Genomic DNA, 286,046 nt, shown 5'->3' with positions numbered 1-286,046 from the left:
CTTTTTTATACTGACTTGTTATGGGGTTCAGTAACCTTATATCCAGCCACCACAAGCCACTTGCCTTGTCTCCAATAGTCATTTCCCACTCCACACTCCGTCCTCCTTCTGCTTCTGCCTGTAATACACATCTATCCCTTCTCTAACTACCAAAATGCTTCTCTTGTTTTAGAGTCTGAAATGTCACCTTTTCTCTGAGCCCTTCCTTGACCCCTGGATAGAATTAACTTCCCCTTCAACACTTTACTCTTGTAGCATTTATCACAATCTGATTTGGTGCTATAGTTAGTAAAGACTAGTGCCCTCTGTAGATCATCAGCTCTGAAGCATCTCCCAGGTATCTTGCACAGAGTTTGGTGCCTACAGAACTAAGCTCAAGTCTAGATGGCATAGCAATCAGTGGGCAAAGAGAGGCAAAATCGCTGTCTTCTGAAAGAGAGAGTAATTGAATCTCCAAGACAGTTTTGGAGCTGCGGTATCTAGATACAGATTAGACCCAGCATTCTCCATTCAAATAGCAGCAAGGAAAAGTCAGGGAGATTAGGAGAACCGATCCCTTAGACACCTTTACAGTGAGAAATACTTCTTCCTGACATGTTAAAATAGCAGAAACAATACAAGGCCGATTACAACAATTACAAGCCCAGTTCACCATCACTGACATTCTCAAAGGAACTCTGGGATTCTGGTATCTACCCTTGCCCACCCCACGCTCCTTGTTCAGACGATCGTCCTTGAAGTTCGAAGTCACCAAACTACGTCTTTGGAAACCCAGATGAAAAGTAAAAACAAGCCCCTGAGACTTCAGCAGCCCTCTCTGATTTTTCCCTCCTCTGAGCATCAAAAGTCCTCTGAGGATCGTAAGTGCCACTGACAGCCACTTATATCCCACTGTAGAATCCTCTGTTCTGTTATTTGAATTTTAAGTTACCTCCCTTTACATCTCCTGTCTGTTTTTCCCTCTGTATGGAATGACTTTTATTAATTTAAGAATACACATTTTGAAAAGCTAGACTTTTACTGTAGTTAAATGGTATAACTCAACAATCGATGTTGGGGTCCTTAAAGTTACTGGGTAAGATTGATGGTAAACTTCAGCTTTACACTGAATACCAGGAACCTTTTTGGCTTTAAGGTTCCCTGGATTAAATTCAGCTACTTATTAAGAAGGATAAAAATCTGTTATTCCAGGAGTGGAAAAAAGGGGAAAATAAATGAATGTTTAAATAAGAGCTTTATATTTCCATTTACAAGGCTCTGTGGGCTACTTTTTCCATAACAAAAAGATCATAGTGCTAATTGATGCATGTTGTTGGGTGCAAACAACTATTACATTTGGATTACTCTTCAAAGGAGCAGAACACTACAGATACTCATTAAAATGGACTTGAACAAGCCATAAGCATAGTGTCAGTATCATTCTTTAGATAATAGGATATAAAACAGCCTCCCCAGATGCATACATTTGAAGGCCTCTTTGCTTTAAATCCTAAAATTGGAGAAACCAACTAGCAAGTAAAATGCAACAGAACTGACTTGATAGTTTAGAGTGGTGTCATTTCAAAGTAATTACATAATTTAAATTCCTGGTAAACATAGCCTACCGGAATGCACACCTGAAAATGACATTCAGTTCACTAAACTAGTTTGTATAAAGACTATAACATCAGCGGGGATAAATGCCTTCTTAAGATTAACTTATTATGTGTGGCAACAACAGCACATCATTCTTAAATAACTAATACCTCCCAAGAGATTTAAATGGCCTTCATTTCTAAGATCTCTCGTTACCTCATAACTTTATTTCTCTCTCTTTTTAACCCCTAACTTTTAATAATTAATCATTTCTTTATTTTTTGAAAAGGCATGAATTGGCTCTGGAAATATTTAAAGGAAAGGTAACTGGGTTTCTTTACATAAAATTGAGTAGTCAAAAGGTCAGAGCCCAAATTTCCCAAGTCGTTGAAATTCACTTAAGGAGACCTAAGTTTTGGCTAACAAGTACCCATTTATCCAGGTTCTTTTAAAGTGTTACATTCCATCTCTGGTTTTTACTAAACAAAACTTGTTGGCTTGCTGCTCCTAAGTGTTGGATTCAATAGCACAAGAGCTCCCACTGAACTAAGCAGAGGCCTCCAGAGCAACACTCTGGAGGAAAGGCAGGAAGGAGCAGAGGATTTAAGGTCTGAATATCTTGGGAGTGCTGTTTGACTTGAGAAACACTCAACAACCTCTCTGAACTTTAATTTCCTCAACTTTTCAATGGAACTGACATTTCTCTCTGGTTCCAGGGACTAAAACATTAGTAATGAAATAAGATTTGAAAACACCTAGTTCACCACACCAAATGGGCTTTCCAGGTGGCACAGTGGTGAAAGAATCCGCCTGCCAATGCAGGAGCCTCAAGAGACCCAGGTTCAGACCCTGGATTGGAAAGATTCCCTGGAGTAGGAAATGGCAACCCACTCCAGTATTCTTATCTGGAAAATTCCATGGATAGAGGATCTTGGCAGGCTACAGTCCATGGGGTCACAGAGTGGGACATGACTGAGCATGTGCATGCACACATACATACAACAGATAGTTGACAAATGTTAATTAAATGTTACTATCTTAAATGAGCACTTTATTTCTACAATATACCTATTTTAAATTCAGATTTTAAAAGTTATCCAGTATAGACTGAGGGTTAAAGTCTTTGTGATTCATGTATCAGATTGCCCAGGATGCAAATAAAGATGTGGCAGAGATATTCCAATCCACTCCAGCATTTTTGCCTGGAGAATTCCACAGACAGAGGAGCCTGGTGGGCTACAGTCCATAGTGTCAAAAAGAGTTGGACAAACTGAGTGACTAACACCCATCCAGTACTAACTCTGAATGTATCATTTAATTTTATTTATTTTTTCCCTAGATGAAATAACACTTTCAGCATCTCTATATCTATATGTTTTTAAATGTGCAGTTTCTTGAGAATTCTGAAGGTATTAAATCAAGCATGTTTATTTCTTTTACATAATTTAGTTACACATGGTTTTCTTCAGGATTGTTTGTGAAACTCAAGAAAAGCTATTTGCTTAAACTAATGATCTTGTACAAGTGGAGTACTTTCATTTTAAAAGCCCTTTCACATCTATTATTTTATTCTTACAGCTCACCAGAGTAGGTGGGGTTGATATCATTAGACCATTTTATAGATGAGAAAACTGAGGCAAGCCCATTTAACTGGCTAGGAATGGTTTTCCCCGAAGGTAAAATGGAAATGATTCTAACATTAGCTCATGCTGTGTAAAATAGAGCCCTTTACAGTTTATAAAGGTATTTACATTCACTGATCTCATTTCAGGTAGGTAAGGCAGAGATCATTATCTTCATTTTAGAAGTGAAGGCACTGAATTTTTGAAAGATAAGAGATTTACTTAAAGTTGGAGTTAAGGGGATTCCTGAAGCACTAGAATTCCTAAAAGTGAAAGTGAAGTCGCTTAGTCATGTCCGACTCTTTTGCGACCCCATGGACTGTAGCACCCCAGGCGCCTCAGTTCATGGGGTGCTTCCAGGCAAGAATACTGGAATGAGTTGTCATTTCCTTCTGTGGGGGATCTTCCCGACCCTGGGATCAAACTCAGGTCTCCTGAATTGCAGGCAGACTCTTTACTGGCTGAGCCACCAGGGAATCTCTAGAATTCCTGAAGCACTCTTTAATTTCTAAATTAAGATTCTTTCCTTTACACCCTCAAAGATACCAGAAATTTCTGCTTCTCATCTATGGTTTCAGAGTATGTTAAAGGGAGTGCAAAATTAGTCTCACATCTTTATTAAAAAGAACTAGAAAAAGTTTCACACTGTTTTGTCTTTTCTTATAGATTTGGAAAGGAATGACAATGTTGCACTTTGTGTCACTGAAAAGGAAGATTTGGGTCCGTTGTTTGTCAAGCAGTTATTTGTTACCAAAAGGAAGTTTGAGAACACAAATCGCTAGTATTACTGTAAAGCAGCCTCAATTCATTTCAATATTTTTACCTTTCTACAAGCAATAATCTTTTCTTTAGCTAAAACTACACAGTTAAGAACTAACTGCATAATAATTTAAACAGTCAATGCTGTTCATTAATTTTTTTTAAAAAAAAAATCCAGAATGGACAAAGGAACTTGCCAATTTAAGATGTGGCAGTTTGTCTCTAGACCAAGTAAACCTGGAGCACGGCTGCAAACTCAAAAGGAGACCGATGCTGCCCCCTTGTGTCACTTTAGAAAAATGCTAGGATTCCCAAAGTAAAAATTGTAGCTGGTGGAATAATTGTAAGGATAATTCAGAATTTTTATATTGTACATTAAATGATAATAGTCAAGAATTTTTGATATTTTCCTGATCCAGCATTTGTTATTCATGGAACAAGGATTTATTGAGCATCTTGGAAGGAAAGTTATAACCAACCTAGACAGCATATTAAAAAGCAGAGACATTTCTTTGCCAACAAAGGTCCCATCTAGTCAAGGCTATGGTTTTTCCAGTGGTCATGTATGGATGTGACAGTTGGACTATAAAGAAAGCTGAGCACTGAAGAATTGATGCTTTTGAACTGTGGTGTTGGAGAAGACTCTTGAGAGTCCCTTGGATTGCAAGGAGATCCAACCAGTCCATCCTAAAGGAGATCAGTCCTGGGTGTTCATTGGAAGGACTGATGTTGAAGCTGAAACTCCAATATGTTAGCCACCTGATGCGAAGAGCTGACTCATTTGAAAAGACCCTGATGCTGGGAAAGATTGAGGGCAGGAGGAGAAGGGGACGACAGAGGATGAGATGGTTGGATGGCATCACCGACTCGATGGACATGGGTTTGGGTGGACTCCCGGAGTTGGTGATGGACAGGGAGGCCTGGCGTGCTGCGGTTCATGGGGTCCCAAAGAGTTGGACATGACTGAGCAACTGAACTGAACTGATATGTACCAAACATTCTTTTAGGAACTAGGGATATGGCAATGAACAAAGCAGACAAAAATTCCTGTCCTTGTTGAGCCTTTTGGCCTCTAGTTATTTTATATGTATGAACTCATTAAAAACTCTATGAGGAAAGTGTTCCCATTTTACAAATGAGGTTACTGGGGCCCAGAGAATTTAAGAAACTGGTCTGAGATTACAAGGTGGTAGACCCTGGATTTGAACTTGGGCCATCTGATACATGAGTCATTGAGACTTTTATCATCAATCTGAATAAATTTGTCCTCTGTCTAGGTATACAAGGGAGAAATTAGAGCTTTTCCCTAGTGGCACTTCAGCTGTGTGTGTCTGGAAAAAGAATAGAATATGTGAAGGTGTTGTGTGTGTGCATGTGTATATACATATGGGTTTCCCAGGTGTTCCTAGTGGTAAAGAACCTGTCTAACAATCAGGAGACATAAGGAATGTGGGTTTGATCCCTGGGTCGGGAAGATCCCCTGGAGAAGGCTATGGCAACCCACTCCATTATTCTTGCCTGGAAAATCTCATGGACAGAAGAGCCTGACGACCTATAGTCTGTGAGGTCAAAAGAGTCAGACATGACTGAAGCAACTTAACACACACATATACATACATACACATCTATGTGCATTATTTACTGAATTCATATGGTATACATATTCCATATATGTATTCACTGTATACATATATGTGCATTTATTCACTGTATATATATGGGCATTTATTAATTTAATCACATTTTCATGAGCACCTATTCTATACTAGAATTCATGCTAGATGCTAGAGATAATCAAATGAAAGTTTATGGTCTCTTTCTTCAAATGACTCATTCTTAGTAGGAAAAAAAAAAACAAATACTTGCAGTGTTATCCTAACACTTATCACATTTTATTGTAAAGATGTAATTGCTTTCTTCAAAAATCTATACTCTTTAGACAAAAGCCAAATCTTTGTGCTTAGCATGGTACATAATAAGTCATCAAAAAGTAGCCATTGAATGAAAGGCTAGTAGAGAGATATAAGTTCCACATAGGGCTATCAGGGAAAGTTTCACAAAGCAGATAAGGAAGGGCTATGAAAAAAACCTGGGAAAAATATGTAACTTGAGTACACAGAAACAAAAGAGAAAAAAACATTTGCAAAAATTAACCCCAGAGGGATAATTGACATAAACATGAATGATAAAATACTGTTTTTAGAACAGAACAAAGAAGAATCTATTCATGACCTTGGGTAGGCAAAGATTTCTTATATGGGAATAAAAAGTAATAATGACAAAAGAAGAGATGTAATTGGAATTCATTAAAATTAAGAACTTACATTGATAAAATACACCTGAGGTCACCAAACCATGGGCTAAAATTCAGCCCACTACATGTCTTTGTACAGTCTGTGAGCTCAGAAAGGTTTTTACATTTTTGCATGGTTGAAAAAACTTTAAAGAACAATAATGTTTCATGATATGTGGAATGTATATGAAATACAAATTTTTGGTATCTGTAAATAAAGTTTTATTGGAACAACCATGCTTATTCATTTCATGTATGACTTTCTAGAGCTGCTTTGTGCTACAAAGGTGAAGTTGGGTAGTTGCAATAGAGACCACATGGCCTACAAAGTCTAAAATATTTACTATCTGGCCCTTTACAGAAAAAGTTTGCTGACAGCTAAAAAATATAAGTAAGAAATTAAAAAGGCAATTAGGACAGATTAGGAAAATACACATATCCACAAACAGGACATATTCAGAATGTATAAATAACCATAAATCAATCAAAAATATAGGCATCACTTAAAACTTTTAAAGGGTCAGGAAAGAAGGGGAAAGTCTTAAACAGGCACTTCACAAAAGAGGATATATGAATGACCAATAAGTATAGGACACGGTGCTCAACATAATTAGGCATTCAGTTCAGTTCAGTTCAGTCGCTCAGTCGTATCCAACTCTTTACGACCCCATGAATCACAGCACGCCAGGCCTCCGTGTCCATCACCATCTACTGGAGTTCACTCAAACTCATGTCCATCGAGTCAATGATGCCATCCAGCCATCTCATCCTCTGTTGTCCCCTTCTCCTCTTGCCCCCAATCCCTCCCAGCATCAGAGTCTTTTCCAATGAGTCAACTCTTAGCATGAAGTGGCCAAAGTACTGGAGTTTCAGCTGTAGCATCATTCCTTCCAAAGAACACCCAGGGCTGATCTCCTTCAGAATGGACTGGTTGGATCTCCTTGCAGTCCAAGGGACTCTCAAGAGTCTTCTCCAACACCACAGTTCAAAAGTATCAATTCTTCAGCGCTCAGCTTTCTTCACATTCCAACTCTCGCATCCATACATGACTACTGGAAAAACCATAGCCTTGACTAGACGGACCTTTGTTGGCAAAGTAATGTCTCTGCTTTCCAATATACTATCTAGGTTGGTCATAACTTTCCTTCCAAGAAGTGAGCGTCTTTTAATTTCATGGCTGCAGTCACCATCTAGGGAAATGCAAATCAACCACTATATATCTATCAGAATGGCTACAATTAAAAATCCTGACAATACTGAGTGTTGGTAGATGTGGACCAAGTGAAAATTGGTACAGCTGCTTTGAAAACTCTTTGGCAATATCTACTACAAATGAATATATATATATATATGTATATCTATATGTATATGTATATACATATATGTATATACATTGTTCATAGTGATGCTTCCTAAGGCCCACTTGACTTCACATTCCAGGATGTCTGGCTCTAGGTGAGTGATCATACCATTGTGATTATCTTGGTCGTGAAGATCTTTTTTGTACAGTTCTTCTGTGTATTCTTGACAACTCTTCTTAATATCTTCTGCTTCTGTTAGGACCCTACCATTTCTGTCCTTTATCGAGCCCATCTTTGCATGAAATGTTCCCTTGGTGTCTCTAATTTTCTTGAAGCATTGATCGCTGAGGAAGGCTTTCTTATGTTTCCTTGCTGTTCTTTGGAACTCTGCATTCAAATGGGTATATCTTTCCTTTTCTCCTTTTCTGTCTCTGCTTTTGAATATGCTGTCTAGGTTGGACATAACTTTCCTTCCAAGGAGTAAGCGTCTTTTCATTTCATGGCTGCAGTCACCATCTGCAGTGATTTTGGAGTCCACAAAAATAAAGTCTGACACTGTTTCCACTATTTCCCCATTTATTTCCCATGAAGTGATGGGACTGGATGCCATGATCTTCGTTTTCTGAATGTTGAGCTTTAAGCCAACTTTTTCACTCTCCTCTTTCACTTTCATCAAGAGGCTTTTTAGTTCCTCTTCACTTTCTGCCATAAGAATGGTGTCATCTGCATATCTGAGGTTATTGATATTTCTCCCAGCATTCTTGATTCCGGCTTGTGTTTCTTCCAGTCCAGCGTTTCTCATGATGTATTCTGCATATAAGTTAAATAAGCAGGGTGACAATATACAGCCTTGATGTACTCCTTTTCCTATTTGGAACCAGTCTGTTGTTCCATGTCCAGTTCTAACTGTTGCTTCCTGACCTACATACAGATTTCTTAAGAGGCAGGTCAGGTGGTCTGGTATTCCCATCTCTTTCAGAATTTTCCACAATTTATTGTGATCCACACAGTCAAAGGCTTTGGCATAGTCAATAAAGCAGAAATAGATGTTTCTCTGGGACTCTCTTGCTTTTTCCATGATCCAGCGGATGTTGGCAATTTGATCTCTGGTTCCTCTGCTTTTCTAAAACCAGCTTGAACATCAGGAAGTTCACTGTTCACATGTTGCTGAAGCCTGGCTTGGAGAATTTTGAGCATTACTTTACTAGCGTGTGAGATGAGTGCAATTGTGTGGTAGTTTGAGCATTCTTTGGTATTTCCTTTCTTTGGGATCGGAATGAAAACCGACCTTTTCCAGTCCTGTGGCCACTGCTGAGTTTTCCAAATTTGCTGGTATATTGAGTGCAGCACTTTCACAGCATCATCTTTCAGGATTTGAAACAGCTCCACTGGAATTCCATCACCTCCACTAGCTTTGTTCGTACTGATGCTTTCTAAGGCCCATTTGAGTTCACATTCCAGGATGTCTGGCTCTAGGTCAGTGATCACACCATCATGATTAACTTGGTCATGAAGATCTTTTTTGTACAGTTCTTCTGTGTATTCTTGCCACCTCTTCTTGATATCTTCTGCTTCTGTTAGGTCCATACCACTTCTGTCCTTTATCGAGCCCATCTTTGCATGAAATGTTCCCTTGGTATCTTTAATTTTCTTGAAGAGATCTCTAGTCTTTCCCATTCTGTTGTTTTCCTCTATTTCTTTGTATTGATCGCTGAGGAAGGCTTTCTCTCTTCTTGCTATTCTTTGGAACTCTGTATTCAGATGTTTATATCTTTCCTTTTCTCCTTTGCTTTTCGCTTCTCTTCTTTTCACAGCTATTTGTAAGGCCTCCCCAGACAACCATTTTGCTTTAATGCATTTCTTTTCCATGGGGATGGTCTTGATCCCTGTCTCCCGTACAATGTCACAAACCTCAGTCCATAGTTCATCAGGCACTCTATCTATCAGATCTGGGCCCTTAAATCTATTTCTCACTTCCACTGTATAATCATAAGGAATTTGATTTAGGTCATACCTGAATGGTCTAGTGGTTTTCCCTACTTTCTTCAATTTCAGTCTGAATTTGGCAATAAGGAGTTCATGATCTGAGCCACAGTCAGTTCCTGGTCTTGTTTTTGTTGACTGTATAGAGCTTCTCCATCTTTGGCTGCAAAGAATATAATCAATCTGATTTCCGTGTTGACCATCTGGTGATGTCCATGTGTAGAGTCTTCTCTTGTGTTGTTGGAAGAGGGTATTTGCTATGACCAGTGCATTTTCTTGGCAAAACTCTATTAGTCTTTGCCCTGCTTCATTCCGTATTCCAGTGAATAATAAAACAAGCAAGTGAATGAATGAATGACTACCTGGGATGGCACTCATGAACACTTCAGGAAGAGTTAATGATAATTTTAAATATTGTCAAGTCAGAGTCCTCACTGGAGGAGGCCTGCTCTATTGATATTTATTAGATACAAGACACGGCTATGTGGTTTCATCTCTTAGCAGCAGTGTCCCAGACTAGCCCAACTCTCCTTTTTTCACAAACTACAGTTCCTTAGGAACTACAGTCTGCTTTACTGTTTAAGATGAATTCTAAGTTTGCTATTGGCATTCTGTCTCCCCAGCCTAGACTGTTTCCTCCCCTCAGACATTGTTTTTTTTCTGATTTTTTGTCCCCTCTTCAACAATGCTAACTGGCCTTTCTCTCCCATCTTAAATTGTTGGGCAGTGTAGTGGGTTTTCCCTTAGGAGAGAATATCTTGGGTTGATCCAATCAGGATAGAAGTAAAATTTTGATTAAGACAAAATTCAGGTGGACAAATAAAGAAATTTTAGTCCCATTCTTCAGACTATACAGTAGTATCTTTCATATGTATTAGCTCAACTCTTCATGTTAACACTGTGAAATAATAGTAATAGCTACCACTTACATTGTGCTTATATGCCAAGTCCAAAGCACTTTGCTTGGCATTATCTAATGCATATACTAATTAATGGCCCTAAGAAACAAGGGCTTTTATTAAATCCCATATGTGGTTTAAGAAAATGAGATTCAAAGAAGTTAAATAACTTGCCCAAGGTCACACAACAATAGTCATCGTGGAGCCAGGATCCAAAACAGAGAGTTGGGGTCCACCATCTGTGCTCTTAACCAACAAGCTCTAATAACCCAGTATGCTATTATTTGGCTATTAGAGGTTATTGTTATCTCCATTAACAGGTGAAGGGATCAGGAAAAAAGTAATTTTTCTCAATGTCATAGAGTTAGTAAATGGCAGAGCCCATATTTGAACCCAATCTAAACCACCTATCAAACTACCCATGTACATAGACACGGGGTTGTTCTCAAATGCATCTCAAATTAAGCATGTCCAGAAATACAGTATCCCAAACCACTCTACCTTTAGGAGTCTCCATCTAAGTAAACAGAATCTCCAGCTACCTCATGCTCTACATCCAATCAGTCACCTACTTTCACTGATTCTCCCTCCAAAGTAGATCACAAAATCTGTCTCTCATCCCTGTCGCAATGCCAGCCATCCTTTCTTTCTAATCTATTGCAATAACCTTTTAATTGCTCTGTTTCTACATTTGCCCACTTTGGGCTTCTCAGACAGGTCAGTGGTAAAGAATCCACCGACCAATGCAGGAGACCCAGGAGACATGGGTTCCATCCCTGGGTCAGGAAGATCCCACAGAGAAGGAAATGGCTGCTCATTCCAGGATTCTTGCCTGGAAAATCCTATGGACAGAGGAGCCTGACGGGCGACAGTCCATGGCGTCACAGTGAGTTGGTCATGACTAAGTGAATGAGCGCACACACACACATACAATTTTCCACACAACAACCAAAATGATTTTTTTTAACATAAATTTGATTATGTCATTTACCTGCTTTTTAAACTTCGAGGCTTATGATAAAATTTAAAATCCTGCCTAATATGGTCCCTAACTAACTCTCCAGCTTATTCCCCACCTTGTTTGTGCAGTCTGGGGACATTGGCTTTCCCTCTGTTCCTTATAGATGTTAAGTCCCTTCCCAATTTGGGGTCTTTCTTTATATGCACTGCCCCTTTTATTATGTTCTTTCCCCCTTTAATACTTCTATTTTTAATGGCTTTATAGAGATGTAATTTACACACCACAAAATATACTCATTTAAAGTGTACAGTTCAATGGTTTTAATATATGCACAATGATGAGCAGTCATAACCACAATTTTAGAACGTTTTTATCATCCTCAAAAGAAACCTGAAAATATATACACATATACATATACAACTGAATCATTTTGCTGTTCAGCAGAAATTAACATAACACTGTAAATCAACTATACTTTAATACAATTTTTTTTTTTTTTTAAAGGTTCACGTGGCCCACCAGGATCAGCGCCAGGCCCACCCGCATGAGCCGCCGGGGGCCCCGGGCCGCGTCGAAAGCGCAGAGGCGGCGGCACCTCATCCCGTCTAAAATATTTTTTTAAAAAAAGAAACTTGTACACTTTAGCTGCCATCTCTATTTCCTCCAATCCCTCCAGGCCTAAATAGTCACTAATCTATGGATTTGCTTATTCTGAATATTTCATGTAAAGGGAGTTGTACAATATATGGTCTTTTTTGACTAACTTCTTTAACTTGGGCAATGTTTTCAAGGTTCATCCAAGTTGTAGCATGTATTAATCTTTCACTTTTTTCTTTCCAGTTATTACTCCACCTTAGGGGTACACCACATTTTATTTAGTGACATTGAGTTGTTTCCACTTCTTGGTTATTATGACTAAAGCTGCTGTAAACATTTGTTTCATGAAAGGGACATTAGCCTTTTTTCAGAGTGAAATGAAAATTTAGAGTTAGAATTGGAGGAGTGATGATCTAACTTCATTTTTTAAAGAATCATTCTAGCTGGGTTTTTTTGTTTGTTTTGTTTTTACTTTTTATCTTGTACTGGGGTACAGCCAATTAACGATGTTGTGATCATTTCAGGTGAACAGCGAAGGGACTTGGCCATACATATACACATATCCATTCTCCCCCAAACATCCCTCCCATCCAGGGCTGCCACATAACATTGAACAGAATTCCATGTGCTATACCCACGTAGGTTCTTATTGATTATCCATTTTAAATATAGCTGTTTGTACATGTCCATTCCAAACTTCCTAACTATCCTTTCCCCCCATCTTTCCCCCTGGCAACCATGCATGTACTTTCTCAGTCTGTAAATCTCTTTTTGTTTTATAAATAAGTTCATTTGTATCATTTCTTTTTTCGATTCTACCTATAAGGGATGTCATATGATCTTTCTCACTCTGGCTGTTTGAAAGTAGATTGGATGTGGGCAAAGGTACAAGGAGGGAATCTAGTTTAGAGACTATTGCAGTAATCCAGGAGAAAGCAGTTGTGGGTTGATTTAAGGCAGTAGTGAATAAAAGTGATGACAGAGGTCAAATTCTGGAGATACTTTGAAGGTAGAACCATCAGAATTTGTTGACAAGATGGATGTGTAGGAGGAGAAAAAGACAGACATCAAAGATGACTCAGGACTTTTAGCCTGAGTAACATTTGCTCAAATTCTAATAGGTTATTAACTACTAACTAATAGGTCCATGTCCAATACTGAACTCCTGATCTTCACTCCCGAGACCTGCTTCCTCTCAGTTCTTCTTACCTATGGATGACTGCCCCTTCCTTCTAGTTACTCAGGATAACTAGAGTAACTTGAGCAATTAGGACTTGAGCAAACTCTGGGAGACAGAGGAGGACAGGGAAGCCTGACATGCTGCAGTCTATGGGGTCGCAAATAGTTGGACACAACTTAGTGATTCAACAACAACCTATTAGTTATTCAGGATGGTTATTAGTTAATAACCTATTAGTTATTCAGGATGTCAAGTAGACAGATGTATATGATAGATATCATTTTATTTATCCTTATAACATCAAATAAGATATTACCAATTTTTTATTCATTCAGTGAACAATTAGTGAATGCCTAGTATGTATAACGTAGATAGCATATTCAAAAGCAGAGACATTACTTTGCCAACAAAGGTCCGTCTAGTCAAGGCTATGGTTTTTCCAGTGGTCATGTATGGATGCGAGAGTTGGACTGTGAAGAAAGCTGAACCCTGAAGAATTGATGCTTTTGAACTGTGGTGTTGGAGAAGACTCTCAAGAGTCCCTTAGACTGCAAGGAGATCCAACCAGTCCATTCTAAAAGAGATCAGTCCTGGGTGTTCTTTGGAAGGAATGATGCTAAAGCAGAAACTCCAGTACTTTGGCCACCTCATGCGAAGAGTTGACTCATTGGAAAAGACTCTGATGCTGGGAGGGATTGGGGGCAGGAGGAGAAGAGGACGACAGAGGATGAGATGGCTGGATGGCATCACTGACTTGATGGACGTGAGTCTGGGTGAACTCCGGGAGTTGGTGATGGACAGGGAGGCCTGGCGTACTGCGATTCATGGGGTCGCAAAGAGTCGGACACGACTGAGCAACTGAACTGAACTGAGTATGTATAAGGTGCCACCTGTAAATATCCAATAAAGATAATCTAACTCTCTTTATGTCTCTGACAGTATTTTACATACTGTCAATGAATCAGTGAAAACAGCAAGGGGTCTGAAGACATGAATGTTAATTCCATCTCAGTTCCAATTGGTTATATGATTTTGAGTAAGTATCTTCATTAGTTTCTTCATCAATTTCTTCATCTTTAAAATGGGGGGGGGGGGGATGGGTTGTGCAAGATAATAACCAAGATCCCTTTCCCAGCTCTAAAACTCTTTTCCGTTTGCTTATCTTAACTGAAACCTAGTTTTCCCCAGTCTACATCATTTCCCTGAAAGTTTGCTGGGGAAGGAAGCTACTTCTTCTTCTCCTGTTAATTCACTCAGCAAAAAAATAAGAGAAGTTGGACTATATGGTCACTTTCATACCTTTGTTTCTCTTCCATGAATGTAACAATCTCTTCTTTAAAAAACAAATAAATGGGACTTCCCTGGTGGTCCAGTGGCTCAGAATCCACCTGCTATTGCAGGGGATATGGGTTCAATCCCTGGTCTGGGAAGATTTCACATGCCATAGGGCGACTAAGCCTATGTGCCACAACTGCTGGGCCCGCACATCCCAAAGCCTGTGCTCTTCTACAAGAGAAGCCACCACGAGGAGAAGCTTACACACCACAGCTAGCAAAGAGTACCCACTTGCAACAACTAGAAAAGGCCCACACACAGTGACAAAGACCCAGTGCAGCGAAAAAAATAAATATTTTTAAGTGGATCTTTTTATTATTATTACAAGAGTAATACATATAAATTTAAGTCTGAATTTGGTAATAAGGAGTTCATGATCTGAGCCACAGTCAGCTCCTGGTCTTGTTTTTGCTGACTGTATAGAGCTTCTCCATCTTTGGCTGCAAAGAATATAATCAATCTGATTTTGGTGTTGACCATCTGGTGATGTCCATGTGTAGAGTCTTCTCTTGTGTTGTTGGAAGAGGAGGGTTGCTATGACCAGTGCATTTTCTTGGCAAAACTCTATTAGTCTTTGCCCTGCTTCATTCCGTATTCCAAGGCCAAATTTGCTTGTTACTCCAGGTATTTCTTGACTTCTTACTTTTGCATTCCAGTCCCCTATAATGAAAAGGACATCTTTTTCCGGTGTTAGTTCTAAAGGTCTTGTAGGTCATAGAACTGTTCAACTTCAGCTTCTTCAGCGTTACTGATCGGGGCATAGACTTGGATTACTGTGATATAGAATGGTTTGCCTTGGAAACGAACAGAGATCATTCTGTCGTTTTTGAGATTGCATCCAAGTACTGCATTTCGGACTCTTTTGTTGACCATGATGGCTACTCCATTTCTTCTGAGGGATTCCTGCCCGAAGAAGTAGATATAATGGTCATCTGAGTTCAATTCACCCATCCCAGTCCATTTTAGTTCACTGATTCCTAGAATGTCGACATTCACTCTTGCCATCTCTTGTTTGACCACTTCCAATTTGCCTTGATTCATGGACCTGACATTCCACGTTCCTTTGCAATATTGCTCTTTACAGCATCGACCTTGCTTCTATCACCAGTCACATCCACAGCTGGGTATTGTTTTTGCTTTGGCTCCATCCCTTCATTCTTTCTGGAGTTATTTCTCCACTGATCTCCAGTAGCATATTGGGCACCTACTGACCTGGGGAGTTCCTCTTTCAGTATCCTACCATTTTGCCTTTTCATACTGTTCATGGGGTTCTCAAGGCAAGAATACTGAAGTGGTTTGCCATTCCCTTCTCAAATTTGGAAAACTCAGCAGTGGCCACAGGACTGGAAAAGGTCAGTTTTCATTCCAATCCCAAAGAAAGGCAATGCCAAAGAATGCTCAAACTACCACACAATTGCACTCATCTCGCATGCTAGTAAAGTAATGCTCAAAATTCTCCAAGCCAGGCTTCAGCAATACGTGAACAGTGAAATTCCTGATGTCCAAGCTGGTTTTAGAAAAGGCAGAGGAACCAGAGATCAAATAGCCAACATCTGCTGGATCATGGAAAAAGCAAGAGAGTTCCAGAAAACATCTATTTCTGTTTTATTGACTATGCCAAAGCCTTTGACTGTGTGGATCACAATAAACTGTGGAAAATTATGAAAGAGATGGGAATACCAGACTACCTGACCTGCCTCTTGAGAAATCTGTATGCAGATCAGGAAGCAACAGTTAGAACTGGACATGGAACAACAGACTGGTTCCAAATAGGAAAAGGAGTACGTCAAGGCTGTATATTGTCACCCAGCTTATTTAACTTATATGCAGAATACATCATGAGAAACGCTGGACTGGAAGAAACACAAGCCAGAATCAAGATTGTGGGGAGAAATATCAATAACCTCAGATATGCAGATGACACCATTCTTATGGCAGAAAGTGAGGAACTAAAACGCCTCTTGATGAAAGTGAAAGTGGAGAGTGAAAAAGTTCGCTTAAAGCTTGAAGCTCAACATTCAGAAAATGAAGATCACGGCATCCCGTCCCATCACTTCATGGGAAATAGATGGGGAAACAGTGGAAACAGTGTCAGACTTTGTTATTTTGGACTCCCAAATCACTGCAGATGGTGACTGCAGCCATGAAATGAAAAGACGCTTACTCCTTGGAAGGAAAGTTATGTCCAACCTAGATAGCATATTCAAAAGCAGAATATGTTGTTACTTTGCCAACAAAGGTTCATCTAGTCAAGGCTATGGTTTTTCCTGTGGTCATGTATGGATGTGAGAGTTGGACTGTGAATAAAGCTGAGCGCCAAAGAATTGATGCTTTTGAACTATGGTGTTGGAGAAGACTCTTGAGAGTCCCTTGGGCTGCAAGGAGATCCAACCAGTCCATCCTAAAGGAGATCAGCCCTGGGATTTCTTTGGAAGGAATAATGCTACAGCTGAAACTCCAGTACTTTGGCCATCTCATGGGAAGAGCTGACTCATTGGAAAAGACTCTGATGCTGGGAGGGATCGGGGGCAGGAGGAGAAGGGGATGACAGAGGATGAGATGGCTGGATGGCATCACTGACTCGACGGACGTGAGTCTGAGTGAACTCCGGGAGTTGGTGATGGACAGGGAGGCCTGGTGTGCTGCGATTCATGGGGTCGCAAAGAGTCGGGCACGACTGAGCGACTGAACTGAACTGAACTGAATACATATCTATATAGATGAACGTTAAAATCTAAAATTATGCTGCCTCCCCTTTTCCTCTGCTAATTTCTTATAATACTGTACTCACATCTCTGGTAGTATCTATAACATTCTATCTGCTATTATAGTTATTAGTGCACTAGAATATTGTATATTTTCATGAGGTCAGTGATGGTGTCATACACATTTTTACAGTTTTCATAGTGTTCAGTTCATTGCCTTGTTGATAACAGATATCCCCAAAGTTTATACTGAATTAATGAATGAGTCAATCAACTATCTATAGCAAAATGAATTTTAAAACATTTAATGTACAATAAATAGAATTTTCCCAGGAAGACCCTTCTGATATTTGTGAGTAGTTTTTCTGCTGTTTTTGAGTTATCATTCTACACCCTTTGATTTTATATATGCCTGTGAGAACATTGGAATTCTCTCTGGCATAGATAAGGTATTTCTGATATTTGAAAAAAACTAGAATAATAGAAATATAATAGCAAATATCATGGCAGTTTGAATCCCAGTCACTAAGTAGCTGTGTGGCTTTGGACAAGTTGCTGTCTCTTCCTAAGCCTTAGTTCCCAGTGTGATCAAGTGAGAATTACCAATCTTACATGCTTGGTTGATGTGGAAATACAATGAAATAATGAATGTGGAAATTCTTTGCAAACTAAAATGATCATATTTTTAAAAATTATCTTTTTAAGAACCTAATTTCTGAGAAGACATTCTATTATTGTTTTTACTGTTAAAATGATCAAGTGCTTTGATGGAATAGTTGAGCTGATTTCTAGTAAATGCTAAGATTTGATAGGGATTGGACTAGAGAGGTATGTTGTATAATTTTCAAATAAGGGGACAGAGAAATAGGTCCATAAAAATTCTGAAAATGTATGTAACCTTAGGGCCACCACACATGGCCACACAATCTCAGGGTCTCCATCCACATGGATACACATGAAGGCTCCTGGGCTTGTAAAGCATAGCAGTCCTAGTAGGCAGCCATGTGGTTAAAAATATGGAGAGCCTTAGCATGGAACAGTGGATATATTCTGAGAATATTTTCAGAAACATATTTATAATGACATTATATTTATAATCCTTAAACTGTATATGTCACCCTTTACCATTGTGCTGTGCTAAGTCATTTCAGTCATGTCTAATTCTTTGCAACCCCAAGGACTGTAGCCCGCCAGGCTTCTCTGTCCATGGAATTCTCAGGCAAGTATACTAGAGTGGGCTGCCATGCCCTCCTCCTGGGGTACTTCCCAACCCAAAGATTAAACCCATATCTCTTATGTCTCCTGCATTGGCAGACGGGTTCTTTACCACTTGGGTTTTGATCTTTAACATCACTAATACTAAAAACGTGAAGTAACAATCATTAAGACAAATTGTTATTGCTGTTGTTTAGTTGCGAAGCCATGTATGACTCTTTTCGAACCCATGGACTGTGCTCCACACTTTTCTTATGTAGCATAACTACCATGCTTACTTAACAGCTATGTTTCATCAAATCATCCATTCATTAAAATGAACATCAGTTGAACATTGACTCTTGGTAGGTTTTAGGACAAAAAAACTGTCCCCAAGATGCTCACAGATATTTGCTGTGGATCCTAGGGCTCTTGAGAAAGCATGAAGTAAACTTTAAATATGATTGCATGAAATCCAGCATGAGGGTGTTTAAACCTCAAGCTAAAAGGAGTAAAGGGAGATAAAGACCATCTCTAATTTCTGTGGGGTAAAATCAACTTGAAGTCAGAAAAAATTAAGACAGCTTGGGGCTCAATTTGGAATGGTTTTAAAAATCAGTCCTGAATATTCATTGGAAGGACTGATGCTGAAGCTGAAGCTCCAATACTTTGGCCACCTGATGGGAAGAGTCAACTCATTAGAAAAGACCCTGATGTTGGGAAAGATTGAAGGCAGGAGAAGGGGACGACAGAGGACGAGATGGTTGGATGGCATCACCGACTCAATGGAATGAGTTTGAGCAAGCTCAGGGAGATGGTGAAGGACAAGGAAGCCTGGCGTGCTGCACTCCATAGGGTCACAAAGTTGGACATGACCGAGCAACTGAACAAAACAAAAAGAAAAAAAAGGACATTGAATCACTGTCAAATGTGTTTCATTCCAGCCAATGGAGAAAAACTGATAAAGCCCCTTGTGAACCAAATACAAACCCATAAATGCTGGAAGGAAAGGACCCTTTATCCATTCCCAGGCATGACTGATGATACCAGCAAGGGAAGCAGCAGCAGTTTCAGAATGAGCCCAGCAAGTGCCAAAACAGCAGGGACCCCTGGAGCAGCTGTAGCACGAGGAAAAAACTTCAAGGATCCCCATGGGAAAGGCAGACACATGTGGGGACTTGGGATCCTGGTGAGCCCACTGAGAAAGCTTAACAATATTAATGGTGGTCCCATAGTAACAAGAAGGAAAGGTTTACACAATGTCACTTTAGAGTCACTCAATCTTTTATAAGAAAGATGAGGCTATTTATTCATTTTTATGCTATGCTAAGTCACTTCAGTCGTGTCCAACTCTGTGCAACCCCATAGACGGCAGCCCACCAGGCTTCCCCGTCCCTGGGATTCTCCAGGCAAGAACACTGGAGTGGGTTGCCATTTCCTTCTCCAGTGCATGAAAGTGAAAAGTGAAAGTGAAGTCGCTTAGTCGTATCCAACTTCTAGCGACCCCATGGACTGCAGCCCACCAGGCTCCTCCATCCATGGGATTTTCCAGGCAGGAGTACTGGAGTGGGGTGCCATTGCCTTCTCCGATTCATTTTTAAGGTCTTCTCTTTTTTTAACAGCATTATTTAAATTCATTTTACCATTTTTTAACCCAGATTGCAATATAGTCATAAAGAAAATTTATCTTACGGCTGAATCTGGGCAAAATGTTTTGTCTGTTGCCTTAATCTGTGAGCTGGCATAAAGATAAAGTCACTGCCTCAAGGTAATCACAAGTAAAAGTTTGTGTCTTTTCTTGAGTATTCTTTCTAGTTCATTCCCCTGGGATAATCAGTAGTTATTTACGTTTTAAGGTTTGATACAAATTCTCTTATAATAGGGCAGGAGACACAGGAGGAAATATTAGGACTAAGGGTTTCTTAACCCTTAATAGGACATATTTCTATTTTATTTTTAAATTTAGAGGATTAGTGATGTCTACCTTGAACTACCTAAATGATTCATTTGATTACTGTCAATATTAGGATTATACAGAGTCAGACAGACTGAACTGTTTACTAGCATGTGTCAACATGGGCAAGTTATTTCATCTCCCCGTCCCTGTTTCCTGGTCCATAGAATGGGACTAGCTCTGCTTTGCTCTATTCCTGGGCAGATTAAGTAAAGAAAGCATGAAAGGAAAAGTGTTAGTCGCTCAGTCATGTCCAACTCTTTGCAACCCAATGAACTGTAGCCCACCAGTCCATGGAAATCTCCAGGTAAGAATACTGAAGTAAGTAGCCATTCCCTTCTCCAGGGGATCTTCCCAAACCAGGGATCAAACCCAGGTCTCTGGCATTGCAGGCAGATTCTTTACCATCTGAGCTACCAGGGAAGCCCTCCAAAGAATGTATATGAAGTCCCAAATAAGACAATCAATTCATATTAAGTGTTTTACATTTCAGCAACGTAATGGGAGAACTCCCTAGAAACTACATTCTGTCGTGATGGATTAATGCTTCACATTCAGTAGCTAACTGAAATGCTCAGATTTCTAAGATGCATAGGCAAATGAGAAAGGAAGCTTCTATCCTAAAGTAGGCAAACAGAGTCATCCAAACAGAAAGAGAGCTTAAAGATGAAAACACAAGACTGTGAGTTCATGCAGACCAATAAAAATCTTCATCTGAAAAAGCTGGGGAGGCTGTTGACATTCTTCCTAGGCTTTGTAATCTGACCTCTAGATTATTTGATTATGTCCAAATAGGAGGAAGGGTGATAAAATCTACACTCCTCCCCTCTGTAATTTACAAGTTGCAAAACTGGTCTGAGTATCTACCTTTGCCACAGAAAAAAGGTATCTCAGCAGAATTATTCCTTTAATGCATAAAAATTATCAAATCTTGGAGTCATTAGAACTCTTAGTTGTAGTTTGGACCTCATTTTATAAGAAGCAAATTATTTTAGAGACACTAACGAACTTGCTTAAAATAAAGAAAGACCAAGATCCCAGATTTGAGATGATCTGGCTTTTGTTTGTTTTTGTTTCTTAGTTTAAATAAATTATTTTTTTTTAAATCCCAGATCTTCTCATTTCTAGTCCTATGATTTTTCACTAAACCACATTGATTTTGTTCCTGCTTGGTTTTGAATGTAAAGGATTTTGTTTCACCAAAGAAATAGAGGGGAAAAGAGCCTTTACATTCGTATCTATTCCTGGGCCTCCTGATCCATAACTCTTACACATGTGGTGTTCAACTAGAAATATTAGAAACATGGGATAAGATTTTTTAGTAGTCACTATAACTAGAGGTTGTTATATATATTTAATGGGTGGTACTCAGGAGTGTTGCTTAATACAGTGTAATTGTTCTGCACAAGAGCAGCAGTGGTCCTGTTGGGAGAGGGGGAAAGTACTGACTATGTTCAAGGCATGAGACTGCCAAATGTTTAAACACACTTTATCCCATTTAATTCACACAATGTATTAGTATGATGTGCATACATGCGTGCTAAGTTGCTTCAGTCTGGTCCAACTCTTTTCGACTATATGGATTAAAGCCTGCCAGGCTCCTCTGTCCATGGATTCTATAGGCAAGAATGGTAAGATTGGGTTGCTGTGCCCTCCTGCAGGGGATCCTGACCCAGGGATCGAACCTGTGTTTCCTATATCTCCTTCATTGGCAGGCATGTTCTTTGCCCCTAACGCCACTTGAGACGCCCACATTAGTATGTCAGATACTATCAAAATTTCCATTTTACACAATAGGAAACCAAGGCACTGAAGGGAAGACCTACCCGTATGTATGCAGGTTACTTACATGTTGGCTTTTATATACTATCAAAGTACAGACTACCTGGAACATTTGATCTCAGATGGCCTCAATCTGCAATGGCTTGGAATGGGGCTTGGGTTCCCAGGCAGAGATTGGGGCCAGGTTGGGGCACTGAAAGCACTCACATTGAATAGGGGGGAAAAACATTACCTACTTCCCACCACGTAAGTACAATCACTTTTCACATTTTAGTATATAGTATTTCCTTCTAATATTATTTCCTATGCTTTTGAGTCTTAAAAATTATTTATAATAGTATGCATATAAATGTAAGTTTCTATTGTTTTTTTTTTCACTTAATGTATTATAGGTACTCCACTCATAACTATCATTTTTTAAAAGAAATTATAGCATTCAAATCAATTATTGATGTTGTTGTTTTTCAATCACTCATTCATGTCTGACACTTTGTGACCCCATGGACTGCAGCATGCCAGGTTCCTCCATCCTTCACTATCTCCCTGAGTTTGCTCAAACTTACATCCATTGAGTCAATGATGCTGTCCAACCAACCCATCCTCTGTTGCCCCCTTCTTATCCTTCAATCTTTCCCAGCATCAGGGTCTTTTCCACTGAGTCAGCTATTTGCATCAAGTGGCCAAAGTGTTGGAACTTCAGCTTCAGCCTCAGCCCTTCCAATGAATATTCAGGGTTGATTTTCTTTAGGATCAAATGGTTTGATCTCCTTGCTGTCCAAGGGACTCTCAAGAGTCTTCTCCAGGACCACATTTTGAAAGCATCAGTTCTTTGGCAGTCAGCCTTCTCAACGGTCCAACTCTCACATCCATACATGACTACTGGAAAAACCATAGTTTTGACTATACAAACCTTTGTCGGCAAAGTGATGTCTCTGTTTTTTAATACACTGTCTAGGTTTGTCATAGCTTTTCTTCCAATAAGCAAGTGTCTTTTAATTTCATTGCTGCAGTCACAATCCTCAGCAATTTTGGAACCCAAGAAAAGAAAATCTGTCACAATTCTTTATGCCTCTAATCAAAAGAAAGCAAGAATGAATAAACAGAGAGCTGAGAACATGGCCTCAGTAAAACTAGGTGATTATTTGATCAGTCTCTGGACCTGTGGCAAATACCAAACCTGGAGTCCAATTTTTCAGTCTGAGTCCTTAAATCAGTGTGATTTAAACAAGAAAAGTTCAGTACAAGATATTTTCAAGCTATCATAAAACAGTGAGTATAAGATACAAATACACCTTGGGGCTGAGAGAGAGTAACCAAGAAAGGACAAACAAGTACAGGATGTTATACCTCACTGGAGCATGTGTAGCAGCAGTCCACTAGATGATGAAAAATTCTCTGATTTCCCAGACCCAGCTGGGCCATAATCACTGGGAAAGCAGGAAGCAACCCTCTGGGGTATAGGCAAGACACAACCAGTTGGCATGCACAGGGTATAGGAGAAAGCTACTTCCCGGAGTAAGGGAGATGAGAATGAGCTTGAGTTTGTCACTTTTCCTCATAAATGTTGAAGTGCTCTCAAAAGAATCCATCCCATACCACAGTCCTTCTAATCATCATGATTGCCATAATGGTCAAGCACAGTAGACACTCAAGTTTCCAAGGGATGTGGTCTATCTGGCCTTTCATCACAATCAACCACAGTTGGATTAATTGTGATGCCACAGCATGTCAGGGATTACTAGCATCCCATTTTCCATCAGCCACATGCTCAGCACTAGCACTCAAGCCTGTGATCAACCCCATCCCCAAATCCTGAATTTCTGGGACCATTCCCATTCTATATCAGTCTAAGTCCAATTAAGAGACAGAAACCAGGCCCTGATTTGAAAAGGGGAGGTTCAATATTAAGAATAACCAAGCTATGATAAAAGACTAAGTATAAGGTGTCAGTACCCTAGAGCTGAGGGAAGGGACCCAAGAAAAGACAAACTTGTACAAAGGGAGTCCTCTCCTGAAGACTGGGCTTGGATCTTGGGAAAGGTATAGTGGCAGCACACCCAATGGCAGAGACATGCGCTGATTTTCCCAGGCCAGAACTTGTCCAGTTTCTGGGCAAACGGGGACACAACCATTTGGGAGTGAGAGTGGCCTGTAAAGGGAGTGGAGGTGGGATGTCTGGAGACCACAGCATATCGGGAAAGTCACACATTTTTCAGGGATGTAGGAGACAAACCTCTGGGGAAGGGGTAGAAGCCAGCAGGATGAGGGGCTGGTGCAGGTAAGATGTTTGGAGGGCACAGTGTCTGTGTTGAGAGAGTCACAGGAAGAGCATCAGACTCGGCTGGGGAAATTCATTCTGGGAGAATGACTGGGGCAAAGCAAGACACCGACCAATGTACAAGCAGCTAGAGCGAGTGAAAGAAACCCTTTTCTCCTGCAGTGTCACTCTAATGCCCTCTACTGAGAAAACACCATTTTGCTCTCTGTAAAGAACAAACGCTTAAAAGGAAGCTTTCTATCCAATTTCATAGAGTAAGTTCAGTTCAGTCCAGTCACTCAGTCATGTCTGACTCTTTGTGACCCAATGGACTGCAGCACACCAGGCTGTGTAGAATAAGTACTAATGTATAAATTTAGAGCTGAGAGGTAATAAATTGATAACTAGTACACCATTGAATAAAGAGGTGGCTATCTTCAGGACGAAGGACCTGAAATACCACACAAAATACCTACTCAAATTCCCCAGACCTTTCCCAAAGGGATCTTTGGCCATTTGCTTGAGTGACTGGACAGTGAGGAAAGAGAAATAGCAATACATTCTGAAAACTATTGGAATAGGATCTGACTTTTGGCATCAATACTGTAATGTTTTATTTTATGTGTCAGCTTGGCAAGACTACAGTGCCAGATGTTTTTGGTCAAATATTACTCTAGATGTTGCTGTGAGAGCATTTTTTCGAATATGACTAGCATTCAAATTAGAAGACCTTGAGCAAAGTAGATTACCTGAGTGGGCCTCAGCCAATCAGTTGTAGGCCTTAAGAATAAAAAGAGGGGTCATCTATAGGAAAAAGGAATTTTGCCTCTATACTGTCTTTGGGCTTAAGCTACAATGTCAGCCCTTGCCTAGGTCTCCAGCATGCCAGTCTGCCTTGCAGAATTCAGACTTGCCAGTCCCCATAATCACATGAGCCTGTTCCTTCAAATCTTTTTCTCTATATACACACACATATATATTATTGCTTTTATTTCTGGAAAATCCAGACTAATATGGATACCTAGAAACCCAGTATCATCACAGCTTTCTATAGAGCGGATGCAAAAGGTAGTCAAGCAATAAGTGGATTCTTGGTCAGGCATCCCATAGACAGGGAAGCCTCGTACGCTGCAGTCCATGGGGTTGCAAAGAGTCAGACACAACTGAGCAACTGAACTGAACTGGCAAAGTGAAAGTGTTAGTCACTCAGTCGCACCTGATTCTTTGTGATCACATGGACTGTAACCCACCAGACTCCTCCGTCTATAGGATTCTCCAGGCAAAAATATGGAGTGGGTTACCATTCCCTCTCCAGAGGATCTTCCCAACCCAGGGATTGAACCTAGGCCTCCTGAATTGCAGGCAGACACTTTACCATCTGAACCATAAGGGAAACCTTCTTGGCCACAGTTTGACTTGAAGTCTGTATACAAGGTCTGTGCACTCACCCTGTAGTTATTTCCCCAGTTCTTGAATGTATAATTGACATTGACACACTTGGCATTTGGAATAGCACTGAGCATGTGGGATAAGGAATGTGACAGTAGGGAGGGCCAAGTGGAGGTCTCTAAAGTTCCCCCACTTCTATCCACCAATCTAGATAGAAACAACACTGTATCCCAGGGAAGATGGAGTGGATTAGTATCACTCTGAAGTATCTCAAGGATGCAGGAGTGGTACTCCCTACCAGACCTCCATGTGTCTAGCCAGTCAGGTTCTGGAGAATGATAGCAAGCTCAACCATGTTATAACCCCAATTTCAGTTAGCATACTGAACATTTATGAGAGCAGATTAATTATGACGTTAAGTATATGGTACATAATCATTAACTTAAAGGATGTATTCTTTTCTATTTCAGTCCAGAAAAGGGACTGGAATCAGTTCACATGGAATGGACAACTAGATACATTCACAATTTTCCCCCAGGGTTATATTACCTCTTTTGCTTTTTGACATTAATACCATCTTTGCAGTATATTAAGGGTTTTATGGATGTTGGTTGTTCCACCAAACTCTGTGAACTATTTAGAAATGCTGTCTCTTACATCATATTATTGGCTTCTTGGTGCCTAGGACTGAGTGTGCAATAGAAATTTGACTTCACTAAAAAGTCAAAGAATGCTTGCATTGAGAAGATGATTCCTATTCCTGAATACTGAATCAGTTCAGTTCAGTCACTCAGTCGTGTCCAACTCTTTGAGACCCCATGAATTGCAGCACGCCAGGCGTCCCTGTCCATCACCAACTCCTGGAGTCCACCCAAACCCATGTCCATCGAGACGGTGATGCCATCCAACCATCTCATCCTCTGTTGTCCCCTTCTCCTCCTCCCCTCAATCTTTCCCAGCATCAGGGTCTTTTCACTGAATAGGCAATAGCTAGAGGAAGAGCAAGAAAGGGGATTCCACGCAGAGGGAAAGGCATATCCTAAGGTACTTGGTAGAAGAGTACATGAAGATTGGGAGGAACTAAAGAAATCCAGTGAGTTAGAAGCACAAAAAGCAAAAGAAAATAAACTGGAGAGGCCAGAGTGTGCAGAATCTGTAGACTAGATTATGGACTCCTTGTTTCATCCTAAAGTATACAGAAACCATTTAAAGATTTTAAGCAACTTAGTGACATGGCACCCCACTCCAGTACCCTTGCCTGGAAAATCCCATGGATGGAGGAGCCTGGTAGGCTGCAGTCCATGGGATCTTGAAGAGTCGGACATGACAGAGTGATTTCACTTTCCCTTTTCACTTTCATGCATTGGAGAAGGAAATGGCAACCCACTCCAGTGTTCTTGCCTGGAGAATCCCAGGGACGGGGGAGTCTGGTGGGCTTCCGTCTATGGGGTCGCACAGAGTCGGACATGACTGAAGCGACTTAGCAGCAGCAGCAGTGACTTAATTGAATTTGGAGATTTAAAACACCATTCTGGCTGCTAGGTGAAAAAAACTTGAAGTAAACAGATTTAAGAAGAATTTTAAATAGAATTAATGGAAATTAAATTCAGCAAAATATGGAAGCAAGCTAAATGTACATCAACAGATTAATGGATAAAGAAAATGTGATACATATATACAATAGAACATTACTCAGCCATTACAAAGAATAAAATAATGTCATTCACAGCAATATAGATGGATTTAGAGATGACCATATTTCAAGCAGTAAGTAAGACAGGGAAAGAAATGTCATGTGATATCACTTGTATGTGAAATCTAAAAGAAAATGATATAAATGAAATTATGTACAAAGCAGAAACAGATTTACACTTAGAGAACAAACTTATGGCTACTGGGAGGGAAGACTTTGGGGGAAGATACACTGGGAGTTTGGGATTTACAGGTACACATTGCTGTGTTTAAAATAGATAATCAACAAGGACCTACTGTATAGCACAGGGAACTCTGCTCAATACTCTGTAATAACCTAAATTGGGCAGGAGGAGAAGGGGGAAACAGAAGATGAGATGGTTGGATGGAATCACCGACTCAATGGACATGAGTTTGAGCAAACTCTGGGAGATAGTGAAAGACAGGGAAGCCTGGCATGCAGCAGTCCACCGGGTCCAAAGAGTCAGACACGACTGAGTGACTGAACAACAAGAACAATTGGGACAAGAATTTGAAGAAAAGAACAGATACATGTAGGGGCTTCCCGGGTAGCTGAGCAGGAAAGAATAAGCCTGCCATTGCAGGAGATGCAGTTTCAGTCCCTGGTTCGAGAAAATCCCCTGGAGAAGAAAATGGCAACTTACTCCAGTAGTCCTGCCTGGGAAATCCCATGGAGAGAGCAGCCTTGTAGACTACGGTCCATAGGGTGGCAAAAGAATTGGACACAACTCAGTGACTAAACAACAGCAACAAATACATGTATGCATGCAACTGAATCACAGCACAACTTTGTAAACCAACTATACTCCAATATAAAATAAAAATTAAAACATATTTAAAAACTCTACAAATAGACATGTCTAGTGATGAACTTGGAGAAGGCAATGGCACCCCACTCCAGTACTCTTGCCTGGAAAATCCCATGGACCGAGGAGCCTGGTGGGCTGCAGACCATGGGGTCGTGAAGAGTCGGACACGACAGAGTGACTTCACTTTCACTTTTCCCTTTCATGCATTGGAGAAGGAAATGGCAACCCACTCCAGTGTTCTTGCCTGGAGAATCCCAGGGACAGGGGAGCCTGGTGGGCCGCCATCTATGGGGTCGCACAGAGTCAGACACGACTGAAGCGACTTAGCAGCAGCGGTGATGAACTGGTTAAGTGGGTCCTTCCCCGTCAACTGTGTTTCTGCTTAGACTTGATGTCAGTGATGCCAATCACTGAAACAGGGAACACCAAAAGACAACCAGGTTGGGCAGAGTGAAAGGTGGGTTAGAAATAGTGAGTTGGTTTTTCGGACATACTGAGACTGTAGTGCATTTGAGACTCCAAGATAGTAAGCACAGAATCAAAATAAATGTCAGAGGAAAGGTCTTGGTTGATGACACACATTTGTGAGTCATCTGCAAATAATATAATTTGCATTATGGGTGTATATGAGAATGTCTAAGAATGTAATGAGGAGGGAAGACGCCTGGGCCAAATCTTGAGAACTTAACAGCATTCACAGCCAGAAAGAGGAGGAGGAGCACACAAATGTAACAGAAAAATAGCAGCCTGTAAGTGGGGTTAAAAGGAGGCCAGGAAAAGAGAGTGTTTAAAGGACAGAAGGCTGAATTGTGTTGATTGCTGCCTAAAAGGCTGAGTTAAAGTAAAGCCATAAAAAATAGTCATTACACTGAGCAACAGAGAATTCCTTAGTAACTTCTATAAGGGCAGTTTCAGTGATGTGGTGGAGGTGGAAGCCCAATTAAAGTGAGTTGAGGAGTGGATGGAAGGTGAAAAATGGAGTCAGCTTTCTCTATAGACTGGGAAAAGAAGTACATTAACTGTGGGATTGGCTGACAACAATGTACAGTAAAGGGAGGTCTTTTGAAGAGGGGAGGGGCTTCCCTGGTGGCTCAGATTGTAAAGAATCTTCCAGCAATTCAGGAGAACAGGGTTTGATTCCTGGATCAGGAAGATCCCCTGGAGAAGGAAATGGGCTACCCACTCCAGTATTCTTGCCTGGAGAATTCCACGGACAGAGGAGCCTGGTTGGCTAGAGTCCATGGAGTCACAAAGAATCTGACACGACTGAGTGACTAGCACTTTAAAGATGGAAGCGCATTCTGCGCATTCTGAATGCAGTTGAGTGAGACAGGTGATCATTGCAAGGAGGAGGGAGAAATAACAAGGAACCAAACCCTGGAGAAGTCCAGATGTGCTCTGAGGAAACAGCCACCAACAGAAGGGAGACTTCATCAAATGAGAGGAGAGAAGGAGGTGAGGTGGGCAAACACAGACGGGTTTGTTGATCTAGTGATAAGCTTATGAAGAGTGCCCATCTGATGGTTTCTACTTTCCCAATTCAAAATGAAGAGTGGTCATCAATTGAAGATGACAGCGATGGGGATGGGAAGTTTGAAGGTAGTCTATGAAACAGATATCTCAGACAATACAAAAGAGAGCTTATGAGAGAAACAGAGCCTGATGGTTGGACAGTGCTGACAGATCATTTTACTCATCAATTGGCAACATTACTCTTCTTCTGTATTTAATTTCCTAGCTTGCAAAATTAATCCAAATTGATCTCTGTAAGAGTTTGGTCTGAATTAACCAGATGATGGTTTCAATTTTCCCCTTTATTAATGTCCTAGCCTGGATCTTCCAGAAGCAGAGCCTGAAGCAGAGGGCTTAAGTGCTCTCATTTTATTAAGGAGTACAGTTCCAGGGAAGAAGAGTGAAGGCAGGCAGAGTGCAGCAAGGAAGACAAGAAAGCCAATGTGAGGATGTTGTATGTTAGTTATTGCAAAGTATGATTAATGGCTAGTTTCAAAAGACTGTGCTCTTAAGAATCAGGACACAGTGTAACTCAGGACTGTCTATTTAGGAGAGAATCTGGTAGAAGAGAGAAAGATTTTGGCCATTGACTATAATCTGTGAGATCCTTGGTTCACCACTATGCTTCCAGGTTGCATATGTCTGAGTGTCAGCCCTTGGGATTTCTGGATGGCACAGTGGTAAAGAATCCTCCTGCCAACGCAAGAGACACAGGAGACCTGGGTTCAATCCTTGGGTCAGCAAGTTATCTGGAGTAGAAAATGGCAACCCACTCCAGTATTCTAGCCTGGAAAATTTCATGGACAGAGGATCCTGGCAGGCTACAGTACATGGGGTCATGAAGAGTTGGACACGACAGCGACTGAGCACATACACATGCATATGTCTGGGTGTCAGTCCCTAGTAGGGGCCAGAAGGGGCTGTAACACAAGGAAACTCTGGGATGGGGAGAGAGAAGCGCCAGGCAAGTCCTGGAGGCAAAACGCTTTCCACTTCAGCTTTTTTGAACTTTGTCAGAGCCATGCAGAACTGGCTGACCCTACAGCAACTAGGATGAGACACAAGTACCTCCAAAGAAGGAAATGATACAACTTACAATTAAGAATATAGCTTCCTTGATTTGACTAAACTCGCCTAATACTTTAGAATCACAGACAAAAGTGCAAATCAACTAGTCTGTCTCTAATGTCATACTAAAATCCTCTAATCTGGATGGTGAGCCAGTTAGAGATTTTTATAGAAAAAGGAGTACGTCAAGGCTGTATATTGTCACCCTGCTTATTTAACTTATATGCAGAGTACATCATGAGAAAGGCTGGGCTGGAGGAAGCACAAGCTGGAATCAAGACTGCTGGGAGAAATATCAATAACCTCCGATATGCAGATGACACCACCCTTATGGCAGAAAGTGAAGAGGAACTAAGGAGCCTCCTAATGAAAGTGAAAGAGGAGAGTGAAAAAGTTGGTTTAAAGCTCAACATTCAGAAAACTAACATCATGGCATCCAGTCCCATCATTTCATGGCAGATAGATGGGGAAACAGTGGAAACAGTGGCTGACTTTATTTTTCTGGGCTCCAAAATCATTGCAGATGGTGATTGCAGCCATGAAATTAAAACACACTTACTCCTTGGAAGGAAAGTTATGACCAACCTAGATAGCATATTAAAAAGCAGAGACATTACTTTGCCAACAAAGGTCCACCTAGTCAAGGCTATGGTTTTTCCAGTGGTCATGTATGGATGTGAGAGTTGGATTATAAAGAAAGCTGAGCACCGAAGAATTGATGCCTTTGAACTGTGGTGTTGGAGAGGACTCTTGAGAGTCCCTTGGACTGCAAGGAGATCCAACCAGTCCATCCTAAAGGAGATCAGTCCTGGGTGTTCATTGGAAGGACGGATGTTGAAGCTGAAACTCCAATACTTTAGCTACCTGATGCAAAGAGCTGACTCATTTGAAAAGACTGATGCTGGGAGGGATTGAGGGCAGGAGGAGAAGGGGACGACAGAGGATGAGATGGCTGGATGGCATCATCGGCTTGATGGACATGGGTTTGGGTGGACTCCGGGAGCTGGTGATGGATAGGGAGGCCTGGCGTGCTGCAGTTCATGGGGTCGCAAAGAGTCAGACACGACTGAGAGACTGAACTGACTGAACCGAAGATGCTTTTGACATAGCAGGAGGATTTCAGATTTGTGTTGGGCAGGCTTATGCAGGAAACAACTTTATAACTATTATTTTGATAGAGCAGAAGAGTCTTGTGTATTCTGAAGGCCCCTTTAATCGTGAACACTCTGTTCTGCCATCTAGTGTTCACTCAGTTCAGTTCGGATCAGTCGCTCAGTCGTGTTCGACTCTTTGCGACCCCATGAATTGCAGCATGCCAGGCCTCCCTGTCCATCACCAACTCCCGGGGTTCACTCAGACTCACGTCCGTCGAGTCAGTGACGCCATCCAACCATCTCATCCTCTGTTGTCCCCTTCTCTTCCTGCCCCCAATCCCTCCCAGCATCAGGAGGGATCATCAGTGTTCACTAGTTTATCAAATTTGAAAGGAGTGGCTTTATCTGTTTCTCAAAGGCAGTACTAACAACATTTTGTGGCAGGACAATTTCTAGTTATGAGGTGTCATCCACATTTGGGAATATCCGTGTCCCTGCCCCCCACTCCACCCCCTTACTAATAGCAGTGACCACCCCCAGTTACTGTGAGGACTGAAAGGACTCCCCCACAGTTTCAAATGTGCCCCGGTACCTCAACCATTGAGAATCACTACAGGAGGTGTTGATGGTGAGTCCCCACTTTTCAGATGAGGAAACCAGGGCTTAGAGAAGCTAAGTGACAAGGTCATGTTACAGAAAAGCAAGTGCTCAGTACACACAAGTCTTTTATAACTCCTACCTTTCCCTTTGCAGAGGGTAACTTAAGCATTCTTGTTGTTTAGCCACTCAGTCTGTCCGACTCTTTGCAACCCCATGGACTGTAGCCCATCAGGCTCCTCTATCCATGGGATTTCCTAGGCAAGAATACTGTAGTGTATTGCCATTTCTTTCTCCAGGGGACCTTTCTGACCCAGGGATCAAACCCAAGTCTCCTGCATCTTTACTGACTGAACCACCAGGGACGCATTCTTAGTGCATGTGTAAAATAACACAATCTATTAAAAAATTATTTTCACATGGCTGTATTCTATAAGGTAAGATTCAATTGTAAGATCATCAAGTTAACAAAATAGAACAGTTGAGAGATCAAAGTGACAAAATACAAAGATCACTGAAAGTTTGAGAAAGAGTTTGTGGGAGGGAATTTTAAACATAGTTATTGAGCCTAAAAATCAGAATGAGGATTTGATGATGGAACACCTTCTAGCATGTGAAGGGTGTTCACACAGAGAATGGTGTGTTTATGTGACTATATAGTCTGAGATAATACGAGTTCATGGTGATTGTATTGGAGTATCACTTGTATGGCACTTGAAATCTTACCAAGCACTTTCATATATGTTACCTCATTTTAATAGTTTTTATAGAACTGAGTCAAGGTAAAAATGTCAGTGTTAGATATACTTTGTTATACACATATGTAAAAGACTAGAAAAAAACATTACTGATAAAAATAAGGAAGAGAGCCACTGAATACAAACATATTCAGTGACCAAATTTTAACTAAGTAGGAAGATGGGCGTTCACGTAGGCCCATACCTGACAACCTAACATCTGGGCTCTGTAAAGAACTGATTAATCAAAGGCAGGGGTATGTATTACAAGACTTAGCTAGCTGAACAAACAAACAAAACATCCATCAGAGTGAAATCGAGTTCAAAAATAGCGTATACACTCCTGACACACTGCAGAGAATCCGTGAAAATAAACCAGACAACAGCGAAGTTAGGGACAATGGATTATAGAGAATATGCATGAGGTACACAAAGACAGAACAGAAAAGGTGATACTTGAGAAAAGCCTGAAAAAAACAAGAGTTTTGAGAACTCCTTGAGAACAAAATTACTACTAATTCATTATTTGTGAAGAATTGTCCATCCAATTACCCACATTTGTTAGTCTGAATAACTAGAAATAGCCAGCTGATACAAGAGATAAGAATGATTCACTATGCACTGTGCATGAATATCTGTTTTCATAGTCATAGTATTGATCAGTTTTTACATTAGGAATTACCTTTTGTGATGGTGTTCTTATACTTTCCTCTTTGACATTATTTATTCAACAAATAGAGCACCCACTAGGTGCCAGGCAGCATTCCAGGCACTGGTGATACAATAGAGAACAAAATAAGTATATTTTTACCCTCATGGAGGTTACTTTCTCATGTGTATATGAGGCAGGGGAGAGGAGGAAGAGAAGATAGATACACAAAATAAAGAAGTAAGAAAAAGTGCAGTGTGTTAATAGTGTTGTGTTACTGAGTTAAGCAGGAAAGGAGGTAGACACTGTTGGGGCATCAAAGGGAAAAATAACATTTGCTGCTTAGGCTAAATATTAGGTGAAATGAGCAGGATTGAAAACCACATATGAGTACATTGCCTATTTTATGTAAAAAATACATTTATAAAATATGCATAGAAAAGAGAATCAGAGGAAATATTATTAAATATTAAAGTGACTATCTTTTTTGTTGGTGAATCTAGGAGTAATTTTTAAAGTGCTTTTCTTTGTATGTTGCTATTTTTATTAGTTTTTCTATGATTAGCATATATTTTATAAATCAGAAATAATAAACATGTTATTTTTCTCAATGTTTTTCATCACAGCTAATTACAGTGGCTTAATCTCCAGTGTAATATATTTGTGTTAGATGTATAGAAGAATCATTTTTCAAGAGATAAAATAAACCCTCCTGCAATGTCCTGTATTCTCTCTTTAATATTATCCATGCTTCTGTTAATATGTTATCAGTTTTTACAGTTCTGGCCCATATACGCCTGACTTCTTTGCCCCCATTCACTTATTGGTTAAACCACTCATAAGATGCTTATCATTTGTTTTCTTGTATCAGTAGCCTCCCCTTGAGAGGTAGTGTGATAATCTCGAGGTCCATCATGTTGCCCCAAGTGGCATTATTTCATTCTTTTTTATGGCTGAGTAATATTGCGTGTGTGTGTGTGTGTTTCACATCTTGTGTATTTATTCTTCTGTCAGTGGTCACTTAGGTTGCTTCCATACCCTGGCCATTGTAAACTGCACTCCATTGAACACTGGAGTGCAGGTATCTTTTTAAATAAGCATTTTTGTCTTTTCTGATATAAGGCCAGGACAGGAATTGCTGGATCACATGGTAGTTCTATTTTTAGTTTTTATCAGGAACCTCCACACTGTTTTCCATAGTGGCTGCACCAATCTACATACCCACCAACAGTGTAAGAGGATTCCCTTTTCTCTACACCCTCTCCATCATTTATCATTTGTAGACCTAAAATTTTTTATTTCTTTATTTTTTGGCTGCCCTGGGTCTTCACTGCTGCATGTAGGCTTGCTCTAGTTACAGAGAGTGGGGGCTACTCTCTAGATGCAATGCACGGACTTCTCTTTGCAGTGGCTTCTCTTTTTAAGAAGCACAGGCTCGAGGCACAAGGGCTGTAGTACTTGCGGCTCGAGGACTCCAGATGTGGCACAGGGGTTACGTTGCCCTGAGGCATGTGGGATCTTCCGGGATCGGGGATCAAACCAGCATCCCCTGCATGACAAGCCAGATTCTTAACCACTGGATCACCAGTGAAGTCCCTGTAGACTTTGATGATGGTCATTCTGATCAGTGTGAGGTTGATACTTCAACGTGGTTTTGATTTGCATTTCTCTAATAATTATATGTTGAGCATCTTTTCATGTGACTGTTGGCTATCTGTATGTCTTGTGTGGAGAAATACAAAGAATATTCTTCTTTGGAGAATTCTGTTTAGATCTTCTGCACATTTTTTTTTGGTTGGGTTGTTGGTTTGTTTGTTTTTTTCCTATACTGAGTTGTTTATATATTTTGGAAACTAAGCCCTTGTCGATTGCATTGTTTATAAATACTTTCTCCCAATCCTTAAGGTATTTTTTTGTTTTGTTGGTAAATGCTAATCATTATTATTGTAAATTTAATTTTCTAAATTTTATATTTCTCTTTATTTTTAGCTACAGATAAGCACATAGGAAACTCATCCACCCATTTTTTTAACCATCCAGTTTATTTCCCTAGTACCTAACATGTCTGCAACTGGTGCGATTTCGTGTGGGTGTGGGGGAAAATAAAATGTCAAGCAGTTTTATATGTTATGCTTGTAACCCGCTCTTTCTGTGAGGTAGATAGCAGATACGAAAACTGAGGCTCTGAGGATTTAAATAACTTGCTCAAGATCACCCAGCTGTTAAGTGTAAATTAAATCCATGTTTGTTTGACTCTTTCCATTGTACTGTTGGAAATAAATGTGAATAAATGGATGAGTGAATTTGAGAAGGATCTGGAATTGTATTTTGAGCTCCTCCTGTGTTTATTTACCACTGTATTCCCAGAACTTCCCACAGTGACTACTTCATTGGAAGAGCTCAATAAATATTTATTGTTAAATGAATGAATAAATAAATGAAGAAAGGACAAAGGAACAAATCAAGGAATGAATCTGTAAAATGACTGCTCAAAAAGTAATTTTCAGCCTTCCTATCCAGTCTCCTACATACAGTATATGACATATTTATGATAAATGCTCCCATTCGGTACCTAGAGAAAGTGGAGGAAGTAATACATTACCAATTTGCTACACGTATGATTTCAGACCAATAGTACACAATCACCTTTGATTTTATTTTATGAAATAAGGAGGTAATATGTCTCCAGCTGTGCAACCAGAAGCTTCATTTGTTTGGCTATGGGTTCACTTGGAATGGGCAAAGGACAAATAAAACTGTATGGTGTATCCCAAACATATTTTTCCTTTCTGGTTCAAGGAACTTTGGGAAAACCCATTTGTTTGTATTTTACATAATTGTGTTCAACTCCTCCCATCCCTCACTCTAAAAAAAAAAAAAAAAAAAAAAATCAGCCCAAAGCTGGCAAGGGTCTACAGGGACTAGGGACCATATCAGATACTTCCTTGGATTCTAACTAGTCCCCTACTTCCTCTTAATATAAGCATAAGGGAAACACCATAAGCTTAACTTAAAATGGATTTGTTTATAATAAGATGTCAACATGATAAAAACACATTAAAACATCTGCAGGGTACAATGAAAAACTACTGCAAAAATCAGCTGTAAAAATAGTCTTCATTTAGATGAAAAATACCAGATAGCTCAGGAATGAGCCAATATGTGTCTTTGTGAAGGAAGTTTGTATCCCACTGGTGCTTATAAAACATTTCTCAATTTTTAAAAATATGCTTTCTTGCATGATTTTAGAGGCTATAAAATACTCATACTGGAAATAGCATAATATCATTATGTTTTATATGGTTACATTATCTCCACTCCCTCATATAAATTGTCAACTTTATAATTAATTTTGGAACAAGGAGATTGCTTTGAGAGAGCCACATAACTAAGATACACAAATACTTTGTAGTGAGAACAGCAGAAATATAAATGAGTGTCATAAATGAGCAGTAGATGATTTTCAAGTTTTCTAATGCACAGCATTGAAGAACTCTTTTTCAGTGTTAGAACTAGAACCTCATTCCAAATGAGAAAATTGCTAATGTTTAGTATGATTATTATTGATATTTTTATTATCACACATATACAAGTATGATATGATATGATATTATATTCATAAATATGGTTTCTTTGTTTCCTGTGATCATGAGTGGATAGTGAAATGGAAGCATTAAATAAATTTAAAGTTCTATTTTACTAGGGTGAAGCTCCCTTTGTTGTTGTTGTTCAGTCATTAAGTCGTGTCTGACTCTTTGTGACTCCCTGGACTGTAGCCTGCTAGGCTCCTTTGTCCATGGCATTCTCCAGGCAGGAATACTGGAGTGGGTTGCCATTTGCTTCTCCAGGGGATCTTCCTGGCTCAGGGATTGAACCTGGGTCTTCTGCATTGTTGGCAGATCCTTTACTATCCCAGCCACCAGGGAAGCCCTGAAACTCCTTTACCTCACTTAATTTTCTGCATTGCATTAGATTAATGGCAATAAATTTCATTGTAAAAATGAACCACTGTCCTTTAGAATATTACAATCTAAGGAGAATTGTGACAGAAACATAGCTATTAATTATTTACACAGTCATACAGATACATAGACATACCTGTAGATTATTTCCTGGCTCCTGAAATTTGCGTCTCATACATACACTTTGGTACTAAAAGGGAGACACTGTATTAAGGGTGAACAAATGGAGCACATTACACAATCAGTGTACAACTTTAACTTCTTGTATTGAATGTCACTTCAAATAGTCTGCTTTTTGTTTATATTGCTTAAAGTTTTTCATGAATATGTGCTTATAAAGTTTATTCTTGTATTAATCTTATTTGCTACATAACAAAATATTTATTTCATATTCATAGGCCTATGAATTGCCTACAGCTTTTTAAATTATTTTTAATTGGAGGATAATGGCTTTACAATATTATGTTGGTTTTTGCCATAAATCAACATGAATCAGTCACAGATATACATATTTCCCTTCCCTCTTGAACTTCCCTCCCACCTCCCACCCCTCTAGGTTGTCACCAGATTTGAGCTCTCTGTGTCACACAGCAAATTCCCACTGGAAATCTATTTTAGATTTAGCAATGTATATGTTTCAGTGCTGCTCTCTCAGTTTGTACCACCCTCTCCTTTCCGCAATGTGCCCACAAGTCTGTTCTTTATGTCTGCATCTCCATTGAAAGTAAGTGAAAATGTTAGTCACTCAGTTGTATCCAACTTTTTGCAACCCCATGGACTGTAGCCCACCAGGCTCCTCTGTCCATGGAATTCTCCAGGCAAAAATACTGGAGTGGGTAGCCATTCCCTTCTCCAGGGGATCTTTTGGACCCAGGGATCAAATCCAGGTGTCCTGCATTGCAGGCAGATTCTTTCCCATATGAGCCACCAACATTGCCAACCCATTGGTGCCCTGCAAATAGGTTCATCGGTACCATCTTTCTAGATTCTCTGTATATAAATTAATGCACAATATTTGTTTTTATCTTTCTGACTTATTTCACTCTGTATAATAGGGCTCTACATTCATCCACCTCATTGGAACTGACTTAAATTCACTTCTTCTTAGAGGTGAGTAATAACATTCCATTGTACGTATGTACCACAACTTTTTTATTCATTCATCTGTCGATAGACATCTAGGTTGCTGCTCCAACCGAAAGACACAGATTGGCTGAATGGATACAAAATGAGATCCCTATATATGCTGTTTTCAAGAGACACACCTCAGACCTAGGGACACATACAGACTGAAAGTGAGGGGCTGGAAAAAGACATTCCATGCAAACAGAAGTCAAAAGAAAGCAGGAGTAGCAAGACTCCTATAAAAGAGACCTTAAAGACCATTTCAAGAGACAAGGAAGGACTCTACATAATGCCTACAGCTTTGATGGGCTCTGTATTTTTTCAGTCTAGGGATATCTGAGGACAACTCTTCTTTTGGCAGAGGTAAGAAATTCAAGAGGCCTTGCCAAACTATGCAAGTATATTTAATACCTCTGCAAAGATGGGGTGTGGGTCACATTTGCCCACGTTCCTTTGGCCAAAGCAAGTTCCTGGGGAAGTACATTCCTCCCATTGTAGGGGAAGGGGAACTGGAGAGATACAATAATATTAACACACTCTATCATGACTACAGATTATAAAGTTAAATCATATCCCTGAGCTACAAAAAGAGGTAAATACTAAAATACCATCACAAATGTGAGTAAGTTTAATATCTCTTTGAACAGCTACTTACCAGAGACATTATTGTTTGGGAGCCAGAGTGGAAGGTGAGAGAAAAAAGTCCAATAACTAATTAAATCTATAAAAGTACAAAATGAAACACATTCTTTCCTCTTTGCGGCTTCCTTAGTACCTGGCTTTCCTTTATCATGTTGCTCATCACTCTGCTTTCTGATTGTTCATTTCTAAGACAGAGCATTATTGATTATCTTTGTATACTACTAAATTCCCTGGCATAGAGTAAGCACTCAATGACTGTTTGTTGAATGACTAAATGAATTCATGCATACATAACCCAGACTATGTTGTTCTATTGTTTCTTTTTTTTAATGTGAAATTATTTGTATTTTATAACATTGTAGAACTAACATAATTTTTTTTCTGCTCCCGTTTTCTTTTCCTACCTGGGACTTTTTATTTTTCCTTCTCTCAAGGAGGTTATTTTAAATAAAATAAGTTGAACATGCTTGGTTTGATAATATCTCAAGTGTTTCCTTGCCGACAAACTTTGTGCATATACATGTGTGCACCTGGCTGTGTGTGAATGTGTTTGTGTGTGAAGGAGAAAGAGATCTGGTGAAGTTTTTACACTATCAGGATATAAGTTTAGAGTATTCACTATACTATCAATGAAAATCAATTCCTGAACCAAGTTCTTGCCACACTTATTTCTTGTGTGATTTGCTTATTGGGAAAACCTCATAACCTTCACATTATGTAGTTATGAGCCTGTCAGGTGGACGATTACCATACTAGAACAGATAAAAAGATTTCAAACAGGTTGTGTAATGCAGTGCCTTCATAGTAAATAGCAGACAACATAAAGAAATGAGAAAGCTGATGATAATTTTTAAAAAAGCAAAAATGGAAATAGCAGAATGCCAACTGGTTTCTATTACCATTCAACACAAATAATAAACCTTTAAATCTCTTTCAGTTTTGCAGGATGAAAAATTTTGGAGATTAGTTGCACAACAGTGTGAATATATTTAACCTTACTGAATGGTACACTTAAAAATGATTAAGATGGTAAATTTTATGTTGTGTTTATTTTGCCACAATTAAATTTTTAAGTGAAAAAAAGAGAGATAATGGTATCAAGTCCTGAAAAAAAAAAAAAGTATTGCTAAATTCACTTGGCTAAACTGTGTACTTTTCATGATTTAACTTCACTTGAAAGTATTTTCAAGTGAAGTTCATAAAATTCCTATCTTTGCAAGTCATCCAGAAATAATACAGATATCATTTCTATAGTTTCCCCAAACTATAATATTCCAATTCTGTAGCTAGTTTAGATAGACTATGTACGTGACGAGAGTGTAAAGAATTATTTTAGTGTAACTGCACAAAAGGAAACAGAATTTCCTCATGATTTTTACAAATGTATATCTACAGAAAACTTAATTGCTCATGACAAAACTTTTGAGGACTCAAAGGGATGTGATTTCTTTTTTTTTTTTTTTTTAGGGATGTGATTTCTCAGTTCAAGTGACCTTGTTCTTTTTCCCTCATAAGTTAAAAAGTGATAAGAGTTTAGAGACTAAATGAATTATCCAAATTCACACAGCAAAGCCAGCTTGCCCCATGAAATATCAGATTTGTCATGAACATTCAGAAGAAGACTTTAACTTTGGAACTTTGACATATCATGTCAGGAATAGTAAAGTGATTAAAAATAGTTAACATTTGAAATCTCAAAATTCTTTGCTGGGTGTTGAGAAATATTTGCAATACAGTAAGATTGAAAACAAGAAAGATTTGTTTTTATTTGATGATTGACTCTATTCTAAGGACGTTATCAAATATAAACTCAGCTAAGATTCATGACATAAACTCATGATATAGAACTCCCAACAGTAAAGGAGGAGAACATACAAATTCCTGGAGGGATTTATTTTTTAATTTATATTTGAAAAATGTTTCTAACAGATGGGAAAAAGTAAGGAGCTATTCACAAAAGCTTTGGCTTATTCCCATGAAAATGCTCCATTTATTGAATAGGAAATAAGGTATCCAGTGTACTTTTAACCAAACTAAGACTTCATTTCTCCAATTTATAAAAGTTGTTCATTGCTTCTACTAACAGTCCAAACATTTTCTCATCTGATACCTCTTAGTAGGCTGGACTCTTTGACCAAGCTCAAAAATAAATGTTTTTGGCATCTTCTTGCATGAAGAAGAGAGAAAAAGCCATCTCTTTTCAAAGCTGATAGATTCTAGTGAGTGACAAGGTTGGGGACCATTTAGTGTGACAAGAAACTTGCCAGACTGGCATGTTCTTGGTGTATTCAATGCTATGACAACCTTTTATTCAGGTGAAAACCTGGAGTTTGCTCGGGTGCGTCCAATGTTTTTAGAATGAATTTTGAACCTGTGAAGATAAGCCAGAAACCTTTAGACTCTTGAAACTGTTCTTGAAACCTTTAGACTCTGAATTAAACAGGAATGGAAAACAGGGGTAAACATCAAAAATGTAGAATTTACTGGCAAACTAAGAGAGAAAGTAAGGAACCGCTGGTGAGCTTGGATTTATGACTAATACAGAGAGCACTTCCAGCAATAACTCAGGGTAGAAACTGAATTTTGGATTCAAGGAACATAATCAATGTTGTGACTTAGAAACAGATTTATTACAGACAGATTTGATTGATTCTGTCTCAAAAAAAGTTTCTTTGCCTTCCAGCTTGTTTTCACTAAGCAATTATCATACCAGTTAGCTTTTGTTCTGTGGGCATCATAAAACCATTAGATTTTAAATTGAAGAAGTAAAGAAAAGGGCAGGAAAAAATGTATAATCACAGTCTTGTCTTTTTTTTTTTTTTTTTACAAGTCTATGTTTCTGAGGGTATTAGATCTAACAAAAGTAGGTACCAAAAATCATGTAACTTCTCACCTATGTAACTAAAGAGAGTTTGGTGAAAGAAATATAATGAACTTCTGTTTTCATCCATGAGCAGTTTTAACCCATGAGTTAAAAAACAAGTTACTGGTCTCTAAATTGTTTCCAGAGTACAAATTTCCTTGAGAAGGTAAGAGCCTTCAGGGCGTTATTCATGAGATAGTTCTTTTATATCTAGAAGGGTAGGCATTCAAAAATCCTGAGGCTTGAATTATATTCTGAAAAATAGCATTTAACTTACTCCTAAAGGTCCTCTAATGATTCAATTTTATAATAAGCCAAAAACCAATTAACTGGAAAAAAAGTCATGTCAAAAGTAGTTGTAAATTTGAGATAAGTGAATTTTATCAGTTTAAAAAATCCCTCCAATTTAAAAAAATTTCATTGTTCCTCACACAAACCTTTGAAATAGTTTGTAAAGGGCTTGAAATGTACTTTTTAAAAAGAGAAAGTGAAAGTTGCTCAGGCATGTCTGACTCTGCGACACCATGGACTGTAGTTCGTGCAATCCTTCAGGACAGAATAATGGAGTGGGGAGCCTTTTCCTTCTCTGGGAATCTTACCGACCCAGTAATCGAACTGGGGTCTCCTGCACTGCAGGCAGATTCTTTATCAACTGAGCTATCAGGAAGATACTTAAAGTGCTTTTTTTTTTATTCCTTATGAAGATAAACTCAAAGCCATATTTCTAAAAATATGGTTAAAGATAGCTTTGAATTCTTTTTTTTTTTCTGGAAAAATTCATGAGAGATGCTGTGATGTTTTCCATTATACATCATAACTGTTAGGATTTCCCTATGTCTGTAGCTAAGTATGCCTGAAATTCTACACAACTTATTACATAATCTATGTGAGATATCAGGTAGATCAAGTAATGAAAGAGTAAAGGAGCAGAATCATTGTGGAGATGCCAACCACATGCTCACTTTTCGAATTCTGGCAAGGCACCAAACTGTCCAATTTACAGACAGTCCTCCCCCCAACACGCCTTGCTCTCCCTTCTCCCTTTATCCCAGTAACAGGAGAAGCCTTCTAGAATGATGACACAAAGAGAAAACACAAAGTGGATGTATCGCTGATCCTGTTCGTGACACTAATTGACTTGTGCTGTCCACACTGTCCACTGAACCAGGGTAGGCAAGGTGTGAGCTAAGAGGCTCGAAGGAGACTCGAGGGGCCGTAGGAACTGCAGACACTTTTATTCTCTCCTGGCTGGCACGGCAGCCATAATACAGCCTCTCTCACGGCTGATGCAACAGCCGTACCAGCAGCCATAACATAACCTCATATAACATAACCATGATGCCACTCCAGTGTAGCCCCAGTGCCATAGCAGCCAGGGCTTTCATGGTGGAACTCTTACAGGCATACTGCACAAAGCAGCTCGTGACCAGCTCATAACCATTTGGGTTACCTTCACCAGGGACATCTTCCACTTTTCCAAAGAGCAAGAGGCTGTGGGGTGACAGAGCCTGACCACACAGGCCACCATGGCTAATTTGCTTTTTTCCTACAGAGGGGGGAATTAAAGCTGCCTCCAGTCTTTGGAAAAGTGGAAGATGTCCCGGGTGAAGGTAACTCAAATGGTAGAAGAAAGTATAAAAGACACATACAATTGACTTGAGCTACTTGGTTATGGGGTATTCCAGTGGCTCAGTGATAAAGAATCTGCCTGCCAATACAAGAGACTCAGGAGAGGCAAGGTCTCCCTGGGTCAGGAAGATACCCTAGAGGAGGAAATGGCAACCCACTTATAGTGTTCTTGCCTGGAGAATCCCATGAACAGAGGAGCCTAGCGGGCTGCAGTCCATGGGGTCACAAAGAGCTGGACACGGCTGAGCCACTGAGTGCACACACACAGCACTCAGTTCCTGTGTGCAGGGAGCAGGGATACTGCTTATGACTGTGTGTGGCTGATGTTCTCTGCATGTTGCTCAGTCCTTTCCCTGAGAAATCCACTGCAAGTTCTGCATTGTAACAAGGGCCTACAGACTAAGAGAACAAAGTCACCTTCTCAATTATTAGAGCTGTTGCTGGGAAGAGGAAAAAAAAAAAACTCTTCCTCTTGAATTTTGAGGATCAGGATGGCAGTAGAGGGCACCAGGTGGGTAAGGAGTGCTGAGTATCACTGGGAAATGGAAACAAGTGCAGGTCAGGTGGGCTCCATAGAGGTCAGAGCTCAATAAAACCTCAGGGGGTTCCTGAAATAGTTCTGTTTGCTTCCAAGACTAGCATGACCTGAGGAAATAAGCATCATTTTAAAAGTAAAACTATTATTTTCTTTAGAATTTAGTTTACGAAGGACATTATTGTATCCCTCTAGCTCACACAAATAATTATTTCTGGCTCTAAACAGTAATAGATTAAATGAGTGGACTTACTTTGTACAAAAGGCCAAGTCTGAATTCCCTTTGGACTTGGTAGTGGAAATAATGCTCCTTCCTTCCTTCTTTTATTCATTCATGAAATATTTAAAGAACACCTAGTGAATAAGACTCAGTGGAGCAAAAGATGATCATAAAGAGTTACTAATTTATGAAAATACTGTGCAAATGCAGTAGATTAATTGTTTAATAAAATAAACCATAACAAATAGAAGAGTGTTGCTTGACAGCTCTCGCCAGTGGGAAAGGGTAGAATCGTGCCAAGTGATCTAGGAACTGGCAGTGGTGTGCGCGACCCAAGTGTAGCAGTACACAGAGAAGTTGAGAATCACAACACACGGGCAAACAATGAAGAATAAAAGTTCTCTTGTTCTTAGGCTTTTGTTGATACTCTACATCAATAACACCCCCCAAGTGATAATTACAAAGAGATATATTAATAGCCCTAGTAACAGAATGCCAGAGTGAAAGATTAATCCTAGCCAAGAGTGATTAGGGAATTCTTTGTGAAGGTGGAAAAAGATGGGCATGATTACATGATATAAGACTTTAAAAGGTAAGATAACTCTTTAATTATTGAGCAATACATTCTTAAAACATTTATGGAGAAACTAGGTACTTGGGATACAAAGATAAACAGGATAAACCCCACACCCTTGACTATTTCAGGCAGGGAGAAATGTTTTTCTGCCTGAAAACAGAAGAAAAAGAAAACAACAGTGCCATGAAACAAACACCATGTTATAGCACAGCACAGTGCCGGGAGAGAGGACAGAGGCCTTACAGGGACAGGCAGAAAGGAGCCTCCAGTGCTTCCAATGCTATAGCACAGCACAGTGCCGGGAGAGAGGACAGAGGCCTTACAGGGACAGGCAGAAAGGAGCCTCCAGTGCTTCCAATGCTATAGCACAGCACGGTGCCGGGAGAGAGGACAGAGGACCTTATAGGAATAAACAAAAAGAAGCCTTTAGTGCTTCTAGGAGGGAATAGGTCAACTGAGATAGAGTTATGCTGAAACTAAGATGTCATTCATTTATTACTTGTCCAATTCATATGCATGAAGCACCTATGATTTTCACAGTGCCTGCTCTCAAGGAATTAATAGTCAAATAGTGGCCCAGACATATGGATAAGTATAGTGATGGATCTAATTAAGTGTCATTTAGCATTATTATTAATAGATGCAGCATGGTCAAATGCATCTGGGAAGTTGAGGAAAGCCTACCAAGAGAAGATGAATTTTGAATAGAGGAAGTGAATGTGTTACTGATACAGAGTCCAAGCTCACTTGCTCTGCTTGCCACACAACAGACCAATGAACCCAAGAGAAGAGGGGTTGAGGTAAGGAAGAGACTCACTGGGGAGCTGGCTGACTGAGAAAATGGCAGGATAGCACCTCAAAATAACCATCTTATGGGAGCTGAATGCCAGACTTCTTTATAGATCAAAGATGGGGGCAGGTGAGGAAGCAAAGCAAAAAGGCGATTAATTTTGCAAGCATCTCCCAGAACGGCAAGCCTCAGGCAGGGGATGTATTAATTTCTTCCTTCCTGCCATCCACTGGTGGACAGGGTTCTGAACAAAGTCACTTAAAACAGTTAGGCAGAGGGCAGGATTCTCTGAGGCCAGGCCATTCTGTATGATTACAATAACAAAAGCAACCAAAAGCAAGTCATATAAACAGTTCTAACACGGAGTCAGAATTGGCTTCTTCTCTGCAACAAATGTTGAAACTGTCTGTTAGGCAGACTGTGATTTAGAATACCAAGGACTAAAGAGGTTCCAGACAATGAGAACAAAGCGAGCACAGGTACAGTCTAACTACAGCTTGGTGTGTACAAAAAACAGAAAGAAATCTGATATGAATACAGCTTTGGGTAAGGAACATGAGGTTGTCAGGGATCAGATAGAGGGCCTTGAATGCAGACTTAAAGACTTGGAATTTGATGCTGTAGACCAGTACTTTTTAAACTGGATTTCACAAAGTCCTTGAGTTCCAAGGACATATCTCAGGAAGATGAAGGTACTTGCCCTAAAGGGCAGATTTTAGGGGTCCATGAATTCTAGGATAGAGTTTTAAACTTTTAATCTCTAGACAATGTAAAGTGTTTGAATATTTTGAAGGAAGGAAGTGATAAACTAAGAAAGTTTTTAGAAGATTCAGCCATCACAACTTCTTCATCCAGAATTGTCCCATTTCTCTAATTTATAAATAACCATACTAAATCCTATTCATTCTTTTTCTTAAATATCTCTAAAATTCATCCATTCCTCTCCTTTCCTACTGGAACTGTCACTGCCATTAGTTTTCTTCTGGTTAAACACAAAAACCTTTAACTAACTGTCCTACATTCTTCAGTCAATCCTATCCACAACTTTTTATTACTTATTGCACCATTTTTGCAGCCATGAAATTAAAAGATGCTTGCTCCTTGGAAGAAAAGCTATGACCAACCTAGACAGCATGTTAAAAAGCAGAGACATTACTTTGCTGACAAATGTCCATCTAGTCAAAGCTACAGTTTTTACAGTAGTCATGTATGGATGTGAGAGTTGGACTATAAAGAAACCTGAGCACCGAAGAATTGATGCTTTTGAACTGTGGTGTTGGAGAAGACTCTTGAGAGTCCCTTGGACAGCGAGGAGATCAAACAAGGCAATCCTAAAGGAAATCAGTCCTGAATATTCATTGGAAGGACTGATGCTGAAGCTGAAACTCCAATACTTTGGCCACCTGATGTGAAAAACTGACTTATTGGAAAAGACTTTGATGCTGGGAAAGACTGAAGGCAGGAGGAGAAGGGGGCAACAGAGGATGAGATGGCTGGATGGCATCACCGACGATGGACATAAGTTTGAGCAGGCTCCGGGGGTTGGTGATGGACAGGGAAACCTGGCGTGCTGCAGTTCATGGGGTCACAAAGAGTCAGAGACAACTGAGCGACTGAACTGAATTGATTTCACCATTTTCAAATTTACTAATTTAACATTTTGCAATTTACTAATTTAAGTGTATATGTTTTCCATTTGAGTATAAGTTCCTGAAAGCAGGTATGGAAGTTCCTTAAGGACTGCCAACATGGGATCCACTAATAAACATTCTATAGTTATTCACTCTATCATACACCATCATTTTTTCCTTTTCTACATGATCATTCCTATCAACATATAAGCATGTTGCATTTTTCTTCACCCTAAAAAATCCCACCCTTGTATCCAAATTTGCCTTTGCTATGGCCCCTTCATAGCAAAACTCAAAAATTTCTCTGCTTCCTTTCATGACAAAAGATAAAAGAATTGTATATAATCACCTTCTCCACTTCTTCAACTTTTTCATAAGCTCACTCCATTCTTTAATCTTCACCATTCTGCTGCAAAGTCATTTGTCAAGGTCATCAAATCCAACCAGCAACTCTTCATTCTCATTCACTTGATCTCTTGGTTTCATCAGACATAGTTGGTGTTTGTTGAAATGGTTGATGACAGTTTTTTAAATTTCCTCCCACTTTATTTTTTGATCACATGGCATGTGGGATCTTAGTTCCCTGACCAGGGATCAAACCCACACCTCCTGCATTGGAAGCACAGAATCTTAACCACCAGACTGCCTAGAAAGTCCCTTCCTTCCTCTTTTCAGCATCTTTTGATAACTTCTCTTCCTTTTACATATCTCTAAACCTGGGATATCTCAGTCTGAGAACCTCTTCCTTTTGCTGTTTATATTTATTTCCTAAGTGATCTCCAGCTGACTATTTTGAAACATTTTCAGACTGGAAATGTCCTGGAAGTTCCTGGAAGTTCAGTCTTGTATCAGTCTCCTACTTGACATATTCTTTAGAATTTCTATTAAACATCTCATGTTCACCATGATCAAAACAGAATTTTGTCCGTTGTCCTTCCCTTCTTCCCAACTAATTTCTTGTGAAGTCTTCCACACATCAGTCTATGGCACCCTTGTTCGTCTAGTTGCGTGGACCCCCAAACCTAAGTATTCAGTCCCTCTTTTGTGATTTTTCTTACACCTCTCATCCAACTATTAGCAAATTCTCTTGGTGCTAATATAAAAATATATGCCAAATCTGAATGCTTGTCACCATCTTCATCGTAACTACCATTGTGTCAACTACTATCAGCACTCATCTGTTCTGCTACAATGGCCTCTTAATTTGCTTTTCTTCCACTTTGTCCCCTTAGAGTCTTTCCCACACGGCCATCTAAAGAGATCCTTTACATTTATATCTCATCACTTTTCTGTTCAAAAACCTTCCCAAAATTGTGATTACACTTTGAAAGAAAATTCAAAATTTTTACCATAGCCTACCCCAGATGACCTGGCTCCAGGCATTCCAACTGCAAACCCCACCGTTCTCATTCTGGTACTTACCACTTTGGACACACTGACCTTCTCACTATTCCTCCAATATGCTATTTGTACTGTCTCAGGGCCTTTGGGCTTGCTTTTCCTTCTGTCTGGAATGCTCTTATCCCAGATATTTCAATGACTCCTTCCTTCCTTATCAGGTCCCTGCTCTATACATTCTCAGCAAGACTTTCTCTGACCATCTATATGAAATGCATACTCAACCTTCCCCCTTCCCCACTTTCATCTTTGTATCTATTTATTCTGCTTATTTTCCTCTACAGCTCTTGTCACTAACAGTATATTATATGATACATCTGTTTGCTTATTGTCTGCCTCTTCCACTAGAATGTGAAAAAGACTCTCTCTTTGACCTAACTCTTGTCAGGCTCCTCTAAACCCAATTAGGCCCAATCTTTGGACATGTCCTCAAGAGCTCAAGTTTAGCAAGAATCCTGTTAAGCTGGTGGCACTAGTCATAAAGAACCCACCTGCAATGCAGGAGACCAGAGTTTAATATCTGGGTTGGGAAGATCCCCAGGAGAAGTAAATGGCTACCCACTTCAGTATTCTTGCCTGGAGAATCCCATGAACAGAGGAGCCTGGCAGGCTACAGTCCATGGGGTTGCAAAGATCTGGACAGGACTGATCGACTAAGTATATACACCTACACACGCTGTTAAGTTTGGTTTAGCCAGAATAATCACCCTCAATATCCAATAAAATCCTTATCCTCACCATCATCTTGGCCTTCTTTCAGCAAGGATCCTGTTAGGTTAGTCGAACAAAGAATTACCCTAGCCTCCCAGTAATTTTCTATTCACCAATATTCCCATGCAGCTCCTTGGCTACAAATCCCCACTTTTCTTTGTTGTATTCAGAGTGGAGCCCAAGCCAATCTCTCTCACCTCTTGTAATACCCCATTACAGTAGTCCCTACAGATATAGTCAACTAAGCTTCTTTAAAACTGCTGTGAATAGCTTTTCTTTAACAAATGCTAACACTATGAGTGATAAATGAGACAAGGAGCAGATGTCTTGTTCACTACTATATCCCCAGTGCCTAAAACAGTATCTAGCACACAGCTGGCACTTAGTACATGTATTTTTCAATGAATGCATATATTTAGAACAAGGAGCAATATACCCAAAGAATCTGGGAATCTTTACTTGGTAAGATCACTAGTTTTATACCACTTTAAAAACATTTCAACACTTAAAAAATAAAGGGTGTAAAGTTTATTAATGAATGCATGCGTGCTCAGTCACTTCAGTTGTGTCCAACTCTATGTGACCCCATGGACTGTAGCCCACCAGGCTTCTCTGTCCATGTGATTCTCCAGGCAAGAATTCTTGAGTGGGCTGCCATTTCCCTCCTCCAGGGGATCTTCCCAACCTAGGGATCGAACCCACATCGCCTAAGTCTCCTGCATTGCAGGCAGATTCTTTACCACTGAGCCACCAGGGAAGCCCCTTAATGAATGTAACACAGTTAATTTCAGAGAATCAGAACCTCAGAGTTAAGAGCCCTTGAAGGGCACCTAGTGCTTGCCCACAGAAAAGAAATAGAAATCTCTGGGTATTTTTTTAGGTCTTTAATCTTAGAGGGAGAGTTACTTTAATATATATGCAGCATTAGGAAATTTTGAAATTAGCTAATTGGTCTTATGTTTGCACTAATTAATCATGTTAAAGCTTTGTAGTTAATGTTCACAGGATTGAAGCAAAAACCCAAAGCATTAACACCCATTGGGGGTCATTAAAAGTGTATTATAAAAGACTTCAAATAATGTGTATACTCTATAGTTTTGTCAAGGGTTGTTTTAATTCCAACACACAGCTATAATACGATGATAATCATGTCAAGGTGACATTGGTATCACTTTATTCAAACCACACTAATTTAAAAGCACAGTATAGCTAGGCACTGAATCCATGCCAGGCGGGAATGAATTGATTTAATTGATCTAAAAGTATGTTTGAGTTTGGTTTTTTTTTCCAGACAAGCTGTCAACACACACATGAAAGCAAGATTCTAAAAATGCTGTTAGATCCATAATGTTTATACAGCAAAGCAAACAACCTTTGTTATTCCAATTAATGCATCTGGCCATGGAGAAAATCTGATCCAAAATGTTATATTTTTCTTAACTACACTGAAAAAAAAGTTGACTCATATTGAAGCAATTTAGAAACATACTCAGATGAAAATGAAAATGGATTACATTAAATTTAATATTTGTTATTAGAATACCTGCTAAAAATAACATCACAAAGTTTTATACTTCCTTTAAAGGGTTTTAATGGTTGTCACATGTATTGTATCTACTTATTTGTTGGAAGACTGTTGGGCCAGGTAATATTATCCTCTCAACCTTACACTCCAGTAATAATAAATGTCAAGAGGTAAAACATGTGTAGGGAAAATAATGTACCAAGATCAGTTTGTTGAGATACCTTGGACTACAGCCTCTAGTACTTCATAGTACTCTCCCTTTTTCCTTCGATAGCTTCATTCTAACACGGGCAGTGGATTTAGGAATTGAATTTCCTGACACTACTGGTTTTACCAATGAGATGTAAATCGATCTGTTTAAGGACACACTAAGTGATTAAGCTGAGACAGGAACTCAGGATTTTTGTTTCTAAATACTATGCTTCCTACAACACCAGACCATCATACTTTGATAATCAAGAATAATTGTTAAAGTAAATCCAACAGGGTTTAGAATATTCAACAGGTAAAATGACCTACTTATTAAACAACAAATGACACTTATTAAAGAGGGAGGAAAAAAGTCACGGATTAAAAGAAATATAAGATGCATTTCAATAAAATGCTATTCAAAAATCTTGATTAGAATAAACCAAATGTACAGTTATTCTTAAGACAATCAAGAGAAATTGAACACAAAATGGGTGGTTTATAATAGTAAGGAATTACTGTTATTTTTGTCAGATATGATAATGGTAGCATCACTATGCTAAAAAGAAGTTCTTATCTATTAGCAGTGTATACTGAAGTATTTACCAGTGAAACAGCAAGCAAATAATTTTAATAAAACACCCTATGAAACAAAAAAAACTGAAAAAATAGATTGCTAAATGAAACAATACTGATAATCATTAAAGGTGGGAGTTATTTATCCTACTTTGGTGTATGTTTGAAATTTTTCATAATAAAAACAAAAAAGAAGCAATTACTGAACTAATACTATCTATCAGACACCATCAGCACATTTTATTAATCATTGAGTGTCCAACTTTCTTTTTATTTTAAATTGGAGAACAATAATAGGAAAGAATACCTTATCATGAGTCTCTAAGGTCCTATATGTTCTGGGTTATGCCCATCTCCAATCTCACTAATGACTGCTATACCAAAAATTCTGCTTTGTATTTAATACATGTGTTTGTGAAATCAAATTGATATTAATTTGACTTAGTTTTCAAATGCTCTTCCCTGTATTCTTGCTACTTGGTTCTGCATTTTGGTAATCTTTTTCTTTAATCTAATTCAATAAATATTTTGGGAATGATATACTAGGTTCTGTCAAGTCCCAGGAGCAGCAGAAAGGGTATGTTATTTTCACATGTATATGAAATATTAGTTTGTATATGAAATGTGAAAGGTATATGAAATATTCACATATATAATAACAGAATTGATAGATGCTATATTAATTCTATGAAAAAAGCGCTATGCGAATCCTGAAGAGGAAGATGTGAACAAAAATTCAATCAATCATGTTAGAGGAAGGACAGAATTATCTTTCTATTCTCTCTATAAAAATATAAAATATGAGGAGACAATCAAAGAATACACAGCCAAAATATGTAGAAAGCACATATTATAGAGATAGGTGGAATCGTTAATTTATAAAAATGTTATTTTCCTAGATTTGGTAAGTTTGTGTTATTTGTTAACTTCAAAAATTTTGTAGATTTAATTTCAAATATTTACTTACATCTTCAACTTCATATTTTTTCATTAAGGAGGTTCTGCCTCATTGTATAAACTTCAGGTGCCACACAAGCTTAATCCACTGAAGAAAGAGCCTGTGACTTACTAGGGTACATCTGTGCTGAGGATATATCCATTAGTGAATAAAAAGAGAGGGGAAGAAACTGTGAAGCTTACCTTCTAGTTGCAAAAGATAGACAAAACAAAAATGTAATAAACGAGTAAATTAAACAGTATGTCAGAAGGTTAGTGCCATGGAAAAAGCAGAGAAGGGCTAGGGGAATGGAGAATGCAGAATAGAGAGCACAGGTGCGTGGTCAGAGTAGGTAAGCCTCAAGGAGAAGCAAAGAATTGAAGAAAGTGGTTATTGATAATACCAATGGAATCTAGTTAAGTGTATTTGCTTAGGTGGTACTCCATTATTCTCTTACTCAGGTCCCCAGTATAGAGGATTTGAAGTCAAGTAACTCCAAAGTTACCGTAGTAAGAAGGTAAAGCAGTAATAGCTGGACCTGGTTAAGAACTGAATAGCTTCCCAGGGGACAGTAATCTTAGAGACTGGTACTAAACAAGTGGACACTAAAACATCACTGGAAAACAATAAAATGGGGTCTATTGTGTTTACTAGGACTTTTTGGGGGGTGGTAAGACCCTCCAAGTGGCATGGCTCTTTAAGGAGATTCAATCTGATGAATTCTCACGTTGTACTGTTGGGTAGGAGAGGCAAATATGGAATCACAATTGAAATTATTCAGCAACAGAAGACTGAGTGATGCCACCAAGAATTGTCCTTTCCCATCGTCATCACCCACTTAGCATTCCATCTATCCTTTAAACGAAAGTCATGAAAACAGACAAAAATACAAGATTAAAGTACATATTGTTGACATTCCCTGCTGCTGCTGATGCTAAGTTGCTTCAGTCATGTCCAACTCTATGCAACACCATAGGCAGCAGCCCACTAGGCTCCTCTGTCCCTGGGATTCTCCAGGCAAGAATACTGGAGTAGGTTGCCATTTCCTTCTCCAATGCATGAAAGTGAAAAGTGAAAGTGAAATTGCTCAGTCATGCCCGACTCTTCACGACCGCATGGACTGCAGCCCACCAGGCTCCTCCATCCATGGGATTTTCCAGGCAAGAGTACTGGAGTGAGGTGCCGTTGCCTTCTCCGGTTGACATTCCCTAAAAATAATAAAAACATGACAATGAAACTATAGTTGTAAAAATTTTATGTTTTTAGAGCATCACATACTCTTTTTTATATGGGTAGCTGTTTCATGGTAAAAATACAAAAGGACAGGTCAGAACTGGATATGAGTTCTGAGTCTGCCACTTAGTTGATTTGCATTGGGCAAATCAGAAAGGGAAAATCTAGGTTTTATCATCATAAAATGGGGATAATAATGTTTCTTTTATGACAACTGAGATAATTGCATTTAAATGAGCTTTTTAATCTATGAAGTATCATCTACTTGTTTGGTATAATAATAAAACTACAAAGTAGTTCATAGTTGCTAGGTAAGGATCATAGTTATGTGGCATATAATAATTAAAGTTTAATTATCCACCAATAGTTAAGACACTGCAGAATGCTTTAAAATTTCTTTATAGGCTGTCTTCATAAAGCTTCAAGAAAGCAATCTAATAGCCTTTAACATCTTTCACTGGGATGTTAAAACAAGTGACACATTCATCTTATTTCTCAAAAGCAGAACAGATATTTTTTCTTACTTGAATAAATACCGAAGGAGTGATCCTTAACCAAATACCAGTATCAAAATAACTGGCTATTTTCCTCCAATTGCCGGCTAGGTAGAGTGATTCTTAAATGATACTTCTTGTCAGCAAGAAAGATGATCCCAAGAATGAACAGAAATAGCCTCTGTTCAACAGCTGTGATGTCTATAATTTATAAGCCATGATCATCTCTCATCAGATTGGCTTGGTGTGCAGAATAGATGCAAGTTTGCAGTTTGCATATTCATCACTTCTCAGAAAAAGAACTTGTGTCACATCTTATCCTTTTTAATACATTTCTCTCTTTACCTATAAATAATGCGATGAGACTTACTATTTGAGGAATGTGACCTTGAAACTCTACTGTCATACACAAAGGTAAAAGATGTTCAACTAATCCTTAAACATTTATTCCCAATAGGCAAATGATTTTTAAGCACTGAAAGACAGGCAACACTGGAAACTAGGAGACTGAAGGAAGGAAAGAAAGAAGAAAAGAGAGGAGAAAGGAGGGCGGGAGGAGGAAGCCATAATCACTGTACTTACTGTATCTCGGCAGTTTTTAAGGCTCTGCCTGCTTCTAGTTTCCTCTTGCCGTTTCCTCACTCCCCCTTCAATCTTTACCTTTAATTCGTGCCCTTACATTGCCCTTTGTCCCTTAGGTAGCTTACTCCCCAAGCTCACTACGTTCAGTTTCCCTCTTCAATTTCTTTCACTATTTCCCTCTTGTGCAGCTCTGCCACAATTTCTATGCTATATATACTTGATTAGTCGTGTCTGACTCTTTTGCGACCCCATGGACTGCAGCCCGCCAGGCTCCTCTGTCTATGGGAATTCCCAGGCAACACTATTGGAGTGGATTGCCATTTCCTTTTCCCTGGGATCTTCTCAACCCAGGGATCAAATCCTTGTCTCCAAGGCGGATTCTTTACGACTGAGCCGCCTAGAAAGCCCATATATTTATATAAGTATGTCTAAAATACAGTTGAGCAAATATTGGGACTGATTGGGGAACTTTGTGCAAATTAGTTAGAACCGAGAGCTCTAGAGAGGGTCTCTCCTCAACTGAGAATTAGACAGTACGTAGAGGAGGACCAGTGAAGCCAGCAGAGTTGGCTTTTTTTGTTTGTGCTGTGGTGACCTGTATGAAAACAGTGCGTGACTCCAAACGCTTCCTTGTGACTCTCCTCCGACTGACCTTCGATCAAGGCCCTTCCCCACTGCCGCCAGCCTGGACTTCCCTCGGACCCACACGCTGCTTTTCACGCCCCTCTCTCCCCACACTTCAGGCCTGTTTCTCTTCTCCAGGCTCTATTAATACTTCCATCTCTTTCCACTCGCCAAGATTCGGCCCAAATCTCACCCTCTCATTTCCACCGTCAGGTTCTGCTCAAGGGCCCCTCCTCCAGGTAGCGAGGCGACATCCTTCCCCCTCCCCGCTCCGCGCACACCTGTCGGCCTCCGACCTCCCCCGCACCGAGCGCCACCCTCCCTCCACTGCGCCCCCAGGGCCCTAGTCCTGGGCCCACGCCGGCCTGACGCCCGCCCACGGGGCCTCGGCGCGCACACGCCCACGCCCCCCCCACCCCCCACCTGCTCGCGTCCCCCCTCCCCGCGCCCCGCCCCGCCTCGCCTCGCCTGGTCCCCAAGTCTCGGGCCCCCGCCCCCCGCGGGCCCGCTGCACTGTGGGTAGGCGGCGGCGGCGGCCGCACAGAGGATCCCGCTGCGGCGGAGCGAGGCTGCGCGCGCCGAACATGGCTGAGAAGCAGAAGCACGACGGGCGGGTGAAGATCGGCCACTACGTGCTGGGCGACACGCTGGGCGTCGGCACCTTCGGCAAAGTGAAGAGTTGAGTACGCCGCGCCTCGCGGGAGGCCCAGCCCCGGAGTCCGGGAGCGCCGGGCCGCGAGCGGGCAGCGGGTGGCGGGGCCTGGCGGCAGGTGGAGCGGCCGCGCCCGGGCCGCGCGGAACCTGGGGACCCAGGGAAGGCAGTGGGTACTGCTTCGCCCCGCGGCAACGGCGGGGGCCTGGCTAGGGGGCTCGGGCTGGGGCGTCGCGAGGTCCTGGGACTGGCGTCCAGCATGCTTCTACTGGCCGACCTCAGTGCCCGCCTCTGAAACCCGGAGATTGGGTTGTTGGGCGAGATGCCTTTCAGCTGGGAGGCTGTAGGGATAGGGCTGGGGAATGATCCACGGCCCTGATGGTGGAGTTCCCATTTCGTGCCAGGTGTCCCGTTAGGTGCTGTGATCTCCTGTAATCCTTACAGCAGGTGCAGGTGTTATCTTCGCCTTTAACGTGAGAAAACGGGGACCTCCTAGGAGGGACGTGTTCAAGGTCACACCGAAATTGGCAGAACTGGGATAAAGGTCTAAAATGTCCTCCAATTTTGGCCAGGCTGGGAAGTCCTCAAGTCTGGATTCTTTCGTGCTCCCTGGTTGTGGATTAGTAGGGCTGGTAGTCTACGGGGGATCCCGGGGCGCGAGATGGGTGGGTCTTTCTGCGGGCCGTGGGAAACGCTGGGATGCAGCTGGGTTGGGTCAGGGCTTAGAACTGGGAGGTCTGAAGCTTGCTTGGTGTGTGTAAAATGGTTCTAGGAAGGCTTCCAGGATGGAGGGAAAGGAAAAGGGGACTTTGGAGTTGGATCTTGGAGGATGTAGGGCTGAGGCCAGAACTGTAAGACATACTCTGCTGAGCTCTGTGTTCCTAGGTGATGGGATCCCATTTTGGGTGTAGAAAAACAGGCTGCTTTGATTTTTTTTTTTTTTTTTAACTGGTTACTGGTTAAGTATTGAACTTTCCTGTTTTTCTTAAGAGTCATGTGAGTTTAATTAACTTGTCCTCTCTCCAGAACTAGAATCAACTTATTAAAAATACTTCTTTTGGTTGTTGCTTTTTTCTTTTTTTCGTTTTGCTGGGAAAATGTTGGGTAGGCAGCTTGAAGATTTTATTAAGGCCTCTGTTTCCTTAAAAAATCATAATGAAAAAAATTTTAGGTTTTTAAAATTATAGTAAATCACTTTACAATTTCGTGTTAGTTTCTTCTCTATGACATTGTGAATCAGCTGTAAGTATACGTGAATTCCCTCCTTCTTCAGCCTCCCTCCCACCCTGCTAGGTCATCACAGAACACCCAGCTGAGTTCCCTGTGCCAGACCTTAGCTTCCCACTAGCTAGCTGTTTTACACATGGTAGTGTAGAGATCAGTACTACTCTTTTACTTCGTCCAAAAATCCTATTTTAACCTTGAGTCCAGGCTGTAAGTGGATAGAAGAGACTCGTTCATTCATATGGCAGGGATCAGCTTTTATTTACTTGCACACATCTGATACCCTTTCTTTTGTTCAGTAAACACTTACTGAGTGCCTACAGTGTGCCAGGCACTGTTCTAGGTAATGGGGATACCCTAGGAACAAAATCTTGAAAATCTTTCCTTTTGTGGTGCTTATATTCTAATAGGGGAAGACACTAATCACTATATATATATTTGTGTGTGTATGTGTGTGTGTGTGTGTGTAGTATTTTTAGTGCTGTGAAGAAAAATGAATCAGTTTTGTGCAGTTAGCAATTTTCAGTAAGATTGTCAGGCATGGCCTTACAGATAGGGTGGTATTTATGTAAAGACCTCAGGTTTGTAAAATTCTTTCAAGTCCTGTGAGGGCTGTGAAGTTCTAGCTTAGGTTTGCAAGACCTCATAAAGTGGTAAGTGAAGAGAATATATTTAGAGTGAATATATGAAGATTTAGGAACTGGATTAATGCTGTGACATTACTAAGGACTATTGTGTTTTGATGTTATACACTCAAGTCTTCACCATCTAGGCATGTACACTTTCCAGGTTATATAATGTATACTGTTCCTTTTCAAATTGTGTTAAAAATTGTTGTTTTTTAAAAAAATTCTTGTGTAATCTGAATGTTGGCTAAAATACCCATCAGATCATTTGGTCCATTGTCACAGGACAACTTAAATCTCTTTTTGTATATATCCTTGAACTGCTTCTAGGCACTGACTTAAAATATAAACCAACAGAAGGTACTTGAATTTATGAGAAATCCTTTTCCTGGAAGACTCCTTCCCAGTGAGCAACTAACTGGGGAGATTTCCTAGCACTGTATGAGCACCTCTCCAAAGTTAGACAGTGCTCTCCCATCCAAAGTTAGAATTAGTACAGTTGCTTAATAAAAATATAAGTTATATAAGTTGCAGCAGTCTGAAGTTACTCATTTACAGTGGACCCTTGAACAACATGAGTTTCAACTGCAGAGGTGTACTTTTACAACAGATTATTTTTTTCCTCTAAATAAATACTACAGTATTATACAGTCCAGGTTGGTTGAATCCTAAAATGTGGAACCATGAATACTAAGGGATGAATATAAGGTTATACACAAGTTTTTAACTTCCTGGGGTCCAGTGCCTCTAACTCCAGTGTTGTTCAAGGGTCCATTGTAATTCTTTAAGGGACTACAAACAAGAGCACTCTTATTTTTAAACACAACTTTTTTTCAAGCATATTTAACATATCATAAAAGTCACCCATCCCAAATGTATTATGCATAGTACAAGTCAGTGATTTTTAGTGACTTTACTGAATGGTGCAACCATTTTATAGATCGATTTATAACATTTCCATCACCACAATAAAATTCCTCATGCCATTTATAATTAACCCTTAGCCCTAGGAAACTGTTCATCTGTGTTCTGTCTGAATAAATATGCTTTCTCTGGACATTTCTTATAAATGAGATCATTGAATATGAAGTCTCTCGTGTCTGACTTCTTTAACAAGGCTTTTGATGTTCATGCATGACATAGCATTGTTCCTTTTCCTTGCTTAATAATACTCCACCTCATGGAAATGCCACGTTTTGCCTGTGCAGTCACCTGTTGATGACCTCTGTTTTCAGTTTGGGACTGTTACAGATAATACCACCATGAACGCTGTGTGCAATCTCTGTTGCGGATATCTGTTCTCATGTATATTGGGTAGATATACCCAAGAGAAGAATTGTTGGCTTGTATCATAATTTTATTTTTATTTGTTGGAGAAACTGCATACTGTTCAAAGTGGTTGTACCATTTTACAATCCCACCAATAATGTGTGAGGGTTCCTATTTCTCCAAATCCTCACTGACATTTATTTATTGTCTTCTTATGACTCTTCTAGTAGGTGTGAGATGGTAACTCATTGGGGTTTCAATTTGTGCTTTCCTAGTGATGATACTGAACATCTTTTCATGTACTGAATCGCCATTTGTGTATCTTGGGCGAAATGTCTTTTTTTTCGTTCATTTGTTGGATTGGTTGAGTTTATAAGAATTTTTTTTTTATAAATTCTGGATACAAGTCTCTTATTGCAAATATTTCTTCATGTCAGTTGTCTGACATGTATTAAGTGTTTTGAATTTTTGTGAGGTCCTTCTTATTGACTATTTCCTTTTATGGATGATGCTTTTGATGTTACATTTAAGAAATCTTTGCTTTGGGTTTCAAGAATTTCTTCACATTTTTTAAAAAAAATAGATGTTTATTGTTTTAGCTCTTATAGTTACATTTAGGACCCATTTTGAGTTAACATTTGAGTATGGTATAAGTTGAGATTCTAAGGTCAACTTTTTGAATATGGATATCCAATTGTTCCAGGAGCGTTTATTGAAAATACTTACATTTTGATTTGCTATTGATTTAGACTTTATAAATTTAATTTCTACTAAAAAACAGTAGTAGATGGTTTAGTTTTATATGGCTGTAAAAACATGGAGAAGTGCTGAATATTTTATGTGCCTTCTCTCTTTAGCTATTATGTTATTTATAGATATTGAACATTTAACTTCAGTTGTTGATGTATCAGTTTACAGAGCAAAGTTAGGTGCAATGAACAAAAATGGAAAGAACTAGTTTTCATTTAATAGCACTTGTTTAAAGCTACTTTTAAAAACATATGGAAATCCTTCTGTTGATAAATGATTGAAACCTTATTTTAAATATTGAGTTGATTTTTCTCCATTGTTCTAGTGTAAGAGTAGTAGGGGAGTACTTATGGAAACAGATTATGTTGGCTGTCAGAATTTAAAGTAGTGCATTTTATCTACTTAAATTTTTTTCTATGTATTGTTTTGATTCTTACTCTTTCCCAGGTAAGGTATAACTGCTGTTTAAAAGGTCTTGTAATTAGACTTGCTCAGTTCCTACCTAAATAATGAAGGTCATAGAAATTCTAGAAGAACAGATCTGTGCATGTGTTTTACAAAGACCAGTTGAAGAAAAAAAGTGTTTTAAATATAATGGTAATTATATTTTTAAAAGAAGCTTGTATTTTCAGGGTGAGAACTGACAGATTTGATTTATAAAATCATTATTCTTCATTAGAATTATACACAATAGGGTCAGTTCAGTTCAGTCGCTCAATCGTGTCTGACTCTTTGCAACCCCATGGACTGCAGCACACCAGGCTTCCCATCTATCACCAACTCCCAGAGCTTGCTCAAACTCATGTCCATCAACTTGGTGATGCCATCCAACCATCTCATAGGAGGCTTTCAGTCAAAGTAGCCTTTTCTAGTCAGCAAGGTCTCATCAAGGCTTTGTTTTTTGTTGTTTTTCAAATACTTATGTGAATAGCTCACAGAATTGGCTTTCAAGAAATTAAGTAAATATTTTGTTAAATCTTCACTTCTGTGTAAGATAACAGGAAAGATAAGCAAATGTAGAGCTTGTGTTCAGTTCAATTGTATCTGGCTCTTCGCAACTCCATGGACTGTAGCCTGCCAGACTCTTCTGTCCGTGGAAATTTTCAGGCAAGAATACTAGAGTGGGTTGCCATTTCCTGTTCCAGGGGATCTTCCCAACCCAGGGACTGAACTCCTGTCTCCTGTGCCTCCTGCATTGGCAGGCAGATTCTTTACTACTGTGCCACCTGGGAAGCCCTAGAAATATAAATACCAAGTCCTAAGTGATAAATTATATCTCAGACAACTACCTGGTCAGTTGGTGGACCTCAGAGTTATACCTGTGGTATTTCTGACCCACACTGGCATTGTTTTTGACCCTCATGTAGTGACAAGTCCCTTGAACTACAAAGAGATCAAACCAGTCCATCCTAAAGAAAATCAGTCCTGAATATTCATTGGAAGGAGTGATGCTGAAACTGAAGCTCCATTACTTTGGCCACCTGATGTGAAGAATTGACATTGGAAAAGACCTTGATGCTGGGAAAGACTGAAGGCAGGAGAAGAAGGGGACAACAGAGGAGGAGATGGTTGGATGGTATCACAGACTCGATGGACATGAGTTTGAACAAGCTCCAGGAGTTGGTGATGGACAGGGAAGCCTGGAATGCTGCGGTTCATGGGGTTGCAAAGAGTTGGACATGACTGAGCAACTGAACTGTAGTGTCAAGGCCCTAAAGAATACTTGAAACCTCTTTGGGCTTTGTTTTTTTCTTCTCCTTAGCAACAACACTGGAATGTGAAATTTATTTGCAACCGAATTTTTGAAGATTTAATTTCAAAAAATGGATAAGTTTAATTGTTCCTTCTGGTTTAGTAGAGGTTTGAATTACTGAAGACCATAGCTGAAATAATGTAAAACAAAAGAAAAGGGAAACATGTTTGTAACAATTTAGTGATAAAAGCTACAACTTGATTAAGTTGATACTATGTTTACTATATATGCACTTGGTTTTATTTATTCCCCAAAGTAATCCTGGATTTGGTATTATCTCCATTTTGCAAATGTAGATATTGAGAATTAGATACCTTAATTTGCCTAAGGTCACAGTGCTAGTAAGTTGCAGAAGTGGCAAATTTAGGGTTCTCTGATGCAAGTCTGTCCCACTCTTTGCGACCCTTTGTGACCCTTTGCGACTCTTGCCTGCTAGGCTCCTTTGTCCATGGGGATTCTCCAGGCAAGAATACTGGAGTGGGTTGCTGTTCCCTCCTGCAGGGGATCTTCCTCATCCAGGGATCGAACGCCTGTCTCATAAGTCTCTTGCATTGGCAGATGGATAAATTACATATGGATGATTAAAAATTATATTTTCATATAAATTTTACTCTTGTGTCTCAATCCATTCCATTTTTTTAATATGATAAGGTTACTGAATTCTGACACTATTAACTAATTTAACTATTTAAATTTCTTTAAAATACCAGGTATTTCAGGGTTGCCCCATCCCCATTATGAAAATAACTTTGACTAAAGATTGTCAGTGGCCTTTAGTAACCAGACTAAAGAGAATTTGTAAAAACATAACGATGTCCTAGGATGAAGGAACATTGGTTTTGGAAGGCATTAGCTGGGGATTTTCATTTCATGCTACTGCCAGTTATATGAATTTGGGAAACCATTAAACTTCTTTGAGCTTGTTTCCTCTTTTGTAAAATGACAATAACAATACTTGGCTACCTCCATTCTAGGTGTTTTTTTAAAGGATTAAATGAATTGAGGCACATAAAATGGCTTAAGAGAAAATGAGTTACTTTACAGAGAGATGGCTATTGTGGAGATGACTAGATACATGGCCAATTTGAGTGAATCCTGTACCCTGTGTGAGGTGTTATTAATAATAAATATTTACTGATTGTGATTCTGATTGCAACTCTGATTGCAACATTGAGACTTAACTTTAATAATTTGCCCCAACTTTTTTGGTTGCCTGCATTGGAAAGTTCCTAATGATTAACTCATTTGTGCTATATGATATTTAGTTTTTAGTGTTTATATTAAAAATCCAGTATCTTTTTGGGTTAAGTCATGAAATTTGTTTTTTCACAAATATGGAAAATGAATAAGAATGAAATGAAAATAACTGTTGATGTTCATATAAATTGCTAGCTGAACTGATTTTACTTCTGAAAATACGTAATTCTAAACAGCTGTTAAGCAATACTTCCAACTAATGAAGCTATATATTTTCTGAAATACTAGACCGTTAATGGAATGAAAATGAATTCATCATCTTTCTTAAATAATCAAGTAAATAGTGTGCTATTTAGGGTTTTTTCCCCCTGATTTATCTCATTTTTGTGATTTCAGTGTTTTGTCCTTAATGCTGAATGGATTTTGTTCATTTTGTGTAATGGATTGATTCTTGAAAGACACTTTTCTATAGGAAACAATGTTATAGATGGATAGATTCAGAGGAAGTCCACAAAGGCAGGATGGTATACAATATAGAGAATACTGGATTTAGAAGGCCTCCTGTGTGGAAGTTTGCTGTTGCAAGCCAAAGTCACTTGATCTCTGAAAAAGGGAATAAGACTTATATGTTCTTTTATACTTTTGAGAGTAATAGAGGAGAAAATGTAGGTGAAAATATACAAGTACTTAACTTTTATGTATTTGTATACTTGGGCCCTATTTTATATATTTGTAAACCTGTAATTAGCTGAACTCAGAATAATCTGTGATCTGGTTCTGAGACCAGGATTTAATTGATGTTGAGAAGAAAGAGTTTACTATGTTCTATTTTTCTCTGGTCTTTTTTCATATTTCATTTGTGTATGTTTATTAATCTAATTCTCCAGACACTGCTCACTTATCACCCTCTTCTGTATACTGTGTATATGTATGCAATGAATGTATGCAAACATATAACATATCTATTCCAGGTCTCATGGTAGTGATCATAGAACTCTTGGATAAAGGAGGCAAAGCTGGGAAAGGGAGGAGGATGTGAGCAGCAGCTGGCAGTTTTTATATGTGGTTTGTTGTCAAGGTTCTACTTGGAGCAGAACCAAAATAATACAGTTAATTTTTTTCAAACTTCGGAAAATGCAGACTCTGAGCTAAAAATGCCTTTCTACAATCTTTCTCCACACATATCTATGTGAGTTAGAAAGGATTTTTGTAGTTGATCATATACTGAGGAACTTACTTCAATTTTGTGGACTTTCTCCCTTTCCCATGCTGACACAGCACTGCTTTATCTAGATTTTTTTTTTTTTCAATGTGCCAAAATAGTCACTTACCTTGTAGTTCATGTTAGCTTTCCTTAAAGCGTTTGTACTGCTTTGTAGTGATTATATTGTCACATTTACTCTTCTGAGATTCTTGTGGTTTCCTTAATGATAGGGAAAGTACTTTATAGAGCAAGTAGTTAATATTTTGAAGCCAGGTAGATAATTTAATTGGATCTAAGAGAAGATCTAATCTCAGATGAGAAAGTGGGTGGCAGAAGACCCCTAAAATATTGAATGTGCTATGAAAGTGACAGCCAGTCTCCCTAGTGTGTTTATTAGTTGCAAATGTAAGAGAAAACACTTTGAATCAGGTTAAATCGATTTTTATCTATTATTTAGACCACTGAAATGCATATGCAAAGCAATGTGTTTATTTTGAAATGTGGCAACCATTTTATTTTTAGTATAGTGTTATTAAGGAAAGAATTTGAGGCAGCTCTTATCTCTGCTAATAATAGAAACCTGCACCCCTTCAAGGGAACAGTATTCTTGCTTAAGTGGTGTCTTATGGTTGACAGTGTTTGCCTTTGATAAATTTTACTGTATTTCTTTTGGTAGTGCTTTTATTTTTAAGTGTTAATAATCCTTTTTTAAATTTGCCCTTAGTTTTTTTAAATGCCTTTTATAGAATCATCAAATCTTGCTCTAACATCTCTTATCCTGAATGTTAGTGTATTAATTTATTGAAATACTTTTTTTTGGACTCTTTATTCTTCATATTATTTTGTATTTACATTTTATGCACTATTAAAAACATAGTGAGCAATATATTCTCATTTAATCTCTCAATTTCTTAATTATAAACTAATTATAAGATGGTTATATAGCTATCATAATTGAAAATAATGGAATTAAAGTTTTAAGTATGCCATAAGTGTTTTTCTAAATTCTTACTTTACTCGATAAATACCATAAATATTATTTAATTTTTGTTTTTAACGTGTTGGGGCATAACTTGGTACCATACGTATTCCATAATTGACTTGAGTTTTGCCAGACTTAGTTATGAGATAATCAGTCAGTCAGTTCAGTTGCTCAGTCATGTCCAACTCCTTGCGACCCCATGAATTGCAGCATGCCAGGCCTCCCTGTCCATCACCAACTCCCGGAGTCTACTCAAACTCACGTCCATTGAGTCGGTGATGCCATCCAGCCATCTCATCCTCTGCCGTCCCCTTCTCCTCCTGCCCCCAATCCTCCCAGCATCAGGGTCTTTTCCAGTGAGTCAACTCTTCGCATGAGGTGGCCAAAGTATTGGAGTTTCAGCTTCAGCATCAGTCCTTCCAATGGAACACCCAGGACTGATCTCCTTTAGGATGGACGGGTTGGACCTCCTTGCAGTCCAAGGGACTCTCAAGAGTCTTCTCCAACACCACAGTTTAAAAGCATCAATTCTTCGGCGCTCAGCTTTCTTCACAGTCCAACTCTCACATCCATACATGACCACTGGAAAAACTATAGCTTTGACTAGATGAACCTTTGTTGGCAAAGTAATGTCTCTGCTTTTGAATATGTTATCTAGGTTGGTCATAACTTTCCTTCCAAGGAGTAGGCATCTTTTAATTTCATGGCTGAAGTCACCATCTGCAGTGATTTTGGAGCCCAGAAAAATAAAGTCTGATACTGTTTCCACTGTTTCCCCATCTATTTCCCATGAAGTAATGGGACCAGACTCCATGATCTTCGTTTTCTGAATATTGAGCTTCAAGCCAACTTTTTCACTCTCCACTTTCATCAAGAGGCTTTTTAGTTCCTCTTCACTTTCTGCCACAAGGGTGGTGTCATCTATATACCTGAGGTTATTGATATTTCTCCCGGCAAACTTGATTCCAGCTTGTGCTTCTTCCAGCCCAGTGCTTCTCATAATGTACTCTGCATATAAGTTAAATAAGCAGGGTGACAATATACAGCCTTGACATACTCCTTTTGCTATTTGGAACCAGTCTGTTGTTCCATGTCCAGTTCTAACTGTTGCTTCCTGACCTTTATAGAAGTTTCTCAAGAGGCAGGTCAGGTGGTCTGGTATTCCCAACTCTTGAAGAATTTCCTACAGTTTGTGGTGATCCTCACAGTCAAAGGCTTTGGCATAGTCAATAAAGCAGAAATGGATGTTTTTTCTGGAACTCTCTTGCTTTTTCAGTGATCCAGCGGATGTTGGCAATTTGATCTCTGGTTCCTCTACCTTTTCTAAAACCAGCTTGAACATTTGGTAGTTCACGGTTCACGTATTGTTGAAACCTGGGTTGGAGAATTTTAAGCATTACTTTACTAGTGTGTGAGATGAATGCAATTATGTGGCACTTTGAGCATTCTTTGGCATTGCCTTTCTTTGGGATTAGAATGAAAACTGACCTTCTCCAGTCCTGTGGCCACTGCTGCATTTTCCAAATTTGCTGGCATATTGAATGCAGCACTTTCACAGCATCACCTTTCAGGATTTGAAATAGCTCAACTGGAATTCCATCACCTCCACTAGCTTTGTTCGTAGTGATGCTTTCTAAAGCCCACTTGACTTCACATTCCAGGATATCTGGCTCTAGGTGTGTGATCACACCATTGTGATTATCTGGGTCATGAAGATCTTTTTTGTACAGTTCTTCTGTGTATTCTTGCCACCTCTTCTTAATATCTTCTGCTTCTGTAGATCCATACAATTTCTGTCCTTTATCGAGCCCATCTTTGCATGAAATGTTCCCTTGGTATCTCTAATTTTCTTGAAGAGATCTCTAGTCTTTCTCATTCTGTTGTTTTCTTCTATTTCTTTGCATTGATCGCTGAGGAAGGCTTTCTTATGTCTCCTTGCTGTTCTTTGGAACTCTGCATTCATATGCTTATATCTTTCCTTTTCTCCTTTGCTTTTTGCTTCTCTTCTTTTCACAGCTATTTGTAAGGCCTCCTCAGACAGCTATTTTGCTTTTTTGCATTTCTTTTCCATGGGGATGGTCTTGATCCCTATCTCCTATACAATGTCATGAACCTCCATCCATAGTTCATCAGGCACTTTGTCTATCAGATCTAGTCCCTTAAATCTATTTCTCACTTCCACTGTATAATCATAAGGGATTTTATTTAGGTCATACCTGAATGGTATAATGGTTTTCCCTACTTTCTTCAATTTCAGTCTGAATTTGGCAATAAGGAGTTCATGATCTTAGCCACAGTCAGCTCCCGGTCTTTTTGCTGACTATATGGAGCTTCTCCATCTGTGGCTGCAAAGAATATAATCAGTGTGATTTTGGTGTTGACCATCTGGTGATGTCCATGTGTAGAGTCTTCTCTTGTGTTGTTGGAAGAGGGTGTTTGCTATGACCAATGCGTTCTCTTGGCAAAACTCTATTAGCCTTTGCCCTGCTTCCTTCCGTACTCCAAGGCCAAATTTGCCTGTTATTCCAGGTGTTTCTTGACTTCCTACTTTTTGCATTCCAGTCCCCTATAATGAAAAGGACATCTTTTTCCGGTGTTAGTTCTAAAAGGTCTTGTAGGTCTTCACAGAACTGTTCAACTTCAGCTTCTTCAGTGTTAATGGTTGAGGAGCATAGACTTGGATTACTGTGATATTGAATGGTTTGCCTTGGAAATGAACAGAGATCATTCTGTTGTTTTTGAGATTGCATCTAAGTATTGCATTTCAGACTCTTTTGTTGACCATGATGGCTACTCCATTTCTTCTGAGGGATTCCTGCCCACAGTAGTAGATATAATGGTTATCTGAGTTAAATTCACCCATTCCAGTCCATTTTAGTTCACTGATTCCTAAAATGTCAACGTTAACTCTTGCCATTGCCTGTTTGACCACTTCCAATTTGCCTTGATTCATGGACCTGACATTCCAGGTCCCTATGCAGTCTTGCTCTTTACAGTATGGGACCTTGCTTCTATCACCAGTCACATCCACAAGTGGGTGTTGTTTTTGCTTTGGCTCCATCCCTTCATTCTTTCTGGAGTTATTTCTCCACTGATCTCCAGTAGCATATTGGGCACCTACTGACCTGGGGAGTTCCTCTTTCAGTATCCTATCATCTTGCCTTTTCATACTATTCATGGGGTTCTCAAGGCAAGAATACTGAGGTGGTTTGCCATTCCCTCTCCAGTGGACCACATTCTGTCAGACCTCTCCACCATGACCCGTCCGTCTTGGGTGTCCCCTCATGGCATTGCTTAGTTTCATTGAGTTAGACAGGCTGTGGTCCGTGTGATCAGGTTGGCTAGTTTTCTTTGATTATGGTTTCAGTGTGTCTGCCCTCTGATGCCCTTTGAACATCTACCATCTTACTTGGGTTTCTCTTGCCTTGGACATGGGGTATCTCTTCATGGCTGCTCCAGCAAAGCTCAGCTGCTGCTCCTTACCTTGGATGAGGGGTATCTCCTCAGGGCTGCCCCTCCTGACCTTGAACGTGGAGTAGCTCCTCTCGGCCCTCCTGTGCCTGCGCAGCTGCTGCTCCTTGGACGTGGGGTTGCTCCTCTCAGCTGCGCCCCTGACCTCAGGCGTGGGGTAGCTCCTCTCAGCTGCCGCCCCTGACCTTGGACGTAGAGTAGCTCCATATAATGAAATAATAGAACCAATTATATTTTAAGCACCTACATGTTTAGTCATACAAGATTTTAAGCAAACTGTTTATGTCATTGTCAAAAATGTGGCAATGATGCTACAAATTGGGAGTATCTGGAAAGAAGGAAGAGGGAAATGTTCAAAACAGAATTTACTTAAATGATTCATCTCTCATGTTTGAATTCTATGTCAAATATGATGTAATGAATCTACCTTTTACTCAAATTTATACCAGGCCTTCTCAGTGCTCTACTAATTCACAGTTAAGTAGTATGATGGTTATACTATATACTATAAATTTGCTTTTAGTAAGAAATTTAGCTTTGTGTCTTATGGTAACTTTTTGGTTAAGATAAAGAAATGTGCTTTGGAGGGCTTATTGCTGCTGAACAACTATTCCCAAAGAACTTACGTGTCATTCTAAGGGAAATCTTGGTCCTTTACTCTATTTAATATGTATAGTAAGATTTCCTATTTGGGATAGAACAAAGCTAGATGAGATAATTGATAGACAAGTCATAGAATGAGAATTTAAATATTCATTGACTCTTTGAGTTGCTAGGTAGAATTTGATAGGGATAAGTGTCAAATCTAGGGTAAAAACAAAAATGAAAAGCAGGTATATAAGAGAGTAGAACAGTTGATAGCGGTTCTAACATATTGAAATTTTATCTGACCATGAGTTTTGAAGTATATATTATGAGTATATATTATGTATATATTATGAGTACTTAAGTGTAAAGATTGTTTTTTGGTAGAAAATAGACATATAGATTGATATTAATGAACCATATTAGTAGATAGTTGTAGAAGTATTAATCGTATAGTTCTGTACTTTGTATTAAGCTAAATGTTGAATATTGACTTTAGTTCTTGGTTCCATAATTTGGAAAAAAATCTTAGCCACATATATTTCATTCAGAGAATGATCATTATAACTAGAGGAGTTCAGAAAGTATGCCATGTGAGGTATGGTAAAGAATATATTCCTAGATTTTATCTGGAATTTATCTAGATTTAATCTGGAAAAGACCCTGATGCTGAAAAAGATCGAAGGCAAAAGAAGAAGGGGACGACAGGATGAGATGGTTGGATGGCATCACCGACTTGACAGACATGAGTTTGAGCAAGCTCCGGGAGTTGGTGATAGGGAAGTCTGCCGAGCTGCAGGTCATGGGGTCCTGAAGAGTCGGACATGAGTGAGCAACTGAACTGAATTGATAAACATGTGTGCGCGTGCACACACACATATTTGTATATTTTAATTTTAAAGACTCGAGATTGTCTTCCCTATCTGGCTATGATTTCTAACTTGCATCAAATCAACTTTCTAGTTAAAGTGGAATTGAAAATCTGGAGAAAATTAAAAATCTGAAGGCAGCCAGGACTTGAGTGGTTGATATCCCTGTGAGAAGAAAAATGCATTGGAGTGAGTCTGACATTTTGTTTGGCCTTTCTTTTTGAGTCATTTGCTAATTTGTAAAGATGGTAAATGTAAGAAGCCAAACAGAGAACAGTGGATAAAAGGCAGAAAAGCTAGGCATAGTTTGAATCCTGGGGAGACAGCAGTTGGAGTTCACAACTTATCAAGGAGGAGAGTCGCAGGTAAGCACTTGGGTTTTTGTTTGCAAGCCCCTGAAGACCGAAATCCTTAGAATCAGCTTAATACTAGACATATTAAGATGATCTGCCTCCTGTCTTTATTCTCTGAAGGAGAATAAAATAAAGTGGGCCCTCTATATTTTCACACAGTGTTCAACATGCTAGGAAACAAGGGCAAGACAATAGAAAAAACCTCATAGGAATTCAGATATTTAAGCTATCAGACATGGACTTTAAAATAATTACGATTGAAGTGGTGTCAGTATGAGTTATTTCTCTTTCTCCTCTCCCCTTCAATGTACATCTAATTGGACATGCATAACCAAAAAAAAATTTTTTTTAAAAAGCTCTTCTGCATAGCATTCCAGGACACTCGAGATCCATCCATCTTTGTACCTGAAAGTGAGTGGATTGGAATGCAGAAAAGGCTGTGGAGTGAGGGAATGTTGCCAGTAGGTCTGCAGTGGGCCAGCACAGACCTTTTTTTGGCAAAGGAGGTGGAGGGTGATGGTGGTGAGTAGGGGTCTGCCCAGCTGTGCATGCTGCAGCTAGAGGGACCTGCTGCTCTCTCTGTGGAGAGAGCTCAGTGACTAGAGAGAGGGAAAGGAAAGAGAAAAGGGCAAAGAGAAAGGAAAGAAAACATCTCCTGTCCATTGGGCCCATGATTCTGGCCATACCATGGGCCATACCAGCCCATAACTACCCATGGGCTGGTGGGACCCTCACCCCAAACTTGGGGATCCCTCTACTAGGTTGTGGGCACACCCAAAGCCCAAAGATTAACATACATCTCCTCCAATGTGCCACCAGCTACCCTCTCCTCTTTTATTTTCTCTGCCAACTTACTTTTGTTGTTGATAGACATTCCCAACTCCCAACCTTGTACTGGTAAGAGAAATGAAAAAAATTAAAAATAATACTAACCTGTGTTATAGCACCACCTTCTGGAAAACAAAAGGAAGACTTCTAATTACCAACCTACTGAATTGTTAGGAGTAAACAAAGCCTTGCCTAAATAAAGAAAAATCTTTGCTACTTCAAATGTGAGAGCAAAGTCTCATTTCATCAAGCACCATGGGAAAATATCATTGTAATCATGTTATCACAAGAAGAAAGTGACAGTTTTCCCACAACCAAACCCAAAGATCTGGAATACTGTGATCTAACTGATAAAGAGTTGAAAATAGCTATTAGGAGGAAATTCAGTGAGCTGCAGGAAAACTTAGGCAATACAATGATCTCAGGAATAAAATTAATAAACGGGAGGAGTACTTTACCCAAGTGACTGAAATTCTAAAAAGAAACCAAACAAATTATGGAGCTAAAGGACTCGATAAATGAGATTAAGAATTAGAATGCAATGGAAATAGAGCAAGTCACATGGAAGAATTAGCAAGCTCAGGGGTAGGGATATAGAGATGATTCAGATGGCAGAAAGAGAAATAAGATTTTTAAAAAGTGAAGAAACTGCAAAAACTCTCTGACTTCATCTGGTGAGCCAAAGGAAGAAGAGAGGGAAAAGGGAGCAGATAGTGTGTTAAATAATAGCTGAGAACTTTCCAAACCTGGAGAAGATACTGGATATATACATCCACCTTTACATATGTAAACATGAAAGGACATTCTCCAAGACATATTAAAACTGACAAAAGTCAATGATAACTTTAAAGACTGCAAGGAAAAATAGTAACCTATAGAGTTACCCTCATTAGGCTATCAGCAGATTTATCAGGAGAAACTCTGTAGGCTAGGAGACAGTGGAATGACATATTCAAAATGTTGAAAGATAAAACCTGCCAACCAAGAATACTCAATCTGGCAAAATTACTCTTCATATATGAAGGAGAAATATAGGCTTTCCCAGACAAAAACTGAGTTAATCACTACTAGACCTGCTTTACAGGAAATGTTGAAAAGAGCTCTTCAAGTTGAAAGTGCACAAAAGATGAAAGTACACAACTCTGATTATGATGATAGAAAAGTAACCTTTTGTAATAATATATTTAAGTCCTAATTATAGCACAGAAGGTAAAGGAAATGAAGTATAGCTACCACAACTTGTAATCAAATCATAAGAAAGGTAATTGGTGATGTCAAAAATGTAAAAAGGAAAGAGCTAAAGAATGGAACTTTTATAGACAAATGAAGATAAGTTGCTATCAGCAGAAAAATAACTTTCATCTATGAAAAGTTTTATATAAATTTCATGGTAACCATAAAAAAATTTAGTGGAGAATGAAATATTTTTTTTTTTAAATGGGAGACTGAGAAAATCACTATGAAAACCACCAACTTACAAAGGTAGACAGAAACAGAAGAAGAAATAGTGGAGCAGTAAAATAATAAAAGATAAAGCACACTGGGGCGACCCAGAGGGAGGGTAGGGGAGGGAGGAGGGTGGAGGGTTCAGGATGGGGAATGCGGGTATACCTGTGGCGGATTCATTTCGATATTTGGCAAAACTAATACAATATTGTAAAGTTTAAAAATAAAATAAAATTTTAAAAAAGATAAAGCACAATATGGCAGTAGTATGTTCTTACATGTCAAATAGTCACTCTAAATGTAAATGGATTGAATTCACCAATCCAAAGGCACACAGTGGCTGGATGGATTAAAAAAAAAAAGCAATTGTATGTGATCTACAGAACACTTTTTATCTTTGAAGACACAGAATGGCTCAAAGGAAAGGATGGATGATGATATTTCAAGTAATTGGAAACCGAAAGAAGGTAGGCATAAGCACACTTATATCAGACAAAGTAGACTTCAAGTCAAAAAAGTGTAATGAGACAAAAAAGGTCATTGTATTATGATAAAGGTATCAGTATATCAAGAGGTTATGTGCTCAGTTACTCAGTCGTGTCTGACTTTTTGTGATCCCATGAACTGTATGCTGCTAGGCTTCTCTGTCCATGGCATTTTCTAGGCAAGAATACTGGAGTGGGTTGCCATTTCCTTACAATCATAAGTATATATGCTCCCAACACAGGCATATATATGTGCCAAAATGCATTAAGCAAATAATAACAGATCTTAAAGGAGAAATAAACAGCAGCACAGTAATTGTAGGATATTTCAGCATTCCACTATCAGGAGTGGATAGAACATACAAACAAATTCAACAAGGAAACATTGGAATTGAATCACACTTGAAAACAAATGGACATATGTAACATTCTGTCCAACAGAATACACATTATTCTCAAGTACACATGGAACATTCTCCAGGATAGATCATATGATAGGCTACAAAACAAGTCTTAGCAGATTTAAGATTGAAATCATACCATCTTTTCTGATCACAGTGGTTTGAAACTAGAAATCCACAAGAAGAAGATAGTAAGAAGGTCTGAAACCATGTGAAAACTAAACACACTTATAAAAAACCATTGAGTCAAAAAAAGAAAATGGAAATAAATTATCTTGAGACAAATGAAAGTGGAAATATAGTAGATATTCTGGGAGGCAACAAAAGTATATCTGAGAGGAAAGGTTATAGTAATATGTACACATAAATTCAGATATGCAGGAAATACACCACCCTAGTGGTAGAAAGTGAAGAAGTAAAGAGGAACTAAAGAGCCTAAAGGAACTAAAGAACTAAAGGAACTAAAGAGCCTCTTGATGAAGGTTAAAGAGGAGAGTGAAAAAGCTGGCTTAAAACTCAACATTCAAAAACTATGATCATAGCATCCGGTCCCATCACTTCATGGCAAATAGATGGGGAAACAATGGAAACAGTGAGAGACTTTATTTTCTTGGGCTCCAAAATTACTGCAGACAATGACTCCAGCCATGAAATTAAAAGACACTTGTTCCTTGGAAGAAGAGCTATGAAAAACCTAGCCACTGTATTAAAAAGCAGAGACATCACTTTGCCAACAAAGGTCCATCTAGTCAATGCTATGGTTTTTCCAGTAGTCATGTGTGGAAGTGAGAGTTGGACTGTAAAGAAGGCTGAGCACCAAAGAATTGACTTGAACTGTGATGCTGGAGAAGACTCTTGAGAGTCCCTTGGACTGCAAGGAGATGAAACCAGTCAATCCTAAAGGAAATCAGTCCTGAATATTTGTTGGAAGGACTGATGCTGAAACTGAAGCTCCAGTACTTTGGCCACCTGATGCAAACAGCCAACTCACTGGAAAAGATCCTGATGCTGGGAAAGATTGAGGGGAGGAGGAGAAGGGGTGACAGAGGATGAGATGGTTGGATGACATCACTGACTCAATGAGCATGAGTTTGAGCAAGCTCTGAGAGGTAGTAAAGGATAGGGAAACCTGGTGTGCTGCAGTTCATGGAGTCACAGAGTCGGACACAACTGAACAACAGTAGTAACATGTGTATTAGGAAATTAGATCTGAAATAAGCGACCTAACTTAATACCTCAAGGAATTCAAAACAGAAGAGCAAATTAAGCGCAAAGTTAGTAGAAGGAAGGAAATAATAAAAATCAGAATGCAAATCAATGAAATAGTGACCAGAAAGACAACAGAAAGGATCAATGGAACTAAGAGGTGATTCTTTGAAAACAAAACAAAACAAAATTGACACACCTTTAGCTGAACTAAGAAAAAGAAAGACTCAAGTAAGTAAAATTAGAAAAGAAAGAGGAGACATTGCAACTGACTACAGAAATGTAGACTCAAAACAGACTATTATGAATAACATGCCAACAGATTGTATAACCTAGAAGGAACTGATGCACTTCTGGAAACACAGAATGTACCAAGACTGAAAAGGACATCATTTTTTTGTTTGTTTTTTTGGATGTTCTAAGAGGTCTTGTAGGTCTGCATCAGAGATCAGTCGCTCAGTCATGTTCGACTCTTTGCGACCCCATGAATCGCAGCACACCAGGCCTCCCTGTCCATCACCAACTCCCAGAGTTCACTCAGACTCACGTCCATCAAGTCAGTGATGCCATCCAGCCATCTCATCCTCTGTCATCCCCTTCTCCTCCTGCCCCCAATCCCTCCCAGCATCAGAGTCTTTTCCAATGAGTCAGCTCTTCACATGAAGTGGCCAAAGTACTGGAGTTTCAGCTTTGGCATCATTCCTTCCAAAGAAATCCCAGGGCTGATCTCCTTCAGAATGGACTGGTTGGATCTCCTTTCAGTCCAAGGGACTCTCAAGAGTCTTCTCCAACACCACACTTCAAAAGCATCAATTCTTCGGCACTCAGCCTTCTTCACAGTCCAACTCTCACATCCATACATGACCACAAGAAAAACCATAGCCTTGACTAGACGAACCTTTGTTGGCAAAGTAATGTCTCTGCTTTTGAATATGCTATCTAGGATGGTCATAACTTTCCTTCCAAGGAGTAAGCATCTTTTAATTTCATGGCTGCAGTCACCATCTGCAGTGATTTTGGAGCCCAGAAAAATAAAGTCTGACACTGTTTCCACTGTTTCCCCATCTATTTCCCATGAAGTGGTGGGACCGGAGGCCATGATCTTCGTTTTCTGAATGTTGAGCTTTAAGCCAACTTTTTCGCTCTCCACTTTCACTTTCATCAAGAGGCTTTTGAGTTCCTCTTCACTTTCTGCCATAAGGGTGGTGTCATCTGCATATCTGAGGTGATTGATATTTCTCCCGGCAATCTTGATTCCAGTTTGTGTTTCTTCCAGTCCAGCATTTCTCATGATGTACTCTGCATGTAAGTTAAATAAACAGGCAGACAATATACAGCTTTGACGAACTCCTTTTCCTATTTGGGACCAGTCTGCATAGAACTGTTCAATTTCAGCTTCTTCAGCATTACTGGTAGAGGCATAGACTTGGATTACCATGATATTGAATGATTTGCCTTGGAAACGAACAGAGATCATTCTGTCATTTTTGAGACTGCATCCAAGTACTGCATTTCAGACTCTCTTGTTAACTATGATGGCTACTCCATTTCTTCTATCCACAGTAGTAGATATAATGGCCATCTGAGTTAAATTCACCCATTTCAGTCCATTTGAGTTTGCTGATTCCTAAAATGTTGACGTTCACTCTTGCCATCTTCTATTTGACCACTTTCAATTTGCCTTGATTCATGGACCTAACAGTCCAGGTTCCTATGCGATATTGCTCTGTACAGCATTGGACCTTGCTTCCATCACCAGTCACATCCAAAACTGGGTGTGGTTTTTGCTTTGGCTCTGTCTCTTCATTCTTTCTGGAGTTATTTCTCAACTGATCTCCAGTAGCATATTGGGCACTACTGACCTTGAGAGTTCATCTTTCTGTCTTTTTGTACTGTTCATGGGAAAGGTCCGTGTAGTCAAGGCTATAGTTTTTCCAGTAGTTATGTATGGATGTGAGAGTTGGACTATAAAGAAAGCTGAGCGCTGAAGAATTGATGCTTTTGAACTGTGGTGTTGGAGAAGACTCTTGAGAGTCCCTTGGTCTGCAAGGAGATCCAACCAGTCCATCCTAAAGGCAATAAATCCTGAATATTCATTGGAAGGACTGATGTCGAAACTGAAACTTCAATACTTCGGCCACCTGATGTGAAGAGCTGACTCATTTGAAAAGACCCTGATGCTGGGAAAGATTGAAGGCAGGAGGAGAAGGGGATGGCAGTGGATGAGATGGTTGGATGGCATCACCAACTCAATGGACATGAGTTTGAGTAACCTCCGAGAGTTGGAGAGTTGGTGATGGACAGGGAGGGCTGGTGTGCTGCAGTCCATGGGGTCGCAAAGGGTCTGAAACGGGTGAGCGACTGAACTGACTGACTGACTGACTGACTGACCAAGACTGAATCAGTACTGGAATTCTAGCCAGAGCAATTAGCCAGAGCAAGACAAAGAAATAAAAGGCACCCAAATTTCCTGTGGAAAGATGACCTTAGGTTTACTTTACCTTCTTTTGATACAGTTTCTCTTGGACATATATGAAGATAAATGTGCTATTTCAGTTCTGTTACCAACCAGCAGTATTTATGGTGAAAATTATCTGTGATTGGTAAGTTACATCTGGACTTTGAGGACTAAGGAAACACATGTATATCTCTAAGGATATACATTGCTGCTTCATTGTTTCACTAGCATAAAATTTGTAGGGAAATAGCTCTTCAGCTCCCCTTTGTGACATCTCTTCTAACTCAGTGCATCCTTTGTGCAGGGGTTAGAAGCTGCATGCATGGACTGTTATTTCATGTGGTTACTGTTTGAAATCTACAAATGCTTTGAGTCTCTCTGTGTGATTGATTAAGGGTCTGGGAAGCAGCAACTGGATATTTTAAGGACTCCAGATAAAGATGTGTTTGATTTTTGTCATACTGACATGCTATATTTCCAGTGCTAAGTCCTTCCAAAGAGCTAAGTGAAATTGGTGATGAGATGACTACCTCTTGTGTCCTGTGAGTTTGAATGTTATTTTGAACCCAATACTACTGATGATCATTCTAGAAGAGGAAGGGAGAGGAAGGCGGGCAGAGGGAGGATGACAGGGCACCCCCTGCCGTCCCCTCTCGTCCCACCCTCAGTCCCTCCCAGCATCGGGGTCTTTTCACACGAGTCAGCTCTTCACATCAGGTGGCCGAAGTATTGGCGTTTCAACTTCAAGCTATAGTTTTGTACTCAATATTTGAAGAGATAATAGAAAAGTTTTCAAAGCTGATGAACACATCAGGCCACAGATTCAGATGTATGAACCATAAGCAGAATAAATACAAGAAAACCATTCATAGGTATATCATTGGAAAACTGGTTAAAATTGTTTGTTTGTTTGTTTTCCCTTGAGACTTTCCTATACTGGAGTGGACTTCATCTGTGTATGCGGAGATGGGGAAAATATTAAGGGAAATCTTAAAAGTAGCCAGAGGATTAAAAATGCATATTATTTTCGAAGGAATGAAAATAAGCTGACTTTTTAACCAAAAACAATGAAAGCAAGGAAATAGTGGAGTGATATCTTTAGAGAAGTGAAACAAACAAACTGCCAACCTATAATTTTGTACTCAACAAAAATACTCTTCAAAAATAAAAGCATAATATGTTTTCAGGCAACGGTAAACTGAGAGAGTATGTCTCTAGAAGATGTCTATGGAACATAAAATTATATTAAGTAAATATATTCAACAACAGAAATTATTCAGTTAGGGGCATTGAAGGGGAGATGTCTGAAGGGAAAAAATGAAAGGGGAGTGAACAGGAGGGAGACAAAGCATGTAAAATAAGACACACAGAAAGAGAGCAGACACGTAAGGACAAGAGTTGGAAAGATAAGAGAGGGGATGATTTAAGAAGCTTTGGGAATGTTTTTGGAAGATTTTGTTTTTCATCTGGAGTGATTACATACGTGAACATTTTTTCAAATCTTTTATCTCTGACCTAAATACTAATACTTGATTGGCCAAAAAGTTTGAGTCTTCCAGCAACATCTTACAGAAAAACCCAAATGAACTTTTTAGCCAACCCAGTACTTTGTCCATCAGTTTTAAATAATCTCTTCTATACTAGAAAACTTTTTCCCTGGCTCTGTGTAGATAATTCATCTTAAATGATTCTATAAAAAGTTGATTCTCCTGTGAAATTCTTGATTGACTTCAGTTTTAAAGAAGTACTTTAAAATTATAATCCAAGCCAACGTGTTTTTAAAAATGAAGCCGAATACAGAATATCATTATCAGTAATCAGTTCTCGAAGGTAGATTTAGAACATGTGCATGCTCAGTCACTCTAGTTGTGTCTAACTCTTTGTGACCCTGTGAACTGCAGTCTACCAGGCTTCTCTGCCCATGCGATTTTCCAGCCAAGAATCCTGGAGTGGATTGCCATTTCCTCCTCCAGGGGATCTTCCTAATCCAGGGATCGAACCCTCATCTCAGTGTCTTATGCATTGGCAAGTGGATTCTTTATCACTAGCACCACTTGGGAAACCCTGCTTTAGAACAATCTTTGCTTTAAAAAGGGCTTCCCTGGTGGCTTAGATGGTAAAGAATCTGCCTGCAACGTGGGAGACCTGGGTTCGATCCCTGGGTTGGGAAGATCCCCTGGAGAAGGGAAAGGCTACCTACTCCAGTATTCTTGCCTGGAGAATTCCACGGACAGATGAGCCTGGCAGGCTATAGTCCGTGGGGTTGCAAAGAGTCAGACACGACTGAGCGTAAGCTTTCACTTTATTATTGATCACTTTGCTTAAAAAAAAAAAAAAATCACATCCTCAGGCCTTTCCTGATCTATTTCAAATAATTTTCCCACCTTAACCCCAATTATTTTTGTTATTCCCAGTACTCAGCATGATTTTCATTTTTTGTCATTATATCACCATTATATCATGTGTGTTTATTGTTTATATTCTCCTCCAGAATGCAAGTTCCATTTGTACCTGCATTTTCAGCATTTGGAGCAGTGGCTAGCACACATTAGACACTCAGAAAATATTTCTTGAATGAATGAACAAATGAATGTTCAGGCCAACAGGGAGTAAAAATAAGAGAAAAAGGTCTTCAAAGATGTATGAGTTTGTTCTCTCAGTAAAAATTTAGTGCATGTTATATATTGTATAATGGGATTATTTCAGTCCATGTTCTATTTTCTTGAAATTAAGTAGTCAACTTTTGTATATTCTGATCCATAGGAAAGGCCACAGCCCTACTCCAGCCTCCATTTTACCTGAACATATCAATTCTTCCTTAATTTTTCTTACTCCATCCCTTCACTGTGCCCGAATTTCTCAGCTGAAATGCTGGGCGTAAAAGGATAAACATGCAAGTAAGCACTCTTGATGTGTTATAATTAAAGAGATCCTGGCTATTGGAAAGTGAAGTAATGTGAGTTTTGAGCTTGTGTGTTGGAGGCAGATGAACCATTTTGTTCCTTATTGTTCTGTAATTCTAGTTTCTTCATCTGTAAGCTTAGGGTAATGTTTACTTCTAGAGTTCTGGGGAATAAATAAGATTTGTATATAATGTGCTTATAGTACTTGCTTAATCAGTGATATATCAAAACAGGAAGTCTTTTGCTTCCTGTTCAGAACTATCCTTTATAGAATTTTAAAGGACTTTCAGGGAAAGGAAATTTGGAGAGCAATGAGATTGTTTTGTCTTACCACAGGTGAAGAAGAAAGGAGGCTTGTGTTATTTTGGCAGAAGTCTGGTGATGGTAGGGGCCAGAACATGTGTGCAGTCAGATGACTGTCTTAATTCCCAGAGTGAAGACTCTTGATGCAATGAGTAAGGGGTGGCTGATGCCCCCGCACTGCCCTGCTTGCTGGCACTTAGTGTCCCTTGGCTTGTAAAGCCTGGCAGGGTATAGTGTCATCCAAACATTCTTTCTTAACTTTTTATATTGAAGTGTACCATATATGTGAAGCAGTACTTATAGTCTAAATGACTTCTTACATAAATCCTCAGTGAATTTTCACAGACTGAACATAACTACTACTTAAAAGCACAAAAAATGACCAGTTTCCCACAAGCCCCCAGTTTGTGTCCCATTTTAGTTACTGTTTCCATCTTCTGCCCCATCAAATATCCATGGATTATAGTTTTATCTATTTTTTAACTTCATAGAATTATAGCCATATCTGTCTCATTTATTTCACTTGAGGTTTTGTTGGTGAGATTTACGTATGTCATTATATGTAGTTGTAATTCATTTATTCCCATTGCTGTATAGTATTACATTAAGACTATACATTGTATATACTGTATGATAAGAATATAATTCAAATAATACATATTATACAGTATGTTTGTAACCTTTATAGCAGAATGACATTTTGACAGTTCTTTGCTTTGCTTGAACCTCAAAGACAAATAGATTGTAATTTAGACCTAAAATATACAATAATTTTTTAATTCTTCCTTTATTAGATTTTAATAAAGAATTTCTATAAGAATTTTAGTAAAATTTTAATAAATCTTAGATTTTCTTTACTTCATTAGATATATTAATGTTCTAAATTATATGATATTAAAATTGAATGGAGTATTTAAATGAATTAATATATCACAACACCCTTGTGGCAGAAAGTGAAGAGGAACTAAAAAGCCTCTTGATGAAAGTGAAAGAGGAGAGTGAAAAAGTTGGCTTAAAGCTCAACGTTCAGAAAACTAAGATCATGGCATCTGGTCTCATCACTTCATGGGAAATAGATGGGGAAACAGTGGAAACAGTGTCAGACTTTATTTTTCTGGGCTCCAAAATCACTGAAGATGGTGACTGCAGCCATGAAATTAAAAGACACTTACTCCTTGGAAGGAAAGTTATGACCAACCTAGATAGCATATTCAAAAGCAGAGACATTACTTTGCCAACAAAGGTCTGTCTAGTCAAGGCTATGGTTTTTCCAGTGGTCACGTATGGATGTGAGACTTGGACTATGAAGAAAGCTGAGTGCAGAAGGATTGATGCTTTTGAACTGTGGTGTTGGAGAAGACTCTTGTTAGTCCCTTGGACTGCAAGGAGATCCAACCAGTCCATCCTAAAGGAGACCAGTCCTGGGTGTTCATTGGAAGGACTGATGCTGAGGCTAAAACTCCAATACTTTGGCCACCTCATGTAAAGAGTTGACTCATTGGAAAAGACCCTGATGCTGGGAGGATATTGGGGGCAGGAGGAAAAGGGGACGACAGAGGATGAGATGGCTGGATGGCATCACCGACTCGATGGACATGGGTTTGGGTGAACTCCAGGAGGTGGTGATGGACAGGGAGGCCTGGCGTGCTGCGATTCATGGGGTCACAAAGAGTCAGACATGACTGAGCGACTGAACTGAATTGATCTTGACAAATGACTGAGCTTTCTCTGCTTGGATATCGGATAGTGCATGCTTCTGAGTTTTAATCCTGATGCTGCTCCTTCATAGTTGAACGACTGTGGGCAAATTCTTAACCTCTCTGTGCCCCATTGTCTTGGTTTATCATTTATTTCCAGCCTTGGCAATAGGAAAACACTACAGGGGACCTGACCTCCAATCTCTTCCCCTGTAGTATTGAGAGATGAAATGAAAAACCAATAGATGTTAGTGTTACACATCCTGTCAAAAAAGTATGCTCAGGGTATGGTAGTAATACTAAAAAGGAAATTTTCAGTGTAGACTTGAATGGTGAGAAAGGTGGAGATGAGAGGGGCTTCGTGGAGCAGATGACTCTGTTAGTTGAAAGAATTTGTATTGATTATTCTCAGTTCTGCTCCCAGAACAATATAAAACAGTTCACTCTTCTGTATAACAGCTGTTCACCTTATCAAATGTAAAATTCTAAAAGGATAGATGGGTTTTCTATGTAGAGGATCATAGAAAACCCTAAAGACTCCACCAGAAAATTACTAGAGCTAATCAATGAATATAGTAAAGTTGCAGGATATAAAATTAACACACAGAAATCCCTTGCATTCCTATACACTAACAATGAGAAAACAGAAAGAGAAATTAAGGAAACAATTCCATTCACCATTGCAACAAAAAGAATAAAATACTTAGGAATATGTCTACCTAAAGAAACAAAAGACCTATATATAGAAAGCTATAAAATACTGGTGAAAGATATCAAAGAGGACACAAATAGATGGAGAAATATACCGTGTTCATGGATCGGAAGAATCAATATAGTGAAAATGAGTATACTACCCAAAGCAATCTATAGATTCAGTGCAATCCCTATCAAGCTACCAATGGTATTTTTCAGAGGACTAGAACAAATAATTTCACAATTTGTATGGAAAAACAAAAAACCTCGAATAGCCAAAGCAATCTTGAGAAAGAAGAATGGAACTGGAGGAATCAACCTACCTGACTTCAGTCTCTACTACAAAGCCACAGTCATCAAGACAGTATGGTACTGGCACAAAGACAGAAATACAGATCAATGGAACAAAATAGAAAGCCCAGAGATAAATCCATGCACCTATGGACGCCTTATCTTTGACAAAGGAGGCAAGAATATACAATGGAGAAAAGACAATCTCTTTAACAAGTGGTGCTGGGAAAACTGGTCAACTACTTGTAAAAGAATGAAACTAGAACACTTTCTAACACCATACACAAAAACAAACTCCAAATGAATTAAAGATCTAAACGTAAGACCAGAAACTGTTAAACTCCTAGAGGAAAACATAGGCAAAACACTCTCTGACATAAACCACAGCAGGATCCTCTATGACACACCTCCTAGAATATTGGAAATAAAAGCAAAAATAAACAAATGGGACCTAATTAAAATTAAAAGCTTCTGCACAACAAAGGAAACTATAAGCAAGGTGAAAAGACAGCCTTCAGAATGGGAGAAAATAATAGCAAATGAAGCAATGGACAAAGAATTCATCTCAAAAATACACAAGTAACTCCTGCAGCTCAATTCCAGAAAAATAAAAGACCCAATCAAAACGTGGGCCAAAGAACTAAACAGACATTTCTCCAAAGAAGACATACAGATGACTAACAAACACATAAAAAGATGCTCAACATCACTCATTATCAGAGAAATGCAAATCAAAACCACAATGAGGTACCATTTCACGCCAGTCAGAATGGCTGTGATCCAAAAGTCTACAAGCAATAAATGCTGGAGAGGGTGTGGAGAAAAGGGAACCGTCTTACACTGTTGGTGGGAATGCAAACTAGTTCAGCCACTATGGAGAACAGCATGGAGATTCCTTAAAAAACAAAATAGAACTGCCATATGACCCAGCAATCCCACTGCTGGGCACACACACTGAGAAAACCAAAATCGAAAGAGACACGTGTACCCCAATGTTCATCGCAGCACTCTTTATAATAGCCAGGACGTGGAAGCAACCTAGATGTCCATCAGCAGATGAATGGATAAGAAAGCTGTGGTACATTTACACAATGGAATATTACTTGACCATTAAAAAGAATACATTTGAATCAGTTCTAATGAGGTGGATGAAACTGGAACCTATTATACAGAGTGAAGTAAGCCATAAAGAAAAACACCAATACAGTATACTAACACATATATATGGAATTTAGAAGGTAATGATAACCCTGTATCCAAGACAGCAAAAGAGACACAGATGTACGAACAGTCTTTTGGACTCTGTGGGAGAGGGCGAGGGTGGCCTGATATGGGAGACTGGCATTGAAACATGTAAAATATCATATATGAAACGAATTGCCAGTCCAGGTTTGATGCATGATACAGGGTGCTCAGGGCTGGTGTGCTGAGATGACCCAGAGGGATGGGATGGGGAGGGAAGTGGGAGGGGGTTCAGGATGGGGAACACACGTACACTCATGGCAGATTCAAGTCAATGTATGGCAAAACCAATACACTATTGTAAAGTAAAAAAAAAAAAAAAAAAGGCGTCTGCCTGCCAAGCAGGAGACCCGGGTTCAATCCCCGGAGAGGGAAATGGCAGCCCATTCCAGTGGTTTTGCCTGGGAAGTCCCACGGACAGGGGAGCCTGGTGGGCTACAGTCCACGGGGTCTCAAAGAGTCAGACAGAACTTAGTGACTTTGCAACTCCATGGATTGTAGCCCATCTTCCTCTGTCGGGGGAGTTCTCCAGGCGGGAATACTGGGGTGGGCTGCCATTCCCTTCTCCAGGGGACCTGACCCAGGGCTTGAACCCGGGTCTCCTGCACTGCAGGCAGATTCTTTACCATCTGAGCCACCAGGGAAGCCCCAAACAACAATACTCTATTACAATAATGTAATGGGTTATAGATAATTATATGGTAACAATACTCTATTACAAAATAAAAGTAAATAAGTAAAAAAAATAAAAGGATAGATGGGGTAAGTCTATATGTTTCAGTCGCTTTAGAGAGTATTTTGTATAATTAGGCTAGAGTTTGGGAAGAACAAAATGGACCACTGAGTGATAACTTTGTAGAATCATTTAATCCAAGAAATTATATGAGCTATAAATATAGTTTATTTCCATTAGTTCACAGATGGCAGTTCAGCAAAATTGGAAATTTGAAATAAGTTAAAACATTTTGCATATTATTCTGTTTTAGTTCCACACATAAGGAATGCCACATATTTCTCCTCTGACTTCGCTCAGTATGACAGTCTCTAGGTCCATCCATGTTGCTGCAAATGGCATTATTTCATTTTTTAATGGACAAGTAATATTCCACTGTAGATACATACCACTTCTTTATCCCTTCCCCTGTCGATGGACATTTTACAAATGAACTTACTTACAAAACAGAAAGAGACCTACAGAGGAGTTTATGATTGCTGAGGGGAAGGGGGACTTAGGGAGTTTGGGTTGGACATGTACACACTGCTATATTTAAAATGGATAACTAACAAGACCTATTGTATAGCATATGGAACTCTGGTCAATATTATGTTGCAGCCTGGATGGGAGGGGAGTTTGGGGGAGAATGGATACATGTGTATGTATGGCTGAGTCCCTGTGCTGTTCACGTGAAACTTTCACAACATTGTTAATCAGCTATACCCCAATACAAAATAAAAAGTTTAAAAAAATAAAAATATTCTAGACCGTATTATTGAGACTCAGCTGTGAATGACAGGAATTTTCAAAATAAGAATGGCTTAAACAAGATAGTATTTTACTCACTTTTAACAGTCTGAGCAGGTAGTTCCAGGCTTCAGGATGGTGGAAGGATCTGAAGAAGCTGCTGCTAGGGACATTTCTGCTGGCATGTCATTGGCCAGAGCATAGTCACATGGCCATATCTACTTAACAAGAGATACTGGAGGCAGTCTCTACTTCAGGTGGATATATATTCAGGTGTAATTTGGGAGTCATATGTCTAGGAAGGAAGACTGGAATAGATATTGGGGAACACCTCAAAATGTGACAGAATTAGTATGTTCACCACTTTATCCCAAGTGCCTATAATTGCACTTGATACAGAGTGCACCATAGTAGGCATTTGTTAAATAGTTGTTCCGTGGATGAGTGTTCTTTATTGCTGCTGTCAAACTAGATATTGATCTGGATATTTATATATATGATATACATGATAAATTATGGCAAATTTGTTCACCCTTGGTTTTTAAAAATGTTTTGCTTTTTTTCATCGGTGTTCTTTCTTCATAGTTAAGGTATCCCTAAGAGTTTTCATATAGATTTGCTACCATACAGAATCCTTTATTGCTGATGTTTCTTCTCACTAAAACTTGGAGACCTATTGAATCTCTCTTAACACATGTCTTTGATCAGCATAGTCCTACCATGTGAATGGTGCTCAGTAAATGCTTTTAGATTGAATAAATGAATGTTGCTGTGCTTGGTTATGTCTGACTCTTTACAACCCTATGGAGTATAGCCCACCAGGCTTCTCCATCCATGGGATTTTCCTGACAAGAATGCTGGAGTGGGTTGCCAATCCTGCTCCAGTGGATTTTCCCAACCCAGGGATCAAACCTGCATCTCCTACAGTGCAGGTGGATTCTTTACCACTGAACCACCGGGGGAAGCCCAAATGAATGTTAAATGTTTATGAATCCAAACCTTTCCTCTCAGTTAATTTCCCTAGGAAAGTTTACAGCTGTAATACACATAAAAGAAATTCTTGGTCTTAAGTCTGTTTATATTACAAGATTTTAAGAAATATTCATTCAGCTTTCAGGTGGGATGTGATTATGAGACAACTATCTGTATTTAATTATCACTAAGTACTAATTCACTTAAGTTAGTAGGTAATAGAGGCTATTGTATTTCAGCAAAAAAGGGGGCATTCTTAATGCATTTGAATCTTTTGATCTCAGATAACCAATTAACTTATCATTATGCTTAACTCTTTCAAGAGATGATGCCATTTCTTTCTGTTTTTGTTTTTTTTTTTTTCTTTACTGGAGTATAGTTGGTTCACAGTGTTGTGTTAATTTCAGGTGTACAGTACAGTTTTAGTTATATTAATACATATATTCCTTTTTTTTCAGATTCCTTTGTCATTTAGGTTATCGTGGAATATGGAGTAGATTTCCCTGTGCTATAAGTTCCTTGTTGGTTGTCTATCTTATATATAGTAGTATGTGTATGTTAACCCCAAGCTCCTGATTTATCCCTCCCTGCCAGGTTTCCCTTTGATAACCATAAGTTTGTTTTAGTATCTGTAGATCTTTTTCTGTTTTGTGAATAAGTTCATTTATGTCATTAAGAAATCAGGTTCCTCATATGAGTGATAGCATATGATATTTGTCTTTTTCTATCTGACTTACTTCATTTAGTGTGATAATCTCTAGGTCCATCCATGTTGCTGCACATGGCATTATTTTGTTCTTCTTTATAACTTAGTAATATTCCATTGTATATATGTACCACATCTTTATCCATTCCTCTGTTGATGAACACTTAGGTGGCTTTCATGTCTTGGCTATTATAAATAATGCTGCAATGAACATTGGGGTGCATGTATCTTTTCTAATTTTGTTTTTTGCAGATATATAGAGTGGGAATTGCTGTGTTGCATGGTAGTTCTATTTTTAGTTTTTTAAGGACCCTCTATACTATTCTCTGTAATTGTACCAATTTACATTCCCACCAACAGTGTAAGAGGGCTCCCCTTTCTCCACACCCTTTCCAATGTTTATTATTTGTAGACATTTTGATGATGATGACCATTCTGACCAGTGTGAGGTGATACCTCATTGTAGTTTTGATTTGCGTTTCTCTGATAATTAGTGATGTTGAGAACCTTTTCATGTGCTTTTTGTCCATCTCTATGTCTTATTTGGAGAAATGTCTATTTAGATCTTCTGCCCATTAAAAAAATTTTTTTTCATATTGAGCTGTATGAGCTGTTTATATTTTGGAGATTAATCCTTTGTCAGTTGCATCATTTGCAAATAATTTCTCCCATTGTGTGAATTGTCTTTTGTTGGTGGTTTCCTTTGCTGTGCAGGAACAGTTAAATTTAATAGGTCCCATTTATTTATTTTTGCTTTTATTTTCATTGCTCTACAAGGTGGATCAAAGAAGATTTTGTTATGATTTATGTCAAAGAATGTTCTGCCTATGTTTTCCTGTAAGAGTTTTATACTGTTCAGTCTTACATTTAGGTATTTGACCCATTTTGAGTCTATTTTTTGTCAATGGTATAAGTAGATTTTCTGCTTTCATTCTCTTGCTTGAAGCTGTCCAGTTTTCCCAGCACGACTTACTGGAGAGATTGTCTTTTCTCCATTGTATACCTTTGCCTCTTTGACATAGAGTAATTGGCTATAGGTGCATGGGCATATTTTTGGGTTTTCTGTGCTGTTCTTTTGATCTGTATTTCTGGGTTGTTTTTTTTTTTTTTTGCTGCCAGAGCCTGATTCCTCCAGTTACATTTTTCTTTCTGAAGATTGCTTTGGCTATTCAAGACCTTTTGTGTTTCTATAAAAATTTAAAAATTTCTGCTAGTTCTGTGAAAAATCCCATTATGCCATTGGTAATTTGACAGAGATTGCATTGAATTTCTAGGTTGCCTTGGGCAGTGTAGTCATTTTGATAATATTGATATTTCCTATCCAAGCACATAGTATATCTTTCCATCTGCTTATATCATCCTCGATTTATTTCATCTGCATCTTGTGGTTTCCATACTACAAGTCTTTTGTCTCCTTAGGTAGATTTATTATTAGATATTTTATTTTTGATGCAGTGATAAATTGGATTGCTTCCTTAATTTCTCTTTTTGATCTTTTGTTGTTACTGTATAGGAATGCAACAGATTTCTGTGTATTAATTTTGTATCCTGCAACTTTATGAACTCTAGTAGTTTTCTGGCAGCATCTTTAGGATTTTTTATGTATAGTATACTTTTTCCCAATTTGGATTCCTTTTATTTCTTTTTCTTCTCTGATTGCTGTGGCCAGGACTTCCAAAACCATTGAATGAAAGTGGCGACAGTGGACATACTTGTTTTGCTCCTGGTCTTAGAGGAAAGGCCTTCAGCTTTTCATCATTGAAAATGATGTTAGCTCTGGCTTTGTCCTATATGGCCTTTATTATGTTGAGGTAAGTTTGCTCTGTGCTCACTTTCTGGAGAATTTTTATCATTTGTTGAATTTTATTGAAAGCTGCTTCTGCATCTATTAAGATGAACATACAGTCTTTATTCTTCAGTTTGTTAAATGCCATGTATCACACTGATTGATTTTCATATATTGAAGAATCTTGCATTCCTGGGATAAATGCCCCTTGATCATGTTGTTTGATCCTTTTAATGTATTGTTGGATTTGATTTGCTAGTATTTTGTTCAGGATTTTTGCTTCTATGTTCACCAGTGATAGCCTTCAATTTTTCTCTTTATTTTGGTGGCATCTTTGTCTGGTTTTGATATCAGGGTGTTGGTAGCCTCATAGAATGAGATTGGGAGTGATCCTTCCCTTGAAATTTTTTGGAAGAGTTTCTGAAAGATAGGTGTTAACTCTTTTCTAAATGTTTGGTAGAATTAGCCTGTGAAGTCATCTGGCCCTGGACTTTTATTTGCTGGAAGACTTTTTTTTTAACTTTTTATTTTGTTTTGAAGTATAGCTGATCAAGTTTCAGGTGGGCAACGAAGGGACTCAGCTATACACACACACACACACACACACACACACACACACACGTACACGTGTATCCATTCTCCCCCATACTTCTCTCCCATCCAGGTTGCCACATAACATCGAGCAGAGTTCCTTGTGCTATATAGTAGATCCTTGTTGGTTATCCATTTTAAATATAGCAGTATGTACAGTGCTAACTGTTTCTTCCTCTCTAACTATTCCTTCCTCCCATCCTTCTCCCAGCAACCATAAATTCATTCTCTAAGTCTGTGAGTCTGTTTCTCTTTTGTAAATAAGTTCATTTGTATCATGGCTTTTCAGATTCTATGTAAAAGGGATGCAATACAATGTTTCTGTTTCTCTGACTGACTGACTTCACTCAATGTGACAATCTCTAGGTCCATACATGTTGCTGCAAATGGCATTATTTCATTCTTTTTAAAGGCTAAGTAATATTCCATTGTATATATGTACCATCTCTGTCAATGGACATTAGGTTGCTTCCAGGACTTGGCTTCATAAACAGTGCTGCATTGATCACTGGGGTTCATGCATCCTTTTGGACCATGTTTTTCTCCAGATACCTACCCAGGAGTGGGATTTCAGGGTCATGTGCTTGCTAAGTCGCTTCAGTTGTGCCTGACTCTATAAAACCATATTGACTATAGCCCACCAGGCTCCTCTGTCCATGGGATTCTCCAGGCAAGAATACTGGAGTGGGTTGCCATGCCCTCCTCCAGGGATCTTTCCGACCGAGGGATCGAACCTGCATCTCTTAAGTCTCATGCATTGGCAGCCAGGTTCTTTACCACTAGCCCCACCTGGGAAGCTCTTGCAGGGTCATATGGTAGCTCTATTTTTAGTTTTTTAAGAAGCCTCCATACTATTCTCCATAGTGGCTGTACCAATTTACATTTCCACCAACAATTTAAGAGGGTTCCTTTTTTTGCACTCTCTTTCTGCTGGAAGATTTTTAATCAGTTTCAATTTCATTACTTGTGATTGGTCTGTTCATATTTTCTGTTTCTTCCTGGTGCAGCCTAGTTCAGCCTAGTTCTTGGGAGTTTGTACCTTTCTAAGAATTTGTCCATTTCTTCTAGGTTGTCTGTTTTACTGGTATATAATTAGTTGTTTGTAGTAGTCTCCTAAATGACTTTTTCTTTTAATTTCTGTAGTATCTTTTATAACATCTCCTTTTTCATTTCTAATTTTATTGATTTGAGCCCTCTCTCTTTTTCTTGATGAGTCTGGCTAAAGGTTTGTCAATTTTGTTTGTCTTTTTAAAACACCAGCTTTTAGTTTCATTGATCCTTTCTTTTGTTTTCTTTTTCTCTATTTCATTTATTTCTACTCTTGATATTTATGGCTTCTTTCCTTCTGCTAACTTTGGGTTTTGTTCTTCTTTCTCTAGTTGCTATAGGTATAAAATCAGGATGTTTATTTGAAATTTTCCTTGTTTCCTGAGGTAAGATTGTATTGTTACAAGCCTCCTTCTCAGAATTGCTTTTGCTACATCCCATAGGTTTTGTATCATGGTGTTTTTGTTGTCACCTGTTTTTAAGGTTTTTGTTTATTTTATTTCTTTGGTTTCTGCTATGATTCGTTGGTTGTTTAGTAACATTGTTTAGCCTGCATGTAAACATGTCTTTTTTTTTTTTTTTACAGTTTTTTTTTTCCTGTAATTGATTTCTAATCTCATAGTGTTGTGGTGAGAAAAGATGCTTGATATAATTTTAATTTTCTTAAATGTCCTGAGGCTTAATTTGTAGCCCAAGATGTGATTTATCCTGGACAGCATTCCATCTGCACTTGAGAGGAAAGTGTATTCTGTTGCTTTTGCATAGAGTGTTCTATAATTATCAATTAAGTTCATCTGGTCTAATTTGTCATTTAAGGCCTTTTGTCTTCTTATTGATTTTTCTGCTTTGATAATCTGTCCACTGATGAAAGTGAGGTGTTAAAGTCCCGTATTATTACTGTGTTACTGGCAATTTCTCCTTTAATGGCTGTTAGCATTTGCCTTATACATTGAGGTAGTCTTACGAGGGGGTGCATATACATTTATAAATGTTACATCTTCTTGGATTGATCCCTTGATCATTATGGATCCTTGTCCTTTCTTGTCTTTTTCAACAGTATTTATTTTAAAGTCTGTTTTGTCTGATATGAGTATTGCTACTCTATCTTTCTTTTGGTTTCTCTTTACATGGAATATCCTTTTCCGTTCTCTCAATTTCAGTTTGTATGTCCCTAGATCTGAAGTGGATCTCTTGTAGACAGCATATATTTGGGTCTTGTTTTTATATCCATTCTAGTCTGTGTTTTTTGTTTGAAGCATTTAACCCAATTACGTTTAAGGTAATTATTGATAATGTATGCTCTTAGCACCATTTTGTTAAGTGATTTAGCTTTTATTTTTGAAAGTGAAAGTGTTAGTCACACAGTTGTGTCTGATTCTTTGCCATGGAATTCTCCAGGCAAGAATACTGGAGTGTGTTGCCATTCCCTTCTCCAGGGATCTTCCCAACCCAGGGATTGAACACAGGTCTTCTGCATTGCAGACAGATTCTATACCATCTGAGCCACCAGGGGTCTTTTTTATTCCCTTCATTTTTTCTTCTCTCTCCTTGTGATTTGATATCTATAGTGTTGTGTTTGCTTTTTCTTTTTTGTATGTGTATATATTACAGATTTTTTGTTTGTGATTCCCAAGAGGTTTTAGTATAGCAGTCTGTATATGTACAAGATGTTTTAAGTTGCTGGTCTGTTCATTTCCAATACATATTTTTTTTTTATTGTTTCAATTAGAATTGCCAAATATCAAAATGAATCCACCACAGGTATACATGTGTTCCCCATCCTGGACCCTCCTCCCACCTCCCTCCCCATACCATCCCTCTGGGTCGTCCCAGTGCACCAGCCCCAAGCATCCAGCATCGTGCATTGAACCTGGACTGGCATCTCGTTTCATACATGACATTTCACATGTTTCAATGCCATTCTCCCAAATCTTCCCACCCTCTCCCTCTCCCACAGAGTCCATAAGACTGTTCTATACATCAGTGTCTCTTTTGCTGTCTCGTATACAGGGTTATTGTTACCATCTTTCTAAATTCCATATATATGCGTTAGTATACTGTATTGGTGTTTTTCCTTCTGGCTTACTTCACTCTGTATAATAGGCTCCAGTTTCATCCACCTCATTAGAACTGATTCAAATGTATTCTTTTTAATGGCTGAGTAATACTCCATTGTGTATATGTACCACAGCTTTCTTATCCATTCATCTGCTGATGGACATCTAGGTTGCTTCCATGTCCTGGCTATTATAAACAGTGCTGCGATGAACATTGGGGTACACGTGTCTCTTTCCCTTCTGGTTTCCTCAGTGTGTATGCCCAGCAGTGGGATTGCTGGATCATAAGGCAGTTCTATTTCCAGTTTTTTAAGGAATCTCCACACTGTTCTCCATAGTGGCTGTACTAGTTTGCATTCCCACCAACAGTGTAAGAGGGTTCCCTTTTCTCCACACCCTCTCCAGCATTTATTATTTGTAGACTTTTGGATCGCAGCCATTCTGACTGGTGTGAAATGGTACCTCACTGTGGTTTTGATTTGCATTTCTCTGATAATGAGTGATGTTGAGCATCTTTTCATGTGTTTGTTAGCCATCTGTATGTCTTCTTTGGAGAAATGTCTATTTAGATCTTTGGCCCATTTTTTGATTGGGTCATTTATTTTTCTGGAGTTGAGCTGGAGGAGTTGCTTGTATATTTTTGAGATTAGTTGTTTGTCGGTTGCTTCATTTGCTATTATTTTCTGCCATTCTGAAGGCTGTCTTTTCACCTTGCTAATAGTTTCCTTTGATGTGCAGAAGCTTTTAAGTTTAATTAGGTCCCATTTGTTTATTTTTGCTTTTATTTCCAATATTTTGGGAGGTGGGTCATAGAGGATCCTGCTGTGATGTATGTCAGAGAGTGTTTTGCCTATGTTCTCCTCTAGGAGTTTTATAGTTTCTGGTCTTACGTTGAGATCTTTAATCCATTTTGAGTTTATTTTTGTATATGGTGTTAGAAAGTGTTCTAGTTTCATTCTTTTACAAGTGGTTGACCAGATTTCCCAGCACCACTTGTTAAAGAGATTGTCTTTAATCCATTGTATATTCTTGCCTCCTTTGTCAAAGATAAGGTGTCCATATGTGCGTGGATTTATCTCTGGGCTTTCTATTTTGTTCCATTGATCTATATTTCTGTCTTTGTGCCAGTACCATACTGTCTTGATAACTGTGGCTTTGTAGTAGAGCCTGAAGTCAGGTAGGTTGATTCCTCCAGTTCCATTCTTCTTTCTCAAGATCGCTTTGGCTATTCGAGGTTTTTTGTATTTCCATACAAATTGTGACATTATTTGTTCTAGCTCTGTGAAGAATACTGTTGGTAGCTTGATAGGGATTGCATTGAATCTATAAATTGCTTTGGGTAGTATACTCATTTTCACTATATTGATTCTTCCAATCCATGAACATGGTATATTTCTCCATCTATTAGTGTCCTCTTTGATTTCTTTCACCAGTGTTTTATAGTTTTCTATATATAGGTCTTTAGTTTCTTTAGGTAGATATATTCCTCATTATTTTATTCTTTCCGTTGCAATGGTGAATGGAATTGTTTCCTTAATTTCTCTTTCTATTTTCTCATTATTAGTGTATAGGAATGCAAGGGATTTCTGTGTGTTGATTTTATATCCTGCAACTTTACTATAATCATTGATTAGTTCTAGTAATTTTCTGGTGGAGTCTTTAGGGTTTTCTATGTAGAGGATCATGTCATCTGCAAATAGTGAGAGTTTTACTTCTTCTTTTCCAATTTGGATTCCTTTTATTTCTTTTTCTGCTCTGATTGCTGTGGCCAAAACTTCCAAAACTATGTTGAATAGTAATGGTGAAAGTGGGCACCCTTGTCTTGTTCCTGACTTTAGAGGAAATGCTTTCAATTTTTCACCATTGAGGATAATGTTTGCTGTGGGTTTGTCATATATAGCTTTTATTATGTTGAGGTATGTTCCTTCTATTCCTGCTTTCTGGAGAGTTCTTATCATAAATGGGTGTTGAATTTTGTCAAAGGCTTTCTCTGCATCTATTGAGATAATCATATGGGTTTTGTTTTTCAATTTGTTAATGTGGTGTATTACATTGATTGATACATTTTCAATATGCTGCATTTGTACTGTCTTCACAGTCCCTGGTTTTGGTATCAGATTTATGTATGGGTGATTTCCTACCTTTGTTTTATGTTTGCCTTTACCAGTCATCTTTCTAATTTCTATTGTTCTTGTTTCTAGTTGTGGCATTTTATTTTTTGCCCAGAAAAGTACCTTTAAGATTTATTGTAATGCTGGTTTTTTTTTTAATATAAATTTATTTATTTTAATTTAATTGGAGGTTAATTACTTTACAATATTGTATTCATCTTGCCATACATCAACATGAATCTGCCACAGGTATACACATGTTCCCCATCCTGAACCCGCCTCTCTCCTCCCTCCCCGTAACATCCCTCTGGGTCGTCCCAGTGCACCAGCCCCAAGCATCCAGTATCCTGCATCGAACCTGGACTGGCGATTCATTTCATATATGATATTATACATGTTTCATGCCATTCTCCCTAATCATCCCACCCTCTCCCTCTCCCACAGAGTCCAAAAGACTGTTCGATACATCTGTCTCTTTTGCTGTCTCGCTTAACAGGGTTATCGTTACCATCTTTCTAAATTCCATATATATGCGTTAGTATACAGTATTGGTGTTTTTCTTTCTGGCTTACTTCACTCTGTATAATAGGTTCCAGTTTCATCCACCTCATTAGAACTGATTCAAATGTATTCTTTATAATGGCTGAGTAACACTCCATTGTGTATATGTACCACAGCTTTCTATCCATTCATCTGCTGATGGACATCTAGGTTGCTTCCATGTCCTGGCTATTATAAACAGTGCTGCAATGAATATTGGGGTGCGTGTGTCTCTTTCAATTCTGGTTTCCTCTGTGTGTATGCCCAGCAGTGGGATTGCTGGATCATAAGGCAGTTCTATTTCCAGTTTTTTTAAGGAATCTCCACACTGTTCTCCATAGTGGCAGTACTAGTTTGCATTCCCACCAACACACATTTCACCCCAAAACAATGAATTTCACCTTTTTCTCAAGCGCACACAGAACCTTCTCCAGGATAGATCACATCCTGGGCCATAAATCTAGCCTTGGTAAATTCAAAAAAATTGAAATCATTCCAAGCATCTTTTCTGACCACAATGCAGTAAGATTAGATCTCAATTATAGGAGAAAAACTATTAAAAATTCCAACATATGGAGGCTGAACAACATGCTGCTGAGTAACTGACAAATCACAGAAGAAATCAAAAAAAGAAATCAAAATATGCATGGAAATGAATGAAAATGAAAACACAATAACCCAAAACCTGTGGGACACTGTAAAAGCAGTGCTAAGGGGGAAGTTCATAGAAATACATGCATACCTCAAGAAACAAGAAAAAAGTCAAATAAATAACCTAACCCTACACCTAAAGCAACTAGAAAAGGAAGAAATGAAGAACCCCAGGGTTAGTAGAAGGACAGAAATCTTAAAAATTAGGGCAGAAATAAATGCAAAAGAAACAAAAGAGACCATAGCAAAAATCAACAAACCCAAAAACTGGTTCTTTGAAAGGAGAAATAAAATTGACAAACCATTAGCCAGACTCATCAAGAAACAAAGGGAGAAAAATCAATCAATAAAATTAGAAATGAAAATGGAGAGATCACAACAGACTACACAGAAATACAAAGGATCATAAGAGACTACTACTACTACTTCTATCAGCAATTATATGCCAATAAAATGGACAATGTGGAAGAAATGGACAAATTCTTAGAAAAGTACAACTTTCCAAAACTGAACCAGGAAGAAATAGAAAATCTTAACAGACCCATCACAAGCACGGAAATTGAAACTGTAATCAGAAATCTTCCAGCAAACAAAAGCCCAGGTCCAGACGGCTTCACAGCTGAATTCTACCAAAAATTTAAAGAAGCGCTAACACCTATCCTACTCGAACTCTTCCAGAAAATTGCAGAGGAAGGTAAACTTCCAAACTCATTCTATGAGGCCACCATCACCCTAATACCAAAACCTGACAAAGATCTCACAAAAAAAGAAAACTACAGGCCAATATCACTGATGAACATAGATGCAAAAATCCTTAACAAAATTCTAGCAATCAGAATCCAACAACACATTAAAAAGATCATACACCATGACCAAGTAGGCTTTATCCCAGGGATGCAAGGATTCTTCAATATCCGCAAATCAATCAATGTAATACACCACATTAACAAATTGAAAAATAAAAGCCATATGTTATCTCAATAGATGCAGAGAAAGCCTTTGACAAAATTCAACACCCATTTATGATAAGAACTCTCCAGAAAGCAGGAATAGAAGGAACATACCTCAACATAATAAAAGCTATATATGACAAACCCACAGCAAACATTATCCTAAATGGTGAAAAATTGAAAGCATTTCCCCTAAAGTCAGGAACAAGACAAGGGTGCCCACTCTCACCACTACTGTTCAACATAGTTTTGGAAGTTTTGGCCACAGCAATCAGAGCAGAAAAAGAAATAAAAGGAATCCAAATTGGAAAAGAAGTAAAACTCTCACTGTTTGCAGATGACATGATCCTCTACATAGAAAACCCTAAAGACTCCACCAGAAAATTACTAGAACTAATCAATGAATATAGTAAAGTTTCAGGATATAAAATCAACACACAGAAATCCCTTGCATTCCTATACACTAATAATGAGAAAATAGAAAGAGAAATTAAAGAAACAATTCCATTCACCATTGCAATGAAAAGAATAAAATACTTAGGAATATATCTACCTAAAGAAACTAAAGACTGATATATAGAAAACTATAAAACACTGGTGAAAGAAATCAAAGAGGACACTAATAGGTGGAGAAATATACCATGTTCATGGATTGGAAGAATCAATATAGTGAAAATGAGTATACTACCCAAAGCAATCTATAGATTCAATGCGATCCCTATCAAGCTACCAATGGTATTTTTCACAGAGCTGAAGTCTCTGTTTAATTTTTGCTTATTTGTAAAATCTGTTGATTTCTCTGTCAAATCTGAACTATAGCCTTGAAGGGTAGAGTATTTTCGGTTTTAGGTTTTTCCCCATCTGCACTTTGAATATATTGTAGTACTCTCTTCAGCCTGCAGAGTTGCTGCTGAAAAATCAGCTTATAACTTTATAGGGATTCTCTTATATATTATTTTTTGCTTTTCCCTTATTATTTTTAATATTTTTTGTTTGTCTTTAATTCTTGTCAGTTTGATTAATACATGTCTCAGCAGGTTCCTCCTTGAGTTTATCTTATAGGGGACTCTTTGTGCTTCCTGGATTTAAGTGAGTGTTTCTTTTCTCAGGTTAGGGAAGGTTTTGTCTGTAATAGCGTCAAATATTTTCTCAGGCCCTTTCTCTCTCTCTTCTCCTTCTGGGACTCCTGAGAGTCCAGGATGGTAGTGATGGCTTGTGCTTGTCCCTGGAGCTCCTGTAGGTGGTGGTGCTGGTGTGTGTGTGGTGAGAGGAGAAAATATGCACACCATTCTTCTTTATCCATCCATTCATTTGTTGATGGACACTTAGGTAGTTTTCATATCTTTGCTTTTGTGAATAATGCTGTGATGAACATGGTAGTGTAGATACTTCTTTGATATCCAATTTTTATTTCCTTCTAATATCTACAAGGGGGTGCAGAATCATTATATAGTTCTTTGTTTTAACTTTTCAGGAACCTCTCTACTGTTTTACATAGTGGTTACACCAATGTACATTTCTGCCATCAGTGCACAAGGGTTCCCCTTTCTCCACATCTTCATCAACATTGTTGTCTCTTCAGTTTTAATGACAGCTATTCTGACAAATGTGAGGTGATAACTCATTGTAGGTTTGATTTGCATTTACTTGATAATTAGTCATGATTTACCTGATGATTACCTGAAGATTTTGTGTATTTGGCCATTTGTATACTTTGTTTGGCAAAAAGTTTATTTAATTTCTTTACTCATTTTTCAAATCAGATTTGTTTCTTTGCTATTAAATTGTTAGATAATTTACATAATTTGGATATTAACCCCTTATCAGATGTGTAATTTGCAAATATTTTCTTCCGTTTGGTAGGTTGCCTTTTCATTTTGTTGATGATTTCTTTTGCCATGAAGAGACTTTTTAGTTTGATTTAATCCTACTCATTTATATTTGCTTTTGTTGCCTTTGCTTTTGTTATCAAGTTCAAAAAATTATTTCTAAGGTCAATTCTAGGAGATTACCTCTTAGGTTTTTCTCTGGAAGGTTTATGCTTTTTTTTGTTTTGTTTTAAATTTGTTTTTAATCCATTTTGAGTTGATTTTTGTATAATGTATGAAATGGGGTCTATTTTCATTCTTTTTTATGTGGCTATCCAATATTCCTAGTGCCATTTATTGAAGAGATTATCCCTTCCCCATTGTATGTTTTTGAGTCATTTGTCATAAATTAATTGACCTTAATTATGCATGAGCTAATTTTTGGGCTGTCTATTCTGTTCCATTGATCTCTGTGTCTGGTTTTATGCCAAGACTATGCTCTTTTAGTTTTTACACCTTTGTAAGATAGTTTGAAATAAAGAAGTGTGATACATCTAGTATGTGCAAAATACTGTGCTAGACACTTCCTGGCAGACTCAGATGAATACTGACTGTCTTATTTGAGGAGGGTAAGAGCTGGTAGCTCTTACCATATGATTTTTCAAGAACACAAATATATATAAAGCCTAAAAATGATGAAGGAACATGAACTTTGTCAGTATACTGTGAAGGTTTGAAAGAGAGAGATTCCATCAAATGTGGGAAAACAAGAAACCTTTGTAGAAAAGGTGAAAAAGGGCTACATGTGAATTTTCTGATGAAATGGTACTGAAACTAGTTATGAGTTTTAATTTATTATAGCAATTATTTATTCTTTCATAATACAAGTGATTGAATTGACCAGAGAAGAGGAAGAGAGGGACAAAACATAGTAATTCTATTCTATCCAAAAGATGTTTCAAATTCATACCTATAGTTTTAGGTATGAAAATGGAATTCAGTAATCCTTTCCACAGATACTTAATTAACATCTCTGTGCTGGGTGCTGAGGATACAGAGAAGATAAGATACAGTTTCTGTCCTTCAGGAGCACATACTCCAGTAGAGTAGACAGACATGAAAAGAGGTTATTTTCTGTTCTATACAATAAGTGATATTAAAGTGGTAAATATGAGGAAAAAAATTTGGGGTTACAGAGGAAGGAAGCATGGATAAATGATTACATTGCTATGATGGCAAAGTTATTTTCCTTTTTCTTTTCTCTAGTTGGAGAGCATCAATTGACAGGCCATAAAGTTGCAGTTAAAATTTTAAATAGACAGAAGATTCGCAGTTTAGATGTTGTTGGAAAAATAAAACGAGAAATTCAAAATCTAAAACTCTTTCGTCATCCTCATATTATCAAACTGTAAGTACTTCTGCACCTGATTACATGAGAGAAACTGTCTCAAAATATCATATTTGAATTTATAAATAATTATCTATTTTTAGTTAAACTTTTTATAAATATACAGTTTTTCATATTTACATTTAACAAATGTAATTCATTTAACCTCATTATCCTTTTTTGCATGCTTCTGGTTTAGAATTAAAAGTCTAATTGTAAATTGACTCTTATCTCTAGTATTCATGTTGAAGGTAATTTAGGACTTTGCTATTTCTAGATTTATTTTATAATTGTTTTCTAGTCACTTTTAATGAACAGGGTATTTTCTTTTTGGAAAAGGTAGAAAGTAACTGTTAAAGATTATCTGCCATTATATTATTTGCAAAACTGCCATCATTACTTTAATTACTGATAGTAAAGTCCTTAGGAAAGCAAATTAATTTTTTTTTTTTTTTTTGGATAAAGCAAGTTACAAACTTAGAAGATAATAAATTAAGAGTTTAATAAATAAGTAATTAATTTGAAAGAAAATTAATTTAACATCATCTAGACCCATAGAAAATTTAGACATTAAGTATGCAGCAGCATTCTTTTACATCATTTGAAGTTGTGTTTAAAGTGGCTGAAATAGCTCAGTTGGGAGAACATTAGACTGAAGATGTGTTTAATGTTAATTGTGAAAATGTAATATGCTAAAACACTGAAGACTGTCTTTATTTTTTATCTTAAAGCTTGGACAGAGTTTAATAAAGTAAATATTAATCTTACTGAGTAACTGATAATGGCTAGAAACTGTATTGAGCATTTTACATATATAATTTCACTTCATCCTCTCAATAAGTGTATAAGGGATATTATTATCTTCATTATACAGATAAGAAAATCACATGTTTAAAGAGTATCAGCAACTTGACCAAGGCCAAATAGCTAGTAAGTTGCAGAGCTAGTTGTTAACTTCATATCTGATTTCAGATGCCATGCTATTAACCTCTATTCCAGGACTGAAAAAACTGAGAAAAGCAGTATTAATATCTTTGACACTTTGCTAGTTAGTTATCAGTTCAGTTCAGTTCAGTCGCTCGGTTGTGTCCGACTCTTTGCGACCCTATGAATCGCAGCACACCAGGTCTCCCTGTCCATCACCAACTCCCGGAGTTGACTCAAACTCATGTCTATCGAGTCGGTGATGCCATCCAGCCATCTCATCCTCTGTCGTCCCCTTCTCCTCCTGCCCCCAATCCCTCCAAGCATCATAGTCAGAGGTTATATTTAGTCTAAACTTTTTTAGTGAGCTGTCTTTAGGTATCAGTGTTGATGAGAAACAATCTGATAACCCTGTAGAGGCACTTTGTTTACCCATAACAAGGTTGCATAACAGCTGTGGTAGACAATAGTGCCCCCGCCGACACCCCCGGCCACCCAAAAAAAGGGAAGATGTCCTAATCTCCAGTGAGTGTGTTATATTATATGGCAAAGGAGAATTAAGGTTATGAATGGATTTAAGGTTGCTAATCAGCTGACAAAATAGAAAGATTTTCCTTGGTTATCTTGGTGGTTCCAGGGTAATTCAGCGGTCCTTAAAAGTGGACAAGGGAATCATAAGCCAGAGAAAAAGATTTGAGATGGAAGCAAGGTCAGAGAGAAGAAATATGAAAAGGATTCAACTGGCTGTGCCTGGCTTTGAAGGTGAAGGAAGGGGGCCATGAGCCCACGGAAGGCAGGTGATTTCTAAATATGATGAAATAGATTTCCCCTAGCGCCCCCAGAATGCAATGAAGCCCTGCTGTGCCTTGATTTTTAGCCCAGAGAGGCATGTATCAGACTTTTCCCTTTAAAACTGTAACATAATACAGAACACATTTGTGTTGTTTTAAGCACACTAAGTTCTTAGTATGGCAGCAATAGAAAACCAATAGAGTAGCATTCTTGAAATCTTTAAGTGAATGGCTGATCCAGTTATTGCTAGGATTTGGGACACGCATTTAGTCTTTTCTATAACTAGATGTATTTATTGCTAGGGAACCAGTGCAAATTGGTATGTTAAATGAGGGAGCCCCCTCAGTGTATCTTACTAACAGCATAAATATGCCACTAACTTTTCAGAGGAGGCTTTTGCGGGGGTTTGGTGTGCCATTGGATGACCTGTGATGACTCAGTTCTCTCATCATTATGATGAAGACTTGGTTCTAACAATAAGCTTCAGTGTCGTTTGATCTTCATTTGAAGTTCACTTGATCATAAGCATAAATAAGAAATGAGGTCCCTGAAATTGCATGGCTGTACTTGATTTTAAGGTTATATTATCTAAGACCTGTGGTCTAGATGATCCAAAATTTGTATATACAGGTTTTTAAAGATATCACAGGAATTAAAATATCACCTATGATTCACTCTTCTACTCTTTGTTTCCTTAACTTTAAAATGGGGATACTTCATGGTGCTGTTTGAGAATTATTGTGTTCTCATTGTTACAGTGCCTGCTGGTTGAAGTGCATTGACCCAGAAGCAGGGTCAGTGATTTCACTCCTCTCATGATTCCAAATGATTTTCAGTTAACTGAACCAGTTCATGTCTGACTTCAATTCCATGTTAATAATTATTTTATTCAAGCTAATGAATAACTGAGTGGATGAATTTAGCTTCTAAGATAAATCTCTTTGCTCTTCCTTCCTGAGTGGTCACTTCCTATAAGAGGGGAAAGCTGCTAAGCCAGGCTAAAACTGTCACATGCCAAAGTGAGAGTGGAGAAAGGAGAGATCTCTGTATTCTTCCTTTCTTGACCTTATCACTTATATAATGCAAACCCTGAAAGAGGCCAAGGAAACTTTGTTCTTTTAGAGCATGAGTTCTAGTTGCTATTTTGTTCCTATAAATAAATCATTTTGTCAGTAAGCAGTTGCAATTGTTAAAAGGACTTAAAAGCTTTTTTTTTTTTTTGATGTTATAGCTACTAGTGTTTTCTTGCTTCCATTTCTATAACTATTTATAGTTGTCTGACTTTGGTTTGACTATTTACCCCATTCTGTTTCAGAATTATTTCATTATGTTCTGTTTTGTGAAGGAGTACTAGGATGTTCTCAGGATTGGTCAGAAGGTAACTGACAGAGGTGAATTTAATGTTTAAAGTTTCTGGCTACCAGCCTAAGCTTAGTCCATTTAACCATGTTGCCTTTTAATTGTGAATTTGATTTTTTGGTTTTAAAAAGGCACTCATGTATTCTTGCTTCAGAATAAACTTGCTGACACAGCCTTCTAACAGTGTTAGTGATTTAAACAGGGAGAGAGACCTGATCCTTTCAGTGGTTTTGTTTGTTTTCTGCAATCTTGAACTACGCAAGTGAGCCAAAAATAGTTTCCTTGCTACAGAATGGACTTCTAGAATAAGCAAGAAAGTTTGAAAACTAAATACTGAAAATGAAGGTTGTATGTTGCATAATTTCTCTATTAACTCAAAATGAAAAAAACCCATGGGGAGAAAATTAAAAGGAATAAACAGGATTGAAAGGAAACTCCAACCTTCCCATCAACTAGAATTTGTTGAATTGATTTTTGTCCTGGTTTTTCATTTCCCCATGGTTCTTAGGGAAATTTCATTTTAACTGGTCAAAGGATCAACACTTTATAATTTGGCAAAGATGGTTTTTGCCTACCAACTTTTAAATATCTTTATCTTATCCACCTCATGGACAGCTTTTAACATTTTTCATGAGCACCACCTGAAAATGTTGTAGTCCCTAGATTTCTATGGCACCACGGTTTTCTGATTTTCTTTTTACATTCTTGCCTTTTCTTGAAGCTTTCTTTTATGGGCCCTTCATTATCTGCCTGACCATTAGATACTGATATACTTCAGCATTCTGAGCTAGTGTAATCTTAGTGAATCCTTTTTAGGTGACCTCATCTGCCACCATGGTGTGATTTGTCATCTCTATCTTAAAAATTTACAAATCTATGTTTCTGCTGAATTCTGAACCCATTCATTGAACTATTTATTGAGTGTTTTCCATTCTGAAATCAAAGAGCCATTTGAAACTAAGTTGAATTTTTTCATATATATGCATATGAAAAATTCATATTAGTTTATTGAGTTCAGCTTAGTTTATATATGTATATAATTCAACTTAGTTTATATATATGTTTGTGTGCATGAATGAAATAAATTTGTGTGCATGAATGAAAATACCACTCATACAATTTCCAAAGCCTAAAACTTGAGGATCATATTTAATTCCTCTTCCCTTACCTCTTACATACAGTTGATCATTAAGTTCTACTACTTTTTTTCCAGTGTCTCCTAAATCTGCCCATTTCTCTCTGCTCTTATTGTTACCATTTTCTTACTTGTTGTATTTCAAGTGTTGCTTTTGCTTGGAAAACTTTACCTATATTTCCCTTCCTCTAGGCTTCCAATTCCAACTTGTCCTTTAAATACAAGCTTTTAAATGCAGTTACCTCTAGAAAAACCACTTTGCCCTAGCCATAACACAATGGGTCAAGTTTCATCCTCTCTGTTCCTAGAGCACCCAGAATTTCAGCTTTTCCAAAGCCCTGGACATCACATTGTAATTGCTCATTTTCTTTTTAGTATCTCCACAAGATTGAATTCTTTAGGTGCAAAAACAATATTTGTTTTCATCTTTTATTCAGCCAATTTTTATCAGGTACCTAGTATCTGATAGGCACTGTTCTAAGGCTTTGGGGGTACAGTAGTAAAAGACAGGGTCTCTCTCTCTGCACTTGCGATGTTTATGGCTGGTCTTATCTAGCAGCTCGAAATAGTAAGTAAACAAATTAACCAGACTATCTTAGGCATTGATAAGTGCTATATGGAGAGTGAAACATGGTGCTGTCCTTGGGTGTGACGAGGAAGGAGGAGGTGCTAATTTAGATTAGGCTGTTAGGAAAGCCTCATTGAGCAGAGATAAGGTTTAAGGATTATAAAGATCTAGCCATTTGAAAACCTGGGGACAGTATTTGTAAAGCAACCTCAGAGGGGTGAAAGAAAGATTGAGTATTGTAGGAAAAAGAAGATGACTATAATCTATAATGTCGAGAATGGAGTGAGTGATGGAAAGAGAGGTAGTTCATGAGGTCAGAGAGTAGACATGGACCACATATCATAGGATCTTGAAGACTTTGCCGAGAGGTTTGGATTTTGTTCAAGAAGTTGAGGGAGTGAGAAAGTTGGAGGAGTGACACGGCCATAGTGTCGAATGGGTACAGAGACAGAAGTAGAAGCAGAGAGACCAGCCAATTAGGAAGCTGTTGCTATGGTCCAGCTGGGAGATTAATGATGGGTTTAGCCAAAATGGTAGTGTAGATTAGTGCTGTCCAGTATAGTAGCCACTAGCCATATGTGGCATAAATTTTAATTAAATTAAAAGTTTTGGTTCTCTGGTCATATTAGCCACATTTCAGGTGTTTTAATAGCCACATGTGGCTAGTGACTATCATATTGGAAAGTATAATAAAATATTTCCATCACTATAGAAAGTTCTGTTTGATGGCACTGGTCTAGCTGGAGATAAACCTGTCAATTCAATGTATATTTTAGAGGTAAAGAGGAAAAGAAAGGGAATGAGGAATCTTCTCTTTTGCCTAAGCAACTGGAATTTGGGGTTTTGACTTGAACAGTTAGGTGTTGATGGTACCATTTTCTGAAATAGGAAGACTAGAGGAGAACCATGTTGGGGGTACAAGTGAATGTTAATGATCTGCCTTGGCTGTGTTAAGTTGAGCATCCCATTAGTTATCTAAGTGATAGTGAAGATTGGTGCCGTCAGTATCATCTTTATCTCCTCAGCACCTAGTAGGTGTTCAGTGGTTACTCTGTGTATAAAGAAGTGACATATGAACAAGGTCCTGATGGTTCTAGAAAAACAACAAAGCAAAAGAATGAAAGTGTAAGGAACGTGGTATGGTGGGAACAAGTAGTTTGATTTGTCTAACACAGAGACTGTTGTATAGGGACATGGAGGAAAATAAGGCCAGAAAGTTAGCTTGTTGATACATTCATGCAACAGATAGCACTGGGGATACATCAGCAAACAAATAGAAGTCAACAACAAAATCTTTACTATTATGGAGCTTATATTTGTGTGTGTGTGTGCTTGTGTGCTTGTGGCATTGAAGAGATAGACAATAAATCCTATATTAGTAAAATATGTTATATATTAGATAGTAAAGAGGTGAGGAAATATGCATGCAGATATTTTGGAGGGAGGAAATAACAGATGGCGAAAGCTGCACATACAAAGGCTATGAGGTGGAAATTGCTACAGGTGGTAGATCATGGGAGCAGAGTGATCTGGGGGAAATGGAGTAAGAGGTGTAGTCAGAGACACAGAGGGGAGCCAGATTGGATAAGGGTATACCAGACCATTGTAAGAGCTTTGGTTTTTAACTCTGAGTAAAGGAAAGCCACTGGAAAGTTTCGACCAGAGGTGTGATATTATCTGACTTATGTTGAAGCAGATAAATCAGATTAGGGGTCAGTTGCAGTATTCTGAGTGAAAGAGATGGTGGCCTGGATTAGAACATAGTGTGGAGAGTATTGAGAAGTAAGCATATTTTATATATATTTTCAAGGTAGAGAACAGGATTTGCTGACAGATGTAGGTTGTGGGCTTCTCTAGGTAGCTCAGATGGTAAAGAATCTGCCTGCAATGCCGGAGACTTGGGTTCGATCCCTGGGTTGGGAAGATCCCCTGGAGAAGGGCATGGCAACCCATTCCAGTATTCTTGTGTGGGGAATCCCTTGGACAGAAAAGCCTGGCAAGCTACAGTCCATGGGGTCACAAAGAGTCAGACACGACTGAGTGATTAAACACAGCACAGTAGGTTGTTAGAGGAGAGAAATCAAGGATGACTCCAAGGTTTGCTGGTGTGGACAAACAAAAAAGTGGAGCTGCCATTAATTGAAACAGAAAAGATTGTAGAATGAACAGATTTGAAGTGGGGTTTTAGGTATCAAGAATTTGATTTTTTCTTTTTTTTGAAGTTGAAATACTTATTAATTATCCAAGTAGAAATGCAAGTAGTTTATTTGATATGTGAGTCTGAAGTTAGAGGAGAAAGCTGTAAACTAGAGATAAATTTGGAAGTCATCAGCATATAGATGGTATTTAAGATATTTAAGGCCCAAAGACTAGATGAGATCCTCAAGGATGTGAGTGTGGAGTGTGAATTCCACAATCCACTTCTTCCTCCATAAGAATTCAAGGAATTGACCTCTAGGTCACCATGATGTTAAGATGTCTGGGAGAAGGGGAGGAGTCAGCAAAAGAAAATGAAAATGAGCAATTAAAATGGTTGGAGGAAAACCAAGAGAGTTTTTGGTGTCTCGAAGCCAATTGGAAAACATATTTGAAGAAAGAGAGATTATTATCTTTTCCTTATACTGTTGAATATTGAGTAAGATGAGACTGAGAATTGACCATTGGATTTGGCAAGGTGGAAGTTGCTGGTGTCTTTGAAATTTGTTGGAATAGTGAAGACAAAAACCTGTAGGAAAGAATCTGAGATATAGAAGGGGAGATAGTAACAACAGCATTCAGGGATTTTAGAGAAGAGAGACATAGGAGCGGTAACTAGAAGGAAGTGTGAGATCTAAACAGTATTTGTTTTTTAAGATGGAAGATATTATAGAATGCTTGTGTGTCAAAGAGGGCAATACAGTCAAGAGGGAGAGATTGATACAGGAGAAAGAATAGCTAATTGTAGAAACCAAGTTCTTCAGTATGTGGGACAAAGGAATCCAGTGCATAATCGGAGGAATTAGTCTTAGTATGTGACCCTGGAGTAAGTGGCTATGTGTAGAAGAGGAAAAGAGAATGAGAAAAAGGAGTCAAGGAAATTAGAGGGCATGTATTGGACAGATCATCTACATGCATATCTTGTTCACCCAGAATGATGACAACATTCAGTTCAGTCCAGTCACTCAGTAGTGTCAGATTCTTTGTGACCCCATGGACTGCAGTATACCAGGCCTCCCTGTCCACCAGCAACTCCCAGAGTTTACTCAAATGCATGTCCATTGAGTCAGTGATGCCATCCAACCATCTCAACCTCTGTCATCCCCTTCTCCTCCCACCTTCAATCTTTCCCAGCATCAAGGTCTTCTCAAATGAGTCAACTCTTCGCATCAAGGATGTGAGTATGGCGTGTGAATTCCATAATCCACTTCTTCCTCCATAAGATTTCAAGGAATTGACCTCTAGGGCACCATGATGTTAAGATGTCTGGGAGAAGGGGAGGAATCAGCAAAAGAAAATGAAAATGAGCAATTGCTCAGGTGGCCAAAGTATTGGAGTTTCAGCTTCAGCATCAGTCCTTCCAATGAATATTCAAGACTGATTTCCTTTAGGATGAACTGGTTGGATCTCCTTGCAGTCCAAGGGACTCTCGAGTCTTCTGCAACACCATAGTTCAAAAGTATCCATTCTTCAGCGCTCAGCTTTCTTTATAGTCCAACTCTCACAACCATACATGACTATGAGAAAAACCATAGCCTTGACAAGACAGACCTTTGTTGGCAAAGTAACATCTCTGCTTTTTAATATGCTATCTAGGCTGGTCGTAACTTTCCTGCCAAGGAGTGTCTTTTAATTTCATGGCTGCAATCACCATCTTCAGTGATTTTGGAGCCCCCAAAAAGAAAATCTGCCACTGTTTCCACTGTTTATCCATCTATTTGCCATGAAGCAGTGGGACCGGATGCCATGATCTTAGTTTTCTGAATGTTGAGCTTAAAGCCAACTTTTTCACTGTCCTCTTTCACTTTCATCAAGAGGCTCTTTAGTTCTTCTTCACTTTCTGCCATAAGGGTGGTGTCATCTGCATATCTGAGGTTATTGATATTTCTCCCAGCAATCTTGATTCCAGCTTGTGCTTCATAAAGCCCAGCGTTTCTCATGATGTACTCAGCATGTAAGTTAAATTTAAGCACAGTGACAATATACAGCCTTAACGTACTCCTTTTCCTATTTGGAACCAGTCTGTTGTTCCATGTCCAGTTCTAACTGTTGCTTCCTGACCTGCATACAGATTTCTCAAGAGGCAGGTCAGGTGGTCTGGTATTCCCTCTCTTGAAGAATTTCCCAGTTTGTGGTGATCCACACAGTCAAAGGCTTTGGCATAGTCAATAAAGCAGAAATAGATGTTTCTCTGGGACTCTCTTGCTTTTTCCATGATCCAGCGGATGTTGGCAGTTTGATCTCTTGTTTCTCTGCCTTTTCTAAAACCAGCTTGAACATCTGGAAGTTCACAGTTCACTATTGCTGAAGCCTGGCTTGGAGAATCTTGAGCATTACTCTGCTAGCGTGTGAGATGAGTGCAATTGTGTGGTAGTTTGAGCATTCTTTGGCATTGCCTGTCTTAGGGATTGGAATGAAAACTGACCTTTTCCAGTCCTGTGGCCACTGCTGGGTTTTCCAGATTTGCTGGCATATTGACAACCTTAGTAGTGGGAAAAAAGACATTAAGTCAGAATGACAGGAAGATGATAAGGAGACTGGTTAATGAATATAACAAGAAAAAGAACCAGGCAGTTACCTGATGGCCTGCACTTCAGAGACAATGGAGGTTTTGAGGGAGTATTTCCTATAGACTATAGTTCATTAAGAGACTATGGAAATTGGCCAGCATTTAAAATTTCATTGTGACTTAATAAGATCTATGCTGTGATCAGTAATGGCTCCTAATATCTCAGAAAAGAGACAGACATCATACACCTTTGGCTGGAAGCACGCACAACCATCTAGTCTTTAGAAAGAAAATAAAAATCAAATGGTATCTGATCAAGTCTCTGGGTCCAACAATATTTATTGAAGACCGATGATATACTCAGAGGAATCAGCAGCTAAATTTATTGGAATCACTGGTTTTTCTTATACCCAAAGATGCACAAAGCATGAAAGTGGCTGAGACTTCTGTTGATAAATCAGATCAGCCTGCAGTGAGGTGACAGCGTGGGTGCTCTTGCTGTTCACTGTTCATTTTATTCCATTAGAGTTTGGTGCCTGTTAGGATTGCTTCTTTAGAACCTTTTTTTGCCCCTAGAGTTCTCAGGGTAAGTTCCCTGTTCACAGTTCATTTGAGAAGACTCAACCTTATTTGCCAGTTACATTAATCTATAGAAAATAGGGTACCTTTTTCATCCCAAAGACTAGCGACTGCTATTATAAATATTTCTTCTGAAAATCTGTAATCATTTTCAGATGTGGAAGCTATAAAAGGATAGCTTTTATATTTTACTTTTTTTCCTATTTCTTTTTAAATTGAAGTATAGTTGGTTCACAATGTTGTTAACTATTTTACTTTTTGCAGGTATTAATTTATATATGATGTGTCCTCTCTTACAATATATACTATGTAGTTATGTCACCAATTTCGTGGCCATTTTTTTCCTTCGTCTTTAAAGAAGAATAGTAACCAGGACCACCATTTAGAACTTTCTTTTTTGAACATTAATAATAAACAGTGCCCCATCTGGAGGGCTAATTACCAGAAGCCTGCCCTGCTCCTGACACGTGTTGTGTCAGGGTGTGCTGCCTGCGGGCTGGCATCTGGGCCACTTCTTAGCCCCTGCTTGTGCCTTCCACTGGGTGCCTGCAAGCCATGCACAGCCACACAGCTATACATAGCAGCTCTCAATAGAAACTCAGTGTCATTTAGATATTTCTAATAATCAACTAGATGTAACTAATCCTTTATAAACAAAGCAGAGTAGAACAATTGTTCATTTATATGTGTTAGATGTGACCATCATTTAAAACATTAATACTATAATTAACATGTTTTTAAAGTTTTCAAACTCTACTATAATTGTGTGTGGATGTGGAAGTAATAGTTTTTTAGGAAAAATTTTGACAAATAGAGCTAAGATTCTTTATTGTTTTATGTGCTCAGTTTTGAGTGCCTAGAACATATATATTTTCACACGTATAAACACACCATATGTACATACATACATCTGTTTAATTTTGTATTATGGAAGTTTCATAATGCATACAAAAAAAAAAGTAAAGTGATGAAGCCTTATATGTCTATCATTCAACTTCAGCAGTTATCAGTGTATTATTTTATCTGCTTCCTCCTCCTTCTCCCACCACAAATTATTTTGAAGCAAATCCCAAATAGTATGTTTTTAATCTGTAAAGTGAAAGTGTGAAAGTGTTAGTCACTCAGTCGTATGCAACTCTTTTTGACCCCATGAACTATGGACTGTAGCCTGCCAGGCTCCTCTGTCCATGGACTTTTTCAGACAAGAATACTGGAGTGGGTAGCCATTCCCTTCACCAGGCGATCTTCCTGACCCAGGGATCGAACCCAAGTCTCTTGTATTGCAGGCAGATACTTTACCCTCTGAGTCACCTTTTAATCTGTAATCTCTTCAATATCTACTTTGGAAGGTAAAGACTGTATTTTAATAAAATAAGCACAGTTTAGTATCATCTAATATTTTAAACAGTTAAATATTATCAACCAGTCATTCAGACTTTCTTTTCTTGTTTTACAAATAGTTTTTAAAGTTGGTCTGTTTGAACTAGAATCAAAACTAGTCTATACAACATGTCTCTTAATTTACTTTTAATCTATACCTTCCTTCCCTTTTTTTGCATTTTATATCTTGAAGACAGGATCATTTGTCAACTTTAAGATTTTTCTGATTGTATCCACATTGATAACATTTTCCTTTCCAAGAATATTTTCCACTGTTATTTAAATATAACACACCTCAACTCCATAGTTCAGTTCAGTTCACTCAGTCGTGTCTGACTCTCTGTGACCCCATGGACTGCAGCATGCCAGGCTTCCCTGTCTATCACCAACTCCCAGAGCTTTCTCAAAGTCATGTCCATTGAGTCAGTGATCCCATCCAACCATTTCATCCTCTGTTGTCCCCTTTTCCTCCTGCCTTCAATCTTTTCCAGCATCAGGGTCTTTTCTAATGAGTCAGTTCTTTGCATCAGGTGGCCAAAGTATTGGAGCTTCAGCATCAATCCTTCCAATGAATATTCGGGACTGATTTCCTTTAGGATTGACTGGTTTGATCTCCTTACTGACCAGGAGACTCTCAAGAGTCTTCTCCAACACCACAGTTCAAAAGCATCAATTCTTTGGCACTCAGCTTTCCTTATAATCAAATTCTCACATCCATACATGACTACTGGAAAAACCATAGCTTTCACTAGATGAACCTTTGTCTGCAAAGTAATATCTCTGCTTTTTAATATGCTATCTAGGTTGGTCATAGTCCATCTCCATAGACTACAAACACATTTTTGCTTAAATGGAAAAATTAATTCTTAATTTAGTTGTCAAGGAATGGATGATTTCCTAGATTTTATAAACATGAAAGGTGGGATCTGGAGGGAAGTCTGTAAGCTCCAGGACCTAACTGAGTTTTATGAACCTCCATGTTTATAACTCTGTGATTATTTTGCTAACACTATATAATTTGTTGACATCTTAAAGTATTATAAAACACTAGAATATCAATTTATAGTAGGAATGAACATGCTAGGCTGATTTTGGTTAAAGTAATATTTTTATTATATTTTTCATTGACAAAAAAAGATACCAGGTGATCAGCACTCCAACAGATTTTTTTATGGTAATGGAATATGTGTCTGGTGGTGAATTGTTTGACTACATCTGTAAACATGGACGGGTGAGTAACATTCTATCTAGTACAATAAACCCTTAAGCAAAAAAAAGAGGAAAGTAGTAAGAAATAGCAAACCACAAAGATATCTTCAAAGTGAGATTGTTTCTGTAATAATGTCTAACTAAACATACAGAGTGTTAGATGTATTTTCTTTCTTAAAACATGCAATTTATGACATACTGATTTTAGGAAATATATTCCACTTAATTGCCAACATGAAAAGCCTATGCTTTTCAAAGTGCAAAATCAGTTCCATAACACCATGCTGAAGCTTCAGATATTTCCTTTTCTTAGCAGTTTCACTTAAATTCTATTTTAGATTGTTTTACTTGTGAAACATTGTGCACATTTAGTAATATTATTTGAAAATGACCTGTGACATCTAGCAACAAAGAAAAGCTTGTCAATTGATATGTTGAGCTTGAATGCAAGTTTTTGGCTTGTTTGTCTGATTTGTTGAGAATTTTAACACAATTCTAATTGCTTTATTACTCAGTTATATTTAGGTTGATTGTGAAACTAAAACTTGCTATGTAGATGTCCCAAATATTCTTGGTATACTTTCTTTTGTACCTGATAGGTTGAAGAGATGGAAGCTCGGCGGCTCTTTCAGCAGATTCTGTCTGCCGTGGATTACTGTCACAGGCACATGGTTGTTCATCGAGACCTAAAACCAGAGAATGTGCTATTGGACGCACAGATGAATGCCAAGATAGCTGATTTTGGTATGTAACTCCAGAGTTGTTCAGAAGTGTACTAGCTGCCTTTGCAAGTGTGACAGTACCAACTCTTAATGAGCTAAAACTTTCACTTTCAAGGATGTAAATCCTATTTTGTGAAAAGGGATTAGTCGCACAGTCTGCACACTAGCTTGTTCTGTTCATTTAAACCACTTTCTAAAAATGCAAGTACATCTCGAGAAGTTAGAGAGCTGGTATCAAGGTAAACCTACTCAACCTGCATTCCCTCCTGAGGAAATGAGACTTGACTGTTTTTTGTGAGGGTTACAAACCCCCTTTGAAAATCTAATGAAAGTACGGGCTTTTTCCCTGATAAATGCATTTAAATGGAGGTTCGTGAAAATTCCCATGCAGTTGTGGAGCATTGTAATCCTTCTGAACTGGTGGAGGAGGAATGTCAGTAGACTGAGTAGTAACATCTAACAGCTGTTGATAAAAGAATAGGAGTTTTTGTTGGGGGGTAAAATAAAGGATAAAATGTAATTTTTATGACCAGACATTTTCTGGGATTAACATACCTGGACAGGGTGCCATAGTAGGGGAAAGGGTTTAGGAAGTGAGAGATTATAGAAAGAGATGAAAAGGTGCCAGAGTTCAGCATTATTTAGTTAACGTTTTTGTCTGTACCTTGTCTTTCATCTAAAAGTCAGGAAATTCCTTTTTCTATTTCTCTTCTCTAATCATAAACCTCATTTAGTGCTGTAGTTCAACTAGATTTTGGTTCAATAGAATATTTTTTTATGTTGAATTAAAGCTTTCCAAATTAAAAACTTTTGGAACATAATCTTTATAAAATGGAGCCTATCTGATTTCTACCTAGAGATTTTTTTTAAAAGGCCCATGAAAACAGAGTATAAAAAAGTGATAGTATTCTCTGTTTTCTTTCACTTGGAGAAATGGGTAAGTAATATTTTGATGCTTTTATGTTTGAAAAATTATGCATAATTTAGAATAACCTCATATTTGTGAAATGAATCAACATTCTTATTTAGGAAAGGAATCAGTCTTACGTGTGATGTGCTTCACCTTTTTTGTCAGGTATAAGCACTCTGAAATGGTCTCTTTCTAGTCTAACAAATACTTTCTACTGCTTTTTAACATAAGTAAACATTATGATATTTGAGGCACTACAGACTTGATGTTATTCCTTTTGCATTAATCCATATTTACTTTAAACATATCTGAAAGTGAAAGAAAGAAAGTGAACTCACTCAGTCGTGTCCGACTCTTTGCGACCCGTGGACTGTGGCCCACCAGGCTCCTCCGTCCATGGGATTCTCCAGGCAAGAATACTGGAGTGGGTTGCCATTTCCTTCTCCAGGGGATCTTCCTGACCCAGGGATCAAACTGAGGTCTCCCACATTTCAGGCAGACGCTTTAACCTCTGCACAACCAGGGAAGCCCTTAAATACAAGAATACAGTCTCTCAGAAAACCTCCTATAGAGACACAGAACTTCAGATCCAAGTACTAACATCAAAGATTTCGAGGGAGGAAAGGAAGCCAAGTTGAAATAAGAAGGGGGAGGAGGCGGGAGAGGTGGGGCAAAAGGGGTGGCCTTACAGACCTGCCACCTACAGATACCCAGGCGTTATGGGGCTTTTCCCTGGGCCTCCAGAGAAGGGTGGGCTGGAACTCGGCCCTACCAGAAATCAGACCAGACCAGAACCAGAATTCGAGTTCTCTGCCAGGAGGAGATGATCAGTCTCTAATCCTCAGCTCAGGCTGACGGCCCTTCAACCAGATTCCTGCGTCCAGGACTGGGGGACTAGAAAAACAGGGAAGGATAGAAAGGGTTAAGGAGAGGAAAGAGAGGGCAGGGGAGAGAGGTCAATAAAGTCTCTTGCTCCTTACCCAGTCGGAGCACTCTGGACAGTTGTCCATGTCAGGAGGAGACCAGGGACAAAAGGGTCCCAGTTGCAGCTGCTGGGTCTGGTCCATTGGCAGGCAAGCTGGCCCCTGAGTACCCCGGGATACCTAGCACCAGCTAAACATACTACTCTTATTTTTAGGATTATCTAACATGATGTCAGATGGTGAATTTCTGCGAACTAGCTGCGGATCCCCAAATTATGCAGCACCTGAAGTCATCTCAGGCAGGTAATATAGTATATCAGTGAAGAGTAAGCTTTTCGTAATGTTTTGTTCATTCTGATTACATTTAACTTTCTCTTTGGAAGATAAGGTTTTTAATAGAAGCACATTGTCCCTTTAATTTTTCTGTCATTGAAGACAGAAGAGTTACATTAAACAATTTTTAAAACATTTAATTTTAATTTTGTTATGAAGTATTTAAGGAGTTTTTCCATTAAAATTGCAAAAAAAAATCTTGATTTTTTTTTTTAATTTTAGGCAATTGCAGCTAGGAAAGCAAGCATTTGCCAGGCTCATTATTTACTTATCAGACACAGTCTTTTAATCATACTTTATATACTCTTATAAAGCATGCAGAGTATATTTATGTTGTCTTTGGAAGAATGAGGTTTTGAGGGGAGACGTTATTGTCATTTCATGAAAGCAAACTGCACAAGAGAAGACTGTAATTATTCATGTAACTTACTCATTGATACATTTTTTAAATGTTTATACAGATTGCAGTGATAAACTTAAGTCTTCTTTGGTGACCAGTGTCTGATCTTAAGTTAACAGAATTCTGTGAGAGAAAATATAAAACAGTTATCATTGCATATATAGGAGCTTGGGCTACATAGCAAATGCTGTAAACATTGGATAGTGATTTTTATTGAAATGGATTATACTGTTTTAATTAGAACTGTAGAGATATACTTTATTACCTGAGGCTTAGGTTTGAGTTTGGTAATGTGCCATCAGGGCAATTTTAACACTGTAGAAAGGTGAGAGACAAAAGGGACAGCATTCTAGGCATAGGTTTTCTGGATAAAGGTCGTCTCAGCCCCATGAGCCACCAGGTTATTTGAATGAAAGTAGTAGTTATGCAGGATAATGTGATATAGCATGAATACCATGAAAGAGATTGCTATAGAACTAGTTAGGTACTTTACTATTTCAAATATTCTTTAAAATAGGTCTGTTGGGCATAAACATTCTATTTTTTATGCATTGTCTTGTCTTTTAATTGCTTTATGTAAGAAGATTTAGCCTATACACTAATACACTATATAGTATTGCTTTTCTTAAAGTTTATGGTCATCTACTTTGATGTTTCTATCAAAAATCAACCACAGAAAGTTTTATACTTTTTAATTAGTAAGTTCAGTTTAGTTTGTGTCAAATACACATAAGTACTGTTTTCTCTTGGGAAATTTGAATCGCAATGGGTTAGACCAATTGTTCTCTCTGGAGACCAACCATTGAGTGTTGGGGAGTGGCCATGGATTTCATTAAAGAGCTTGGAAAGCAATACATTTGGAGTCTGCACTGTGTCTACAGGCGCACAGAGAAGAAGTAGGGTGCGTGCAATTGAGAGGTGACACTTGCGCTTCAGTTTTGTGCTGTCATCTTCCCCTAGGCTGTATGCCGGTCCTGAAGTGGATATCTGGAGCTGCGGTGTTATTTTGTATGCTCTTCTTTGTGGCACCCTCCCATTTGATGATGAGCATGTGCCTACGCTGTTTAAGAAGATCCGAGGGGGTGTTTTTTACATCCCAGAATATCTCAATCGTTCTGTTGCTACTCTCCTGATGCATATGCTGCAGGTTGATCCCCTGAAACGAGCAACTATCAAAGACATAAGGTGAATATTCTTTTTGTGACTATTAAGTACATATTCTAGTATTAATATTAGTACCACTAACTGAATGCTTTCTTTATGTTAGGCACTGTAACACTTTATATGGATTTTACTTTCCTTATTATGTAAACCTGGCCCTATGATTCAACTTTTAATTATTTCAGATTGTGTCCCAAACTTTTCAGTTAAAGTAGCAAAGCATACAAGGCCTGTCATAGTAAGGCTCTGCTTACTTCTTCCTGCTCTTACCCCTTGTACCAGAGCTCCAGCCACAGTGAACTTTTCCTTGTTCCTCAAATATAATGATGCATATTTTATGCCTTCATGTCTTTGTTTGTATTATTCCTTTGCCTCTAATACCTTTTCTGCCCTTTCGGACCTAAAAGTTTCCATTCATCCTTTAAAATTCTGCTCACTTATCACCTGCCTTGTGCAATCACTCCTGATTCTCCAGGGCATGGTCAGTTGCTTGCACTTCTGTGATTTCCACACTTTGTTCATGCTCTCATTCTCATTTTGTATCTGGCTGTTTTCAGTGTATCTTTCTCCTCTCTTGTAATTATAAAAGGGTAGAGAGAGTGTCTTAGCACCTTTGTATATACAGTGCTGGAAGGCCTAGAAATACAGTAAACATTCAGAAAGTATTTGAATACGTTTCAAATGGAAAAAAACAGGGTGAGAGTTATATATTTTACATAGAGTTGATGAAATAAACCATAAAGAGTTTTGCTAAGATTTTGAATCCAAAAATAGCCTCTAGTGGGTTTGCTGTGAAGGATTTCTTGTTATGTGAGAAACTTTGGAAAGTGCAGTTGCTGGTGTTACTGTGAATATGACCTTTATATAGCACACACAAGTCAGGATGATTCATTGCCCTCTGTGTTTTATTTATCAGTCATATTTCTTAGAGGGTTTTTTGTTCTTACCTGACATTTCATCAGGTATTTATTTGCAAACACATTCTTTTAACATCTTTCCTGAATACTCTGCCTTGTCCTGACTCTTGAAATATTTAAATGATGGCTGGGGTAGTTGTTTGTGTGACTGCTGCTGATCTCTTTTGCATTCCTGCTGCATTTGTGTCTTCTTCCCTTAGCCTCTGTTAGTGTTCCAGGCCTCATACATAAAAATATAAAATTGTAAATTAGTACCATATTTAGTTTTGGAATGGAAATGAACAACTTAGCAGGGGAAAATTCTTTTGTGTTCATAGTTCTTTAGAGTAAATAGGTCACTTAGTTGGCTTTTCCTTAGAGCATTAAATATGCTAATATGTATATATATTTGCACCTGTTCACATCAGCACATGTACTTAGAATAATAAAAGTACCAATTCTGTTATATTAAACAGGTACCTGTATATTCACAAGCTTTAGAAGAATAATGTAAATAAAAACCTACTAGGAGAAGTTAATTTGCACATAATGTGGGTGGTATAAAAGAGTGGCAACCATCTCAGGACTTAAAATTGTTGTTGTTGTTCAGTAGCTCAGTCATGTCTGACTCTGTGACCCCATGGACTGCAGCACGCCAGGCGCCCCTGTCCTTCACCATCTCCTGGAGCTTGTACAAACTCATGTCCATTGAGTCAGTGATGCCATCCAACCATTTTGTCCTCTGTCATTCCTTTCTCCTTCTGCCTTCAATCTTTCCTAGCATCAGGGTCTTTTCTAATGAGTCAGCTCTTTGCATCAGGTGGTCAAAATATTGGAGCTTCAGCTTCAGCATCAGTCCTTCCAATGAATATTCAGGACTTATTTCCTTTAGGAATGACTGGTTTGATCTTGCAATCTAAGGAACTCTCAGGAGTCTTCTCCAACACCACAGTTCAAAAGCATCAGTTCTTTGGTTCTCAGCCTTCTTTATGGTCCAACTCTCGCATCCATACATGACTACTGGAAAACCATAGCTTTAATTAGACAGGCCATTGTTGGTGAAGTAATGCCTCTGCTTTTTAATATGCTGTCCAGGTTTGTCATAGCTTTTCTTCCAAGGAGCAAGTGTATTTTAATTTGAGTAGTAACTTGAATTTATAGTTTTCATCATTTTAAGATTTCTTCATATTCTGTATTTAATGTTTGGAAATTCTTCATTTGACAAAATACAATTCAACAGAAAGAGTTACTAATTTATTGAATGATTTTATATAACAGGCATTTTGCTAGATACTTGACGTATTTTCTTGCATTGATTCCTAATAGGTAGCTCTTATTTTTTTTAAATGCTTATAGTATTTCCTTTTTTAAAACAATATATATTCATTTTCTTTTTGGCTGCTTCGTACCTTAGTTGTGGCACATGGGCTCTTCGTCATGGCGTGCAGGATTCTTGCTAGTTGTAGCACAAGGGCTCAGTAGTTGCGGTGCTCGGGTTTTCTAGTTGTGTGTGGACTCAGTTGCTCTGTGGCGTGTGGGACCTTAGTTCCCAGACCAAGGATTGAACCCATGTCCCCTGCATTGGAAGGCAGATTCTTAACCACTGGACCACTAGGGAAGTTCCAAGTTTAATAGGTAGCTATTGTTATTCTCATTTTACAAAAGTAGGGCTGAGAAGTTGCCTGATTTCAGAACCTGTACTACTTCAACTAATCCGTATTGCTACACCAGTCCTATGACATCCATCCTTTCTCCAGCATACCTAGTTTTATTGTGCTTCACTTTTTTGCACTGTGTAGATACTGTGGTGTGTTTTTTTTTGTTTGTTTGTTTGTTTTACAAATTAAAGGTTTGTGGAATCCTCATCTCATTTGATGATGGCTAGCATTTTTTAGCAATAAAGTGTTTTTTAATCAAGACATACATTGTTTTGGGGGCATAATGTTTTTGCAAATTTAATAGTCTACAGATACTCTAAGCATAATTTTTTATGACATTCATTTATTTCAGTAGAATAAAACTATAAGCAACATGAAAATGTAAAGTGCTACATAAAAGCCCCATAGTAATAAAATTTGAAAGGTTTCATTGGCTTAAACAGTTACAGGTAAAAGAGACTTTATATATATTTTCAAGCATGCTATTTTAACTATCTTGATATGTGCTATGTTGGTCAAAGAAAAGGCCAATGAGTTACCTAAATCTGAGGACCGAGGGAAGGAATCCTAAGCCTTTACCTACTAGATCACACATCAATTTTGGCCTTATCCTATAAATAAGCCCCACTGTAAACATAATTTTTATATGCAGTGGGAAACCAAAATATTGGTGGCTTGCTTTATTGCAATATTCACTTTATTGCAATGTTCTAAAACCAAGCCCGCAATATCTTTAAGGTATGCTTTTATTTTTGTATATATCTTTTCTTTTTCTCTTAAGATGGTAGGCTATTGGAGGTTAGAAAATATATCTGTATTTATTTGTTCATTTAATCATTTTTATTTACTTAACAGTTATTTAACATCTGCTTTGTTCAAGGTCTTATGCTAATTGCTGGGAATATTGGTAGGCAAGACAGACATTGTCTTCAGGAAACTCATATCTTTAAGTGCTTTAAGCTTAGTATTGCTCAGTAGTGCTTAGTATGTTGTTATGGTTAAAATGAAAGATCTGAAGTTCAACTGTCTAATCACAAATTCTGATTCTTTGTTAGCTATTGGCATATTTCCTACCTCATTGTGCTTTAGTTACATCGTTTATAGTGGATTTGTTTGAAGGATAGTCTTAGGTTAAAACATAAGAATTTACTATTTCTATAGGTCTAGACACAGTTGAATGTTAGAAACTACAAGTATTCATTCTAATATAATTCCCATTTTTAGAATAATGCCCAGCATATAATATTAGCCATTAATACTATCCTAAAGTGAATATATAAGGACCTTTTAGCTGCACTTAAAGAAGTTTGCACACATTGTGAAATTTATACAATTTGATTGGAGTCATTATAGCTCATTTAGTCTTAAGTCTTATATGAAAATCAGATATTAGGCAGCAGTGACAGAAAGACGGTTTCTGGAGGCTGTGTAGTAACCCATCTGAAATGAATTGATTTTGTTTCAGATGAACCTTCATAAACATCCTGGTTACTACTTACCTTGTTTAGAAATTGACTCCTTAAAATTAAAAGCTGGGTGTATGACTTTTTTTTTTTAACATGTTCAGGGTTGCTTTATTATCATTAAAATTTTTTTTTAAATTTTAATTGAAATATAGTTGGTTTACAGTGTTGTGATACTTTCAAGTATATAGCACAGTGACTCAGTTACACACATACACACACACACAGAGACATATACATACACACGTGTATATATCTTCCTTTTCAGATTTTTTTTCCTTATAGGTTACTTCAAAATATTGAGTATAGATCCCTGTGCTGTACAGTAGGTTCTTATTGGTTATCTATTTTATATATAGTACTGTGTATATGTTAATCCCAATCACCTGATTTGTCCTCCCCCTATCCCAAAGTATGGCTTTTTAATTGGCACTGTTATTATTATGAAGAACTGTGGTTCTTTTTCTGAATTAATTAGAAATGAAAATTTAGATTATTTCTGTTTTTTTAAACATTTATTTTATTGATATAATTCACATACCATAAATTTGTTCTTTAAATTGTATGATTCAGTGGTTTTTAGTATGTTCACAAAGTTGTATAGTCATCGCCACTCTTTGATCCCAGAACAGTTTTCTCATCCCCAAAGACGCTCTGTACTCACTTCCTCCTCCTTGCAGCCCTTGACAACCACTCATCTACTTTCTGTCTTTATGGATTTGCCTCTTCTGGACATTTCATATAAATAGAATCACAGCATGTGGCCTTTTGAGTCTGGCTTCTTTCACTTAGCATGTTTTCAAGGTTCTTTCATGGCGTAGAATATCAGTACTTAATATTTTGCTTGAAAAATATTCTGTTGTTTAGATAAACTACATTTTGTTTATCCATTTATTAATGGATATTTGAGTTGTTTCTAATTTTGGTTCATATAATGCTGCCATGAACATTTATGTACACATTTTTAAATGGTCATATGTTTTTATTTCTCTTGCATAGATGCCTGGAATTTATAATTGTTGTACACTGTTGTTGCTTTAATTTACTTAGTGATTTTACTTAACTAATTCTGTTAAGTCTGTATTCTTTGTCAAGGGTGGCCACTGAAGTCTCTGCTTCATTAGCTTAATGGTCAGCTAATTGCTAGAGAAAGATTTCCTTAAAGGCCTTGATCTAATCAGTCTCCCAGCCTTTGCTGAGGGATTCTGTGTCCATGTTGGGGTGTGTCTTCAGCATTTTAATGAGAAGTTCATAATTCTGCATTAGTCTTGATTCTTTCTAGCTTAGAGCCTCAGAGTCAATCAGTGATGAGAAATCAGGGGCTTTCTTGGACATGAACAACAGTCCTGCATTTGTGAATTCTAGGATTTTAAGAGTATTTTAAGGACTCCTATGGAACTTAGTCCCTAACGTTTCCTTTCAAGGTTTTTGATCAGCTACTTGTTTGCTCCAATTCTTTTTTTGCTGTTTGGCAGCTGGGATGTTAGACAGTTGCCACTGATTGTTTCTGACAAGTGTTCTGGACAAAAGGCTGTTTGCAGATGGAACGCTAAGTCAGGTCAGATGAAGACAGGGCTTGACAGAAGAGGTTTCCAGAGATCTGCCAGCCCTGTCTAATAATGACAGTTGTCTGGGGATAGGACTTTTGGAGAACTGTAAGCCTGTTCTCCCCAGTTGCCTCCCAGTGGTTCTAGGTGCTAGTTTTGGGGATTAAAATGATTGTGAGGCTGTTGGTTTTCAAGGCCACCATAGAAATGGAGAAGAGGAAGTGGATATTGGGTAACTGAAAGTGTCACAAATCTCACTGTTCTTATTGAGACACAACCATTTTTTAAAAAACAAAAAACACTCCTCAGATTATTACAAGCCTTTGGTTAATTTCCAGAGTTCTGAAAAAAGTTAATATTGACAGTTTCTGCTAGTAATCTCATTGCTTTAATAGAAGAATGAATTTTTGGAGTTTATTCAAAAGTGTTTACCCTATTTTAAAGTTTGATGTTTTAAAAATGCTAGATATGTAGCAATTTATTTTTTATATCAATTCTTTTCAAAAAATTAGTACTTACTGGTCATTTGATTACTAAGTGTTTATTTGTGCTAGTAGTGCTCAGTCACCTCAGTCATGTCTGACTCTGTGTGAACCAATGGACTGTAGTCTGCCAGGCTTCTCTGTCCATGGGATTCTCCAAGCAAGAATACTGGAGTAGGTTGCCATATCCTTCTCCAGGGGATCTTCCCAACCCAGGGATTGAAATTGCATCCCATATCTCCTGCATTGGCGGGCGGGTTCTTTACCGCTGGCACCACCTGGGAAGCCCAGATGTTTATTGAGGTGCTTATTATTATCATTATACAGCAATTAAATACTTTAATAATTCAGTTTTTACTTCTTTGTCTATTCATCATTCCACATTTATTGAGCATTTGCTCTGTCCTGGCTACTGAAACGCAGGTGAATAAAGCATGGTCCCTGTTTCAAGGAGCTCTCAGTTTAGTATAAAAATCTGTAACAACTGTGAGAAAGTATGAGTGTTATAATAGTATCATTTACTAGCAGCTGTAGAAGTTTCACCTCTGTATATATCCACAAGACATGGCACACCATCATTTCTCACTTGGACTATTGCACTAGCGTCTTCCTCCTCCTCATCATTACTAGTTTTATCTTTTCAATTCAGTTACTTTATCACAAGCCGAATGATCTTCACAGAATGCAAATTAGATCATGTCACCCCTGCCTCTTTAACACCTTTGTTATTATCATCAACCATAGGTTCAGCCCCAAAACCATTTTTATAGCCTACAGCTGTCAGAAAAACCTGATATCTTTTGCCACTCCAACCAGTAACTTATTATGATTTCATGATTCTGGCCTCAGTTCAGTTCCTTGAACATAGGAAAACATTTTTTTTAACCTCAGAATCTTTGCATATATTGTTTGTTTTGCTGGGAATATCTGTTCCCCAGCTCTGCTTAGCTGACTTCTAATCATTCTGATTTCTGCTTAAATATTATTGAGAGTGGCTTCCTTAAGCACTCACCTCCCATTCTGAGTTAAACACTCTTATTTTACCTTGTGCTTTTCACTCATAATTTTTATCACAGGATTTTTGTATTTGTGTATTTGTAATTCTGTGTTTATTTTTGAGAGTATTTGTTTAGTCTGTTTTCAGCTAGAATGTAATCTCTGTGTGAATGAGTGTGCATTTTTACCACAGTATGTCCTTTACCACAGTAAATATTCATAAATGAATTAATCAGTCAGTAGAAGGCATTCAGGTAAAATATATACTGATCTGAATTTAGCTTAGGGAGTGCCCAGTTTACCCTGTAGCAATGGTTACACAGTCTTGAAGAAATAGTATATGTTAATTAAATGAAAAGGGATGGGATATTCTAGGGTGTCAGTAGTAAACATCATGTGTAAAGGCCTGGAATAGTGTGAAAATAAGATCTAGGAGACTAGGTTCTCAAATGTTTTGGTTTGAATACCTCCCCCCTGCCACGTCTTAAAATTGAGGACTCCAGAGGGTCTTTTTTTTTAATGCAGGTTATTTTTACCAATTTCAGATTAGAAATCAAAAGTGAAAAATTTTTTAAATAGTTAATTCACTTAAAAATAATAGTAAACATGTTATTCTGAATAATATGTCTCCTATGAAAAATAACTTTATTTTCCAAAACAAAATATGATGACAAGAGTACCATTATTTTACATTTTTCAAATCCTCTTAATCAGAGACAGCAGCTAGGTTTTCATGCCTACTTCTTGATTCATCTGTTGCAATATGTTGTATTAGTTGAAGTCTAGGAAACATATCTGATCTCAGATATTGCCGGAAAAGGGAGGAACATTCTCATAACCTTTCATATAGTTAGATCTTTTTCTTTGATATTAAATCAAAGCTTAATATGTTAATTGCAATATCAAATCACCAGTGAACTTTTGTACTTTACTACATTGAAATCCACAGGGTCTGTTTTGCCTTTTGAGTGGAGCTTCTGCCCATGTGTGACTATGTAACATCTTGCATTGGTCATATGGAAAATATTGGGTTAGTGAGATAGCCTGGTGTTCAGGATGGTAACACATTTCATTATATACTATCAAATCATAGGCATTATCCTCTTCACTCTAAAAGTAGAAAAGTCTATTAAATATTGAGAATCTGTCAAACTTATGGAAACATATATAAATTATTCTGTTATATACAATTCTATATATATATATATATATATATATATATATATATAGAACTCCGTTATAAGCCAAATTCTAACATTTTACTTGAAAGCTTGAATTTCATCACTGGCACCAAGTACTGCCAGTTGTTTCCTTTGAAGTGACAGACTTATTTTATTTCTTTTTGTGAAAATGTCAGCAAAATACCCAAGTCTGAATAATCATAGTTACTCTAGAGCAAGGGTTAATGAACTTACCCAAGGGTCCCATAGTTAGTAAGTGACTAGAGACCCAGGTCTTTCTGATTCTGATATATTGTATTGCCCCATGTCTAAATTATTTGGGACTTGCCAAAGCATGTTCTTACAATAGTGTATTGTGGTATCTTTCCTAGAGAGCATGAATGGTTTAAACAAGATTTGCCCAGTTACTTATTTCCTGAAGACCCCTCCTATGATGCTAACGTCATTGATGATGAGGCTGTGAAAGAAGTGTGTGAAAAATTTGAGTGTACAGAATCAGAAGTAATGAACAGTTTATATAGTGGTGACCCTCAAGACCAGCTTGCAGTGGCTTATCATCTTATCATTGACAATCGGAGAATAATGAACCAAGCCAGTGAGTTCTACCTCGCCTCTAGTCCCCCAACTGGTTCTTTTATGGATGATAGTACCATGCATATTCCCCCAGGCCTGAAACCTCATCCGGAAAGGATGCCACCTCTTATAGCAGACAGCCCTAAAGCACGATGTCCACTGGATGCACTGAATACAACGAAGCCCAAATCTTTAGCTGTGAAAAAAGCCAAGTGGCATCTTGGAATCCGAAGTCAAAGCAAACCATATGACATTATGGCTGAAGTTTACCGAGCTATGAAGCAGCTGGATTTTGAATGGAAGGTAGGGAATTGTAGTATATGAAGATCATTTGTAGAAGCCATTTTCTGTATAGTAAGCCTGTCTGAGCTGCTGAATTGAATACTAAGATCAATAAAAAGTTGGTTTTGATGTGAATTTAGTGGTCTCAATAAATATATGGGCTGATAAATCCTATTCTTTCCAATAATGTACCATGTGCATTCCAAACAAAACAAATCTTCGTAAGGATGAAGAACTGTTGATGTTGGGGACCTATATATTTTTGAATTAGAGAATAGCATTCTTGGCTGAGAAATATGGTTTTAATCAACTTGAAATTCCTTGAGAAAATAGTCCACCTGTTTTAGCATGTATCATAACAGTAACAGTCATGTGTCTTCAAAGATAGTATATTTTTACCTTTCTCTGTCTTTTTAAGGGCAGGTTTTTGGGGGGTTTTTTGCCAGTAGCTGTAGTGCAAGTAGTTGATACACATTATACTGTCAGGGCATGTTTATTTAGTAAACAAATACTTTTCTGTAAATTGAGAAAATTTCTTATCTGGCTAGTATTTTTAGTCCTTAGTTATGATGTATTTTTGTTACTCTCATCCCACATTTTGCTTTATTAGTTTTTTTTGTTTTTTATTAGTATTCAAATTCATTTCAGTTCTATTTGACTATATGTGGGGGGATCTGTTTTTCATTTTCAAGTATCTTTTACCCTTGTTCTTTCTTGAGGACTGTGAATGTACTTTTAAGGGAAGAAAAACATATTCAAACATACCATGTAAATATTCATTTGACATGTTTTTATTTCATTATTTGTATATGGAATGAATAAACAATAGTGAAGGTGAAAATTGCTCAGTCATGTCTCTCTTTGTGACCCCATGGACTATACAGTCCATGGAATTCTCCAGGCCAGAATACTGGAGGGGGTGGCCTTTCCCTTCTCCAGGGGATCTTCCCAATCCAGGGATCAAACCCAGGTCTCCCACATTGCAGGTGGATTCTTTACCAGCTGAGACACAAGGAAAGTCCAGGAAGACTGGAGTGGGTAGCGTATCCCTTCTCCAGCGATCTTCCTGACCCAGGAATCAAACCGGGGTCTCCTGCATCGCAGGCAGATGCTTTACCAACTGAGCAATGAGGGAATAAACAATAATATTTCCTTAATACCATTTAAGGAATATCTCCATTTTCTGAACCAGTTTTATTGAGTTAGTTAAAAAAGACATGTTAGTGTCTTTAAAAGTCCTTATTGAGAAATTTTTGGAACTAATTTGATAAGGTATTTTGAAAACTAGAATTTTCTTTATCTGAGTTGCAGTTTTATTATCCTCAAAAGGCAAATAATACCTTCCTCACAAGATTACTATGATACTTAAACTTTGTGACAGTACCTATTAACAGAGCCTGATTCAAACCATTAACATGTTATATCTCCTTTTTCTGTCTGTTCTATATTCACAGTTAAAGGTATTCAAATTGAGACAGGGAAACCAAAATATTTTGGCAGCCAAAATATGGTTTAGAGTGGAAGCGTGTCTGGAAAGAAGGCTAGACTCTTAGAGTCTCTGAGTTCCCTTTCAATTTTAATTGCTGTACATAGTACTGTTGAAAGCGAAAGTCAGTCAGTCATGTCCAACCCTTTGCGACCCCGTGAACTGTAGCCTGCCAGGCTCCTCTGTCCATGGAATTCTCCAGGCAAGAATACTGCGGTGGGTAGCAGTTTCCCACACAGTACTGTTAGTGGGGATTAAATAAATACTAAACTACTATGTAATGTAAACAATGATTCAGAAATTTGTTCTCTACCCCACTCCTTCCAATTATTTGTTTAGATATTATTCTTTGCAATAAAAATAATGGAAATATTTTATAGTTTTTTATTTGGAATGTTTTTCCATAAAGAAGATTTTTCATTTTAGGTAGTGAATGCATACCATCTACGTGTAAGAAGAAGAAATCCAGTGACTGGCAATTATGTGAAAATGAGCTTACAGCTGTACCTGGTTGACAACAGAAGCTATCTTTTGGACTTTAAAAGCATTGATGGTAAGGAAGCCATGCAAGCATGAGCTCTGAGAAGATAAAACTTGGCACTAGTTGACAAGATGTTAAATCATCTCAAAGACATGGTGGGTAGTCTTCTATACTGGTTTTTAGTAACCTAGATTTAACTAAGAATGTGAGTGAAACAAAAAGGATTGAAGATGAGGAAAATCTCTAATCTAGCACTTCTTCTGGAGAAGTGCTTCCTCATTTAAAAAAAGAGTCATTTAAAGTGTTGACTGTGGAGGAAAATAAGGAATAATAGGGAAATAATTTTTACCTACAATTAGCTGAATTAGGCTCTTTGTCACACTTCTCCTTTCATATTTTATCAGTAAGCATTATAATATCTAAAATTCCCTGTTGATTAGCTTCTTTTATCTTGGGTGGCCATGGTGTCCAGATAGGCCTCTCCTGGGATTTGGGTTGGATTTTATGCCCATGGCCATCCAAGAGGCAAAGGAGTCAGGGGAGGTGGTCACGTCCAAGGATCTAGTATGAGTCGAGAGTCATACTTGGCTGAGCAAATGTGCTTATTCTGCTCAGAGGCCCAAGTGGGATGTGAGCAGAATAAACCAAGGGTCCACTGCTGGATGGAATCAGAGGAAAACTGAGTTCAGAGTTAAAGAAGCTATTTTCAACAGTTTATTCTTAAACTGCCATAAACTATAGCTGTGTCTATATGGTCCCTAGAACACCTTTATCAAAATTACCCAGAGTTCTTATTAAAATGCAGATTCTTGGGAACTCTCCCAAACCTAGCAAATCTGAATCTCTGGAGATGGGTCCTTGGGAAACTGGGAATCAGCATTTTTAACAAGATTTCCTTTGCCCCTTCCGCCAGGCAATTGCAGTGTGCTCTGAAGAATCAGTGCAATTGTAATTTCTGTTTTTATCTTAATTATTTTTTGTTGTTGTTTATACACTGCAAGAAAATAATCCTCCAAAGGTGTGCTTTCTTCAGATAAAAGGGTGTCAGGAAACTTTGACTTCACGGTTACTGTCAAACAGTATGTTGAGAAGGATTCAGGCATCACATTTTGACTGTGTGGCAGTGTTACAGTTGGACAGTGATGTCCTTCACAGTCAGGAGGGAAAAGGTTTTGCCACCCCTACTCCTAAAACCCTGCAACATGACATTGGCTCCCAGGATGCCCTAGCTCAGATGTGTTCACTTAATATTCTGAATAAGATACCTTCATAGGAAGGGCTAGGGCGAATACACTGTTCATGTAAATTGCTTTTCTTTGGTCCATTTCAGATGAGGTGGTGGAGCAGAGGTCTGGTTCCTCAACACCTCAGCGGTCCTGTTCTGCTGCTGGCTTACACAGACCACGGTCCAGTTTGGATTCTGTAACTGCGGAGGGCCATTCACTCTCTGGCTCTCTCACGGGCTCTTTGACCGGAAGCATGTCGTCCTCTGTCTCACCTCGCCTGGGCAGTCACACCATGGATTTTTTTGAAATGTGTGCCAGTCTGATCACTACTTTAGCACGCTGATGATCTTTCCCTAGTTTTTTTTCTTTCTGTTATTGCACTGTGAAAATCAGATATATTCTTTAAATTATTATTTTACTTATGGATATCACATATTCTGAAGTACTGGTTGAGAGCCGTGACTGTCTTCAGGGGACACAGTACCATTGAAATTTACTGAAAAGAAAAAGTCTGACATCTTATTTACTGTAGACATCTGTAATTCTGTTTTGCCTATTATAAATTCACATAGGCAGTATCTTTAATATGTGAACACTCATGATTATTGTTAACCTGAAATTGTGGACTCACTACAGATGATTAATATACCTTTACTGGTGAACCATCTCAGTCAACAGGTGGTTTGGCAACATCTTGCTTTACTGTTTAGTGTAGGTAAATCCAGTTTGCTTCCTAAATTTCAGCAGGTTTTAAGCTGTGTTTATGCACAAGATTTAAAAATAACATATATATTAGTAAGATAGTATTTAAATGTTGAAATCTTAAGAGCCAGATCCCCCTCCCCCAAATTTTAGAACCAAATTCTAGCAGTTTCTGCAGATATTGCCCAGTGTTCAACAGAAGGACTGTGGTCCTGAAACAGGTAATGGTCATTTCCAAGTTCCTTCAAAACAGCTATAACCAACCAGAGGCTTTATCTTGAGATTTTCCTGAATAACATATATAAGAGCCTTCAAGGTTCTACTCAGTACTGGAACATCTGGAGTTACAACTTTTGTCTTTTTCATAAACTTGTATCATTTTACAACATGCCTTCAAAGTCTACCTTTCTCAAGTTCTTTTTCACTGTATTTATTTTTGTACTCCACCAAGCATGATAAAATAGTTAAAAGAAACAAAGCAAAATGTCAACAGTCCCTTAGAGAGAACTCTTATCTCTGGTCTCTTCCTGTGTGTAGTGGTAAGGAGTGTGTGTGTGCCTGTCCTTTTGCATCCTGTAATGCCAGTTACTCATCAGAAGTTTGCTATTGTAGTCACCCCGCTCCCTCACCTCCCCTGATCACCTTTGTCTTTGTTTATTGTTTGATCCTTAGTGGCTGATGGGCTTAGTTTTGAAATCTTCTCTGGTTCTCTTTCTTTGTTCTACATCTTGGTTGCTAGCCATCCAATTTGAAACACTGTTCTGGCCCTAAGGGCTTTTCTATACTTCCAAAGCTTGGTAGGCTTGTGACCTTCACTGTTGAACCTGTTAGGGCAGGGAAGCCTTAAACATTCAAAAAAATTCTCTCTTGAATAAATATGTATGTTGTTTACATATATACATATATGTATTTGTATACCAGTGCTTTTAAAGGAAAACCAAACTTTTATTTTTGGCTTTGTGCAAGTTTTTTTCAGGCTTAAAAAAAAAAAAAAACCCTATATAAAAAGCAGGGTAGATAATAGCCCATTGATTATATTGTTTTAGTAAAAAATATTTAATTTTTAAATTATGTGTAATTTATCTAATTTGTATTTATTCATCTTATTCAATATGTTGTAATTAACAGTCTCATTCACCTGACTTACCCTAGAAATGATTAAGTGATTAAGCTCTTGAAAACAAAAAGTGAACACTTCCTTGACAGGTTTTTGTCTCTTTGCCAAAAAAAAATGTGTTTTCTACCAAGAAGCAAATGAGAATGTTAAACCAAATTTCTCTTGGGTTTGGGAAAGACAAGTATGTCTGTCTTTAAAGAGTTTTGAGTCAGGAGTTTGCAGTGTGTCACATAATATTGTTTAGCAGAACTTTAAAAAATGGTATTACATAACTTTTAAGTATGACTTAATATCAAAATACAAGGAATCCTTGTTTGGCAATTTGAGAAAGAGAGTGGGGTTGCAGTTAAGGTGTTTTTTTTAACCTTTGAAATATTGCCATCTAGTGGCATCAAAATAAACTTTTTTGTGTATATTTTTATAGGGATAAGCAGTCCTGCTGCATTAATCTTGATGTATATATACATCTGGCAAAATTTTGGCCCCAACAAATGTGTAAATACCTCTTTTGGAAAACACAGGGCCACCTCATAATATTTACCTGTTAATGGGATGACCTTCAAAATAATCTGACTCCTTACTCCCAATGACAAAATCCCTAATAATTTTGAAGGCAGAGAAACAGTAGGAAGGAATCCAGTGGCATTTTAACTTCCTTAGTTTAATAAATCAGATGTTAGAAACATATTAAAATTGATTTATATAGTTATCATGTTTTTTAAAGTTAAAAAAGTATTTACTATTTTTTCATTCTTGCCAGTATTTATGAATATCTACATTTCGAAAGCTATGTGTTTTCAGAGAACCAAGGGTCACAGTTTGGGTTCTTGTGTGCTGAAGTTTTGAGAGACAGCTCTTCTGTGAATGTAGATGGTGTAATACATTGGTCTGCAGAGAGAGGATTACAGGAGGCTCAGTCCAGCGTAATAGGTCTAGAACATTTTCATAGGAGTCTCTTTGCTGCTCATGCAGGGCGAGGGAAAGAATCAGTTGCTAAATTCCCATATTTCAGTCTTGTAACCTGGATGAGTGTGGATGTGGTATGTGGTAGACAGACCGGGGGTAGGAACACTTTCTTCATGCTATGATTTTGAAGGAGAACTCTATTATTAGGCTACAGATAAAGTCTTAGCTATGTCATGGAAATGGAGTCCATAGTGGTTCTAGAACGGCATTTCTGAAACTGCATTCTGTGAGATGCTCTGCAGAAAGGGGGTTTCATTGAGCAAGTCTGATAAATGAAACATGTTGCTCTCCTGCTTGAAGATGACAAAGGATGTGATCATTAAAGACTTTGACCAGTTCTTCTGTGGAAAAAGAAAATCATTTAAATTTGTTTAATCTTGCTTTGTCCAAATTAATTTAAACATTGTTTTAAACTTACTATCCCCTGGGAGGAAAAGCATATTCAGAAAATATGATTTTAAGAAAATTATTTACCAGGTTGCCATAATTAGGTAGATAAAAATAAAACTAAGATTTCATTTGCTCTTATCAGTTGTTGGAGAGACTCTGATTCAAAATCAGAATTATTTTAACCAGTATACATATTCATCTTGAGCGAACAATGGGTTAATGGAATTTTGCATGCCTACAACTTATTTCATAGCACTTTGACTGTCTAAATCAGGTTTGGTATTTTGTGGAGAGCAAAATTTATTCTTTTTTGTGTTGAATGGATAACTGAAAAACCTTAAATAAGATTACTTCTAAAAATGGTGTAAGAGACTAGTGACTAATGCTTTGGCTCAATGGGTAATGAGTCAATAGCTTTGATTCCTTCTTTCAGAAAGTGTAATCAGTGAACATTTCTGAACACTTTTATATAAGAAGACACCAAATTTAGACCTAATTCCGGTTATTCTTCAATGAAGGAACAAACAACATCCCAAATTACATATGTAGGGTGGGAGGCAAGACTATTACAAGTTGGGCTTTTGTTTTGATCAACAGACTTTTGAAACACTTTTGTAACCTCTGGTGTTTGCATTCCTTGATACTTGCTAGCCGTAAAGAGAATCCAGGAGCCTAAATTATTCGGAAGTAACAGTATTCCATGTCAGGCAATTGGCTATATGTAGTGCAGACAGGTCTCCCCTTTCCTTTCTGCAAATAGGTTTCCTATGACAGTTACATAATCCTGGGCTTGCTTTCTCTTATTCCCTAGCCAGTTTGTACTCAGGGAATACAAATTGATTTTTATATTAGATAAGACATAATTGAGAAAATAATCATAGACAACTGTTACAGATTCTTTGACTATTTGGATTTATCTGAAAATGTACATTTTATTGAATTAATCTAAGCAATGTACCTTCGATTTTATAAACTAAATGATCTTGGAATCTGCCTGCCAGAGGCATTGCATCTTTGTCTCTTCACTGATTAATAATTTAAAATCTTGTTAATGACTGTGAAATCTAGGTATCTAAATGCTAGACATATTCACAGTTTTGTCTGTTTTTATTTCTTTTTAAAAGACCTCCACATTTTCAGTTTGGCATTTCTTTACCTGATACTTTTGTCACTCTGTGACTTTTTAAATAGAGAATGTACTTTTTTAAAATAATAGATCTCAGAGACTCTAAAATTCTGGATGAGGGATCTGTGCAATTTGTTTGTAAGTCACATCCTGTGTTGGGCCTCATTTTTATAACCTCTGAAGTGGAAGGGATAGCTTAAAAGACCTCTGGATTACCTTTGAGCTTTAAAATTGTCTCTTCTCTGCCTTTTCATATGATTTGTATTAGCGTTCACTTTTTACATGCTGAGAGATTGTATACTGATGTGAATGATATACATTTGCTTGGCTTGGTGTTTTGAAGACACATACTTGAATGTTTTTCTAAACACAGCTGCCCCCCTGGAATACAAATGAGAAAATCATCCAGAAAACCAAATATGTTAAAATATTAATAGCATGTATGTATACTTTCCATAAAGCAAAAGATGACAAATTTGGAGTGATGGAAGTGTTCCATACATCTTAATGGTGATTGTGGCTCAGCTGATAAAGAATCCGCCTGCAATGCAGGAGACCTGGGTTCGATCCCTGGATTGGGAAGATCCCCTGGAGAAGGAAAAGGCTACCCACTCCAGTATTCTGGCCTGGAGAATTTCATGGACAGTATAGTCCATGGGGTCGCAAAGAGTTGGACACAACTGAGCAACTTTCATGTCACTTTAGATCCAGAGACCCTCCATATCTATTAATTTATTTAATACATTACAATCACCTTGTGTGTTAATGATTTTCCAAATGAGAAAGCAGGACCAGAAAGCTTTTCACAAGCTTTAATGCCATATAATGTTCAATGATGATCACTTTATGTGCCCCCTTCCCTTGGGGGAAACAGTCTGAATCACTGAAACATCTTAGTAGTTAAATAATAAACACAGAAGCATTGCTTTCAAGTCTTAGAGTGACATGAAGTAGTCTTAATATTTTTTAGTTTATTTGAATGAGTTGATTGTACTAACTAGATGTGTTTATGATTATATTGATTTTTGTTAAGTACTTCTAAGTTATTGAGGGTGCTTAAAACTACTGAAGAAACTTTTTAGGCCATGATTCTCCCTTTATTTATGTGATTCTTGTAGCACAGTGCTTTTTAAAAAAGTAAAACCAGCCCCAACTCCTATCTTAAATTATCATTTTTTACTATTAAATTAGGCTTATCTAAATTTCATATACAAATTGGTAATTTTTCATTTCATATGCATATTAGATGATAAGATACTATTCTCATAGAGTATATTTCTGTTCACAAACTACCAAGTATTATCAACTTGATACAGATTCTTCCAGACCTTACAGAAATTTGAAATGTAATTTATGTTTGAGCTCTTAAGAGTATATCTTATTTACACAAGTTGCTGGCATCCTTACCAGCCTTTTCCATATACAATTATAATGCATTTGATGCCACTGAACAGTAATAACATGAAGAACAGGACCCACAGTGTAGACCAGATTAAGTTTTAATTCAGCTTTTTCAGCCATAACCTGATAAGAATCAGGCTGGGTCTAGAAGTGATCAGACTGTGGGACTGTGTTAATGTTGTGAGTCAGTGTTTACTGCCGGCGTTGCACAGCAATGCCAGTTTGCAGCCATGGTTGTGTATGTGACTTTCTGTAACTACTGTTTATATATAAAGCAGTCCAGATGTTATGGAAGTAGCTCATGGTTTTATCTGGACAAACAGGGTATGTAAATTTAAGTTACATTTGAAAAAGTGCAATTAAGGAAATCCTAACATAGGAGGCTCTTTGGAGGAAAAAGTGAAGTGTTTATAGGACATGCTAGCATGACAACACTTTTAAACATATACAGAATTTTGACAAGGTTCATACAGTGTGAATTTTTTAATTCAAGGTTTGCTACTTTGTGTTGATTTATAATTTCAAGGAAGGAATAGGAACATTCTACCCAAGGAGAACTGCACAGTTAATTTTTTGCTGTTAATTTAAGCTTGCACTTTTCACAAGTAAAAGTCCTTTTTAAATTTTGTTACAAATAAAAACCATTTTTCTAGACAGGTAATGGTTTCCTAATGTGGAAAAGAGAAATAGATCCCACTAAAAAAGCAAAACACCTTAATTAATTGTGCCTTCTCTCTTAAATTGTAGGAATAATAACTAGTTAAAAACTTATTTAAACTCGTTTTTGCCCTGACTCCCCTCATTTGTACTTGCCCGTCCCTCCACAGTTGCACTGTTTTCGCCTGTTTGCTGTCGGTTCCTTTGGCCAGACCTCACTGTCACTGTCAGAAATTGTTCACCAGGTGTGTCTGTTTATGTCGCTTCACTTTTTCAGTCACCTTGGTAAAAGTTTGGCTGCCTTCTCATGGCTTTAAAATGAAAGCAATGAATAGCAATCTTTATATTTCAACCCTTTAAAAAGTTTGTAAAGGAAAGAAATAATGCAGAGCAAAGAACAAAATCTAATTTGGAATCTGATTCTCAGTTTGGCTGCTGTGGCAGCAGCAGGTCATTTAACCTCATTTAATGTTTTCATCTATAAAATATGGGTATAACCTACCTCACAGATATGTGTGAGAAACTGTTTGGAGGCCCTTGTTTAAATACAGGGTTTATCATCATATTTAATGTAAATCCCTTTTTTTTTTAATAGATATCATTGATACTGATAGGATGAGTATCTTGATTTTAGGTAAGTTATGTGGTAAGAATGTAGAAGAATGTTTAGGAACACAATTTCACAAATTATGGTATTCTTATTTTTAAGTGACTTTTGAAATTTCTTGAAAATATCAAATATTCAAATATTAAATTCGTCTTTTGTTGCGAGAGATATTCAGAACTTCTTAATATGTTGGCTGAAGATGCCTTAACATACCAAATTACAGCTTTTTCTCGAGACTACTCACAAATATCTATGGTTGTACAATGTTTTGAGTGTTTAATGTAAAATTGTTATAGAACTGTGAACTCTGAGCATAGTAATTGTTAATATTGTTTTAGGAAGAATGCTTGTATTCTATATCATATATGCTTAAATAGACAGTGACTTTGGAGTGCAACAAACAAAACTGAAAGTTGACAGCCATTAGGCTGTTGTGTCCATGACAATCATAAGAAAATATAAGATTGGATATTGTTCAAAAAAATTTCAAGAACATCTTTAGGAAAAAAAGTTCCATAGGCTGATATATTTACCCATCAAAGCACTTGATTACAAATCTAGTAAGATAATTTTTTAAACTGTTAAAATTGGGATCATGTTTTATAATTCATTTAAAAAATGGAAGAAAAAAAAAAGACCAGACTCTTAGTGCTTTTGTGTTTTAATAACCATAGATGCAAATTTCAGTTTTGTTATATATATATTTTTTTCTTTTGTGAATGTTAAATGATCAGTGGAAGGATCTGTCTTCCAGCAACTGTGTGCTATGGGTGTCCTCTTAAATTACACAGCATTTCATAGTTACAGGTTCTCCCTAGTTAATATTTGCACTGTATAAGCTCACAGGTAACAAACACAAAAGAGAAATGATTGCTTCCAAGCTTTTTTTCACAAAATCAAATTAAAGTCTCTGGTTAATTTGAAAGCTCTTTTGTTTCTATTCAGTCATTGATACTCTGCATGTCAATTAACAGTTTGCAGCCAAAGCTGTTGTAGAACTTGGTTGCCTCTAACCCCTTGGAGACTCCATACCATCTGTCCACTTCTGTCTTCCTCGTTCTGCACTGTAGTCTCTAACTTTAGCCACTGTATTAGTTTCCTATTGCTGCCATAAGAAGTTACTATAAACTTGGTGACATAACACAAATTTATTATCTTACAGTTCTGTAAGTCAGAAGTTTGGTGGGCTTAGCTGGTGTTTCAGTATCAAGTCAACACAGGCTGACAACCACAGCAGCAGTAGGGAAAAGCTCTGGGCAGAATCTGTTTCAAGGCTTATTCAAGTTGGTGGTGAGTTCAGTTCCATGCTGCTATGGGACTACAGGCCCGTTTCCCTTCTGGCTCTTCACTGGGAATCACTTGCAGTTTCTAGAGACCAGCATCATTGCCTGGTCCATGGCCCCTTTCATCCTCAAAGCGAGTAACATTTACTGCCTGGTCCATGGCCCCTTTCATCCTCAAAGCAAGTAACAGACATTTACTGCCTGGTCCATGGCCCCTTTCATCCTCAAAGTGAGTAACAGACATTTCCTGCCTCTTCTTCACTATATCTCTGACTGGCTGACTGTTCTGGTTGTCAGGGTCCATGCTATTAAATAGGGCTCACTTGAATAATCTCCCTATTTTAAGGTCAACCGGTAAGCAAACTTAATTTCATGTAAAAAGTTCCTTTTTCCCAAGTCACATAACATATTTATAGGTATTAAAGCCAGGATAAGAAGATCACTGAAGCCAAAATTCTGCTTATCATAGGAGAGGAAGGCAAAGGCCTAGACGACTTCAGGCTTACAGCAGCGTTTTAGACTGCAGGCTGCTGAGAATAGAGAACAATGTAGATGTGGTCCTATGTGCTTATGATGGTCACCCCCCATATACTTTCTGCAAAACATCCAAGTTGAGATTTATAAGATTTCTATTTGCTTCCTCAAACGTCTGTACTTTTCTGATTTCCTACAATAAGCATCTATTACCTTTACACTTTAGGAAATAAAGGGAAAAGGTATTCAGTAACAAAAACAAACATGTTCTCTTCAAATTTTGGATAAAGAAAATAGAACTCTCATAAATCTCAACTTGGATGTTTTTCAGAAAGTATACGGGAGGTGACCATCATAAGCACATCAGACCACATCTACATTGCTTGTTCTCTATTCTCAAAAGCCATCAGTGTCCAAACTGTTGAAACCCTGAAGTCTTATCCCTGTTACCCAGAAACAACCACTTCTTAGCAATTTGTCTTTATGTATTGACTTTTTTCTCTTCCTCTTCTTCCCTCTAGAATCCTATGTTTTAAAAGTTGTGAACATATGTGGGAGAGGCCCTGCTGGAGAGAATGCTAAGGCGGCTTGGAAGACCAGGTGTGTCAGAGGTACTGGAAAGGAGGAAGGGACAGCTCTGTCGGTGCATGTTAGCAGGTTGCTGCTGGCCTGGCCTATACATGAATGAGGGTATCGTTAACCTCTGTTAGGTTCGGGTCCCTTTGCAAACTGTCTTTTTCTCTGACAGAGTGTTGTCATCTCTAATGATATCTTTTGATACAAAATTAAAAAGTTAAATAGAAACTCAGTCTTTCCATTGAAATGTTTTGCTAGATTAGGGTTTCTAGGAGACAGATGACATCTGCTTGAAACATCACTGAAATTATAATGTTTGCATTAAGGGACTCTGTAGATTAATAGCATTGAAACTGAACTTCACACACTGTGATTTAAAGAATGGAAGGAATGTGGCTGATCATGAAATAGAAATAACTACTTGATGTGGATGGAATGTTTTTCCTAAAAATGTATTCCATATCAGTAGTTATTAGGTATTTGTTTAAATTAGACCAAATGGTTTATACTTTAAAAACATAGAAAAGTGTTGTTTCAAAAACCTGTTAAGTATTTCTATGTAAAAATCTTATATCCTAGCCATTCTTTTTTTTTTTAAGCTTGGATTATTTTATTAACATCTTCAGTTCAGTCGCTCAGTCATGTCCGACTCTTTGCGACCCCATGAATCGCAGCACGCTAGGCCTCCCTGTGCATCACCAACTCCCGGAGTTCACTCAAACTCACGTCCATCGAGTTGGTGATGCCATCCAGACATCTCATCCTCTGTCCCCTTCTCCTCCTGCCCCGAATCCGTCCCAGCATCAGAGTCTTTTCCAATGAGTCAACTCTTCGCATCAGGTGGCCAAAGTATTGGAGTTTCAGCTTCAGCATCAGTCCTTCCAAAGAACACCCAGGGCTGATCTCCTTCAGAATGGACTGGTTGGATCTCCTTGCAGTCCAAGGGACTCTCAAGAGTCTTCTCCAACACCACAGTTCAAAAGCATCGATTCTTCAGTGCTCAGCTTTCTTCACAGTCCAGCTCTCACATCCATACATGACCACAGGAAAAACCATAGCCTTGCCAACCTTTGTTGGCAAAGTAATGTCTCTGCTTTTGAATATGCTATCTAGGTTGGTCATAACTTTCTTTCCAAGGAGTAAGCGTCTTTTAATTTCATGGCTGCAGTCACCATCTGCAGTGATTTTGGAGCCCAAAAAAACAAAGTCTGACACTGTTTCCCCATCTATTTCCCATGGAGTGATGAGACCAGATGCCATGATCTTAGTTTTCTGAATGTTGAGCTTAAAGCGAACTTTTTCACTCTCCTCTTTCACTTTCATCAAGAGGCTTTTTAGTTCCTCTTCACTTTCTGCCATAAGGGTGGTGTCATCTGCATATCTGAGGTTATTGATATTTCTCCCGGCAATCTTGATTCCAGCTTGTGCTTCTTCCAGCCCAGCGTTGCTCATGACATACTCTGCATCTTAGTATCATCCAATTTTAACAGAATTCACTGAAACCAACATGCTTCTTTTTCATTATATGATTTTTATCCTCTTTTCTTGGCTAGTAGATTTACTAGCATAAAAGATTTCTTACTAAATTGTAGTGACTCTTGTGCTATCCCATGGACTGCAGCCCACTATGCTCCTCTCTGTACATGGGATTTCCCAGGCAAGAACACTGGAGTGGGTTGTCATTTCCTTCTCTGAGGAGTAACGATGACAGTTTTCCCCTAACAATATTTCTGGTAGCCCTGGGGTCCATTGGAAGTGGCTGCACTGCTTAGGAAATAGAGCAGATGGCCTGATGCACCTAAGGTCACCTTGGATTGGTTACGAGGCCATATCACACCCACAGGGTTATGCAGTGATGTACACATCAGCCTTTTTGCCTTGATCTTCCTTACAGATGATTTTCTGAATTTAAGAGGTAGAGATATCCTAGCCATTCTTTCAAGTCTTAATTTCCAAAACCTGTTTTTGTGTTCAGCATCTTCCAACTTCACAAAAGGCCAGGTACTAAAATAACCACACTTATACAGTATTTTGTATTAAGGGTTTTAGGACACTTATTTATTTATATTATTACATTACAGCCTGACAACAATGCTGAGAAGTGGACAAAGTGAGTGCTATTAGCGCTGCTTTACTGATGAGGAAATAAGAGACTCAGAGCTAAGCCATGGACGCAGAATACAAGGCCATGCCACGAGACAGAACGTGAATGGGACAGAGCTGTGTCAGGTGAAATCGAGTCCCACTGTCACCTCAGATCTAAGGTCATGTTTTGGTGAGGTGGCAAGAGTGATACGTAGGTTTTGGTCCTCTTTCGTATAGGATTATTGCATGAATGGTCTCTGCTCAGCACAGCCTTGCACTCCCTCTCATTGAGCTTGGGCCACACCTGTCCTTGTCTCCTACAGTGCCCACAGTGTGGGAGAGGGCTACAGTTGCCTGGCTGCCCTGCCTCTCAGAGTAGTAAATTTCATCCGGGGAGGTTAGCGGGGGTACAAGCAGAAATATATTCCCAGTCTTTGGTGTCAGCCTTAATCTCATCTCCCAAAAAAGAAATTTCATCATCACGTCTCAATTCTGTTTCTCTCTTACCTCTCCCTCTAATGGGGCTCCTGTACTGTATATACTTCTATTGTGGCTGTCTTAAATTAAGGTCTAGTGCTCTTTTGCCTTGAATATCGCAAAGATGACTAGTCTCTCCTCGTTCTTATCTGTCATCCATAATCAGTCACCCATATTGCTGTGATTTTTTTTCCCTTTTTTCTCTAGACATCTGGTGTTGTCTTCCTGCTTAAGACCGCTGGATGGTTCCTACTCTCTAGAGGAAAAAGTCCAAGTGACCTCTGTTACATTCTAGCCCTGGCTTACCCCATTTCAGCTCTTGCTACTTCCTACCAGATAGACTAGACTCCTTCTACTTTGAATTTCTTCCTAGTCACCAGGGAGAGCATCGACCTCTCTGTGTCTTGTCCAGCAAATATATTATGTTTAAAGACCCAGTTTCAGTGTCACCTATATGTTGTTATAACTGTTATTTGTAATAATCTCTCCACCTATTTTCCTCTCTAAGCCCTATGAATAATTTTGATACTTTTCATCTGGAATAAGCTTGGCCTTTCTTGGCACATGCCATTTGCAACAAGAAAAAAAAGATAAAAGAACCTAGAAGCTTAAAAAATAGTGTCACAGTATAGAGGATGAGGCCGTGGATCATGCCCTTGAAGGTCAGGGTCACCCTGCCTAACGTGCCGTGTACATCATTTGAAAAATAGAATGTTATTTACAGCTCAGCTTATTTTTACTCTCTGTAAGTAAAAATACTTATAAATAATTTTAATACATATTAAGTCATAAACAAAATATCCTGTTGTCTAAAGTAAAAAATGGTTATTTTAAACTGATACAGTGTATAATTTAAATATTTAAACATATTTAGGCAATTCTCAAAATGTTGGGTGAATTTAGGAAAAAACTACTTTTCAGCATCCTATTCCCAACGAAACCAATTTTTGGCAACATTTGTTAGATTTTTAGTTTTATGATAAAAATCAATGTAGAAATGTCCTCTTGCTTTAGGATTATACCTGAAATTGGAGTATTTGAAAGATGTTGGTTACACTATTTACTTTTCAGAATTAAATTACACCCAATTTAAATGCACATCTTCTTGAAATTATAAACACTCGTGTACTAATATTAGAAGCATTAGAAGCAAACTAACCATCTGCACAACTGACTAGGTGCCATAAGGCGTGATTTCTAACTTTGGACATGGCTCATTAAACAAGTGCTCAAATGCCAACTCACACTGTTTCACATTTTGAGCCAGCAGTGAAATACATACTGAAATAGACATCGAAAGATAACTGTTTAGTAGTAAAACCAACATCTAAATGTGGAGGATTTTTCTTTTCTAAGTTGTTAACGAAAATTTCCACAGATTCCACCGTCTCATGCTGGCAACATAAACTAATGTAAAGCAGGGCTGAGACCTTAGAACTAAAAGCTTTTGATTTCTCCTTCATACTTGAATGAGATCCTTGCTGGGTACAATAATCTGGGCTGTAGGTTATTTTCTTTCATCATTTTAAGTATGTCTTGCCATTCCCTCCTGGCTTGAAGAGTTTCTATTCAAAGATCAGCTGTTATCCTTATGGGAATTCCTTTGTGTGTTATTTGTTGTTTTTCCCTTGCTGCTTTTAATATTTGTTCTTTGTGTTTGATCTTTGTTAATTTGATTAATATGTGTCTAGGGGTGTTTCGCCTTGGGTTTATCCTGTTTGGGACTCTCTGGGTTTCTTGGACTTGGGTGATTATTCCCTTCCCCATTTTAGGGAAGTTTTCAACTATTATATCCTCAAATATTTTCTCATGGTCTTTCTTTTTGTCTTCTTCTTCTGGGACCCCTATGATTCAAATGTTACAGCGTTTAATATTGTCCTGGAGGTCTCTGAGATTGTCCTCATTTCTTTTAATTCGTTTTTCTTTTATCCTCTCTGATTCATTTATTTCTACCATTCTATCTTCTAATTCACTAATCCTATCTTCTGCCTCTGTTATTCTACTATTTGTTGCCTCCAGAGTGTTTTTAATTTCATTTATTGCATTATTCATTATATATTGACTCTTTTTTATTTCTTCTAGGTCCTTGTTAAACCTTTCTTGCATCTTCTCAATCCTTGAGACCTTAGAACTAGTTCACACTTGAGCAGACCATACCATTTGATCTTGATCTCTCTAAGGTGATCAGACTTGTTGCCTGAGGGAAAAAAGGAGAAATAAACAAACACTTTGAAATACAGGCCCATGGAAGAGTAAGAGATTTGGGGAGGATTTCTTATTCAGTTTAATATTCTTATACTCCTTTAAAATGTTTACAAATATGCTCTATAGAGAAGTCTGATAACATACTCAGGAGTGGCAGACAAAAAAATTACTCTTCCAAGTAATCTTTATAGAAGAAAGAAAGAATTAGTTCTCAGTTGTGTCTGACTGTGACCCCATGGACTGTTGTAGCCCGCCAGGCTCCTCTGCCCATGGGATTCTCTAGTAAGAATACTGGAGTGGGTTGCCATTTCCTTCTGCAGGGGATCTTCCTGACACAGGGATTGGACCTGGGTCTCCCACATTGCAGGCGGATTGTTTACCATCTGAGCCACCAGGGAAGTGCTCCTTGTAGAATAGAGCATTGCATATTTACAAACTTTTCCTGAAGTACATATATGCAATAGTCTTTCCTTGAGACTCATGTACACAGTAATGTATTAAGTATTCAGAATTTGATTTATAGTATAAAGTCAAACCACTTACTTGAAATCTAGGTGTTCAATTAGCACATATCCATCTATAGAAATAAAAATCATTATTACTAATCTGAAAGTTATAATGCTTTTGAGTTTTTTTCAAAAGCAGTGATTGAAATCTTACAGGCAATAACCTAGTAACTTACATTTGCCTTCAGAATTGCGGCATATCACTAGATTTTCTTCAGTGATATCAATGACATCTAGTTCTTCTCCAGGGGTTATTGGCAAGTCAGATATTCCATTTCTTGAATTATTGGAACACACCACTGCTGTGTTGATGACAGTAATCTCTTTGTCATACTGAAAGAAAAAATTAGTAATCAGAATATGTTTGCATAGATTTATTTTTTCATTATAACATTAATGGAAGTCATACTATGGTAACCTCAAAATAAACTCAAGAGGCCAGATATCTGTTAACTAATGTCTAAGGAAAAAGAAAATAGCAAGATATTTAGGGAAAGAAAGGTTATTTAAAGAAATAAAAGTACATTTATTTATTATCACAACCTTTACATTTGTTTGGTAAGATCATATTTTCAAAATGTTTTCATACCCATTATCGAATTGTAGTTAGAAGGAATTCTGGGAGGAGAAAAGGTGGTAACATTGGTGTAAATTAAGTATTGTGAATGGTATATTAATTGTTCTAGTAATGAAGCCAATCAGTAAACCCAGGAAAGGACAAGTTACAAAAAGAGGGAAACAGAAAACCTCTTTGTGTAGTGTAGGGCTTTAGAGTTTATAATGTTCCTATATATATTGCATTTCTAGATGGCACTCTTTCCACCCTTCCTCTCTAGTGGGCTCATATATTCTTGCATACATGTATTAATAGCTGCAGCACACATATTTTAAAGAGGTAGGAATGGTGTGTGCTTCCCTGATAGCTCAGTTGGTAAAGAATCCGCCTGCAATGCAGGAGACCCCGGTTTGATTCCTGGGTCTGGAAGATACCCTGCAGAAGGGATAGGCTACCCACTGCAGTGTTCTTGGGCTTCCCTTGTGGCTCAGCTGGTAAAGAATCAGCCTCCAACGTGGGAGACCTGGGTTCAATCCCTGAGTTGGGAAGATCCCCTGGAGAAGGGAAAGGCTACCCAATCCAGTAGTCTGGCCTGAAGAATTCCATGGACTAAGTCCATGGGGTCACAAAGAGTCAGACACGACTGAGCGACTTTCACTTTAGGAATGGTGTTTGGGAGCAGGTCCCACTATCCTTTTGTGGTTGAAGACAAACACTTGTGGAACAACTGAGGGATTCGATTTCTGGCCTTAGGAGAGTTTGTTTGTTTGTTTTTCCTGTGTTATTAACTAGCCAACCTGTCCATGTACAGGTACACCACCTTTTAATGTATTGAAATCCACTTATTGGAAAAAGTTCTAGAATATGTAGCTTATACTTGCAGATGTCTATTTCACTAAATTAGGGTAGCCACACATCTTCCTTTACTCAGGATAGTCTCTGTTTATATTTAATGTCTCTAGTTATAAATACTTAAAATGATTAAGTGTGCCTCCTTCCCCTCAGAAATGTCCTGGATTTGGATGATGAATTATGATGGGTACCAAATGCGATCTAATCCACAAGACAGGTTTTTCTTTTGCCTAACAGAGTAATAGCTTCCTAACTGATCTTACCCTTCCCAGACCACTGTTCACAATGATTTCTTAAAACGCAAATCTGATTTCTTAAAATAAAATTCTAAAAACTCTTCATTCAAACCCAGATTTCTTAGTTTGACATTTAGGGTCCTTTGCACAACATCATTCCCATCCCCCCCTCTTTCTTTTCCCTTCATTGAAGCTTCATCAAGCTATATGATAATTCTGAATGCACTGTGTACCTTCCATATTTCCATGCCACTGCGCTTGCTGTTTTCTCTGCCTGAAATGCTTTTTTTCTCTTAAGCACTATTCATGAAGGCTTTCATGACTGCCATGTATAATTTACTGTTTTAACTGCACTTTGTATGTACCCCATGATGACATTTAATCAACATATTGTCTCATAAAATAAAAACGGGAAGCAATTTTATCCATCCTTGCACCCTCAATGCCTGACACAAATGAAGCACCCAATATTTTGGTTGGGTGTGATTTGAGATGAGTAAAAATTATTGAAACTGTGTAGTTTTTTTAATGATGTATCAAGGAGACTCACCACAGGTGATTGAGAAGAATGGACTCAAGAGAATGGGAATTTCTGCTGCCTATGAGAGCGTCAGAAATACAGTGGTGAATAAAAGCACTAGATGGAACATAGGGTCCTTTCAACAAGTAATTGTTACACACTCGTTTTTCAACTAATCAAAGAACATCATGGTTTGCAGTAAGTAATTTCATATTATAGATCTAGTAACCTAAATTAGCTTGGTTCAAGCAGAACGTATTAATGATTAAGAAGAATTTGTGTTTATTCCTAAGTTGAGTCCAAAAACATTTTTATACAGTATTAGGTCTCACTACATGGACATGATACATAATATAACCCCTGTCCTCCAGGAATTCAAAGTTTAACTGATGAACATGTATTGCAATAATGCTAATGTTTTGTGATAAGCTAGAGGTTTGCTCAGGTATAAAGTATTGTAGAGGAAGAGTTGGAGAAGGTGATGGCACCCCACTCCGGCACTCTTGCCTGGAAAATCCCATGGATGGAGGAGCCTGGTAGGCTGCAGTCCATGGGGTCACTAGGAGTCGGACACGACTGAGCGACTTCACTTTCACTTTTCACTTTCATGCACTGGAGAAGGAAATGGCAACCCACTCCAGTGTTCTCGCCTGGAGAATCCCAGGGACAGGGGAGCCTGGTGGGCTGCCGTCTCTGGGGTCGCACAGAGTTGGACACAACTGGAGCAACTTAGCAGCAGCAGCAGAGGAAGAGTAATTTCTTTCATCAGCAAGTGTGAGTTCCTAGAGGAGATGCCTGAACTAGGTCATCACAGATTAACAGGTGCTAGTCAGATGGAGAAGCAGCAAGGGTACACTGGACAGTGGAACGGATCGAGTCAATGTCTAGAGGAAGGAAATAGCGGGACAAGGATGCGGTGGATATTCACTCGAGAAACAGAGCGATGCACAATGTGTTGCCAAGGCACAAAGTGCAAGGTGGAAAATGGCGAGAAATAAAACCAGAAAGACGAAGGTCATGACATGAAGAGCTTTGTATAACTCTCTCTCAATCCAGTGTCTGGTACGTGGGAGGTGTTCAATATATGTTTCTTAATAATTCTCACTGTGACAGTACATGAAATCAAAAGGGAGGAGTGTGTGAACCTTGGAATTACAGAAAATGCTCCATGGACTCAGTGACAGAGTTGTTTAATTATTCAGTGTATCCACTTTTATGTTGGGAGCTAAGGGGGAACTTGAAAAAGACAAAAATCTGTCCTTTAAAAGGGACTCAAGCCTTTAGTTCAGACTACACACACACACACACACACACTTTGGCTCAAGGAGTTAAGGAAGAGTAAATGACATTTGAACAGAGTCTTAAAGAACAACTTAGCAGTTTTTCCAGGCAGAGGAAATAGCATGTACAAAGGCATGATAATACAGAAATGTATGGGGAAAAATTAACCTATCACATGTTTAATCAAAGATCATGACAGTCCCAGAGAGACAGATGTGCACCACACTTAACAGAATTTAAAAAAATATTTTTTTACTTTCTCTGTTAATGTTTACCTTCAAAGAAGAACATACCTTGAATCTTTCTCTAAAAAGTCTTTCTTCTCTTTTCATCCTGTCCTTTTGTAAATTTTGCTTCTTGGTTTTGAAGAAACTCCTAGAAGATGGCAAGAAAGGTGCAGGTAGGGTTAAGTGTTACTATATATAAAAAACTCTTTAAGCTTCCAAAGCTATAAACTCATTCTACTCCAGGATAAATTCAGGTATAATTCTGTGTATAATTTTATACCATCTTATTGTTGCCTCTTCTTTCTCAAATCCATCTGTATACCTGCCTCCAGAGTCATCTTTCTAAAATTTAATTGATCATACCACTCTCCTTCTTAAAGCCTTCCTGTCTGTCTCTGCTGCCTCTACTGTAAGATAAAGTCAGGTCCCATTGTGTTGTACACAGGGTATTTTATAATCCGGCCCAACCCCCCTTTCCAGCTGTCCTTTTGCATATAACATTCAAAGTCTACATGGAACATCCTAGAAGGTGGGCTGTCATTTCCATGCCTTTATACCAGGAAACTGCCCTCAAACTTCTCTGAGAACTGGCCATCATCCTGATTAATAAAGGGATAAAAAAAGGGTTGCAGTAAAATTACACTAAAAAAGTAATCCTTACTTATTGGTAGAGTAAGTTATGGAAAAAAATCATTTGAAAAGGAACAAAGAATGCATAGAAATGGATACATCAATATACAGGAATAATGTTAAACTCAGTATTGCATTTTCAAATTACTCAGTTGAAGAAAACTATAATATCAGTTTGTTGTAAGAAATAAAGCACTTGAAGATTGTTTCCTAAAATGGTTTATGTATAGTCATTAAAATAGTGAGTTTCCCCAGTGGCTCAGAGGGTAAAGAATCCGCCTGCAGTGCAGGAGACATAGGGTATGTGGGTTCGATCCCTGGGTCAGGAAGATCCCCTGGAGTAGGAAATGGCAACCCACTCTAGCATTCTTGCCTGGAGAACCCCATGGACTGAGGAAAGCTTGTTTTTGGCAGGAGATGGGGAAAGTAAAAAATTTCACTGATATTTCATTTCTTGGAATTTTGTTTTGCTGTGCTATGCAAAATTAAAAGATGCTTGCTCCTTGGAAGAAAAGCAATGACAGGCCTAGACAGCGTATTAAAAAGCAGAGACATCACTTTGCAACAAAGGTCCATATAGTCAAAGCTATGGTTTTTCCAATAGTGGTGTACCGATGTGAGAGTTGGACCATAACGAAGGCCGAGCACTGATGAATCAGTGGTTTCAAAGTGTGGTGCTGGAGATGATGGTTAAGAGTCCCCTTGGACAGCAAGGGGATCAAACCAGTAAATCCTAAAGGAAATCAACCCTGAATATTCATTGGAAGGACTGATGCTGAAGCTGAAGCTCCAATACTTTGGCCACCTCATGTGAAGAGCAGACTTATTGGAAGAGACCCTGATGCTCGGAAGGACTGAGGGCAGGAGGAGAAGTGGATGACAGAGGATGAGATGGTTGGACAGCATCACTGACTCAATGGGCATGAGTTTCAGCAAACTCTGGGGAATGGTGAAGGATGGAGAGGCCTGGTGTGCTGCAGTCCATGGTGTTGCAACAAGTTGGACATGATTGAGTGACTGAACAATAAAATGCAAAAGTAGAAGTGTGATGTTTAAGGTAGAAAGATGCTTTTGTAGTCTTGAATACATATTTCCAACTTGGGAAAAGTAAATTACATCAAGTCTAAACTTAAAAACTTAGCGAAGGGCCATCCTTACCCTATGCCATCCTCTGAGTTTAAATTTGGTATAGATTGATGTCTGATTTCTTCTGGGGTGCCCCTCTAGGACTTTTCTAGACAGATTTCCCAGAGCAGACAGACCATACAGTGTTTTCAGCCCAGTGACTGTTTAGACAAGGATTTCCCCAAGACATTAGTTAAAGTGCCTCAGCTCCTGCCCTAGATCCCAGCAACTGAGAAGACTGAAGCACAGAGCAGTAAGTCACCATCAGGGATAGTAAAAAACATCACCTCCCCCCACAGCCACCTAGGAGTTTGAATCACATGAATAAAGGATAGATCTTGAGTCAATAAAACATTGTTTTATTTCTAACACTAATGTAGTGATCACTAGAATTATATTGTATCAATACGTTAGGGAAATCAGCCTTGCTATATGATACCCAGTTTCTCTACTCAAGGCATCATTCAAGTTCTAAATGGTATATTATTTAAGTTCATTCTTACAGGGAAAAGGTTCTACAGCCTAGAGGAAGACGGGAAATTTTTCATCCTTTGATAAAAAATGATGGCTAGAATTCTTTTCTTGCTCCCTATCTACCAAAAGCAGGAATGATAAATGTGTGTGACACTCACATTTTCATATTCTCTTTCTCTTTTAATCCTCTCTGTTGTACTGTAATATAGATGTTAATATTTTCATTCAGTAGATGAGGATCCAAATATCAAATTTAATAACCTGACAAGATCACACAGCCAGTAAGACGTGTAAACTGCAACAGAAAAGCTGTGGTGTGAGTGCGCTTGTGTGCTTACCTTTCCGATTCTTTAGCACCTTTTTTCTTTTTTTCTTTCAATGTCAAAAACTTCAGCTTCCAAGACTTTCCTTTAAGTTCATCACTAAGAAGAAAAATATTTTGTGCAAGTAAATTAAGACTGAACTAAAGTCTTCATGGAACCATCAATACTTTTTGGGCAATTGTGTTTTACCAAAAAATTAGAAAGTCATCTAGAAGTATGTTTTGATAATCTCTGGCAAGGCCAGAGAGTAATATCTTACGCTTTGCAAGCCATGCTATCTATCATAACAATTTGACATTGCTGTTGTTACTGTATTCACAAAAACAAGTGGTGGCCATATCTGGCTCCCAGATATGCTAACGTCTGATCTGTGGCAATCCAAAGTTGAAGCCAGAATCTGAAAAATAATAGATATACCATATTGCTTTGCTATACACCCAAAACTAACACATTGTGAATCAACTGTACTCCAATATAAAATTAAAATAAAAATTAAAAAAAAAGCAAATTTGAAGCCAGAAGCAAGAGATCAACTTGTTTATAATCATACTTTCTCTCCTTTCTGAGCCTTAGTTTCTTCACCTATAGAACATGAATGATAAAATGGACCCTCACTGTGAGACAGGAAAGGATGTGTTTAGCAGAAAAGGATGCAAAGAGTGGAGAGTGTGTTACAGAAGAAACTATTTTTGAACACCTGTGTGTCAAGTCTTACGCTTGGCACTTTACATATCTTAACTAATGTGTTTTTTACAGGAAGCATTGCAACAATCAGTGTTTCATAACGTTTTACAAAGTGGAAAATAGATGATCTTCATAACTTATCATGGTCACAGAAACAGCACTTTGAACCTAGTGGCTTTGTATCCAAGTGTGCTTGACAACGAAGTCTACAGTCTTTGATCATGCCTGCTGCTTCAAAATGTTTCTTCACTTGTTCAGTTCAGTCACTCAGTCGTGTCCGACTCTTTGGGACCCCATGGACTGTAGCACGCCAGGCCTCTCTGTCCATCACCAACTTCTGGAATTTACCCAAACTCATGTCCATTGAGTCAGTGATGCCATCCAACCATCTCATCCTCTGTCATCCCCTACTTCTCCTGCCTTCAATCTTTCCCAGCATCAGGGTCTTTTCAAATGAGTCAGCTCTTTGCATCAGGTGGCCAAAGTACTGGAGTTTCAGCTTTAACATCAGTCCTTCCAATGAATACTCATGACTGATCGCCTTCAGGATGGACTGGTTGGATCTCCTTGCTGTCCAAGGGACTCTCAAGAGTCTTCTCCAACACCACAGTTCAAAAGCATTAATTCTTCGGCGCTCACCTTTCTTTATAGTCCAACTCTCACATCCATACATGACTACTGGAAGAACCATAGCCTTGACTAAACGGACCTTTGTTGGAAAAGTACTATTTCTGCTTTTTAATATGCTTTCTAGGTTGGTCATAACTTTCCTGCCAAGAAGTAAGCATATTTTAATTTCATGGCTGTAATCACCATCTGCAGTGATTTTGGAGGCCAAAACAATAAAGTCTGCCACTGTTTCCCCATCTGTATGCCACGAAGTGATAGGACTGGATGACATGATCTTAGTTTTCTGAACGTTGATCTTTAAGCCAACATTCTCACGTTCCTCTTTCACCTTCATCAGGAGGTTCTTTAGTTCTTCTTCACTTTCTGCTATAAGGGTGGTGTCATCTGCATCTGTGAGGTTATTGATATTTCTCCCAGCAATCTTGATCCCAGCTTGTGCTTCATCCAGCCCAGCATTTCTCATAATGTGCTCTGCATATAAGTTAAATAAGTAGGGTGACAATATATAGCCTTGACATACTCCTTTTCCTATTTGGAACCAGTCTGTTGTTCCATGTCGAGTTCTCACTGTTGCTTCCTGACCTGCATACAGATTTCTCAAGAGGCAGGTCAGGGGGTCTGGTATTCCCATCTCCTTCAGAATTTTCCACAGTTTATTGTGATCCACACAGTCATAGTCTTTGGTGTAGTCAATAAAGCAGAAACAGATGTTTTTCTGAAACTTGCTTTTTCAATGATCCTGCAGATGTTGGCAATTTATATGTTCATCATTGATGTGAGCAAAACTAACCCTTCCTCTGTCAACCATTTGTATGTATGTGGTGTCTGCACATCAGAACACAGTAATTCTTCACTGGGTAAATTAGAACTACAAGGATACTATATCAGAGGAATTTTAAAAGTTCTTAGTGACACTGTGTCACCATTCCCTTCAGATTATGGTCCAGGTGTCTAACAGAATATCAAGGATGCAGCATCTAACCAGCATTAAAGATGCAGCCTAGGAATATGAAATTAACAGATATAGACTACTATACATAAAACAGATAAGCAACAAGGATATACTGTATAGCATAGGAAATTATATTCCGTATAATACCCTGCAATGGGACATAATCAGAAAAAAATAAACTGGATCACTGTGCTATACACTTGAAACTAACACAATATTGTAGTCAACTAGAGTTCAATAAAATAGAAAGACGCATCTTAGCCAAGGCTTTCAAGAACTTGCTTAGGGATCTTGTATAAAAGGTTTTCCAGGACTTGCCTAGGGATCTCCCATCACTCTTTGCTCAACGTTCATTGCCTTTGGAGTCTATAACAAGGAGCTCAGCAATTACTTTTCTACCTGTCTAATGTTCACTCATTTATCTCTCCATTTTAGGTTCACAAAAGATGGGATCCAGACAAGAATTCCAGATGTATCTACTACAAACTTATCACAATGCTAGGCAAAGAGGAAGTGTTCAGTGAGAATTCATGCATGGACTTGTTAGGAAGGAGCTATAGCTATGTGAGAGAAGGCAATGGCACCCCACTCCAGTACTCTTGCCTGGAAAATCCCATGGATGGAGGAGCCTGGTAGGCTGCAGTCCATGGGGTCGCTAAGAGTCAGACATGACTAGGCAACTTAACTTTCACTTTTCACTTCCATGCATTGGAGAAGGAAATGGCAACCCACTCCAGTGTTCTTGCCTGGAGAATCCCAGGGACGGGGGAGCCTGGTGGGCTGCCGTCTACGGGGTCGCACAGAGTTGGACACGGCTGAAGCGACTTAGCAGCAGCAGCAGCAGCCAGTGTTCTTGCCTGGAGAACCCCAGGGACGGCGGAGCCTGGTGGGCTGCCGTCTATGGGGTCGCACAGTCGGACATGACTGAAGCGACTTAGCAGCAGCAGCAGCATAGCTATGTAGGCAGGGAATAGGCAAAGCAAATGCCTACTGAACAGCTTATTTTCTTTACTGATTATAAAGCACTGTATCCTGAGTATTTAAAAAAATGGAAGCAGAACTGTAAGAGAGACAAATTAAACATAATCTGACCTCTCAAAGGTCCAAATTTCCTTCTAAACATTTTCTAAGCACTTTTAGAAGCTGAATTGTGATCAAAACTGTATATATAATTTTGCATTCTGCTATTTTTCAATTATAGTGAAAGCATTTACCCATGTCACTGGAAACTATTTTACATACACTTAAGTGGTCATGTTGCCTAATATTCCTAGTGAATTTGGGTTCTATTAAACATTTCTTTTTATATACAGCCCTGAGATAGACATTTTATATATAATTTTAATGTTTCCTTTATTTTTTACTAGAGCTAATTGCTTGTAGCAGAATTACAGAAAGGGTTTGGGCATTGTAGATACATAGTACCATATTGTTCTTTTGGAAAAGTCATAACACTTTTTACCGCTGCTAGCCATGTGACCATTATGGTCAACTCTTTGCCTCTCTGCAACTTGTTTTAGCTTTTATAGGGATCTAGTTAGAGAGCTTAATGAATTTGACAGGACAAGGATAGCTTTTTTGTCATATCATAGGTTAAGAAACTAAGATTCAGAGAAGATGACATGCCATAGGCCCCACTAGTACCAGATTGCAGAAGCTGTTCCAGTGTCCTTTTTAAGATCCCCCCTTCTTCCTTTCCTTGGTGACTCTTTAGGAGAAATTCTAATGAACAAAAGGAGATGAAAAGCAGAGGTCTGGATTATCTAGCAACAATTTAATCCAGAGTTGTTTAGGCATCTCTTCAACCTAACACCTACCAGGACATGACATCCAAACTATCCATGCTTACAAGAACTCGGGTATCACCTTCCGTCTCCCTTCTCATCCCAAATTGTGCTCTTTTCCATTAGTGTTCCATCTGCTACAAATGTCTTTAATAATTGATTCATTGAGGCCATACTACAGAAGATATGCTCCATCACATGAAATAGAAATTGGTCAGGTTTTTGATAGGCTTAAGTGACTTGGTAAGTATCATTTAATCATAAAATATCTTCATTTTTATCACCATCTCAGAACACATTTTGATCACTTTTTCATCTGAGCAACTTTAATAATATTCTAATAAATATTTTGCATCCAACCTTCCCTCCACAGCTTTCTGCAGAAGGGTCTAGGTCGAGTTACTCTTCCTAAAGTGTCCTCTTGCCCATAGTTCTGGACTCCCTTATTCAGCAGAGAAAGTGTCAGTCACTCAGTCGTGTCTGACTCCTTGTGAACCCATGGACTCCAACCCACCAGACTCCTCTGTCCATGGAATTCTCTAGGCAAGAATACTGGGGTGGGTTGCCATGCCCTCCTTCAGGGGATCTTCCCAATCCAGGGATTAAACCAGTGTCTCTTGCAGCAGGAGGATTCTTTACCCACTGAGCCACGTGGGAAGCCCTATTTGGCAGTTGGGCAAAAGAATTTTCTATAAATAGGGCTCTCCCAATACAGAACTACTAGGTCCTGGATAAAAGTTGTTTGTGTTTGTTTGTTTTTAACAAATTGCTATGCTTTGCCCTTGTAGTAAGTCCTGCATACTATATTCTAATAACCCCCAGCAAACAAATTGAAACTAGACAGGGCCGTAAGCAATATGCAAGCGCAGAAGACAAGTCTGTCCTGAGGAAAGTGCTGTCAGCACCATGATATTTCAGAAGATTAAACTTTACGTCAAGGGCAAGGTAGGAGTTAAGACAGGTCATTATATTAGATTTTTTTAAAAGCCAATTCAGCTATATGTATACAAGACACAGTGAACAAGAATATGGAAATCAGAAAAAAGATTAAAAATGTATACTAGGGAAATACTAACTAAAAGAAAGATCAAGATAAAGATCATGAAAGATCAAGATAAAGTATCACTAGGAAATTAGCTTAGTGCTTCAGTGAAGAGAATGGATTGGGAGCCCAGTTGCCAGGGTTTGAATCCTTATTGGCTACATGAGCTTGGGCAAATAACCTAACCTCTGTGTCTCTGCCTCTTTTTTTTTTTTTTTGGTAAGGATGGACTTCTGTTTTTTGTTGAAAGTCTTGAGGACTACAAATTATATGCTAAAAACAGATCACTATGTAGAAATGTAATGACTACATTTTGCTTGTGTATAAAAGCTTTACCAAAGTCATTCCTTTAATAATTTCACCCCATTCACAATGGTATCAGTTATAAAATGCTCTTCATAAGGTTATTATACCTCTATTTCAAACCATATTACGTGTTATTCCCTCAATATAAACTTTTAAACACCAAATTCTTGGCTCATAAGAACGGCACCTGTGAAAGGGCGATTCCCACTCGGTCTGTGGAGGCGTTATTCCAAGTTTGTTTCTTTCACCAATCAAAAAAGCTTTCAAAATGTTCACTTTTAATATGAAGTCTTTCCACCAAAAAGTGTGGCCACATTTTGTTTTCTTACAACTCCAATTTTATATTCCAGCGCTCTCCTCCATCTCCTGCCAAGTTAACATTTCCTGCTCATGACACCAGTTTCCTGATCATGCACCGCATGGTCCAGTGAAGCCTCCCAAACACACGTCTTCCATGTACACAGCTGCCCTCCTCTCTCCCACAGCAAATCATCCTCACTTCCCTCTCTCAATCCCCAGTCTCCAACTGACAAAATGTTTCCTATCCTTGCTTGCTTCAGCTTGGCACAGGCTTTCTGGATCCCCTAAAAATGGAAATGTCTGCCTATTTTGACCATAAAACATTTTGCAAATTTTTTGAAAGCAGGTCTTTCTTCATTAACCAATTTAACAAACTATCTTTTGGTATGAGGCCACATGATACATTGGATTAGAAAGCCCACGCCCCACCTCAGGAAGTTTCCATGTAGAGGAGGAGACAGGGAAGAAATAAGACCAATACACCTGTGAAAAGAATGTTCTGATAAAAAGGGGTACATAACCCAAAATAGGTAACCCAAAAGCTCTCTGAGCTTTTGCTTCCTGGGGAAAGCAAAATTTGAATTCAGGTTTAAATAATAAAGGATAAAGTACTTAGCCTAGCAAAAAGCATGGCAAAGTGTGTTATGGGCAGAACAATTCTTTTGTTCTTAAGTTCTAACCTTGGAAAGCCTTTTCCCAGATATCTACCCTAAAATGACTATCAGCCTCCTCCCAACACACATAGCATATGCCCAGTCTCTTTCAGAATATCCAAAGCAATCAGATTCCCATGTTTAATGATCCACCATTTATCTATCTATCTCTCCAATCAGAAAGGAATAGGAATTATAACTGTGTGTTCACTGCATTATACCCAACACTTAGCACAGTGCCTGGCATATAGTACCTGCCCAGTAAGTATTTGTTGGATGAACTGAAGAGGTTGGGGCAAATATGAAAGTTTAGACATGCTGGATACTACAGTATGGATGGAACACAGGAATAATGGGTGAGTGGCAAGTATAGTTGAGGCTGAGAGTTTGCCAGGGCTGTATCAATAATGAATTTTATGTCTTCTTAAGCAGTTTGGATTTCATTCTGCCATTGCAGTAATCCAGCTGAGAAACAATAGGTGCCTGCATGTGGCTAGTAGTGAGGATGGGAAGCAGGAACACTTTGATAGATTTGAGTTATTTAGGCTTTGAGAATGTTGGTTCTGCCAGGTGGTGCTTGCCATCCTCCAGAGGAGGTTATTAACTAAGTGTTGTATTGAAATGAGTTTCAAGTCTATAGATTCAAAAGTAAGAAACAAAGCTCCAGTTAGTTTTGAAACACCTACCACTGTTAGGTCATCTGTATTATTCATTGTTCCCCATTCCTAGTGGAAGCAATATATTACAACCTGACTTTTCACCCAAGGATCTAAAGAGATGGTCCTCTGACCATAGTTAACAAAACATCAGGAAATGGGTTAAACACCAGCAGAGATGACCAATGCAGTAAATTGACTTACTTTGGCTGTTTTCCATTTATGGCCACATCATCGTAGATAATAACTTCCTGAGACCTAAGTTCTGGCGTCAAGATAGGATAAAAATAGTCTGTTATTTGATATGGTTTATACAATCCTTGACTTTCCAAATTATACACAATTATTTAATTATCCACATGTATCTCTGAGCCTGTTTTATCAAAATCTGATCATAGACTATAGATAGGCTTAAAGGATCAAAGAACAAAAAAAGAATCCATTTGGGAAAAATTCAACTGAGGATTAAAAAAGAGATGTCCTGGTATCTGAAACACATGCATAAATATTTATATCAATTTGATTTTATGCAACTTTCTAAAAAATATGAGTTGCTGAAGGGATCATTTTAGACTGGGTTCCCATCAACCTGGAACCGGACAAAGGTGTTAACACTGCTAGAACAAGAGAGGGCTGAATTTCAAGGGGAAAACACCAACTTAATAGACATTAATGCTGATTTTTCCTCCATGATTTTTATTTGAAACCATTGACAACTGCTTCTTTATAATAATCCTGTGTAAAATTGAATCTAACTTAGTACATAATCATAAGTAGACATTTTCAGTTTAGGATATTCACATTTCTTGGTGCTCTGCATAGAACTCCATAACGTTCCAGTGACTCACCACTGGAACTAGTTAGAAACCTTTTGGCGTAATTATTCACAATTCATGTTCAGTTATTCATAAATTTGGATGGAGGTAAAATGCATGCCTGTTCTAAGTAGACTTAAATGGACCAAGGATGATTTTATGAGATGTAATTATACCAGATTTATATAATTAATTGTTATTTAGTGCAGCAAACTCACATTTGTGGAATATAAAATACACTCTAATTGCCAAGTCAGAGTAAAATCAAAGTAGCCACTATCACTAGAGCCCATAAACTGAACCTAACAAACAACAACACACACGGCCCTCCCTCACTGACACAGTCAGCCTACAGAGCGCGATGGAGAGTGAGCGCACTGTATGTCAGGCACTGCTAATGTGTGCGCCATCACTTTCTCAGCAAAGCAGACAGTATTCTAGTGACTCACCCTTGATTCAGCTAGTATGTGTACTGGAAAGTGTTCATGGTCAAATTACTGTGTCTTAATTCGGGTGAGCTGACTGTGGTAAAATGTAAAACGCACACACGTTGTGTATTCAGAGACTTGAGTACAAATCCTAGGTCACTAAAATACGGATCTTAGTCCGAGAGTCTTCCTACAAAGGGACAATGCATCTATTTTTTAGATATTAAGGGGCGCCTGGTCTATAGGAGGCACTTGAGCAATGTCACCCGTCTTCCCCAAAGTAAGTAATACTGTGATGTAAAATATCTTCCTTGATTTTAATGTATCAATTTTACATTACATATGGAATTCAGGGAGGATTACTACTTCTTTCTTAGACTGCAAATGTCAGTGCTGAGTAATTTTGTTCCAGCAATAAGTGAATGTCACTTACTTAAATCAGGCAGCGAAAGGGAAAATGCCCTGTTAATTGACAAAAGACACAAAGGGTTAAGGAAAAAGCCATATTCAGAAATGCTGATTGATAACATCTCAAACAACATAGCGATGACTAGGTTTCTTGATTTGGATGCTTTTGGGGGGAAAAAAATGGCAATATGAAGCCAGCTTCCCTGCAGCTTTATTCTGATCACCTCTCCCCTTCCTGTAAATGAGCTTATTTATCCCCAGTGACCATCCTTACCCACTTACCTAATGGGACAGTCTCAGGCTCTCCCACAGCTCTTCTCTGTCCACAGGATCCTATTTCTCCTTTCTAACCTTCCAGGGTGCCAATCATATATCCAGCGTGTGGGACACAAGGTGAGAGAGATGACCCTCTGGAGACGCTGGACCCTGACTATGTACAGATGTAACCAGAGAGGTGACTTAAGCAGAGAATGCCAGGCCAGATGGAAGATGGTAAACGTGCCAAGTAGGAGAGGGCACTTGGCTAAGTAGATTGTCCGGTTTTCGTCAAATCTCATAGTTACAGAGATCACATGGAAAGAGTATGATGTGGTAGAAAAAAAATTCATGTGTTTTAAGCAGTTAATTTAAGCTCAGTCCTATAGGCCTGGGGATAAAAGGTAAATAAAGTTCTGTGTTATCTTGGTATGTCTCCATGGCAATAATTGAAAAATTAAGGTAAAGAGGCAAATTTTGGCAAAATTTAAGGGGAAAAATCTTTTCAGACCTTACTAAAATGGCAGATTTTCCCCTGAATGTAGTGAATTTATAGAGGTGTGCAGACACAGAGATTTGGCCTCTTAGGAATAGCTGCAGAGAAGCTTGTGTAGTGGGTTGTACAGGTCATATGGACCCTTCTTACCCTGAGATTCTCTGACTGTAAGGAAAAGGATTTCTTGTAATAGATCTTACAAGATTTGCACAGGATGTTCTGGAAACACAGAAGAGATACCAGTAATACAGGTTTGGGATTCACGGAATGCATCATAGAAGGGATAATATTTAACCAAATTTTAAGAGAAGGCTAGAACTCTGATAATCAAAGGAAGAGAGAGAAGTGCAGATGCATTTCAGACCTATGGATGTCATGGTTGAAAGCAAGGAGGCATGAAATAGCACGGTGTACACAGGCTGTGTGTTATGGGGCGAAGCCGAGAGTAAATCTGAGTAAGATGGAGCTGGACAAATAGGAAGGGGACTGCCATATAGTATTTACTTGCAATGAAAAAGAATTGGATATTTGTTCTAAAAGTCATGAACAGTCACTGAATAGTTCTAAGGAAAAGGAAATCACATTTACATGTAAAAAACATCAGCATTCTCACCTGGATTAAAATTTTAAGGGGCTGTAGCCACCATGCTAATAATTTTTGTTGAAACATCTAACCTGCTAAGGTCAACCCCTTAAGGGTCTCACTGGCCACTAGAACTAGACTCTGTCTTCCGTGTTTAGGACTGCAATTTGTGAACCTCATATACTGTATAAATCTCTTGGTAGATCTAGATCCAACATACAGTTAGACTTAAATTCATGTTACTTTAAGGTTTTACAATTGAAAAGAACTTCAAGATAATTTCGATGTCAACATATGTAGTGACCTGGGGCAAACTATTTTACCATCCCCTGCCCTCATAAAATACAGATCTATGTCTGTGTTTCTCTCCCTCCCTCTCTGAAGTGCCTTCAGAGACCATGCAATCTCCTATTATAAGCTAAAAGAAATGTGGTCCCTATGGATGCAAAATGGAAGTGACTTGCCCATAGTTGCACACTGAATAAATGGAAGAGCTGAAACTAGAATCCGGAATCAAGGAGTCAAGTCACTCCTACACATGAATTGTAACCTTCCCAGTTCCCATCAGTAACTAGCTAGGGTGAACTTGGAGGGTCCCTTCCAGAGCTAAGACTGAGATACATGGACCATTCAGCTGAAAAGTTCATCTCCCCTCTCCACACACTACCTCTCTCAAGAGAGGCAAATTAGAATATGGAAGTGTAGACAAAAACCACTGGAGCCTGTAGGACTGAGAAAGCATAAAAGAATGTAATTGATAACGTAATGCTCAGTAGTAACAATAGGAATATATGCCAAGGATGATGAGGAAGTTCCTTTCCTGGACTTTTTAAGACTTTCCCTCTACCTTTGTTCACAATCTTCCGTTGTCAATTTTTTCAAAAAGGACGTTGTCACTTTCTCACTAGCATGTGTGTGTGTGAGGCACTCAATACTGGCAAGGAGGAGGTAGGTAATAACCAGGGCTTTGGTTTTAGCTTCTGGTACCCCTTTCACTAGAAGAACAGGATGGAGACTATCAGCTGTGTAACTACCAGGGTGGCATTGCTAATCCTCTCCTAGAAAGAGAAATAAAAAGGGACTTTTTACCTTATATTTTCTTTTGAATTGATTTTGTTCACTTTAAGTCTATCCTTTTCTTTCTTGAAGAACCTCTGCAGTCTTTTAAGTGATGCTTTTCCATCTGAACTAAGAGGAATCAGAGAATATAAATAACACATAAACATATAACATAAACATATTTACAAACATAAATACTGTTTGAGAGAGTACTGGGGATGGGAAGCTGCTGTAGTAAAAAAAGATCAGAGATTTCAGTCTCATTACTATTAAAACACACCCACTTAAGGAAGAGCAGGAAATACCTTGTCAACCCCTATGTTCTTCTTTTAGATTCTGATAGGAATTAGCACATACCAGCTATGAAGGAAATTATTATATTTCAATACAAACTTTCACCTACTCCAAATGGTCTTTGTTTTACAGAGTTTATGGAGCAAAGTCTTCCTTTTAGAGACCATGACTCAAAGACTGATACATTAGTGAAATTCCTGGCTCCTGAGATTCATATCACTGATCTTTAACTTATGGGATAATAATATAACAGTGATGCTACACTGACTGCCTGCTTGATGATTAAAATTTTTCCAAATATACCCTGATTTTCGGGGGTGGGGGAAAGGTTAGGGAAAGTGGATGATACACCCACATCATCCCACCCAGCATAAATGCCCTATTTTCCTTTCAACCTTCAAACTTCTTGCTTTTGACTGCTGCTATTTTCCTTGCCACAATGTGCCCCTAATAACTGAATTTGATTAATAATCCCCATTTGAGCAAATATTGATAACACTGAATTATTACATATTAAATTAAGCCCCAATTCCAGAGATAGCCTCATTAGCTTGAAAAGACACAAGTAAATCATAACCATTGATTTCTTCCTGGAAAAAAAACTGAAGCATTTTATTGCTATTTATTTCTTCTTTCTCACTTACTCCCTAATGCAATATCAAAGTCTTCTACTTGGGGAGATGGACATTTTCTCAAAAGAAAAAGCAACATGCTTAAAAATTACAAGATATGATTATATACAATTACAAATAACCTACTGATAACAGTATTTTATTACAACAGCTTATCTCCACTCTCTATGAAAATCTTCCCTAAAGATGGGGTGGGTAGTGATGGAGGTCATTCCTTAAACTTCGGTTTTCCCAGACTAGCAGGAAATACCCTTAGGTATGAAGTCAAGAAAAAGAGAAACTTGCTGTATCTTTGGGTGGTTGCTCTTTGTTTTGTAGACATCTTCATACATTTATTCACTATTTTCTTTTGAAATTAAAAAAGTATATAATGTCAGTGATACAGATTCATATTTGACACAAAATTATGGATACCTACCAGGTGCTAGGTACTCTGATCTTCTGTTTGTGAAATAGTTTTTATGGCAACATATGCACATGTTTTTACAAGCAGGTGGTAAAATTAAGTAAACTCTATAAAAGTATGTACAAACAAAAATTAATATTTGCTTCTACCCTGTTTCCATGTTTGTTCTCATTTAGTGAGAGAAAGTTAATTTATTAACAGATTCCTTCCTTGACTCTCCCCCTTTGCATATTTTACATTTAACAATCAGTCTACTAAACACCAGACATTGTGCCGAATGCTGGAGAACTAATGGAGACAACCAGACACATCTTGAACAATCCTCCTCTATAGCATGGCTTTCACCTCACCCAATATATAGGCTTAAAATACACAGATATATTTTGAATCTACCCTGGCAATGGAGGATTTTCAAGTTCAGAACTTAATTCACATTGAGTTTAGGCGAGTCACTTCTCTATGCCTTAATTTCCTTTTTTAAAAATGAGGGTACTGTGTTTAATGATCTCTAGACTGCTTCTCCATCTCTGACATTCTAAGAAGGACAAAACAAAAACCAGTAGCATTTGATTATCCCTCTTCCATTACCTTTTCATTCATGTAAAAGATAATTTTTTTTAATATCTTAACATGTGCCTGGCATTATAATGTGGGTAAGGAAAAACGGTAAGTGTAAAGAAGAAAATCATCTAAGAGGGAAGACAGCTGATAAAGAATCACATAAATATAGAATTATTAATAACTGTGACAAGTGCTGTTAAAGAAAGGGTGATGGTAATACTATAAAACTACATACGTAGGAGAATATTCCCTAGGGAATAATGACTGAGCTGAGGTCAGAAGAGATATTAAGAGTCACTTAAACAAAGGGGCACAGAAGAGGAAAGAACATTCCAGGAAGAGGGAGTAGCATATGCAAGCACTCTGCAGTGGGAGCTTAGCAAGTCAGAGAAGTTAAAAGGTCACCATGACTGCATCTCAAAGATGAAGACTGAGCATGTGTGAGAAGAGGCTGGAGGGGTAGATAGGGACACTCAAGTCCTCTATACCATGTTAACGTCAATTGTAAAGGTATTGGGAATATACTACAAAGCTACAGTAATCAAAACAGTATGGTACTGGCACAAAAACAGACACAGAGAGCAATGGAACAGAATAGAAAGCTGAAAAGCAAACCCACACACTTATGGTCCATTAATTGATGATGAGGAAGGCAAGAATATACAATGGAGAAAAGACAGTCTTTTCAATAAGTGGTGCTGGGAAAACCAGAAGAAAACATAGGCTCTTTGACATAAGTCTTAGCAATGTGTTTTTGCTATCTGGATTTGTATATTTTGCTATTTGTATTTTTGCTATTTATTTTTGTATTTAGAGCCAGATCTGTCTCCTCAGGCAAGGGAAGCAAAAGCAAAAACAAATGGGAGCTATTCAAACTTAAAAGCTTTTGCATGGCAAAGAAAAACATTAACAAGGCAAAAAGATCACCTACTAAATGGGAGACGATATTTGCAAATGATATGTCTGATAAGGGATTAACATCCAAAATATATAACAAGCACTTATAACTCAATATGGGGAAAAACAAACAAACAAACAAACAGCAACTCAATTAAAAACAGACAGAAGGCCTAAATAGACATCTTTTCAAAAGAGACAAACAGATAGCCAATAGGCACAAGGAAAGATGCTCAGTATCAATGATCATCAAGGAAATGCAAATCAAAAGCACAGTGGACTATCACCTCACAGCAGTCAGAACGGCTGTTGTTAAACAGATGCAAAAGACGTTAGTGAGGATGCGGAAGAAAGGGAACCCTCACACTGTTGGTGGGAATGTAAACTGCTACCACTACTATGGACGACAGGATGGAGTCTCCTCAAAAAATTAAAATTAAGACTGTTATATAATCCAGAAATTCCACTCTTGGGTATATCTGAAGAAGATGAAGACACTTAATTCAAAAAAATATACAGACCCTAATGTTCATAGCAACATTATTATTTACAATGGCCAAGATATGGAAGCAACCTCAGTATCCATAAACAGATGCATGGATAAAGAAGATGTAGTGTACACACATACACATAAGAATACCAAGCCATAAAAAAAATGAAATTTTTGCCATTTTCAGCAACATGGATTAACTTGGAGAATATTATGCTTAAACATAATACTTAAACATAAAACATAAACAGAAAAACAAATACTGTATGTTTTCACTTACAAGTGGAATCTCTGAAATAAAAAATAAGTAAAAGAATGAAACAGACTTGCAGATACAGAACCAATGGTTATCAACCTGCCTGTAAGTGTTTGAGGCTCTCCTGTAGAGGTGTGAGTCAGCAATGGCCTGCCACAGGGACAGGGCACTGGCAGCAGCAGTCCTGGGAGGCACAATGTGTAGCATAAATTCTCTTGGAGGAGGTCACCATTAGCCCTACCATAAAGATGCTGGATGGGTGACCCACAAACTGAAGAACAATTATAACAAAGAAGTTCTCTTACTGTTGAAGGTTCTAGGCTCCACATCATACTCCCCTACCTGGGGATCTGGAAGAGGGACTGGAAATCCCCAGAGAATCTGAAGGTCAGCAGGATTTGATTATAGAACTTCCACAGGATTGGGGGAAACAGAGACTCTTGGAGGGCACAAACAAAACCTTGTGTGCACTAGGACCCAAGGGAAAGGAGCAGTGCCCCATAAGAGACTGAGCCCGACCTGCCTGTGAGTGTTTGGGGGTCTTCTACAGAGGTGTGACCTGTGATGGGGTCAGGGGCAGCAGCAGTACTGGGAGGTGTGGCGTGTTGGCATAAGTCCTCTTGGAGGAGGTCGCCATTATCCCTACCGTAGAACCTCTAGCTTTAACACAGAGATTGCAGACTCCCAGGACTGGGTCACCTCAGGTCAGACAACTAACAGGGAAGGAGCACAGCCCCACCCATCAGCAGAAAACTGGATTAAAGATTTACTCTGCCCGCCTGAGCAAGACCCAGTTTCCCAACAGCCTGTCCCTCCCATCAGGAAGCTTGCACAAGCCTCTTATCCATCAGAGGGCAGACAGAAGAAGAATTATAATCCCATGGCCTCCAGAACAAAAACTGCAATCACAGAAAACTAACCAAAACAATCACATGGATCACAGACTTGTGTAACTCAGTCAAACTATGAGACATGCCATTCAGGGCCACCCAAGACAGGTCATGGTGGAGAGTTCTGACAAAATGTGGTCAACTGGAGAAGGGAGTGGCAAACCAGTATTCTTGCCTTGAGAACCCCCATGAACAGTATGAAAAGGCAAAAGGATATGATAGCAGAAGATGAATTCCCCAGGTTGGTAGGTGTCCAATATGCTACTGGGAAATAGTGGAGAAATAGCTCCAGAAAGAATGAAGAGACTGAGCCAAAGTGGAAATGATGCCCAGTTGTGAATGTGTCTAGTGGTGAAAGTAAAGTCCAGTGCTGTGAAGAACAATTTGCATAGGAACCTGGAATGTTAGGTCCATGAATCAAGGTAAATTGGATGTGGTCAAATAGGATATGGCAAGAGTAAACATTTATGTTTTAGGAATTAGTGAATTAAAGCGGATGGGAATGGGTGAATTTAATTCAGATGACCATTTTATCTACTACTGTGGGCAAGAATTCTTGAGAAGAAAGGGAGTATCCCTCATAGTCAACAAAAAGAGTTCAAAATGCATTACTTGCACACAATCTCAAAAATGACAGAATGATCTCAGTTCATTTCCAAGGCAAACCATTCAATATCACAGTAATCCAAGTCTATGCCCCAACCACTGATGCTGAAAAGCTGAAGTTCAATGGTTCTATGAAGACCTACAAGATCCTCTAGAATTAATACCCAAAAAAGATGTGTTTTTCATGATAGAGGATTGGAATGCAAAAGTAGAAAGTCAAGAGATACCTGGAGTAACATTCAACTTTGATCTTGGAGTACAAACTGAAGCAGGGCAAAGGCTAACAGAGTTTTGTCAAGAGAACACACTGGTCATAGCAAACACCTTCTTCCAACAACACAAGTGATGACTCTACACATGGACATCACCAGATGGTGAATACCGAAATCAGATTCATTATATTCTTTGCAGCCAAAGATGGAGACGTTCTATACAGTCAGCAAAAACAAGACCTGGAGCTGAATGTGGCTTAGATCATGAACTCCTTATTGCAAAATTCAGGCTTAAGTTGAAGAAAGTAGGGAAAACCACTAGACCATTCAGGTATGATCTAAATCAAAACCCTTATGATTATACAGTGAAAGTGACAAATAGATTCAATGGATTAGATCTGAGAGAGAGAGTACCTGAAGAAATATGGATGAGGTTCATAATTTTGTATAGGAAGTGGTGACCAAAACCATCCCAAGGGAAAAGAACTGAAACAAGGCAAAATGGTTGCCTAAGGAGGCCTTACAAATAGCTGAGAAAAGAAGAGAAGTGGAAGGCAAAGAAGAAAGGGAAGGATATAGCCAACTGAATTCAGAGTTCCAAAGAACAGCAAGGAGAGATAAGAAAGCCTTCTTAAGTGAATAATGCAAGATATAAAGGAAAACAATAGAATGGGAAAGACTAGAAATCTCTTCAGGAAAATTATATACCAAGGGAACATTTCATGCAAAGATGGGCACAATAAAGGACAGAAATTTCAAGGACCTAATAGAAGCAGAAGAGATTAAGAAGAGGTGCAAGAATACACAGAAGAACTGTACAAAAAAGTTCTTAATGACCTGGATAACCATGACGATGTGGTCACTCACCTAGAGCCAAACATCCAGGAGTGTGAAGTCAAGTGGACCTTAGGAAGCATTACTATGAACAAAGCTAGCAGACATGATAGAATTCCAGTTGAGGATTTCAAGTCCTGAAAATGAGCCATGAAAGTGCTGCACTCAATATGCCAGCAAATTTGGAACTCAGAAGTGGCTACAAGGCTGGAAAATGTCAGTTTTCATTCCAATTCCAAAGAAGGGCAATGCCAAAGAATGTTCAAACTACCACACAATTGTGCGTATTTCACATGCTAGCAAAGTCATGCTCAATATCTTTCTAGCTAGGTTTAACCAGTATGTGAATTGAGAACTTCCAGATGTTCAAACTGGATTTAGAAAAGGCAGGGGAACCAGAGTTCAAATTGCCAACATTGTTGGATTATAGAAAAAGCAAGAGAACTTCCGAAAAATATCTACTTTTGCTTCATTGACTATGTTAAAGCTTTTGATTGTGTGGATCACAACAAACTGTGGGAAAATCTTAAAGAGAAGGGAATACCAGACCACCTTACATGCTTCCTGAGAAACCTGCATGCAGGTCAAGAAGCAACAGTTAGAACTGGACATAGAACAATGGACTGGTTCAAAAATGGGACAGGAGTACATCAAGGCTGTATATTGTCACCCAGCTTATTTAACTTCTGTGCTGAGTATATCATGTGAAATGCTGGGCTGGATTAATCAAGATTGCTTGGAGAAATATCAACAACCTCAGGTATGCAGATGATACTACTCTAAAGGCAGAAAGTGAAGAGAAACTAAAGAGCCTCTTGGTGAAGGTTGAAAGAGGAGAGTGAAAAAGATGACTTAAACTTAACATTCAAAAAACCAAAATTATGGACTCCAGTACCATCACTTCATGGCAAACAGATGGGGAAAAGTGGAAACAGTGGCAGATTTTCTTTTCTTGGGCTGCAAAATCATTGAGGATGGTGACTGCAGCCACAAAATTATTAAAAGACACTTGCTCCTTAGAAGAAAAGCTATGACAAACCTAGACAGTATATTCGGAGAAGGCAATGGCAAGCCACTCCAGTGCTCTTGCCTGGAGAATCCCATGGATGGAGGAGCCTGGTAGGCTGCAGTCCATGGAGTCGCTACAAGTTGGATGCGGCTGAGCAACTTCACTTTCACTTTTCACTTTCACACAGTGGAGAAGGCAATGGCAACCCACTCCAGTGTTCTTGCCTGGAGAATCCCGGGGACGGCGGAGCCTGGTGGGCTCCCGTCTGTGAGGTCGCACAGAGTTGGACACGACTGAAGCGACTTAGCAGCAGTAGCAGCAGCAGACAGCATATTAAAAAGCAGAGACCTCACTTTGCTGACAAATAGTCAAAGCTATGATTTTTCAGTAGTTATGTATGGATGTGAGAGAAGTGAAGTTGCTCAGTCGTGTCTGACTCTTTGCGACCCCATGGACACCAGGCTCCTCCGTCCATGGGATCGTCTAGGCAAGAGTACTGGAGTGGGTTGCCATTTCCTTCTCCAGGGAATTTTCCCGACCCAGGGATCAAACCCAGGTCTCCTGCATTGTACACTTTACCATCTGTTTGTACCATGTACAAACAGACACTTTACCATCAGAGTCACCAGGGATGTGACAACTGGACCATAAGGAAGGCTGAATGTTGAAGAATTGATGGTTTCAAACTGCGGTATTGGAGAAGACTCTTGAGAGTCCCTTGGACAGCAAGGAGATCAAACCAGTCAATCCTGAAGGAAATCAACCTTGAATATTCATTGGAAGGACATGCTGAAGCTCCAATACTTTGGCCACCTGATGTGAAGAGTAGACTCATTGGGAAAGACCCTGATGCTGGGAAAGACTGAGGGCAGGAGGAGAAGGGGGTGACAGAGGATGACATGGTTAGATGGCGTCACTGACTCAATGGACATGAGTTGGGGCAAACTCTGGGATATAGTGAAGGACAGGGAAGCCTGATGCGCTGCGGTCCATGGTGTTGCAAAGAGTCAGACACAACATAATGACTGAACAGCAATAACAGTGGTTACCAGAGGGAAGACGAGGGGAGGAAGGGGCAGGACTGAAAGAGCATTAAGGTATACAAACTGCTACCTATGAAATAAATAAGATACAGGATATAAGGATATAATGTATAGCACAGGGACTATGACCAGTATTTTATAATAACTTTAAGTGGAGTATAATCTATAAAAATATTGAATCTTCTGTGTTGTGCACTTGAAACTAATGTTGTAAATCAACTATACTTCAATTAAAAACATATTGAGAATCCATAGAAGTGTTTTAAGTAAAACACATTCTATCATCAGTCTTGGATTGTGAGGAGATCAGGAAGTTTCATACCAAAGTTGCTTCCTTGTCACAAAAGACCCATTACCAGCACCTTCATGATTCTAAATGCATCTGTTCATGCGTACCTTGAACCACTTCTGTTAGTTTATCATCACTTCACCCAAATGGCATTAATACAAGTATATAAATATAAGATACCTTATTACTAATGTGCCACAGAAATTCAGCAATTCCTACTGACAGTTTCAAACATCTTCTTATACTTACCATTATATGAGATAAATAAGTTAGATAAATCTGACTTTGTTATGGGGAGAAAAGATACAAAGACCACTGACCTATTGTGTTGTACCTTTTTTTTTTGGCCATGCCAGCATTTTTGATCTTAGTTCCCTGACCAGGAATCAAACCCACGCCCCTTGCATTGAAAGCATGGAGTCTTATCCACTTGACCACCAGAGAAGCACATGTATTTTACAGTCTCAGCACATTCATCTCACTGCAGGGCTGAAATGCTTACCTCTTACTCCCAGAGCACTCAACATCATCATAGTTCTCTGAAATGGAATTTGGCTTAATGGCTCCTTGGCCTTGGGTTTCTTTAGTCATCTCCAAGGCCTTTGCATAACCACCTGCAAGGAAAACAGAGAACCCCCTGAGAATATTTCATCAACCACTCTCCTAAATGCATTCACGTACATCAAGAATAGAAAAAGGCAGATTAAATATGCTAACACTGGATTATAACTTTGGTTTGGATGATCCTGTGGCAAACCAGCTCTCGTACTGAGCCTCAGTTACGGTTCTCTCAAGCCAGGTTAATGATGGTAACCCCTACTTTTAGATGACTGTGGCAAAGATTAATACATCTTTATGAAAGGTGCTAATTACCCAGTAAGCCAATGACCCCTCCTTCTTCTTGGAGGGTTCTTCCTCTAATCCCCAACCACAAATGTTGAAGTCTGCCAAGGTACAGCTCCTGGGGTTTCTCTTCCTACATTTAGATGCCTTTATCCAGTTTTTTCTGAGAAAGCAATGGCACCCCACTCCAGTACTCTTGCCTGGAAAATCCCATGGACAGAGGAGCCTGGTGGGCTGCAGTCCATGGGGTCTCGAAGAGTCAGACATGACTGAGCAACTTCACTTTCACTTTTCACTTTCATGCATTGGAGAAGGAAATGGCAACCCACTCCAGTGTTCTTGCCTGGAGAATCCCAGGGATGGGGGAATCTGGTGGGCTGCCGTCTATGGGGTCGCACAGAGTTGGACACGACTGAAGCGACTTAGCAGCAGCAGCAGTATCCAGTTATGTAGCATTTTTTTTCCTTAAAGTAGAATTTCTTAGGTTGATTGAGTACACACCAATATTTATTATTCATTAATGATAGCATCAGTGAGATAGTATGCCAGGTTGAAAAATGTCTAGGGATTGTTTGCACAAGTAGCTAGCCTGTTAACTGCAGAATTTGGTTTATTTCACAGGGCTGTAAACTTGTCATAGCCATAAAACTTCCACCTTTTTATCAGTTGGCATAGGTTAATATTTAGAGCACTGGTGATTCAGAACCATTTTCAGATATGAACTATTAATCAGAAATAAGTAGTAATATATCTGATAAGTAGCAACAGGCACATTGACTTTTGTCTATTAATTAAAAGCACCAGACAACATGATTTTATCTTCTGATAAGAAGTCAATTAGCACATCAGCCCCAAACCATCTCAATGAATGTCAGCTCCCAGAGGCACAAAGGCCCTGCTTTTCCTTACAGAGTTATCAGTAAGTTTCTTTAGCACAAATATTTTTTAAAAATTAAGAATACCATTTATGTTTTTACCTTTTTTATTTTATAAGCAAAGATGCTCTTATTTCAGGGTTTTTTTTTTTCTTTCTTAATCTTTCCTTTTGGCTGAAGCAAAATTTTATGGCTTCATTTTAAAAACATAAAGAAGAAAGTGAAGTCGCTCAGTTGTGTCCAACTCTTTGCAACCCCATGGACTATACCTACCAGGCTCCTCGGTCCATGGCATTCTCCAGGCAAGAGTACTGGAGTGGGTTGCCATTTCCCTCTCCAGGGGATCTTCCCGACCCAGGGATCGAACCCGGGTCTCCCACATTGCAAGCAGACGCTTTACCATCTGAGACACCAGGGAAGCCTTAAAAAGACATAGACAACTTAAAAACATACACAACTCCCAAATTTACATCTCTAACCTAGACATCTCTCTCATGAGTTCTAGATACTTCGTCAGCCTTCACACTGCTTCCATTTGGTTGTCTCAACATAATACATGCCAAACCAAACTTTACTTTCTGCAGATGTGCTCTTCCTGAAGTTGGCCTCATCTCAATGATGAGTGGCAACCCACCTTTCTAGTTGCTCAGGTCCAAAACCTTGAAGACCTTCTTGATTCTTGTATTATACCCCACCTCCAATCACAGCCATCTGTCAGCCTGACTCTCACATTTATATCCTGAATCCAAAATTACAAATCTCAACTCAACCATGGTACCCTCCTCCAAGCTACCATTGTCTTTCACTTAAATTATTGCAACAAACTCGTAACAGGTCCCAGGTTCTTCCTCTACGTTCTTCTTTCAAGACAGCAGCCAAGATGATTCTTTAAAATACAAGTCAGATCATTTCTGTTCTTGTGCTCAAAACCTTTCACTGTTTTTTTTTTTTTTTAATATTACTTAGAATAAATGCCAATGTTCTTCCGATGGTCTACAAAAACAAAAACCCCTGGTCCTTTGTTATATCTCTGACCTCATCTCCTACCAGTCTCCTTCATCACTGCTCCAGCCACACCAGCCTCCTTGCTATTCTACCAGCACATCTAATAGGCTCTTGCCCAGGACAGCTGCATTCCTTTCCCACTCTCCCTAGAACATACTGGATAGATATGGCTCTGTTCTTCATCTGCTTTCTGTCTTTGAGGTCATCTGTCAGCCCTTTAAAACTACAACGTCCACTTCCTCTACCTACTTCCTTAATTCTTTTTTGCTTTATTATTTTTTCTATATTTATTAAAATTCCACTTAGTGAATATTTTACTGTTTATATATTTATCATCTGTCTCCTCTGATCAGAATGCAACCTCCATAATTTTTGTCTGGTTTGTTTACTGCTATACCCCCAACACCTAGAACAATTCTGGGGACATAAAAGGCCCTTAAATATTTTTAATATTGAATGATTTGAATGCATATGTCCTCTAATTTTGGAGACAGAAATGGCAACCCACTCCAGTGTTCTTGCCTGGAGAATCCCAGGGACGGGGGAGCCTGATGGGCTGCCATCATGGGGTTGCACAGAGTTGGACATGACTGAAGCGACTTAGCAGCAGCAGTCCTCTAATTAGAGAGTTTTATGCTTAGAGTATTTACTGATATTTTGAAATATATATTTAGTGTTTTATTACATACATTTTATTTGTTCTGTTTTCCCTCATTTTCCTTGTGTTTGACTGACTGAGGTTTCTTCTCTTTTTCTTCATTCTGTTTTTTTGTTTGTTTGGAAAGTACACACTCTATGTCTGTCTTTTGACAATTACGTTAGTAAAATTACAGTATGAAAGACAGGAAAGGGCACAAATCATGAGTACAGCTCAATAAATTTTCCCAAAGTGAATATGAGGATCGGATGGTAACATATTTTTTTTTCCTTTACCCAGCACCAGGAGCAAATGAGCAAATATCCTTCTGCTCCCTGGTGTTTGTCTTTAATGTTCTTCTTTTTTTTTTAATGGAAGGAAGGAGTTCTTTTTATTTTGTTCATTTTTTTTCGAAAGAGACCTATTCATATAGAAGGAATTAGAAAAACAACTGTATATTTTTTTTCCCTCGAAACTTTCCTCTCTGTGTTCGTGCCCACTTTCCTTGACTAAGCATTTTGTGCTCCTCATCACAAGTATTGCAGAGAACTCTTCAGGGGGTTTAGCACAAGTTTATTACAGACTCCCTTTGTGCTTTAGCGGTATGTACAGATTACTCAGAAGAATTTTCTTCAGACTGTTGCAACATAGTGTGATCCCGAAATCTGCAGTGACTCTTCAAGGACAACACGTAATTGCTTGAAAATGCCTTCAGCCCTGTGTTCAGGCCTCTCCTTTAACTCTTATTTACTTCAGCTTGTTTCCCTCCCCTTCTGTCCTTCCATTTTTTTCTATAGTCCAAATGAGTCTATCCGTTTTTCATCTAAAGATGTGGCTTTTGATTTAGTACTGCCTCTGTGCTTTCTCATGTGTCATTTATCTCATTAGAAATGTATTTATTTGTCCTATTTCTTAATTTTTAAAAAAAATTTTATGGTTTAAGAGCACTTGAGGTCTACTCTTGTAAATTTCTAAGTACACAATATAGTATTGTTAACAACAGGCATAGTGCTATCCATTCTGTGTGGACATAATTCTTTGAGGTCCCAACTTTATACAGGAGTCTCCTATTGTATGGGCTTCCCTCGTGGCTCAGTGTTAAAGAATGCACCTGCCAAGGCAGGAGACACAGGTTTGGTCCCTGGGTCAGGAAGATCCCCTGAAGGAGGAAAAGGCAACCCACTCCAGTATTCTTGCTTGGAGAATCCCACGGACAGAGGAGCCCGCCGAGCTGCACTCCATGGGGTCACAGAAGAGTCGGATATGACTGGGTATGCACACATGCACGCTCGGATTATACACTCGCTTTGGGCAGGCCCTGGGATATAGCTCCTGTCCTCTGCACACCATGCATTCAAAACAGGAGAACAAAGGATTCAGAGCTCAGTGAAAGGCCTCAGGGCGAGAGCAGCTTTGGTGCTCACTCATTTCTCAGGGTTCCTGGTTCCTGCAGGCATGTGGATACTTCCTTTTAAGTCAATTCTGTGATGCTTTAATGAATTGTCCCCCCCACCCCCAATTTTCTTCTTCACTTTAGTTGTTTTAGTCAGAAGAATCATTAAGATTGTCAAATCTAACGTACTCTCTCACTGAAGTCTGATTTATTATTTCATTCTTTCCTTTAACAAAGTTTTGTTGGTTGCAGTTTGCAGATACAGAGAAAAATGTCAAACGGTCTCTGACCCCAAGGTGTTCACAGTGAACCATGGGAAACAAACATGTACACCATGAGTTATAAAGTAAAGCATGCTGTAATTGTTTTAGAAAAGTAAGTGAGCAAAGAGAACTGACAGTTATTTAGCAATGAACCAGATACTTTATATGCACTGACAAAGAGCCCTGGGAAATAATAAATAGTACTGTCCCCATGTGTACATAAAAGTAAGTGAACTTCCCAGGGTTGTAGGATTAATACATAGTGGTTTGGTGTCCCAGAAACGTTTGAATCTAAAAAGAACCAAATACATCACTTTTCTGACAAAGGCTGTTTCTGGTAGCATGTACAGATGCATCCAACAGTGAGAGTTGGATCTCATAAAGAAGGCTAAATGCGGAAGAATTGATGCTTTTGAATTATGTTGGAGAAGACTCTTGAGAGTCCCTTGGAAAGCAAGAAGATCAAACAAGTCCATCCTAAAGGAAATCAACCCTAAATATTCATTGGAAGGACTGATGCTGAAGCTCCAATACTTTGGCCACCTTGCAAAGAGACGATTCACAGGAAAAGACCCTGATGCTGGAAAAGATTGAGGGCAGGAGGAGAAGGGGATGACAGAGGATGAGATGGTCAGATGGCATCACTGACTCAATGGATGTGAGTTTGAGCAAACACTGGGAGATAGTGAAGGACAGGGAAGGCTGGCATGCTGCAGTCCATGGGGTCGCAAAGAGTCAGACATGATTTAGTGACTGAAGAATGAAAACCTAATATGGAAAACTGGTCATTCCATTGCTGTTTTGGTGTCCTAGAAACAGAGAGGAGTGAGCAACTATGGTCCCTGGAGAGTGGGAAAGTGGAGTATAGGTCCTCAGAAGAACTGACTTCGGAGATAGATCCTGAAAGATAGCTAAGACATCAGCAGATAGAGGGTGGGCAGAAAGGCATTTCAGACACAGGAAAGAGTTCAGGCAAAGTGATGGGGCACTTAAGCACATGACACAGTCAGTTAACTTAGAATAAACAGTGTGTAGGGAAGGAAGTGCATGGCAGGGATGCAGTCAACTAGCCTAGAGGCAGATTTTATAGGGCCTGAGTCAATCTTATGATTGTAATATATTCTTATAGCTTTGATTGTAACACATTATGGCATGTCAGTGGTTTGCCGTGAGTAGACATCTGTTTTGTCTATCCAGTGTCTACTTTTTTCCCTATGATAACAGCTCTTAACTTGGGAAATCCTTCAATCTGAAATGATACTGTTTTGGTAAACTAATTCTGCCTCCAACTACGGATATGAATTTATGACATAGGCCTGGGTCAGTCAGAGGATCCTATCCCACATTCATGATGCTTGGATCGAGATTGGCATGTGACACAATCAAGCCAGTAAGACTCAAATCTGGACATTTTCTTAAAGCTGTTGAGAGGATAAACATTTCCAGCTTTCTGTTGGGGTTCCTAAGAGGATAGATAGCCTGTAAATCTGTCACTGCCAGGTGCCACCTTGTCTCCACAGGCATAGAGTTTGCTTGAAGATGGAGCCAAGAGGGAGGGGAACAAAGCCAGGAGCAAAAAAAAGTAACGCTAAGTCCCTGGGATACTGTTTGTGTCCCTGAGTCCAGCCATGTCCAGACCTTCTCTAAGTGAGCCTCCTTCTCCTCTTTTGCTTAACACAATATGATTTTATTACAGTTACTTGCAATCAAGAGTTTTGACTCACATGAAGATAAAAATTCAACCTGAATAAAGTCAAATAATCGTATCATACTATGTCATCAATGTGTCAATGTCTTGAGTCTACAAAAAATGACAGGTTCTGGAGATATAAGAAGAAATGAGTAAACATTCAATTGTGTAACTATTATGCAACATACTGTCAGATTTGGTCTGTGCCAAACTCCAGTGAAATCTATATTATGATCCCTTTTTATAAATGAAGAAATTGAGGAATATGAAGGATTATGTTACACAGTTAAAAGTATAAGAGCCTTGATTTGAACTTGGGCCTTCTACCTCTAAATCTAGTACAGCTGCCTCACTCAGGCAAGTGATTTGATGTATAATAGATGCTAGGTGAATATTTATAAAATCAATTAAAATCTTGGTCACACACAGCTTTAAAATAATTCAGTAATGGTAAAAAGAACCAGGAAAAAATGAAACTCACAGTAGTCAATGGGGAGCCTGGCCGGCTGGAAGTCCTCAGGACAAGCCTCCACCTGGATGATGTCCATCGCAGCATCCTGCTTTCTGGCCGGCATGATTCTCCCACCTGTGTGGTCTTCTGCCATCTGGGTTTTCCCAGGTATCTCTTCATAGATATCCACCTAAACCCATGTAACAAGGACAGTCCTGCACTGTTTTGACTTCACTATTGGTTTTTCGCTTACTAATGCTATTCTGTATTCATTCATTCCTCCCAGCTAGCCATTGTTTGTTGTTTTATTTAACACAGTCTCATTTCTCTAAGTTTCACAAGGGCACATACAATGTCTTTTGTTCCCCTCTGAATAGCCATCAGATGTCTGGCTTGGAGGCAGGCCCACAGGATGCAATCAGGCTTATAATGGCAGGCTGACCATGGAATAGGCTCTTGATATATCTTATCTTATCTTGATGTTCATGACATCTCATTCAAAAAATACCATTATTTTTCTTGATAAAGAATTTAGAAAGGTTAAATAGCTGGCTTCTGCTCTCACAGCTAGTCATCTGCCCAGGCAGGACTGGATCCCAGAGCCCTGTGCTCTTGGCTGCCAGGGATACACTGAAAAAGGGAGCATGCATGCTTTTGCTCTTTCATGGTCAGTATCTTCAATCATATCAGATTTCTCTGGTGGCTCAGTGGTCAAGAATCTACCTGCAGTGCAAAAGCTGCAGGAGATGTGGGTTCATTCCCTGAGTCAGAAAGATTCCCTAGAGGAGGACATGGCAACCCACTATAGTATTCCTGCCTGGAGGATCGCATGGACAGAAGAGCCTGACGGGCTACAGTCCATAGGGTTGCACAGAGTCGGATTCAACTAACCGACTGAGCATGCACACACCCTTAATCATGCTCCTCTGCTGCCTTTCTCATCATGAAACGCTCCTGATGAACCCCTCCCTGATCTCTGGTCCCACCACCCATCTTAACACATCATGTCACTCCCGTCTCTGGTCCCTATCTTTCATTATTAATGACTTCTCTGAATTATGCTTTTTTATATTCTGTAAACACCCAACCTATTCCAGCGAGGCCTCTGGGCCTACACCTCAGTTGAGGCCCATAGCACCACCAAGACATCTGATTTACCCAAGCTCTGCACGGGCGACTGGAACAATTTGAAGTGATGTGACAGACCACCTGATCTGCCTCTTGAGAAGTCTGTATGCAGGTCAGGAAGCAACAGTTAGAACTGGAACAACAGACTGGTTCCAAATAGGAAAAGGAGTACGTCAAGGCTGTATACTGTCACCCTGCTTATTTAACTTATATGCAGAGTACATCATGAGAAACACTGGACTGGAAGAAACACAAGCTGGAATCAAGATTGCTGGGAGAAATATCAATAACCTCAAATATGCAGATGACACCATCCTTATGGCAGAAAGTGAAGAGGAACTCAAAAGCCTCTTGATGAAAGTGAAAGTGGAGAGTGAAAAAGTTGGCTTAAAGCTCAACATTCAGAAAACGAAGATCATGGCATCTGGTCCCATCACTTCATGGGAAATAGATGGGGAAACAGTGGAAACAGTGTCAGACTTTATTTTTCTGGGCTCCAAAATCACTGCAGATGGTGACTGCAGCCATGAAATTAAAAGACGCTTACTCCTTGGAAGGAAAGTTATGTCCAACCTAGATAGCATATTCAAAAGCAGAGACATTACTTTGCCAACAAAGGTCCGTCTACTCAAGGCTATGGTTTTTCCTGTGGTCATGTATGGATGTGAGAGTTGGACTGTGAAGAAGGCTGAGCACCGAAGAATTGATGCTTTTGAACTGTGGTGTTGGAGAAGACTCTTGAGAGTCGCTTGGACTGCAAGGAGATCCAACTAGTCCATTCTGAGGGAGATCAGCCCTGGGATTTCTTTGGAGGGAATGATGCTAAAGCTGAAACTCCAGTACTTTGGCCACTTCATGTGAAGAGCTGACTCACTGGAAAAGACTCTGATGCTGGGAGGGATTGGGGGTAAGAGGAGAAGGGGACGACAGAGGATGAGATGGCTGGATGGCATCACTGACTCGATGGACATGAGTCTGAATGAACTCCAGGAGTTGGTGATGGACAGGGAGGCCTGGAGTGCTGCGATTCATGGGGTCGCAAAGAGTCGGACACGACTGAGCGACTGATCTGTTCTGATCTGATCTGACAGGCCCATCTCAAACAGGCATCCCAGATGTTTTGAACCCTGGTAACAGCCCCGGTGGTATCTGTTATTTAAGCCTCTGACTGTTTTGAAGGAGATAGTGTCCATTGGATGTGGATATACACATATACAGTGTTTCCTATCAACAATCAGTGTTATCTGATTAGTTAATTAACAACAATATACTTCATTTTCATGGTAGCTTACAGTTTACAAAGCACCTTCATCTACATTATTTCATTATCAAAGACAAGACAATTCGGATGGGAGTGGGGATGGTAATCAGATAGGGGTTATTTATACTCATTTTACACATGAGATGCCTAAGCTCAGAGATTAAGTCCCTTTTAAGCAGAGCCTCAGAGCACAGAACTTCAGGAGGCCCTCCCATCAGGTCCCACAAAAGCAGGGTGGGCACCTGAGTTGTCTCTTTGAATTTGCCCTCCGGGTGTCTTGCTGAACTCACACTAATCTCAGCCCAGTTTATGAGACCTGCTTCACAGCTAATAAGAAATCAGAGGCTAGAGTTCAGTGTTCTTGTCCCATCAATTTCTTTTATAAGACACCCAACATCCATTCCATCTTCTGTCTTTCTGGAGAGTTGCATGGTTCAGCCTCTAAAAAGTCACTTCATGAACTGAACCTATTATATGGATGGCCTGGACTGTTTGATCTGGAACCCTAGAATTACAGATACCTTGAAAAGATGGTCTAAGTGTAGATCTTCTGTGTTTTGAAGTTTCAGTTGGTATGGTTCTTTTTCCTTCATTTGTTTATCTTCATCTTCGTTTTGGGGTCTGAAATGTGAAGCGATACCAGGGAAAAAGTGAAGATGAGAGAATTTTGATGATAGTGTACCCCTCAATCCTAAATGAAATGAATGAGGGAAATGAATTTAAACAGAGCTGAACCCTCCTCTTCCCCTTCCCCCTTCTCCTTCCCTTTCTCCTCCTTTTCTTCTTCTTTAAAGATGAGAGGACCAGGATCAAGTCAACCATAGAAAATTTCCCTGCATTTCTGGCTGTTCCAGTCAATGCCAGAGTGAATTCCTGCTTAAAATCTAACTTCCTATTGGCTGATGGATAAAATATCAGCCCCACTGTGATTTGGCCCCCACCCTTCTTTCCAACTCCATCCTCTCTGCTTCTTGTCTCCATGTTTATGCTAATCTACACTCTAATTCCCCAAACTTTCCATCCTATTTTGAGCAACTCTTCCTTCATATTTGCTAGTTCCTTTTTCAGTCCTGCCTTCCACATCTTACACTGCAGAGAAACAGAGCACCCTTTCCAGTCTGTCTAAATCAGCTCCCCTCTGAGAAGTGTTGCCTGACTCTCTTTCATCCCTCTATTTTATATTAAAATGTACAGTCTACAGATCTGCTTCTGGCTCTTCCATTTTTCCTTGACACTAACTAAAAATCAGGGCTCTATTAATTCATATGTGTACCTCCAGCACTAACGCTTTGTAACCCGCAGTAGCAAAGTCTTCCAGCTAGTATTCCCTCATGAAAGGCATGACTACCGCACACCTGTGTACTGACAATAGCTGCAGTGGAGGAGTAGAGGGGGGAGTCAAGGTGAAGAGTATAGTCAACAAGCTGAGGCCCTGCGACAGAACACTGAGGAGCATCAGCGTCCAGATATGAACGTCTGTTTCTGGCAACATAGTGAAGTAGAGAGTTCTACAACCACTTTTACATGGAAGGCAGAGACAGAGAGCCCTCAAAGAAAAGCAGAAGTGGTCATGCAGGAAGGAGAAACACCAGGAGAGAGAAATATTCTGTGACAATGGGAAGAATTTTAAAGAGTCTCATTCATCCAATGACTGGTGACTCTTATCCACCATTAAGGCCACTAAGTCTAGAACAGGGGCTGTGGAGGGAGGGCTGGGATGAGCCCCTATTCTGCCTCTAAGATCCTAAGATGAACCTTTCTAAAAGTCAAATGTTTCCATCTGTAAATGAAAAGTCGTAATGCTAGTCTCCACAGTTGCCATGAAAGTGAAATGTGATAAAAATGTTGAAAGCCTAACACTACTTACAGCATGTAATTGGCTCTCATAACTGTCAGTGTCCTTTTCTTCATCACAGCATCTGCTGAGTTAGAATTACCCAAGGCTTCTCTTCCCATTGCTGAAATTTTTCCTAAGGCATTTACCTGCCTTGCTGATGTACATGTCCTTTGTAATCCATCTTTCTATCCCCCAGGTTTCGTCCAGTAGTTTCTACATGGCTGGGATCTCCATGAATAACTGTCAAATTACATTTAATGTTGTGACTCCTAGGAATGCTAGGGGTATATTATTTCTGCTTTAAAACTCTTTCGTGGCTTCCATTGACTTATAGAATAAGGTTTAAAACTGTGCCGTCCAAGAGGTCACTGTTCACATGTGACTTTTGAACATCTGAAATGTGTATGGTCCAAACTCAAGCTGTTCGTGTAAAACACATCTGGATCTTTAAGACTTGGTGTGAAGAAAAGGATCTAAAATATTTCAGTAGAAACTTTAATACTAATTGAAATGATAATGTTTGGGATATATTAGGATCACTTTTTTTTTTTTTTTTGCATTTTAGAAGATAGCTACTAGAGGCAGTTTAAGTGACATATGTGATTTGCATTATATTTCCACCAGACAGGATTGGTCTGAATGATTAATTAGGGAATGCAGGTCCTCCTGGATCTTGCTCTGTATATGGCCTCATTCCTGCTGCTCCACACCACACTTTATGCGCAAGCATCATCCAGCCCTTCGTGGGCACCTGTAATGACCTCACTGTGCAATACTGCATCTTTGCCCCCCACCTTGTCCTCTGCCTGGAACATGCATCCTGCCATTTTCACCCGGCCAGTTCCTACATGTTTTCATGATTCAGCTCAGCTGTCACTCTTGCAGAAAGCATGCCTACCACCTCACTTCTATGTTTTCATAACTTATAACAGTGATTATCTGATACTGTAAATTCCTACTTCCATGGTCATTTTCCCCTCCAAGTGACCCCCTCACCCCTACCACTCTGGTCTTCATTCTTAAGCTGAACTAAGTATAGGGAATACATTCTATTCATTTCTGTACCCGAGAATCTAGCAGTGTCTGAACAGAGAAAAAGCTCAATAAATGTTGAACTAAGTAGCTAATCATCTGACATGTGCTTACTCTGTGCCCAGCACTGTGTTAGGTGCCAAAGGGTAATCACAGGACTCATGAATTCAAGTTCAGGCAGGAGCTCAAGGATAGAGATGAAGAAGGGTTTTCCTCCATGATCCAGCTTGTGTGTTTTTAGCCTCAGCCAGGAAATTCTGAGGCTAACATGCTCCTCCAGAGCTCACAGGCCATGTTTATTTTAACGCATTATAAATAACTTCCATGGGTAGGTGGTGAGAGAGACAGGCAGACTCTGAAGGATCAGGCAAAAGCACTGCTATAGGCCAAGCCCAGGTCTGGATCAAGAATGAGAAAAATGGGCCCTGCCCACAAGGACCTCAGAGAAGGGGAGAGTGAGGATGAACTCGCATCTTAGCAAACAAAGGACGGACATGATGTGAGTGCAAAAGTGTGCGTGTCTTACAGCAGCACCACAGGGAAGGGACTAGAGGAGGAGAATGAGGAAGGCTTCTTACAGGAGGGGTCATTTGATGGTTAGTAGAAGTCTGCCAGATCATTAAGTTGGGCTGAATGAAGTAAATGAGCAAAGGCAAAGAGACCTGAAACAGCACGGTGCGTTTTGGAAACTGTCAATTCTTTGGGACCCACGTGATTGTCATATGCCTGTTTGACTGTATTTCTCTCACTGGGGAACCCCCAAGCGTAGTGGCTAGCTCTCTGTCACTGCCCCAGCCCCTGAAAGTGAAAGTTTCTCAATTGTGATGCCATGGACTATACAGTCCATGGAATTCTCCAGGCCAGAATACTGGAGTGGGTAGCTGTTCCCTTCTCCAGGGGGTCTTCCCAACCCAGGGATTGAACCCAGGTCTCCCACATTGCAGGTGGATTCTTTACCAGCTGAGCCACCAGGGAAGCCCAAGAATACTGGAGTGGGTAGCCTATCTCTTCTCCAGTGGATCTTCCTGACCCAGGAATTGAACCAGGATCTCCTGCATTGCAGGCGGGTTCTTTACCAGCTGAGTTACCAGGGAACACCCAGCCCTTGTGGTTAGCAAATGGCCAGCATGTTGGGGACCCAGCAAGCCTCTGCTGAGTGAGTACAGAATGAGCTAGAATGAGGTGAACCCAAAAGGCCAGGCAGCACGTTTGAGCACCTTCTCTGTACCAGACACCTTGCAGGGTACTAGGGGTGCCGAATCAGGTCAGGCACTAGAGACAACTGGCCCATTAAGGAAAAACAGTTCTGTCATCAGAGGGTCAGTGGCTAATTAATGCTTTTCCTTTTGAAGATAAAACTCACGTAAGTTCTTGATGGTAAAAACTCTTCCAAGCCTGAAAGTAAAGAGAAAAATGGTCATTTTCATAAATCTACCCACGTCAAACCCCAACCAGGCCTCTGTTGTTTGGTTACAGATCATTAGAGACATGACCAAAGGGTGAGGCAAGTGAGGTCTCAGTACAGAGCAAAGTAGATGCTGACAACAGAATGTTTCATGAACTGTTGCCAGTGGAGCTGAAGATCAATCAAAAAAAAAACCAAAAAACAGGCATTTCTAAAGTCATGGTGCATGCCAGAGGTAATGTATAATTTGACTTAGAAAATTAAGTTGTTCTCTGCATGCCCATCCAGGAATGCCTCTGTTGAATAAAGAACTTTTAAACCCCATAAGCAAATAGGAATGTGATATTTGAGCAATGTTCCAGTGAGCAAAATTGGTACAGGCAAGTATGCAAGCCATGTTGGGCATTCTTCCTTTCCTGATCACACACTACCTGATCAAAAACCAGCTCTTGTATGATCTAGACTTGGCACCATTAAACTTAGGCCCCAGTGACCACAACCTAGTCCCTCATTTAGTCACCTGTCACATGTCACTCACAATCTGGAATCTAGCCAAGCACCTGAAGAGAACAGAAAATAAGCATCCAGAACACTGCCGCAGAGTCCACGCCCAGGAGCTCACATCCCTTCCTTTGAGGAGAGCCTCGCGTTTGCATTCCGGGACGACTGGCTCTCATTTTCCACACAATTCTAACAGACTGGATGGGAACACTTGTTAGGAATGGGAACACGTTAGAATGGGAACTTGTTAGGATGGGAACAAGTTAGATTGACCTTGCTTTATATCTCTGCTACATTATTTACAGTTATTTAACTTCTCTGAGCCTTGAGTTCTCATCTGTAAAAAGCAGTGATACCAGCTCACAGGGTGACTGTGAGGATTATATGATGCCATGTACACACAGGTGAAGAAATGAAAGTGTTAGTCACTCAGTCATGTCCAACTTCTTTGTGACCTCATGGACTGTAGTTTGCCAGGCCCCTCTGTCCATGGGATTCTCCAAACAAGAATACTGGAGTGGGTAGCCATTCCCTTCTCCAGGGGATCTTCCCCACCCAGGGATCAAACACGGGTCTCCCACATTGCAGGCATATTCTTTGCATCTGAGCCACCATATACACAGGCACCTGCCCTCAGACAGGGACCCGGTGTGTACTGGACCACATGGAAACTCACTGCTGGACACAAAGAGGTTGACCGGAGAAGGAAATAACAATTAATAGAAATAATAAAACAACTACAGCATATAGACAATGGCATTTTGGTGTGAAGGCAACTCATTCTGAACACCTACAAGGGCTTAAGAGCATCTCAAGAAAAACATGAACAGTGCCCATTCAGCCCTTATGTTTTAGAGAACTCCAAGTCATCAAGAAATGGAGAAATCAGATTCCAGCCACCGAGCTCAAAAACATGAGATGAACATAATACATGTCTGAAGGTTGAAAGAAAAATACTTTCATGCTTTTAAAATTCTGAATGGGATAAAACTGTAGTCATTTGGAAAGCTCCATTGTGCAGAAAAGTTTGTCATTTGCTGATACTGCCAGGTAAGTGAAGCATCTTTCTACTTTCATTAATACGAATAATAATTATTTCTAGTTTTCTGTCTCTAAAGTGTATCAAAAATAAACAATCCTTTTCAGTAATCATAAGAAAAACAAAGCAGAAAGATGAAGGACCTCGAGTAAAGGCACCCAGTGAGGAAGGAGTAGTACCTTAACCGACCCAGTTAGAACAGTAAGTAAGTACCTACTGTGTGCTGAGTGCTGGACTAGGTGCTCACCTGCTTCATCCAGCTTAGTTCACTCAGCAATTCAGTGGAACAACTGCTGGTCTCATTACTTATTGAGCATCTACTACTGCCCAAGGCTTATGCTTCCTGCCATTCCAGAGAACACACCATTTTACAGAAGACACAGCTGAAGCTCAGAGAGTAAAGTGCCTGGATAGATTCCAGCACTTACTATTAAACTGCCTGAATTTACCTCTTTTCATTCTCACAGTGACTTCTGATGGGGGTGTTCCTATGGTCACATGTGAGGAAATGGAGGTTCCAGGTCACATAGCCAGAAGCCAGAATCAATGCCCATGATTCTGCTTGGGCCCTAATCAAGTTGCTAGCACTATGCCCACCAGAAGTCCAAAAAATATGCCTTCAAGGGTCTGGTCATTCTCATGGAAGCACATGCTATACAAATTTGGCATGTGACGAGGAACTCTTCTCTCCAGAAGGGACAGTTGTTAGAGGCCAGTTGGTACTGACCACCTTACATCGGGTGCCAGGAATACGTTACCACCACCTTCTCATATCCTAACACGGTTTCTGTCTCTGATCATACTGGGCTCAGACTTCAGAATCTTAGCAGGTGAAGTCTAAAAAATGCCTCTGAAATTGCAGGGAAACACAAAACAAAGAGCTTTCCTCCCTCATGAAAGAAACTACTTCAGAATCTCTGCACACTTGCTTTAGCGATGAAGCTGATAAGAAGAAGATACTGTACCTTTCGGAGTTCTTCAATTCTGACTTCGTAAGTTGCTAAAATTAACATGAGACAATTATTTCAAGGCAATTTCTCATAGCATCCATTTCTTATACAGTACCCCAGATTAAAGCAATTATGGACAGTGGCAGAGTTCAGTTTTCTCAACCCTCAGAACAATCAATGTATGGGAAACTTGTCCACAAGGTTTAGGAAATTCTCAGGTCATTGATCCTGGTATCTTTCCTTTGGGGATTTCTAGGATGGAAAGTACAGTCAATGAAAACATTTGAAACAGTTGTCAGTTTCCTTTTTGTTAAGCAGATTCATACTTCATTATGAAGAGAAAGTACTGCAATTGAGTGGTAGCAATCAGAAGGCAGACTTGAAAGGAAAGGGAAAGGAAATAAGGCCACAAAAGCCCAGGCCCACTTCATCGAATCCAACTCCACAGTGTGCCTGAAAGTGGCTCCATAAGCATTTTGTTTCCATGGAACAGCTGGCTGTCAACTAAGGCTCAAATACCTTTCAATTTTTCCAAAAGTTTTGTGGATTTTATTTAATGACATGATGCCAAACTTAATCATTAATTAATATAAGTAGTAGCAAGAACTGGGGTTCAGAGCTCAGTCCTGCCCCTTCCTACCTGTGGAATTACAAACAAATCACTTCCTTTTTTTGAACCTCAGATTGCTTATCGGTGAAATGGGGCCAACTGGTATCTGCCTTCCAGAGCTCATGGGAAGATTAAAGCAGACGATGCAAGAAATGTAAACCTAGCAGAGCACCAGACACTGCTGCTAAGTCGCTCAGTCATGTCCGACTCTGTGCGACCCCACGGACGGCAGCGCACCAGGCTCTGCCATCTCTGGGATCCTGCAGGCAAGAACACTGGAGTGGGTTTCATTCCTTCTCCAATGCATGAAAGTGAAAAGTGAAAGTGAAGTTGCTGAGTCATGTCCGACTCCTAGCGACCCCATGGACTGCAGCCCACCAGGCTCCTCTGTCCATGGGATTTTCCAGGCAAGAGTACTGGAGTGGGGTGCCATCGCCTTCTCCGAGACATTGTATAGAAAATGATATTTTAAAAATAAAATTGCTAATTTAATTTTTCTTTGCTTAAAAGTTTTCTATAAACATTTCACCTACTGATAGTGAATACACGTACATAATAAGTAAGACTTTCCCTGTTCTTTTTCTCTTTCTTGCTGTTGGAGTCCTAAAGGTTTAGTTTACAGAACTGACCAAACAACACACATTTCAGCCACTTTTACTCTACATATACAATTCACTCATAAATTATTTAAATGAAATCAGTTTCTTTTTAGGGACTATCTGCATGCGATTGTTGACACAAGGACCTAAAATTCTGTGTGGCAGATTAATAACCTGTACTTGAAGTGAAGTTAAGTCACTCACCCGTGTCCAACTCTGTGCAACCCCATGGACTGTAGCCTACCAGGCTCCTCCCTCCATGGGATTCTCCAGGCAAGAGTATTTTGGTAATTATACACTTGTTTTCACCAATTTTTGAATCAACACATTTTATTCTATTACTTGCTTTAAGAACATTTACAAATATCTGCTTATGATGCAGTTGGCCTCATCCTTTTCAAGTATGGATTTATTTTCCACCTTTAAAAAATGATAATCTCCTTTTCTCTCCCTCCTTCAATTTATTCACCCTTATGTGTTTTTGAAAGAATTAACAAATCATGATATCTTTGCTTCTACCTGTCACCTGATGAGGAGGGAGATATTATTATTCTTAGAAATGAGAAAATCAAGGCCCAGAGAGAACTTACTTGCTAAGGCTAATAACCAAAGAAAATACATACACAATTAATAATGCATTCATTAACTTGATACTGTTTTTTTTCTTTTTTAATTTAAACAAAGTGGGTGTTCTCAACAGTAAGTGTTGCCATCAAAACTTGCTCCCAAGGTAGGAATATAAAGTACAAATGATCATACCTCAGGGGGTCAGGAAAGGACTAGGAATTATAATAGGAGGATATACCCCAAAGCATCAGAGCCCTCACTTAGCTTCCATGGGGAATTATCTAACTCCTTCCACTGAATAGCTCTGTCCCAGCTGGGAGAAAAATGACAAATGTCATAAGATGGTCTTCAGCAGCCCTTCACTTGTACTCCAGTATGGGACACTAGTACCACATCATGGTCATGTCTTCTAGACCCTCAGCTCTTTGTCCAGAGTAACTAACCAGGAAACTCCCCGTGTGAGTTTCTAACTCCCTGTGTCACTCTGGAAAAGTCCCTTTCCCATGTTTTACACCAGGAGGTGAGACAATGATTACTAATATTAGAACAATAATAATTAAAAAAAATAGCTGACAGTTTTTTTTTCTTCACGATAATCACTGCTATATCTGATATACTGATGAGGAACAGACACTCAGAAAAGTAAAGTAACTTTCCCAGGGTTGCTTAGTTAGGAAATGGCTTTCAACCTGTCTCCTAGCCATGGAATCATTCATTCATTTAAACACAATATTACAGGAGCATAAATGAAACTTCTCTGGTTGAAGTTATCCCCAGGGGTTTCTAGGACCCCTTTAGGGCAGCCCTTGGCTCTAGGAAGCACAGTCTGAAAGGCACTGTCTAGATGAGCTCTGAGGACAATTCCACAGAGCTTTCAGAAGAGCCTAAATCCTGCTTCCCCATCACCCAGTTGGTATGAAAGGGTGAAGTTTCAGAAAGTCACCTGTGCTGAGCTAGGCACCCTGAGGAGTGATCTTCTGTTTTTCTTGGCACTGTTCAAGAGACAGACTCACCCAAAGGTGATGGCAAAAGCCTTCTCCTCCTTTCCTTTCTTTCCTTCTCCCTCTCTTCTTCCTAGAAGGGCAGTATTTAAAGATTCCTCACCCTTGGTGAGCAGAGGAAGGAAGAAATCCATTCTGAGCTAATTTTTTCTCCAGGTTTATGGATTCTTCTGTTCCCTCCATTCTGCTATTGAGCTTTTTTTTTTTCTTTACTGTATTTTTTAGTTCTAAAATTTCCATTTGTGTTTTCTTTACATCTCCCATTTCTCTACAGAGATATCCCCTATTTTTGGATAAGACTTTTTTCTCAATTTGTTTTAATCATATTTATAATTCTCACTGAAGCATGCTTATAATAGCTGCTTTAAAGTCTTTGTCAGACACTTCAGTCATCCCAATGTTGGCATCTGTCAATCATCTCTTTTTGTTTAAGTTGAGACTTGGCTGGCTGTTGGTATGAGTCACTTTCGATTGAACCGTGACCTTTTAGAGTGTTATGTTGTGAGACCCTGGAAACTATTTAAGCCTTCTGTTTCAGCTAGCATGGCAGCAGAAGTACAGAGGACTGCCTCTTTCCTGCCAGGTGGGGGTGGAAGTGTAGGTTCCCCATTTCTTGGTCTTGTTGATATCCAAGTAAGTAAGGGCTCCTCATCACTTCTGAGCAGGAGTGGGTGCTCTGGCCCCCTGCTAAGCTTCTGCTGGTAACACTCTGGCTGGGAGGGGTGGGAGTGCTTGTTATCACTCCCAACATAGCCTCTACTGATATCACAGGGAGAGGGTGCCTTCTTGCTGAGTGTGTGTGAAAGTCTTGACTCTCCACAAGGTCTGCTCTGGTGCTGTCCCAACAGGGAGGGGAAGAGACACCTTGTTATTGCTGGGTGGAGGGCTGGAGTCCGCGTCCCCACGTGGTCTTCACTGACCTTCACTGTAGGTGGAGTTTGTTACCCTGGCAGGGACGAAAGTCCCAGCTCCCTACTTCACCTTCTTGACCGGCAGAAGGGTTGCATCATCACAGCCTGATAAGGGTGGATGTCCAGGCTCCCCACTCAGCATTGGCTGGTGGTGGTAGGGCCAGTTTGTTATTTTCTGTGACATTTAGCTGGGATAAAGTAGTTGTGTCTAGAGGCTTTCTGTTTTTCTAGGCTTCCCTTTTACTGGTCCTTTGGCTACAAAGAGCAGGCTTCTGTTGGAGCTGCTTTGTCTGTACCCTGTGGTGTTTCTGGGTTGCCAGCTTCTTCAGCTCCAAGGCCTGGATATACAAAGCAAGAAGAAAACCCAGGGAACTCACCACTTATCCTTCCTTGGGTCTAGAGGTGCCTAGCTGGTCTACCTTCTTTCTACCTTTTCACAGTGCTCTAGTTTTCTTATGTTTGTATATAAAAATATACAATATACATATATGTATATATTTGTTTTAAATATATAATGTCCAGGGGTTTTAGTTGTACCTAGCAGGAGCACTAGGGAAAAGTATATGTGCTCCATCCTCTCAGAGAAGAGTCACTTGACTTTACACGCATTACCTTCTCAAACACACAGAACAGTTACACAAAGAAGATATTATATCCATTTAGCAGATAAAGAAACTGAGATTTGTACATCTTTCAAACGGTAAGTGTAAAGAGGATGAAGCACACGGGGAAAAGTCAAATGAACATGGACAAGTGGGGGCAAAATAGCCTATTTCCTTCCCTTTTCTTGCCTGTAGGGTAACTATCCCTTGCCTCTTTAGACAGGAGCAGGGAAAGGAGTGTGGGCTAAAACAGCATCCTTTCCATCCCAGACTAGGGTTCTCTGGCTCCCACAGAGAATCTCCTGGCAGGCTTCTCTCCCATCCCCCACAGGACGCCATCCTGGCTGGGGAAGCCCTCGCCATCCGTGCCCTTCTCCCTCTCTCCCCACTTCCATTGTCCTTTGCACCGTGACCTCCCAGCTGCATCAGTGGCTTATTTTCTGAGCCCTTTCTCTTTTCAGTCATAAACACTTACCTCCTCAGCAGCACTGAGGGACACAAAGGATTCCTCAGTGAAAGACTAAAGAGAGGCCTGGGTTAGCGGTTCCTTCATTGGGTACCCCAAATGATATCCCCAACAGACCCACCTTGAACATCTGTGGCCTGGAGAGAACACATGCAGGCCTCTGGTCCAGCTTCCTTCCTTCCAATCCTCAGCTTCACCCTACACACGAAGGACCTTGCCTATGTCACCGTTATCCTCTCCTGCCCCACCACAAACAGATCTCTCTGCAGCTCCATCTATCCTGAGATGGAAGGACCCAGGGAAGAGACCCAAGCAGCATCTTAGAGACCCACCTGCAGGAGGGCATTCTAGGGGTCTCCTGAAGTCCAGAGGGAAGCTGCAGGGGAGCATCCCCTTGGCCCTGTGAGCACTTAGCTTTGTAGGAAAACATGCAGCTGGGATGCAGTCCAAATGGGGCTCACGACCTTTCTATTCAAAGTGCAGTCTGCAGACCAGTGGCATCAGGGCGCCTTTAGAAATGCAGAATCTCTGGCCCAACCCAGAGCAACTGACCCAGAATCTATGTTACAACAAGATGCCCAGAAAATTCATGTGAACATTAGAGTTTAAGAAGCCTTGCTTTTAAGGCAGGGGCCCAGGCACCCCAACTACGAGGCAGTCCTGCCTTCTGGGTTGATGCAGACAGTAGTTCCACTTCTTAAGCTAGTATCTTACAAGCCAGTTTGGAGAATCTAGAGTTTACCCAGTCTAGGAGAAAGTTTTTCCAGTAGTTCTTTGGCCCCTTATTTCCTGGGGGGAGAATGGAAATTTCAATGGGTTCTAACTCTCACCCATGAACTTCCTAAGCACGTGTTCCCAGGCAAATGACTTCCTCTCCCAGAGCCCTGGGCTTCCTGTCTGTACAATAAAGAGGTTGAACCAGGGGATCTCTAACTCTCCTTTCAGGGAAGTCAAACACTCTTGAATGAGAAGCAGCATAAAACTGTGGGGAAAGCATGGATCTTAGAGGCAGTCTGGGCTGTTGCACAGTATAGCCCTTCCACATATTACTTGTGTGACCTTATGCAACTCAGTCTCTCTAATTTTCAGTTTTCTGTCTCTAAAAGTGGGTGAATACAATGGCTATATCAACAGGCATGTGCACAGAGGACCTTTAACAGGACTGTGGCCCACAGCACAGCTCAGTAAATACTAGTGTTTATTCTGGCACTAATATTTATGCCTTTTGTAGAGAACTGGTTGATTCTATTGATACAAGCAGAACAAAGACACAGAAACCTGAGGAAATGCTATGAGTTTCTGATTCTTCACCATCTTGCCTGAGACAGTCTCTTTTTTCATGGAAAGGTCTGAACTTTGTCAGTAATACCAGAGGCGGGAAGACCCAGCTCCGAACCAGTTGTCAGATCCATTTAATGAATCCTCTGCTCCTATTCAGGCTAAACACAGGGACCTCATTCCCCTAGTCTGTTATCTCCCTTTTCCACAGGGAGTTACCAGGGGACTTCAAGACAGACATCAAGAGAAGAGAGATGAAGTTTCCATTGGAGGAGAAGGAAGAAAAATGAATCACCATAACTTGATTTTCTCCCCCATATATCTACAAAAGGCAAAGTGTCTAAGCAGACTGGTGAAGGAAAGAAGAAAGTAATGAGAAGGCAGCACTAGGCGCTGGGAGACAGCACTGGTGCAGAGCTGGCTTTATTTATATATTTAAGAGGCTAGAAGAGGGGAAAAGAGAGAAATGTGACAGTAAAGCAGCATGGCTGTTGACTTTTAAACTTAGAGTTAGCTGGGGGAAATACCATTTTGGACATATTTTCATTCCATACAGGATTACAATATTAATTGGCTTAGCACACTTACAATCAGCAGATTTTTTTGCCGTGCACAGGTTAATGGAGTTGCTGGAGTGTCTCAGATAGGAAATGGTTGCCTCATAATTATGTGGTTCTTCAAATTCAGCACTGAGAAGTGTGGAGAAAAAAAGGTTACTTAAAGCAAAATATTTTTAAAACACATTTTCAAACTCTGGGTATTTTTTTTCCTCATTAGAAAAGTAACACAAGTAAGTCTGGCCAACGTGGTGACCTATGGCCAATATGGACGGCACACCACCCCCACTTTAAATACAGAAGATTTCTGGATGAAATATAACAATGTAAAAAATTATATCAAGAACCCATCATTTACCTAGAAATCAGTAAGGTAAAAATCCCCAGGTGCCAGACAGAGAGGAAATTCGCAATTAAAGTCTCAGTGAGAATTCAGCCAAGGCACTCCATGGGAAATTGAGATCAAATAAAAAAAAGATCCCAGTGACTGGTGGCTGGGGATTATATTCAGTTCTAAGCCGCAGGCCTCAACTGAATGGGAAGCTGGAATAAGGTCCAGGGTCACAAAACGCCATCCCATCTGTAAAACTAATTGTAATAACCATGCACTCTCCCAAGGAGCAAACAGGAAAGCCTCCTATCTGAGGAGGGCAGTTGTAGCTCCAAGAGTCACCCAGGAGAAGGAAGAAACTCTACAGCCCAGCACCAAGGGGACGGGGTTCTAAATGCATACTACCTGTGTGTTCCTGAGACACGAAGCCAACCTGCTGTTAGAAGCGAAATCCCCACCACCACTGGCTCCCCTGTAAAGGAAACCTGAAGTCATGGTTTCCCAAGGGAAGAATTCCCACTCAAAACAGGCTTATAATGGAAAACTGCTAATCACACAAGAAGATGAGCCACTATAGGTAGTCAAAAGATCGAATGAAGAGCCTGTTGTTCAGAGTGAAGTAAGACAGAAAGAGAAAAACAAATATCATATATTGACACATATATATGGAAACCAGAAAAATAGTATTGATGAAAATATTTGCAAGGAAGGAATGGAGATGCAGACATAAAGATCAGATTTGTGGACACAGCAGCAGAAGGATACAGTAGAACGGACTGAGAAAGTAGCACTGACATATATACACTACCACGTGTAAAACAGGAAGCTAGTGAGAAAGTGAAAGTGAAAGTCACTCACTCATGCCCGACTCTTTGCAACTCCACGAACTATACAGTCCATGGAATTCTCCAGGCCAGAAGACCAGAGTGGGTGGCTTTTCCCTTCTCCAGGGGGTCTTCCCAACCCAGGGACCAAACCCAGGTCCCCCACATTGCAGGCAGATTCTTTACCAGCTGAACCAAAAGAGAAGCCCAAGTATACTGGAGTGGGTAGCTATCCCTTCTCCAGCAGATCTTTTCCGATTAATTGGCCAAATTTCCCTAAAATTTGGCAAATTCCGACCCAGGAATCAAACCAGGGTCTCCTGCATTGCAGGTGGATTCTTTACCAACTGGGCTATCAGAGGCAATAGCTAGTGGAAAGCTGCTATATGATACAGGGAGCCCAGCCAGGCACTCTGTGGTGATGAAGAGGGGTGGAAAGGGAGAAGGGAGGAAAGTTCACAAGGGAGGGGATATATATATAAATAGTTATGGCTGATTCACACTGTTTTACAGCAAGAACCAACACAACACTGTAAAGTAATTACCTTACAATTAAAAAATAAATTAAAAGAAGAATAAAGTAGAATTAAAATACTAAATAATAATTATTGAAGATTGTGAAACAAGGCTATGGGAATTATTCTCAGGTACCATTCAGGAGCAGGATAGATATTTTGATTATCATTAGACTTAGTTAACTGAGGATGTCAAACTTTGTCACCACAAAAATAATAGAAATAGAATATTTAACTTCTTAAGTGGTACAAGTTCAGTTCAGTCGCTCAGTCATGTCCGACTCTTTGCAACCTCATGGAATGCAGCATGCCAAGCCTCCCTTTCCATCGCCAACTCCCAGAGTTTACTCAAATTCATATCCACTGAGTCGGCGATACCATCCAACCATCTCATCCTCTGTTGTCCCCTTCTTCTCCTGCCTTTGATCTTTCCCAGCATCAGAGTCTTTTCAAATGAGTCAGCTCTTCACATCAGGTGGCCAAAGTACTGGAGTTTCAGCTTCAACATCAGTCCTTCCAATAAATATTCAGGACTGATTTCCTTTAGGATGGACTGGTTGGATACCCTTGCAGTCTAGAGGACCCTCAAGAGTCTTCTCCAACATCATAGTTCAGAAGCATCAATTTTTCAGTGCTCAGCTTTCTTTATAGTCCAACTCTCACATCCATACATGACTTCTGGAAAAACCATAGCCTTGACTAAACAGACCTTTGTTGGCAAAGTACTATCTCTGCTTTTTAATATGCTGTCTAGGTTGGTCATAACTTTCCTTCCAAAGAGTAAAAGTCTTTTAATTTCACGGCTGCAGTCAACCATCTTCAGTGATTTGGGAGCCCCAAAACAATAAAGTCTGTCACTGTTTCCATTGTTTCCCCATCTATTTGCCATGAAGTGATGGGACTGGATGCCATGATTTTAGTTTTCTGAATGTTGAACTTTAAGCCAACTTGTTCATTCTCCTCTTTCACTTTCATCAAGAGGCTCTTTAGTCCTTCTTCACTCTCTGCCATAAGGGTGGTGTCATCTGCATATCTGAGGTTACTGATATTTCTCCCAGCAATCTTGCTTGTGCTTCATCCAGCCTATCATTTCTTATGATGTACTCTGCATATAAGTTAAATAAGCAGGGTGACAATATACGGCCTTGACGTACTCCTTTTCCTATTTGGAACCAGTCTGTTGTTCCATGTCCAGTTCTAACTGTTGCTTCCTGACCTGCATACAGGTTTCTCAAGAGGCAGGTCAGGTGGTCTGGTATTCCCATCTATTGAAGAATTTCCCACAGTTTGCAGTAATCCACATAGTCAAAGGCTTTGACATAGTCAATAAAGCAGAAATGATGTTTTCTTGGAACTCTCTTGCTTTTTTGATGATCCAGTGGATGTTGGCAATTTTATCTGTGGTTCCTCTGCCTTTTCTAAAACCAGCTTGAACATCTGGAAGTTCACGGTTCACGTATTGCTGAAGCCTGGCTTAGAGAATTTTGAGCATTACTTTACTAGTGTGTGAGATGAGTGCAATTGTGCAGTAGTTTGAGCATTCTTTGGCATTGCCTTTCTTTGGGATTGGAATGAAAACTGACCTTTTCCAGTCCTGTGGCCACTGCTGAGTTTTCCAAATGTGCTGGCATATTGAGTGCAGCACTTTCACAGCATCATCTTTTAGGATTTGAAATAGCTCAACTGGAATTCCATCACCTCCACTAGCTTTGTTTGTAGTGATGCTTCCTAAGGCCCACTTGACTTCACATTCCAGGATGTCTGGCTCTAGGTCAGTGATCACACCATTGTGATTATCTGGGTCATGAAGATCTTTTTTGTACAGTTCTTCTGTGTATTCTTGCCATCTCTTCTTAATATCTTCTGCTTCTGTTGGGACCACACCATTTCTGTACTTTATTATGCCCATCTTTGCATGAAATGTTCCCTTGGTATCTCTACTTTTCTTGAAGAGATCTCTAGTCTTTCCCATTCTGTTGTTTTCCTCTATTTCTACGTGGTAGAAGGAAAATACTAAATGAGAAAGCTTAAATATTAAGAAGGCAGGAAAGGAAAAATGAACATAAGGCATTTGCATGGTAAGTCTAAAATATAATAGGAAGAAGTCCAGACTGATCAAGAATCACAAAAAATGCACAAAGATTAGTTTACTGTAAGGAAAATGGAGAGTATCTGACTGGATGTTGCAAAAATCTTGCTAATGCTGCTAAAAACTGCCAGATAAACCAAAGCTCCCATATCAATGGAGAAAGTGTGTAAAGCAAACTTTCCAAAAGAAAGCTGAGGTAGGTGTATTAATATCAGACCACACTTTAGCATGACTGATCAAGACAATGAGGGAAGGCACACGCATGTCCGTACACACACAAATTACAGATACAAAAGGGGACCAAACTAGAGTTTGTTTCAGACTTTCAGAAATCTAAGAAAAATATTAAGATCAGCTCTCTGCCAATAACTTTGAAATTTTAGGGAAATTTGGCAAATTAGTAGGGAAATATAAAATTACCACAGTGACTGAAGAAGAACTAGAAAGACTAGTAGGCTAACAAACCATTAAAGGGCTCGAATCAATAGCACTCACACCCACCTTCACACTCAATGCATCTCTCTCCTTTTCATCCACTATGTTTTATGAGAAAATTTTAGCAAAGTTTCAGAGGACAGAAAAAGAGAAAAACTACTTTACTCATTTTCAGAGGATAGTGTAATTTTGATATGAAAATCACAAAAAGTTCAAACAATGAAATAAAAATAAACCCCAGTTTCATGTAAGAAAATTTAGTCAGTTTTAAACTAAGTACTAAATAAATGAATTAGTATTAAAATCAACTTAAGAATAACTAAAATTTATTCCAAGACTTCAAGGATGGCTCAACATCCGAAAATCTATCACTGCAATGAATCACATTGAAACAATGAGAGAGAAAAACTCGTTTAACTATTTTAATAGATATTAAAAATTTTCCATGTAGATAAACTCTCTCAACTAGGTTAAATGCCAACAAATACCACACTTAATAATGAAGTCTAATAAACTTTAGTTGATATCTAAACTCTATTGGGAATGCCTGAAATAGGAAAAAGTCAAATCCATAGAAAATTGAACAAAAGGATATGACAGACATCACAGAAGAAAAAAAATGATCATTTACAAAAGTAAATTTGAAGTCTTATGGTCAACAGGAAGATAGAGTCAAGACAATGAGAATTTCATTTACAACCATCAGTTTAGCAAGAATCCCCCAACTGGAAAAGCGCACCACATTTGGCAAGAACACAAGAAACTCTTTATACTGGTTTGAGAGGACAGCCATTTTGAGAGATAAGTTTTCAATACCTATTATAGTAAAACTGAAGCTTCTTATTTATTATTATTTAGCAATTTCTACTTTAAGTAAATAACCTAGAGAAACTTGCTTATATTCACTTGGAAATACATAAGGATGATCATTGCAATATCATTGGGAAATGTGAAGATAAGAAACAATTTCAATGTCCCTCAGTCAGAAAATACACAAATTATGATACATTCAGAGGTTAAAGCGTCTGCCTGCAGTGCAGGAGACCCAGGTTTGATCCCTGGGTGGGGAAGATACCCTGGAGAAGGAAATGGCAACCCACTCCAGTATTCTTGCCTGGAGAATCCCATGGAGGGAGGAGCCTGGTAGGCTACAGTCCATGGGGTCGCAAAGAGTCGGACACGAGTGATTCACTTTCACATGAAATATATATAGTATGCAATTATAATGAATAAACTAGCTGTACATGCATCAGCATAGATAGAATATGAAAACAGCTTTGAAAAAATTGAAGTTTCAGAAGGATAAACAAGATGCTATTCATACAAAAATGTAAAATTCTGTATCTTTAACAGATATCTGAGTTTGCAGCTGAAGAATAAGAAATACAAATGGATACACTCTAATATTCATAGTTGGAGTTGCACTGGGAAGAAAGAAACAAGACTAGGGAGTGAAAGGAAGAAGGTTTCCTACAATTGTATCTACAGCAAAAGGAAAATCACTTCTTTACCCGAACTGTGGATAGGACAGAGACAGACAAATCATCCATAATCCTTCCACCATCACACAAGTGAGCTCTTTTCATTTTGGTATTCTTCCAGATTTCTGCCCTATTTCTACAGTAATAGACAATGGAAAGGCCGGACTTCCTCCTTTGTTTCCCTACTTTTTTTTTTATATTATAAGCATATTCCACTTGATTCCCTATCTACATTTGACCACTTTGGTTATTTCAGGTTTTTCTTTCATAATCTCTGTAATATGTTAAGATATGTATGAACAGTTCATTTTGCTGAAGAGGAAAAATTATGAACTCTAATGCATCAGTAATTTCTCCCCTCACTATTTTGTTCCCTTCCCCCTGCATAAAATAATCGAGAAAAATGTTCTTAAATTATAGACTATGCCATGCATCTTATGCTCCAGTGACCTAACAATCTCCATGGGTCTATGGTAAATTAACTTTATTAATTAGAAACAATTTGTGGAAATGTTGAAAGAAATGTCTAATCAATTTCTTGGACTACTTTTGTCAGAAATGAATAAATATCTGACTTCAGATAATCAGAAAGAATTTCAACAGAGCATAAAAAAAGTCATCTTTCAGATCAGTTGTCTTTAGAGAGAGGCAGTCCTAGGATTTATGTTAAAAGGGAAAAAAGACACTGTACATGTATTTAAACTTCCCTTTCTGCCATCTGAGAATGTCTTTTATCTTTTTCCTGGTCCATTAAAACAAGATCTGAGATACACCTTGATTTAATATGACATGGGTCAGTATAATGACCCTAGATTTCTGGGAAGAAATAATTCTACAATTTAAATATATCTATGCTTCAATTTCTTTGTTTCCACATTCATTAAAATATTTGTGTACAGTCTATGTCTAGGACTTTAGACGTCATTGGGAGGCAACACAGAATTACTGATAGACTCGGAGCTGGGGGTCAGACAGATTTGAATTTGAATCCTCTCTGTTCCATTTTCTAGTTTTAAAAGTATTGAACAAATACCTTAAATCTTCAGTTTCCTACTCCACAAAACAGTAATAATAAAATCTACTTGAAAGGTATACTATAGATATTGAATGAAATATCTGCCCTCTGAATATAGGCATTCCACCAAAATTGTGCTACAAATTTATTATATTATTAAAATTACAGTATTTTAAAAAAGAAGTGTTGAGGTTTGCATTTGGGAAAGTTCCTTTTGTTACTTGCATATAGCATCAGGTTTTTATCTTTTCTGCCTTTCTTGTAGAAAACCTCTAGTAATTTAAACATTACATAATAAAACATGAATGCTTCTTAATGATACCTTCAACATTATGTTCCTGGAGAAATAAGAACCCTGTAAATGCAGTGGAAATGTTAAAGATGACTTGTAAAAGCAAATCTTTTCTAACTGTATTTGGACCCTTAGAAACCTATCTTCTAAACAGATTTTTGGACTCTCTGGATGAAACACAGACTTGTGACTTCCTCTCATGGTTGTTTCCACTTGCCATGTCCACCCCTGGGCCACCACCCTCCTTTGAAGAAAATAATTAATCAACCTCTATATCAGACTGTACCTGCTAGAGAAGCAGCTCACATAGCATATTCAAACACCTATTCCCTTCGTCAAACAGTGAAGTTTTCCACGACAGGATCAGCGGCTAATTGTTGAGGGTGCTACATACTGGACACTGTACCTAGATTCATCCCATCCACCTCTCACTGGTCGTGTGATCTCACTGGTCGGGTCACCAGCAGTTCAGTGGTGGAATAACTGAGTTAACATGTGGGAAATGCCTGATAGGTACATTTCCATGCTCATCTTCTCCTATGCCACACTGCATGAGGATGAGTCAAAAAGTTTTGCTGCAAGACAGTTCTGAAAAATCTAAAGAACCTGAATTAAAATAGAAAAGACTGAGACTTACACAACAAAACCAGCATGCCCTACTTTTCATCTGTTTTATTAGGGGTGTGGACCTAAGTTGAAAATCCAACTTATTCCAATTTTTTCGATGGTCCACCAGTTCTAGAAATAGGAAGAAGAGTTGTAGCTTAGCCAGCAGCTGCTCCCTGTGACATTCTACAGGTTCCTGGTGACAAGAAAGGATGAGACCATCTGATCTCTCAATTACCCAATGTCCCAAAGTGGAAAAGTTTCTATCTCCAATAAATACTTCTTGTAAGACTAACCTCCCCATAGGCTTTTACCCTAAGAAATTCCTGAATGAAAGAATTAATTCCTGAATCAAATGACTGGTAATTAGACTACAAACAATGGCATCCATTCTATCTAAACTGGATCTCAAAATGCATTTGTGCGAGGTTTACAAAATTGCATGGAAATTTTTTATTTAAATTTTTCCTCATAAGCTATTCCAACCTCTGTCTTCTAAATATTAGATAATGGTTAAAGATGAAGTAGTTGACCAGAATGGCTATAAGGAGAGACACACTTCTGGAAATAGAGGCTTTTAGGGTGGAATCTCCACACCTCTAGCCAGCTTTACCTAGCTGTGACCCTGCATACACAGTTGGATCCAAGTCTCTTCTTCCTTTAATCCTGTTTCTGATGAGGACGAGATGATTGCCATTATGCTGTGTTTAGCACAGTGCTTGGCACAAAGAGTTCACTACTTCCATTTACAGTAATATTTACTACCATCTCCCCCTCTGCTCACATCAACCACTTGGACTTTAGCTTCTACTGCCTCTACCACCAGTTCTTCCACTTTTACCACTTTTACAGAACACACACACACACCTCTACATATACACACCTCTTTGTACTTGATTTTACTATCATTTTACATATGAGTTTATGTAGCCTCTATATGTTTATGTACATATACATGTATACACGTGTGTGTATGCATGCCCAATTCCTACTCCTGCATGTTTCATAACTTCACAGATTCTACCATGACTCTACAGTAGCATCAACAACAATGTCATTCAGCCCTGAACACCAGGTTTTGTTTCTAATTCACGAATGGGTAAGTCAACTCTCTCTACATAAGGGCCACAAAAGTACACTGACTAAAGGGATGGTTAATTTTGTGTGTCAACTTGACTGGTCACAGGGTGTCCTGATAAATATTATTTCTAGAACTGTTTAGAGGGTGTTTCTAGATGAAGTTAGAATTTGAGTCAGTGGGTTCAGTAGAGTAGACTGCCCTCCCTAATACAAGTAGGCATCATGAAATCCATTGAGGGTCTGAACAGAACCAAAGGAGGAAGAAAGAGGAATTCACTCAATTTGTCCTGGCTCATCTGTTGATCTGGGTCATGTCAACTCATCTTCTCCTGCCCTTGGACAGGGATTTATCCCATTGGCTACCCTGTTCTCAGGCTGTTGGACTTGGAATTATACCACCGGCTTTTCTGCTTATAGATGGCAGATTATGAGACTTCTTGGCCTCTATAACTGTGTGAGCCAATTCCTCATACTTAATAAATAATGAAATATTATATATGTAATATATGCAATCTAATATGTAATGCATAAATACATAAAATACATGCCCTACTGGTTCTGTTCCTCTGGAGAACCCTGACTAATACAATGACCAGGTAAATGTTACTAGAGTAATCTCAGTTTCAGGAGTAATATTATTAACTTTGAAACTACTTTGTCAAACCACTGATCTCATTCATAAGGAGGGCATGTCAACAATAATAATAGCTAATAACTTTTATTCCCTTACTTTGTGCTAGGCACTGTTCCAAGTATATTTCTCAATTTATTTGATTCTCAATTGACCCTATGAAGATACTATCACTTTTTCCATATTCAAATGAGAAAACTGAGGCACAATCCAGGTCACAGAGTCATAAGCAGCAGAGCAGAGATTAGAAGCTAGATATTTGAGTGCAGAATCGTGGGTCCCAATCACTCTGTTGTAGAATTTCTCAGAAAAATAGAAGTGCCAGCTGAGGTCAAACAGAGCATGAACAGCTCCCACAGCAATGGAAGTCATTACAGGAGGAGGTCATTGGCACACACCGCAGAGAGGACCCAAGAGGACCAAACAAACTATGAAGCAAAGCCACGATGAGAGGCCATCGTGTGTGATGAAGATGGGGAGGTACAGAAGCTGTGAGATTTCTCACTCATTAACTCGCATGGCCTCATTCCCTCAAACTCTATTCACGCTAATGCTATATGCGTTCTCTCCTTGAATCCTCTCAGTAGCACATGTGGAAACTGAGGCTTGGACAGCTTCAGTAACTCACTCAAGACAGCACCACGGTGGGTCAGGAAAACAGGCCTTCTAATTCCTGCCCCATTGCTCTTTTCCTTGGAACTACAGGAACAAGGAAAAATGAGAAATGAAAATGATGAAGCCCAGAGTGATGGTGAAGGTCACGGAGCTTAAAAGTGGGTTTTAGATGATGTTTTTCAAAATTTCGTTAGGCTGATCCAATGGTTTCACAGATCAATTCTTCTATATAGCAGTCATTATATGGGGAACATGTGACAAGGCAGTTACTATATTTCTCTGTGCCTGATATTATCACTTATAAGAATAGTATTACTTAACCTTAATAGTATTACTTAACAGAATCAATGAAATCACTGATGAACTTAGGAATGACTCTTTAAACGCACCCTGACTTCTACTAATGCAACCACTAAGCAATTTTTCTAATAATCTAGTGGCCACTTTCAACGCATGAATAAAAGATGACCCTAAGCCCTCATTTTTATTATTAAGGTCAAGCTTTAAAATACCTGAATTTCAAATTTCAGGGTGTCTGCTTTGAGGTGGGACATCATATCTGAGAGCATTTGTTTTAAGAAGTGAAAGGCAGGGTCATCTGAGCTACTGGCAGGCTTTCCTAGGAAACAGACCTCCTGAAGCCAGGCGCTGCCTGCAGCCCTAGACCTTGTTACAAACAAACCCTGCACTCCAAACACATGACAAATTGCTGCCACTTATCAAGTGTTTACAGCATTGCTGGGCACTTTGTGGAATTATAGATACATATCTTGCTCTTCACAGCGACCCAAAAAAGGGAGGATTTATTGATTTCTCCATTTTCCCATGTGAGGAAATCGGAGGCCCAGAGATATTAAATAACTCTTCTAAGATCACACAGCTAGTGTGGAGCTCAAAATATAAACCTAAGGCTATCTGACCCACAAAGTCTATGCTCTTAACTCCTCATAACACATTCCTTCGATCTTCCTATTTTCAAGTATTGCTGTGTTCAATTTAAACAAATCTCAAAATTATGTAGTTGGTAAGAAAGAAGTATTTGATTCTCCCCCTGCTTTCAAATAATTTATAATTTGGACAGGGAGCTGAACTACACCCAAGAATCTAGAAAATAACAAAAACAGACTGTATATAATTGAGTCTCAAGCTAAGAACCATCTAAGTCCATTATATTACTCAGCCAGTACTGGCTGAACTATTATTACCTGCTACACAGACTGCCACTATGCATTCTAATTATGTCGAGCTACTGTGGATCCTCCACACATCAGGGTGTTTCTTGCCCCTGTGCTTTTGCACGTGTGGTTCCTCTGCTTGTAACAACCTTACCTCCAATGTCCTTTCCACAAACTTTCACTTATTCTTTATTTTTTTCAGCTTGGTCATTTTCCTTTATTATGATGACTAACAAGTGAACAGGCCTTTTTTTACATTACTTTTTTTGTTGAGTAAAGCTGCTTTACAATGTTGTGTTAGTTTCTACTGTACAGCAAAGTGAATCAGCTGTACATATACACGTATCCTCTCTTTTTTGAATTTCTTTTCCATTTAGGTTACCACAGGGTACTCAGTAGAGTTCTCTGTGCTATACAGTAGCTCTTACTTACTCTTTAAGACACTAATTAAGTATCATTTTTCTCTGGTCCTTCAACAGTTTTTATTCTCCACACAGCAGCCAGGATGATCTTTTTAAAAGATAGCTCAGATCTTGTCACAATCTTGCTTATGCTATTTAATTTAAAAACAACAAATGTTAATTCGTGTTGTTAAAAATATTGTTAAATGAATTAACAACAATGTTAATTCATGTTGATGTATGGCAAAAATCATCACAATATCATAAAGTAACTATCTTCTAATTAAACAAAAAGTAACAACAAAACCATCGAATGCCTCACCTGTATGATCTCAGCCCTAGCAACCTCTCCAAACTCCCTACGACCCTCTTTCTCCCTCGTTACACTCTAACCACACTGGTCTCCTCTCTGTTTTACAAGGATGCTACGCACTCTCCTAAATCAAGGACTTTGCAAATGCTGTTCCTGCTTCCTGGAATGTTTCTGTATGGCCAGCTGCCTCTCAACCACTAGGACTCACCTTAGAAGTGTGGCCATGTCAAATTATTTACCCTGTGACTCAAGTTTTCTCACTTATAAGATCTATAATAGTTGTATCTACTTCTTAAAGATTGTCACAAATGAAATCATTCACATACTTAGAACGGACACTATGTCAGCATTGACTGCTATTTCTAATACTGTCATCGTTTCATTGTTGTCATAGTGGCTCCCTAGGCTATCTGCCTATTTCTACCTGCTTCTTCACCATATGTTATTTATACAACATCCAGATTGATCTTCCCCAAATAAACGTCAGCTCACTACCTGGCTTCCCCATGCATTTAGAGCAAAATCCAAACTCAGCCCATGGCTTCTAAGAATCCCCACTGGCACTGCCCTAGCACACTGTGTTTTAGCTCTAGCCCTTGCCTTTTTCGTTCTTGAAACTCACTGAGAGTGGTTCTCCCTTGAGACTGCATCCCGGCTGTCCCTCTCTTGGAACATCTTCTAGACCCTCCATGACGGGGTCCTCGTTATTGAGGTCTCAGCCCAAATGTCACCACTTCAGGAAGGCTTTTCCTGATCGCCCTCTACCTCCTTGGTTTCATTTCCAATCCCATTTTATTATCCTAATATGCTTTAACTTTTTTCTTTATAAAAGTAGACTCATAGATACAGAAAGCAAACTAGTGGTTACCAGTTGTAGGGGGAGGGTCAATATATGGGTGGGGAAAAAGGAGGGACAAACTCTTGGATGTAAGGTAGGCTACAATGATATATTACACAACAGAGGGAATACAGCCAATATTTGTAATAACTGTAAGTGGAGTATAACCTTTAAAACTTATATATATTTTTTCCCTCATAGCATTTACCACTGTTTAGGTAAGAACTACAGCCATATCTTATTTGACCACCGTGTCATTTCTCTGTTATCATTATTTTACTTGACTGCCTTCGGAAAGGCATTCACTCCCTGGGATCTGTTCTTCCTAGTCATAACATAGGTCCTAGACGTGATCACATAATCTGCTCAGCCCTGGAAGACACTTATATTCCCCACTCTGTGTGGGGTAGAAATACCAAAAACACAAACACAAAAGTATGTTCCAAAGTACCAGGTTGAAGGAGGCCATCCAGACATTGAAAACAGGTTTATATTATCTTTTAAAGACTATTGTCAAAATGAAAATCAAAATTAAATGTTTGGGAGAGAATATGGTGGACTCCCAAGATCCACCCACAGACCCTCACATGAGAGAAACATTGTACCGTCTGAATCTATTCTCCTGAAATAAAAAGCTTCTCTCTCTGTCAGTGTCTGAATCAGAGATTTCCTGACTCAGGACTCCACTCTGACTCTTAGTAGGAAAAAACCCATAGTTATAGCTAATGAATAATATATTAGCCAACAGTCAACTCTGCTAAGTATTGACATAGACCCAGGGCTGATTGCTGCCCTGGGACTAACCTGCTTTGCTCACACACACAAATAGAAGCTGCTTATTCAAATGGCATGCCAACTAGCTTGGTTTGCGTGAAAGAGTGATGACAAAGGATAAATTCCAAAGCGTCATTTCATTAATGTGATATTAATATTCTAGAGAGAAGAAGAAAGAGAGAGGCCAAGGGCTGAAGAAACTAAGACTCATTGATCATCTTCTGTGTACTCCCGAGCTTTATATAATCTATATCATTTAGTCTTTGTGACAATCAATTAAGTAAATATTACTATGTTCACTTTAGAGATGTGCATATCAAAGCTCTGAGCTGTTCAGTGACTTGTATTAGAGGCAGGGTTGAACCCATGCTAATTTGACTCTGGACCTGTACTGCTCCATTACACAATGCTGCTTATATGTAATACACAGTATAAAGGGGCTTAGAAGTAAAAATGGCTGTTGTAAATGCACTGAGTTCCTAAAAAGAGGATTACAAAATATATCCGCAGAGATACAGCAAAAACATAGACCCCTGTTATGTGAATAATGGTTAAAAACAATAAGAGTTTGAGATTAGGGAAGAATGTGGTCCTTAGATACTTTTTTAAAATATCATGTAAAGAAAAAATAAAGGGACTTCCCTGCTGATTCAGTGGTTAAGAATAACTATAGTTATAGTTATAGCATTTACTTGTTCAAAGTACTTTCTTGGCATTACAAGATAAAATTCAAAACCCTTAGCATGGCACTTAATGTATTTCAGAATTCAATGTCATGTCTTACTTTTCCACATCAGCATCCTTCTTCTGTCTGTTTATATCCTCTTCTCTACCACCTTGCTTTCAATCATGTTCTAGCTCTATAGTGAACATCCACTGGTCTGTCCAACCACCCATTCTTCCATCTACCTACTATAAGTCAAGAATGTCATTATTTCTGGGAATAATACTCTACCCTCACCCTCCTTAGAAAGTTCAAGTGCTAGCAGCTCAATCGTGTCTGACTTTTTGCCACCCATGGACTATAACCCGCCAGGCTCCTATGTCCATGGAATTCTTCAGGCAAGAACACTGGAGTGGGTGGGTAGCCATTCCCTTTTCCAGGGGATCTTCCTGACCCAGGAGTCGAACCCAGGTCTCCTGCATTGCAGGCAGGTTCTTTACTGCCTGAGCTACAGAGTCTCACAAAAGGGAACAAATAAGGAAACCTGTGTAATCCTGACCTATCATTACAGGATACATTTCAAGTTCTTTTTACTTCCACGAAGCCACACCTAAGTATTCTGGTCCCTCTTCATCTCTCATCTTTCACTGTCATAGCACTATGGCTCATATCATCACTGAGGTATAGCGAGTCTCATTTAAATGAGATTAAGTTTTAAAGTCAAAGGAAACTGTTTAAAGTCAAACTGAAACTCTGCTTGTAAATCCCTTAGCAAGAACGTGTCACTCCAGAGACTGACTACAGTTTCCCAATACTTGCCTATCACAGCAAGTTTGCCCCACTGCCCCGCATGTTGAAATGGATGATTAAAATGCCAGAGAAGAAGTCAGCTTAGTTCAGAGCCAAGCTGTGGAGAAAATGCATATCGAGCTGAACACTACTATCACAGCGCACTCATAATCACACTGAGATGCTCACAGTATTCAAGGCAAGAGGGAATCAAGACCAACTTAGAGCACAGCAGAAGTGCATTGTCCCCTCAAACTGTGACACTGGGGCCCACGTTCATAGAGTAAATGGTACAGATCATCTCCGAGCTGTCTAATTTTTTCTCTCTTTCACGCAAATGCACATAGAAGGCAGCTGACTTACCCTGTCATCACTGAACTCTTTCAAATAGGTAATTGAACGGGGTTCCCAAAGCACATGAATTTTATCTAGCTCCATGCAGTTTGTTCCTTGTTGAACCAGATCATCTCATCCAATCTTTGGTGTACAGAATCCTCCATTATTTGGTACCTATCTCCCTCTAACAACGCATTCCTTCCCATTTCTTACTATACTTTCTATACTCTAACTCAACTAGTTCAGTTTCCAAAAGAAAACAGGATACTCCACACTTTTTGGTTCTGGTTATGATGTCTTTTCCTGTGTTTTCTGACAGATGTTTATCCTTAATACTTAGTTCACATGTTGCATCTTCCCTGCTAGGTTGATTGAAATAATGCCTCTATTCTTCATCCCTTCCTGGATCCCTGCCCAATGCCATGTAACCTTTCAGTGTTTTACTCTAAGTCAGTATTTGCAAGATTGCCTGGATAGTCTGCAACATATGAGCCAGGCAGTTGAGCCTAGCCCAGATCAACTGAACCCATACTCACTGTGTTTACTATTGTTATATTGTTATTATGGAGTATTATTGTAGTAATAGCAAACTGATATGTTTTCTATAAAAAAAACTTCCCTGACCCTCCCAAGGAAAAGCGATCTCTCCACATTTTTGCAACCTCTGAAACTTGTACCTTTCTCTATTATAAAATGTAAAACATTCTACTATTATAAACATTTAATGAGTGAATAGGTAGTATGATCATTTTTAGGTTTAGTTTTCCTTCTAAGACTGACCTTCTTGAGAACAGGAGCATCTTTGGGAAGGAGTTAAGGTGATACACTCAAAACAGTTTGGGCATATCTATTAGTACAGCCATTATGGAATACGGTATGGTGGTTCCTCAAAAAATTAAAAATTGAAATGCCATATGATCCAGAAGTCCTACTCCTCAGTATATACCCAAACGAAACAAAAACAGGATCTCCAACGGATACCTGCACTCCTATGTAGACTGCAGTATCACTCACAATGGCCAAGATATGGAAACAACCAAAATGTCTATCAACAGAAGAATGGGTACAGAAGATGTGAGAGAGATATATATAATGTACATGTGTATATAGTAGATATATATGTGAGTAAATGTGATAGATAACAAATGTTAAAGATATGTGAATGTAATATATTATAAATGTGATATATGTGTGTGTATATATAAAGATAGATATATATGGAATATTATTCAGCCTTGAAAAAGGCCGTCTTGCCATTTGCAACATGGATGAACCTCAAGGACATTATGCTAAATAAGTCAGACAAAAGACAAATACTATGTGATATCACTTATATGTGGAATCTTAAAAAAATAAAATACCTGAACTTGTAAAAGCAGAAGTAGAATGGTGGTTACCAGAGACTGAGGAGTGGGGAAACTGGAGATGTTAAGAGTACAAACTTGCAACATAAATTCTGGAAACTCAATGCACAATATAGGGATTCTAGTAAAAAAAAAAAAAAATGCTGTATTATAAACTTAAACTTGCTGAGAGACTAGAATTTTAACTGTTTTCAAAAGAAATGATAATTATGTAAGGTGATAAAGGTGTGAGCTAGTGTTAGTTAATGCTACCACAGTAACAATATTGTGAAATATGTATACTGAACCAATATATTGTGCATTTTGAACTTACACAGTTGTACATATCCATTATATCTCAGCTTAAAAAAAATAGTTTAGGAACACGTGGGTTAGAATCATGGCTCTGCAAGTGGCAAATTTTCTGAGCCGAAGTATCTCTAGCTATAAAATGAAAACAGAGCCAGAAACTTTGCAGCCTTCTTGAGAAGAGGACGTGAGAACCTCAGTATAAAGTGGTCAGCTCAACACATGACACATCAGAGGCGCAATACATAGACTGACACTTCCACGGCAAAAGTATTACAATGAGCGCACCAGAGCCAGAAAGGCCTTTGTCCCATGCAAAGTGAAGTCGCTCAGTTGTGTCCGATTCTTTGCGACCCCATGGACTGTAGCCTACCAGGCTCCTCCATCCATGGAATTTTCCAGGCAAGAGTACTGGAGTGGGTTGCCATTGCCTTCTCCAGGGGATCTTACTAGCTGCCCACAGCACTCTGTAGTCTCTAATCCGATTTATTACTAGGAGGCTGATGTTTCAATTTACTGAGCCCAACTGTACCGTAAATAAAAGGACCCCAGAGACCCATCTTTGCAACTTAACATCAGCACAGTTGTTAAATGCAGTTTATTTAATCTCTCATTTAATCAAAAGTTGCAGTTGGTTGCGGTTTGTTATCTCTTCTTCCCCCAACTCTTCTGAGAAATACAGACACCTGACCTGGGCTTATTGCCTGCTTTAGGGCAGGCTAAGCAGCCTCGTTGATGGGCTGCATTGCTGCACAATTAAGAAATGGGAACTCACCTCACTGGAGGCAGGCTGCCTTCTTTTGCAGCTTCTGCAAGAGCAAGATGCAGGGTGGAAAAAAAAAAAAAAAAAAAGACATGTTAGTGGCAGTCTGTTTAAGTGAATTGTTTGTACAATGACCTGACCCCCTCCCACCACCAGAGAAAATGCAGAGGTGCAGCTCACCCGCCCCACCCCAGCACCCAGGGACTGCCAGGGACTACATGTAGCATTCACACACACTTTATGGTGCTTATTTATTACTGCAGTCTCTTTATATTAGACTTTGACTTCCTTGGGCCCTGAAACTCCTATGGGATTTATCTCTTAATTTCTTGTTTCTTTAAAATTTTTTTAAATTAAACTTCCCACTTTGAGATAATTGTAGGTTTACATGCAGTAGTAAGAAATAATACAGAGGGACCCCATATACTCTTCACCCAGTTTCCTCAATGGTATGAGACCTGGGTTGATGTTCTTGTTTTCCCTTTGCCCTGTGGATGTCCACTAGCTCTAACAGCACTTGCTGTAACTAATGTCTTGTTTCTATCACAGAGTCCGGGAAAGAAGAGTGCAGCTGCTCAAGGCATGCTTGAGGTAGTGGTAAGAGTGCCTTCCCTGAGCACTTACTGTTGTGCTGGGCACTGTTCAGTCTTCCCAGGCCTCATCTCATTTCTCCTTACAATCATCCTACGAGAGGAGTGTTACTATCATCCCCATTTTACAGACAGGGACAATGAAGCTCAGTGGGTCCCACGACCAAACCTAAATAGCCAGTGATGAGGGAGCGGGGTTTAATAAAATTTAATAAAATGGGGAGCCCGTTTTATTCCCCAAAACTTAGTCCTCTGTTCTCTGACAACTTTTTTCTCTTTCAGAGAGATGGTTTGAAGCCTGAATTATTTAATGTTTATAAAAATCAAACTTCACCCTCTTTGATATAGAGATAGCCATATTATCAAAGTACACTTAGAAGAGCTCTATTTCTCGTTACAGAATTTCCTTTTAGGATATGACTTAAGGTGACTTTTAGCAGTGGTTCTCAAAGCATGGCCCCCAGACCAGCAACATCAGTGTCTCCCAGAGAACTTGTTAAAAACGTAAATTCTCAAATGCTCCAAACCCAGACCGGACTTCCCCAATGGCTCAGTGGGTAAAGAAGCCACCTGGAATGCAGGAGACAAAGGAGATGCAGGTTTGATCCCTGGGTCGGGAAGATCCCCCGGAGGAGGAAATGGCAACCCACTCCAGTATTCTTGCCAGAGAAATCCCATGGACAGAGTCTGACAGGCTACAGTCCAAAGAGTTGCCAAGTCGAACATGACTGAGCGACTAAGCACAAATCCAGACCAACTGATTCAGAACTCTGGGTTCGGGCCCAGAAAGCTGTATTTTAACAAGTCCTCCAGTTGATTCTGATGCATGCTGATGTTTGAGAACCACTGAGTTAAAGAAATTTCACCCTGAGGTTGCCCAAAGCAGTCAAATGAGCAACCAGCAAGCTAAGAAGAAATGAATGAAGAATTAGCTCTTTCAGTGTACTGTCCACTGGTGCTCGTGGCCACAGTAAGAAAAACGCTAGCACCGCACTACACATTGCCCCAAAGTGTACATTCACCTCGTGTTTCCTTAGAGCAAATGTGAGCGAAGGCGTTGACCGTGTCAGTGGGGTCAGGCTATGGAGGTAGAAGGGGGTGAGAAGGCTCCCTTGCATAGCAGAGGAAAACACATGAGCACGGAAAGAAGGCTGCCAAGCAGGGACACTGCAGGCTATGGAACGGAGGACAAGTGGGGGCAGGGTGGGGCCCTCCAGTCCATTCCCACAGTGGCCCTGGTGACTCCCATCACCATCCCAGGTCAAGTTCACACTGAGTTTCCTCTCTCCGCTCCCTCCCCCTCTCCTACTCCACTTGGTTGTGTTGACAACACAGGCTTTGTAGGAAAACAAAGACTCCCTGCCTCCCTCTTCAGCTACTTTTCTTTTTCTTCCTCTTGGACAGATTCCCAGTGATCAAACGCAAAGCTCTCAGGGGAAGCAGGCTGGCCCAAGAGCGATAAGGGGCCAATTCTCACAGATTTGTCATTTCACGGGCAAGCTGCCACAGCCTCTATATGAGAATACGCAGTGATGGATGTCCAGCCCCACAGAAAAGCAGTCTGGCACCGTCCCCTGGGAGCTGATGCAGCGGGGGGGAGGTGACAGAGAGACGGGGGCATGGGAGCCATGACTCCCCTTGGCTGGCTGTGCACGGGCCTGTGTGTGTGTTTCCTTACCTTCCCCATCGGGTTTGGAAAGAGCAGCTGCCTGCCTCTGGAAGGCCTGGAGGGTCACGACTGGGGGCCTTGGCGGCTTTGGGGGAGGAGGACCCAGGGACTCGACGGAAGGCAGTGGCTTGGTATTGGGGAGTTGTGGATGCCTGACATCTGGCTGTTCCTCTGGGCACAAAGAGTCCAAAATATAGGTCATTATTTCCATCTCATGGTTGGCCTCAGTCTCACTCCCGTCCCACCTATTCTCCACCCAGTAGCCAGAGTGTCCTGATCAACATGTGAACCCAATCTGGCCACCATCCCAGCTGCCCAGAGGATGAAGCTCAGTCTCCTCAGCTGCCGTCCATTCACTCCATCCTCTGGTATTAAAACACCACACAGCATCAGTCTACACTTTTTTTTCTTACCACACTTTACCATCCTGCTTCCCCAACCTTCAGTCCCAACATCTTTTGCTCACACACCTGGCTTCTCAGTTTTTCAGATTTCATAAATATTTTTTGCAGTTTCTTGTTTTTTCTTTTTATTTTTTATTCTATTTTTAATTCACTTTTTTATTTGAAGTATAGTTATTTTACAAAGTTGTGTTTGTACAGCATAGTGAGTCATATGTTTGTGTGTGCGTGTATATGTATATAAAGTTGTGTTCGTTTCAGGTATACAGCAAAATGACTCCGTTTTTATATGTGTATAAGATCCTTTTCTGATTCTTTTCTAGGTTATTACAAGTCCAGATTTGATTTCAAAAGCCTTAAATAGCTCTCAAATATCCAAGATTTTGTTCATTCCACCTGATGCAAAGAGCTGACTCATTTGAAAAGACCCTGATGCTGGAAAAGATTAAGGGCAAGAGGAGAAGGGGACGACAGAGGATGAGATGGTTGATGGCATCACCGACTCAATGGACATGGGTTTGGGTGAACTCTGGGAGCTGATGATGAACAGGGAGGCCTAGCGTGCTGTGGTTCATGGGGTCGCGAAGAGTCGGACACAACTGAGCGACTGAACTGAACTGAACTGTTCATGCCATTCTTGTTCTGGTATGCTGTTCCCTTACTCCTCCCTTGGTGAACTTTGACTCATTTTTTAAGACCCTCCTCCAATGATACCTTTCCTGATTTCTACCAGAAAACCAGCTCATAATCAACCACTGTTTGTTCAGTATCACCTATCACATTGTTACCACCTCTCCATCAGTGCTGTGACATATGAGAAGGGCTGGTCTATCTTCCCACTGAATGTAGGTTCCTAGAGGGAAGCAACTAAGCCCTAGGGATCTCCTCTCAGTGCCAAGCACAGGACCAGCATCAGCAGAAATGCACAATGACAATGACTATTCCCTGAAAGGATTCGCCAGGCACTCATGATGGGCAAATAATACGGGAGACAAGAAGAGGAGTAACAACTGGTCTCTTGATGTCCAGGGCTCCAATATCTAGAACAGGTTTCAAGGCTGGCTTTGTAGTACCTGGGCACCTGTGGATTCTATATCCTGTAATTTTCCAGGACAGTCCCAATTTTATGTATTTTATTCTTCTGCACTGATGAGCTAACCAACAGAAATTCCAACATTATATATAAATATTGCATAGGCTTTCTACACTGAAAATAGCACAAAATCTTATATTATAATTCAAGTGCCTTGACTTTTGGTTGACATAACACAGTGGCTGACCACATGGTAAAACTAAAGAAACTTGGCTAGTGTTTTACAAAAACATCAGTGCAACCCCAAGGCCCTGCTATCCTCTGCAGTCAAGGAGCAGGGGTCCTTCTAGCCCTACTAGCAGGGGTTACATAGTTAGGGCCAAAGTTCCTTTCTTCTAAGACTTGAAGTATAAGCTGCAAAGTCAGAGATTTTAGTCTTTATCAGATAATAGAGAAGACAGTAAAAGTGCATGATCACTTACTTACTAACTGAGCTCCTAATTTTTATCAGGCACTGTGCTAAGCAATTTACATGGGTTATCCCATTTGATCCTCCCAGCAGCGCTGTCAGGGAGGTTATCTAGACCTTTCTTTCCTCCCATCTCTCCTTGCTCCCATTCATCCTTTCTTCCTCCCTATCCCTTCATCAACAATAATTTATATTCCAAGCATTGTTCTAGGAGCTGGAACTAGAGTTAAGGACAAGAAAAGAGAGAGTTCTGCCCTCAAGAATTTTCATTCCAATAGGAGGAGGCTGATGATAAACATGCAAACAGATAAACAGATAAGAAAACCATAACAGGGCGGTGACGTGGGACAAATAAGGATTTAGGGATTAACATGTACCATTACTATACATAAAATAGATAGCCAAAAAGGACCTACTGGAAAGCACAGGGAATTAAACTCACTATCTTGTATTAACCTATACAGGAAAAGAATCTTAAACAGAATAGAAGAGTGAGTGTGTGTGTGTGTGTGTGTGTGTGTGTGTGTGTAACTGAATCATTTGATGTACATCTGAAACTAACACAACATTGTAAATCAACTATACTTCAATTTAAAAAAAGTAAAAAGAGAAAATCACAGCAATCTATTAATTCTATAAAGGAAATAAAACAGGATGATATGAAAGAATGTGAATTCTTGGTGGTGAGGTAATAGACTTTAGATAGAGATCTTTGGCTAGAGAAGGCTTATCTGGGAAAGTGTCATTTAAACTTAGACCTAAAGGTAATGAAGGAAAGATCAAAGAAAAGTATTATATAGGGAGGAGGAACAGAAATCATAAGGTCCTGAGTCATAATGAAGTCTGTTCACAAAACAGCAAGGAATTCCAGGATGTTGTCTATAGGCTAGTGAGCCAGGGAAAGACAGCAGGAAGTAAGTCCGAGACATAAGCAGGGACCAAAAGAAGCAGCGCTATGAAGTCAGCAGTAAATAGTTTAGATGCTCTTCCGAGGGAAAGAGAAACCAAACAGGATCATAAGCAAGAGAGCCAGCCAGCCGGCCAGCCATTTATTCAAAAAATACTTTCTGGAGAACTCATTGAAACGGGCCTTGTTCTTTTAGGTTATGGGGAGACAGTGGTAAAGAAGACAGTTTTTATTCTCACTTAACTTATACTTTACTGAGATAAACAAATACATAACAAACTAGATAGGGGTAAGTGAGAGAAAACTAAAGCCGTGTAAGAAAAAGACTGCTGGAGGTGGGTGGCTATTTCAGATAGAGTGATCCACAAGGTCCACACGAAGCAGGTGACCTTGATAAAGTGAAGGAGTGAGATGTCAAAGTTCTACAGGAAAAGTGTTCCAGACAGAGAGAGCAGCAAGTATAAAGGCCCTGGGGTGGAACTAGCTCGGTATATCAGGAAGAGAAAGAAGGTCAATGTGGTGAGAGAGGAGAGAGTACGAGATGCTGGCAAGGAGCAAACTGTATGAGCCACAGTAAGACAGCTAAAGTTGAAATGAGCAGGGGGGTGATATGATTGGATTAATGCTTTAGAGCATCACTGTACCTGTGAGGAGGAGCATAGACTACAAGAGGGCAAGAGTGTGAAAGCAGGGAGACCAGCTGGACCTTGCAGTGGTCCAAGAAGAGATGGTCCACAGTGGTGTAGACTTGAGCAGAAGGCAGAAATGGAAGCAAGTCAGGAGATTCAGAACGTATTTTGGTGACAGAGCCAAGAACTTGCTGCAAACAATGATTAGTTACAAACAAAGAGGCAGGGAGGTGGATAGGGGAGGGGAACAGAATATGATTCCTAGATTTTTGGCCTGAGCAAATAGGAGGGTGGTTGTGCTACTTATTAAGACAAGGAAGACTGGCAATGGATCGATTGATAGGAAAGGAAACCAGGCTTTGTGAAGTTAAGCAGACTGCCCCAGTTCAGGCATCTTGTAAGAAGCAGAGCTAAAGGATTCAAATCTGGGTTTGTCCCACCTGTCTCTCCATATAATTCCAGGAGATTAATCACTTAATCCAAACCTGAAGTTATAATCTAGCAGATGGGCTTAGAATATCTGTGCTAGAGTGTGGGACAAACACTGGCCAGGCCACACATAAGACCACCCATGCCAGTAAGCTCTAAATTAGAGAAATACAGTGATCCCTCCCCCTAGGCCTGTGGGGGCTTGATTTCTTACCTGAGGTCTGGCTGGTGAGCTCATTGTCATAGACAGGGTGACAGATGCTCCCTGTCAAGCTCCTCTCAGGACTGGAGCTCCTCCTCTCCCTGCTACATTGAGAAGGTTGAACGGTGGGATCTTCAGAGATGGCACACAATCTTCTTTGAGCCATCAGGTGCCTGTGGGAAGGTAGGGACTGGGCTTCTTTTATTTCCATATTTTCCATGGGCTCCTCTGAAGTCAGCTTGATACTTTTCTGCTCTTTTAGATGGAAGGCCCTGCTTCCACAACTGGCAGGGAGAAAGACGGATGGTGTCTCACTTTTCTGAGATAAAACCTCCCAGCCCCAGAGCTTGTTTCTGAAGCTATCATTCACCATGACTTTCTTCTTATTGGCTATCTCACCATTTGACTGATACACATCTAACAGCGGAGAAGCCTTCTGTGACCTTACTGCAGAACCAGGAAAACTTGGCGGTTCCAGGTAATTAGAACATTTCTGAGTCTCACTCTTCTGAGTCCCCTTCACTTGCTGGGGTTTAAGAGGCTGCGGATCACCATCAGCACAGTTGGGTGAGTGCTGATTGTGGCTGGATGAGGGGGGTTTCCCACTGGCCAAAGTCTTCATGGACTGTCTGCTTCCAAAGTCTCCCTTTTGAGAAACACCTGCTGGGAATTTGATAGGTCCTGAAAGAGATGATGCATCAAGATTTTGAAATTTGGCTCGAAGTTCCTTGAAGTTTCTTAATCCTTCCTAGAGCATAAAAGAAAAGAAACAAGCAGCACCATTAGCTGACTTCACTGTGCTTGCTAAGCGGCTCTAGGTGCTGATGTAATGCCATTGCTTATCTACTGAGTAGTATCAGTAATGCTACTGTCTACGTGAGGCAGAGTGAAACTAACTACATGCTCTTTGAAACACTGCAGGTGTGCCTAATTTCTTCACAACATACAAAGAATGCTTATAAGATATATAGCACTAACAATTGCTGATAAACCCCTTGATATAAACTTCTGGTAGCTCTCTGCTGCCTGTGCAAATAAACCCCTTCATGTGGCATTTAAGAACAAAAGTTGTGGAATTATGATCTCAGCCACAGATCAACATGTGCGTGTGTGCTTAGTAACTCAGTTGTGTCTGACTCTGTGACCTCATGGACTATAGCCCTCCAGGCTCCTCTGCCCATGGGATTTTCCTGGCAAAAGTACTGGAGTAGATTTCCATTTTCTCCTCCAGGGGGTCTTCTCAACCCAGGGATTAAACCCACATCTCTGGCATCTCCTGCACTGGCAGATGGATTCTTTACCACCACTTAACCCTGATGCTGGGAGAGATTGAAGGTGGGAGGAGAAGGGGACGACAGAGGATGAGATGGCTGGATGGCATCACCGACTCAATGGACATGCGTTTGAGTAAGCTCCAGGAGTTGGTGATGGACAGGGACGCCTGGCGTGCTGCATTCCATGGGGTCTCAAAGAGTCGGACACGACTGAGCGACTGAGCTGAATTGAACTGAAACCAAAAGGATAATTGACAAGTTTCTAGAAACTTTATACTCTCTACCACCCTGCTTATGTGTTCCCGCTCCCCCAATGCATCCCCCCATCTACTTGTCAACTGCTTTCTTGCAACAATAATGCCCACCTTCTCCACAAGATTTGCCCTGTGGCTGACAGGTAGACTAACTCCTTCCCTGGCTCCATGTTGCCTGGCTATTGAGCTTAACATCATAGGGTGGAGACAAGAGCAATCTTTGGAACCTGACAGGTACATGTTCCATTTCTGACTCCATTCTTTATCATCTAGGCAAATACTTTGGGAAACTTGGTATCATCAGTGAAGTCTCATCATAAAAATAACTTGCAAGCAGTAGAAGCATGACGGCTGCCATATGTAAAGAGTCCATCACAGTGCCTGGCACATAGTAAATAAAAGCTGTTTAAAAGGGACGAGATGATGCTCTTGTATTTTTGACTCTCCTTGGGAGATTGTGTTTTACTTTAAATTCCACCCAAATTCAGTGAATGAAAATGGTGGTAGTAACAGCAGGCCAACCCTTGGAGCAAAGGAAGGGACACGCACAGGATCATACAGTAAGTTGGTGGTCTATGTAGGTGGGATTGGGCTCGAGGCCTGTGCAGTGCTCTTCCCAGTCCCCCCCCTCCGACCCTCACTAAATTTACTTTTGTAAATGTATTTTGGCATTTTCTGTCTTCAGAGGAGGTGGTGGGTGGATAGAGCATAGGAGGACATCTAATGGAGCCATTTCCAAAGAGCCATCAACTTCTTCTGATCATCTTAAGGGTCTTAATTTTAGGTATACAGACAATCTCCATGCAGGTAACTTCGGATTTTGCCTGCTGAAGGAATAACTGTTGAGTGACCTTTTCTCACTGTGTTTACAGTTGACTCACACCTGCCCTCTGAAGATTTAGGAAGGGAGGAATATTGAACAGGAAGTATGAAGCAGGTATCTGGAAGCATGCTTGCATGCTCTTCCCTCTTTCTTCAACCCTCCCTCCATCCCCTTCCTTCTCTTCCTCCTTTCTCTCTCTCTCACTCACACACACATACATATCCCTACACACACATTTATAGCTTTCTTCACAAACTTCCAAGGGTTAATTTCTTATATTTCAACCAGCAGTCAAGTTGATTCCATTGACCTTCCTTTCCCTTTATGTGCTAGCAGCAGTCAGCACTGGGCATGGAACCAGCAGATCCGAGTATGAGGCTCAGCTTTGCCATTCCAGTCATGTGCCTTGGACAATTTACTTCACTTTTCTGAGCCTTAAGCTCCTCACTATAAAATGGGGATATCCTACTAACAGTTCAGGGTTATTGCAAGGCTCACATGACACGACAGATGTATATACCTCAGTGATTAATATTTTTTAAATTGTGGTAAAATACACTTAACTTTAAATTTACCACTATAGCCATTTTTAAATGTGTAGTATAGTACAGTAATGTTCAGAACACTCACACTGTAGTGAATGTCCGGGACTCTTCCCATCTTGAAAACTGGACCACTATATTCATTAAACAACAGCTTCCCATTCCCCCTCCCCCGGAGAGAGCTGGGACAGAGAGGAAAGGGAGTACAGACACTGGTCTGTGGCAGGCAGGACAGTGTTAGACCTACATGAACGGTCTGTGCTGCAGCTCTGCATGCCCCAGCCTGAGTCACATTCACTGGTGTGGAAGGGGTTGGGTGCTGGAATGTGGGGCTTGGAGAATGGGCTCAGGAAGAGAACAGCTACTGGCTGCAAACAGACAGATCTGAAGGGGCAGGAATAAGGAGTTCCACAATCAGGAATGTTTGTGAAAGAAATCTGGGCCACCAGAGAAGCAAAATGCCATTGCTGAGTGGTGCACAAGAGGCAGGGCCCCCACTGTGCCCCCTGCCCCTGTCCCCTGCCTTGGTGGGCACTAGGAGGAGCACCCACCTGAGCAGGCTGCCACTTCCCTCCTGCCAATACCTCCTCTGGCCCTGCTGGCCCCAGTGGGCTTGCACACCCTGCCCATTGCTGCCTCCACCCCCACTGGCCTTAGAGGGGTCTCAGGTACAGGTGCTGCTGGGAGGAACACACACAGAGGTGGGACTGAAACCACAGTTAAGCCCCTGGGGTAACGCAACAAAGGAAGAAGAGCTGGATTCTCTCGTCATGGCTGCAAGAACCATAGATTTACACCACTGCTGCTGGCTTTGAAAACTTAGCACCTGCAGAATATCTGAATGGATGAGTGCTCCTGCATCTGAGATGGGTCTAGCTTTAGCAGCTGTGGGCTTTGTGGGCACATACACAGGGGGACTGGAGCAGGTCTGAATCTGAGCTGTCTCCATTAACTCCCACAGTGGATCCAGGCACATGATTACTGCAGTCCTGGGATGACTTTGGGGGATCTGCACTGGTGGCTTGGTGAAAACAAGGCCTGAGAAAAACCAGGAACAACTGCCACTATAACCATGGTTAAGGTGGGGCTGAGAGCAGTTTCAACAATAGTGTAATTTGTGAGTCAGCACAAGAGGTGAAAAATGACACAACAGAACACACACACAGGTAAATAGCTCCAGAGGAGGAAAACTCAGTGACTTTTCTCCCAGTGGGAGCGCTCCAACTCTGCCTCTCTCACGCTGCAAATCAGAAACACAGCTCAGAGACAGATCTGGGGACCTCTACTCCAATAACTAGGGAGCAGACTTGCCCCTGACAGGGAAGTAACAACACAGAGAAAGTGGGGGTGGGGAGCTTTGCTCAGTATCCATCGCAGGCTCAGGTCACCACAACATCAGTCACATCTCCTATCAAGGGGATAATGGCCAGCATACACTGAGGAAAGGGGTAGTAGACATCCGTACTAAAACAGTCCTCACATCAAAAAATTTAAAACATACAGAGACTGCACAGGGACATTACCATATAAAAAACAGCCTTCCAAGGCCATGTGAGGAATTGAAAAGAAAAACCCTCAGAGTATTTGGCTTTGAAGGCCACCAGGGCCTGCATGCAGGAGCTCCACAGGGCTGGGAGAAACAGAGACTTCTCTCTTGGAGGTTGCACTCAAGGTCTCACACGCACTGGGAACCAGCACAAAGCAGTACCTCTACATGAACTGGGGCTAGGCCTAACTAGGGGTCTGGGAGGTGGGCTTTGGCTGTAGCTCACTGTGAGGGCAAGGACACTGGTGGAGGAAGCCCCAGAGAATATTGATTGGCTTGAGCTCCCCCATAGGTCCCCATTTTGGCACCAAGACCTGGCCCCACCCAACAACCTAGAGGTTCCAAGCTGTCATGCCTCAGGCCAAAGAACCAGCAAGACAGGAACACAGTTCCACCCATCAGCAGACAGGCTGCCTAAAGCCATACTGAGCTAATAGCTACGTCAAAACACACCACTTGACACAGCCCCGTCCATTAGAAGAACAAGATCCAGCTCCATCTACTAGAGGGCAGGCATCAGTCCTTCCCACCAGGAAGCCTGCATAAGCCCCTGGAGCAACCTCACCCACTAGGGGGCAGACACCAGAAGCAAGAGGTACTGTGATCCTGAAATATGTAGAAAGGAGACTACAAACACAGAAAAGTTGACATAAGACATGTTGCAAATGAAGGAACATGACAAAACCCCATAAGAACCCCATAAATGAAGTGGAAATCATTGCCATAGAATAAAGTAAAGAAAAAACAAAGAAAATAAATGAAGACAGCCTCAGAGACCTCTGGAACAACATTAAATGCACCAGTATTTGCATTAGGGGTCCCAGAAAAAGAAGAAAAAGAGAAAGGACCTGAGAAAATATTCAAAGAGATTACAGTCAAAAACTTCTCTAATATGGGGAAGGAAATAGTCACTCAAGTCCCAGGAAGCTCAGAGGGTCCCATACATGATGAACTCAAGGAGGAACATACCAAGACACATATTAATCAAGCTGACAAAAATTAAAGACAAAGACAAATTATATAAGAGCACCAAGAGAAAAGCAACAAATAACATACAAGGGAATCCCCATAAGGCTATCAGCTGATTTTTCAGCAGAAATTCTGCAGGCCAGAAGGGAGCACCACAATATATCTCAAGTGATGAAAGGGAAATATCTGCAACCAAGAATACGCTAGCCAGCAAGGATATCATTCAGATTTGATGGAGACATCAAAAGATTTACAGATAAGCCAAAGTTAAGAGAATTCAGCACCACCAAAACATCTTCACAACAAATGCTAAAGGAATTCTCTAGGTGGGAAAGAGACCAGCAACTTAAAATAACGTTTGTACATACACTGTTATATCAAAACCTCATGGGACTATCAAACCAAAAAAAAAAAAAATCTATAGATACATACACACACAAAAGAAAAACCCAAACACAGCACCAAAGATAGACATCAAATCACAAGAGAGCAAAAGCAGAAGGTAAGAAAAAAGACCTAGAAGAACAAATCCAAAACAATAAAGAGAATGTCAACAGGAACATATATATTGATAATTACTTTAACTATAAATGGATTAAATGCTCCAACCAAAAGACATAGTCAAACTGAATGCATACATAAACAAGACCTGCATATACTGTCTTCAAGAGACCCGCTTCAGATCTAGGGACACATACGGATTGAAAGTAAGAGGATGGAAAAAGTATCCCATACAAATTAAAATCAAAAGAAAGCTGGAGCAGCAATACTTAGATCAAACAAAATAGACTGTTACAAGAGATAAGGAAGGACACTACATAATGATCAAGGGATCAATCCAAGAAGAAAATGTTGCAGTTGTAAATATATAGGCACCCAACATAACAGCATCACAAATACGAGCCAAATACTAGCAGCCATAAAAGGGGAAATTGACAGAACACAACTATAGTGGGGGATATTAAAACTCCACTCACATCAGTGGACAGACGATCCAGACAGAAAATCAATAAGGAAACAGAGGCCTTAAATAACACATTAGGCCATGTGAACTTAATTGATATTTATAGAACTTTCCATCCAAAAGCAGCAGAATACACTTTCTTTTCAAGAGCACAGGGAACCTTCTCCAGGATGGATCACATACTGGACCACAAATCAAACCTCATTAAAAGTTAAGAAAACTGAAATCATATCAAACCTCTTTTCTGACCACAATGATGTGAGATTAGAAATAAATTACAGGAAAAAAAACTATAAAGTGAAAAACAACAAATACACATGGAGACTAAACAATATGCCACTAAACAACCAAGAGATTACTGAAGAAATCAGAAGAAATAAAAAATAATAATCTTACCTCAGGAAACAAGAAAAACTGCCAAATAAACAATCAACCTTATACCTAAAGCAACTAAAGAAAAAGAACAAACAAAACCCAAGGTTAGTAGAAGGAAATAAATCATAAAGATCAGAGTAGAAATAAATGAAATTGATACAAAGAAAACAACAAAGATCAACAAAATTTAAAAGCTGGTTAATTGAGAACATAAACAAAATAGATAAAACCTTAGCAAGACTCATGAAGAAAAGAGAGAGGACTCAAATCAGTAAAATTAAAAATTTAAAAAGTTACAACTGAAACAAGAGAAGTACAAAAGAGTGTAAGAGACAACTACAAGCAATTATATGCCAATAAAATGGAAAGCCTAGAAGAAATGGACAAATGCTTAGAAAGGTACAGCTTTATAAGAATGAACCAGAAACAAATAGAAAATATGAGCAGGCCAATCACAAGTACTGAAATTGAAACTGTGGTTAAATACTTCCAACAAACACAAGTCCAGGACCAGGTGGCTTCACAGGTGATTCTATTGAACATTTAGAAACTCTTTCAAAAAATTACAGAGAACAATCCCAGGCTCATTCTATGAGACCACCATTATCTTGATCCCAAAGTCAGACAATGATAGCACAAAAGGAGACAATTATAGGTCAGTATCACTGATAAACATAGACACAGGAAACCTCAAAACAATGCTAGCAAATAGATGCAGTACATTAAAAGGATCATACACCATGATCAAGTGGGATTTACCTCAAGCATGCAAGGATTCTTAAAAATCAATCAGCATGATATATAACAAACTGAAGAATAAAAACCACATAAATCAAGAGATTCAGAAAACGCTTTTGACAAAATTCAACATCCATCTATGATTAAAAAAAAAAAACTCTCCAAAAGTGGGCATAATAAGGGCCATATACAACAAAGCCACAGCAAATATCATTCTCAACAGTGAAAAACAAAGTTTTTCCTCTACGATTAGGAATAAAACAAGGGTGTCCACTCTTTCCACTTCTATTCAACATGTGGAAGTCTTAGCCACAACAATCAGAGAAGTAAAATAAATATAATGACTCCAAAATGGAAAAGAAGTAAAACTGTCACTGCAGATGACCTGATACTATACACAGAAAATCCTGAAGATGCCACCAGAAAACTACTAGAGCTCAGTGAATTTGGTACAGTTGTCCACAGTATAGTAACGAGGATGAAAATTCATCAAATAAGCTCTATATGTTGGTTACTTATGTACCTGTCACCACTTTAAAAAATCTACAGAGAGTTAATGTGAATGAGAACTAACCACTGATTGTCAAAGTTACAGAACCATTGGGTAAAAAGATATGCTGATGAAATAAATCAAAGATGATACAAACAGATGGAGAGATATACCATGTTCTTTGATTGGAAGATCAATTTTATCAAAATAAGTATACTATACAAAGCAATCTATAGATTCAATGTAATCCTTATCAGATTACCAATGGGATTACCAAATTTCTTACAGAATTTCTTACAAATGTCTTACAGAAAATAACTGCATGGTTTGTATGAAAACACAAAAGACTTCAAAGAGCCAAAGCAGTCTTGAGAGAGAAAAATGAAGCTATAGAAATCAGGCTCCTGACTTCAGACTATAATACAAAGTTAAAGTAATCAAAGCAATTGATACTGACACAAAAATAGAAATATAGATCAATGTAACAAGATAGAAAGTCCAGAGATAAAACCATGCTCCTATGGTCAACTAATCTACAACAAAAGAGGCAAGAATATATAACAGAGGAAAGACAGTCTCTTCAATACATGGTGCTGGGAAAACTGGACAGCTGTATGTAAAAGAATGAAACTGGAACACTCCCTAACACCATTTACAAAAATAAACTCAAAATGGATTAAAGACCAATATGCAAGTCTAGACACCATAAAACTCTTAGAGGAAAACAGAGGCAGAACACTCTTTGACATAATTACAGGAAGATCTTTTTTGACCCACCTCCTAGAGTAATAAAAATAAAAACAAAAAGAAATAAATGGGACCTAGTTAAACTTAAAACCTTTTTAACAGCAAAGGAAACCACAAACAATTGAAAAAACAACCTTCAGAAGGCAAGAAAATATTTGCAAAAAAGTGACCAGCAGCGGATTAATCTCCCAAATATACAAACAGCTCATGAAGCTCAATAACAAAAACCAAACAACCCAATCAAAAATTTGGTATAAGATATAAATAAACAGTTCTCCAAAGAAGACATACAGATGATCAAAAAGCACATGAAAAAGTGCTCAACATCACTAATTATCAGAGAAATGTAAATCGAAACTAAAATGGGTATGACCTCACCCCAGTCAAAATGGCCATCGTTAAAAAATTTACAGACAACAAATAGAAGCTGTAGGTGTGGAGAAAAAGAAACATTTCTACACTATTGGTGGGGATGTAAATCGGTAGACCCCTATGGAGAACAGTATGGAGGTTCTTTAAACAACTAAGAACTACCATATTACCCAGTAATCCCACTCCTGGGCATATATCTGGAGAAAACCATAATTCAAAAAGATACATGCACCCCAAAGTCCACTGAAGCACCATTTACAATAGATAAGATATGGAAGCAACCTTAATGTCCAGTGACAGAGGAATGGATAAAGAAAAGGTGGCACATATATACAATGGAATATTACTCAGCCATAAAACAGAACAAAAGAATGCAATTTTCAGAAACATGGATGGACCTAGAGCTTGTCATACTGAGCCAAGTCAGACAGAGAAGAACAAATATTGTATGATACCACTTACACATGGAATCTTAAAAAATGGTAAAATGAACTTATTTACAAAATACAGTCATAGATGTAGAAAACAATCTTATATTTACTAGGGGGAAAAATTAGGAGACTGGGGGCTTCCTGGTGCTCAGTGGTAAGGAATCTGCCTGCTGATGCAGGAGACACAGGTTTGATCCCTAGTTTGGGAGTACCCACATGTCACAGAGCAACTAAGTCTGTGGACTACAACTACTGAGCCTGTGCTCTAGAGCCCAGGAGTCACAGCTACTGAAGTCCACATGCCCTAGACTTCATTCTCCACAAGAGAAGTCACGGCAATGAGAAGCCTGCATACCACAACTAGAGAGTCACTCCTGCTCTACACTAGAAAAACGTCTGTGCAGCAACAAAGACCCAGCACAGCCAAGAATAAATAAATTTAAAAAATAGTTTTAATTTGGAGATTGGAACTGACATATACACACTCAGTTCAGTTCAGTCACTCAGTCATGTCCGACTCTTTGTGACCCCATGAATTGCAGCATGCCAGGCCTCCCTGTCCATCACCAACTCCCGGAGTTCACTAAGACCCATGTCCATTGAGTCAGTGATGCCATCCAGCCATCTCATCCTCTGTCGCCCTCTTCTCCTCTTGCCCCCAATCCCTCCCAGCATCAGAGTCTTTTCCAATGAGTCAACTCTTCGCATGAGGTGGCCAAAGTACTAGAGTTTCAGCTTTAGCATCAGTCCTTCCAAAGAAATCCCAGGACTGATCTCCTTCAGAATAGACTGGTTGGATCTCCTTGCAGTCCAAGGGACTCTCAAGAGTCTTCTCCAACACCACAGTTCAAAAGCATCAATTCTTCGGCGCTCAGCTTTCTTCACACTCCAACTCTCACATCCATACATGACCACAGGAAAAACCATAGCCTTGACTAGATGGACCTTTGTTGGCAAAGGAATGTCTCTGCCTTTGAACATGCTATCTAGGTTGGTCTTAACTTTCCTTCCAAGGAGTAAGTGTCTTTTAATTTCATGGCTGCAATCACCATCTGCAGTCATTTTGGAGCCCCCCAAAAAACAAAGTCTGCCACTGTTTCCCCATCTATTTGCCATGAAGTGATAGGACCAGATGCTATGATCTTAGTTTTCTAAATGTTGAGCTTTAAGCCAACTTTTTCACTCTCCTCTTTCACTTTCATCAAGAGGCTTTTTAGTTCCTCTTCACTTTCTGCCATAAGGGTGGCAGCAGAAACTAAACACAACACTGTAAATCAACTATATTTCAATAAAAATTTTTTGAAAAGAATTAATGTTTAAAATAGACATTAATAATGAAAGAAATTGAAGAAGACCCAAATAAATGGAAAGAATTCCAAAGAAATCTACAGATTCAATGTAATCCCTATAAAAATTTCAACAAACTCTAAAGATTGTATAGAACCATAAAAGACCCGAAATAGCTAAAGCAAACTTGAGAAATAACAACAAAGCTGGAGTATCATACTTCCTAATTTTAAACAACATCACAAAGCTATAGTAGTCAAAGCAGTATGGTATTGGCATAAGAACATAGATTTCAATCAGCAGAACAGAATGGAGAACTCAGAAATAAATCCATGCATACAATCAATTAATTTACAACAAAGATACCTAGAATATACAACAGGGAAAGAACAGTCTCTTCAGTAAACAGTATTGGGAAAACTGGACAAACACATGCAAAAGAATGAAATCAAACTACTATCTTACACCATACACAAAAATCAACTCAAAATGGATTAAAGACTTGAATATAAGACCTGAAACCACAAAAGTCACAGAAGAAAACATAGGTGGTAGGCTCCTTGACATCAGTCTTGGTGACAGCCTTTTCGGATCTGACTCCAAAAACAAAGGCAAATGGTACTACATCAAACTAAAAAGCTTCTGCACAGCCAAGGAAATAACAAAATGAAAAGACAATGAACTGAATGGAAACACCTGCAAATCATATACTTGAGGGTTTAATATCCAAAATATATAAAAACTCATACATCTCAACTGTAATGTAACAGAGAAACCAATTTTTAAATGGGTAAAAGATCTGAATAGAACTTTTTCCGAAGAAGACATATAGATGGCCAACAGGTACATGAAAAGGTGCTCAACATTATTAATAAACAGGAAAATGAAAATCAAAGCCACAATGATATATTACCTCACAGCTGTTAAAATGGCTATTATCTGAAAGATAGGAAATAACAAGAGGCGGAATAGATGTGGAGAAAAGGGAACCCTGTGTTGATGAGAATGTTAGCTGGTACAGCCACTATGGAAAACAGTATGGAGATACCTCAAAAAATTAAAAATAGAACTACCATATGATCTCCAGCAATTTCACTTCTGATTATTTCTCTAAAGCAAAGGAAAACAGTACCTCAAAAGGACATGTACCTCCATGCTCACTGTAGGATTATTTATAATAGCCAACATACGGAAACAACTTAAATGCCTGTTGATAGATGAATGGATACACAAAATGTTATATACACATATACAATGGAGTATTAGTCACCCATAGAAGGATAAAATAATAACACTTTTGACAATGTAGATAGTCCTTAAGGGTACTATGCTAAGTGAAATAAGTCAGACAGAGAAAGAAAAAATACTGTATGATCTCACTTAATGTGGAATCTAAAAACGAAACCAAAACTCCATCAAGTTTGTAGATACAGAGAACAGATTGGTGGTTGCCAGAGGTGGGAGCTGGGAGATACGAGCAGTTGGTGAAGAAAGTCAAAAGGTACAAACATCCAGTTATAGAGTAAATAAGTCACGGGTATGTAATGTACCACATAGGGACTACAGTTAATAACACTGTATTGCGTATTTGAAAGTTGCCAGGGGAGTAAACCTTAAAAGTTCTTATTACAAGAAAAGTACTTTGTATCTATGCATGGTGGTGGATGTTTCCAGACTTACTAAAGTGATCATTTTCCAGTGTATAAACTGTATACAGTGTATATAATTATCAAATCATTATGTTACATACCTGAAACTAATATAATGATTTATGTCAATTATACTACAGTTTAGAAAAGAACGAAACAGTCCCTGACCTTTCAGAACTTGCTGAATGAGGGAAGCAGGCACAAATTGATCATTCTAGCATAAATCAAAGTTATTAGATACAAGGTATAAAGTCTGCTCTGAGAACATAGAGAAGAGATCATGAGGCCAGTTGGGTGGGAGAGGGTACAAAGAAGGCTCCCTAGAGTTGACTCCTCAGATAAAACAGGCAGTCAAGCGAAGAACAGTGGGAATGCAGTTAAGATGAGAGAAGAACATCAACAAAGGAGGCATGACATGTGAAATAAGAGGACATACATGAAAAGAATTCCTTATTCTTAGAGTCCCAATGTTCAGTATTTAAGGCTGGAGAAGGAAGTAGAAGTCAAGTCTCCTTTAAGTAGTTGGGCTTAATTTTCAGAGTCGATGAGTTTTACACAGTAACTGGAGCTACTGATGAGTTTTACACAGGGCAATGACATGGTTAGGCTTATATTTCATGCTGATTATAGAGCAGAAACCAATTAAGAGGCCACTACAATGGTTTATGGCACCCCACTCCAGTATTCTTGCCTGGAGAATCCCATGGACGGAGGAGCTTGGTGGGCTACAGTCCACAGGTCGCAAAGACTCGGACACGACTGAGCAACTTCACTTCACTTTCACAATGGTCAAGTAAAATAATGAGAGGCTGGACTTGGGCAGTGTTGGTGGGCACAGAAGAAGCAGATAGATAAGAAAAACATACAGAGTGGCATGAACTGGGCCTGGAGATCACTGGGTCTGAAGGAAATGGGAAGAAGGACTCCAGGATGATGCCCAGGTTCTAAACTGGGTGAGAGATGAACGCTAGTACCTGACACTAAGGCTGAGGACTGGAGATACAGACACTGGAGGAAAGGGTGAGCCCAGTTTGGGATGTGATGGTTTGCATTTTTAGGGAAGCCATCTAACAGGCGATTCTATACGTGACATTTGTGGGAGACAGAAACTTAGATTTGGAGTTACTGGCTTATTGGTTCATGTGGAGCTTAAGAGCATGGACCCTGAAGTCCAAACAAGCTTAAATGCCAGCTCTGCCAATTATTAGCTTTATGATTCAGAGCAAATTACTCAACTACACTGTGTTTTTTGCCTTATCTGAGATAATAACTGCATTCCTCAAAGGGTGGATGTCAAAGGTAAGATAAACTGAAAGAAAAAGTGAAAGTTTTAGTCACTCAGTTGTTACCAACTCTTTGCAACCCCATGGACCCCAAGCTCCTCTGTCCATGGAATTCTCCAGGCAAGAATATCGGAGTGGGTTGCCATTCCCTTCTCCAGGGGATCTTTCTGACCCAGGGATTAAACCTGAGTTTCCTGCATTCAGGTGGACTCCTTACCATGTGAGACACCAGGGAGGCCAATGGCACCTCAAAAATGTCCACATCCTAGTTCCTGGAACCTGTGACTATGTTACCTTGTGACTTTACAGATGTGATTAAGGTAAGGACCTTCAGATGGGAAGATTATCCTGGATTATCCAGATAGGTCTAATGTAATAACAAGGGTCCTTATAAGAAGGAAGCATGAGGTCAGAAAAGAAGAAGTAGACATAAGGAGGTAAGGGTTGAAGATGCTACGTATGGCCATAAAGATGGAGGAAGGGTCCATGAGTCAAGGAAAGCAGGTAGTCTCCAGAAGTGGAAAAGGTAAGGAAACAGTCTTCTCTAGAGCCTCCAGAAAGAACACCATTGGCAAACACTGATTTTAGGCATCTCATGTCCAGAACTGTAAGATAATCACTCTGTTACTGCAAACTACTAAACTCATGGTAATCAGTTAAAGCAGTCTAGGAAATTAACACACCTGTTATGTGGATTAAATTGTTAAATACATACAGAGCATTTAGAAGGCATAATAAATGCTCATTGAGTATTAACTCTTGCTGTTACTATTAGAAGTGGTTGTTGAGGCCATGAAACTGGAGGGGATTATGGAGGAGAATGTGCAGTGAGATCAGAGTCAAGGGACAATGGCAGAGGCCAAGAAGAAGCAGAGAGGTGGGAGCTTAGGAGAGAAGGAGAAGGGCTGGGCAGTATTAGTGAGGAACGAGTGCCTGCAGTGGCAAGTGCAGCGGATCAATTCTGTAAGATAAAGATGAAAAAGCGTCTGGTGGAGTCTGTCAAGATGGAAACCACTGTATGGACACTGCAAAAGAATATCATGGCAGAAACAAAGCTGCTGTGGCTTCCAGAATGAATGGGAGGTGAGGGAGTAAAATAAATGACTGTAACTTTTCTTTTAGGAAGCGGGCATGGCAAAGAAAGGAAAGGGGAATACTTAGAAAGGGATTCAATATCCACCAAAGGTTTTAAATTAATTTTTCTTCCTACTGAGCCTTACCCTAGTACAGATCCTGGAAAGCAAAGAACTCTACTTCCAAGGCACTCTTTCAGCTAGAATTCTGCCAAGCACAGACATCCACAGGGCAAGGGAAGCAAGTACATTCGAGTATACCCACATAGGGTGACAATGGATCCCCTGTGGAGGAACTGTGGCAGATGTCCCCATGCTGTGTACTGGGCAGCAGTTATTGATGGATTCCCACTGGAACGGTCCCATGTTGGACATTTCGCTTAGATAGAGCATACAAGCCCATCCTCAGCCCTTCTGGAGATTCCTACCATAACCCATTATAAATCTTTTCTGCTCAGATTGGCAACAAGAGATTTGGTTGTCTATAATAAAAACTACTAACCAGTACATCTTAGTTTTTTGCTTCTTCATAGTGCCAATCATGGAGAAGGAAATGGCAACCCACTCCAGTGTTCTTGCCTGGAGAATCCCAGGGACGGGGGAGCCTGGTGGGCTGTTGTCTATGGGGTCGCACAAGCTCCTCTGTCCATGGGATTCTCCAGGCAAGTATACTGGAGTGGACTGTCATGCCCTCCTTCAGGCGATCTCCCCAACCCAGAGATCAAACCTGCATCTCTTATATCTCCTGCAACGGCAGGCAGGTTCTTTACCACTAGTGCCACCCGGGAAGCCCCATAACTCCCTCTGTCCAGATGTAAACTCTCTGAGAATAGGCATTATAGCATGCACGTGTGCATACACACACTTTGTCAGCATGTGTTCACTGCAATAGCACCAGTGGTCAAAAGCATATTTGACCCATAGTAGGTGCTCAATAAAAGTGAGGTGAATGAATGAATTCTTTATTTACAAGTCTTTCAGTATCCTTTCAAGTGAAGGTGTCTCATTTATTTTGGCACTCCCAGTACCAGCCCTGGGGAGCACCAAACACTTGTTGAATGAATGCAAGTGAAAGTTTCTCAGTCGTGTCCGACTCTTTGCAAGTCCATGGACTGTACAGTCCATGGAATTCTCTAGGCCAGAGTAATAGAGTGGGTAGCCTTTCCCTTCTCCAGGGGATCTTCCCAATCCAAGAATCGAACCAGGGACTCCTGCATTGCAGGCAGATTCTTTACCAGTTGAGCTACCAGGGAAGCCCTGTTGAATGAATAAATTAGTTTTCTTTAAAACAAACAAACAAACAGAACATTTAGAAAAATTAGTGGGTTCACATAATTCATGCACTATAATTTTACAGAATTTTATTTTTTCCCACAGACAGCTTAGAATGCACACAGAAATAAATTATCTATAAGCTATAATGTTAGAGACAACCCTGAAAATAGCCGTCGAAGACAGCCTTGGCACTTCTGATCTGGATGGAGTGAGACTCAAATACCTCACTGGGGAAGCAAAGCCAAAACAATTCCAGATATTGTAGGAACAACCTAAGATAAAAGACAGTGGTATCCACTAAACACAAGGGATTTATTTCCTTTGATATGGAAATTAACCAAGGAACCAAGGACATAGCCACCAGCCAAGAAAAACAAAGACCCTGGTGGCTCAGACGGTAAAGCCTCTGCCTATAATGTGGGTGATCCAGGTTCAATCCCTAGGTCAGAAAGATCTCCTGGAGAAGGAAATGGCAACCCACTCCAGTATTCTTGCCTGGAAAATCCCATAGACGGAGGAGCCTGCTAGGCTACAGTCCATAGGGTCGCAAAGAGTCAGACACGACTGAGCTGCTTCACTTCACTTGCTATTCTAGAATAAGGAGAACAGAGTGAGATGGTTATAAGTCTGAGCCCTAGTTCTCTATATGTGGTATTATTATATCTACAAGAATATGTATAGCCAAACTAGGGGGGAAAACTCTAAACAGACCTCTCTCACTATTTATTTTACAGGAATCTAAGGAAAAATAATGATAATAATAATAATAACCAAAATAGCCATGAAGTGCCTGTTTGATGCATACATGCTTTACATGACATCACTATGGGCCAGGCACTGTTTAGACCCTTAACAAAACAACAACACACCAAACAACCCAACTGAAAAATGAGCAGAAGACCTAAATCTATATATTTCTCCAAAACAACATACAGAAGACCAACAGGCACATGAAAAGATGCTCAACATCACAAACTATTTGAGACATGCAAATCAAAGCTACAATGAGGTACCACCTCACACCAGTCAGAAAGTATCTGACTAGCAAAGATCTGGCCTGGATCTTTTCAGGCCATCGTTAAAAAGTCTACAAACAACCATGCAGGAGAGGGTGTAAAAAAAAGGGAACTCGCCTACACTGTTGGTGGAAATACAAACCAGTGCAGCCGTTATAGAAAACAGTATGCAAGCTCCTCAGAAAATTGAAAGTCGGGTTGCGGTGTGATCCAGAAATCCCACTGCTGGGCACATACCCAGACAAAGCTGTACCTCAACAAGACACATGCACCCCTATGCTCGCCACAGCACTATTCATAACAGCCACGGCATGGGAACAGCCTGATGTCCACCGCCAGATGAGTGGGTAGAAAAGACGAGACGTGTATATCTATATCTCAACGTGGATGGATCTAGACATTACTATAAAGTACTGATGAGCCAGAAAGAGAAAGACAAATATCATAGGATACTATTTAAGTGTGGAATCTAAAATACAATACAGAGAATAGACTCCTTGTTGCCAATGGGAGAGGTGGGGAGAGGAGGGAAGAAATGGGAGTCTGGGATTAGCAGAAGTCGACTATTACATACAGGATGGTTAAACAAGGTCCTCCTGTATAGAAGGAAATGGCAACCCACTCCAGTGTTCTTGCCTGGAGAATCCCAGGGACAGCGAGGCCTGGTGGGCTGCCATCTATGGGGTCGCACAGAGTCGGACACGACTGAAGCGACTTAGCAGCAGCAGCAGCAGCAACTGTATAGTAGAGGGAACTACACTCAGTATCCTGTGGCAAACCGTAAGGGAAAAGAATATGAAAAAGAATATATATGCAAATTTTACATATATATATATTATGAATCACTTTGCTGTACAGAAGTAAAACATTATAAATCAACTATACTTCAATGAAATAAAAAAACCACTTAACTATATTACACCATGTCCATGTATCTTGCATTTTCAAGGCAGTCCTGACTTAACGTAATTTAAAAGGTGATAAGAAAATGCAGAACCAGATAACAAAATACAATTTAAATACCCTTTCAAAAGAGATCTGCAAATGAGAATAAATTCTGTGTCAAGTCACATGTCCTGACTTCTGATTTATAAAATATGGTATAGAGAGCTGCTCCACCCTCTCTGGAGTTTGCCCTGCTACGGTAGGCTGCTTGGTAACCCACTCGTGCATCATAGCTCCCTGAGTTTAATCTACAATGACATACATCCCAGCACACTGCAAACTGCAGTGAACAAGGACTACAGGTGCTCAGTGAATTCACAGTGACTCAGACAGTGAAAGTCACCATCAGAATATACATAAAATAAGTTCCCAAAGGAGAAGACAGGTTTAAAAAAAGTTATTATTTTGTATTGGGGTATAGCTGATTAACAATGTTGTGACAGTTTCAGGCGGACAGCAAAGGGACTCAACCATACATATGTTATCCCCCAAACCCCTCTCTCATCCAGGCTGCTACGCTACACTGAGCGGAGTTCCATGTGCTCTACAGTCCTTGTTGGTTATCCATTTTAAATGCAGCAGTGTTTACATGATGATCCCAAACTCCCTAACTATTCTTTCCCCCCTTCCTTCCCTAGGGCAACCAAAAGCTCCTTCTGGAAATCTGTGAGTCTGATTCTGTTTTGTAACTAAGTTCAATGGTATCACTTCTTTTTAGATTCCATACATAAGGGATGTCATAGGATATTAGGAGAAGACAGTTTTGAGGCTGGTTTAAAAACAAAAGTGAACTCATTCCTCAATTTCTGCGAATTGCTGAATAGTGCCTTCCACAGGGAGAAACAGTGACCAACATCAATGGCAAGTTTATAGTGAACATTCTTCTAGTAAGCAAATGCAAGATCCTTAAGGAGAACACCAGAGAAGGCAATGGCACCTCACTCCAGTACTCTTGCCTGGAAAATTCCATGTACGGAGGAGCCTGGTAGGCTGCAGTCCATGGGATCACTGAGAGTCGGACACGACTGAGTGACTTCACTTTCACTTTTCACTTTCATGCATTGGAGAAGGAAATGGCAACCCACTCCAGTGTTCTTGCCTGGAGAATCCCAGGGACGGTGGAGCCTGGCGGCCTGCCATCTGTGGGGTCACATAGTCGGACACGACTGAAGCGACTTAGCAGTAGCAGCAGCAGTAAGGAGAACACAAACTCAAAATTTGAAGCACCGGGAAGGCAGTAGAAGCCAAGAAATTATAAGCCCAAGAGTGAGCTATCAAATCATCCCTAACAAGTAAAGAAGCAAAAGTTGATTAATATTAACACCTGAGTCATCCTTCACAAATAAAAGGGCGTCAATTCAATATTCAATACTACAAGAGCTGTTACCATTGGGAAAAAGTGGCCTGTGTTCTTGATATCAATGACTGATTCCAAAACCCCCAAGGAAGAGGTAGGGATAACAGAGCATAGCAGTGCTGTTTAAAGTCTTCCCACCTGCCCTCTGAACAGACCCAGGATAGAAAGGTTAAAAACTTCCATCATAGCCAATGAACATCTAGGTTGCTTCCACATCCAAGCTATTGTAAATAGTGCTGCTATGGACATTGGGGTACATGTGTCTTTTTCAATTACAGTTTTCTCAGGGTATATGCCCACCATGTATCAAATAGATAGCCAGTGAGAAGTTGCTAAACAACACAGGGAGCCCAGTTCAGTGCTCTTTGATGACCTAAAGGGATGGGATGTGGGGAGGGTGGAGAGGCTCAAGAGGAAGAGGGATATATGTATACTTAGAGCTGATTCATGTTGTTGTACAACAGAAACCAACACAACATTGTAAAGCAATTTTCCTTCAATTAAAAAATAAAAATTTTTTAAAACTTCCATCATAAAGGAACAAGAACCAATAACTGCACAAACCCTATCTCATTATCCAAGTAGATAATGTCAGTACTTTTCATCCTTCAGGTTAAACATGGGCAAGAAGCCCAGCTCTGCTAGATGTGTGATCTTGAGTAAACCACTAAATCTCTCAGCATCTGTAAAATGGGGCTAATAATGCCTGTGACATGGGGCTATTGTAAGCTTTCAGTCAAGTGGGAACAAAGCCTGATAAGTGTCTACCCCAGGCCAGTGCTTTGGTAAGACTGCCCCTCCTCTGGTTGCAACCCCATATGCTGCATGTTAAAAAGGAGGTATCTTGAGCTCCCGCAGGCTACCTGTAAAACCTCTCCTCCTTCAGCCATGACACTGCCCACTGTTGCCTTTAAAAGCAGTCCACAGAGTCCCATGGGGTCCTAATAAGACTGCTTTGCTTCCTTCACCACTATATCCCATGCATCACCCTGAAAGCTGTAGTGGGCAATAGTTAGCCAATGACTCAGCTTCTCCTAAAACAACAGGCCATCGTGGCTTATATCCCCGTTTACCTTGGTCATTATCAGAAAGCCAAGCTAGTCCATTAACACAGGGATTTATCTCCCACAGACCTTTATATTAATAATGTCCCCAGTTGAATCCCATTCCTCACCCTTCCCTCACCTCCCCAATCCTTTCATTAAGCACTCTGGGGACACTGCAGTCAGTGGTCAGGAAAATTCCTCAGGTTCTCAATCTCATTTATGAACCTGCTGTCTGCCTCGTCTCTCTAACTCAAACTGCTGTCTCCCTTGGACACACAGTTTCCCCTGACGCCCTCCCAAGTGTGGCTGTTTTTTGCCACCCTCTTCTCCTGGGCCAGGAGGTGGGTAAATGTTCTCTTTAGCTCTTCACTGCTGCTTCCAGATCGTTCTTCTTCGTTAGAGATACCAACTCCACCTAACAGGATACCAAACTAAACCCACTGCTTCTTATGGAAGTCATCTACAATGCTCTGGCCATTCCTCTTCTTTACTGAAGATTTTAGCAGCTGGCTTACTCCCCTCTCTTCCCTACGACAGCCATGACAATAAGCAAATTTAGAATCCATATAGATAATCCTTTCAACACCCTAGATTCATTGCTGATGACTTTGTTCTCCACCCAACCTCAGCCACTGGTTTCCAAGGATACACCCGAGTCTTCATTCATCTTTACCAATAACTGGGCCATCTCTAACACATCAAGTATCCTATTCTTGCATCATCACCTCCTATTTCAGCCACTTGTCTACTCTGATACCTCAACTCTAGCAATTCTTTGACCCCAGCACATTAATCCTCAGGCCCCAACATTTCTTCCCTCTCTACTCTTTCCTGCTGTCTTCATTTCCCCCATATACCCAAATTAGATCCCATGCATAGGCACTGTAATCACTATGGAGTATATTATGTCTCTTACCTCCCTCCCATTTCACATTACTTGTGCTAGAATTCCCGAGTTAAACTCTGTTTCTACTCTTGGTAGCTCCTACCTTGCAGTGTATAAAAACTGGAATTCTCTGATAGAGTGGGTGCATGCAAAAACTTGGAGTTAAGGATTTAGGATTTTATTCAGTAGGTACTGGAAAGTCTCTGAAGACTGCAAGCAGGAAAGAAACACAGTAGGTAACCCCTATGCACTCAAGTCTCATTCGTGGCACTGTTTCCCCAAACTTCCTGTCCTCTCCCAGTTCCAAGCCAAATGCCTCCCTCTGCTGACGTCCGTCTCAGTGCTTATCACGCTCCAGCTTATCATAATTGCTTACTGGTCTCTCTCTCCCACTAAATTCGATCTTTTCCCAGGGCAAAGACCATGTCATTCCATCACTGTATCTTCTGCTGATAGCTAGGCTAGTTAAACAGACCAATTCAAAACATTCGATCCTTGGATAGTGAAGACACTTACTAAACAGTAACCTAACAAAGTCTATGTATGGGATTCATGAAAATACAGGGAAGTGAAAAATTAGTTTGGACTGGTCTGTTCAAGGAGTCCTTCCCAAGGAGGTAAGATTGAAGGGTACAAATGGGTGTTCATTGGAGAGAAGTGGGGCTCTGGAGACATTCAAGGCCAAAGGAACAGCATAGGCAGAGGCGGGAGGCATGTGGGCACACTGAATTTTCAAGCGAGTAGGTAGAGCAGGCGAAGTGGAAGGAGAAAGTCATTATTTGTCCCTGAAGCCTGTCTCACTTAGTGCTGCAAAGTTCACTCAAAGTTTCACTCAAAGATGTAAGCAATTTAAGTTGCATTTGATGGGCAATAAAAGAGAGATGATATGTTAGTGCAGAGAGCCTTTTGGTGGATTTAATATCCAACCCCCTTGCTGCTTTCCTGTCTTTATCTGCCTACATCCTTTTCTTCATGAGAGCCTGTCTGCTCAACCATCACTAATTACAGAGCCATTCGACCTTTCATTCCAGAATCCCAATTGTACTTTGGCACCAACACAAATAACGATCTCCCTGTGCTCAATCAACATGGAATCTTGCAGGTTAGCTCTACCTCTGCAAAGGCCCTTCCGTCTGTGCCTTCCCCTTTACAGGCACTCAGGCCCCTTTCTTTCTCTTTCCTTGGAAAATTACGTGGGTTCTTTCAGATATAGTTTCCACCTTTACAAAACAATACTAATTTGGTCTACAATCCCTCTACAGCAAAACCCTTGGTCCAGGTGTACTTTGGAATCCAGAAAATTTGCAATTTTAGAAAGGTTTTATGTTACAAATTCTATACATGTGGTCTGAGGCAGTAGGCTGTGATCAAACATGGTACTATTTCTGTGGTAAGACATATTAATGTTCATCTAATATAGCAAAAATAAAGACTGTAAAATGGCTTGTGTTGGTTCAGGTAGGTTTGGGACACCAAAAGAGTTAAAAAAAAAAAAAAAAACCACTGGTTTTTAATGTTTATTGGATTTTGGAATTATGGTTAATGGTTCCTATTAACCATGGACTGGTTCCTATTCATTTCTGAGGGTTTTTCAAGGCTTAAAGAAGAAGAAAAACACACAACAATTATCCTAACTCTAAGCATAGTGAATGGCAGCTGTTACCATAATTATTCCTTGTCTAGCTGGTTATCATCTACTTGCTACTGTTGCTTAGTCACTCAGTCATGTCCAGCACTTTTTGATCCCATGGACTGTAGACTGCCAGACTCCTCTGTCCACAGGGATTCTCCAGGCAAGAATACTGAGCCACCAACTATCTGAGCCACCAATTATCCCTTGTCTAGCTGGTCATCTTTATCTACTTGGATTTTTGCAATCACTTTCTAACAGGTGTTAGAAATGTCTTTAGACATTTTTTCAGTGACCTGATAGATCTAAAATATAGTTCCGGTTTTACCTTTCCATTTTTGAAAAATCAGTAATATTTTATAATTATCTAGCAATTAAAGTATTAAGTCCTTTGCCTCCTTAATCTGGTCCCAAACAACCATCATACCTCTTTATGTTACAGTTGTGCAGAACTCCTGGGGTTCTCCCAACAGGTGCTTTCTTTTCCTGAATCCCACCATAACCTGTGCTTCATTTGCCACTTGGAATGGCCTTGCCAGACATCTACTGTCCAAATTCTACTCATCTGTCTAGGAAAGGATAAGCTCTTTCAGTTGTGCCCAACTTTTTGAGACCTATGGACCATAGTCCACCAGGCTCCTCTGTCCATGGGATTCTCCAGGTAAGAATGCTGGAGTGGGTTGCCATTTCCTCCTCCAGGGGATCTTCCCAATCCAGGGATCAAACCCACATCCCCTTGTTCTCTGACCCAGCTCAAATGCTTCCTATGCCATGAAACCCTCATCACTGCTGCTGCTGCTGCTGCTAAGTTGCTTCAGTCATGTCTGACTTTGTGCGACCCCATAGATGGAAGCCCACCAGGCTCCCCCGTCCTTGGGATTCTCCAGGCAAGAACACTGGAGTGGGTTGCTATTTCCTTCTCCAATGCGTGAAAGTGAAAAGTGAAAGGGAAGTCGCTCAGTCGTGTCCAACTCTTAGCGACCCCATGGACTGCAGCCTACCAGGCTCTGCCATCCACGGGATTTTCCAGGCAAGAGTACTGGAGTGGGGTGCCACTGCCTTCTCCGAACCCTCATCACTGGCCCCCTTTAAAATGTAACCACTCCTTTATCAGATCCCTCTGGCAATGGTTCTCAAATCTTGCAGTGCACTGGAATGTCCTGGGGAATCCTAAACCTACCCCACTAAAACAATTTCTGGAGAGCCCATATATTATGAATTATCAAAAGAGGCTTATTATGAAGCCTATATCTGGTCCAAGGAATAGACTGGGAAACATATCTATACAATTTTACCTGCATATCTCTTTTGGTCTCATGCCTCTTACTATATTCCATGTCCTACTACACAATTACTCAAGTAAATATCTCATCTTCCCCAAAAGTCTGTGAACACCACAGCAGGTAGAAAACCATATGTACCTCTATAGAGCCCACAGGAATAGAGCATAATGCTTTAGTCCTAGTAAGTACTCAATAAGTACTTACCAAATGACTACTGAATGAAAAAATAAATAGGTTTTCAGGGGTAATGACCTAGAGGGGATGCTCTTTAAAAAGTCTTTCTTAGAGACTTATAAATCAAGTTCACACTAATGATGCATCGAAAATGCAATTCTGATTATACCTCTCCCTGCTAAATCCTTTAGTGGTTCCCCACCGTCCTCATGGTAAATCAGACCTTCCCTAGCCATCCACATACGACCCTCTGTTCTTTTCCTGCCTCTGTCACCAGCTTCATTTCCTACTTCCTGTCTTTATCTAACCCCTCCAGCAAATCTTTTGAACTTCCCTGGTGGCTCAGACTGTAAAGTGTCTGCCTACAATGAGGGAGATCTGGCTTCAATCCCTGATCCCCTGGAGAAGGAAATGGCAACTCACTCCAGTATTCTTGCCTGGAAAATCCCATGGACGGAGGTGCCTGGTGGGCTACAGACCATGGGGTCGCTAAGAGTCGGATACAACTGAGCGACTTGACTTTCTTTCACTTTCCAGCAAATCTTAACTTGCCCTGTGCAACTTATTCATGCTGTTCCCTCTGCTTAAAATGCCTTCTAAATACTTATTCATCTGGCTAAAATTATTCATCTTTTTGAGATTTAGCCAAGTTATCAATCTGTCCCAAAAGCTCCTCCAGTTCTTAGGTTAGCCTAGAAATTGTTGTTGTTGTTCAGTTGCTAAGTCATGTTTGATTCTTTGAGACCCCATGGACTGTAGCCTATCAGACTTCTCTGTCCATGGGGTTTTCCAGGCAAGAATTCTGGAGTGGGTTGTCATTTCCTTCTCCAGGGGATCTTCCTGAAGCAGGGATCAAAGCCATATCTCCTGTATTAGCAGATGGGTTCTTTACCACTGAGCCACCAGGGAAGCCCTAGCAGTACCTGATCCATATTGTGCGGCACATTTGGCTTACTGCCATTTTCCCATTTAATTTTATTAAGAGCTTCTAAAAGGTTCTAAAAAGAGAGTAATAAAATCACAGATATTTTACTTGTGAATCAGAAGGCTACTTACTAAAACAACTTCAAGAAGGAATACACAATTTTGGAATTACTAAAAAAAAACTTCCATATTTATGTCTGCTTTACTTATATCCTATTCACACTGTGAGGTCCTCAAGGTCATAGACCAGACTGCATGTATTCTTTTCTACTCATTCTTGCCTCACTATGCTTGGGCACACTGAATTTAGATGGATAATACGTCTTATTTGAATTGAACTGAGCTGATTAGAAAGCATTCAGATGTATTTACGGATGGAGGAAACTGAGGGAAAGTTAGTAATTCCAGATAAAAGGATATGAAAGATGTACTGAATCCTTATTATGTTGTTATGCTTTCAGGCACGGTGCACATATGTATTCCTCTCAATTATTTTAATCCTTGTCATGGGCTTCTGAGCTGTGCTCCTGAAAATGAAGAAAAACTCAAGGATCAGAGTCTTCTGTAGCTTGCTCGGGTCACATAGCTAATGAGTACCTTAGCCAATGGCAGAACCCAGTCCAGACATTAAAGCCTATGACATTTCATTATTATTATTTTTAATTGTATTGAACTGTGGTTGATTTTGGAGAAGGCAATGGCACCCCACTCCAGTACTCTTGCCTGGAAAATCCCATGGACGGAGGAGCCTGGTGGGCTGCAGTCCATAGAGTCGCTAAGAGTTGGACACAACTGAGCGACTTCACTTTCACTTTTCACTTTCATGCATTGGAGAAGGAAATGGCAGCCCACTCCAGTGTTCTTGCCTGGAGAATCCCGGGGATGGAGGAGCCTGGTGGGCTGCCGTCTATGGAGCTGCACAGAGTCAGACACAACTGAAGCGACTTAGCAGCAGCAGCAGTGGTTGATTTACAATGTTGTGTTAATTTCTGCAGTCCATGATGAACCTATTTCCAGGACAGGAATAGAGGTCCAGATGCAGAGAACAGGCAAGTGAACACAGGAGGGAAGGAAAGGGCGGGACAAACTGAGACACCAGCATTGACACATACATGAGCGAACTAGCTAGCTAACAGCAAACAGCTGCATAGCACAGGGAGCTCAGCTTGGTGCTCCGTGATGACTTGTAGAGCCGGGATGCAGGTGGGGGGCGGGAGAAGGCCCAAGAGGGATCAGATATATGTATGCTTATAGCTGATTCATGCTGTTGTACAGCACAGACAACATAACATTGTAAAGAAACTATCCTTCAATTTCTTATAAACTCAATACCCTATTAAAAAAATTTCTGCTGTACAGCAAAGTGATTCAGTTTATACATGAAAGTGAAAGTGTTAGTCACTCAGTCATGTCCAACTCTTTGTGACCTCATGGACTGTAGCCCACCAAACTCCTCTGTCGACAGAATTCTCCCAGCAATATACTAGAATTGGTAGCCATTCCTTTCTCCAGGGGATCTTCCTGACTCAGGGATCAGAGCCAGGTCTCCTGTGCTGCAGGCAGATTCTTTACCGTTTGAGCCACCAGGGAAGCCTATATAAATTGTTTGTGTGTGTGTGTGTGTGCATGTATGTGTGTGTATGTGCATTCAGTCTTTTCCATTATAGTTTATCATAGGATATTGAATATAGTTCCCTGGGTTATACAGTAGGACCTTGTTGTTTATCCATCCTATATATAATAGCTTGTATCTGCTAATCCCAAACTCCCAATTCTTCCCTCTCCACTCTGCTCTGGGCAACCAAAGTCTGTTCACTATATCTGTGAATCTGTTTCTGCTTTGTAGATATGTTCATCTGTGTCATATTTTAGATTCCCACATATAAGTGATAACCTATAATATTTTTCTTTGTGTGGCTTACTTAGTATGATATTCTTTAGACCCATCCATGTTACTGCAAATAGAATTCTTTCATTCTTTTTTATGACTAATATTCCTGTGTGTGTTTGTATACACATATTCTTTATTCATTCATCTGTTGATAGACATTTGTTCCCATGTCTTATCTACTGTAAAGAGTTAAAACTTGTGATGTTTTCAAATGAACTCAGTGCTATAGCATGCCTTTTCTCTGTGACAGGCTTTCATTTGTCTTTCCCCAAATTCATTTGGCAATTACTTGTTGCATTTCTACAATAGTTAACATAAATGAGTAAGACAGACACAGGACTTGCCTTCATGATGTTCACAGTCTTCTGGAAAAGACAGACAAGTAAACAATGATGATAACAGGACCCAGTGGTCACTGTGACCAGGCAGTACCAGGGCAGACAGAGGGATAACCAAACCAGGTTTGATGAGTACAAAGTCTTTCCTGGAGAAACCCAGATGCAAAGAACAAACAGGAGCGTGACTGTCAGAAGCGTGGCAGGCATTCTAGGTAGAGGACATATTTATAAGACCTGAGGCATGAGAAGGGCTTTTTCCTGGTGGCCTAGCAGTAAAGAATCTGCCTGCAGTGTAGGAGACACAAGTTAGATATCTGGATTGGGAAGAAACCCTAGAGGAGGGCATGGCAACCCACTCCAGTATTCTTGCCTGGGAAATTCCATGGACAGAGGAGCTTGGAGGGCTATAGTCCTTAGGGTGGCAAAGAGTTGGACACAACTGAAGTAACTGAGCAGGTACACACACATGCTGCATGAGAGAGTCTGGCATGTGTGCATTTCCAAAGTGGGGAGCGTGGCTGAAATGTGAGGCAAAGAGGGGTAAGAAATGGGGCTGAGGCTGCATCCTGAAAGCCATTAAAAAGCTTATCAACATACATTTGCATTTTTATGCTTCTCAATACCTTCACAGGCTATACGGGAAAATAGTGAGTTAGCGATCAATTTTGCAAGTTACATACCTTCATTCAAGGTACAGCAGTACAGAAACCCTCAGGATGAAGAAAACGGAAAGAGCTATTCATTTCAAACCAATAAGGTTATGATGCCTTTTAGGAAATCAGGAAAAGAAGAAAAAAAAAAATACTAACAACCTAAAACAAAACAGAAAAGGGGCAATGGGCTAGAAATTGCTTTAAGATACCAAAATGTTGCTTGTTGATGGCATTTAGTGGTGGGGGTGAGGGTCTCAGGGGATAACTTGGGTCATACGTCCTCAGATGCCTAATTCAAAATGTGCCTCCCAGCAGAAGGGCTAACGTATGACTGAGTTAATAGTCTGGGGATAAGGGCCTGAAGTCAAAATTTATGACCCTGCCAGCAGACCGGTCCTTGAACTACCCCATTATGGCCTCCTCATTACACTCTCCATGCTTGTTTGTCACTGAAACTTGGGGCAAGAACAGGGAAAGTTCCCTAGAAACTGACTGCCAGCAAGTTGGAAATATCAACCACAGAGGGTCCTTTTTTGAGAGCACTGCCTGCTCTCTGTGCTGCCCTCTCGCCCCAGGCAGAACAGTCATTTAGTGTCCTTTGGGTTGTGATGGTTTTACTTAAGGAGCAATTTACTGAACACTGAAAAGAGAAGGGCTGAATAACTTCTTTGAGTCACTTTATAAGCTTTCACCCTACAGCATGTGATGTAAACTCCTCAGCCAACGCAACCATTTTTAGTTCCTAGGTTTGCTTTTCATATTAGAGTCCCAGCTGCACAAAAAAATAGTAAAAGAAATCAAAGACAGCACTCTATATGCAACGGAGGGAGATCGGGGAGCAATCACAGGTGTTCAGTGATTTTGTTTTGTTTTTTAAAGAAGAGATAGCAGCTCCTATCTGGTTTTCTGTCTATCCAGTATCTTCTCTCTCCAATAACAGCCACAGAAGTCACCTGGAAGATCTGCAAAACCAATAATCCTCAGAGGTATCACCATCCCCTCTACCATGGCCCCATCACCATACCACATGTTAAGCTACTTGGACCCCTGCAACAGGTGCTTTCCAGATATCACCTTCTACTAACCAGGCTGGGCAGGTGTTACTATCCCCATTTTATGGAAAAGAAAGCTGAGGTTTGGAGAGAGAGAACAGTTTAGAGATTAAAAACCATGCTGTGATCACTAAGTATTAGAGAGATGCAAATCAAAACCACAGTGAAGTATCACCTCATATCAGGTAAAATGGCCATCATCAAAAAGTCTACAAATAACAAACACTGGAGAAGGTGTGAAGAATAGGGAACCCTCTCACACTATTGGTGGGAACATAAATTCATGCAGCCACTATGGAGAATAGAATGGAGGTTCCTTGAGAAACAAGAGTTTCCATATGATCCTGCAATCCCACTCCTGGGCATATATCCAGAACAGATGAAAACTCGAATTTGAAAATGTACATGCACCCCAATTTTTATAGCAGCACTCTTTATAGTAGTCAAGACATGGAAACAATCTAAGTGTCCATCAACATACTTAAGAAGATATGCATGTACAATGGAATATTACTCAGCCATAAAAAGAATGACATATTGTCATTTGCAGCAACATGGACGGACCTAGGACGTCCCAGGTGGCTCAGACAGTAAAGCGTCTGCCTACAGTGCAGGAGACCTGGGTTCAATCCCTGGGTCGGGAAGATCTCCTGCAGAAGCATGGACCTAGAGATGATCATTCTAAGTAAAGTAAGGCAGACAGAGAATGACAAATAGTATATGGTATCACTTATAAGTCAGTTTTCAATTCAGTCCCAATTCTTTGGCAATGCCAAAGAATGTTCAAACCACCACACAATTGTACTCATCTCACATGCTAGCAAAGTAATGCTCAAAATTCTCCAAGACAAGCTTCAATAGTATGTGACTGAGAACTTCCAGATGTTCAAGCTGGATTTAGAAAAGGCAGAGGAACCAGAGACAAAATTGCCAACATCTGTTGGGTCATGGGAAAAGCAAGAGAATTCCAGAAAAACATCTACTTTTGCTTTCTTGATTATGCTAAAGCTTTTGACTGCATGGATCACAAGCAACTGGAAAATTCTTACAGAGTTGGAAATACCAGACCACCTTACCTGCCTCCTATGAAACCTCTATTCAGGTCAAGAAGTAGCAGTTAGGACCAGACATGGAACAACAGACTGGTTCAAAATTGGGAAAGGAGAATGTCAGGGTTGTATATTGTCATCTTACTTATTTAATTTATATGCAGAGTACATCATGCAAAATGCTAGGCTGGACGAAGCACAAGCTGGAATCAAGATTGTGGGGAGAAATATCAATAACCTCAGATATGCAGAACTAAAGAGCCTCTTGATGAAAGTGAAAGAGGAGAGTGAAAAAGTTGGCTTAAACCTCAACATTCAAAATACTAAGATCATTGCATCTGGTCCCATCACTTCATGGCAAATAGATGGGTAACAATGGAAACAGTGACAGACTTTATTTTGGGGGGCTCCAAAATCACTGCAGATGGTGACTGCAGTCATGAAATTAAAAGACGTTTGCTCCTTGGAAGAAAAGCTATGACCAACCTAGACAGCATATTAAAAAGCAGAGACATTACCTTGCTGAAAAATGTCCATATAGTCAAAGCTATGGTTTTTCCAGTAGTCATGTATGGATGTGAGAGCTGGACCATAAAGAAGGCAGAGTGCCAAAGAATAGATGCTTTTGAACTATAGCGTTGGAGAAGACTTTGAGAGTCCTTTGGACAGCAAGGAGAACAAACTAGTCCATCCTACAGGAGATCAATCCTGGGTGTTCATTGGAAGGACTGATGTTGAGGCGGAAACTCCAATACTTTGGCCACCTGATGCAAAGAACTGACTCATTGGAAAAGACCCTGATGCTGGGAAAGATTGAAGGCAGGAGGAGAAGGGGACGACAGTGGATGAGATGGTTGGATGGCATCACTGACATGATAGACGTGAGTTTGCACAGGCTCTGGAAGTTGGTGATGGACAGGGTAGCCTGGTGTGCTGCAGTCCATGGGGATGCAAAGAGTCGGACATGACTGATCAACTGAACTGAACTCACTTATAAGTAGAGTCTAAAAAATAATACAAATGAATTCAAACACAAAACATAAACTCACAGACATAGAAAATATGGTTACCAAAGGGGAGAGGGAGGGCTGACAGATAAATTAGGAGTATGGGATTAATAGATACAAACTACTGCACATAAAATATAAAAGCAACAAGGATTTACTGTATAACAGATAATTATACCCAACATCTTATAATAACCTATAATGGAATAAATTTGCAAAAGAATCACTATGCCATATACCTGAAGCTAATGTAATATTTATTGTAAATCAGGTATATTTCAATAAAAAGCCACATTGTGGACTTTAGCATCAGGTAATCTGTTTTGGACTGTGCCCTTTTACTCTCAGTGAGGCCATGTCCAACTCGATCACCTGAGTTCTCATCAATAAAATGGAGACAATAGTAGAGCTTACTTTACTGCTGGCTATTAATTTAGACCATCCTTGTTAGAGGTTATCACAGTGCCTGGTGCCTAGCATGTTTTCTATAAACGCTAGCTATTATCATGATTGCTTTTAATATTACTGATGTTGTTGAAGTTTGCATCATTATTAAGAAGTAAATTTGGATTTAAAAATCAAGTCTGATTCCAAAACTCAAGTTCTTTTCACTCCACCACATTGGGTCAGACCCTCTTCATACATTGTTTTGTTTAGTTTCCCACAATACTGCAGTGGAGAAATGGTTAACTTCATTTTACAGATGAAGAACCTAAACTGGAGGGGCCAAGTGATCAAAGATTAATGAAAGATTGATTTAGACCTTTAGACCTCAATCCCTGGTTCTTTCTAGCATACTACTGCAGCCTCAATTTTTGTCTGAAAACAGTTAAGATAAATGCAACTGAAGAGTATATGCAAGGCCCTTCATCTGGGGCAGAATTTCTTCATCCAAACTGATGCTCAGCAGTCTTTATGCTTTCTAAATATGTATTCTTCTAATCTGCTCACTAAACCTCAGGATCATCTTTCCTCAAAGAGCTAGTGAAGTCAGAGCCTCTTGTGAGAGGTTTACAGTAGCAATTAGTTACACACTGATCCCTGACACAGCTCCCAATTTCCTTTACCTTGGCAGGGGGCCAAGGATGCTCTCTGTAACCCAGCTGTTTCCCAGGAAAGAGGCATCCTTGGAGGAAACCATGAACTGACGGATTTACAGAGAAACTGCACACTGTAGTAGAAAAACACTAAGGGAAGCCTGGGTTTCTCTTTCGGCTCTTACACTCCATAAATGTGTCTTTAGAGACAGGCTTTCTGTATCTCTTCCCCACCTGTGAAATAAGACATGGTGATTTACAGCATGAGAGTTAACTAATGCCTTCTACATGACTAAGAGGCTGAAGAACACTAATCTCTGTTGAGCCTGCCTTGTTCATTTGTTAGCTAATTCAATCAATAATTATGAATCCCCTGGAGCAGAAGTGAACCCAGGCTGCCAAGCTGCACACTCCCAGAGGCATTTGTCACATTGTGATCACACAGACCATTCACAAAGGCTACCCTGTGGACAGAGTCCCCTGGAGAGGTGTAACTTGGTGGCTCCACTGCAGATACAAGTGGTGATTGTGGTGAACAAATGTACTCTGTCCTCATGGGACTTACTATAAGCAGCTGGACTGTGGTAAAGGTCACCTGAGATCATTCGGTCATTCACTAGTCAAGTGCCTATTATGTACTAGATCGTGTTGAAGGCATCATACTACAGGATATTATCCACAGCTTGTTTTCTCCTCATTTTTACCTGTAAATTCTCACTGTCCTTGAAGCTTCCAGACTTTTCTCCAGTGCACCCATTGCACTGGATACATCTCTCTTTTTTTTAATTCACCCTTGGGTGTTCTAACAGTACCTGAAGCAGAGAAGGCAGTAAATATTTGTTGAAAGAATGAAGGCATCCATGCTTTTGCACACATTTCATCCGCTGCCTGGAATTCCCTTCTCCGCTTTCCTTGTCTGGAACATATGTATTGCTTGACTCAGATCACTTGCAACTTCATGAGGAAGCCTTCTAACAAATATGCAGTGAGAGTGCTCACTCCTCTCTGCTCCAAGAAACCCTGTACTTCTCTCAATTGCAGTGTTTATTACAATTACTGTCTTCTCCATTTCCCCTTTCCTCCCTAGACTAAGAGCTACCTTAAGTGCAGCAATAGGGATAAGCACATGGGCCTTGGGGTGGAGAGTCTTAACTTAGAACCCCATCTCTATGAATTATGGCTCTGTCACTTTGACAAAGCTATCTCAGTTTTCTGTTCCCTATTTCTGGGTGAGTAAGTTGAAGATACAACTATTCACATCATAGAACTGCCATGGGCATCAAGACTGGCCCAGGGCCTGACACAAAGGAGGCCTCCAGTAATGATATTGTGATGAGAAGGGTTGTGATGTGAATAAAGAGAATGAGGAGGAGGAGGAGGACACTGATGTTGATGACTATGATGACTGTGGTGATTTTTATGATGAAATGAATGTCTGTGGCAAAAAGCACATGCTTAAGAAATATGTACAGAATTAATTGGCCTGCTGGTTTCAGATGAAAAATTGCATTTCTGAGAGGTGGTATTCTAATTTCCAGTGCTTCCATTTTGACCTTCCTCTTCCGCATTCACTGACCTGAAGTATCCATGGATTTTACCCCTCGGTTCTACTTCTCCTAATTCTGTGAAATCTCCATGTGTGTGTATGCTAAGTCACTTCAGTTGTATTCAACTCTTTGCAACTCTATGGACCATAGCCCTCCAGGCTGCTCTGTCCATGGGATTCTCCAATCTCCTTATCCCTCACAATTCTTCACCTGTGCTCCAGCCCAGCCAGCGAAACTAGTTCAGAACAATGGACAACACGGGACTCACCCTTCAAACATTCAGTTTGGCTTTACTTATGCTTAATCCACGTTTGCACTCTGTTCTGAAGGTTTCTCTAGTAAGTAAGTGTGTGCTCAGTCCTGTCCATCTCTCGACAACCCCACGGACTGTAGCCTGCCAGGCTCCTCTGTCCGTCCATGGGATTTTCTAGGCACTGGAGAATACTGGAGTGTGTTGCCATGCCCTCCTCCAGGGGATCTTCCCGGCCCAGGGATGGAATCTGCATTTCTTAAGTCTCTTGCTTTGGCAGGCAGGTTCTTTACTACTAATGCCACTTGGCAAGGAAAAAAATGACCAGGCAACTAGATGGAGATGGCCTTGTACTGATCTCATGATTTCTGGGTCAGACTGTCACTTAGCTCAGGGATACTATCTTGAGAAACAGGCAGAATAACTGCAATGCAGAATAATGGGAATGTAGCACTTAATGGAATATTAACTGAGATTTTTCTTTGGATTATTGAGAACATAATAAGGTTTTAATAACAAATGATGCTGGCAAACAAAAAATAATCATTGACAATTGCTTAACTCCAAGAGAAGAAATATGATAAACAGAAGAGAAGTGGTCTAGCTGATTTTTAAGGTGTAACACCCTGGATCCTTATGAAGAATGTGTGGGCTTTTGACTTGTTGAAGTCAAACTGAATAGAAAAATAATATCTGAATCAGCCCAGGATTGAATATGTCACTCTGTGATTTTTGAGAAGTCCCTTAATTTCTCAGAGTTTCAGTTTGTTCATCTACAGAATGGGACCCTTGATTTTGAAAGTCTGTTGTAAGGGTTAGAAATCCCTGATTCTAACATTTGATGCTGATCACACAGTAAGCAATTAATAAATTTACATTGACTAAAGGAATATGCATACATGAACTTTGTTAATCATAATCTTATTCAACCATATAGAAACTGTTTCTCACAAGTACTTATCATGGCTTGAGGAAGTTAATTATTCAATATATTTATTGTATAAGTATATACATATTATATATATATTGAATAAGCATATTATTCAATATAATAATTATATAATAATTCAATTATTATTCAATAACATATTGAATAAGGTAGTTATTCAATATACTTATTGACCAATTAAAGATATAAAATCACATTCTTTTTGGGTGATACTGGAAATATAAATAATTCTATTTATCCTATCTACCCCATGAAGTTCTTATAAATATCATATAAAATGAATTATAAGGACACTTTGAATAAAGTAAAAAATAAATGGAATGCAACACAGATTTAAGACATTAAATATATATAAATGCCATAGATCTGACACAAAAGGATTTTCCACATAGAAAGAGCAGTTAACCCTTGGAATGGGCTTACCAAAGAGAATAAGCAATTAGCTTGGGATTCCAGCATTCACAACACAGCACCTGCCATGTGGTGGATACTCAAAACTAGATACTAAATTAATGAACAGATGAATAAACCTCATGGTGGGGGGGATGAGGTAAAAGGGAATGGCTTAAAGCAGGACTCATAATGATTCTCCAAAGCTCTATCTGAAACCTTGAAATAAGCATAGCCACATACCCATTGGGTCATAAGCAACTTGAGGAAGGGGAGAAGGACTTAGTTAATTCAGCATCTGCTCTATTCTTCCTGCCACCCACCTACCACCCTACTCTTCACCCAGAATTTATCTAGTGCTGTGCGGAGGATGCAGTCTTCAACAGAGGCACACAAGCCCCTATCTTTTCCTTTGCCTCATGTCTCTTTGTTCCCAAATATGCCACTTTTCTGCCTCCTTCATATATGCTATTCCCCATGCCTGGAATAGGGCTTCCCAGTGGTCAAGAATCCACCTGCCAACGCAGGAGATGTAGGTTCAATCAATGGGTCGGAAGATCCCCTGGAATAGGAAATGGCAACCCACTCTAATATTCTTGCCTGGAAAATTCTATGGATAGAGGAGCCTGGTGGCTTGCACAGTCAGACATGACTGAGCACGCACATGTGCCTGGAATGCCTTTCCCTCCCTCATAGCCCACTGCCCGGTGAACGCTTTTTAACTTTTAAAACCCAAATCAGAAGTTACCTCCCTTGGGAGAGGCTTTTCTGCCTCATCCAAGTCAAGTTAAAAGATTCTCTTTTTCCTTAGTTATTTGAACATAATGTCATTGTTCATATTATAACTGTCACAGTGTATTAAAAACATGCTATTTTTATAGATCTTCTCTACTAAACTCAGAGCAATTTGAAGAGGTCTAAATTGTATTTGAGGTTTTGGTCCCTCGGGCTCCCCTCATAGCTCAGTTGGTAAAGAATCCGCCTGCAGTGTAGCAGACCCCGGTTTGATTCCTGGGACGGGAAGATCCACTGGAGAAGGGAGAGGCTACCTACTACAGTATTCTTGGGCTTCCCTGGTGGCTCAGCTGGTAAAGAATCTGCCTGCAATGTGGGAGACCTGGATTCAATCCCTGGGTGGGAAGACCCCCTGGAGAAGGGAAAGGCTACCCACTCCAGTATTTTGGCCTGGAGAATTCCATGGACTGTATAGTCCTTGGACTCACAAAGAGTCATATACAACTGAGCGACTTTCTTTTTGGTTCCTCAGTACCTTGTCTGTTAAATTAAAGATCTCTGGGGTCAGATGGATTCAACGCTGGGATCAGCTTAACAGTTTTGTGGTTTGGGGGGCTAGTCACTTAAACTCATTGAAGCCCACTCTCACCAGCTGAAGACAGAAACAGTAATGGTACTCATCTTTGCCAGACTGCTGTGCAGATTAGACTATATTATTCAAAGGGCGGGCTTCCCTGGTGCCTCAGACAGTAAAGAATCCACCTACAATGCAGGAGCTGCTGCTGCTGCTGCTAAGTCGATTCAGTCATGTCTGACTCTGTGCGACCCCATAGATGGCAGCCCACCAGGCCCCGCCGTTCCTGGGATTCTCCAGGCAAGAACACTGGAGTGGGTTGCCATTTCCTCCTCCAATGCATGAAAGTGAAAAGTGAAAGTGAAGTCGCTCAGTCGTGTCCGACTCTTAGCGACCCCATGGACTGCAGCCTACCAGGCTTCTCCATCCACAGGATTTTCCAGGCAAGAGTACTGGAGTGGGTTGCCATTGCCTTTTCCGACAATGTAGGAGAGCTGGGTTCAATTCTGGGGATGGGAAGATCCCCTGGAGAAGGGCATGGCAACCCACTCCAGTATTCTAACCTGAAAAACCCCACAGACAGAGGAGCATGGCAGGCTCAGTCCATAGTGCTGCAAAGAGCTGGACATGACTAAAGCGACTTAGCACAGCACATTCAAAGGAAGAGCTAGATACAGTGTGGCTGTGTTAGTCACTCAGTTGTGTTCATGCTTATCTTCCAAAATGTTATCAACTGGAAACCCACATACATGCTCTGAAATAAGACTTTTGGGGTATACGGTACTTGGGATAGACTAGGTTTTATTGTAACGAAGCAACTCCTCAATCTCAGTGGCTTAACCTAAAGGTCAGGGTGGGTCAGTCGGTCTCTCACTCATACATACACATATACACACGCACTACTTGTTCAACAGGAGCTGGTAATACTCACTGAGGGACCCACCACTAGTGATGTCATCCTCTCACCACATGACTTGGAAGTCAGAGAGCCAGAATCTGAACCAAATGTTTGACTTGAAGTTGTTAGATGCTCAGTATTGACTACAATCCTATATTTGGAGCTCATTAGCCAGAGAAGCATAAAGAAATGCATAAAGCATATGCAAAGCATAAAACTCATAAACAACATTAAGTTGCTTCAGATTCTACTTGGGGCAAAACAGTGGGTTTACCAATAAAGAAGAAGAAAAACATCACTAATCCTCTTAACCTCCCCCATGAACCAGAAATTCTTCGCATGTCTCAAAGTGGTAACTGAAGACTCTGATTCCACCCATCGTTTTACAGATGAAGATACTGAAGACTTGTCCAAAGTCACATAGATTTCTTCCCAAGGCCAAGCTGTTTCTCAAAACAACATGTTTCCTAACATTTTGAGTGGGAGAACTGAAGCAGAGAAAGACATTTCACGTACATCTGTGAATCATTTTCATAAGATATAGAAAGAAAAAGAAAGTGACGTCACTCGGTCGTGTCCAACTCTGCAACCCCATGGACTGTAGCCTACCAGGCTCCTCCCTCCATGGGATTTTCTAGGCAAGAGTACTGGAGTGGGTTGCCATTTCCTTCTCCAGGGGATCTTCCTGACCGAGGGATTGAACCCAAATCTCCCACATTGCCGGCAGACGCTTTACCGTCTGAGCCACCAGGGAAGCCCCAACTGAGTGGAGGGTGTGATATATTCAGAGAGTATTCCAACTTTTCAGATTGAAGAAAAACAGGTCCGTGGAGTTAATGTCCCAAGGAGCAAAGCTTAACTTTGAGCCTCTGGAACTCTGCCCAGGTTCCTAACCTAATCTACGCCACCTCCTCTGGGAGGATGCAGCCCTCTCTTCATCAGTGCTGGTGGCATGGAAAGGCAATAATGGAATTCCTTATCCTTTACAGTCCCCAGTTTCACACAGGAAATGTTCCCAACAGTCTAAAAGTTGAATATTCTCTCTTAAATCAAACTTGTGAAGCCAAAAGTCGATATAAATTTGTCTTTGGCACTAGTAAAGATATGGGAGATTTATACCCCATGAAGCAAAGATGAACGCCTTCACCAGCTGATATTTTAAGGAGTTAACTGGAAAGCACTCAGAACAACATATTCAGAAACAACTTTTCAGATGAAGGATGTAGCCAGGATCTATTTTTCTGCTAGGAAATTTCTTACTGGTTTTCATTGTGAATCCATGCTATGAGGAGATGTCTTGCCTGAAAGAGAGGCGGGAGGAATGGTAAGAATGTTTCGACTATGCCATTTCCCCTAGGGGTTGTATACTGCCGAAAATGCTTTTGTTTTTCTAAGCAGAGAATGTGGCTAGTTGTGTCCTAGGGTTTCCTAGTGTTGGTATTGGGATGCCTTCCCGATTTCAGCCAGCTCCATCCTTTTCACACCCTGACACCACTATTCATTCTGTAGAGTTTCTGGGAGAGACGAACTCTTACAGAATGTGTTCTTCAAAGCTTCAGCTTCTGGGTTTGAAACCCAGTGCCACCACAACTGGCTGTGTGACTTTCAGCAAATTGTCCACCCTCTCTGGGTCTCTCATAATACTGGAGACCTCCAGGGAGTGCCTACCTGCCTAATGACAGTGCCTATCCTAGAGGGGCTGAGAGGTAGTACATAACGAGCTCTAAGAGTCATGGCTGATGTATCTAAGTGTCAGCGTTAGCCACTATTAATCATGACAAGAGTGAAACCCCAGAGAACTTCTGTTTTCTCATCTGTAAGATGGGGATAGTATTTCTCACAGATGATTTGTGAGGTTTGAACAAAACAATGCATCTAGACGCAAGGAGTGGCACAGAGTGAGTGCTCCACCAGTATTATCTTTCTTCCTTCCTGGAATATAGGTCAACAAAACAGTCACTAAGCAAGGGATGGGGGTGGGCACTAAGAGGGAATTAAGAGCTCAGAGCTGGTTAGCACAGAACTGGTAATTCCTTTGTTTCTGAGAATTATAGTTCCAGACATTAGGGTCCTTGTCCATGACACATACACCAGAATGAAGCAGAAATATCTTAAGTTCTTCCTAGGGTCTCCACCACTCAGCCTAAAAGTGAATAGCAGGTTAGACTAAGAGTACCCAGATATTGGGCTTCCCTGGTGACTCAGATGGTAAACAACCTGCTTGCAATGTGGGAGACCCAGATTCGATCCCTGGGTTGGGAAGATCCCCTGGAGTAGGAAATGGCAACCTACTCCAGTATTTTTGCCTGGAGAATTCTGTGGACAGAGGAACCTGGTGGGCTACAGTCCATGGGGTCACAAAGAGTTGGACATGACTGAGAAGCTAACACTTTCACTTTTCACATGGATATATTTGATGCTTTTTTTTCCAATATGTCATCTCATTCATTTAATCCTGTTTAATAAGTGAGGATGGTGACTGCAGCCATGAAATTAAAAGACGCCTGCTCCTTGGAAGAAAAGTTATGACCAACCTAGACAGAATATAAAAAAGCAGAGACATTACTTTGCCAACAAAGGTCCGTCTAGTCAAAGTTATGGTTCTTCCAGTATCATGTATGGACATGAAAGTTGGACTATAAAGAAAGCTGAGCGCCAAAGAATTGATGCTTTTGAACTGTGGTGTTGGAGAAGACTCTTGAGAGTCCCTTGGACTGCAAGGAGATCCAACCAGTCCATCCTGAAGGAAATCAGTCCTGAATATTCATTGGAAGGACTGAGGCTGAAACTGAAACTCCAGTACTTTGGCCACCTGACAGAAAGAGCTGACTCATTGGAAAAGACCCTGATGCTGGGAATGATTGAAAGTGGGAGGAGAAGGGGAAGACAGAGGATGAGATGGTTGGATGGCATCACCAACTCAGTGGACATGAGTTTGAGTAAACTCTGGGAGTTGGTAATGGACAGGGAGGCCTGGTGTGCTGCAGTCCATGGGGTCACAAAAAGTTGGACATGACTGAGTGACTGAACTGAATAAAAATATATTTTTATAATTTTTAAAAAATAAAAACTGAGGGTCCCTCCCCATCTCCCTGGGTAGACCGCAGCCTCAATGCACACAAACAGGAGTGGCAGAGACTAAATTCAGATCATGATCTTCAGACTCCCAATTCAGTGCCCTTTCCTGGGTACCACAGCTTGGGGGAACGTCCCTAGGCATGTACTCAGAAACAGCATTGGGTACAAAATAAAACACAGGAGACTTTGGGGTGATATTTTTAAGGATGTGGAAGATGGACCTCTGTCCTGATCCTTTAAGTGCTTAAGGGAAAATGCTGGTTTGTTCTTGTACATCAACTTCGAATTGTTAAACATTCTTCCCAAGTATGATTTCCTTATTCCTACCGAAGATCACACACTGATCTTTAAGGTGAGCTCTTGACTGGCTCACACAAAGTAGGGAATGCTTTGAATTCTATTGTCTCCTCTGCTCAAATTTTGGAATGGGGAATGTGATAATATCAACAATTCTGAATATTTTTATGGCATTCTATTATTTACGACAGTACTTTACAGACATTATCCTATATAATCCTCATGGACAAAATATCAGATAGGTATTATCAGACACAGAGAAAAGAACGCTGGGTCTCAGAGACGTAGAGTGACTGGGACGATAGGCCTAGACTGGAATTCAGGTGTACTTTTTTTAATTGCTTTACAGGATTTTGTTAGTTTCTGCTAAACATCAACACGAATTGGTCAGGTGTTCTGTTTTAAAAATTTCGAAATATCTCTGTCCAAAAAACCATTCAATACGACCATACTTGAACCAAAGGTCAAGATGACTTTGAGTCAAATATATCTGAGTTTGAATCTTGAGTCTGCCTTATCTATAAAATGGAGAAGATGAAAACGGTAAGAGTGAACACTAAGAAATAAAAACTAACTTTTTCCAATATTATAACCCTAAACTGCTTATTCTGGACTTCCCTGGTGGTGCAGTGGATAACAGTCTGCCTGCCAATGCAGGGGTCATGGGTTCAATTCCTGGTCTGAGAAGATTCCACATGCCTCAGAGCAACTAAGGTTGTAGACCACAATTACTGAGCCCCTGTGCCACAAATTACTGAAGTCCGTGCACTCAAGAGCCCGTGCCCCACAGCAAGAGAAACTACCACAAGGAGAAGCCTGTTTACCATGACAAAGAGTAGCCCCTGCTCCCTGCAACTAGAGGAAGCCTGAGCACCGTGGTGAAGGTCTAGCAATTTAAAAAAATAATTAAAAACAAACAAAAACTGCTTATTCTTTCTGAAGCACATAATTTGTTCACTTGCCTATATTTAGTATGTCCTAACAAAATATGAGTATTCGTTTTGAAAAAACTCCCCAAGACTTGAGTATTTTAGAGTTTTACAGATGAGAAAAACCAAACCCAGGGCTCAGTGATCAGAAAGGAATACTGACCACGATCCTGAGATCATTTCACTCCATTTCCCAAGCCAGGTGCTGATAAATACTTCTCAGATTTCTTCTTTGAAGAGCTAAGCACAGCTGTCTTTTTTGATCATCAGAACAACAACATGGCCCAAAATCCTTCCCAGGTTGATGGGGGAAGGGCACTGTATTGAGTATTCAAGTGAACTCTCTTAACTTCCCAGTCAGGTCCATGTAAGAGCTTGCTAGGCCTGCTCTGAAAAGGTACCCCTGACTGTGTGACTCAAAACAACAGAAATGTGTTGCCCCATGGTTCTGGAGGCTGGAAGTCAAAAATCAAGGGTCATTGCTTTGGTGCCTTCCGAGGGCTATGAGGGAAGGGTCTGTTCCCTTCTCCTTGGCCTGTGGATGGCCATCTCCATGTTCACAAGATGTTCTCACTTTATCTTCACACTGTCCTCCCTTTGTGTGTATCTCCATGTCCATCCCTCCTTTTCATAAGGACATCAGTCATATTGGATTAGACCTGCCCCAATGACCTCACTTTATCTTGGTGACTTCTGTAAAGACTCTATCTCCAAATAAGGTCAACTTCTGAGGCAGTGGGGGTTAAGACTTCAACATACGGGACTGGGGGAGGGGACAGAGTTCAATTCATAATGGTCCATGTATTATTACTGGGAAGTGAAGTGAAAGTTGCTAAGTTATGTCCAACTCTTTGAGACCCAATGGAGTATAGAGTCCATGTAATTCTCCAGGCCAGAATACTGGAGTGGGTAGCCTTTCCCTTCTCCAGGGTATCTTTCCAACCCAGGGATCAAACCCAGGTCTCCTGCATTGCAGGCAGATCTTTTACTATACCATATCACTATTTTAGCTTGTAGAATTACCTGCCCTGTGACCTCACTGAGCTGACCTAAGCCCTTTATATAAAACTCAGCTGACTGCTGAGAGGTAGATGCCATTCTCCCCTTTATAGATGGGGTAACTGGGCACAGAGAGAGAGGTAACTTGCTCAAAGACAAACAGCTAGTAAATTGTGGAGCAAGAAACTGAAACCAGTTGGGCTGCCCCAGAGCCTATGCCTTTAAGCCTCAGGCTGTGCTACCTTTGGGATCTCACAGTCCAGACCTGGGGCTGGTCAAAGGGCTGGGAACTTGCAAGCTGGAGAAAAACCAATCATGACCACCCAGGAGCAAGAGAAGGCTTCTCAGGAAGGTGATAGCTGAGCTGAGTATTAATGAAGTGACAAGATTCTAGCAAGAGGAATGTGCATGGTGCAGAACAGGCTGGAGCATAAGGGATGCAGGACCAGGAGGCTTAAGTGGGAGTACCTTGACCTTGTCAGCCAGGTGAAGCCCCTGGGCTCTGCTGCACAGGCAATGGGGGACAATTTGAGGGGATCTGGCAGGGGTGTGACATGATCAAACTCGCCTGTTAGAACCACTTCTCCAGTGGAGAAATGTGGACGCCTAGTTTGGGGAAGAGAAAGCTTGACTCAATGTCAAGGTAACTGTGGGTAACTCCAGGGTACAAGCTGCTGGTTAAGACTGAACATCAGTCCTGCAGCTGTGCAGGTCACTTCATGTTTCATGATCAAGGACTACGCAACACTGTTTAAGAGGCCTCTGCAGCACAGCTTGTCTGCAAAGATAGAAGGGAGGTGACCAGTCTTAAGGCCACCTCTTGGAATTCCCAAGAAGCTTCACCCAACCATCTGATCTGAATCCCTGTGCACTCCACTTGTCCAAGGACAAGCTCATTAACAACAGACCATCTTCACAGCAATATCTTTCTCAGTGGGCCCACCCCTTTCCAGATGTTACCCTGCCTCATGACCTATTTATTAAGAATCAGAATATTCAGAAAAAAACCCTGAAATCGTTCTTGAGGGCTTGCTAAGTGGTCTCACTTAGCATTCAGAACCTGGGTTCTAGACAGAACTGTCAAAAATAAGCCACCTATGACCTTAGGACAGTCCTATGACATCAGAGCATGACAAGACTACAGGGCTGTGTTTAGTCCCATCCCAGAGGTGCTGGCCCTCAGTGGCTCCCTTGGTCTCCAGCATGAAGTACATCTGTGTTCAAGGGATTCAGTTGTTGTTCAGTCACTAAGTCATGTCCGACTCCCATGGACTGCAGCACGCCAACCTTCCCTGTTCTTCACTATCTCCCAGCATTTGCTCAAACCCACGTCCATTGAATTGGTGATGCTATCCAGCTACTGATGTTTCAGTATCTGGCTCCAATTTACTTCTTGGGATTTGGGTCTTCCCTTGTCCCTCATCCCTGCCTACTCCTCCCTCCCCTTTCCGTCCTTCCTCTGACATGCATCTCAGATACTAGCTCCTCCAACAGACCCTGGATGGTCCCACTTAGAGTTAGGTCCCCATTCTTGATGCTCCTGGTAAAACCTGAGCCTTTCTTCATCACCCTACTTTTCATTAATACTGCAATTGTCTGTTTTCTTGACATTCTCCCCTGCCAAACTGAGCAACTAGAGGACATGTATGACAGACTCCCCCTTTTAGAAGTTCTAAGCTAGGGCCTGACTCAGAGAAGATGTTTGGTGATTTTCTGCTGAACAGTGCAAGAGGAGAGCCTAATGATCTGATGCTAAAGTTTACTCTCAAAAAATAACAAGATCATTTAAGAGCATCCACTATGTATAAGGCACAGCCGAGAAGTAGTTACAAAGTGTGTGACTTTTCCCTCCTGGGCTCCAAGTTTCCCATCTCTAAAACGGGAGTCATTAGACTAGCTGGTCTTTGAGAAATCTACCAACTCTTACATTTTATTATTCAATGGTTGGCTCAAGTCACTTGGCTAGTAAGAGGCAGAAGCAAACATAAATACAGGTATTTGGGCTCCAATGCCAACGCTCAGGAGAAGGCAATGGCACCCCACTCCAGTACTCTTGCCTGGAAAATCCCATGGACAGAGGAGCCTGGTAGGCTGCAGTCCATGTGGTCGCTAAGAGTCGGACACGACTGAGCAACTTCACTTTCACTTTTCCTTTCATGCATTGGAGACGGCAATGGCAACCCACTCCGGTGTTCTTGCCTGGAGAATCCCAGGGACGGGGGAGCCTGGTGGGCTGCCGTCTACGGGGTCGCACAGAGTCGGACATGACTGAAGTGACTTAGCAGCAGCCAATGCTCATTCATCAAGAATTCAGGTACCACTTTCTAAGCTCCCCCACTGACAAGCAATCTCAGCTTAAAAATGCTAGGATTCTCTCTTGCCAAGACTGGGGAACTACTCAGCTGAGGGAAGGCACCAAGGTAGAACTTCATCAACCTCTGAACTATGTAACAAAGTATATTTTTAAAGAACTCTCTAGAGCCTTATATCCATGAGGGAGAATGATAATTTTATAACTAAAATAAAGAAAAAATTAATAGTTCCGGTATCTACTGTTGCAAAACAGACCTCACAACTGAGTGGCCTAAAACAATAACCATTTTTCCTTATCTCACAATTTAGCTGGGATAGAAATTTGAGCTAGGTTCAGTAGGGTGACCCTTTTGTTCCACAGGGTGGTGATAAAATTGCCACCAGTAAATGGGCTGGTCTGCAGAACCCTGGTTCTTTGTCATGCAGGAATGCTGGAAGGCTAGGTTTAACAGGAACTGTCAACCAGAGCCGACACGACTGAGCGACTTCACTTTCACTTTTCACTTTCATGCACTGGAGAAGGAAATGGCAACCCACTCCAGTGTTCTTGCCTGGAGAATCCCAGGGACGGGGGAGCCTGGTGGGCTGCTGTCTATGGGGTCGTACAGAGTCGGACACGACTGAAGCGACTTAGCAGCAGCAGCAGCAGTCAACCAGAGCAGCTGGTTGACAGATGTCTCCACAGACCTCTTACATGGGGGTTAAGAGCTGCAAGAGTAAGGGTTCCCACAAACCAGGTAGAAGCTGCATAGTCCTTTACGACACAGCCTCTAAAGTCACATAATGTTACTTGTGTCACAGTCTATTGGCCAAACCAGTCATGATTCTGCCCAGATTCAAGGCAAGGGAACACAGACTCCACATCTTGATGGGAGGAATGTCAGAGAATGTGTAGCCAAGTTTGAAAACTGCCACAGCAACATATACTAAATGCTGCTATGCACCCAGTATTATGCCAAGCAATGAAAATTTTTATGTTAATCATATTCCTAGCTGGGCCTCCCCCTCAAACTCTAAACTCAATATCTGTCCACTCAGCCCCTCAACCTATAATTTACTATGTCTAAAACTGACCCCCTGGTCTCCCTGCAAACCTGTTCCACCTTAAATCATCTCATTAAATGTCAGCTACATTCTTCAAGGTGCTTAGGCTTCACACCCTGGTGTCGCTTTCTTTCACATTTTTTGTTTCATCCATCAGTTAATCTTGTTAAATCCACCTTTAATACATATCCAGAACCTAACCATTTCTAGTCACCTTCATTGCTAAGACTCTGGCCTGAGCCCCCATATTCTATTGCTTGAATTCGGGCAAGAGCCTCCTAACTGGTCAGCCAGCTTCTAATCCTGCTTCTTCTACCATCTAGTTTCTAAACAACAGCCAGGTGATCCTTTTAAAAAGCAAGTTGGTTCAGGATGGGGAACACATGTATGCCTGTGGCAGAATCATTTTGATATTTGGCAAAACTAATACAATTATGTAAAGTTTAAAAATAAAATAAAATTAAAAAAAAAAAAAAAAGCAAGTTGGATCATTCTCTTCTGCCACTCATTACACTCAGGTGCTCTCCATCTCACTCCAAGGAGCACCTGGAATTCCCACAATGGCCTCCAGCATCCTACGTGACCTGACCTCTACTTCTTCGCACGCACTCTCTCCTTTGATCTCTCCAGGCTGGGCATCTTACTGAGCCCTTGAACACATCAGACAAGCTTATGCCCCAGGGCCTTTTTGCACTTGTTTTGTATCCCTCTGCAGAGCGCTCTTCCCTACAAGATCCACAGCACCAAAGTCCTCACCTGCTTCAAGCGTCTGCTCAAATGGCACCTTGTACTGATGCTGTTCTTGAAACTATCCCATTTAAAATACCAGCCTCTCCTGCTCACTGCCTCAGAGTCTTCAAACTCTGCCTTACTCTGTGCTTCTACACTGAGTTCACCACCATTTGACCTAACGTGTGTGTATCTTCACCAGTAGAACACAAGTTGTATGAAGGCAGGCATTTCTGGCTGGGTCATTGCTGCATCTGCAGCCCCTGAAGGAGGCCTAACAACACAATGCAGGTGCTTAGTTATGCATATGGACTGGGTGTTTTGTTAGCTTTACAACAAATCCTTTTAAAATGAGAAATAACCCATATTTCTCTTTTGATCTTTTCCCCCCCTCTTTCTCTGAGCAGAAAACATTGCATAACCACATCAGCTTATCCCATAACTGCATTATCTTATCCCATAAAAATGCCATGAGCTAACATGCCCTTTGGTACATTTTTCTCTCCAGTTACCTAACATTCCCCCGTTTTCCAGTTGTCATCCTTGCCGGCAATGCCTGGCTTATAGTTGGCACTCAATATTTGTTACTGACAAATCACAGCCCGTGCTTTGGCTCTGCTGCTTACCAGCTGTGTGATATTGGGTAACGAACAACATTCTGTTTCCTCCCTGTAAGAACTGGGGCAGAAAGCACTGACCTTGACCTCACTGTGTTGTTACCTAGATACACTGAAACAATGGAAGCTAGTGCATACCCCTGGCATATCAGAGAGGGCAAAATATAAGTTTGTTTCTTTTTATTCACAACCACACTGGATCTATTCACCCTGGCATTTTCCCATCAATTAGGAGTTTCTCAGAAATTGCTAAACTGTAGGATAGGGAGAGAATTCAGAGGAGGGGAGACAGACAGAAACCATACCAGCGTGCCTTTGCTCTCTCTTCCAAAACTCAGCTGGCTGGAATGGAGGGTCAGCCACAGAGACATGTGTCCACTGCCTTGGGACCAAAGGGAGCTTCTTCTGATCGGTGACCACTAAAATGGGTCCTCCATCCCCACGTACAACCAACTTCTGGGAAGGAAGTGCCTGACTCACAGAAGAAAATGACTTGACTCCAGATGCATAATAAAGAAGACAATGAAGGTGAAACACATCATTGCCCTGCCCCCTTGTAGAGAAACTGACTTATTTTAGAGAAGTAGGGAGGCGGTGGAGAATTAGAAAAGAGGAAAATATGGTCAGTCAGGTGAAAAAACTCTCCAACTAGGCAAACAGGATGTGGCCATCCATCCAAGCAGAAGGGAAGTTCACCTGCTCGGTGCAGGGCACTTCCCCAATTTTTGTTTTTTTTAACAAACACCTCCAATCATCTATCTAGTTATTCTAGTAGTAATCCTATTTTACCAGTGAAGAACCAGAGGCTAAGGAAAATGAACTTACTGGCCCCAGGCCATACAGCTTATAAGAAGCAGAGCCCACAGGAAAACCGCAAGCCACAGAAGAGCCCCTGCTGCTACTGCTACTGCTAAGTCGCTTCATTCGTGTGCGACTCTGTGCGACTCCATAGACTCCCCCGTCCCTGGGATCCTCCAGGCAAGAACACTGGAGTGGGTTGCCATTTCCTTCTCCAGTGCATGAAAGTGAAGTCGCTCAGTCATGTCCGACTCTTAGCGACCCCATGGACTGCAGCCTACCACGGTCCTCCGTCCATGGGATTTTCCAGGCAAGAGTACTGGAGTGGGGTGCCAGAAGAGCCCCTGCAGCCTGGCAAAAGGACAAGCAGACAGAGACCAACACTCACTGACACCCAGGCTGGGGGCTGAGTCGGGGGAGGGGAGGTTAGAAGCCTGGCTCACAGCGCTGGCGGTAGAGTCCCTCACGCCACCCCTCCTGAGACCCTTGCCCTTCAGCCTCCAAGGTGGCACAGGACAGGTACACACACCCCTTTTCCGCTTCCCACCACACCCCCGCCAGGCCAGGCCAGTGTGAGCTGGACGGCATGAAAGTGTACTCCTCTCCAGGAGGCGGGGTGCACAGGCAGCCTCTCCCCATGCTTTCTGCCAGGAGGAACTGGACGCACAAGAAAGCCCACGACCAAACCCGCCACGACTTACCGCTTCCATGACTTTCTTCCGAGGTAGAGTCTGGGAGACAAAACCGGCTTCCCAGAGCTGGATCCTAAGGCCAAGGGCACGTTTGGCTCTGCCAGCGCCTGCCAGGGAGCAAGCGCTTCCCCTGGCCGCCGCCGCGGAAACACCTGCGCTCAGGCTCCCCACCTGTCCCACCTGGGCGGCGGCTCCTCCCTCTGCTGGGGTTGGAGCGCTCTCGCCCGCGGCGGGGCGCGCGCCGGCCTCCATCCGCCGAGTTCGCAGGACCGGCACCTGCAGTGGGCGAGGGATCTTTCCGTCCAAAGATCCGCAGACTCTGGCGCTTCTCAGCCAGCGGCTCTGCCCGCTGTTCTCTCCCAGACTGGTCCGCCCGTCGCCCTGCAGGGAGTTCACGCTGTGCCCTCGTGGGAGTAGCTGGTGAACAAGGCGGCTGGCGGGGCTCCGGTTAGGGCAGAAGGCTCAGGTCATACAATGTAATTTTTCTCGGTCACAGTTTCCGCCCCACTCCAGCCCTGCAGATGGGTGCTTTCCCTCTTGTTAACAACGGGGAAGCCAAAGCCCAAAGGGGACAGAGCCGTCCAAGCTCACGGGGGATTTCAGGGAGCCAGAACGAGAGCTGTTAGAGCGGGACACCTGTTTTGGTCAGGCCCTATCTGAGCATGTGGATACATTATTCTACCCAAATCTTCCATTCACCCTGGGGAGGCTTATAATCCCATTTAAAACGAGAGAAGGAAACAGGATCCAAAAACCTGCCCCATGGTCACATAGGTGGTAAGTAGAAGGCTCAAGGTTTCAACACAGGTCTGGCTAATTCTAAAAAGATTTTGTTTTCTGGCTTCTGTGTGTGTGTGTTCGGGCTTTTGTTTGTTTTCTGACAGAGCTGGTGCTGGAAACCCAATCTCTGGTTGTTCAGAGCTCACAGCTGTCCTGGAGTGGGGTGGGTGGGGGGCAGCCAGAAGCTTGTTCTCTGTCTCAAGTACAGTCAGTGTGACTTTTCTTGCTTTGTTAGGCCAAGTTCCCAAGAAGTGAAAAGCCTGCCTTACCCTGTCCAGAGAAAAGGGGGGGGGGGGGGAAGCAGGTGAGAAAACTCAGTTAAGTGCCCTTTCTTCTAACAGGTGGCTCCCAGACAGAGCTGATCATCTCAGCTGCCAGCTGTGTTAAAACTATAGGCTTCAAGGCCCCCGGGGCAGACAGGAAGACAGGAGCACCCTCTTCTGGTCTAGGGTCTGGGAATCTGAATTTTAATCAGATTTTTAGGTCAAGGTGTTTTAATAATAAATGACTCACAGATCTACCTTTTATCTCATGAGTCAGCACACAGACACATACACACTACAATTTAAAATTTTCAAAACAATAATTGCTCGTGCTGTGTGTGATCACACTGATATTTTCTATTTTCTGAGCCTCGATGTGCTATTTAATTAAAAAAATCAATGGTCAGCCCACCCACTCCATTGATTTCACAGTTTGCTCCACACTGTAGTGGTGTGGGATCTGCCCACCAACAGATGGGGGTGCCACTCCTCCAAGCTAAATGAGGCACAAGCCCAAGATTCTCTGTAACTTTCCCTCCAAGCCCAGCCTTCACTCAGGTCATATGTTTACAACATATGATGAGAAATCATGGGCAGAAGCTCTCAGGAAGGGAAGCATCCTCCCAACCCCAGGTGATAATTAGGTTGTCAAATACCTTTTGCTCTTAATGCTAGGGCACCCCCTGGTGGCTTCAGGCCAGCCTACAAAGACAGAGGGATGGAGTAGGTAGGTCAGAAGGGCTTTCATCTCTCTGGACCTGGCCGGACTGACAGCTCTGTACTTCTGGTTTGGTTTGGGACAAGTTACCGTGGTAGGTCAAAGGATGTCGTGGGCGCTACTTATTGGTAGCTGTTAGGAGTGTTTTGCAAGTGGGCTTAAGGACTGTGACTCTTGGAACTCTGTAGGATCCCCTGTTATTACCTTATGATCCTCTAGGTGCTAAACTCAGTTTCGCCACTAGATGTTGGCCTTGGGATTCTCAACAAACCCCTGAGATGTATGTTCCTGGTGTGTACAACTAGATAAGAGGACTGACAATGTTGGCTTGAGGATTACAAAAATCTCTACAGTGCTTACTGCTAAATAAGCACCCCAAAGTTCCTCTCTTCCTTGTTTCTTTTCTCCTCAATTCATGGTGGCTATGTCACTGTCAAAATGCCCATGCTACATTTGGATGTACTGATGAAGGAACACTGTTTTATTTCCCTGTAACAATCCCAGTCTGCCCGGGAGCCCCCATCCCATGAGTAAGCAGGCCTTTGCATTCAGCTTGGTAGGAGAACACACACACGCTTACGGAGGGGAGAGGCAGAAAAGAAGGTTCATAGTGGAGACACTGTGGATAGGGGGATTGGGGATGTGAAGTTTGAGGTTTGATCTAAGTTTAGATCTCATCACTTCATGGCAAATAGATGGGAAAACAATGGAAACAGTGACAGACTTTATTTTGAGGGGCTCCAAAATCACTGCAGATGGTGACTGAAGCCATGAAATTAAAAGATGTTTGCTCCTTGGAAGAAAAGCTATGACAAACCTAGACTGCATATTAAAAAGAAGAAACATTACTTTGCTGACAAAGGTCCGTCTAGTCAAGGCTATGGTTTTTCCAGTACTCATGTATGGATGTGAGAGTTGGACCATAAAGAAAGCTGAGCGCTGAAGAATTGATGCTTTTGAACTATGGTGTTGGAGAAGACTCTTGAGAGTCTCTAGGACTGCAAGGAGATCCAACCTGTCCATCCTAAAGGAAATCAGTCCTGAATATTCATTGGAAGGACTGATGCTGAAGCTGAACCTCCAATACTTTGGCCACCTGATGCGAAGAACTGACTAATTGGGAAGGACCTTGATGCTGGGAAACATTGAAGGTAGAAGAAGGGGACAACAGAGGATGAGACGGTTGGATGGCATCACCATCTCGATGGACATGAGTTTGAGCAAGCTCCAGGAGTTGGTGATGGACAGGGAAGCCTGGGATGCTGCAGTCCATGGGGTCACAACAAGTCAGACCCGACTGAGTGACTGAACTGAACACTTCAGGAAAAATAATTCAACTGAAGAAAGAACTGTGGGGTCCTCCTATACCGGAAGGTGGTGGGTGGCCCACTGTGATCTGCACTCAATCATGGAGCAGGAAATGACTGACCGAGTTTGGACTCTCCTGGGGAACAGTGTCCCAGACGCTACAAATGTCACCTTATTTAGTTTTTATTGTGATTCTCATTTTCCAATGGAGGAAAATGAGCCACAGACCAATGAAAGTCACTCATCCAGGCTAAGGCAGTTAATAAATGGGAAAGCAGACACTGCAATCCAGGCAGTCTGGCTCCAGAGCCCACACTCACCACCCCTCTGGTTGCTTCCACTTGCATCCTTGAGAAATAGAGACTCATAAACACAGAATCTGAGAGCTTGGAGGGTTATTTGAACCGTCTTATCATTCGCTGAGAACGCTTAGCAGATCCTTGGGCTAAAGTTAGGCTCCATCTTATGGGTATTGCTGTCTTTCAAGCCCCTAGCTTCAGTTTGCTCCTCCTTGTAGTGGGGATAATGGACCATACTCACCAATGAGGTCTTGTCCATTCTTGGGCATACTGAGCAGTAGAAATCAGTATTTCCAGCACGTTCTTCATGATTCCAAACCTTACTTTCAGTCCTGCACGCTGCTTGTAGCTTTTTAGTGTTTCCATTCATGTCTCAGTTTTTCATTTCTTAGCAAACATATTGCTTACACTTTGCACCATAAGTAAGGGTTTGTAGCAGAATACTGTGATATTAAAAAAAGGGAGATTTAAGTAATATCCACAAATGGGCAATGCTGTGCATTCACCTCTTCCTAGGGTAAAGCTCTGAGCAGTATTCGTGGTGTGAAGACAAAGCTGGAGCATATTGATTGTCAGAATCAGGATGTGCTGCTGAAGCAACCTATTATTAATATTAAAATTATTATTAGTTACATTAATCATTTCTGAGGATTTCCAGTGCAGTGTGTGATTTATTTATGTATAATTTATATCCTGACTACTTTCAAAAGGGAGAGAAGGAAAGATGAAGGGAACCTCAATTTATTGAGAATCCATTGTGTAACAAGCTACATGGTTTGCGTATATTTTCTTCTGTTCCTCAGGACAATGTGAGATAAGAGAGGTTATCTCTGGTGGACAGGTGAAGCACATGAGACTCAGAAAGGTCAAGGAAAATCCCCCGGCCATGCAAAGTCCAAGTCTGACTCTCTGTTTTGACTCTACTCTACCCTCACCCGTGGCTTCTTCCTCCCCTCCATGATGCATCCAGAAGAACTTGAAGGACTGGGCAATACAGAGCCAAATAAAACAGAATGATTAAACAGAAAGATAAAAGCCATACCAAGGACAGGGTGGATGGGAAGGCAGAAAGGATTGATGAGCAGTGTGGAAACATGAAATGATTACTACAAGGTATGCAATTATCTAAATGGAAATCATTTAAGGGTAAAATACCTCAAATTATGTTAGGAGATGTGTGGGTTCAAGAAAGGGTCTGCTTCCTTTCTACCAGTTTGTGAAAACTGTACAAGCCAGATGATTTGTCTTTTTTTCTGAAAGGAAGCTCACATCTGAATTTTGTGCTTATCTAAGTCATCATCTTAATAGTATATTATAATTTAGTAAGAGCTTTTTTGAAGGATGCTAAATAAACACAACCAAGGCAAGTTGCTTTCCCTTTAACAAACATGACTAAGGCAAGTTGCTTTCCCTTTAACAGCCTTTTATCAAGAATCTGAGCATCTAGTTTATGTTGAGTTCTGCTCGGAACTGGAAACATAGCAACCCTTTAGGCTCTTGTAAGGACGCCATCTCCCTCTATTAACTCCAGTTACATTATGTATGCATCACTCAGATGAATTATTAATATGTTTTTTCTGATCTGCTTATCTTGTAGAGATCAAAGGAATACCATTCCTCAGTGGGAAGGAGCTGGGCTTGCCTGGAAGTAGGGAATTGTTCCCAATATCAGTCACGCCCATATCCCATTATCCAGAAAAGGAGTTCTTCAAATGGGCAGTTCTATCAGGAAACTCTCTGTCTCTCTTTGGTCATGTTTCCTTGGGAAACACAGGAATACCACATGGAATACCACATGTGGCACAGGATTACCACATGATTGCAACTCGGAGGCTCGGAGTACTGAGGAAGGAGTGGCACAGGTCAATTGGCATATGACTCATGAATCATAATTTGGGTTAGCTGATTTTACATGTATTTGAAAGCTCAAATCAAAGGGTAAGAGTTAGATCTGTTTGCCTTGCAAGGAGTTATGGAGGAATAGCTTCTCTCCTCCACCCATATAGCCATCCCCCTGCCTCTAATCACTCCCCCACAAATGCCATGCTTTACTTTGTGGACTTGAGACACATGTATGGCATTCCTGGATAGGACGGGTCAGATGGCCCCTGACCTGTGGCTGCAAGACAGAAGTGTGGCAGGCAGGTGGTCCTATGGAAGATTCAGCTGAAGATGCATAAAATCCGTTTATAAAAAAGCAAATGAGCAACTGTAGATTTCTCTGTATTTATTCCTCATATATCATTCCCCAGTCTTTGGTAAAATCTAATATAATTTGATATTTAGCTTCAGCTTTGGAATAGTGAAAAAGGAAGCACCTTTGATCTACATTTGGGATGAAGTGTTAAATAAAGAGCAGTGTCCACTGAGGTCAGCATGGGTACTGATTAACAAGAGACTCACAGTGCTGACGAGCGGAGAAGGCAATGGCACCCCACTCCAGTACTCTTGCCTTGAAAATCCCACGGACGGAGGAGCCTGGTAGGCTGCAGTCCATGGGGTCGCACAGAGTCGGACACGACTGAGCAACTTAGCAGCAGCAGCAGCACAGTGCTGATGAGCCTGGAGGAGGAGGGATAGAAAACTCAAGGTTCTGAGATATAGCTACCTCTTCTGGTAGCTAAATAATATGGAGGTTATTTTACTAAGGGAGTAAGATGAGCAGAGAAAATGCTTGTATTCACCAAATCCCAATTCTTTCTCCCTTTCTTGGGTGTCTGAGAAGGCTATATTTTCCAACCTCCCTCGCAATTAGATTTGGGTGTATGACTAGGTTCTCATCGATGGGATGTGGGGAGAGTAGTGGATGTTACTTGTAGGGCTGCCTGCTCAGTGGTCCACTTTCTCTTTTCTCCTTTTGCAGTAATCTCAGAAGAGTGGAATCACAAGACAGAAGGATCCTGGATCCCAAAGTCTGTTCTTTTAAGAGAGCTTCTAAGGAGACCTATCCAGTAGTCATCAGATTTTGATATAAATAAAACTTTGCTGTATAAAGCTTAAAATCAGGGGGTTATTTGTTAGTGCAGCATAGCCTATCTTATTCTGACTAATGCAGTTATTAGTGAGCTGTAGTAAAACTGGCAGTGAGCTGGCAGGAAAATAAGAGAACATAGCAAGAGTTGGGTCAGGAAATAGGGAAACGAATCCTTAGGGGGATTTAGCCAGCTTCTTGAGGATTTAATTGAAGACCAGATTTCTATGCTTAAATGTCATGATCTGGGCTGTTAGAAATAACAACAGGCACCCTTTATGTATTGAGTGCTTGTTTTGTATCAGGCACAATGGTCTCTACACATATCAAATTTCCTTTGTACATTAAATATATATATACCATTCAGACTTTTCAATAATCTTAAGAGTTAGATGTCATTATCCCCTTTATATGGATGAAGAAACTGAGGCACAAAGAGACTGAGAGTTTTTCCTCTGTTTTCCACAGCCTATAAGAGGCAGAATTAGCCTCAAATCCATCTGTTCTACTGGAGTCAAGTCAAGTGCTATTAATCACAATGCTATAGGCAGTAGCCAAGCTAAAGCTCACAGAGGTGGCATCACTGTGATTCTAGGACAGGGACTGTATCAGTTAGCTAAAGGATTATTGACAGCATCCTGAGATAGACTTCAGCATCTAGGGCAAGAAGTTGTAGCATTTAGATAATTTATTAGGGCAGTGGGCATGCAAACTAGGGTTTAAGGCCTTACAGAGGAGGGGAAAAATGAGTAAAAATCAAGAATAGAGGCAAATGTTTAATCAGTGGAACAAGGTACACACAGCAAAAGCTGGGTGACAGCTGAGGCACAACAGCACACCGGTGATGGAAAATGTATCCCAGGAGACAGTGGACACGAGACCAGAGCAGCAGGATTAGCACCAGCCCTCCTTCCCCTGCTGGTGTGGATGCCCCTACCATCCTCCTACTTGGTTAGGAGATGCTAAGGGTCTGAGCAGACCTGGGCCTGGTGGTCAAAGGCCTCTAGAACTACTCAGTGTATAGCAGGGGCAGGGGGGGTAGATGGATGAGAGGGGATTCTGGCCCTAGAGGCACTCACTTGTGAACAGATCAACTAAAACCATACAACTGGGGCTTCCCTGGTGGCTCAGTGGTAAAGAATCTACCTGCCAATGCAGGAGACACGGGTTCAGTCCCTAACCCAGGAAGATCCCACATGCTGTGGAGCAGCTAAGTCTGTGTGCCACAACCACTGAGCTGCAATTACTGAGGCCTACTCGCTCTCAAGCCCATGCTTAACAAGAGAAACCACTGCAATGAGAAGCCCACGCACTGCAGCTAGAGAGTAGCCCCTGCTTGCCACAACTAGACAAAAGCCCACACAGCAACCAAGACCAAGAATAGCCAAAAGATAAAAGAAAAATAAATAAATATTTAAAAAACACTATTATATCCCATTTGAAATATGGAGAAAGCAAATATACTGGGTATTTGATTTTTGACCAATCCTGGCTCAGCCAATTACAAGCTTTCCTTCAACCGAGTGACTCATGTCTTTGACCCTCAACTTTTTGATCTATAAAATGGGTCTAACAAACTCAATCCCACAGATGGTTCTGGTACAAAATGGTACACAATAATATAAAGAATAACATACAGTAATTGACCCCTAACAGGCACTCAGTAAAGGCTGGTTCCCTCCCCTCTTCCCTCTCCATAAAGAAGGAGGTATCTATCTCTGCCCAGAGGTTGGAAAGAGGCTTCAGAGTCAAAATAAGTCTTGATCTTAGTCCTAGGGTAGTCAAGGAGGGGACATCTAGGGGGAGAGAGTGCATTGTGCAAAGCCCTGGCTTCAATCATCAAACCTCCTATGTAGGCCCTTTAGGAGGGAGAAAAGTCTTAAAAAACTTGGTCTCCACTTTCAGGAGTTGCTGTTCCTGACCCTTCATCATCCTAAAAGCAGCCCCATGATGGCACATTCTTTTCTGCTCTAATGCTATTTTCTCACTCACTAACTACATTGTCAGAGTGGCCAGGACTTCAGGCTCCATGCTGCCAAAAGCTGGGGCAGCAGCTTGTAGGGAGGTGGGTTGCAGCCAGGGCCCCCCTGCCTGCCCAGCCCCACCTCAATCAAGTCTGAACGAGGGTGTTGGATGGGACAGGCCATTTGGCCCCTGTTCAGGTTGCAAGATAAGAGTCTTTTGTGGTCGAAATGAAGGGCTTCCTGGGGAGGGGGGTGACATATGTCAAAGAGAACTTGTTTCCCACTCTTTCGCAGAGCAGAGGAGGCTGCTCCAAGCCAGGTGAAACAGAGCAGGAAGGTCAGTGTGCTTATTCAAAGGCATTTCTCACCATGGCATTTAATCACCTATATAAACATTTGTTGAGTTGAATTACCTCATTCAGTGCTCACAGCCAGGGCACATAATAAATCCCCATTATACAGATGAGGGAACAGAAGCTCAGAGAAGGACCTGAAAGGATTTGATCAGGATTAGATTAGGAGGGAGTGGCATGTAGAGGAGAGGAGGGAATTGAGAAGGTTGGAGAAAAATGTTACAAACAAGTAACTTTGAACCTGGAAGCTCCAGCTCACCAAGACCCATCCTTTCCCTTGGCTTCTGCCTACATCCTGTGTCCACATCCAAATCCCCAGCCCTGCATTCATTCAAAAAACACTGACCTCATCTTGACTCTGAGCTAGGTTAGGCCAAGACATTCAGTGGAGAAGAAAACACACACTGTCCTCACCGCAATGGAGCCTGCAGTCTAGTGAGGGGGTCGGGTATTTAACAAACCAGTGAATTGTCATCTGATGCTTCACACCGTAAGAGCTGTGAAGGAAAACAGGGAGCGCAATAACAACTTCGCAGAAGGTAGTCAAAGAGTCTAAGTCATAACTGAATTCCAGACCCATTCATTCATTCATTCACCCCACAAATATTTATTGAGCACCTCCTCAGTGTGTTGAGCGAGGCACTGTTCTATATATTGAGGACTCAACACTGATCCACTTATCCAACTATCTGCTGGACTACTCACCTGGGCATTCCACAAACACCTCATACTCAACACAGTCATAACTAAGCCAATGACTTGATCCCCTACACCTGCTCAAATGGTGTCAAGTTCATCTACTTTCCAAAGCAGAAACCTTACTTTTTATTTTATATTGGAGTATAGCTGATTTGGACTTCCCTAGTAGCTCAGACGGTAAAGCATCTGTCTGCAATGCAGGAGACCTGGGTTCGATCCCTGGGTTGGGAAGATCCCCTGGAGAAGGAAATGGCAGCCCACTCCAGTATTCTTGCCTGGAAAATCTCATGGACCGCGGAGCCTGGTAGGTTACCGTCCATGGGGTCGCAAAGAAGTTGGACATGACTGAGCGACTTCACTTTCGCTATAGCTGATTTACAATGCTTTGTTAGCTTCAAGTGTACAGCAAAATGATTCAATTATACATATACCTCTTTTTCAAATTATTTTCCCATTTGGGTTATTACAGAATATTGAGTAGAGTTCCCTGTACTATACATAGGTCCTTGTTGATTATTTTATATGCAGTAGTGTGTACATGTTAATCCCAACTTCCTAATTTACCCTTCTCCCCCCTTTTCCTTTTGGTAACCATAGTTTGTTTTCCAAGTCTGTGAGTCTGTTTCTGTTCTGTAAATAAGTTTGTATTAATTTTTAGATTCCCCATGTAAGTAATATCATATAATATTTGTCCGTTTGGTTTACTTCACTTAGTATGATAAACTCTAGGTCCATGCTTATTGCTGAAAATGGCATTGTTTCGTTCTTTTTATGGCTAAGTAATACTCCATTGTATATATATGTAACGTCTTCTTTATTCATTCATCTGTCAATGGACATTTTGGTTTCTTCCATGTCTTGGCTATTGTAAATAGTGCTGAACATTGAGGTACATGTATCCTTTCAAATTAGAGCTTTCTCAGGATATATGCCCAGGAATAGGAAATGGCAACCCACTCCAGTGTTCTTGCCTGGAGAATCCCAGGGACGGCAGAGCCTGGTGGGCTGCTGTCTATGGGGGTCACACACAGTCAGACATGACTGAAGCGACTTAGCAGCAGCAGCAGCATTTTGGTGTGAGGCAACTGAAGTTTTCTGACACAAAAGTGGCCAGTCCTTTCCCTCAGGAGGCTTACAGTCTAGTTTCACCTAAGAAAATGACAAGACCACTCAAAAACATCTCTCCAACTAGTTTTCTTCTCTCCATCTCCTATTGTCGCTTCCCAGGTAGCTCAGATGGTAAAGAATCTGCCTGTAATGCAGGAAACCTGGGTTCGATCCCTGGTTTGAGAAGATCCCCTGGAGAAAGGAATGGCAACCCACTCCAGTATTCTTGCCTGGAGAATTCCATGGACAGAGGAGCCTGGTGGGCTACAGTCCATGGAGTCACAAAGAACCTTTGACCATATATATGGGTCACAACAAACTATGAAAAATCCTTAAAGAGATGGGAATACTAGACCACCTTACAAGCCTCCTGAGAAATCAGTATGCAGGTCAAGAAGCAACAGTTAGAACCAGACATGGAACAATGGACTGGTTCCAAATTGGGAAAGGAGTACGTCAAGTATGTCATCCTGCTTATTTAACTTATATGCAGAGTTCAGTTCAGTCACTCAGTCGTGTCAGGCTCTTTTCCACCCCATGGACTGCAGCACACCAGGCCTCCTTGTCCATCACTAATTCCTGGAGTTCACCCAAACTCATGTCCATCGAGTCAGTGATACCATCCAGCCATCTCATCCTCTGTTATCCCCTTCTCCTCCTGCCCCCAATCCCTCCCAGCATCAGAGTCTTTTCCACTGAGTCAACTCTTCACATGAGGTGGCCAAAGTACTGGAGCTTCAGCTTTAGCATCATTCCTTCCAAAGAAATCCCAGGGCTGATCTCCTTCAGAATGGACTGGTTGGATCTCCTTGCAGTCCAAGGGACTCTCAAGAGTCTTCTCCAACACCACAGTTCAAAAGCATCAATTCTTCGGCACTCAGCTTTCTTTATAGTCCAACTCTCACATCCATACATGACCACTGGAAAAACCATAGCCGTGACTAGACGGACCTTTGTTGGTAAAGTAATGTCTCTGCTTTTTAATATGCTATCTAGATTGGTCATAACTTTCCTTCCAAGGAGTAAGCGTCTTTTAATTTCATGGCTGCAAGCACTATCTGCAGTGATTTTGGAATCCAAAAAAATTAAATCTGCCACTGTTTCCACTGTTTCCCCATTTATTTCCCATGAAGTGATGGGACCAGATGCCATGATCTTAGTTTTCTGAATGTTGAACTTTAAGCCAACTTTTTTACTCTCCTCTTTCACTTTCATCAAGAGGCTCTTTAGTTCTTCTTCACTTTCTACCATACAGGTGGTGTCTTTTGCATATCTGAGATTATTGATATTTCTCCCAGCAATCTTGATTCCAGCTTGTGCTTCTTCCAGCCCAGCGTTTCTCATGATGTACTCTTCATATAAATTAAATAAGCAGGGTGACAATATACAGCCTTGACGTACTCCTTTTCCTATTTGGAACTAGTCTGTTGTTCCATGTCCAGTTCTAACTGTTGCTTCATGACCTGTATATAGGTTTCTCAAGAGGCAGGTCAGGTGGTCTGGTATTCCCATGTCTTTCAGAATTTTCCACAGTTTATTGTGATCCACACAGTCAAAGGCTTTTGCAGAATACATCACGCAAAATGCTGGTCTGGATGAAGCACAAGCTGAAATCAAGATTCCCAGGAGAAATATCAATAACCTCAGATATGCAGATGACACTACCCTTATGGCAGAAACCAAAAAACTAAAGAGCCCCTTGATGAAGGTGAAAGAGGAAAGTGAAAAACCTGGCTTAAAAATCAACATTCAAAAAACTAAGATCATGGCATCCAGTCCCATCACTTCATGGCAAATAGATGGGGAAACAATGGAAGCCGTGACAGACTTTATTTTCTTGGGCTCCAAAATCACTGCAGATGGTGACTGCAGCCATGAAATTTTAAAAAGCGTTTGCTCCTTGGAAGAAAAGCTATGACCAACCTAGACAGCATATTAAAAAGCAGGGACATTACTTTGCCGACAAAGGTCTGTCCAGTCAGAGCTATGGCTTTTTCAAGTAGTCATGTATGGATGTGAGAGTTGGACCATAAAGAAAGCTGAGCACTGAAGAATTGGTGCTTTTGAACTATGGTGCTGCAGAAGACTTGACAGTCCCTTGGACTGTGAGGAGATCAAACCAATCAAAATCCTAAAGAAAATGAGTCCTGAATATTCACTGGAAGGACTGATGCTAAAGCTGAAACTCCAATACTTTGGCCACCTGATGGGAAGAACTGACTCATTTGAAAAGACCCTGATGCTGGGAAAGATTGAAGGTGGGAGGAGAAGGGGATGACAGAGGATGAGATCATTGGATGGCATCACCAACTCAATGGACATGAGTTTGAGTATGCTCCAGGAGTTGGTGATGGCATGGGGGTGTCCATGGGGTCACAAAGAGTCAGACATGACTGAGCAACTGAACTGAACTGACTGATCCCTATTATGGGAGAAGGGAGGCTTAGGCTGGCGGTCCCCCTGCTGTAGGATGCCCTTTGCATGAAATCTCTCTCCATAGAAGCCCTTTTTCCTGTCACTTTAGCAAAATTTTATTGTAAGTAACTTTTAAACCAGGCACTCCCAGGCTCTATTCATCTACAGCCCAAGCACACCTTTCAAATCTTTTAATCACATAATACTTTGCCTAACAACTAATCAGTTCTTTTCATAGACTGAAAGGAGGAGTGAAGAATAAGTAATTAACAAATGACCAGATCGCTTCCCTAGCTTCCCCTTCAGTAATCTCCCAAACTGTGTGAACAAGACAACATCTAAAGAAAGATCACAAGGAGTCAACGAGCCTGCATGCAGTTGGGGATGGTGGTAAGTCTGACCCCCTATCTCAATGCTTAGCTGAGATTACTTTCTCTTTCCTTATAAAAGTTTCACGATCAAGCAGATTCTCTGGAGATAGTTTTGGGGGGACACTGAATCCGCCATCTCTCCACATTGCCAGCATTGTGATTAAAGGCACTTTTCCTTTGCTATAACCTTTTGTGAGTACAGCAAGTCCCCTACAAACGAAACTTCAAGTTGTGAACTTTAAAAGATGCTGTGAACTTTCAAAGATGTGTTTGCATATCCAATCATGTAAGTTAGTTGGCCAGTAGGTTTACTGTACCATAACATTAAAAATGTTTTATTTTTTGTGCTTGCTTTGTTTTTTATATGTTATTTGTATGAAAAGTGTTATAAACCTACTACAGTACAGTTTTATATAGCCAATTGTGTTATCTGGGTACCTAGGTTAACTTTGTTGGATTTATAACAAACTGGACTTATGAATGCACTCTTAGAACAGAACTCATTTGTATGTAGGGGACTTACTCTATGGATTTTGTAAGTAGTGAGCAACAAGCAAGACTCTTAATCTAATGACACTGCCTCTAACATCCCACCTCCCCTCAGATAAGCTTTCTTAGTGGCACCTGAGTGGTCTTCCCCATCACAAACCTGACCATATAGTGAAAGTAAAAGTGTTAGTCACTCAGTCGTGTCTGACTCTTTGTGACCCCATGGACTGTAGCCTGCCAAGTTCCTCTGTCCATGGAATTCTCCAGGCAAGAATACTGGAGTGGATAGCCATTCCCTTCTCCAGGGGATCTTCCCAACTTAGGGATCGAACCCAGGTCTCCTGCATTACAGACAGACTCTTTCCCATCTGAGCCACCAAGGAAGCCCTTCTGACCATGTATCTACTCCACCATCAAAAACCTCCTCTGGCTCCGATGCCACAGATGCTCTCCCAGGACACACAGGCTTCAGAATGGGCCTCGTGGAGCTTCTGCAGCCCCTGTCACTCGACTCCACATGCTGCCATCAGAGTTTATTCCCGGGCCCACAGTGACATTTCTTGCTTCTGGATGTTTGCCTATTCCATTTCCTTTACCTGGAATGCCATCCTTGGCATCCCTGCCATTCACCTGGGCACCCCTCCACTTTAGCCTTCCAGAGTTGCTGCGTCTGGCCATTCCTGATGACTTCAGGCAGGGTGATATACTCCACCCTCTGTTCCCACAGTTCCCTCATCATTTACTTCACAACCCAGCTGTGACTACAGAGCCGGTCCTGTAGAAACATGGGTAACCTCTCTGAGTCCACTACAAACTCCCCACCCCTCTGGGATGTCTGAGAATCTTCAAAAAGGGCTTCTGAGGTGTCCACCAAGCAGGAGGGAGTCAGCCGCAGTCACCACGTGGCATTCACTGAGGGCTCCCTTTCTGGCCCTGGCTCCTCCTTGCCAAGTCCGGGGCCTATAAAATGGGTAGAGGAACCACCACCCAGGGTGACCACCCAGGAGGACACCAGTGTCCTGAGGCTGACCTTGAATCAGACAAGGTGGAAAGAACTTCCCACATGTAAACGCATTCTCCCAACTACACTAACTTTATTGTAAAAATGATGAGGAAGCTGAGACTCAGTGAAGTTAGTCACAGATCAAGGTCACCAGGCTGGGAAGTGTGTGAGCTGGGATTAGGCCTGTCTCCTCACCCAGGGCACATATTCATCAGTGCTGAGTGTGGACGCACATAGACTGTCGGGGCTCCAGCTCAGCCCATAAACTGCCTTTGGCCCTTTCTCCCCAGGTCTGTCTTCACTGAGTAGACGGGAGCACCTTCGAGGGAAGGGATTGTATCTTATTGACTTTTATCCTCTGTATCCAACTGAATGCTGGGCCCACAATACATGTTTCCTCCATAAATGTGTTACCTTTCAGGGGAGATGTTGTGAAATTGTATTATTTTCCTTTTCTCCCTTGAGTGCTAAGCTTCTTCCCAACAGCTGGTCAGCCTCATTTACAGCCAAGTCACGTGGGTCAAAGTGATTTGCGAGACGCTGTGTGGGGCAGGAAGGGGCAAGAAGTTGGGTGGCACCCCCCCTCTTCCTGGAGCAGAAGCATTAACCTGCCCCACTCCCAGATCCCTTCCAAATGCCTGGTTTGTAGTATTCACTTGGCCTCCAGACCATGGCAATAAAATGATGGTCTGGGCAGCGCTGAGGAGACCATCCGGCTGTATGCTGGTCTCACGCACAGGGGAGCATTTTAGCAGCCAGGCTAATACTTGAATCTTCCACTTTGGCCACAAATGTGCATCTTCTGTTTTATCTGCAAATTGCACTGGGCTCTGGGAATCACTGTAAATTGGCCTGGCTCTGGCTGAAGTCACAGACAGACCTGAAGAGCGGAGAGATTATGAATCCTCCACCATCGTCCTGTGGGTACCGGCCAATAGGCTGGGCTTGCTGGATTCTGCAGCTGTTCTCATCCTGATGATTCACTCTGCACCCGATGTCTTTACCATCTGTCAGCAACGCAGAGGCCATGCAGGACTGAGTGTGGGTAAACTTGAACAAGAGGTTAGGGTGGGGGAATCCATCTAGGAAAAGTGGATAGGGCTCGAAAACAAATATTAGGGGTGGCAGAAGGAAAGAGAGTGACACGAAGGGTCATGAAACTGTCTCAGAAAGTAAAACATAAACATTATATATGACAGGTAAACACGGCCATCTGTTCATCCATTCACTGATGCCATTCACTGCACCAACCATTCTCAGTCAGGACCCAGTTAGGAAAAATGAAATCACTCTGAATGTTTGAAACAGAAGGGATCTAACACAAAGAACTGGTTACACCAGGGATAGAAGAACTAGAACCAAAATGAGGACCACAAGGAAACCCAGAGATTCTCAAAAGTTGGGACATAACAAAGAGGAGGTGGTGTTATCAGGGCTCAGGCTGGATCGGGCAGAGGGTGAGAGAGAAATGGCCATTGGCACATTAACCTCCTAGGGCTTCTACAGAAAAGAGGCTATTAGCCTGGTGTCTCCCTTCCTCCCATCCTATCTCCGGTCATGCCTCCTACTGGCCAAATGTTTTTCTCAAGATCAAAAAAAGAGAGAAAGAGTAACAAAGTACCTTTTTGTGTGTGTATGGAAGGGGTGAGAAAACTTGGAGGAGATGACAGATGAGCCAGGTCTTGAGTGAGCCTTGAGAGAATGAAGAGAAAGCAGGGAAGGGACATTCAGGAGAGGCGATGGCAGGCCCAGGACCTCAGCTTCAGGAGAGGGGCCAGTGTTCCCAGGGAGCAGAGAGAATCTAAGAGGGTGGGCAGAAAAGCAGGCAAGAGGGGGCCACAGCAGAACACAGGGGCGGCTCAAGGCCTGAAGGGTTTGCTGAGCTCAGAGTAGCCTGGAGGCCTGGGGAATTCAGCTGCAGGGTGACAGAGGGTGGTAGTCAGATGATCGCCATTGTAGAGGAAGAGTCTAATACCCCAAGATCCTCTCTCCTCCTGCTAAGCCAGTGGGGAACTCCAGTGTCCCCCTGGGTGCTCATATTTTACATTTATTCAAAATAAGGTTGGAATTCTCTGGCCTGGTGATTGTCTTCTGAGCTCAAGATACTATATTTGAAAAGGCGCCCCTCTGCTTTGAAGGATTGTGCTTGTCCAGTCACAACCGTGTCCCACCCTTTGTGACCCCATGGACTGCAGCACAGCAGGCTTCCCTGTCCTTCACCATCTCCTGAAGCTTGCTAAAATTCATGTCCACTGAGTCGGTGATGCCATCCAACCACCTGATCCTCTGTCGTCCCCTTCTCCTCTTGCCCTCAGTCTTCCCCAGCATCAGGGTCTTTTCCAATGAGTCAGCTCTTTGCATCAGGTGGCCAAAGTATTGGAGCTTCAACTTCAGCATCAGTCCTTCCAGTGAATATTCAGGGTTGATTTTCTTTAGGATTGAGTGGTTTGATCTCCTTGCTGCCTAAGGGACTCTCAAGAGATTCACCTTTTTGAAAACTCGCAGGAGATTGGGAATCCCTCAGAGGAAGAGTATGGTTAGACACGTCACTGTGCTTTTGTGGCCCAAACTGAGGTGTAATTAATGCAATTTGAGCTATGGTTACATCACTGGAATGTGAAGATCACTTCTCTAGGTGACTGCTCAGAAGTGCAGTACTCATTCTTACATCTAAGGAGTCTGTTTAAAAGTCAGTCTCATTATTTTATGATTGAGCATCATATGATTTAGTTTAGGCATGAGGAGCAGATGAAAAGGACAGCCCCTCCCACTGGTATAGCATCTTAGGCTTTTTAAAACACTTGCACAAAATCAAAGGAAAGTGCAAAGAAATAAATTATTCTTGAGACTTTTTTTTTTTTTTAACACTGCACTGTCAAGAGAGACAGGAAGTCAATATCCAAGTATATTTCAAGAAGTCAATATCTGAGGATATTTTAGGGAACTCATTGTCAGAGGTTTGGAAGTTGAATACCATAACATCCAGTTAATTTACAGATTACTGAAAGGTTGGGTGATACTTAGAGTGATCACAAAATAACATTTACTCCTACAACTTATCTTTTTTTTTTTTTGCTTCAAAGAAAATAAACATACCAATTTTAGTACATGCTTTTTGTAGCTAGCATTCATTTCCCCCTGCTTTCTCTTTTTTTATGCTTGAAAATATACTTTTAAAAAATGTATGCACTCATTCTTCCCAAGTGATGTAGGGAAAAGTAGAGGTGATCCCACCCGTAGTTCCAGGTATGGGTCTTGATTGACAGGTCAACAGTACGTGCCCTTAACCTCAACAATTGGTTCAGTGGTGATAATGTGATCTAAACCAGTCCAGAGGAGGCAGATGCTTCTCAGAATACTGGAATGAGACTTCTTGCTCTCAAAGTACACTAGGAGCATGCGGTAGTGGGGACTACTGACAGCCACCTTTGACCATCAGGAGAGTCGGGTTTAGAACACCTGAAACTCATAGAACATTGTAAATCAATTGTAATTCAATAACAAAAAATTAGGCTTACCAGGCAGAAGAAAGAACACAGGTTCTTGGAGTTGTTGGATAGATTAAATCAGCACTAAGGCTTAATCTACACTTGAAATTTCTAGCTCTGGGAGCCAATAAAATCCCCATTTGGCTTGCCAGTTGGAGTTGGGTCGTCTTTTTCCTGTGATAGAAATCTGTGTAATAACAATAAAAATTCTTTTGTAGAATGAAAATATTGCTTATGTGAGAAACAACTGCTTTTTAACCAGCATTTATTGAGCCCCAAGTCTGTGCCAAATGTTTTCACATACATTGTTTCATTGAATATTCACGCATTATCTTTATTTTTAGTTGACAAAACTGTGGCTGTAAGAGGTGACTTGCTTTAGAAGGATAATTAACACTGGCTGTTGCAACAACTCTCAAATTGTGGTTGCTTAGCATATGTAAATATCTTGCTCACATCATAGTTTGAAGGCAATCAAGTGCTTTTCCTAAGTGAGTGTCCTTAAGTGATGACTCATGGTTCTAGCTTACTTCCCTAACCCTGACATCCTGGAATGTTCTGTTCCGATGGTGTGAATACAGAGACAGTGCCAAAAATCACTAGGGAGCTCCAGGAATAAGGTCTAAATGGGCTTGTCATTCTGCCTGCATCCCATTGGCCAGAACTCAGTGGGTGGCTCCCAGTTGTAAAGTGTCTTCCTCCGCGCTGAAGGGAAGACGGAGCCCGTCTGTCTGTTACCCAGTGGAGGGCCATCTCAGGACCTAGCCTACCACAGTTTGTAAGCAGAGGCGGGATTCTGAGCTTTTGCTCGGTCGTGTCCGACTCTTTTGTGACCTAATGGACTGTAGCCCATTAGACTTCTCTGACCATGGAATTTCCCAGGCAAGAATACTGGAGTGGGTTGCCATTTAGCACAGCCAGGATTCTAAGCTAAGCAATGCATTCCCAC

General features: G+C 40.1%; 2 protein-coding genes and 1 long non-coding RNA gene across 6 annotated transcripts; 2 read left to right on the top strand and 1 right to left on the bottom strand.

Moving 5' to 3' along the window:
• The first annotated feature begins 56,710 nt into the window (after positions 1 to 56,710).
• On the top strand, positions 56,711 to 138,430 carry PRKAA2 (protein kinase AMP-activated catalytic subunit alpha 2). 2 transcript variants are annotated; one of them, XM_061411810.1, is made up of 9 exons: positions 56,711 to 56,886; positions 101,044 to 101,185; positions 113,744 to 113,837; positions 114,415 to 114,559; positions 116,586 to 116,673; positions 118,064 to 118,288; positions 126,859 to 127,363; positions 129,255 to 129,381; positions 130,640 to 138,430. In XM_061411810.1, exons 1-9 carry the CDS (start codon positions 56,793 to 56,795, stop codon positions 130,876 to 130,878), a joined length of 1,659 nt encoding a protein of 552 aa, XP_061267794.1. In that variant the 5' UTR covers positions 56,711 to 56,792; the 3' UTR covers positions 130,879 to 138,430. The 2 variants fall into 2 exon arrangements, with proteins under 2 accessions (XP_061267794.1, XP_061267795.1); XM_061411811.1 differs by lacking the exon at positions 101,044 to 101,185 and having other exon boundaries at positions 56,807 to 56,886.
• A 3,433-nt stretch (positions 138,431 to 141,863) lies between these two features.
• FYB2 (FYN binding protein 2) lies at positions 141,864 to 267,831 on the bottom strand. 2 transcript variants are annotated; one of them, XM_061411808.1, is made up of 18 exons: positions 266,879 to 267,831; positions 217,663 to 218,398; positions 213,590 to 213,751; positions 211,334 to 211,367; positions 193,734 to 193,834; positions 187,127 to 187,161; positions 184,580 to 184,611; positions 180,869 to 180,968; positions 177,989 to 178,148; positions 171,304 to 171,415; positions 162,413 to 162,511; positions 160,015 to 160,043; positions 158,543 to 158,603; positions 151,347 to 151,430; positions 148,846 to 148,927; positions 145,284 to 145,440; positions 145,145 to 145,178; positions 141,864 to 144,593 (listed from the first exon to the last, which is right to left on the bottom strand). In XM_061411808.1, the coding sequence occupies exons 1-18, from the start codon at positions 267,119 to 267,121 to the stop codon at positions 144,581 to 144,583; spliced, it is 2,274 nt and encodes a 757-aa protein (XP_061267792.1). In that variant the 5' UTR covers positions 267,122 to 267,831; the 3' UTR covers positions 141,864 to 144,580. The 2 variants fall into 2 exon arrangements, with proteins under 2 accessions (XP_061267792.1, XP_061267793.1); XM_061411809.1 differs by having other exon boundaries at positions 217,663 to 218,331; positions 266,879 to 266,959.
• A 1,671-nt stretch (positions 267,832 to 269,502) lies between these two features.
• On the top strand, positions 269,503 to 273,231 carry LOC133244526 (uncharacterized). Of its 2 annotated transcripts, none has more exons than XR_009735438.1 (2): positions 269,503 to 272,099; positions 273,101 to 273,231. It is a non-coding gene; the product is annotated as an uncharacterized LOC133244526 (long non-coding RNA). The 2 variants fall into 2 exon arrangements; XR_009735439.1 differs by having other exon boundaries at positions 269,503 to 272,175.
• The last annotated feature ends 12,815 nt before the right edge of the window (positions 273,232 to 286,046 follow it).

The sequence above is a fragment of the Bos javanicus genome, chromosome 3, assembly GCF_032452875.1.
Source record: "Bos javanicus breed banteng chromosome 3, ARS-OSU_banteng_1.0, whole genome shotgun sequence".
In the NCBI taxonomy this organism is placed as follows: Eukaryota; Metazoa; Chordata; class Mammalia; order Artiodactyla; family Bovidae; genus Bos; species Bos javanicus.
The sequence above is the reverse complement of the archived record's forward strand: the minus strand, read 5'-3'. Positions and strand labels throughout refer to the sequence as shown.

Coding starts and splice junctions, on each gene's coding strand:
- FYB2 (XM_061411808.1), bottom strand. CDS start 267,121: ATGGAGGCCGGCGCGCGCCCCGCCGCGGGCGAGAGCGCTCCAACCCCA. Junction 162,512..171,303: donor GAGTGCTCTGGGAGTAAGAG/GTAAGCATTTCA, acceptor GATTCCTCTTAG/TTCAGATGGAAAAGCATCAC. Junction 148,928..151,346: donor GGTGCTAAAGAATCGGAAAG/GTAAGCACACAA, acceptor GCCATCTTCTAG/GAGTTTCTTCAAAACCAAGA.
- PRKAA2 (XM_061411810.1), top strand. CDS start 56,793: ATGGCTGAGAAGCAGAAGCACGACGGGCGGGTGAAGATCGGCCACTAC. Junction 101,186..113,743: donor CATCCTCATATTATCAAACT/GTAAGTACTTCT, acceptor TGACAAAAAAAG/ATACCAGGTGATCAGCACTC. Junction 129,382..130,639: donor GGACTTTAAAAGCATTGATG/GTAAGGAAGCCA, acceptor GGTCCATTTCAG/ATGAGGTGGTGGAGCAGAGG.